Here is a 288,358-nt window from a genome sequence, read left to right as displayed (position 1 = left end):
CCGGGGAAAACCCGGACATTTTTCACAGGGCCGTCTTAACCTATGGTGCCTGGGTATGCGAATAACCCGGGCGCCCCGGGCTCAGAGGCGCCGTAGAGCGCCCACGCCAACGCCATACAGGCCTAGGGCCAGCAGATTTCAGAGGACGATCACTCGATTTGAGAGGATAAGAAGTCAAACAGGTTTTTTAATAACAATCGATAAATCCACCAACCAAGCCAATTCCTAGCCTGCCTCGTCTTCATCAACTACGAGTTGAAAACATAATATACATGAGATTGCTTGCCTTGCATGGAAGTTTAACCATGTAAAATTACAAATAGACAAGCATTTCCCAAAACTCAAAAATTTTCGCGCTCGCTTCGCTCGCGGCTTCTTTTCTTGTCACTGTTTTTTATACGTTTAGCTACTTTAATATGCCAATCTTCAAAAAATTTTGTGCTCACTTCGCTTGCGGCTTCTTCACTTTGCGGATTTTTTTTATTAGGTATACAAGTTTAGGTGTTTTAGTGACCCAAAACTCAAAAATGTTCGCGCTCGCTACGCTCGCGACAACTTCACTTTGCAGTTCTATGTATTTTTCCACAAAAAAAGTCTAACCTAACAAAAAGGTAGCGCGGTTTTAAAGTCCTATTATTAACAAGAAGGTAACTCCTAGTTTCCATAATATGAGCTTTCTTATTTATGACCTTCGAAATACATTAAGTCACAATCTTTCAATACTAGGTACCTACTACATGAGCTTGAATTTAAGTATATGGTAATATTAAAAATTAGGCGTTGTTTTGTTTAAAAAAAAATTGGACTCGTCCGGGGAAAAAATGCGATTTACGCCAAATGTCCGGGTTTTTTTTAATGTTTGTCCGGGTTTGGCGAAATTCGAAATGGCAGCCCTATATGTAAATAAAATGGGGCGGTTTCCTAGAGAGCGGTAACTGACGCCGTAACTTCAAAAAGCGGTGCCGCCATTTGCATGACGGCCGTCTTGACGGTGTCAGATAGTTTGGTGAACGTTTCATTGAAAGCGGTGAAGCTTTTTTAATAAGCATTTGTGTTTTTTTTTTCGGAACAACGTCAAATATGAGTTCCAACTCTTGGAGCAGCGAGGACGACGAAATTTTCATAGATTTCGTTCGTAACCACAAAGCAATAAATAATAGAAAAAGTAAAGATTATAGAAAAAGTAAACTAAAACAGAATTGGTGTCGTGAAATTTGAGAAATATTAAATAAAACAGGTTAGTAAGTATAACTGGTATAACGCAACTAACAAAAAGTTTATGACGGTGTGTTAAAATGGCCGAGGAACTTTCCACATGTCATCACCGTAAAGACGACCGTCTATTTGCGTCCGTAACATTACGGCCGCTATATGACGGCACCGCTTTCCTAGGAAACCCAAGCTTAATTGTATTTATTCTCCATGTTTTCAAAGACAACAATCGAACACTAACAAAAGGCGACATAAAAACAGCTAACAATCGCAAAATCAAAACTGATAGTTCGCACTGACCTCCATGTGTGACAATTCCCGCCAATTATTTCGCGCGCAGCCATCCCGGCCGCCATATTGGACGCGCGGTTATCGCCGATTATTATCTTTTACGATTACTGTTATCCCGAACGAAGCCCGAATCAATTTTAATATCAGCCATATTTGCGACCGAAATCGACTATTTAAATGCATTCCAGATAAAAACTCGATATTTGCATGTTCTGTGCAAAAAGCCGCCATTTTGTTTGATTAAAAATTTTCTTCATTATTCCTTTATTGTTTGAAATTGGAATTGCGTTTTATTTTCTTTTTTTTATTGCTCGAAATGGTTATTGTGATTTTTATTGTTAAATGCCAGTATGGTAATAAAATGAATGTTTTTTTATTTATCTTTCGTAAGCTTGTGTCTTTTCACGAATATTTTAATGAAATTGATAGGCATTTTATTTATCTTGATGAATATTTCAGCTCCAAATGGATAAAGGGTTGAAATGAAGTGTTCTTTATATTGAATCTTTCGGCTATAAACTGAGCTATTGCAGTGGTTGCAACTGATTTATAAAAAAATATCGCAATATTTTACTTAATTGTTTTAAGTTTATGAGATACCTTATCATCAATAGTAATTATACAAAGATCGCATATCCAAATAACGAGTTAAACGGAAATAAAGAAAAGATTTCAAATGGCATTTATTTCACATAGCTTACCTACTGTAAAAAGTAACATTAAATTAAAAAAAAATGTTCATCAACACCAATAACTTACCCCTCATAAAAATAAATAATTCTCTCCTCTTTTATCGTTTTTTTTCGCATACCAATACATTACAGTTTAATATATTATTTCCAAACGATATAAAATCATTACGCGCCGCGATCCATCATGGCTGTCGCCGAAATGCATTGCCGCGCACTCAAAACTCCCGGGCGAACGATAAAATACGGGTATGAAATTAACCGGGTTATATCCGAGTTTTACTTGGACGAATAAAATATTATCATTTATTTTTGTGCTGGTTAATCTGTAATTGTCGACAGTGTAAGTCCAATCATCATCATCAACTATTTTCATTGACTGCGTAAGGCAATGAAAATTGTTACTTAAGGTGAAAGCTTTGACAAGAGTTACCGCGGTCCTGGTACGTAAGGCGCTTAAGACACACAAGCACATTCGCGAGAAGCAACTACTAAAGAAAACTGCAGTAAAACAGCTAATGAAGACATAAATCACAGACTAAATTCAGCATCTACATTCATCCATACACTTTCCAATGAAACGATACAATTTTACGAACCATGTAAAGTCATTACCATACGCGATTCGTCATTGCCATCTCCGCTGCGCACGAACTCTTGCGCATCTTGCCTGTCACACTAAACTACCCTAATTTATGGAAGCTACTCGTCATTCTCTTGTTTATTTCTCTTTAGCTTTCATTCTGAAATTGGAACTAATTTTTAATGGAAGATAAATACGGAATAGGTATTTTAATGAATTGGGAGTGAAAGTAAGGAAGGTATTTTTGGATCGTTTTATTGTTCGGTTTACGGTTTTTTTGTTATGGGAGCAGAACACCGTAATTCAATCGGGTTTTGTGTCGAATTTTTGATGTAAGTGAATTGAATGTTACAAGGTTATTTTATATCGGATGAATATACCGCTACTGTTTAATTTGATAATTTATTTTTGGTATGTTTTAGGCATCAATACGGGTGGTTTTACTGTGGTCATTGTAACTTCTCATTAAAATTACTGTTTTGAGGGCTGTCTCAAAAGATTTCAGTAGTTTGTGGACTGGAGTATTAAAAAAAAGATAAAGCCAAAAAAAATGTTTTTCATTTTCTGCCGTGATGCATCTTAAGTTTAAATGGAAATATAAATAACCTTAATTAAAAGATAGGCATAATACTTTATTTAAAAACAGGTCCAGAAAATATTTTTCTCTAACACGTTAAAATAAACTTTTAACCATAAGTATTTTATAACACACCCAAAAATACTGAAACACACTATAAAAACATAAGCAGCCGTATAACTTTACCGTACAGGTTTCACGGTCGCCGTGACAAACGACGTGAGTGAGGAAATTGCGAAAGTTTACAGTTTACTTTTCAGTGAGCGATGTTTCACGGTGCATCGCGAGTGAAGGAGTGACAATGTTTATTAAATTATAGCGGTGTGCCAAGTTATTGTAGAGGAATTTACTTGAGAATATATTTGAATTGAGAACCTCCTCTTTATTAGGAAGTCGGTTAGATTTTCATTAAGGGAAATATGACATTCTAAATATTAACCACATGGGTACAAGTGACGACGTTAAACTGTAGTTCCCGGCTGTCATTGAACATCCTTGGCAGTCGTTACGGGTAGTCAGAAGCTAGTAAGTCTGACACCAGTCTAACCAAGTGGTATTGGGTTGCCCGGGTAACTGGGTTGAGGAGGTCAGATAGGTAGTCGCTTCTTGTAAAGCACTGGTACTCAGCTGAATCCGGTTAGACTGGAAGCCGACCCCAACATATAGTTGGGAAAAGGCTCGGAGGATGATGATGATAGTAACGATTGGCGTCGCTCTATTCGTGGACAGTTCTTAGTCATAGGGCACGTTAAAGTGGCTGGGTACTGGTTACCTGTTTGACATTAACTGACAATCAATCCAAGTCACTTTTGTGATTCTAACACCTAGGAAGCCAACGGCGTGACAGTAATTTGTTATAACTTAGAACTTAGATAGGTACTCATTAAAACATCCACTAAGAAACATCAAACAAAATTAAATAATAAGGGATAGAAATAATAAAACATTTTGATATTAAACATTTTAATTTAGCTACCACAATCCAACAAACATCGGAAAGTCTTGCTAATAAATTACAACGTAACTTGGTACGAATAAATTCAAATACATTTCATATTTGGAACGAAGACAACCAATTATGTGACAATTTGATTTTCATTATGGCGACGTGCGTCAACTGTACTCTCATAAAGATAGTGGACAAAGATTATTTAATACAGACTTGCTAATGGATAAATTAAGCCTACTTTTTTCGACGAGCTTTCATGAAACATACTTGAATATTTCGTCTAATAATCGTTCTTATTATTTTGCGTTACAGGTCGACAAAATGATAGGTATTCAAACTGGCAACTTCTTCAATATTAGGCATGGATTTATTAAGGATTCCGTTTTCATACAAAAGCCAAAATTTCCAACCTTTGTTCAACCTGAGCTTGAAAAAATACCTCTCAAAAGTTGAAAGGGATGAAAAAAACTCAGCTTCAAACTTCATATTTTCGCGAGAGATACAATAGTAATATCATCGTCGCATCTGTTTCTTTACGACATCATCTCATCAGCATAAACTTGCCTCACAATCGCTGTGTATGTATGAGATACATTTGTCTCCCTGACAAAGTGTATTCACGGCCTAAGGTATGCCGTGGCTTAAGAAACCTCACACACAGAAACTTCAACCTTATTCCTTACATCTTAAGGTTGGTTTTTGTTAGTGAAGGGGATAGAATCGTCATGTTAATAAAATCCGAACTTGTAGCACACAAAGCGTTAATTAAGAAACGAGATTTAGAGTGTAATGTAGGACTTTTAGTGGGTTTTAACCTATTTCTGAAATCGGTGGTGTTGCTATGGACATTTGCGTTTAAACTGTGCTAAAGTAATTCTGGCTGTTTATCTGTTAATCTTTCAGTGAAAAGGTCGAACCCTTGTCGATAAGTGTAGGCTGATGGTACCTATACAAAATACTTAGGTGAAGCTATCATAGACAGTTTAAATGTTTTATTGTTTTGGTGCCTTCTTCGTGAGTCTAGGTTTATTGGTTCAAGCTTTATTTTCACAAGATTATAATCAGTACTTATCTCGGACCTTCCATTCCTTCATAAACTTTACCTTATTAATATTTAGAAGCTACGTAGGTACCTATTTCACAAAATGTGCTAGAAAACTTTCTTCATTTGTTATTCATAAGTTGTGGAAATATTTTCTACAAGGTTATTGACCTTTTTTGACACGTGTAATATTTTCATGAAATACTTGTTATGTATGTAAATTAAAGTTATTTGAGTGGGCTGAAAACCATCTTTAAGATAACTGGGTAAAGTCTTGACTGGAACTTTTCTTAACTTTAATTCTTATTTAAGAGTGTATCTTTCAACATTTTAGTAGGTGTGACAAAGGCAGAATGATAATATAATAATATGAATTGTCTTTAAAATTGAGCCATCAATTAAACATGTCTTCGGAAATTCAGAGGAACTTGTCCTGACAAGATGGTCATCCACGGACCGATCGCGCCAAGCATTGCTTAATGGCTCCTGTGGTTTTAACTTAACCACGAGCCACATTCACCACACCAAGTTTTGCTTAACCTTTCGATCAATGGACACGTGTAGCTGCTACGTAACCACGAGCCCCCCTCACATTTATTCAGGAGCCTCAAATCAGCCATTTTATTGTTATCGAAGGCATATTCTCCTGTGGTTTCGATGGAATAACTTAATACATCAATGTCAGACCAAGTTGGTCTGTTTTGATTGATTGTGGGGGACCGTTCACCCCCAAGTTCAGAATGTTGCTGTTTTAATAAACAACTGTTTGCCTAAAACTTGGGTAAACTAGCCTATTTTTTGGTATATGTTTGCTAGTTTGTGGTTATTTTTTGGGTGGTATGTGGTTGTGGTTTTGGCTGTATAGATTTTGGTAACGGTACAGGAAAAAAAAGTAAAAAAGTAAAACTATCCCAAACTCTACTGCATGTTTCCTTTCGGAAAAATCTGTATTTTATAGTGAACTTTTAATCATGAATGCAAATCAAAGTAGACAAATTTCTCATTAGTTATAATAAATTATACAGATACCACCTACTGCATTATGTAGTAAAGTCGTTTGAACTTAAATTCTTAGTTTAAAAAACAGAAATATCTAACTTTGGGTGTTTGTGTTTCTAAGTATAGTATATGGATTGCTTTACTACAAATATCTAGAAAGCAAATTAACAGACATCAAAGTTATTGGAACCTGCCGTTCTTAAACTGAATTTTGAAATACCTCTTAAAGTAGGTTTAAAATATAGCACTAATTATTCATATAATATTGTGGGGGAAATTGCTCCCAATTCCTCAAAACATACCCTAAGTACCTAAGACCCCAGTTTACATACTTAGCCTAACTTGGCTTCGTAACGCCTTCTCCGTGCGAAACGCAAAGTTTTTTCGTACGCACGAACTTTTCCAAATAATGAAAGTTTATTTTCGCACAGTTGGCTAAATTGTACTTGCTGAAGTTTTGAATATTATTACGTTTTATTACTTGATGATAGCTTGAAGTTAGAAGCTTGCGTAGGTTGAAATAAATTACATTAGCTATGTTTTCTGATATGTTACTTGGATGTTTTGATAGTTTATTTTTCTAGTCGATTTTAGTATGAATATTTATATAAGTTAGGATCCCGCTTTCATAATAGCTTATTCCCATGCCAAATATACAGAACCAATTTAAATGTTTGGAACACAGACAGTCTAGAGCCTGAGAAAGAACATTGACCCGGTTTTCTCATGGGTAAATCCGCGAGAAAAAGCTAGGTATTAATAAATTCTTATTGGTAGCGTAATTAACAATTCTTGCAAATTACCAAAATTCCAGTATCATGTCCATCTTCAAGATAATTACCGAAACTGTTGTTTTAAGTAACTGATAACCTAAATACCCTTCAAGCGATCCCTTAACGTAATTATCTCTTTATCTTTATGTTAATTAGTTAACCCGTGAAGTGTTAAACGGATCTCGTTCAGCCGTGGCCAGTTAATTCTCTGATGTACTTAACGATACAAGGTAAACCTTTGAGTAAAATGTTCTAATGTCTGTCATTAAATTGTTTTTAATTAAGACTTTGTAGGTAGTATTTTAATTTAAATGATTCAATTATCGAAAACTGGTGTTCATAACCCTATATTATAATTATAGCATTAAAAAAATTAACATACATGAAAAGACATACACAATACACAAACATGAAATCTGTTAATTGAAACGCTGAGTCAGAATCAAAATAATAAAAAAATACGTTTGTTCAAAACAGGCTGAAAATCAGCAATTTTCGATCGTCATGAGACAAAGAAGTGGCGCAATAAAATCCCAAAACAGCAGAAAGCTTCATTTTTACTCTTACTTCAAAACTGAAAGATTTTTTCCAAATTCGATCAGTGTATCTGAGATTAGGTCGTGCAAGGAATTAAACAAACTCTTCAGCTTTCTAATATGTATTAGCATCTAAGATATAAATAAATAAATGTATTAGCATCTAAGATACATAAGTGAACAAGCGGAACAGCTACAGCATCGTTAAAAACAAAAAAGCCAAATGGACACCTATTCTCTTCATTGAACACATAACAGAATAAACAAAACAACATTGACCTACTAGGTCCAAATTCAGACATTTTACTTCGTACCTACGGCAACGGTGACGTCACAGCGGCTCAGAAAACAAAAGAATGTGACGACATCGTCGGCTGCACGTTTAGAGTAGTGAACCAACTGGAATTGATACGAGAGCCGTGGTGGTTAAGTGGGTAAAGCAGCAACTTCTCGAGTCTAGGTCAGGCCGGTACACGGGCAACTCTTCCAAAATATGTATTTTCTAAGAATATTTTGGACACAAATTAATGACTGATTAAAGGTGAAGGAAAACATCTCGAGGAAACCTGGGATATTAAGTCTGAAATTACCAACCCGCATTGAGCAAGTGTTTCGGTTTACGCTCAATCCTTGTCAGTGTGAGAGAAGGCCTGTGTAAAGCAGAAAAACGATAAAACGGCTGATGATGAACCGCCGTGAGCACAAATCTCTATGCGAAAGTCTGCCAAGAAACGCACGGGAAACGAGGCAACGCAACAAATAGAAATAGCTCACTCATGCATTTTCAATCACAACATACGCACACAACACTCAAATTGATGCACACATATACACCCGAGTATAAACATCCCTCGTATCTTTCACAGAGGCTAAGGCACGGCAAAGACGTCTCCGGTTGGTTGAACCCTCCAAGGCAGCCAGCGAATCTACGGGTGCACGAATACGGGTGAGTGCACTAGTCTTATTTCCAATGCATTCGTTTTCTACGGCTGAAATAGTGCGAACATTTTCTTCAGTGAATTTCCACGTTTTGTAATGTGTCAAAATTTTCGAAATCGAATCTAAAACTGCTGACGGACTTTCGTGAAGTTTGGGCTAGCGATTGAATGAATTATGACGAAGGTGGCATAGCGAAGCTAGGGTGCTAGTCTAGTCTAGGTGAAAATTACATATAAACCACCAGTTTGTTGTAAAATAATAGGTTCTTTGTATTTCTTTCTCTTCTTAACCATGAACTTACTGATGACTTCTAGAACATGTATTTTCTTCCCTGAATTTTTCTACTTTTCTATAAACCATGATTTAATTTATCCTCAATATCAACGTACTGACTAAATATTATTAAGAAGATTTTTTTCTGTTTAATCATTTGTACTATAGAGGCTCTGAAACTACTGAACTGAATTGAAAAGCTGCATATCCCCGGGATGACGAAGGCTATTTATTTTTTCGTTCACGGGAAGAAGTTCCCCCATGTCACGGATGAAACCGCGAGAAACAGCCAGTCTTACATAAAACTAATTATCTGCCAAATTACCTCTCTGTCAACTGTCTGTACCAAGAACAGCTCGCAACACCATAATGACAGAGTTACCCCCTTGTTTGTTACTGCGAGTCACTATAATGGCTTCAAACTGTTCCCTGAATAATGTATCTATGATCGACAGTGTAAGTGCTGGATACACGACTTTGATATTCACGAAATGTCCCCTTTAAGAGTATCTTCAAGAGCACACTGCAAACTTTTAGTCGGCCAATAATTTTGGGTTCGTAAGTCAGTATGATGAAAGGTAAAGTGCACATTATGACGACTAGGTAGCCAGAATAGACTAAAAAACCAGATACAGCCAGATAGACTAAAAAGTTTGATTGGATTCATAATCATCTTCCATATAAGCGTGTGCCGATAGTTGACCCGATAGTTGCCAAATGTTATTTTTAGTTAATGTTTTTAGTCGGTCGGTGATGCCTGATCGTTGTTACGTGTTTACTTCCATTCATCCTCAAACTGAACTATCGGCCGACTAAAAGTTTGCAGTGTACTCTTAGAGCTCAAACACACTATAAACTTTTAGTTTAATTCAATTATTATTTATTTCTCATTATCAGATACATGAATTTGTACAAGTTACAAGTTTCATTAAACATAGAATGGTGTCTGAAGTAGGAAAATCCTGTATGTCTGTAAATATTAGATTACATTGATTTCAATGAATAGACTGTAAGGCAACTATCAGCCGACAGTTTAGTTTCCAGAGTGCCGGTTTTAAGTCTTGGTGGTACTCATAATTAAATCTTGCGTCTCAGCCTACGTACATTACGTTCTGACTAAGAATAGCAATACGTAGGTGTCTGAAGTGGGAGGATTTAGTGGTATAGCAATTTGTGACATAATAAGAGAATATTTGTGTGGCTACAATAATATAGTATGTGTACAATTAAAGGGGTTTAATTTACTTACTGTGGAGATCTAAGGGGGAGGCCTATGTTCAGCAGTGGACGTCCTATGGCTGAGATGATGATGATGAATTTTCTTACTTGCAAACATTACTTAAGATGCAAAAGTCAAGAGTAGGTCAGTAAAATTAGTGTGTAATAAATGTTATAATCTTTGCAATAAGCTACTGCATTATTTTCTAACTTCTTTAAATTGTGCCATTTAGGCTCATAAGGGTTCAAGGGTTCATATTATATTATGAAGACTATGCTACTCGGGAATAGTGTAAGTTCTAACAGTGAATGATTTTAATAAACAAAAAAGTTTCTTCTTTAGTATTGTATAGTATAATAGTACAGATATGTCGGTCTATAATAAAAACTGTTTTGTATAGATGAAATGCTGAGGTGTAAAATTGAGTATAAAAACTCAGAAACCATGTAACCCTAGATCACAATCTCACCGATGACACCTAACTTAACAGTACAACATAGCCCCGATTACAAACAACCATATGACATTCAAACCAAGGCATTAGTATGTGAATCTCATTATATACTAATTGACGCTAATTGCGATATCTACGATACAAATAGATGCGAACAAGTTAATGTGTGCGTGACAGATTTATGCAGCTTTAAAGCTTCAATGCGGTAACTGTATTTCGATTTTAGAGTTGAAATGTATTGTGGATTACATGAAAATCTATTTTAAGTCAAGCATTTACTTGCATTATTATAATGCTGAATTTGTTTGTTTGCTAGTCTTGGGACAAATTAAAAATATTGAGTAATGCTTACTTATATGAATAAGTTTACTTTTTCTTACTCTTACTTTTGGAAGAAGTTTCGTCAGAAAGGATGAGCAAAAATATATTTTTTTTGTTACGAAAACGAAGTCAGGAACTCAGACATACTTAAAGAGAAAGTGAAATAGGCATACGACCATTTCAGACGACTATTTACTATAGGCTAAACTAAAACCTATAAGGTAAGGGCAAGGTAACGAGATTCTGCCATTTCAGCAAGGTATAAAATTTTTAGGGTTAATTAAGAGAAACGAAGTTTCACACAGTACTATTTTTTCTATTACTCCATATGACAAAATTGTACTTATTTGAAGCAGGGTCATATTTCAGGGTCCTTTGCTCATATTTAATTTCTGCCTACACTAGACACTTGTGTGATAACAGTGTGCCAAGTGTATGTTGTGTAATGAGAGTCCCAAACTCCTTGGGTGCCTCCAAATGTGGGTAGTTCGTGTATTTAGGCTAGTTTACGATTATTTGGGTGACGAAGATTTGTGTCTCTTGTTTTGGTGTCTGCTAACTTTCTAATTAATAAACGTTTAGGGAGTCTGTTTGTTTATCTGTTACGATAGAAATCATGAGTATGTAACGCAATCGTTGTTTTTTGGAAATTCGATGCATAAGTGATTCCTGATTATTTTTGCTCTTGAAGTAAAAGTTAGTTTTGATTGAATTTTGTGTGGAAAGAGGATTGTATTCACCGGGTTTTCTTTTCACGACTCCAGATATCATCAAATGACCCCTCCCGCTGTGGGTTAGCAGCGGTGAGGGAATGTCAGACTCTTACTGACTAAAATTCGTCGTTTTCCGTCGTAGGCCTTTTATATAGCAGGTTATATTTTATGTGTATGTTCACCTGGTCTTCTACTTATTCTTTATTTTCTTGGAAATAGCCATTACTTTAAAGAAAACTACTACAAAAATATTTTTAAACTTTTCAGTATCACCAACAACTTTACTTAACCTACAATCAAAATTAAATAATCAGAAAACTTCAATTTCCAGAACATTCGATGAACGAATTGAAAATAGGTAATAGCTCCAAGAAACAAGTTCGCGTTATAACTGTAACGTTGAAATGCAAACACAATCGCTTATGATAGGATTCAGTCGGAATTGAATCGTGTGTTATAGCTTTCATGATTTACACCGATGTAGAATATTTTTTCTTTTATTTTTCAGAGTCATTTTGAAAGTTAAACATTGTTAAAGAATCTACATACATAACAGATACGTATTAAAAAATCTTCAGAAAGCCTAGTCATACTCCAAAGTTAAAATCTCCTTAGAAAGCTGTTAAGCTCAGGTTTTTGTCGCGCGGTTCCAGGCGTCATCAATTGAATGGGTAGTTGTCAATTGTTGCTATAAGTGCGGCAACGGTCGAACGAAAATTCGCTACTGTGAAAGTAATAGACTTTTCGGAATTATTGTGAGTATTTCAGATGTTTGGCTTTAAGTATTATTTGGTTAAATAAATAAAATAAGATTACCACAACTCAAAAAACAAATATAACACATAAAAAACTTTTACATAGTTTCCATGTCAAGCTCCGAACAATAAAATAATTTTCGCAAAGTCTCGAGCTATCGACCCCATTACAATTCGGTGTAAACACGGCCGACCATAAAGCGAAAACTTTGCCATTCACCGAGTTGAACGACTAAATCGCTGATTCCTAAAAGTGTTTTAAAATTGCTTCTACAATGCTCCACTATTTGCAGTTAGCAACTATTTAGAAGTTTTTGAGTTTTCGTTTCAAATATTAGCAATAGCGTGAACAGTAGTTGAGATAAGTCAATCAAACGAACAAAATTCTTCGGCATTATAATAAGTTCTAGCTTTCACCAGCGGTTTCTCCTGCTTCCTAGGGAACCTGCTTCCCGCACTTGGATAAACATTTTCCTTTACGTTATTTTGAAGTGTAAGCTACATTACTACCAAGTTTTATTAAACTCCATTCGGGAGTTTTTGCGTGAAGGAAAAACAAATGAACATCTATATCCTCCTGTGTACTTCCTACGTATTGTTCAAATCGGCGATTTGACAGCTGAAAACAGTTCCGTCGTTAAATGGTTCAACTCACCATATGAGTTCTAAACAGTGTTTTGTTTTTATTCCATGTGTATTCCAGTTTTACGTTTCAGATTTACGCCGCGCGGAAATAAGTGGAAGTCGTATATAAAACGTATGGAGTGGGGAAATGTGGATATTTCGGCCAGTCCATGTAGTATTTTGACGTTTAAATTTCTCTGTCCGATGTATGGGTCGGATGAGATTTTTAGTGTTCCGTGCCAGAATTGGCAAAAGGGATTTATGGGAATGTCGCGACTTCTGTCAATCTGGTACGGTCGATTTGTTCTGAAATTATTTGACACACCTAGGTACGTTAGATTCAGATTTTTGTTCTCGCTGTAGGCATTTGTATGATGTCATCATCTGTCTAGCCTTTTTCGGCTGCCAGTGTTACTGGATGCAGCTGAGTACCAGAGTTTTACATGCAGCTGTTGCTTATCTCACCTCCTTAACCCAATTACTCAGGCCACCTGATACCCCTTCGTAAGACTGGTTGTCGGATTTACTGGCATCTGATTACCAAAAAACTGTCAAAGATGTACAAGTGACCATCAGTGCAGCTATTTAAGGTGCTTCCTGCAACACGCACAATACACCTATTGTAAGAACTGAGATAATATATAAAACTCAATTTTCAGTTTCAATTCCCAGAAAAACTAATGAGCTAAAAACACCACACAGCTTCAGTTTAAATCTACGCAATTTGAGAACTCCCACAATTTTTCCCCGAGAAATAAAATTCCTGAAAAAAGTTAAGCGTAAATATTTCAGCAGATGCCTCACGACTCCGGATGGATGTTTCACTTAGTTTATTTTTTAACTAAAAACATTGTTAAAATGTTCGTGAAATTCCTGAGTGTCCGACTCGGTCGCAATGTGGCGATATAAAGAACTAGGTTTGTGGGGGCAGTTAACTTTTGCTTGGTTTAAATTGTTTACTGTTTAATTGCAGGGTGTTTTGTAGCTGTCTTAAGGCTAATGTCTTTTATTGTGTGTTAAGGAAGAGTTATATTCTTCTTAGTTCTTATGTTGTTAACGTGACCATTTGTGAGGATGGTTTTGAACAAGCCACTATTATACGATCTGTATGGATTATGGGCATAAGATTTGACGTATATAGGGGGCAGTAGATCAAAGACCAGAATGACTGGCGCTCATTGGGGTAGGTATCCCTACGTTCAGCCCTGGTAACCATTTGGCTGATGTGATAAAACCTGCCTGAAGTATATTTACTTGGATTTTTAAAGGAAAATGAATCTATACAGCAACCAGAAGCACAATAGTAACCTATTTAATCTGAAAAGATCCTAACTTGTTTTTTTTAAACAAACTTATCAACACTTTTAACCCAAGGTCAAACTTCGGATACTTAAGGTCACTTACTTTCTTAACACAGTATAACGCATTATTTCTATAAATACACCGATAGACCTTTTGTCCCCAATACATAAATTCGATAGAAACGTATCAAAGGAGAATGGGCATATGTGGACCATTCAGTAAATTGAATAATACATTACAAAGAAAGGCCTGTTTTGGAATACAATGAATATTATTTCGTAAGTTTAGATTTCTATGAACTGAGAAGGTTGAGAAATAATGCTAATAGCTTGGTTTACTTCTTCACACTAGTGGAGTTTCTGCTCCCAAAAAAAACGAGTTGGTCTTATGACAAAAATGCCAAAACGTTGATAAGAGAAATCGCGTGAGAGGTATTTCTTTGCTCCAAATGTGTCCCGCATTCAAATTGAGTGGAAAATACGCTAGTGTGAAAGCGTTGTTAATCTTCTTGTTGGATTAAGTACATAAGTTGCCTCAACTGTTCTTAAACTAACAACTACCTGTAATTTAATCTGACTCAATCTATCTCACATTATTGCTAAAGGTAGCTGAGTGTTTGACCTCATCAATACTTGGGTAACATGAAACCTTCTTGATGAGACTAAAGGTACGTTTTAAATGGCAGCTGCCGACTGCAACTGCTGATCGCACATGCAGCGACTGCATGAAAACAATTGATCTGACGGTTTCATGTAAATACATACAAACCAGTAGCGCAGCTGAGGCCGATTTCATGCAGTCGTGGCAAGTGCTGTTGGCAATTGGCGTTTAAAACGTACCTTACTCTTTAAATAAATACAAAAGCTTCTGCCATCGGTTCATTGGACATTAATCTTTAATGATACATGGACTTTTTATTTAATTTTTCAAATCGGCTCAGTGGTCCCTAAGACTAATGCGTTTAAGCAAACTCTTCAGCTTCAAAATAACAATGTAGATTAGGTATCACTACACCCATCATCAATACTATAATCAACGGAGAACTAATTGCTAATAAATTGCAGCGTGCCGACAAATTAGCCTGCACACGCCGCCATATTGATTTTATGCTAATTTCATTGTAACACTGTGAAAAACCATCAGTTTGTTCGATGGGCTTTCGATAATAACCAAGTCTTTTAATAAAGGCTTTATACTCAGTATTTATCGGCCCAATGACTGGTATTTTTGTAGCGTGCCTGAAAATTGGGTAGATCGACATACTTTTTTCACGATATTTTTTTTGAGAAATTTCGTGATAGAGTCTTTTTAAAGTGTTGATTTTACGGGTATATACTATACTTTACGATAGCAAACAGGATGGATATCCAGTTATGTTTAAGTTACATGTTATCAGTAAAATATAAACATCTTCCTGCCCTATTCCCAAGTTATTTGGGGTCGGTGCAATGCTTGCCAATTTTGTTTCTCTCTATCAGCTGTTATACTAAATTCTCTCTCACTCATGTCCTTTTTCAGTCAATCAACCAATCTTTTCCTCTGTCACGTCATCCACATACATACTTAACTCTTTATAGCGACAAGAAAATCATATACCAATTTTAAACAGCCAGATAATCGTTCGCCCATATCTGAATCAACACTAATTTACCAAGGCCCACCACATGATTAATTGGTATTCCTCACCCCATGTATGACGTCATAAGTCCCTGAATGCCTCCAACAACCATAGCTATCCCCCGAGCTTATAATACACCCCTTTCTTGTAATATTATCTCAAACAATGCACCGAGTTCTCGATATCAAAGCGAGAGGCCAACAAAGCGGTCATTGTTCCCCAATATTCAATATTTAATCGATATATCGGATGATACGAGTATCGATTGAATTGAATCGAGAAGACTAACTTTGGGGTAGGTTTCGTTTGAAAGTTTAAATCTAGATTGATTTGGGGACGCTTTGACTGAGTTATTTGGAGTACCTACGAGTAATTTGAATCGATTTAGATTATGTAATTTGTGGGGTACCAGGTAAGTTAGTGTTCCGATTACGAGTTGTATATCGATTTGAGTGTTGAGTTAGGTACTAAAGAAATGAAGCAAAGACAATCACAAAATATGTAGTAAAAATTACTTTTTTTTGTGGTGCATAGTGTGACGAGTTGTAGTTAAAATCATCTATGGATTCGGAAAATCTTTTTACATTCAGAAAGCCATGTCATTTTTAAGTATTACCCGGGCAATAAAAACGCATAAAATAGCTAGTCTTCAATATTTTAAGTTTTATAAAACATTACATACTTAGCATCTGAAAAACAGTTACACATATCCTGATAAAATCTTGACATGCACATAAAATCGGAAAGTATCACATTAATCGATTCACATAGAATGTTACGACGCCTGTAATGTTACTGAATGGTACATTAAGAGGTCATTGCCCCCTGGTCGTGACCTTTCGGCCGATAAGTAGGCAGTTACGATGATTTAGCTTAAATTACTTAATGCTTAATGTGGACTACAAAAGATTATTGTGAGAGAGTTTTATAGTCATGAAAGAAGTAATAAGTTATATTGCTTTCCTATAGAAAAGAGATGAAAATGTGTTAGGATTTTTGTTCATTTAAGGCCATAGTATGATAATTTTGTGGTAAGTATTTATTATTTATTTGTTTTGTACTTTTATTAATAATTTTATTAAAACCTTTTATTGTCTCACTGCAAATCAGGCCCCTACTCATGCAGAGAAAAATAGTTTAAGTAAATCACCACGCTTGCTCTAGGCTAATTGGCGATTTCAGATTCTCAACAGTTCTTAATATTTTCTTAAATAAAATTGACACAAGTAACTGCGAAGCACAATCCCCTTTTATCACATAGAAGTTCATATAGCCATCTCAGAAATGACCATGAACACTAGATATAGATACCTAGTAGCCTAAGGAATAGCGATTAGGAGTCCTAGAAGGGATATAGGGCTCTTTGTACAAGCAAGCAAAACCACAGTAATCAGCTAGTAACCAATATATCCCTATATATCGATATTACAATAGTTTACAAACAGACAAGCCTAATTGGCGGCTAATTCTGTGAATACCGTTTGACAATCAGTCACTTATTAATTGGCAAACGTTCAATACGAAATCAGTCAAATTGAATATGTACCATTAGTTTTATGGGTATGTAGTTATTGTTTTGTTATAATAAACTTGTATTTATTTTAAACAATGGTATCAATGGTATGTATCTGCCTCGTTGGTCTAGTTGTCCCCCCGGAACTGTTGTGCATGAGGTCTCGGGTTCAATTCCCAGGTCGGAACGAAATCGCTTTGTGGGTAGCAGACTCTGGAAGCTAGTGATCGATAAATTGGTGCATCAAATAATATCTCTCTCCGGTGGTGTCGGATTGCCGTCCCATCGGGCTATGAGAGTGAAGGAATAGTGAGTGCACCTGTGTCTGCGCAAATGCTTGTGCACTATAATGTGTCGCGCTAATGGCTGATATCCTCTTTGTCAAGCGGTGTAGGTTTTGTGGTTTTGACGTTAACGATTTTCTATCAATAAGTTTACTAATTTGTAATTTTCTCGTGATTTATTTGTGGGAATTCAGAACCCATTTCTGGAATCCTGTTACAGTTGAAAATCTACTTCTACCTGGAAATGAATATTTTTGGATTTCTTAGAAAGTCGCATGAGAAAATATTTTAGCGTCGCATTTTCTGCTATTTTGAAGCGAATAACATGTCAATCCGAGTTTAAACTGAGAAGCACATATTTGGCAATCTAATTTTAGATTTCCTCATAAAATTGTCAATAAGAGTAAAAACAGACGAAAAAGTATTTTTTCCTAATTCTAATTAAATAAATATAATTAGACATTATAGGTAATTAATTTATATGAAAAATAAAAAAAAAAAACTTGAAGAATAATATAAATTAATCCACGAATTCCCACCTATCAGTTCGCAATTAAGTTACCTATAAGTACTCCCACTAGTTAAAAAAGTGTCGTTGAAATAATCAATTTAGACTTAAGTTGCTTCCAAAATTAACTTAGTTGACTCCATTTTGTGTCTGGAGCCAGTCCAGACATTAACTTGCATTGTTGTGACACAAATGAATTCTTGTTTTATTTTTGTCTGGACTCTGAAAGGGAGCACGACCTTTAAAGTTTCTTTTGAAAAAGTTTCGAAAAAAGGTCGGCATGAGTGAGATTAGTTTTGCTCATACAACTAAGAAATGGTATAAATAGAATCCTGGGGAAAGGCACGTGTTAGATTTTTATTACAGAGCTTAAAGCCACTTATTTATATCATAATCGAAACCGCGGAAAATATTTTTTATCTCTTACTAATGTTATATAAAAGCCAAGTGTTTTGTACCTTAGTTTTGTGGACCCTAAAATTCGAGCTGACGAAACCGAAAGACTAGGTCTAGAAATATGGATATACCTAGCATACATAAGTAAAATATTAGTTCGAAAAACATAATAACCTTTCGTGGCAGCCGGATAAAAACGAACTACAACAAATACCCCAACTTTGATCATTAATTAGCAGCAAAACCAATCAAAACATTGAAATGGACACTCATTTATGATCATACTCCCAAATCAATAGGGTGACCACAAACGCCTATTGACCTACACCTTACAAACAACGCAATAATGGTGTCCACACGACCAGCATTCACTAAACTACGTTTATCAGGCAATAATCCTGCCATTACGGGAAACAGCCCTGAATTATGACAACAGTGTTGCCAGCACAAAATTTATGAAATCATTCCATGTTTAAATCATTGCCAGAGCTAATAATTAATAAAATAACTATTATGGAACAGGTGCAGTTTAAATAATTGGAATAATAAAACGTTATTAATTATGTCGTGATTATTTTAATGGTATGCTTACCTAGTCCATAATATGTTATGCGCGTGTGTTAGCTAAATAAATAATATTAATATACTAAATAATTATTTTGGTGGTAACACGCTTCTAGGAATACGCATTGTTTACATTATAATTCAGCTAAGTAAGCTTTTACTAACCAAAACGAGGATTAAATAGGTACCTAACCGTTTTCTGTAATCCCATAGATTTTTAGGGTTCCGGACCTCAAAAGGAAAAAACGGAACCCTTATAGGATCACTTTGTTGTCCGTCTGTCTGTCTGTCTGTCTGTCTGTCTGTCTGTCTGTCTGTCTGTCTGTCTGTCTGTCTGTCAAGACCCTTTATCTCAAGAACGCGTGGACGTGTTAAGCTGAAATTCACATGAAATACTCAGGTCTATTGCCCCTTTAAGCTGTGAAAATATCAAACTTCTTAGCCAAGCCAATCAAAAGATACAGCCGATTATGTCGATATTTTCAACAAATTTTCGACACTCACAAAGGAATCAAAACCTACAGGATACTTCCCGTAAACTCAGAATCTTGAAATTTGGCATGAAGCATTGTCATATAATGCAAATATAGGAAAAATTGCGAAAATCAAATTTTTTTAGTCATATAATATAATAAAAATATTTTAATAAAATGAAACTTATTACCTTATTTCTCACGAACGAATAAAGGTATCAAATTGAAATTTATACCAAATACCTAGGTCTATTTTCCCTTTAAGCAGTGAAAAAATCAAACTTCTAAGTTAAAGCGATCAAAAGATACAGCAGTTATACCGACACCTTAGACGAATTTCCGTCACACGCTAGGGAATCAAAACCTACAAGGTGCTTCCCGTGAACTCAGAATCTTGAAATTCGGCACGTATAACGTTATATAAGTACAGATAAAGGAAAAATTGCGAAAATGAATATATATATAAATTTGAAGTTACATAAAATATTAAAATATTATTTTTGCTTACATGACATAAAATATTTTTTTTTTATAATTTTATAAACTTCCTACCTACCCTTTTTCACATGAACGCGTAGAGATATTAAAGTTGAAATTCATATCAAACACTTCTTAAATCTAATTGCCTCTAAACTGTGAAAAATTCTAAATCATTCAAAGGTCATTGGGCACCTTAGTATGGAAATTATACCCACGGCGGACACGAACGAAATATAGCACAGTATAGATATAAGGCTATCTAATTACTATACTACTGATTTCAATGTGAACCATGGGAATCTAGAGAAAATCACGTTTAAACATCAAATATTTTCCTCATTCCAATGGGGAATTTAAACGACCAAGTTTGACGGATTTGAGAAATCATTTCTTTGTAGTGAAAGAGTATACTCGCCGTTTATTTCCATTGTCATCAGGTCAGGATCTGTGATGGAAATCCTTAGAAATCGAAGGCAACTATCAGATTTTGTAGGCATGCATAGGGTTAAAACTTGATTCTCAGATGTATGTCTGATGATACTATCAAACAGTGAAGGTTTAGAGCTTACCTGATGATGGAGGCGTGAGAAAGTCGAGAGATCTCCTCAACAGTATGTTTTAGTTACGTTAACAGTTTTCTTGTTGTTTTTAGAAGTTGTTTTTTTTTGTTGAAAAAAGTCTTTATTTTTAACTTTTGTGAAAAGTTCTCGTCAATACGAATAAAATAAGCCCAAACACGTGAGAGTTGCAACATATCGCTCAGGAGTTCCCTCGACTTTATGTGGTCTCCATAATCAAATCAGCTCCAAACCTGGTAAACAGTAACCTCAAAAATACACTCACATGTCTGGTTTTGACTTGGTGCGTGCCTACAATATTCAAGAGTTGCTCTCAATTTCTCAGGGTTTCCAGATCCTCATCAGAACCTGGTCTTGGATCCTGGATCCTGGTTCTTTATGAAAAGTCTTTAGCAATAATAACTAGCATTGCAAACTGTACAATCCTCTGAAACTGCTTGTCTTTTATATTTTTTAAATGACATTCGTCGCCATGGAATTTTAATAAAATATTTATATTCAAAGAAACGTCATACATGGCCTACTATTTTAGTTATATTATAAAATAAAAAATATTAACTATTTTGACTCTCACGAAATTTCTATAACTATGATTGTTCTAAACTGAACGGTTTGAGCGAGTCTCACTTTTTATCTATACAGGATTTGTACGGAACCCTCGGTGCGCGAGCCCGACTCGCACTTGGCCGGTTTATTTTTTATTGACAGAGTTTTGTGTATTTAAGTTATGCTATCGATTTTATTTCTTGCAATGACTCACTTGCATGGAGTTGCAATATGGTAGCGTATAATATACATAGCATAAGTTCCAACAGGCTTTTAAAGGTCGGGAATGTACTTGTGACTCCTCTGGTGTTCAGGTTATAATGAATCTCCAACAAATAATCCTCATTTGTCCCCTCATAATCTACCTACTCTCTTCCCAATCGCATTGAGTGGGATTACAATCACTTGCAGTCAGATGCAGCTGAGTAAAAGTATCTTACATGCAACGACTACCCTACTCATCCAAATCACCTGGGCAACCTGATCCTCATAGGTAAAACTGATTCTCTGATTTTCTGGCTTTTTTCATCAGATACTGGGACTTCAACTACTTAAAACTAACCATCCTAAGCAAAATCAAGCAGCTTTGTTTACAAAACAAACAAAATGTAGTCCATTATAATTGGTAGGCTAGCAACACCGTGCAATATCAGCGACCGCACTGTTCAGCTGAGTTACGGCCGGCAATTTGACCGGCCTAAACGTTACTATCTAGCTAAACTGCGCTGTTTACCGGTTAAAATAACTGTAGGTTCAAGTGGAGGAATTGGGAGTGAATTTTTAAGGCGTTGACCCATAATGTTGTTGTTTTTTTTTAATTGAGAATTATGCCATCATCCGCTTTGCCTAGTCTTTTCCTATCATTGTTGGGGTCACATAGAGCTGAACTATCTGATCCATACAACCCAGTTGCTTGGAAAAACCTCTCTGTGAGATTGGTTGTCATACTTCAAGCCGTGTGTACTTTCTAAATTTCTTTTGGACACCAATAACCCATAAGGTGAAGGAGGACATTTTAACTGGACTGGAAGTCTGAAGGCTGGACTTTGTATCGAATAGCCAAAACAAGCACGGTTATTAAAACTTATTTCAGTGTGAGAATTTATGGCTAAAGAAAGCTAAACTAAACCTTCACTTGATAACAGTACCCGCAAAGAAATACAAACTACCCGATATTAATTTAAGCGCCGCGATAAATATAGCAAGTCTTTCATCAACGGAACAACAGAACTATTACACCCTAGTATTAATGCTCCCCATTGTGGCCAGCAAATAGTCACTAATAAATAGCCTCACAGACCGAAACAAAGCTACGCGAAAATATACTCTAGCTTTACAACATAAGGTTTGAATTCCTGTGGCAAATAAAACACTTAAAGCAATAATTAATACAGGGTATAATCATTTGAAGAGTCGCAGAAATCACGAATCATTAGAATGTTCTGGAATTTTCGCGATTGATACCGAATAGTCAGGTTTCCCGTTTAATTTGATTTGCAGCGTTTTCGAGTTACGCAGAAACTGTTTATGAAGTAGTTATCGTTGTGCCAATTTCCACGAGAGCTTTTAGTATTAAATTATAATTAATTTTGGTCTAGTTAATTATATGGCCTCAAATTATGATGTGTTTCATTTGTTTTCGGGTTATGGCTTCGAATCGGATTTAATGATGTTGATATCGAAATGGATCGTTTTTTCGTTTGAAATCGGTCATGTTTGGCTTTAGTTTCGGGGAAAATATTACGTTCTAGATTTTCCGGAACAGATATGAACGTACCTACTTCAGAAAAATATTTGGAACGACATACAACTAATATAAGGGTGGATTGCGTCAAAACTTAGCTTACCGTACTTAGCTGCATCCGGTTAAACTGGTAGCCGACCCCAAGATAGTCAGGAAAAGGCTCGGGAGATGATGATGATTGCGCCAAGTGGCTATAATTATAACTAAACCATAACCATTTGTCAAATAGCTCCAAATTAATTTTATATCAAATCGCCGATTTGACGGCTGGTTATGGTTTGTTAATCATTATAGGTGGTGGTAACATGATACAACCCAAGGTGGGTTTGGGTCATTAAAATTATACTGACTTCATGACTTTTTTCTCGAGAAACTCAGAGACTCACAAAATTAACAAATGCTTTTTATTTTCTTAAAATAACAAAAATAAAGGCCGTTTTTATTACAAAACAAAGTACTGCAGAAAATACCTGGAGCAGTATAAATTATTTTTTACCAAATGTGTTTTCAGAAAGTTAGGAATTTGCTTAACCGTGGCGCTTAACTGCTGAAGTTAGGTGTTTCAGTAGTTAGCGGCTACCGGGTTTAACCTGTTTACGTACTATATTGCTTGAAGAAAATACGTTCACTACACTGTGAGGTTAGTAGTTTCAAACAGTAAAAGTAGTTGTTAAAATGAATTTTTGATCAACTAAAATGCAAAAAAATGCTATCAAAAATTGACACATCGATCTGAGAAGAAACAAATAGTTTAGCTGCTGTTTTTTGACAAAACCGGATGATAATTTAACCTTACCTAACATTATATGGAATTAAAAAAAATATCCCGGTGAATAGCCAAATTCCTCCTTTTGTGATGTTGGTTAAAAAAAGGCATAAAATTACATAGTTCTTAAAGACTCCAAAGAAATCTATACAATTTTATGCCTTTTTAAGCTCAATTTTACCTCTTGTGTATTTCTCTTACAAGTTGGTTTATAACCAATCTAAGGTACTCGGTCGGCTGTGATCGCCTGAGATGTTAACACAATAGCTAATAATGTTACCAGTTTAGGGACACACAGATAAATAGGATGGTTAGCAAATTGTACCTATTTTGATACTTGCCACCTGTGACAATCCTATTCCTTAACATATTTTTGTTCGCACAAGCAGTTTTAAACATAGAATACATTCATAATTTAAAGAATACCTACGTACAATTATACTATGTATAGGTTAATAAATTATTATCCCTGAAGCACTTAAAGACTCGCGTATTTGTATTTATTTATTTGGAATGCCAAAAGTTATTACATTAAGTAAAGGAAAAATTGGTACATGCAAAAAAGATGAAGAGAAAACACCTCACTCGCGTAGGTATGTTTTACAGAGTATAACATACGTGATTTACTCACACGCGCACACAGATTTTTTTCCATATTAAAAACCCTTAGATATCTAATTGCACATAACTTAAATAAGATTTAAATAAGATAAGATAAAATAAGATTTAATTTGCATTTTGAAGATGAGCATTTTGAGAAAATAGCTCATCTTGAAAATTTATATTTTCAAGATGGGCTATTTTGCTCACGATTCTGAAAGCTCATCTGTAACAAAACAAACGTTGCAGCAACGTACACGTTACACTCACACGCCCTTGAGTAATTTAACTGTGTACCAGTAAACAGTTCTCATTTACTACACACACACATACACAAACAGATGTAGGTATTATAATCTTAGTACAGTCAAGCAAAGATTTACCGTACTTAAACTGCCAACGTGTAAGTACGTGTTAAACGTACTTAAACTGCCAACTGTATAACTGAACTTAACCTTTTGTATGTCGATAATTATAAAACAATAGAAAATCAATAGCGTATTATATCTGCGCTCCTTTAAGTTGAACTATCTTTTGCTAGCGGTTTCGTAAATATGCGCGGAAAAAATATGAGTCGAAATTCTGGCAACGCGTAATGCTTGCTTAGAGTATTTTTGTACCGGCAGTTGTCAATTGATTGCTTTTGTTCATGTACTTGCTACAACACCGTCATTTTCCTTCTTAGAAAATCTGTCACTGTGAAAAGGCTATACTAGGTTAGGAGTTCATGCTACCATTTTCTTCTCAAAAACAATTCACACTTTTTACGACCACCCAACAATGACATGAAGGTTTCCTACGCAAGCTGTTCGCTTTGAATATTTACAGCATCACATCGCGAGACATAGCATTACTCGCGCGCTGTGGCTCCCTAGGGCGTGTTCCCGAAAAATTGCGCGCCGTTCCACAGAGTGGTCATTTAATAACATACTGTATGTTTGTTTGGTAGGTAATAAAGTAATAAAATATTCTCTATAGTTTCTGGTCATTATAGGAAATTATTTTGTGTAGGTAGTACAATCATTACTGGTCCAATTTCGGAAATTCTTTCAGTGAGATATAGCCCATTTATCGAGTAAAGTTGTAGGCTACTTTATTGGACGCTTCTAGTACTGATCGGGTGTGAAATCACTGTCAAAAGCTATTACTTATCAGACACCACACTCATGTCAAGATAGGTTCAAGGAAGTCGTCCTGGGAGCATGTTAATCATCATGTTAGCTGTGCATCTCCTTGATATAGGCCTGTAATCTGCAGTAACGGTACTCCTGGGAGGCTGGCTGCTGTGGTCAGTGGTATCTGTAATACGGTACATCACAATTTATTGGGCAGATTCGACTGTATCAAAGCATAAGTAAATCAAGGAAAATTAAATAATCTTATCAGTTTGAGTAAACATTAATTGTTTTGTAATAACAAAAATTAAAGTGTCATTAACATAGCCCGTATAGTTTTTTCAAAGTCAAAGTTTTTTATTCTGTAAGTCTCCTTTCTCACTGATTGTTTTTCTGCTCTCCCTGTGCTTCATGACAATAAACTTAAAAATGACTTAGACGCGATTAAAAATTATACGAGTCTACTTCCAATCTATGAAACTTGTACTGTCAACTAAAATTCCTGACCATTTCCACTAACCACACACATTACAAAATAAATTAAAGTAACCAAACTAGGTAACACTATTTGACTGGGAAATGCAGACCAAAGCACTTTAATCCCTGCCCACCCCTGGGATCGGAAGGCCATATCACCACGGACATACTCATGGAGAACAAAATGACTAGCGGAGATCTCATAACGGAGAATCTCCTAATAAAGTTGGGGTACGTGGAATGTTACTAGCTCTGCCGTTACACACCTTCCCATAGAACCCGCCCATTATTTTCAAGATATAATCACCAATCAATCAGACCAATCTGTCAAAGATTGGTCTTGATTTGACAAGGAACCCGAACGCCTCGTTAGTTCTAGTAACTGATCACACCTTTTGAACATTGCTAGACCTACAAGAAGGCGCTTGATCTACCTTCCTTATGGCATCTCTGCTATCTTTCCTTCCTCCCTGGTCACACTACACTATACATATGTTACACCCGGCTTGGCTCAAAAGTACATCATTTTATCCGCGCACTAAATGCGGGAACGACTTTGTGTTAAAATTGAGTTTCAGGGTTGTCAGCTTAGTATAAAAAAATACATTAAAATGCTAGTGTGTTTGTTTATAATACGTTCATAAATCGTTTCTAGAATTATTTGATTTTCACACTATCGGATTTTATGCTCGGTTTTTCCAGATATGTGGTTAACCAACAATTTATAGGATGACAGCTGAAAACTGGCAATAGGATTTTTTTTGGCCAATTTAAGTCAATTAAAGTTATAGAATTAGGCTTTCAATTTTAGAAATGCATGACATTAAATATTGAAATATTTTTATCAAAAATCTAGTTGAACTGAGTACCAACCCTAGCGTTACCCGGTACAATTTTAGCGTAATTGTTTAGAAACAGAAAACGTTATAAAGTGTTGTGTCATAAATGTACTGCGTTTTAAACGCACGACAATTTATTTACATAGAACATATTTCCATGCTATGAGGACATTAAAATAATGATTCGGGTGTGTGGTGGAAAATTTTGTGATTTTTAATAACAGGTACCACCACCGACATCTTTTTTGCAATAACTATAGTCCTTAATGTTATTCCAGTGATGAAAATTAAGACTAATTTGTGGTATAAGATGTTAAGATTTAACGATTTTTTGGTGGAATGGTACCTAAACTCTATGCCCAATAATTTAATGCCCTATGGTAAACATTTTTCATTGAGCTAAACAGTTTCATTTTATTTTAATTATGGCCACGCTCAAACTTTACCTTACACCAATTTTCTAAAATACAACCCACATAACCACTATTTCTCCTTCCTTTACTATTGCTTAACATGCAAAGAGCTGCAATTCAGCCACAAACTACGCCATCAAAAGTTCGAAATCACTGGAAATCAAGCACATTTACAGTTGTTACCCTAAAATAGCAAAAACGAAAACTTTCTAAACATGTAACACGAAAATAATGAGTAAGAATAACAAAACAAAATATTTAGTTGAAACCCGCAAGCGAGCACGTCGAAATTCATTTGAAAAACAACAATAAAATAACGTCTGTTGCTAAACAAACGAACCTAAAGGTATACTTTCGATACAAGCGACTATCGCGCTCGGCCAACCAAAGGCTCCCGATCAACGCGGCTTAGGTGTGCGTAAATAGTCATACCATTAAAATGAGCTGACGCCTGTCGCCGGCTGCGTGCATCTGACACATACCTCGAAAAACCGAAATTAGACCTTTTCAGAACCGAATGCAATTGAAGACCAATGTTTACAGGGAGCGATTGCCTATCTGATCGACTTACCTGAGCAGTCCGAAATCCCTTGGTTGTAAGACTGTAGCAACATTCTCTTAAAATCCCATACTGTGACTGTGACAATTGGTCAATTTATTGGCCGCCTGTATCTATCACGAGCGTTTGGTTGTCCGCGTCAGGGGCGACAGTCGCTTGGATCAGAAGGCCAGCTTAAACAAGGCAACGTTATGAAGGTAACCCTGGACCGCCTGTAAATTATTAATATGTAACATACCGGGGTTTGCGTCACGTAGTATGACGTCACAGTGTGTGAAGTGTTGTGTTCAACTTTTTGGATTTGTGGAATATTTCGGTATAATTAGTTAACAATTTTTGTTATACGGTCTTCTAGGTTCTAGGTACCTCTTCTGTATTCGAGAAATATGATACATTTATACGGTCTGTAAGACGTAACAAACATTCACTATATTTACTTGACTAGCCGTTTTCCCGCGGTTTTACCCGCGTCCCGTGGTAACTACTGCCCGTACCGGGATAAAATATAGCTGTTACTCGTGGATAATGTAGCTTTCGAATGGGGAAGGAATTTTTAAAATCGGTCCAGTAGTTTTTGAGCCTATTCATTACAACCAAACAAACAAACAAAGTTTTCCTCTTTATAATATTAGTATAGATATAGATTACGCTATAATTATGAAACTTGCTTGATTTTATATTCAAAAGTACACTTGGTCATACTTTACTCATTTTTATACCTACAAGAAAAAAAGCTTTTTTATTAATAGCAAAAATTCGTTATATAGACTTTGCTAATTAAATTAATTTTGGGTATCTATCGTCGAAAAATTAAAATAATTCTAATTAATTTCAATTTTAATTGGATGGCAAACTTAATTAGTATACACAGTGCATTCGATATAATTTTAATTATTCAAAATTATAGCAAATATTAGATAAAAAATAATTAGAGCTAAATTAATTAAGTAATTTTCAAAAAGTAAATCATAATTTATTTAACATTGTATAATATAAGTATATCTCAAGGGATATGCTGAAATAATATATCTAGTTACATTTTATATGGATTGCTTTTTAATTGCAAATATTTTATCAAAATGTCTAAAGCGATGCCTTTTTGGTATTCAGAATTTGATTTATTTGCATTTTGGATTTACAAAAAATTCTGCACTTGACAAATATATAAAATATTGCGTACTTTGTATATAGAATATTTATTTTTAAGAAAATATTGTATGGTTTTGGAAAAATATCAAAGTTAAATATTTTTTTAACTCTTGTATTATTGTTCATCAGTCATTGAATTCTAAAAACTACCTAGGTTTGCAACGCCTAAAGGTCATCATCCTTCAGTCTTCCCAAGTTTCATCAAAATGTGTTTACCCATTTTATTGCGAAAAGTGATTCCGAGATACTACTACATCTTACTGCAGTAGGTACTTACTAAGCCACGGTCTGACTAATCTAATGTCTCCGCTACTAAGGTACCAAAAAACCAAATTGACATTAATTTATTTCCTGAAATATAACTACTATCAAACGATGGTATTCTGACACCTAACCTAACTCTTCCATTAACGTAACTAGACACTAACCACCCCACAAACTTAAACCATTCACCATACAAAACTGCAACAGACTCTTATTCCTTCATCATAAAGTTCAAAATCGCATGATCGTTTCCAACCTCAAGTGTAAAGTAACCATGGTATATTACAAACGTTTATGTCTTCCCAATTTCGAAGCAAAGTGCATCGTAACTGAATAAAATTAAGGTTGAAATTTCGGTGCGCCCAATTTCTGACCACAGGAGAACGTCTTATCAGTACGATGTTGAATATCTTTGAAACCGACAAAGTGTTTTGAAATTCAATCTGGGATTATTTTGTATCTAATAATAATAATAATGTTTACGAAATTTTCTTTGAAAACCTTGGATTGGTTGTTTGTATACACGAGTCATCCCTTACAAAGTTTTTTGATGTCCTTGTACTTTTTAGGAAACTTCTTTCAAGGTCAAATATTGTTTTTTTGGGTAAGGGGATACAGGAAGAATTTTGCCAAAACAACACAGCAAGTTTAGAAAAACGATGATCCTTGCAAGAAAATGTGGGTCAAAGTTAAAAAGAATATATGTACTTACAGTAAAAATCCAAACACCTTTTTACCTAAACTAAGTTCAAACAAAAGTTAATTACCAATTCCACAGTATTCCAACTTTTCGTTCATAACCTATAAAAGCTAATAGCAAAACAATAGAAAACTGGGACGAAACAGTTTGCCCACAATATCTTGACAGAGCTCCAAGAAATAAGCTGCTCTGTATGAATAGAAAACTTCTGCTTTCCTTTCAAAAGACTAATAAATCAAGTCAATGGAACTTCGGTACGGCTGCATTCAATGCATTTTTCAAGTTTGCTTAAATACCAGCTTTTTATTCGATTTCCTTTTCATTCTCAAATAACTACGTAATGTGCCTGTATACAACTTATACTTACCTTTACTTTCTAGATATCGTCTTTCTGTGATGCAGTCGGTATCATGGTGGAAAGCTGTACCTTGAATGATAAAATTTGGCGTAGAGACAAAGTGAAATCTGTGGGTCAGTTTGGTTTGATTGAGATGATATTTAGTACCTATTCATATAAAGATTAAAATATACATTAGGCTCATTTAATCCTATTGATAAGATCTGTAAGCCAAATCATGATTTGACTAGAATTTGGACTGAAAATATTCTTCAGATCTGGACAAACTTTTTAAACTTAAAAAAAAAAACAAAAAGTCTCAAAATTGAAACAGAAAAAAAATCTTCTGATAACATGGCTTTAGAAATCAGAGTCTTTTCAATTTCAGTCTTACTAAAGTCAGTTTTATTCATTCGTGTTAAAGATGCAAAACAAACGAGATAAAGAAACTAAATGCGAAATAAACTAAAGGTAAAGACTATCAGTATAAGGTACAAAACAAGTGGTTTCACAATAAAGCCGGGTACATCTAGAGGCTAATAAACCAGCCGCTGCAAGTTGCTCCGCGACTCAACTGCGTCCCTGTGAAATAAACTGCATTGAATTATACAAGTCGGTAGCCCTTACTATTAAAAATATCTTAGCCCAGTTTCTTAATTCTAGCCCGATTGCCTTGTAAAATATATACCTACTAATAGGTATTATAAAGCTGAAGAGTTCTAAAAATCTTAGGAATAGCAAGAATTCATTTAAAATATATTTCAGTGTAGGATAGCTCATTTATGAATACTCGTAGATCAAAGGTTATAGGTTACTTTTTGTCTAGGTGAGCGGAGTAGTTCTCACAGGATGCAGGTGATACCACTGGCAGAAGCTAATAAGATTCTAGTCATTATACCTTCCAGACTGATCTTCGGACACGGTGGTGGTTCATGGAGGTGTTCCACCAGAAGGACACCTCTATTTCCTCTCTCTCTTAGTTCAATGGGAGTACAACGTGACATGATCGGAAAAACATGAGGCGCAGAACCACAGCCCTTGTGACTGCGTCCCCAAAACAAAATGACTACGTAATAAAAGTGATGTTATGTCCTACATACCAAATAAACGGTTTTATTTTATTTAACAGAGAATGGGTTTTCCAAGGCATGTGGGCGTACACGTGGGTACTGCCGACTTCCAGGCTCCGGACTACTTTCTGAAAGTTTCTTAAAACCAATAAAGTGATTTCGGCTCGACACGTGAATCTAACCCACATCTAGCTTACGAACACTAGATCGACGGGGTAGGCATAAAGATCCTCTAATATAAGTATTTTAGATAGTTCCTCTATCTAGGTGGTTCTTGTTCTTCCTGTCAGATTATCTGTCAGAAGTTTTTTAAATTCTCCTGGTGGCCTCTGACGTGGAATGGTAACAACGAATGCTACTGAGTAGCACTGAGTAGCATTCGAGGACGCCAGCTATAAGTGTCCTCCCAGGCACGGGAGTGTAACGCCGCCAAATTCGAGACTCCAGGCTCCTTTGAAAGTATGTAAACCTACAAAGCGATTTTAGTCCGGCCCAGGAATCTAGGGCCCTGTCATGGCATGACCTATTTAAAAATTGTCTCCACAAAAAAGGTTTCCCAAATCAATATTGAAAACATAGAAAACTACAGGTTTGGAAACACAATTCTTGAGCTAGTCACAGACTCGGTTCTAAAAGGAGTTCGAGATGACTTCAAGTAGTAGTTTCTTGAGAAGTAGGAAGGCAGCTATTTGTCAGGTCGCGGTTGAATCGCAAAATGTTTCACATTGACTCGACCCTGTTGAGGTGACGTAAATTTAATTTCCTTCATCTGTGAAGTTAAAAGACGGAGACTCAATATTGTAGAGTATAAATAAACGCTTCAGAGGCGACTAATTAATGTAGTCTTTGACTTTGTTTGTGGGTAAATTTTGTAAGGATAATATTGTTATTGTGGGTTTTTAGATAACTGTTGTGTAACTGTAGAATTTTGCACAAAAGAAATAAGAGAAACTTCCCTGACCAGATGTACGAATTAACTATCATTTCACAATCTATGACAATAATCTCAGATCAGATCAGATACTGTTATTGTATCTTTTTAGATACCTAAATGTTTGTAGAATTTTGCACAAAAGAAAATAAGAAGCCCCTCTTACCTGATGTTTGAATATACATACTTTGGGAAAAGTACACGAAAGTTAGCCACGAATTAGCTCCTACATCTTTACACTCCCTAAAAATATTCTCAGATCACATACCTCTCTACTTGCTTCACTGTGTAACTGACCATCCAAAAGACTTCACAAGCCCATGCATCGTTGTACATCAAACGATGGAATTTTTGCACACAATAGCAAACTACTGCGAGTTCATCGGATTTGCGATCAAAGAGAACTATTGCTATCTTGAGATGTGAGCCTTCCAGCTTTGTGGGGGTCTAAAGTGATTTTGAGTTAAGTTCTGAGTATGTTGGTGCACTGTGGTTTGCAAAATGGTAAGCATATTGTGTTAGGTGGTTACCATCAGCGGTTTTGGAACTCTTTCGCGCAAGTAGATAAAATGTAGTTCATAGCCTTCCGCGGTAAAGATAAAACATAGCCTTCCTCAATAATGAGGTGTCTAAAACTGAAAAAGAAAAATAATGCGGAGTAGTAGTTTCGGAGCTTGGCGCGTCATGCAAACACACAAATAGAGTTAAGGGGTTGTGGAGGTCAGATAGGCAGTCGCTCCATGTAAAACACTGATACTCAGCTGAGCTGCATTCAGTTAGGCTGAAAGCCAACACCAACCTACAACCAAGTAGGCAAGGATAGTCAAATGATGACGATACGTTGGTAAGCTCATCAACTATGATATGCATTTCAAAGAGTTCAAAAGTTAATTTAAAAACACGCTAAACATTAAACAGCGCGATTATGCAATCTCACCACAAAAAAATAAACTGCATATTACACAATTTTTTACTAAAAACTCGTACAAAAGTGAACACACTAAACGTCACTTCTCCATAAATGCATGAACCAGGTTTTAACATAAATAAATGAATAAAATGTCAGCGCTTAACATAATACGGACCTTCCTGTAAAAATGCTGACGCGCTTTCAGTTTGCATGGGAACGAGTGCTTGCAGTTTATGATATATCGCGAAAACTAGCTCGGGTTGTATGTAGGTTGTAGTATATTCTTGTTGGCGTATCTATGTTTTTCTTTAGCTCTGTATGTATGTGTGATTATATATGAAGAATTTCTACAGAATTTTGAAAAAAATTGTAATCAGTGTCTGAGAATTGGGAAATTAGAAAACGTTTTTTTAATCCTCAATGGTTTGGTTGGGGTCGTAATTCCTAAAAGTGAAGATGTTAATGCTGGTTAGTGTGGAGATAAAAGATACTGTTCTGTCTTGCTTTGTTTAACGCACCAAGTACTATAGAAACATTTCTTTAGCCTTTTCTCAACTATGTTGGGGTCGGCTTCCAGTCTAACCGGATGCAGCTGAGTGCCAGTGTTCTATAAGAAGTGACTGCCAATCTAACCTCCTAAACCCAGTTATCCGGACAACCCGATACCCGTTGGTAAAAGTACTTGTGATTCTCGCTTCTCACTACCCGTAACGACGATTGCCAAGTATGTATTTTAAAATGACAGCATTAGATAAAAATAGATTGTGACCTATTTCCGAGATGTAATTCGTAAATAAGAGTGACTTTTTTTAATCCTCACTTGTTTTTTTATAACTCTGATGTACTTAATGTCACTCTTACTATTAAGATAGAAGACCGGGATTAGTTTTATCCGTATTCTATTTATAGTAATACTAAATCCCCAATTAGACGTTTTCCTGATTAATTAAGATGGTAGAGGTGTTATTAAGAAAAGAGGAAAAATAAATAAAATTTGATTAATTTCCAAAATAAGGAAGAATAGTGAAGAAAATTTGAGTGGGCTCAGCAGTTTCAAGGTATCTTTAAAATTGCTTTTTTGTATTTTATCTTGAGGTAAAAATAACAATTAAGACTAAAAATAATAATTCTTGAAAATTCTTTACAAAATTAATCCTTTTTCTAAGAAGAATTTATTTAAGACTAAAGTGAGTTGGTGAGGTATAATTTTGTGTGCACGTGGATAAAAAAGTGGCCTGTCGTAATTCTGATGTATGGTATGGTTTTATCAAAATCAATTCTGTTGTTTTTAATTGAAAGACTAACAAACATTCTTCTTCCAAACATGAACCTTAGTAAGATGTCATCATCGGCCTTTTTATTGCCCCACTGTATGGCAGGCTTCTTTTCATAGAGAAAGAATAAGCGTTAATCACCAAGCTTGGCGTCAATTTGATGATTAATATTTATGACCGAGCAAAATACAAGAAAGTCTACTAAAATGAGTTTAACCTACCTACCAATATAGCTGAAGACTCAATGGTCTAAAAGGGATTTAGGGTCAAAGGCAAAAAAAAACGTCAAGCGTGAAAACGTCTTTAATTAAAGAATTCTTTCAGACATTTCCTTTTGGGGGGAAATTTAAATAGTACCTTTTTTGGGACCCTTAAGGAAATCGGGTGAAAAGAGACTGTCGCATTTAGTAGGTTTTATAGATTAAACTGGAGATAGGTACTATTGTAGGCTTTTTATGAAGTATTTTTAAACAAAGTAAGATTTCTGAAAAAGCAATGGTTATCTTAGCTGAAAAGGTATTTGTGTTTGTTTGTTTTTTGCTCAGATAGATAAAATGAAATAAGCGTGTACCAACTCAAACTATTTATTATAATGATTTAACCAATCACGTCATTTTATCGTTTGTGAGCGTGACTATGTTTGTTCGTATTGCTAAAACTACTGGATGTATTTTAATCCTGGTAGACATAGTTCCCATGGGTGTGCACTTGTATGTACTTGTGTGAAACCAATAATAAAAACTAGTAGAATCTTCGTCATTCTATTCCCAATTTATTTTAACAAATCATCTCTATATGTTTTCCGGTATTATTACTTTGGTTTCACTAATAAAAGTCAAACCAATCGACCAAATATGAAAGTCACTTCGTCAAAAGACAAATAGGCCACTAGAGACCTGACCATCATATGGCCATCTCTCAATCTTGACAAGTTCTTCCTAATATGCACTTCCCAGGAGCATTGGTAACTTGACATGGGTTCAACCCACGAGTAAGGAGTGAGCGGAGATGCTATAATGCTGGTAGGTCAGGCGCCTTCTTCTAGGTCAAATACGTACGGTGTACATACGATCAGTTACGAGTGAACTAACATATCGTTCGGGTTCTTTTAGACATTTAATTTTGTATTGATAATTGTCAATTATTTTTGGTATTACAAAAAATGGCTAGCTGAAAAGACGGCGTATAAAAGTGAAGATCGTCCTCGCACACCCGCATTTTGGCGCGCTACTTTCTTAGGAGGTTTTCCGCTATGTCACCTCTGCTAGTCAAAGTCAAATCATTTATTTCATTTAGGCCTTTACCTATGAATGTCAAAAATTATAAATAAGGTTGATTCTAGTTGCCCATTCCAAAAGTAGCTTCCCATGGAGAAGAACGGGCAAGAAACTCCATGGTCATTTTGTTCTCCATGGTTCAAACACTTACAGATGTCAAGATTACTTCAGTCGATAGGGACAAGGAAGCGATTATGGGAATCGTCGCGTTTTTCCTTCTATTGGGCAAATTATTCCGAGTATTGGTACAGAATGTTGTTTTTGGGTTGAACGGCTTAATGGTTGTTTTTGTTAAATGGAAGCTATGATAAGCGGTTGCTCGTGGCAAAGGTGTCGGCCTCGCGGCAGAAAATACATTATGGATGGATTAACATACCTATCAGTATATTATACTTATTTTATTTATTTGTTAGGTCCACCCACAGCATTCTAGGTATATACAATACAATACATAAAATCTTAGGTTCTGTATAGGTATATGTGTTTTTGGAATCCAATAAAGAAAATGACTATAAAAGGTCGTGAGCTCAGTATCTGCCATGGTACTATGACGTGAACCTACTCCAGACACAAATATAGATAGATTAGTTGAAGGGGTAGCTAACATTCAGGGAAGCTTTAAAACATGAGTGAAAAATAAATGAACGTAACTGATGTTTGTGTTCAGAGTGAATTACATACTTCTTCAATAACTTACATCATCATACATATACCTATTATCACTATACAACTACGAAACTTAACATTGACCTTAAACACAAAAGACGACCCCAAAAGAATATTTAAAGAACGAAAACAGACACTTTACAAATTATTATCGTTTTACTCTGAATAATATAACCTAACAGTGCCGTGTTACATTAAAAATGTACGCTGAAACTACTGAAAACAGCTCTTAAGTTCTCGTTTAGAGGGATAGTGTGACAAAAACGTATGTGTTTGAAAATTTAATGGTAGTGCGGCGTACAAGCGGTTCATCTGTGTTTATGTCGAGTTTATCTATTAGACATAGGTACACTTGGAAAATATTCTCGGTGCTTTGTTAGGTAAGTATTTTGGTATGGTCAGGGTGTGAGTGCAATAAGATTGAATGTTAGAAAGAAAATTCTCTGACATTGCATGCGGATATTCTGCTCATTTAATCACACTCTTAAGTAACTATTAAGTAATCTGTGCCCTTACTAATATTATAAAATTGAAAGGGACTTTGTTTGTTGAGCCGTTTTAGCTTGAAATTGTAACCTTGCATTTTAAGTTAATACGTCTGAACCGATTGGTAATTGTTTTTGGTTGAACTCGGCGATATGCTTTCGATATCAGAATTGATGAACTGCAAAATTAGGCAAAGAATATAATTCATTATTTTAAATATGCATACATTTAAAAGCAATTTCTTCATGTGACCCTTAGAATTTAAAACCATAATTCTAAAATTCTCCAGACTACACCATATTTTATGAACCCACCATAATAAAATTTAGCTAGCCACAAAATGCCCACACAACGTAGAGTAAGCTAAATCTATTTAAAAGCGTTACTCAAAGGGTAAATTTAAAAATTTCCATAACGTCTCGAGGCGAGGCATGGTGACAAGGCGAGGCGAGGTACGAGGCACGGGGAACGAGGCAAGATGCATTTTTACAAAATTGCATCTGCAAGCCGTTGCAATTCACTTGTAAGAGGATTCACGTGTTGAGTTTTGGTTAATATGGTCGTAAAAGTTGTTTTGAGACGACGAGACAATGTTAGTATGTTGGCAACACTGTTCGGTGTTGGTACTGCGATAAATTCTTGCTTGAGAGGAAACTTTTTGTAAATCGATGTTTTCTGGATGGACTGGTTTTATGAATTGAAGGTTTATTTTTGAAAAGTTTATTTTGAAACCTCTTAGGTAAATTAAATGTCCGTAGAGGAAATATTTTTGATTTGTGCGTAGGGTTACGTTACAACTAAAATATGATCACATTTGCTAGCAAATATAAGTAGTAATACCAAAAAGGCATTATAAAATAAGTCTAACACCTACTTATATCTAGAATATATATAACTTTATACCTATGCCTAGAATTCTAGACCAAAACATAGCTCTAAGCGCTTTAGAAATTTCCTAACAGTTCTTTGGAATAGATACGTAGCTACGTCTAAAAGTTGCCACCTTTCTGATGATAAATTGCCCTCAAGCGGGAAGGGTAGACGCCGCGGTTAGGAAATTGAATTATCAATATATACTTCTCTGTTCGCGTTTTTAAAATAATATCTAATCCAATTATCGAGGTTAGAGAAGCCATAAATTATTGTTTAGCTTTTAATACTGCTGCCTATAATGTTTTTTTCTTGAAAAAGAGCTGGCTAAGAGTACACTTAAAGTGCACATGATTGTTTGCATTTTTTTTAAAGAAAATATTTTCAGTCGGACTGATATCGGCTAAATACGTGATCCTTATAATGTGCGTACTACCATTCATCTTCACGCTAATTTAGGAACCAAAACAATCTATTGGCTAACTAAAAGTTTGCAGTATTCGGGAGCTCTAAATGTCTAGTTAAAACCAAGTATCTGATATGCTGTAACTAATTGAAGGCTAAAATAATAATATAACTAAACTTCCAGTTAAAAACTAGGTTATAATAATAACTGACCATGCTACAGTTCTAACCAACTTAAGTTAGCTAAGTTGATGTTAACTTAGGCGGCGATAGTTAATAGTAAAGTTAATCTCGTTCCTAACTTAACTGTTCTAAAGTTTATTTTTTTAATATATTTCTGTCACTTTGTATTTACTTCTGTAGGAATTTATTTTTCTGTATGTTCAAGTAGGATACTATTAATACTATAAAGCTTGCAGGATTTTTGTTTTCTTGAATGCGCCAAACTCAGAAACCACAAGTACCTATGATTAAAATATATATTCGTGGTAGGTTTATAACCTATTTATCGATAAAGGCTGGCTTTTTATAAGTGATGTAGTTCACAAAGAACGCGAATAAAACTGCAGACTGAAGCTAGGGTAATATAGTAATATGTGATAGGGTAATTATTTGTATGTTACTCTCTTAATAAAAATTATTTGATTAGTAAGAGATGAAATTAAGCACTCCAAATACAAACTTAATTTAAACAAATATCACAAGCAATTCGAAACTATGAAAAATTTGCCAACTCTTCGATTTTACACCGACTTTACACTTCCAAAAACCATTTTCTTTCCTCTCTACTACAGAAGACAAACTTCACATGCGCCCATAAACAAACAGAAGATTTTTAATAAACCGCCCGCCACCTAGTTTGTACACAAATAAGTACATACCACCCTTGGACTTGAAACGTGATCTGTTTACCCGAAACCATACATATCACATCTATTTACCAAAACTTCGAAACACACCACATCCATTGAAACATTTCTATGACTGTTCTAACTTGAGTTCTGAATAAAATACGCAATGGATACAAAATGTTGGTGGTGGATTTTATGTCCCCAAGTGTAGTGTAAAGAACACTTAGAGAACCCGCACAATGCAGGCTTCTAGTCGGCCGATAGTTCGTTTGGGCTCTAAAATCAAGTATGAAGATGAATTAACGTACATTACAACGATTAGGTATCTAGCCCATATCATTGTATGAGACACTGGCGCTTGGCTGCATTCGGTTAGACTGGAAGCCGACCCCAATACAGTTGGGAAAAAGGCTCAAGACATGTCGAGACTCGCTGAAATTGATTGGAAACTTTAGATTTTCTTAAAAAAAAAAGAAAATCGCCAACTCTCGGCCGACTGTTTAGTCTGTAGTATGCGGGTCTTATTAGGGGCTACTGTGAAAAGTGTCGAGTACTTGTTCGTGACCAGAATGATAAAAGGATTAGCTTCCAATCGTCCACTTTTGGGCTACAAACCTTCCAGGTAGAATTGTTAGTCCATTTTATAGCGGTTAAAGATTAGGAGTGAAATACGGTACTGGGGTTGACAAAATGTTCATTCGATAGCCTTTTAGCCTAGACTAGTATTTTAGGTAAACGTCTGATGTAAATATTTGAATGCTTTTCCGATCGTTTTATGTGGGAGAAACGTTTTATTATATGGTTCATTTTGGTTTGTTTCTTACTTTGTTACCGTCAAATAACTCGATAAACTTTTATAAAAATCCAAGCTGCTTAATTTCATCATCATCGTCAGCCTTTTATCATATGCTGGGCACAGTCCTCCTCTCACACAGAAAAGTTTTAAGCATTAATCACCACGCTTGCTCAAAGCGGGCTTTTGGCACCAGCATTAGCAAAGAAACTGTTATGAAAATCCTTATCCTAATCCTAAACCTATCCTTAAACCTAAAACTCACTTGAAACCAATAAAGGCAGTCAAAATTAATATTTTCTTTAAAACTGGAGAACTCTTCACTGTACAACTACACTTATCTTCCCTATAATTCAATTACTCCAACACTTGTAAGAAACTCGGAAAATAAGGCTCTGAGAGCTTTAACCATGGAGAACAAAATGACTAGCGGAGATGCCATAACACAAAATCTCATAAGAAAGTAGCGCGCCAAAATACGGGTGTTTGGGGGACAAGAAACGTTACTAGTTCCGCGCTTACACACCTTCTTTGGAACCAGAACTATTTTAAAAATAATGTCACCAATAAATCAAGAACCATCTTCAACAGATTCGTTTTAAATAAGGAATTCGAACGCTTCGTTGATTCTAGTAACTGATGATGCCTATCGTACGTTGCTTGACCTACAAGAAAGCGCCTGACCTACCTTCCTTACGGCATCTCCGCTATCTTTCCTTCCTCCGTGGCTTCAATAGTAACGTCACAAGAACTTATTACGCCAGTTCGCTTTCTCTCTGTTTTTATATAATTCCAAATGAGCACGACTTGAGTGCTTATTAAATTTCACGAAAATACTTCTGGATTTTGTTATTTTGTTTCTCGTAATGTGGAAGAAAGGAAATATACAAGTGGACAGGGGAATGTTTGGCGGCTTCGAAGAAAAACGTCTTACTTTTTTATATCACTTGAAAGTATCCTACTTCCTACTAATATTCTACTTATATTAATATTACCTATAAATATAAAAGTTTGTGAGAATGTACATATGTATGTTAATCTTTCACGCAAACACGGCTGGACCGATTTGGTTGCAATTTTGTATGTAGATAGACACCCTAGATTAACACATAGGCCACTTTTTATCAACACACCTCGCAGACTAAGCTGAGGGCGGGAGCTAATAAGCTAAGCTTTATAGAATAAAGTAATGTTTATCATAAACAGAATTGGTAAAACGATCTGGGTATCGGTCGGTATCAGACTGACTAAAAAGTTTGAGATTGGTTTCACGATTACCTTCAAAGTAAACTGTCTGTGAACTATCGGACCAACTCAGTCAGGCACCTGAATAATAATAAATACCTATTTATATTTTTCTCCCAAGCATATTATATTGACGAATAAATACAAGTAAATAAACTTAAAACACCGCCAGCATCTGCGAGCACACACTTTTATGTGTCATTTTATTTGAAAATATTTCACTAAGATTTTTAATAAAAATATTATTTTTACAGCTTTATCTAAACTAATATTTAAGTTCACTTTTTTATTACAAGTCACAGGTGTATAGTGACGTATTAATAAAACAAATGATACCTGCACCTCTATTTTTAAGCTTTTAAAATAATGAATGCATAAACTTTTCAGAGCTTTTAAAAGCACTCGTCGATTCGCTTTTTTGTTTATATTTTTGAACCAACTGTAAACTTTTGATATTATTATTTATTTTCGTGAAATTGCTGGTTTAATTTTTGTTCGAATGATCTGATGCAGTTAAAAATAAAAATGAGGTGAATACAGTTATCAATAAATTTTTTAGTACATATAATAAATGATTCGTGGAATCTGTGATGAAGTTATAGTGGCCACGTGTTTTTCAAGCACTTTCTCACAAGTATGTAAGTTCAAGTTACAATTATGTTTCAAGTGTGGTTTTAAGGGCATACAATAAGTGGGGTTTTGTAACGTTAAAAAAGTGCTGATTGAAAATATTTTTTTAATAATAAAGTTCGTAATTTTTAACACAGTTTCCAATTTCCTTTTGCGCATATTTTCGTTCATCTGCGGTCGACATTTATTTTACTCGCACGCACCATAAAATTCAATTTAATAAAATAACTGAAGTCCAAAAAATAATGTTTTTAGTTCGGTACGAACGTGATATTTTTTTTAAATCGAAAGATATCCGTTGACATATTAATCGGGGCTTTGTCATCAGAATGGTTATTTGTTATTACGGAAAAGAGTTTTATTTTAACTTTTGGAATACTTCCAACTTATGCAGTACTATAGTGAGTTTTCTCAGTGGCATTTCAGAGGGTGTAAATATTAACTTCTCTTGATTAAAACAATATTTCTTATTAATTATCATCATCATCTCCCGAGCCTTTTCCCAACTATGTTTGAGTCGGCTTTCAGTCGGACCGGATGCTGCTGAGTGCCAGTGCTTTACAAAGGACGATTGCCTATCTGATCTCCTCAACATAATAATCTTGATTATCAGAACTTCACAACATTTTATCTCAGTGTTGTTAATGAGTTCTCTTGCGATGTTGGCAAAACCAAGAAACCTAGATATATGTATTTCCAGGATTCCCCAAAACGTCCTCATCAGTACATTAACAAGGAAACAGGTTCATTTCACCACTCGATTCAAATCGTCGTGTTGAATATCAATCACGGTATCGATATGAAATGCATTCGATGCAGATGTATCGAGAAATCTACTCTATTCCAATGAGCTTTGATTGTGATGTTGTTGGTAGTAAGTACCTGGGTAGCATAATGTGAGATATATTGGGAGTATCTTTGCAATACCAGCATAAAACAAAGACAGAGCTGAGGGTACTTACGCAAATATCGTTATTTTTTAAGATTTTTGTCAAGCCATGATAAAACACTGGTCGGTAATGGCATGAAATAAATGCTGTACTTATAACTGTCTGACTGTCGGATTCCCCAAAACTATTGAATTAATTCAAATGAATTTGATCTACAGCCTCTATCTATAGGACATCCCTACTTATATAACACCGGTCTACAGCATTTTTGCGCACGGGATATACATACCTTATTTTTATTGCTAATGCACCTAGAAATAAGAATAAGAACAAAAAATTGCTTTGAATTTGCTTTTATGTGTAAAAAATTGAAAAAATCACATTAATGAAAATACGTAAAAAATTGACATAGAGATAATTTATTAAAGCATACAGAACATTTATTTATGAATAATTCTTACAATATGAGTTTTAAAATGGAGTAAATGGAAAAGTAAAACTGTTCTTTTTTAAATATTTAATTTAAAAATGAACAGATTTACTTTTCCTGGCATGTTCAAAAGAAGTTTCTCTTATTAACCCCCAAATATAGTCGCCCATCATACTTTCAGTATACTGGCCTTGGTAACGCCTCTCAAATTCCATTATATCTTGATGGAAGCGTTCTCCTTGTTCTTCCGAAAAAGCACCCATATTACTTTTAAATTTATCTAAATGAGAATGTAACATGTGCATCTTTAGAGACATTCTACATCCGATGATGGAAAAATTTGTAATCATGTCAGTGATGAGCTCTTCATAATTTTCAGCTCTATGGTTTCCAAGAAAACCACGAACTACTGCCTTAAAACTGTTCCAGGCTTTTTTCTCCTCATTGTTAAGTAGCTCTGGGAAAATATCGCAATCCATAATTTTTTTTATTTGGGGGCCTATAAAGATTCCGGCTTTAATTTTCGCCTCTGAAAGCTTTGGAAAAAAACTATTCAGATATTTGAAAGCTTCAGATTCATGATTTAGAGCCTTCACGAATTGTTTAATAAGACCCAATTTAATATGCAATGGCGGCATTAATATAGATTTAGGATCGACAATTGCTTCCCATTTAATATTGGATTTTCCAACTTCGTACTCTGCACGTGCAGGCCAATGTTTTTGGCGGTAGTGAGCAGCATCATTACGACTGTCCCACAGGCAAAGATAACAGGAGAATTTAGTATAACCACCTTGCATTCCAGTCAAAAAACACACCATCTTGAAGTCACCAATAACTTCCCATTTGTATTCCATATATTTGATGGCAGTTAATAGCATTTTAATACTGTCATAATTTTCTTTGAGGTGTACGGAATGTGCCAATGGAATAGATGGAAATTTGTTCCCATTGTGTAGTAAAACAGCTTTTAGGCTTTTTGTTGAGCTGTCAATAAAAAGGCGCCATTCAGTTGTATGACATGGAATACCTATTTCTTCAAATAAACCTTTCACGTCATGACAGAAACAGAGACCATCTTCCTTACTGAAGAAACAAGAAAATTCTTCGTGACGTTTTCTTTGATGAGATATTCGAACATCAGGAGTAAGTAAATTCCGTTGTTTTAATCGCGATGCTAATAACTCTGCTTTACTTTTTGGTAGATTTAAGTCTCTTATTAAGTCGTTGAAATCTTCAGAGTTGATTAGATGTGGTATTTTTGGTTCAGATTCAAGAACGAATTCGGAATGTACGGATACACATGAACTCTGTGATTGATGGCTGCCTTGAGAGAGTAGTTGATTTTCCAGCACAGGTGGAGCAGGCACAGGATTGTTTTCTGTATGTGGTATTGGAGCGGATGACGATGGTAGATTAGGATAAGATGTTTTCCTTGAATTTTTACCTTTAAGTGGATTCACAATGCAAAAATAACAGTCTGTGTGATGATCCCTGGGTTCCCTCCAAATTCTCGGCACTGCAAACTTCATTGCTCTTTTTTCACCTCGGTACCATCCTAAAATAGAACGTAACTACATAATTAAAAGCATAAACAACATTAATGATGTTATAATATAACTTCATTCATGTTAATATAAAATAGTTAATACAATAAAAAAGAGAAAATAAACTCACCGTCCAGAATGTATCTGCACGAGTTACATGACACATGTGGGGCCCATTTCTTGTCTTGATTTTTAACAGGTAGGTGGAAGTAAGCTTGATATGCCTCGCAAATCTTTAAATTTGTACTTAAATCGTATTTTTTCTCCCTTACTTTAATAAATTCGCCACAAATATAGCAAAACGAGTCAGCGTCTCGTCTACAAGTTCTCGAAGCCATTTTGTACAGGTTAATACAGCGAAAACAAAATATGAAACACGTTATTCCTCTGTAATATGCAAGCACATACTGTCGTGCGCGATGAGCGACGCAAGAAACACTACCCCCCCGCCCTCTTACCTCTCCTTCGACAGCGGTAGCGTGCAAAGACGCGACATTAATTCGGCGCGAAAATCAAAAATGATCAAATCGCTATAACATCTTAAAAAGCAAATATTTTCGATTTGTAATCGCACTTTTTTATATATCTTGGCTTATATAATCAGAGTAAATTAAGTAAAAGCCATGCGCAAAAAAAAAAAAAAAATTTGTTGACCGGTGTAATATTATAAAAGTAACTCTGTCTGTCTTTTACGCTTTCACGTTTAAACCACTGAACTTATACTTACATGCCAAGTATGAAATACATATGAAATAGGCTCCTTTTTATTCGGTTACGGGAAGCAGTCACTCTGGGCGCGATTGACTGGAAACCGCTTGTAGTATATGTGTATGACAGTAAATTACCATGAAAAACCACACCAAACACCACCACACAAAAATGGCGGCCAAAATTAAACACACCACTGTCATATTTCACAAACCATTTTTAATAACAAGTACTTAAGGCCTTCAATAGCGGTTAACATACTAAACTTGCCACGAAGCACCAAATTATGTTTTATTCTCAAAACAATGGAGAAATTGCGTAATAAATCACATGGCCGTTCCTAGTTCCCTGGAGAAAATATTATAATTAAAATACAGCTCGTCCAAAACTACTGGCGGGAAGTTGGCTCACTCTTCTGATGGTTTTGATCTATTATCCGAGTTATTATTAAGAACAATAGACTATTCGGGGCGGTTATTAACTGGGCTTCTGATTTGTGCGGATTTTCTGATCAGATTTGCCTACGTAGGAGATATAATCTATTTAAATCTATACTAATATCTGATCTTGGTTTGTTAGTTCGATACTGAAACATTTTTGAGTGTAAAACAACCCCCTTATCGAAGAAGGAAGTAGATCCCGCTGGACGCGGGTAAATCCGCTGACGGAAGCTAGAAGGTATCTACTACATTTAAGACACTTATGTATTTTTATAGCTATTCACGTCTTTATTCTTTTTTATGTATTTTAATGGTTCTGAGCTGTATCCGGTTAGACTGAAAGCCGACCTTAACATAGTTGGGATAAGGCTAGGCAGATGATGAACTGTCATTTATCATGACCACAGAAGTCATAATCTAACAGACAGGTACAAACCTGAACATCAAGCAAGAGTAACATCCTGGAATGTATAATATCCAGTATAATTCGCCAGTTTCAACTAGATTAGTTTGTAGAGAAGCTCATTTTGAACTGAATTACGTAGGTATATAAAACCTAATTCGTATTCCTGGGTTTCGTTTTCGTAATTGCTTATGTAATGTTACATGAATCTCTGTGGTTGATGAGTAGTAGGTGGTTGTAGTTGATGTAATAAATTAAAGTAGGTAAATAAATATACTACATTTCAAGCAATATTCCACTAAGCGTAGTTCTGATCTAGACACACGGCAGTGTGTCCGCCAAGTTCGAGCAAAAAAAGCGACACACCGGCCGTGGGTTATATTACACGAACCATTTCGGGCTAAATTCGACCCCCCTATAACTCAAAATCTATTTTATTTACGCATATCAAATTTCTAGTATCTGTTGAGACCCCCTCACTTATCTAAAATACAAAATTTCATTAATATACCTATTGTAGGTCTTGAGATATTGACGTCAGAAAATCGCTATTTTTACTATACACTCACTGACTGACTGACTGACTCACTCATCAAAAACCTAGACCACTTCCAATGGTCGTATTGACTTGAAATTTGGCATGGAGCTAGGTCTTTATGTCAAGGTAAAGGAAAAAATCTGAAAATGGCCAAGTGTGAGTCGGTTTCAAAATAATGAATTTATTTATACCCCTAAGGAACTAAAACGAACTAAATTTATCTATATTAATATAATATATCTTCGAATGGTACAAAGGTTTGTATTTAGTCAAAGTAAAGTAAAAATCTGAAAACGGCCAAGTGTGAATCACTTTTGAAAATAACGAATGTGTAACTTTGATCCACGAACATAATATATGATAACATGTCATGTCAGTCAGTTGGTAAATCTAGTCATAGTTAATCTAGTTTATTTCTTTGTAAGAAGCATAGTGCATATTCAAAACTTAATAATAAGAAAACAATAAAATAAACAACCTTACAAAAATAAATGAAATCCCACCCAAAACAAAAATGTGAAAGACTGCCAAGTTCGATGGAATGGGAATACTTCGCCTATAAAAGAAGTGAGATCTGAATAAGTACCAAGTTCCATACACATACCTTAGTTAAAAATAGTTACTTTTTAATGATGTTACTTGGCAAGTTTTAATAGAAAATTAAATACTTGATTCATTGCGTTTAGTAGGTTTATAACAAGGTGTGTGAAAACTTGCCAAGTAACATCATTAAAAAGTAACTATTTTTAACTGAGGTATGTGTATGGAACTTGGTACTTATTCAGATCTCACTTCTTTTATAGGCGAAGTATTCCCATTCCATCGAACTTGGCAGTCTTTCACATTTTTGTTTTGGGTGGGATTACTATTATATATCTAAGTACTTTCTGTATTGCTGGTGCAACTTTCTTCCCAGCAACAATCATGGGCAATGGTTATAGTATTGGGGCTGTCTTTTGTCAATTGGGTGTTCTAATGGTGCAAGTTAATTAAATTAGATTAAATAAACGATTTGATAAGTAATCAAATCGTTCATTTTTAAGAAATTTCACTCTTCAATTATAACCTAAGAGAAAAATCAACAAAGCTATTTACATTACATAGATATTTAGAAAAAATGGTTAGTTAATAAACAGCTTCAAACCAAGAACTGCTTACTTAGCCTTAATAAAATAACTTCCTCACCTTTGCATCAAACAATAAATAAAAGAAAACAAAACAATATCATAAAGATAAACAGGATCTACAAAAAACAACGTTCCGTCACGTCATCGCTTTTCAAACTTAATAAAAAAGTTTAGGGACACAGAAATATTACCATACACACAAAATCGCAGGTTAGAAACTTTGACAATACATCATGACGGGGAAAAATAAAATACCTCTACAGCTTTGCGGAGTTCATAACCGGGTAGGTATGTTCACTCTAATTTATTTTGTTTGGCACAGTTTGATTTTTGGAAAACAACCCCTGGGATGTTTCATTAGTTATGTAGTTTCATGTGTATATAGAAATAAATAAAATTGGTGTGTCTGTTTGTGAAATAACTGCTTTTTACGTAGCGCGTTCTTCTCCATAGGAAGCTACTGTTGGAATAGGCAACTAGGATGAAACTATCTATATTTTTGACGTTCATAAGTACTTGCAAAGGTGTAAATCAAATAAAATGATTTGACTTTAACGCATGATTATATGGATGTGTAGGTTTAGCAAAGTTATTACTGTATTATGTTTGTCTATGAATCAAAATTGTTCATAGATCAAAACAATATTTAAAAAAATCCTGTTACTTCCAGCTAATTTCTGAAATGACTGGACTGACTTTGGACGAGCTTTCACTCGCAGATAGCTGATATAACAAGGAGTAGCTCATGCTAGGTGCGAGAAAGTGCGCGGGTGAAACTGTGGGGAACAACTAGTGTTTGACAATATACCTGTGTCAATGAAACTGAATAAAATAAAGCACTTTTTGAAAGCTCAACAAAACCTTTTATCTGTTTGAAAATGTTTTTCATATACATCTAAATGTAGAGACTATTCAATACAATATACCTAATACTTTATTAAAACAAAATATGTAGGACGATACAAACTACCAACAATACTCGACAGTACATTAATCTTACTCACCTGCCTAGCCTTTTGCCCAATATGTTGCCTTCTAGTCTAACTGGATGCAACTGAGTACCAGTGTTAACATGAAGCGACTTGATGCATCTATATTTAATAACCCCATGCAGACTCAATACTTAACTGTTGGCCGATAGTTAGTCCGATAGTTAGCTGATAGATTTTTTTTGAAGATTTTAATTGTCAATCCATTAGTCAGCCAGAAATCGTTGTAACTTAGGCACTAATAATCAGATTTATGAGCCTGATCAACCTATCGAATGACGTAAAATTTACACCGAGGTCTCATTACCACTATGTCATTAATCTATGCCTATAGTTCTTACATGATTTAATTAGTAAAGAAACTCTGTGTAGGTGTTAGTCAAAAGACCATTTCTTCCATAGAAACTATAGATGATGAAGCTGTCGACAGCCTTATGCCTGATAATTTGTTTTGCTCCAATATCTGTTCGGGGACGTCCCAACGGTTAGTTTTTCCTCATTTTCATTATAAGTCGACCTTTCCTGAAGTGGAGATAATTAATGTTGGATATTATAGTGAAAATAACTGCCTATTCTGTGTTATAGAACCTTTTTCGTAGGTTTAAGTACTACGTCATATTTTTTTTGCAGTTTCCTCATTAGAGATTGAGGTTTTAGATGGATGAAATAATTTCTATATTTATTTCGCAGTATTGTTAGGCCCTTCATCTAAATTAAATAATGTATGTAGAGTGAGCTCACTCATATTGATGTATGGGGATCGAACTGATGATCGCTATAATATTAGCTTACTGTCTTATACTTATAAGCTGCGTCCCGTCAGATTTCTCCACGCACCCGTTTAAAAAATAGTCTAGGTATCCAAAACCTTTTCCTAATTTTAGCGCGAGCAATCAAACTTTTTACCCTTATAATATTAACACAAATATTTTTGGCAAAATAACACCCATAACTTTAAGATTACTCCTCCTACACACTTACATACAAAACAAACTTGTTCTTAGAACTTTCTAGTATGTACAGCAAAGTTATCTCGTAAGTAAGAAACATTCTATAGTGTCATGTTTGGCAGCCGATGTGACACTGTGTCGCTGCCATGTTGGGCCGACATCCAAATGATACCTATCGCCGATTTTCAGAACATCGGTCCCATTTTATTATGTACAAGATAGGGTACAAGATATGTGAGACGAGGATTTTAGTTCATTGGCCTAGAAAAGAACGTGAGTGCGTAATATGTACTTTTTTTTAAGCTTTTGACAAACAGACCTCTGTTTAAAGTATCTAGGTAGATTCTATGCATATCACTTTAAAAACTGAAGAAAAGTAACGTTGAAGCCATAACCTGTAGTAATTGGTATATCATTGTATTTTTGGCTCTGACGAAGAATAAGCTTGAAGTTAACATCATTAATTTCTCGATAAAATAGCCATCCGATCAAGTAAACGCATCAAGCACCAACTTCTACAAATAGGGTGTGGAAAAAAAATAAAAAAATCTAATCGATCAATAAAATAAAATCGAGAAATAAACAAAAAAGTTTTAAGTATTACATTAGTATAGGTACCTAGGACAAGTTACATAGAACAACATTAACCCTATCGAACTGCAATCAAAAACACATAACAACATCTTCAAGACTCCTACAGCATTAACAGGAATTGCCGTGAAAGGAATACCTCCCCCTTCACCCCACCCAACTGAGGTATGTATATGTGTATCTGTATCTGAAGTATACAAGTATACAGATACAAAGCACTTAGCTGGGCGGGTTACTAGAGAAGTGATCGTTTTGTGTGAGATCCAATCTAGGTAACACGTGGTTAGGAAGGTTGGTCTTATGTTGGTACTGCTTTGAGATTTAGTGGGTAGTCAAAGTGATTAGATTGAGTAGTTGGTGAAATGCAGTTTCATTAAGGTCATAGTTTTTTAATATACGTGGTAAGAAATTAAATAAAATAGTTGGTGTAATACTCAGTTCGAAAGATTATAGTCTTTCAGGATAAGTGATTTCAACCGCATCCTGAGGTATCCTATACTTCTCATACCCAAATAAAAAGTTGCTATGTTTAGCGTAGTAGGTATATTTCAGCAAAATTTTATCAAAATGCGTTCAGCAGTTTGCGCATGGAGACACATAACACATGTACACACTCATATACTCACTTTATAACTCAGCGTGATTGATATTTGTAACATTCTGTTCAAAATTATCCGATACCACATTTTTTAGATATAGTGCGATAAGTGTCCATAATTATACATTTAACATATTTTTTTTACATTGTATATGAATACTAATATCACATTGTGTACTACACCTGTTTCTGACGCGGGTAAGATCACGCTGTTCATATTGACGCAAAGGATTGTCACTACACATTAGTTACTACGGAACCTTTTGTGCTCTGATGAGGGCCTAATTATACGGCTGTTACTGTGAATTATTGTTCTCCCATTGTTTATATGTACTTAGATAAAAAGCCTGCCTACCTCGATTTAATGGGCTATTGAACAAACAGATTTTTTTTAAAAAAAGCGGGCCAGTTGTTCTTGAGATGAGTGCGTTCTAACAAACTAGAGAAATAACGAGCGTTAACCACTACCCTAAGCTTACTCTAGACGAATTGGCGATTCCAGACTTTAAAGTCCAGGTTTCCTAAAGATGTTTTTCTTCACCTTAACAAATTAGTGTCCAAGATGCACATAAAACTTGCCGGGGCTGCGGGATTGCTCGAAAGAAACATGGTGAGTTTTAGTCAGTTGAGTCTGACCTACCACAGAAGGGGCCACAAAATAAAGATACACAAAGAATACATTTAACTTACTACTACTACTACTACTAATCTCACCTACATTTGCCTGACCACGAATCGAATCCACAATGCCACCTCGATGAGTAGGCAAAGTCTCAACAATTTCAAACTCACTTTGTCATCACCTCACGCCTTACACAGTTTACAAACAATAGTACCTATCAAGGTATTTTAGCCTAACAGTCAACAGAACCAGATGTGACCTAGCCATGGATAACAAAATGATTAGCGGAGATGTCATAACGCAAAATCTCCTAAAAAAGTAGCGCGACAAAATGCGGGTTGTTACGGAACGAGGAACGTCACTAGCTGTGCCCTTACACGCCTTCTTTGGAACCCGGACATTATTTTCAAAATAAAATAACCAATCAATCAAGACCAATCTTTGACAGATTGGTTTTGATTTGACAAGGGACCCAAACGTCTCGTTAGTTCTAATCAAAGTCAAAGTCAAATGTTTTTATTTCAAACAGGTCTTTGCAGGCTCCTATGAAACGACACACTAGTTGCACGGTTCCAAAAAGTTAGGCTCATAGAGAAGAGCCGGCAAGAACCGATTACTTGAACCGTACTTTGCTTGGCCTGCCTTCCTTATGGCATCTCCGCTATATTTCCTTCCTCTGTGGACCTAGCAAACTTAGGCCTAACGTTTATTTGGGCACTCAGTTTTTGTTGAAACCTGCTTTGTGTACTAAACTCATTAGTTGAACAAATAGATGGCAGAAGTTATGGCAGTTAGAAGTTGGTCTCGAATGTGTCTTGAGACTTATGTGGGCCTTTGTTAGTGTGACATTCGTAGGCACATATAGTAAAGTATCTAGGTGGATATTAGATCTTTTGAGACTAAGGTAACTTTGGTTTTGGTTTGCCGAATATTCGGAACAAGTCGTTTTGTTTCTCTGTTAACAATACGCTACGCTACGCTATTTGAGTAGGCATATAACTGTAGATAAACAATGTTGTGGTACTTATAACTTTTTATTTTAAAACTGAGTTTAAACAATTAGTTAATAAATTGAACAATAATTATTTTGAGCAGCAATAATTTTTTTATATGGTGTTTGTGTAAAAAGTCCTATCAAGATTGTTTAATTTTAGTACCTAAGGTGGTACACCTACTCAAATATATAAATATATAAAGATGTTTTTTCTATGCCAATTTTGGACACTACAAGTATTATAGAATCTTTTTAACAACTACAACTAGCCTAAACAAAGCTTAGCTCCAAGCCTAACAATAATAGTTCCAAACAATAAATTCCTATTCACAAGGAGTGTAAGGTACTCGAGCATGCTAAGGCGCGCTACACATGTGCGCTTACACATGTGTGCGAGAAAGCCTCTACAGAACGAGTATGTTTGCTCATGTGTAAACGGCCTTAGTTATGTGTAGGATATAGGATTTGAATTGTTGGGTGGGTCTAGGTTTGGGTGACTGCATCTGAGACTATAAATATGTAGGTAGGTATACTATGGTAAGGTTGTGACGATATGGGGTTTTCAAAATGTATTAGATAATATGGATTTAGATAATGTTTTTTGGGAGGCATATAATGTAAAAATGGTATCCAGGCTGATTTTTGGCCACGGCCGTTCTTCTCTCTTGAGTGGATCAGCCAGCTACGCAGGACATAGTATAGTGCACAAGCATTTCATTATTCCTTCTCTATCATAGCCCGATGGGACAGCAATCCGACACAACCGGAGAGAGATCAGACATAGAACCGACATATTATATAGGTACTTAAGATTGACAGAGAGAAGTAGAAGAATGGAAGATAAAAACATCTAATGGTTCTGTCAAAACAATATTCTGTTTAAACAATTTGTCTTTTCGTTAAGTGGATACTTAGTACACAATGTCGCAGTTTGTTGTGAAATATGATATTTCTTCGAAATGTCTATTTTATTTTGGGAACGATTTAGTGTCGTTAGTATGTCTTGGGGAACCATTGTCCAATTTTATAAAGTGCTTGTCCGGAGACTAAGAAACTTAAATTGTAATTTTCCATAGTAAAAGCAGCTCCTATGTAGGTCGCGCGGATCCATAACAAGGTTCAGCAACGCTTAGCGCGGTCAATTCGTGGATAGGTGACCATTTTAACATAACCGGATCTTGGCACGATAAACTGGTCGGTTGCAAATGTCGTTATGAAAAAAGGCTAGGCAGATGATAACAAGCTGATTCTTCAACATTCAATAGAAGAGAAAATAGAAATCATTAACAAGATTCCCAAATGCAAATTCCGATCTCCTCGCTAGTTAGACCAGAGTACTGACAGCACAAATCGTCGAGTTGTGCCGTGACGTCCCGCGGGTGTAGTGTTGCAACTGCAAGATTTAGTTACGAGCTTGTATAGACAGCCTGTTAAATTCCAATCTATATTGAACCTTATACTTAAAGGATAAAGTTTAAAATTTATAAGAATCATGACAGTAGTAGCAGTAGTAGCTTGATGTGTCTGAGGAGATTTGTTCAAGTTACGAATACTTCAATAACAATTCCATGACATTTGAAAAGGCTTCCAAGCCTATTTTCGGCGATTACTGGACTTAAAATAAATCGGACACCAAATTATACAGATTGCGGTAAAACAAATAACTGGTCTTCAGAATCCGTTCCTTATTACCCTTTTTAGGACGTTCAACTAATCGTTAGTCCTATCCCTAAACCAGTTACCAACACATTAGTTAGAAGAAAATACATCCAAAGACACGACAAAATATCTAACAACGGATCTAAGAGATGACACTCAAATACCAGTCTTACACCTTCGAAATAACCATGAACAAGACACACTAAGCTCCCTTTACGCTTGCTTACAATAACAGCACCCACAGACGGCAGACTTTTAGTCAGCCGATAGTTTGTTTGAGCTCGCAAATCAGTATAAATATCATCATCATCTTCCGAGCCTTTTCTTAGCTATGTTGGGGTCGGATTCCAGTCTAACCGGATGCAGCTGAGTACTAGTGTTTTACGAGGAGCGACTGCCCTATCTGACCCCCTCAACCCAGCAATCCAGGCAACCCGATACCTCTTGGTAAGACTTTTTGTCAGACATACTGGCTTCTGAGTACCCGTAGGTATCGGCTGCCAAAGATGTTCAATAACAGCCTCCCGCGAATCGGGGGCTTGATAATTATGAAAATTAATGTTACTACACACATACAAAGATCAGGTATTAGCCGGCATCAGACCAACTGAAAAATATGATTGGAATCAAGATTTCCTTAAACAAAAAAATTGCCAACCATCGGATCAACTGTCAGCCGACTTTTTAGTCGCCAGTGTATGGCTACTAACGCTTGCTTACAATAACAGTAACGCATAAACTAAACGCTCAGACAATACATGCCTTGTTTAGCTTAACTTGCTGTACAGAACATTCTCCAAGGATTATAATCCGTGACAATTGTTTAAGTAAAGCTATTAACATTAAATTAATTTGGGATTATGCTTGATTAACAATTTAGTTCTTGTATTTGGTTTGGTTAGTGAATTTGGGGTTCATGATGATTCATAAGCTCAGTACAGATAAATCATTCAATCTAGACTGATATTAGAAAGCTCAAGAATTTCTCTGCTTGAATACGCTGATTTGAGGACCTACTAATAAAAAAACAGTGTCAGATAGGCCATTAATGAGAAACATTATAAGGAACTCTGATCCGAATGCGCGGAATAGATTTTATACAAACGGCAATGCTTAGTTATCGATAGATCAAGACAAGTTAAAAATAGGCTTCACTAAAGGCACCTCGTTTCACTTCCTAACCGTCTCATTTAACTCTAACCACAACCACACGCCTAAAACTAACAGAGTTACCAAAATAAACGCAATAACACAAGCAATTTAAACTTCCGAATCAACACACGTGTCGCATCGAAAGTCTCATTTCAGCTTTCACAACAAACTCCCAGTTCCCAGTTCCCGGTTCCCAGTACAAAATATAATTACCTAGCTACAGTTCAATTTGGGTGACTGCAAACGGACTAGTCACAGTAACTTGCAGTCAAGTTAATCAAAGTTAACTAATTATACGGCAGTATTCAATTTGGTGTTTTAGTTTGTGTTTTGTCGATATGTGTGTAGGTATGTGTAAAAATGACTTCAGGGTGTTGTAGGTGGTATTGGATTTTGAGTACATATGTGATTTAAGTCGTAAAGTGTAAGTATAGTGGAGAATAGGTAGTGTGAAGAAAGTGAGAACTCTTTACCAGAAAAAGGTAGCAAAAACTTAGTATTTTTTTACGGTCAGATTTGTTTATTAGCATACATTTATAAGTCTACTGTTAGTAGAGGATATTGATTGATATTTTTGGTCTACATAAAATATACATACCTACTTGTTATCTGTAGATACAGATATAAGTTTCAGAACATACTTAATAAAAAACTGGAATGAAATCAAAAACTGTTTAATATAAAGAATAATCTAGGCATTTCAGAAATTCATATTTTTGGAACAAAACTACAACATAAACGTTCTCTTTGATATTGTATGTCAAAATCAGGATTAGATTGGCTATTGTATATTAAAATACGGTATTCAAGCGGTACCTATACATTTTGTACATATTTCTGAAAAAAATATTGAAACATTTCTAAAGGTTTGTTTTGTAAGCAAAGTCTGTCGATTATGTAAATTGCGTAATATTTTTTTCTATTTACATCTTATTTCTGCTTGTAGCAGATTTACCATTATGTTATTTATTTTCAAAATATCTACATTATTGTAAAGTAGGTCGACCAATCAGTTTTTATGCTGACTAAAATCTACATAATTTTTTCTAACCTTTTTTTAATTACCTAACTAATAAAGATTGTTCTTGGTATACCTATAACCTCAAATTACCTAATTATATTCATCAATGTCAGATTTACATTTCATGATTTAAAAAATCATACTTTTGGTCAAACAAAAAATAGGCACCTACGTACAATGTACGTAGCCCAAAAATGTATTGCTAAGAATGTACGACTTAGCTTACACATAGTGCTAACCATTGTCAACAAGAAACACCACATAATCACCAGAAAAGGAAATAACATACTTACATAAATAATAATAATCTTCAAGAAAATAAACACGAAAGAAAAGCCTATCACCATAAGAAGTTAGCGGCCGTTAGACAAAGTTTTTACAGCTCCGAGAATATAATATATACCCGCGGTTTTACCCGCGTTTTGTAGAAACTACTGCTGATACTGGAATAAAATATAACCTATCTTAATTGGGGATATACTAGCTTTTCAACAGTGAAAGAATTTTGCAAATCGGTTCAGTAGTTTCGGAGTCTTTCAAAGTCAAAGTCAAAGTCAAAATCATTTATTTCATTTAGGCCTTTACAAGCACTTATGAACGTCAAAATTATAACTAAGTTTGATTCTAGTTGCCCATTCCAAAAGTAGCTTCCTATGGAGAAGAACGGGCAAGAAACTCCATGGTTACTCTTTTTTAAAAATAATATAGTATTACAGTTTGTATGTATTGATACATACAGTAAAAGCATGCGAAGATCATGTAGAATCGCAAAGACAAATGAGGATAAAGTGACAATTAAAATGCTACATGGTGTTCACATTTACAAATTGGTTTATATTTTGGTACAAAGTTACAAACAAATAATCAAAAGATGAATACAATTTTATTTGCTGGTGTAGTTTTAATTTGTTAATTAATTAGATATTGTCAGTATGTCCTATGGAGCAGGACCAGCATGTTTCCAAGCATTTTTATCTTGAATGTAATCTTCTAATTTATAATATGCTTGCTTACAAAGTGTGGCTTTTATATGAGTTTTAAACCGCAAGTCATTCAATTCCAGAATGTTGTCTGGTATTTTATTATAACATTTGACACAATATCCCATGAAAGATGTATGTACTTTAGATAATCTAAACTGCGGGATAGCTAACTTATTTTTATTTCTAGTGTTATAATTATGTCTATCACATATTTTATCAAACAAATGTAAGTTTTTCCTAACATACATGATATTTTCATAAATAAATTGGCAAGGTACGGTCATGATATTAATTTTTTTAAACAGTTCCCTAAGAGATTCACGACCACGTAAGTTGTACATAGCTCTGACCGCTCGCTTTTGTAAGATAAATATGCATTCAATGTCAGTAGTCGTCCCCACAGCAGAATGCCGTACGACATGATGCTGTGGAAGTAACTAAAATATACCAGTCTAGCTGTTTCTACGTCCGCTAGCTGCCTCATCTTTCTAATAGCATAGGCGGCCGAGCTAAGACGACCCGCAAGAGATGTTATGTGGGGTCCCCATTGTAGTTTTTTGTCAAGAGTGATTCCCAGGAAAACTGTCTGATTTATAAATTCTAGTTTTTGACTATTGAGTATTATGTCACATTCACTACTTTTTACATTTGGCAATGAAAATCGAATGCATTTTGTTTTTTTTTCATTAAGAGCCAAGTTATTTGCGTTGAACCAATTTTGAACCTGGATAATGGAATTGTTTACGTCGTCTAGGTTACGTCTACGTCGATCAATATTAAAAATAAGAGAGGTATCATCGGCAAACAACACCATCCTAGGTTGATTATCAAATAGATAGGGCAAATCATTAATATAAACTAAAAAGAGGAACGGACCTAATATGGAACCTTGTGGTACGCCCATTGCCATCATTGAGCCCAGTGAATTTACGCCGTTTACTTGAACTTTAAGTTGCCGATCGTTTAGATACGATTTTAATAACTGGAGGGATGTATCTTTGATTCCGTTTTTTTTAGCGTACAAACAAACTGTTTTTTTTTGTCCTCTATATTATTTTAGTGTGAGTTATGGATTCCCGCGGTTTCACTCGCGTCTCGGTTGAAATTTCTTCTCCTACCCAAACAGATTAGGTATAGTCTATTAATTTGAAGAGCTTTTCAAAACTGAAAGAATTTTTCAAATCGGTGCAGTAGTTTCTTAGCCTTTGGCGTAGAAACACACAAACAAAAAATGTTTTCTCTTTATTATATTAGTAAGTATATATGTTTGTATGTATAATGTTTGCTAAATGTAGCTAGTCAACACGCAGGTATACATATATAGAAGGCTTATCTGTTGTTCTGTGTGATTCGTATGCGTCCTACATACAAAACGTTAATGCGAGTGTAGGGCCGCGAAACAAGCGGGGAATCGTATCAAAATGTTGCAGAAAAAATATTATTTAGCTTGGAAAGCTCGATAGACGATATTGATAAGTAAATAAAGAGAAGTTTTGCGTTATATTCCTACCAATATTACAAAGAAAGTAAAGTAGTAAGTACAGCGAAAGTAACTTTGTTTATCTTTCGTGCTTTCACGCCAAAACTACTAAACCGATTAGAATAATTAGTACACAGATAGCCTAGAGCCTGAGAAAAGAAATAGATTACTTTCATCCGATGCGAGTGGAACAACTAGTGATCACAATAAATAACAATTTTGCAAAACTATATCTATCACCACCAAGCAAAAATATATATCAAATTAAAAATAGCTTTCCCCGCTCCGCTGCTTTCATAGCCCGACACTCAGCTCACCTTACCCCCGGCTAAGGATAATCGTTGATTTATTGCTAATATCTTCCATGATTTACCAGTATTTCGCGTTCAATTTTTTTCTCCCGCACCTTTAACGCATGTATTGAATTTTATTACTAAGCTTTATGTAAGTTTTACTTCGCTATAAATGTCTGAAGTTTTAGAAGATTTTATGGTGATTCTTGGAGCAAAATCTTTGCCAAGTGTTACTAGAGTTTTTTAAGGTCGTTTTTTATGAGCCTCTTTTTTGTTTCTGTTCTTTGGTAGTAGTTTAAGCACTTAGCTGTTTGACTTTTTTTGGTTACATCGACATGATTACCTAAGTTATCAGTTTTTTTTGGGTAAATGTTGGGCTGTTAAGTTTTTACCGAAGTTCTAGTCAATGGCATGGCATTTTCTGTCTTCAGCTCCCCTCATTTTTTTTGAAATCTTGGATATCTGTTGATTTTACGCATACAAAACAAATTGCCAATGTCGTACCTGTGCATGAAATACTATAATTTTTATATCAGGAAGTACATATTTAACTGTCTATTTTTTAGGCACACTTTTTAACTGTCCTATGATTATGTTGACAGTTATTAAAAACTGATCTCATCTTTAAATGTCAGCTTACTGTACAAGTTTAACCATAGAGGTAAGTATACTATAAGCAGAAGTTTTATCGATAAGTACATTTTGGTAAATATGTTAGTTTTACAGACATGCATATAGACAGATTGAGATTTACGAGTTGCATAGGCAGACACTAAAGCCACGTATTCACTGGGAAACAATGTTTCAGATACACAGTTTCTGAAACATCACGTAGATGTTTACAGCAACAATGTTTCGGAAATTCTGCCGTCCACATCGTCCACAGAAACAAAATTATATGTTTCTGAAACAAAATTATTTGTTTCAGAAACACGTATATATTGTTTCTGAAACAGTGTTTATAAACAATTGTTTCTCAGTGAATACATGGCTTAAAAATAAATTGCAAAAGTCTACTCTATAATGACGATAATTACTCGATTTTACTAACCATACTAAGCCATATTAATCAATGTTATCTAGCCAGCCCAACGGCACCAATATCCAGCCTGTAAGAAGTAGTTTTAATTTAACTTGGAAACAAAACGTAATCTTTCGACCGATCACATTACAAATTAGGGTTCTTAACGAAAATTGGATTGGACCTCTAAGTCAAAAGATTTGAAAAAGCTCTCTATGTTGGAACTCTCTTGGGTGGGTAATTTTAGAGGTTGGGTCAATAACCTTGGGTTTTTAATGTCATTAATTTTTTGGGTACTTATTTTTTGTCTTAAGTTTTTGTTAGGCAAACTATAATTTTTTTTCATCCTTTATAAGTGAAATATACTTTAGATACTATAGAACTTTCGGTATATCAGGGGTTTATGCAACTTTGCTATTTCTAAACGCTCAAGTATTTAATTATATACGATTGTTTTTGAGATTATTTTCATCCAACGACTAATATGTGCAACTGACGTCAATAGAGTACCTTAGTCTCGTATGATGCCTATAGGTATCATTATATAGATAGCTTTACGAACGTGCTTTCAAGCAGATCAGGATTTAGATAAAAATTGACCTAGAAATCTCTTATAAAGAAAAATACATACTAACATTCTAAAGCTGAAGTTTGTTTGAACGAACTGATCTCAGGAACAACTGCAACAACTGCAAACATCTTATTTTGAGAGGCTATTTATAAGGGAAGATTTGGGCTACTTTTTATGTGAACGCATGAAGTGGTTTCCATTCCACAGGAAGCGGCAGAATAAAACTGCTAGCAGATGTCAACAGCCCGCATCAAACAGGTGGGACCAAATATACATATGTACAAGTAAGACAGACAATAAACATAGCTCAGAGTTCATTCAGTAGTCTGCAGTATGCCGGGACTCCAAAACTTGTCCTAGACCCTTAATACTTAAACACAGAAAAAGTTACAACACAATTAAAACCTACCATTGGTTTATACAACCCCATAAAATCCCTCTTAATATATAATCTCCCCATGTTCAGTAGATTTATTCTCCATCATCAAGTGAAATGACATCAGTTAACATGGTTACCTTCTGTCGAGGAGTGAGCAGAATATATAATTCATTTGTAGCAAACCTTTCTGATGCGTTGTGCGTCATATAGGGGCCATTTAGATGTATGAGAGAGAGGCGATGTGGCATCTATTGGATAGCAGACAATGGACAAACTAAAAGGTTTTTATTCAGCTACTCTTGAAAATGCCAAAATCTACAAAAGCTCGAAAGTCTGACAATCTGGTGTATCTGTTTGTCAGGGTAACTGGGTTGTGGAAGTCAGATAGGTAAGCAGTCGCTCTGTGTAACACACAGGTTCTCAGCTGCATCCGATTAGACTGGAAGCCGACACCAACATAGATAGTTGGGATAACCCTAGGCAGATGATGGTTGAAAAACATCAAAATAAGAAAATTTAAAAAATACCCACAGGGGAAGTGTGCCTAAGAGTAGAAAAAAAAATCCTGAGTTTCATGTTTTGCATAACGTATGACAGGGCAAATATTTTCAAACATACAAAAACAATACCAATTAAACCATCAATATTTTGTTTCAAATAACATTACTGTGGAAAGCCAAAATTACATTGACTGAAAGCTTACCATAATTAGTGGTGAAATACCATACCATTAATCCCACCGAATTCGCAGAAAAACAATCCCATATTAACGTGCATTAACATGTGTAAAGCGCATTATGGAAAACCACTAAGCCAAATTTGAGATTATGTTAAGCTACCATAAGCTAGTGGAATGGACCACAATAGCCGAGTTGAAGTTCATGTAACAAAACAGCCTGAGGTTGACCACAGGAGATGTCAGGCTCAGAGATAAAAAATCTTCTGTACGGAATTATAAAAAAAGCCTGTGCCTGTGGTCTTGTTAATGAAAGTCATAAGCATAGAGGAATATATAGGAAAAGGAAATATATAGAGGAATGGGAGCGTCCAAAGAAACGATGGATGGATAGTGTGAAAGACGATATTATATGATAAATAAAGGAAAGAGGATGATGATGATTACCAATTCGTATATTCATTCCTAGGAGTGGAATAATATGTTGATCAGTTTTACCTTAAGGCAAACCATATAGGCAATTATCAGCCTTACCTTTGAAATACATTTTGGGCATATTCGTTTATTCTTCGCTCCGCGGTTAAACGGCTTCGAGAGAAATTCTTTTAGTTTGACCCCTTGACCCCACAAGGTCAAACTTACCTTGAAGAGAATCGTAACTTCTAGAAGTCAGTTCGGGTATCAAGATTGTATTGTTAGAACAAAAGTCTGCAACTTATAAGTTAGAACTGTTATGAAAATAAGATTTGTTGGTTGACATATTGAATGGAATGAAATAATATGTGAAATTCGCTGTGGCTGAAAATTAAGTTACTATGTATGGAAGAAGAGCTTGTGCCTAATTCAAATCCACGCGTATCAATTATTAAGAGCGTGTACGTCAACCGCGCGCCATTTGGCCTAAAATGGTACTTTTCAAACCACTGTTTCTCAGTAACTACTGATCCTATAACTATGTTATTTTTTAATAACGCTAGGTAATTTCACTGTCTATATAGTTAATTGAACATAAATTTCAATTTGTGTAGTTTAAATACTTAAAACCCCTATAACGTAACAGATGTTTTATAAAATTTCCGTTCAGCGTCTATTTCGAAGCTTAAATTCATGTGAAAACAGTGGCAAATCTAATCATATTTATTTTTTTACTCATAGACGAAATCCCCATGCCTATAGTTAGTTGAAAACATTTTTTGATTTAGGTCTCTATCTTTCAGAAAAAAATATTTTAACAATGTGAAAAATTGTGAATTTCAAATGCTTTTTTTACCTATCTATCTTACTTAATTTAATATAACAATTATTTACTATAGTAGTATAACTCTTTCTTTAAAACATAAACTTTATATTATAATTTAATCTCTCGTTTTTATTTTTTTATAAATTATTTAAAAACTACTATAAAACGCTGCACGCGAGTCAACTCAAACCAGACCGCCGCAAGGCTTCACAGAGAGAGGACGTGTCGCTCCGTCACATCGCGTAGGGTGAATAACCTCTGCCGTGGATACCGAGAATAGAGTACATTTCAAGCGCGACCAAAAAATCTTGATACATTACTATTTTATTTAAAGCTCAATTTTGAAGCATATTTTTTTTTATCGATTGAGTTGAAATTTTGTTTGAATGTTCAGTTTTAATGACAATGTATGATTCTATATCCAATATGGCGGTATACCCAAGATGGAGAAAAAAATGTTTTTAATGCATTCCTACGATATGGGTATCAAATGAAAGGGCTTGCTATGAATAAAAATGTCAAAAAATGTCGAAAAAAAATGTGTCGCGAGTCTAAATCCAATATGGCGGACTCCTTAGGCTAGAAATCACTTATTGCAGATGTCTGTTACCAATCGAGCTATAGTTTTTTTTTTTCATTTTGGATGTAGGTACCCAAATTTTGACTTTTGATCTCGAATAACTTTTGATGCATATATGATAGATAACTTAAAACTTTATGGTAAACCCAAGCTCTTCACCAATATTTGGCTTTCCGGCAATTGTTGTTATTTGACCACAATTTTTCGGTCTGGATGGACTGGACCATTCATATAAACAATCAATTTTTCAAATCGGTCCAGGCGTCTTTGAGAAATCGAGAACAATCAAATTGAGAACAATCACAAAACAATCTAATTGAAACCTCCTCCTTTCTTTTTTTGAAATCGGTTAAAATACAGAAACTCTTAACATTGTCATTAATCATCAGTCGACTATTTAGTACTGTTGAAAATTGTATGTAATATACAGAAAGTCCTCAAAACCAAGGTTTTCATAGGTGCTCGATTTTTTTGCAAAAGAGTGTAAGTATTAACGACTTATTTTCATGCTTTTATATTTTAGACATCCATAGACTTACACTATTTTCCCGCTATTAACTATTTACTAAATAATATATTTTTTGTTCTACCAATTTCACTCGAAAGGATCAAAATGGTTTGTGTGACTATACGTGAAGTATGATAGGCACGCACACAGCCGCGACGCTAGTCTGCGCGGTTTTTTGCGTTGAATTACCTGAAGTTGACATCGCGCGCCGAGCGTACACGCTCTTAAGTTAAGAAACAATTGGCGAGGTCGGTCCGTAGATGGGTGACCATCTTGGCATGACACTTCCGTGCTTCGGAAAGCACTGTAAACTGTCGGTCCCGGCTATCATTTGAACATCATTGGCAGTCGTTATTTCCCTGATCCAGCTTACAATATTTTTCCTGAGATCATTTTAAACCCTCATTTATTATTCCATTTATTTATTTAATTACACATTTTTAAACATTCAACATAAAAAAAAAAAAGATTTAAATATATATAAAATCACCGGTCACCTATATCAGGCATAGAGTCCAATCTACCGGCTGCCTTACTTAAAAATATCTGAGACCTAATATTACCACATTATTATCACATTATATACTGATATTACCACACACAAATATAATAACAAAACGTCAGGTAACGTACGAACGTCAAGATGTACTGTCAACATGACAAACACGACGTTATCTATCACGTGACGTGTGCTCAACGTGTATCGTGACGTGATGTGTATCACGTATTATATGTAGGAGGGGTATTTTATTTTAGCAGGTATATTTGGTGTATATGGTTAAGGAGAAGTCAATGACCTTATGTGAAGGTAATACACAAAAATAATTTTGAAGTGTTTTAGTTAAGATTAACAAAGAGGAAATAAATTATTTGTGTTCTAAGCGTTGTCGATTAACACTCAATCCTTCTTTGTGTGAGATGAGGCCTGCGCAGAACAGCGGGAAGATAAAAAGGCTGATGATGACCTTATCTTTTAGTTTTGCAAAAGATATTTAAATCATCATCCTCCGAGCATTTTCCCAACTATGTTGGGGTCGGCTTCCAGTCTAACCGGATTCAGCTGAGTACCAGTGCTTTACAAGAAAAGACTGCATATCTGACCTCCTCAACCCAGTTATAAATTAGCAAAAGATATTTAAATATGACTCACTTAACTCACTAAACCAAGAAAACAGTATTTAATCAAAATGAACATACATACCTCAATCATAGAAAACGTTGCCTACAAATTCTATACCCGTCTTTCACCCAGCCATATGACCATATTTCAGTTCACCATACGGAGTAAAACCGCAGTTAAAGCTAGGTGCACATTACGTATGACGTCCCGCTATCGGGTAGCGTGTGTCCTCGCTTTATTTCCTGTGGGAAACCATTGTGTGTACCTACCGGCCTAACTATTGATTGTCGATTGATATTTTGTGGAGAATTTTGAAGAATGTTCTTGATTTCGCTGTGTTTGGGACGTGAAGTGGTACTGTTGTTTAGACGGTAACGAAATGTTATTTATGTATTATTATTGATTCAAATGAAAATGTCTCGATATTTGTGTACATACTTACATTCATCATCAGCCTATAGCAGTCCACTGCTGGACATAGGCCTCTCCAAGTGCACGCCACTGAGATCGATTTTCGGCTTCTCACATCCAGCTCCTGCCAGCCGTCTTGCGCAAGTCATCTGTGTGTTTCGATATATTTCACAGCGTTTACAGAATTTACAGCGTTGGTATTCCTAGAGTAAAAAAAAAACGATATTTAATCAAAAATCAGCTGGTCCGCCATTTTGCTAATTGGCGGGTTAAACAAGGGTGCGAGGCTACTTTATTAGACAGCTCATTTAAGACATTGCTTAGTAAGTGATTAACGTTAAGCAACGTTTATAAGTAAGATTTTTTCTTAAAACAGCAAATTTTTTTTAATAATACTTATTTAATTTACGTTTATAAGTAAGGCTGTAAATATGGCTTTCAGCAGAAGTTGAAGTCACCGGTATCCTAACTATGTATGTACTTGTCGAATGCACAAACAATGTCTGAAATCGTTACGAGCTTAACTTTACCTATATATGCATAATATTCGACACGAAATCGATCTACGGACTACAAAGGCAGTATGTGGGCCGAATAGTAAACAACTTGGGTGAACGTGATTTCATAATTTCAAATAGCTATGTTGAAAAAAATTTAATCTGCCTAGTATTTACCCAATGATGTTGGGGTTGGCTTTCATGATCCAATTTAATAGGCTTTAGCTAAATACCAGTAAGGAGTGACTGCCTATCTAAATTTAGGAGTACATAATGAAGTACATGAGAGGAGTTGATAAGAGGAGTACATAAGAGAGTACATAAAGTGAGTATATAAGAGAGTACATAAGGAGAGTACATAAGAGAGTACATAAGGGAAGTATATAAGTACATAAGAGGAGTACATAAGAGAGTATATAATAAGAGTACATAAAGAAAACCTCATGAGGCTCTCGTTAGGCGGCTGGATCAAGAGACTGACTTTTTTTTTATATTTTTTAATGTTATTATAATTAAAAAATGTAATAAAAAAAAATATTGAATACAAAAACACGGCATAATAATATAAAGCGTGCACCTCATAATTCAACGCAGAACTGAAATAAGATTTTCAAAATCTCATAAAACAGATTTCCATTTCAAGAGCTTACAATTTTAATTTCCTTAACATCCAAAAAAATCGCGACCCGTGGTAGGGTTGGGTCTAGATATCATCCGTTTCAGTCTAGGAAATAACGTTAGGGCTGGCGGGTAGGTAGAAAATGAGGGATGTTTATGAGGTCTGTATTTTTTTTTGTTTGGTATGGTTTTCGAATTTCATTTATTAGGTATCTGTTTTTATAAATGTCACCATATTCGTTAGGTATGTGAAATTAAAGTATATTCATAGTATCAAAGAAAAACATGCGATACTTTAGTATTAAGTTCCTGTCTGATGCAGGTGAAACCAATGGAACAGCCAGTAGGTTACCTAATTGTAATCAAAATTAGAATTTCAGCTTAGACGACAAATAGAAGAGTTCTTATGGGACTTAAGTGAATCCGTGGCTAACAGCTGAAATTATCAATTCTACTACTTAGAACGTTAGGAAATTCTGTCACGCTAAAACTGCAATACTTGATTTGAATGATATTGGGTTAACATATTGTCCAGAACCTGCTAAAGTTCATAGGTTAACTTTTGCCTGATTGCTTGTCTAGCCTTTCTATTCTTCTTCTGTCATGTCTTACAGTGAGACTACACTTTGTCAGCCCAATATGCTAACCCAATATGTCACATGAAGCCTTTCTATAAATACCTAATACTTTTTAAAACATCATATTGCAAAAAGAACATCATCATCATCATCAGCCTATCGCAGTCCACTGCTGGACATAGGCCTCTCCAAGTGCACGCCACTGAGATCGATTTTCGGCTTCTCGCATCCAGCTCCTTTTCCTCCAATTTCATAACCTCCCATTCAAACAAACAAAGTCTTCGCTCTACAATACTAGTAAACATTTTCCTCATACTTGTACCTTTAACAATATTACAAAATCTTTGCTAACTACTCGTGTTACATTTTACCGGATCAGCAAAACAGGACCATGAGAAAAATACATTTTAATAAAAGTGCATGATCCGGCGTTAGTGCGCCTTATCTCTTCTAGTAGGGCTGTGTGTACATCTTTGTTTATAAGCGAAATATGTAATTTTTGCTTTGGGACTTTCTCTTGTAAATTAACTTAAATATCGTGTTACAAGTGCGTGTAAGAGTGTTAGATGTAAGTTTTCATTAGTCAAAATTTAAATTGCTCCACATATTAAAAAAGTGTGAAGGCTATGTTTTGATATAAGCATACGGTGGTCTACCAACCACCACATACGTTACGATACGAGAGTAATTTGTTTATGTGATAACGGTTTTACCTAAGCAGTAAAAAAAGCATGTAAAAACCCAACCGAAAAGCTATGTTAAACTAAAACTAATGTATCTTAAAAACAGTTTCCTACAACCACATGACAAACTTAATAAAATCTAAGCTATTTTGAATAAAAATGCGAGATTTCTCAGAAACCCGCGGCGTGAAGAGCGTTTTGCATAAAAAGGTAAAATGAATGGGCTAAACTGGCTCTAGGAACTTAAGAATAATTGTAGCTCTAGATTTAATGCCTAGGAAGAAATATGATCCAATAAATACCAAGAAAAGGAAGACACTAAATAGTACTTAACAATTATTTCCCGTGGTTATGCTTGCTTCGTCACCAGCCTTTTTATAATCCTACTACAAGACAGGCCTCTTCCTATGAGGAGAACGAATTAACGCTAATCAGTACACCTTGCTCAAGACTGACTGACAATTTCTAACTTTAAAGTACAGGTTTTCTTAATAACATTTTCCCTTTAGCTTCTAGCCAGCTAGCGAGTTAGGAAAACCGTACCCTTAACTTATCCATATTTTATTTAATTTCATCATTTATAATCTTTTCATTTCTTTTATCATGAAAGTATTAAAAGCTAGTTTCCAAGCTTGTAATTTTTTGCATCCCAACTATGTATATAAACTCGAAATAGGAAAGAATCACTATATTTTTCCTATACGATTTCAGTCGTGGATGTGCAAATGTCATTGAACCCGTTTCGACGAAACATCATATGCATGAAAGCGTACGGAAAGGCATAAAGCTTATTTTCCGGGAATTGATCATAATACCTCAGGTTTCTCAAAATATAATTTTATTTTGCATTCGAAAGTTTATTACATACGACTTTCTGAGTACATATAACAAGGAGATCAAATATTACTTTGAAGTGTATACATAATTATCTGCGGGAATATTCGAAAGAGTTACCGTGGCCCTGCTACATACTTAAAAGGCCTACGACGACGGAACAACGACGGATTTTAGTCAGTAAGAATCTGACACTCCCTCACCGCTGCTAACCCACAGCAGGAGGGGTCATTTGATGATTTTTGACGTCTTTAAAAAAGGTATACATATAATTATCGTGAATGGTAATAAGAACTGGCCTGATATCTAATATTAACTTGTAAAATATCAGATACAAACATTTTATACTTCAATTTTCCAGTTACAGTCGAAGCACTTGGGATAAGGATTGGTTTATCCAAATTATGAGCTCAAATATTAGTCCATAATACACTACATATTTGGCGGAATTTAACAGTCGTCTAGTTAATTGTAACAAACAAAACACGGTAAATCATTAACTAAACGCTGCATTCACATTGCTTATACTGCATCTTGTGACTTCATTATTGAGAAACTTTAGCTAACTGGTACCACGTAAACAATTTTCTTCATACACTAAAACCACCCCTATGTTCTTAGCATTAAAGTTCACCACGACCGCATTGATAACGCTGCAAAGTTTGCTTCAAGAAATTTACAGGACACCGTTTGTATCGAATATAGAGACATTGTATTTTAAGCCCTATTGCGTTGTAATAAGGTGTTTTTTCCATTAGTAAGTTTTCTGCGGGTAAGTCTGACAACGCACGCATGTAGACGTTGATAAGCCAACTAAAAACGTCTCAGGATATTTTATTTTTATTAAGTTGTCTTTTTTATATTTTCCAATTTCCATACTTTGCTGGGTATTAAGGAAAAGCGTGGGATTTGATCCCTATCTAGTTGAATTTATGAATGTAAATATGGTGCTAATGTTCCCATGTTTTTTGGGTTTGTTTGTAGTGTTAGAGTGCCTTTAAAAATAATGTGATAATACCTAGAGTTGGAGAACTGCTAGTTTCTTTTTAACAACGTTAAAAATCATCAAATGATCCCTCCCGTTGTGGGTTAGCAGCGGCGAGGGAGTGTCAGACTCTTACTGACTAAAAACCGTCGTGTTCCGTCGTAGGCCTTTTATGTACCAGGGCCGCGGTAAACCCTTTCGAACAATTCAAATTCATTTCAAATTTTTCTGAGGCACACACATTCACACTTACTTTCGTCTTTATATTATTATGTCAAGTGTAATGAGAAAAGTGTTAAGCAGTTCTTTAGCAGTGAAACCGCAGTAAAACACTTCCCAATCCTAGGTATCTTATATCCTTTCCTCTCATAGTAAAGTACATTAAGATTATCAAAGACATACGTTTGAGAACATTCTGTATTTCCACCACAGACGTTACTTCAACCGATTGCCAAACCTCTGCTTGCTTAGAGCATTTGAAAAACTGGAACCGCCGTGACCACAAATCTCTATGCGAAAAAAGCTGCCAAATTTTGGATCACATAGTTTACACACTACCCTGACAAAATTTACGCACTCATATACCTATGACTATAAATGACGCGGTGGTCTCATACTTGCATTGCATAATTTTCTCGTAGTCAACCTAATAGTGTAGTGTCGCTTCTGTTTTGAAAAGAGTGTCTATTAAGTTTCTTGCCGGTTCTCCCCCATAAGAACCACGTTTCGTATGAACTTGTAACAGATCTCTATGTAGTAAAAATCTTTGACTGTGTTGTTCGGCAGAGCGGAAAGCAAAACAATGGCACCTCCGGTTGGTTAATTGCTCTATGGTTGCTTGTCGAGAATTGAAGCAACCGCAAGAGGATGCTCTGAAAAGCGTAGATGTTGGGATACATCGTGTGTAGCCGAGGTTTTAAGTATGAAGTGTCTTTTAGAGTGAGAGAAACATGATAAGGTGAAGTTGATAATATAATTTTCTAAGAAGAGGGAAAGCCATATAAACCGTAATATGCAACAATAATGACCAAATCTATAAAACAGAAGCGATTGCGATTTTTTTTAATTGTTAGTTATTTCGTTCTCAAATACTGAGTCGAATACGAACAATCTAAGTAAGAGGTAATAATTATTTTTAGATTTCTTCAAACACAGGGAAATATCTGGGGATCACTTTGACGTCATCCCATTACAATTATTGATATCTTCATTCAATTATGTGCCAACCCACCGAACATCCCCAGACAATAAAATCCATTAAAATTACATCCACCAAAATAATTGACCTCTAAAAATACCTTACCACGATTATATCAACCAAGAAACCCCTTGAAATTATGAAAATCAAAACGCGGTATAGACTAATTACTTATTTAATTATAGGGGATCAAACGTACTTACTCAGACGAGCGGAAAAAGGGTAATTTGAAGCGAACGTGTTAGGCTGTCAACAGGCCCGCGACTTGTCGGGTTTTCTCGATTTCATAGGTGATTTACTAAGGATTTGCAAGTCGGATGCATGCTTTTATCCTGAGGTAAATTGAGCGAGTGTAAATCGTGATGTGGGGTTTGCCTTGTATTGTGTGTGAGTAGCTTGTAAAGCTAAATAGGTCAGTGGGTACTTGAATTTGAGATTTTTTGGGTGTAATTTTTATAGCTTCTTGATGACTAGTTGATTTTGTGTGGTGATCTATGAAATCTGAGGGCACGGCAGTGCCCCAGCCAAGACTCGAGCAAAGCGGGCACGGCCGTACCATCTTTTCTCGAAGCGTTTCGCGGCTATTTCAGCCCCCTGTATCTTCCATGTGAACAAAGCTAGGAGTTTAGGTTTTCGATGACCAAGAGTAAGTATTAGAACAAGCTCAGTCCCAAAATTACAAGAAATTTGAATAAATAGTTTACGAGTTATGAGCGATCAAAATTACACCATTTTGTCACTGACTCACTCACTGACCGATCATCAAAAGTCTAAGGTACTTCTGGCAAACTTAGAACCTTCAAATTTGGCACCAAGATAGGTTATTAGCTACAAATAAAGGGAAAATTATAAAAACCTTAAAACTTAATAAAAAAATAGGAAACAAATTTATATTTGCGGTTTTTCAAGAACATTGTGTATGAATTTTGACTGCATTGATAACTTTGTTATTTATTTATGTACAAAATGTTACTATTTGTTTTATTGTTACGTAGTGTGGTATATTGTTATTATGTATTAAATATACATACATATGAATAAAAAAGCTAGGTTAAAATAAAATGAATAATGATAAAATCTTTCATATTAATGCAGTGCGATAAACACTGCATGCTCGCTCGATAGATGGCGTTGTCCTGGTCTAAATCGCGCTACGGTTTTTAGTTAAAAAAAAACAATTTCATGTGATAGCGCCATCTACCTCTGAAATAAATCTCTTTTATTCTAAAAGATATTCGATTAAAAAATTCGACAATTTCGAAATTGTTTAATTTATTTAAAAAAAAATGTTGTTTACGTGCTAGTTTACGTCTACATATTTAGTTTGTTATATATTTAGTTAGTTGCATGTAAGTTAATTTAATTTGTTATATACTTAGAGAAGAAGGAGACCTACAAAAAATAAATTAGATCCCACCAAAAACATTAAATGTAAAAAAAAGCCAATCCTCTACGCAATTCCTCCACCGTAAAAAGTTTTGAGATCGCATAGAAGCCAAGTCCTGTTCAACTTTATTTGTAATAATAAATCAATATTTTGTGACTCTAACAATAGTTTTGTTCACATTACAATAATATTGTCTTGGCCATGAGCACAAGTTAATAGTCGCTCCCTGAAATAATGTGTAAATACCATTGAATTGATACATTCTATATGGACATGATTTTACGATTGGACTGATTGGAATTTGAGATCACCATGGACCAAACATGCGCCATAGTAAATGTGCAGTTCATGATTTTGGATGATACTGACTGTCGGTCATTTAGTAACAATTGAAAAAACTAAAAGTATTTAATTCTGTGATATTAAACTTCATGATTGAATTTCACCTCTCCAAGATATGCTGTATTATATTTGTAGTTTATTGTGCTCATGGCCAAGTCAATATTATTGTAAAGTGAACAAAACTATTGATATAGTCACAAAATATTGATTTATTATTACAAATAAAGTTGAACAGGACTTGGCTTCTATGCGATCTCAAAACTTTTTACGGTGGAGGAATTGCGTAGAGGATTGGCTTTTTTTACATTTAATGTTTTTGGTGGGATCTTATTTACCCATAGATACCTACTGATAATATAAAGCTGGATAGATTATTAGTTTAGTTGAAGGTGCTATTTCGGGACTTACAGTTCCAATTTGTAAAAAAAAAAAACAGTTTTACATGGCATACCTATTAACCGGGACTATTTTTATATTAAGCCAATTTTTATGTGAGTGCCCGAAGTATTTCCCACAGGACAAGGGTGGAACGGGTACAATCGGGATTATTGTCTACTAATAGGTAGACCATTTTCCATTTAAGTTTTCATTTGTTTTTCAATCGCACCCAAAAGTCTGAAAACCTCTTACAGCCTAATAAAACTTAGTCTGGCAACTAAGTCCCGTACGGTGGTTACGTGTATAAATAAATATTCATTCACACATGGCTAAGTGGCTACTTACTCGTTCCTAACGTAGGCAACTAAAGTATTTAGTAGGTTTCGCACGAACTACTTTTAAAAGAGTAGTCAGAGAAGGTTTGGGGATGTAATATAGGGAAGAATGCTGAGGTTGCAAAAAGAGTCGAAATAAAGATAGTTTTATAGTAAAATACCCACTGTTTACTGGGTTGGTATATGAGAATTAAAAACAAAAAGATGATATTGTGGAGAAGTCACTTTAATTATGAAGCAAATGTAATGTTCTTTTATTAGCTTGCCTGCCAGATTTCAAGTTAACTTACTCAACTTCATCACGTGAATTAATTTAATTTGGCAATGGTAATGTAACCAGAATAATGTTCCAGGAATACTTTATTAAAAATAACTGAGTAGCAACAAATATGTTCAAATACAATATTTAGAATATTGCAACTGCGAATTTAAACGCGACAAAACATTTCAGTGCAATCCGGATAAAGCCAGACTAAACCGGTTCAATATTATGCAGGAGACGACAGACTTTATTCTATTTTAAGAACATTATAACAAGATTATTTTGGTATCACTAAACTCATTTGTCACAGTCAATTAACAGCAAGCAATGATAGTTGATGGAAATACAGGGTTACATTGATATTGAAACGGAACCTTCGCAATCGAGTACAGTCAACTTCAGGTCATTGGTAACAGTTTAATAGGAAAATCTTATTTATTACTATTGAGTTAAGGTGCATGACAGTTACCACGGATGTGCAGTCTACCGTACAACTTGCACATGGACTGTTTTTTGACAAGAATAATTTAAGTGATGGCTGTCTATTGCCATCTCTATATAGATAAGCGTATTTACATACCCGGCAACACTTTTTAAACGGTTTTATTCAGCTCGACCCGTACGGTATTTATTTATTTTTATAAATTAACATTTTTAAGGAACCCAGTATGTTACTGCAAGCCTGCAAACACTGCGAAGTGTGACTCCATTTTATTTACATTTAAAATAGAATGAAGTTTCTATGAAAAGGTATGTCACATGAATATTGTGCAGTAAAGCCCATTGTGGCAGACATGTTTGGGAGACTAGCCGCCATTTTCATTTTTGACTCTGACATTGCTGTTTTGGTACTTTGAGGACCTGGGTTTGTTACAGTAGAATTTTGAAGGCTTAGCTTATTTCAGGGGAATGCACAAAATTTTAAGGATCCCGGCGGTTTTACTAGCATTGTGAGGTACCAATTTTGCGCACTTGGATAAAAAGACTTCGAAGATGTCTTGAATGTTCTGAGATGCGGATGGATGGATTTATGAATGTCTGTAGGAACCCTTTCACATTAAAAATTGTCGACAAACGATGAAACCTAGAAGTAATGGGTATACAAGCTCCACGTTATATGCTATACATATATACTATGTATAGGTACTTAGCACCACATTTTTATCTCGTTTAGAAAGTAGTTTCCTTAAATCGCATGTGAATACGGGGGGAACAGTTAGTTCAACATATACCTACAGTAAATTACAGCTGGGGAAAAATCTAAACTATGCAGAATTTTTGGTATGGATAAAGGGACCTAAAATGGACCGAATATTCCGATTTTATAGGAAACTAATATCGTACCACCCACGCAGGTATGGAAGTTTTTCTAAAAATTTTATTGTACCTCTATACCCTTTGTGAAAACGAAACTTGCTAATATTCTATTTTGGGTTTATTTACGATACCTAATATAACGTAGACATGGGTGAAATGTGTGTTAGCTAAGATCAAAGAATCCATCTATTGTTTTTGTATTGTTTTATGAAAAGAAATTTCTTCTTTGTTGTTTGTTGGGTAACATGGGTTTCATCTTAAATTATATTGTACGGGAAGTATTTATGTATTCTTTATTTACTTTTATATTTTGGAGCTCGGAATTTTTGGAAGTTCGTTCGTTGAACTTTAATGAAACATAATGATGGCGCATTACCAGAATACTGAGATAAAAAAAAGTTATAGGTAAGTATGGTTTCATTGATAAAGTTTTTTTTTAATAAGACATTAAAAAGTTTTATTATTATATTAAAATTATCTGTCTAGCCTTTTCTCAAAACGCTGAGGAAGGCTTACCAAAGTTTTATATTTAGCGGCTACCTTGATGACTTTAGCAAAACTTTGAGCTTAAGCTACACCACTTGGTCTGAATCTGATGATAGCCTTTACATCATCAAATTTTCTGGCTTCTGACTACACGTAACAACTGACAAAGATGTTGAAATGACAGCCGGGACCAGTGTGGCTGTTACTTAGCCACGAAATCGAAAAAAAAACTTTACCACCGCAGAGTAATTAACTGGCATTGAAATAATCGTACTTTCTAAACGAACCAGTCAAAATATTTCACACTGCATAAAAGTACATTATTTCTAAAATGATTACCACATCTAACGATCCTACTTACTTCATAATAACACTCATTAGTGCACCCGAAAACTAATTTAAACTGAAATATATATTACGAATCTCTGAGACAAATAGCTCTCCTAACAATGAAAAATTACTTTCAGACTAAAATCTTAGTTAAAATAAGTATCCAGATGTTTCGTAATTTAGCCCAGTAATCACAAAATTTCAAAGTATCTTAAATATCTGGAAATTTCTCTGTTTTAATGATCCTTTTAATAGGTACGTTCGGTGAAACTTTCTTCGTATTCATTATACTTTTAGAAGTCGGTTAGTAGTGATTGTATTTTTTTGTGCTGGTAAGGTCATTGGATCGAAGGACCAGCAGCTAAGAATGTTGGTCCTTTGGTCTTCATAATATCAGGATAATAGGCAAATCATGTTATGTAAATGGTTTCCATAACTTTGTCTGTCCATACAAAAATATGGATCAGAAATTAAGCGGAATTCTCTAGAAATCCAACAGATGTTAACTGCTCCATTAATCTGTGAGAAAACATAGAAAAAATTACACATACCATGGTGCTCATTATCTAGCTTAAGCTATAGTCTTCTTGCTGTTCTTTAAGTACGTAAGTACGAGCGAAGGCGGAAAAAAACTAGTCATCTAAAAAGTAGTCTACAATTGTTTATCTCAGCATTTATCCTTAACATTTTTTCATGATTCAGTTTTAAATCCGTTGCTAAGGAACATTTATGAAGATAAGTAGTGACAGCAGCACATTTTGCAATTCGCTGAAAAAGTCCTTTTGATAGCTCTACTTGCTTATTAAAACAGATTAGTACTGAATAACAAAATCCTTTAGCGATTATTTTTCTCAGAAATATTATTATCTGTGAGCAAGACTGTTTACTTGATGTTTATCCTGTTTTTCAAGTGAGCTGTTATTGTTACGATGTTTTCAATATTGTCTTTTGATTCTTAAATTCTTAGAAAAGGAGGTACCTACAGGCTTTATATTATTAGTATAGACTACGAACTTCCTTACACTTTGTGTAGACGGCTACAGCCATTTCCAATTGGCAGATTTTCCGAGCGAAATAAAACAATTGACAACTCCCGGTACATCATCATCATCATATAAGCCAAATGCTGTCTACTGCTGAAATTAGGCCTCTTCCAAGGAATATAAATGACGTTAAATACTAGCTTTGTTAAGCGGAAAATTCGCCAGTGTGAAAAGCCTGTTATTCTATTCCAATAGTACCTAAAAGTCTTGTAAAGCATGAATTTCGCATTCAAAAAAATATAATTCTTTAATATTTACTGTGCAGATGATAAGTAATTTTTTGATGTCTTAGTAATGAGTTTTTAGTTCTAATGTAAATAAGTGCCCCTCATATATTATATTTTTTAAATAATCCAGCAAAATGTGTGTACATATGTGTTGCAAATAAAAACTATGCAGAAAGTTTAAATATGATTATAAAAACGATCCCAATACAAAATAATGAGTGAGACTATCCGCATTTAATACTTTAAAACGTAATATGATAATGGTTTACCATATAAAATTAAATATGCCCGAAATCGTAGGTATTATTTTACAAACGAATCGGTTTTTAATTACTATTTATGTCGCGTTAATATAAGCACTGCGTTTTAATTAGCTTTTATGACTTCGTTCTTTAAAAAAGTTTTTATATAGCTGCTATTTGGGATCCATGCAACAGCTTATTTACATAATTAGTATTATACATTTCTAAGGCATTTATAGTTTTATTTTGAGGAGGATAATCATCAGATGAGAATGTGGCTGCGGCAATTTTCGACATTCAACCACTAGGTATAGTCAAAGTCAAAATCGTTTATTAAAAGTATGCTAATGAAATTAGCACTTTTCATGTCAGAAATTAAAATATTAGGCAAGAAAAAAGAAACGGTGATGAACTAATTTCCCACCAACAGCTGTCTATTTCAATTTAATTATTTGTTTAGAATTACAATTTGAAGCTTTTTAGTTTTTATTTGCTAGGATAGTTTTTTAATATCTTTTTTTCATTATATTTTTGTATATGTATTTATGTATGTATTTCACAATACATTAGTACCACAATACTATTCTACTTTTACCTATAAGCAAGTTCAAAAATAATTTTACAGCAGAACTTAAAGCAAATTTGCAATAGGTACAACACACGGAAAGGGGTGCCTGTCATGTGTTTGATCTATCGCTGCTACGTGAAATTGTTGGGGAACATATTTCGAAGCTACCGTACAATTTAGCTGATGTTTGCAAACGTCTGTAGGTTATTTAATAGTTTTATAAGCCATCTTATAATTGTTTTGATGTGGCAATTCTTTTGTTTATACTTAGTATTATAAAGAGGAAAAAAAAATATTGTTTGTAATGGATAAACTCAAAAATGACTGAATTGATTTTGAAATTCTTTCAAATTCACTGTTGGAAAGCTACACTCATCCCGAGTAACATAAGCTATATTTTATCTCGGTAAAGGTAGTAGTTCTCATGGGATGTGAGTGAAACCGCGGGAAAACGGTGTCTATCCTTGTGTCTTTTTATTTGAGTTGTATATATGGTTATCTATCTGTCTATCTATTCTACCAATTTTAATTAGGTGCCTTTTACAATACTCTATCTATAATTATACTGTTTGCTTTCTAGAAAGCCATTTCTAGAATTATGACATAGCTAGAAAGCTATGTCTAGACATAGAAATTGGGCATTACTAGTTATGATAAAATTCTATATCTAATAAGCATACAAACACAGGATAGAAATATTGGCAACGCCCCTAAAACCGTTCGACACAACCCAAAAAAAATGTTTCCGTTATCCCTTCATCCCCATATTTATCTGTCAAAATAACATTTTGTCATGACCCTCCGTGGGGATTTCACGTCAATCAACGGATATGAATGAATGACACCTCCAAATAGAAAATTACCGGCCACTCGTCAACAGACCATAGACGAGTACATTTTTCATTTTTATTTTTAACCGTATCACCACGTTTGTATTTCCTCTGGGAGTAAACAGATATACCTAATCAAGCGGGTAAGCTTGACACCTATATTTAACTTCTAAAATTCGTCAACAGATGGCGTTGACTGTCCGATACAATTACCCTAAGCTTTTACTACAAAATTCATTCTCTTACGTGTAACGAAAATTGATTTGGGGATTTTTAGTATTTTAAAGTTAGATTTACGTATAGAAATGTGGTGTTATTGAATGAATTCTTCGCATGTCGTTCCCCGGGAGATTGGGCAAGCGATGCTAGCGCCATTACTGGGTTCCGCCGCAGTCCGTACGCGCCCGCCCTGTCGACGCACGCCGCCCGCCCAAAGCGCGCTAAAAAAAACCGAACATCGATTTTTGTAGTGCTTGTGCTGTGTGTGTGAGTGTCAGTGTGTGTGTCAAAAATATTGGATGACAATCATGTAAGTAACGAGTGCATTTTTTTATCAAAAATATTTTTTTATGATTTTTTTCTGGGTGAGCGAAATTTTTTCGCGTCTATATTTTAATCGTGTGGTGTTTTAGGTGGTTTTAATGTGTTATTCTATAAACAGTGCCAAATTGGTTATTTAAAGTGATTTAAAAACACAATTTCACAGAAATCTGTAGACAAAAATTTACCGACGTCAAAAATATTTCGAAAAAATTGTTGATAGAATCGATTTAAGACGTCGAATTGCTAGATATTTTTACAGCTGTAATAATATCGAATGAGACAACTTAAGGAATATTATTCGAGCAATAAAATCGAGTGTTGAAACGATCATATACGTGTCGGAATTGACGATCGTTATAACTTTTAATCGGTAATTTCTCACGACTTTATCGGTTAACAATTCGTACTGTATATCATTGACAGTAAATTAGTATTGAGAAATAATTACGTAGCCATTGACTTGATTGAAATTAAACAACAGTTGATTACAAAATAAGTCGCTTTTTGAAATATCAATAGGTGTAAATTGGAGCCAGAACTTTGGATTATAATTTAGAATAATGTTTTTTATTCAGTAATTGTACCTAGCTGTTAATGAGAAAAATAGCTTATATTTGAGGCTAATACTAACCAGATGTAACATAAATAAGCACTCTTCAAATACGATAATATTTCTCTTTGCTTCTGTAAATATTACCAAAAGGGTTATCAGAATGGTCACGTTTTATAACCATGAGTAAGATATTATGTTAGTAGGTACTTATGTTGTATTAATACATTTATTAGTATTAACAATATTATGAAAAAGCGAGATTGTATGGTCTGAAAAATGAAGCGGCGGGTAGGTTTGTTAAAAATTGCATTTCCTTCAAATAATTACATGTATTTTGTTGTAATTACGGTTATTGCTACTTAAATTAATTGTCTTTTGACTTGTCTACGATTTTTAAGAACCATTGAAACTAAACAGTTCGTCAGTTTGTGTTGGAAGCTACTTCCGACCGGTCTTTCTGGAAATAAGACCTAATTTGATGGCTATTTGATTTATCGAATATCTTGAATCTACTTATTACAGACGATTTGATTGTTAAGTAGTCAGTTTATCGTTTCCTAAAAGTCTAAAGAGAACATCCTGCATCCGGATAATTAGTATCCTAAGTTCCTTTTCTGCGTCTTGAGTATCTGTGTAGTATCTTTATACCGGTAATTGCCTGACAGATTATTTTCAAGATTAATCGTGAATCCAATCAAACTTTTTTGTCAGTCTGATACCGACGGATACCTAATCTGTTCACTATCATTCATCTCCATACTAATTTACGAACTTAATTAAACTATCGACCGACTAAAAGTTTGCAGTATGCTGATCTTATTGTGTCTTCTTTTCAATAACAAATTATCTCCGTAATCTCTGTAAAATCCGACCCCAATGTCATATAATCCTAACAATACAGTCTGGTGATCCAAAATCCATTTTCCAAAAACAGATTACATAGTGATCTTAATACAATATTTATTGGGTCTGTAGTCTTGTAAGCCAAAGGTATTAGATAAATATTTAACGATGGATTTGTTACCGATGCTGTATTATCTCATTGATCTTTCGGATTTATGCTCCAGTTTATGGTGGACCCTTCGGTAAGAAATGTAAGTGGTTACCGATACTTTGATTCCTGTTGAGTTTTGTATGGTTTTGGTTGCCGTGTTGTGAATAAGTTTTTGTAAATTATTGGTGGGTGTTCTTTAATAAGTTGTGAGTAAGTTATAGGCTGAAAATAAATGCGTTTCTTCTGAGTGTAAATAGTTTATTTTGTATTATTGTGACTACTCGAAATGACTATGAAGTCTTTCTACATTTACATATAATTAGTTCTGATAGGTTGAAAGACCTCTGCGATATACGCTTTGGAGAATGTTTATAACTCCTATTCATGGTAGATTGTTCTTCATCTTGCTATTGAGTGACCTGCAGGCTAATCACTTCAGGAGTCCTCTCAATTTGTCTGACGGACTGATGGATAAGCAACAGTCTGGCACGTCGTCTTTATACCAGCAACTTCCAGACTCCAGGTAGCTCTTTGAAATTTCTAAAATTCCACAATATGATTTCAGCCCAACCCATGACCCATGACCCGTGCACCATTAGACCAATAAGACAGTTCATAGATTGGTGACGCCATTCTATATTTAAAACTTCACATTTGCTGATTTTCATTTAACTTCCAAATAATCTTCCAAAGTATAATTACACGACTTTGGGAAAGTCACATTGTATACGTCATTTGTCAACCCGCGTCGCTGAAATAGCAAATCTATTTTAATATACATAAATCTTAATTTAGCATACCCATAATCTGGGTCTAGACTTTAAAAGCAATATATCAGCATATGTCATCAGTAATCCTGGTTAATCGTCTAGATGTTAACGTTCGTTTTAGACGCACTATGAATTCATAAACTAATGTTTAGTTATTCATAGGTTCCATTTCGCGTGAGCTAAGTGGTAAACAGATAATCTGGTGTTTAGCTAACACCTAAATAATTCATAGATGAGTAGGCTTTAAATATACCTACAATAATAGTTACCTTGTTAGCTGGGAAGTACTTAGTGCACAGGAATAATATTGCCTTCCTCGATAAAAGGGCTTCCTCGATAAAGCCCTGGAATATTTTTTCAAATCGGAATAGTATTTCTAAGATTAGCAAGTTCTACTTAGGCCCGGTTGTTGCCTAGTAAGCCGGTTGCCCTAATAAGCTAAAACAGTTGAGCTTTGTTATATTTTTATTTTTTTATCCAGAATATTGCCTATCGATAAACGCATGATCTTATGGATTAGTATGGTACAGTATCTTAATTTGTTCTTGAGAAAAAATAATCACAAATTCTTTACTATCAAAACGAATTATTGTCTATCAAAACGAATACCTACAAGATAATAAAAAGCTTCGTCTGACAACATTAATTGTGTCACCCGCGTCTTAGCAAAGATATCTGCTCTCAAATAAATGACTGAAAATCTCCAACTGTTATTCGGATTTGTTCGCATAAGTACTGAATTCAGGCGCTCATTATTAATGATTGTAGCGACACCTACCGGCTTTTTTTCAGCTAAACGCGGATAACTGTTTTCCCCGACGTTCTGTAGATTGATGGTGTCGCATTATGGGGATTTCAATGGGATTACGATCTTTGCAAGCGTATGGTTCGAGCCTGCTTCGGCTATGCTGCATAATTTTATATCCCCCCATGGCGAAATTTTAATATTAATGTATTCAATGGTTTCGATCCTGAAATAATTTTGTGAATTCAGAATTGGGTTAAGTGTAGTCTGGAGGTCGGGGATTTATTGCTAGCTAGATTTGCGCGTGGGTTTACTCGTGTTCTACAATGGAGGAACTATTTTTTGCGTACGGATAAAAGCCTACGTTTTTCTGATGTATGAGCAATATTACTGTAAATGCCTATTAATCAACAACTCTACCCATACCTACATACATATTGTGTTTTATTTTCTTTACAACTGATTTATTCTTATCAGATCACTACCTCAATCAAAGAATTGTAATTTTTTTAAAGCCTAGGTAAACATTTTCGGGATTACCGAATGAAAATTGGGTCGAGTAAACAAAAGTTGCCATGCTAATTTGAATAAAAAAGTTTAATGCACGCGAAGTTTTGTGAATTTACAAGATACCTCATTATAAGTTCGTAAGTAACATGTCTGTGATTATTTACTGTTTTAATGATGTAGGTATGTGTATGTATGTACACTGGAACATGTTTCGTGAGCTGCATGTGGTGCCCTAGAACTCTAAATAGGTCAGTCTTTAAATAAGTTGGTTAGTTTTTGCTGAAATTACTTCGTTGTTTTTTAATAAATAAATAGATGAGTTATGGTTTTGGATGGTTTGAGTTTTATAATTTTCTGTTTTTCATGACGACCGAGCGAAGATATAAAACTGTCCGTCGGGAAATGAGAAAGATATGCGTTTCCAATTCCGCAATAAAACGCATTTTCTTTCTTACTAGCTTCCGCCCGCGGCTTCGCTCGCGTAGAGTTCGGTTATATCGCGGTTTCCAAGAGTATTCTTCAAAATTCTGCGATAAAAACAATCCTATGTTCTTTCTCAAGGTCAACTCTATATCTGTACAAAATTTTATTAAAATCAATTCAGTGCTCTAGACGTGAAAGCGTAACAGACAGACGGAGTTACTTTCGCATTTATAATATCAGTAGGGATATCATACGCACCTTTTTTAAATTGAGATATCGCGATTGAATCCTGCCGTTATTTATAATATTTTATTTTGGTACAGGTACAACATATCTTCCTCTATCTAACGTCATCTAACAAGTAACCTTTCTAGCTGATCGACTTTATCATGATTCACCCATCATTTCATTAAACAGAGTATCAATCATTCATTAACATTTGTCCTGTATATCCACCCAGCTAATACCAGCCCAAAATAATAATTCTCCACTTAATAGATTACCCCAGAAACAGTTGGCAACACCCACCCTTTACACAGGCCAATAAAATATGTTACCAGCCTACATTAGGCGTGAATCTAGACTATAACTTAGACCTAACCATCGGACTATTATTGTGCTTACCCAACAACAATAATTATTCTGGGTATTAGATACACAATTCGGCTTGGACAACCAGTAGTCTTTAAGTCGTAAGCAATAAGGTTCATAATGGTTTGGTTTCTTGTTTTAGTAGTTACGATGTGTTTTTGTTTAGGACATAGAATGCTTTTTATCGATACTTGGAATCACTATTGTAATCGATATGTCATTCGATTCCTTTATTAATGGGTTTGAATTGTGTTCTATAATTTTATAATGCTTGTTTAGATAGTCAAGTACTTCGCATACTCGAATATAACACTCCCAGATAGTGGATTTTTATTGGGTATATGAGCTTTCTTCGATAGATCCAGAGATTGGAACGTACTTAACTTGCTAACGGCTGATTTTTCAATCGCCAGATAACTTTTATCTGTAGAATATGTTTGACGATTTGACAGCTTTTGAATGGAAAATATGTCAAACCGTCATATTTATTCCTCAGATAGAAGTTAACTGATGATTGGAAAATCAGCCCTTAGTATAATATTAGTAGGTACTGTTTGATAAAAAACACTATTTTTACATAAAACCATTTACTAAACAAGAAACATAAATCTGCCTACAGATGTTATAAAAGCTTTTTAATACCCTAACGATTTGATGGCCGTATTTTAAAAACAGAAATAGGTGCCCAAAATGTATATTAGGCTAAGGCAGGCCAATATTCAAAATCTCATCAAAATCAATGTACCGTTATGATTTATCACAAAATCCTTTTTAAAAGGAAAAAGCTAAACGATTTTTTTTTTGTATGGAACATTAATTTTCTTATGGTAATTAACTATGGCCAAACAAATTTTGTTCGAGCAATTTTTCTTACTTTTACGAGAATTATTTAGAAAGATATCGCGCCAGATTAGATTATTATGAAGACGTTTGAAAAGTTTTTTTTTTGTTATTTAATGAGTTCTTGATTTATTTACTTGAGAAATTCCCACGTAAATATTCCTATTATTTTTGTAAAGGTGTGTTTAGTAAGAGTAAAATGAACTGTAACACGAACATTCCGTCTTAGTATATCAGAATTCTTTGTCGATACCTGAGCTTTTTAATTTATTGAAATTGTGGCTGGTACACCCAGGATTAGGAAAGGAATAACCATACATTTGCACCCAAAACTTGGATTAACTTTACCTTCATTATTGACAGGAGGGACAAAATATAAAAAGTTACTCTAACCTGAAAGTAAAAAAGGCTTACACTAAAAATCCAGCCCATTTTAAAACAGCACTTAGCCCAAATACGTCAAGCTGCTAGGCCTATCCAGCACTAAAAGGAATTAGCAGTAATGTACCAGAATTTGGCAAGTACGATGGATTAAAAGGCACCCTCGCCAAGATAGGAGCCGTTCCACCATACGATATGTTTGCACTGGAATGGAATACGAAATTACATTTTGGATATGTGAAACTGTTCAATTTAGGAATGTGTGAATTTGATGTTATGTTGTTAAGATCATGTTTGTGAATGAAAATCTATAGTAATATTGTTAGAGGAAGAGTTTGTTTGTTATAACGCAGCATCGCGCATCGCAGGAATTAGTAGAACAATTGAAAACATCTTTTAGTGTTAGGTAACTCATTTACCGAGAAAGGCTACTTTTTATCCAGGTGCCGTATGTTTTTATCCAGGCGGAAGCTAGTAAATAACACGTAAAACTGGTGAGTTTGTTGCTTCTGTACCTATACAAAGTACACTGCCTGTCAGAATAAGAGGGTAATATGGTGTTTTAGAAGACATAATCTTTGTACAAGACTCGTGTACAACTTAGTACATACCACCATGTATATTTTGGTCTTGAAGAAGACCTAAGATTATAGACTTTTTATTATGACTTTAGTTACATGAACTAAGATATCTGCCAACCCCTAATCATAAAACAGGTGAGCTACTATTTTCCTTATCAGGCAATGATTTAGGCACCCGACGCAGTTAATTAAACTTTGAATATTAAACTTTTGTGCAGTAATTACGTCGTTACGGACACTTGCGTATTTTTCCATCCACCAGCCTCGCACATTTCTGAGAAAAACTCGGAAATTAGATCTTTTTGGACCTCCCGGCTCTTTGGTAAAAGCAAAGTTTTGAGACAAAATTAATTAGGATTCATTAGATAGGACCTACGGTTGAGTATTGCTAATCTTTTTAGGAGGAGAAGAGGTCAAATTAACTAAATCTTTTTTGACAAGTTTACGTCTTTAATGTGACCTAAGTTATAAATCTGTTTGGCACCTAAAATGATTGAAATGATTTTGATATAACTTTGTATGTCTGTCATCTGCGCGTAAAAAAAACTAACATCTGAATTGAGAACCATCTCATTTTTAAAAGTCGGTATATATGGATATGTTATTAAAACAGAGTTATTAAGACACTGCCTATAATCCGCAACAGTAGAAATATGATATTTATTTTATAAATTTTATTTTCAAAAGCTCTGTAACAACTAAGCCTTCGAGGTAACCATGCATTCCAATAACTCTAAAGTTAATGAAAACATGTACCAATTTTCTGCTTGATGATTAAATTAATATAGATTGAGCTCAAATTCGATTACCTATCAGATTTAAATTGTTATTTAGTATTACCTAATATGTTCTATGGATTATTAAAAGGTTCGTTGGAATAGTCAATATACAGTGAGAAGCAATATTGACTGAATAATAAATTAAAATTTCCAGAGATTTTCCCATACTTACTTAATAATACAAGTTAATATTATTACGTATAGGACTTAATACCATTGTCGGGGTGATGACTGTGGAGGTATGAGAGCAGAGAGTAAAGCTCATCATACCTCGCACTAAAGGGAGGATCCTCCGACCGGACAGGTGTTTTTATCCGGTGGGCTACTGCCCGACAGTTGTTGTCGGGGTGATCTATCTGTATTAATGCGCGTGCGAACACTGCATGTGCGATGCAGGATAGTTGCGTCGGCGACTGTGTAGATGGCGGTGTTAACAGTTGTAGTGCCGCTACATCACTCCCCTCCGGAGACCGGAGGTCGATGGTATGAGTTCTTGAAGGGCCAGCTAATCTTGTTGCCAATGCGTTGCCGCGAGGTTCTCGGTGAGTCGGAACTGGCTGCTACGGCGGTGCTGCGAATCCCAGTGAGTCGGGACCGGCGCTGCGAGAGTTGCACAGCGCCGCGCTAGTGGCTAGCGACTGCTTCGGCGAGGGAGATACTCAACCGGCCGAAGTGCAGTGAGCTGGAGCCTAGGTCGCTGGATGTGGCTGAGGGTGCTGACCAGGTATGTGCGTCCGCAACATGCTGGTGGCCAGGGATACCCATTTGAAGCTGGCTGGCTGAAGAACTCGTCGCTCGAAAGCTTGAGGAAGGTCTTGCTGATGACGTCACGTAGCTCGAAGGTTGCGTGTTCATATCACGTCGGGGTCACCACTGTGGAGGTATGAGAGCAGAGAGTAAAGCTCATCATACCTCGCACTAAAGGGAGGATCCTCCGACCGGACAGGTGTTTTTATCCGGTGGGCTACTGCCCGACAGTTGTTGTCGGGGTGATCTATCTGTATTAATGCGCGTGCGAACACTGCATGTGCGATGCAGGATAGTTGCGTCGGCGACTGTGTAGATGGCGGTGTTAACAGTTGTAGTGCCGCTACACCATCAAATCTCATGCACTCTGTGCCCAATTTCGGTGGTCATCAATTTTTTGTATTTTCTTTTCTGAAAATGCTAATAATATGTTCTGAAATAAATAAATGGAAGATTAAGTACAATAAAGTATTCCATATATTTCCTTTATACAAAATAAAATGAGCTTTCTCTTATAACGAGGGAAAAAAGACGCCTCAGTTTCTGGCATCTGGCTCGCCTGAAATTTTCCATTTCATTATAAGCCTTATATTGGTGATTACTCCGTGGGTAAGCACAAATGGGTATTTGAGTATCAATTACTGAGTAAATGCGTATTGTTGAGTAACTGGTTATCGATTTTTTCTTGCTGAATTATATTGTTAGATGGTGTTTAAGATGGTTAGATGGTTTTAACCGCCTTTAAATATTTTTTTACTTGGTTAGTTAAGATACCTTACTTCGTGTAAAAAACGAGGTTTTGTCATACTTTGTGATACTCATAATTATAGCAAACCGGATGAATTGATTCAGACGACATATTTTTCCAGCAATTTCCGAAGATAGGTAGGTATAGTAAGTATAATACCTAGTGTTTTATTTGTCAATAGTTTAAATATAAAGACAGGTTATGAAGGCAGACAGTTAATTATGCCACATGTTACATTAATTATTTACAAAATAACTCCCATTACGTAAATTTATTAATAAAAATTAAATATTTTTTCCTAAAATCGAAAATTATTTAAGTAGCAAACAAAGCTGCCTATAGAAGGTTCCGTATCTAATTTGTTCGTGTCCTATTTGCGTGACTGTCTCCTGACGGTTGATGGATAGCAGTCGCCACTTTACGCTACTTTTTTTGCTTTTTCTTTTGCCTACTCAAGTTTTTTTGATGATCAATTTGCTGTTTTTTTTTTTTTTGTTTAATAGCTTTTTGTGGTTTGGGGAAATATTATTTGTGTCATTTTGTCACTGTTACCTACTTACTGAAAAAGTCTAATGTTGTTGACGGAACAGGGACGACGTACTAACCTTTTAAGACTTCAAAATGCTATGGAAAACTGGAAAACTTATTAGGTCCCCAAGATACAGGCACAGTCTAGTTTGGGGACCACAGAACTGATAAAAATGACTCTCTTAATATAGTTACAGTTTGTAATCTACCTCATAACATTAAGAAGTGATTTGCGAAAGTAACTGTTGGATCAATAAACGAATTTATTATTTATTTATTTATTATTTATATAAAACAGTTTTGGTGAAATCTGACAAATGTCAGTCATTAGATATTCAGCAGATCGTGGTCAATGGCAACTTTTTACCCAGAACTAACTAATAACATGAAGTAACTTTTTAAGACACAAAAGTTACAAACAGTTCATCCATATTGTCTTCACGTAATCCTTAGAAGGTTGATTCCCAGCTAAACCTATAAACATGTTGATCCAAAATCAACAAATCCCTTTGGTAGAATATCTGCGCTTTTTCCCTTAAAAGGACCATAAATATAAATAAACAAAAGAACACATTTAATACAGGTACGACTGTAATTCGGGGAAAGAAAGAAAGAAAGAAAGAAACTCATGTATCTAGTTTTATGGGCAAACGTAACACACTGTAAATTTAGTTTACCATGCTTATTTATACGGAAATAAAAAATAGGTCGTGTGCGGGTTGATGCGATTCGTAACCTAACCTTTTTTGTTACTTTGGAAAATTGAATTCTATGGTTTGATGGAACTCTATAAGATGGTGACATACTGTTATGTAGGCAATCGGTATATTATAAAGTTGGTATAACTGAAATTATTATTACTTTGAACAAATAGGATAGTTGGGTAACGTAATGACATAGAATACGTATATAAAGCTTCAATTTTATAATTATGTAGGCCTAGAATACATATATCAAATAGCTTTCAGAATTTAATATTCAGTATAATTATGATTAAACTCATCTTCTAATATTTGAACTGAGATAATAACTACTATAATGTTTAAATTTTACTTCTCTTAACATGGTAAATATTCTGATATTCATAAAAAAAATATGAACGAATAAAACCGAAACAAAACAACATTACGATACCACATCATTTGTCACAAAACCGTGTCATTCACCTAAAAGCTTATTACAACATTAACAAGACAGATACATAACATATCTATATACTATATATATATCTATTGATCTTCGCATTATCCGCAAAACCGCGGACCGATGACCTGAGACCGTTACACGAGTTCATCCACAGTTGACAAGCAATATCTTAACTAATATTGTAATGGTGAAAGTTTGTGACTGTGTGTTTGTTAGTTCTGACAAATAGCTGGACGGATTTAGACGAAACTTTGTATTCTGAGGTTTAGCTATACATCAGAATAATATATACTTTACTACTTACTTTTCTTTAGTACTTTTTATCTATATGTGGAAAAGAGTTTCTCGGACGCGGGTAAATTCGCGAGCGGAAACTGATTGTTTTATTATAGTTGTATGAGCTTATAATTATGGTAATCTCACCCATATTTTGAGAGGTTTTTCATACTTATTTACGTGGGCAGATAAAAAATTGCCATTATTTCTTTATGGTGAACTTAATATAAATCAATTATAAAACGTCTCAATCAGTTAAGCCCAGTTAAGGAGAAAGCTAAAGCTAATAAAGACCCATGATACATTTATCCAGTATTTTTTCTTTATTAATACATAAAAAATAAGGAAAAAGACATGTTAAGGCACACTGACAAGTTGACGACCGTTTTCCCAACGTGACAGCGGATCCCAAAACGGCTTTAACCACCCTGTGTACCGTAAAAAGTATAGGGGTGTTGTAAATTCCGCGACAAAACTTGGAGATCAATTGAATGTTAGATATTTCAAGTCCGTTTCATTTTTTTTACGTATGTGCTTGAAATATATTTTTATGTACGGAGTTCATAAAGGTAGGTAAATAAAAATGTATTGTTCTGTGTGAAAATTGAAAGGAATTTTTTGGGTACGGTGGTGGTACGATTTTGTAGGTCAAATGCTTTTTCTACAGGAAATATTGTGTATAATTATTGTGTATAATTCCTCCTGGTTTTATTTCAAGACTTATCACAGAAGTATACTTGAAAATTATTTATACAATGATTTTGTAATAAAAAATACGTCCTAAATCCAATTACTTCATTACCCAAAACCAACACGATCAATCACTCAGATTTTCAGCAAAAATATTCGAAAAGTTATACTTACCTCCTACTAAAACCCATTTCCACGACTTATTGAAATTCCATCAGCGTTTTTATATAACTTATAACTTTTCGTGACTACGCATGTTAATTTTGAGTAAACTGAACTACTTCGAAGCTTAAACCAGTTTGTATATATTAACCTTAAGCTTAAAAACATTTAATTAGGTACATATATTTTCCCTCCGTCCTTGTGGCATAGTGGGTAAAGAACCAACCTCTCAAGTATGACTGTGGGTTCGATAAGTCAGGCAAGTACCAATACAACTTTTCTTTGTATGTACTTTCGAGTATATCTTGGACACCAATGACTGTGTTTCCGATGGCACGTTAAACTGTAGGTCCCTATTGTTGTTAAACATCTTTGGTCAGTCATTACAGCAGTCAGAAGCTGTAAGCAGCTTAGTCTGACAAACAGTCTTACCTAGGATATTGGAACGCCCGGGTAACTGGGTTGAGCAGTTCAGATAGGCAGTCGCTCCTATTAAGACACTCAGCTGCATCTGGTTATACTGGAAGCCGAATCCAACATAGTTGGTTAATAAGATGTATTTTCCTTAAAAAAATCATGACAAAGTCTGTGTAATTTTCTCAAATAACTTAATTCTTCTAAATGGAGCTGTTTAGTCAAAATTAGAATTCCTCTCGAATATTGAGGATGGCTGGGAGACACGGAATCCTGTTTACCTTATTTAAGACTGTCCCCTCTGGTTTGCCTGATTGAATTCTAAGAAGGCACGGTGGCCATGTCTTTTGTTTTTTGGTGACTGTCCTGTATTCTTTTAGTATACAGGAAAACAGATTTATTTTCGTTAGTAACTTGGGGTTGAGGTTGATTTTATGGCAAAATATAATTACGCTATGTAAGTATGCATATTAAGATAAAATAAAATTTTTAACGGGAAACATATTGGTTAATTTTAGTGGTTTTTATTCTTAAAGGGGCATTGTCAATGATTGAATAAATATAATAAAATTTTATTTCATTTAACATATTTGCAGCAATAGAAATAAAAGTATTCAATGTTTATTCTATAGGTCATAAAATATAATTGAAAACGCACGGGGTCACAGAACTAAAGCCATAAAAGCTCTTGAATATTTTTATTCTCTTTTTAATTTGAATTTGATGCAGCGTAATCGTCATCATGTTTTGTCCCATAATATTTTCAAAAGTTGCAGACCCTACAAATGCCCTGGGATTAAATTAATAAAAATGTATAATTGTAACGAAGAAGGCCTTGAAAAAAGATTGACTTTTGTCTTATAGAAAAAATGTTTACCTTCTTTATTTACAAAATGTTTTTTTACCTCGTATTTCAGGATTTTTAATTAAATGGATGTAGGTACTGTATTACCATCAACACGTATGCTGAAGAGAAAATAATTATTTTAATTTATTCGTAACGAAACAGGTTATTAACATTTTCATCAATATTCTTTGGTATCTTTCGTAATTACTTCCTGAAGGTATAATCTGTAACCAATATGGAAACCTTTTTGTGAAAAGACTACAGTTGTAAAAAAATACTATTTTTGGATATTACTTATTTATTCAATATCCATATGTTGACTGCGTGTAGTTTTCGTCCTACCAGTATCTCTGTAATTATTATCCTATGGTAAGATATCGGCTTGCTTGTATGCATTACGTCTTACTCCATACCACAGTGTCTAATAATTCTACACCATCTGACTATTAAGTATAGTGCCTATAGACACACCACCGGCGTATAAACATTCAACGAGATCACAGATATAGGTGCTATACTACACTATGTATACCAGCATTTTTGGAAATCACAAAATGCTATTGCATTGAGGCCCAACAATAATAGAACACTTGAAATGTAAATAGTCACCTATTCAAACATTAATCTCCAAGAGTCAATCGGTCACCTACCGATTCTCTGCTAACCAAAGATTGAAATCCAACACCCGAAAACACCTTTGAATCGTACCAAACACATTGGTTACCTTTGCTAACCCAACAATGACAGTTGCACATCGACATTTGAACATAGAACGTTCTAGTGAAATCCAAAATGGCCGCAACTCACGTAAACTAAACAGTCGGCCCACAGTTGACCTGACGGTCAGCAAAACCTTTTTTAGAAAATCCTTTAATTTACCCTATCGCTTTAAGGTTGGTTGAAAGAGACCCAATTATGGGTTAAGTTCGCCGTTGTACATAAACTATCTGTACTCATTGTGTGTCTCGTATTTAGTGTGCAAAAAAGAATAGTAATAATCGTTATACTAATCTTTTCAGTCGATAATACAGCTAAATACCTGATTCTTATAATGTGCGTACTACCATTCATCTTCAAACTGATTTATGAGCCCAAACAGACTATCGGGCGACTAAAAGTTTGCAGTGTGGGCACCCTAAAGGTGATAGCAACCCGATTGAATTTCAATGGAAAGATGTTAAGCCCAGTGAAATTATCGCGATCAAATAAAGCGTGTCCCGTACATCGGGACGCGAATTGGGACCATTGCCAAGTATTTACCGTCTCAAAGTGAATTCTGTTTCAATGAAAACACGAAAATTGGTTGGTCTGTAAAAATGCAGTTTCTTGATATTATTTTTTGAGAGTTTTCGTCTGGTCTTGGTCTAATTCGTGAAGTATATAGATTTTTTGGATTTCGTTCTGGCTGTATGCGTATAAATAAAGCGTAACTATTTCCTTTAATTTCAAAATATAATAAGTAGTTCAAGGATCATCTCTATAAATAAACACAAACTTCATCTTTCATAAGCGCAGTTGTACTTTTAATATCAAAAAGGTTTTAAAAGGCGTGGCACAAAAATCTTAGTAAAAATTATTGACATAAACCTGTGTACCGAATTTTTTGTACAGTCAATTTTCAAGGGAATTTTGATTGACAGAATTTCCGACTGCATCGAAACCGGTCTGACCATAACCTTCTGGGTATTTTAAATCTATACCATCGGTCAGAAATCTACGTACCTACGTGACTGACACTGCATTTTGAATTTAGAACACAAACTATTCCAGATATATTCAAAGTTTGAATTTAGAATTCTTTGGTAATTTGGCTTGAAAACGCAATAATAAACTGTAGTCGCGCACGCACACATAGATAGACTGTGTGTGAATAGGACGAGCGTTTTTAGTGGATATACATACGATTCTCTAATATGTTCATAACATGGTAATTATTGAGACGTCGTATTTTTACACTAGTTATTTACTACGATTTTACCTACAGTTAAATAAAAATACAGTTAATTCTTTCACATACATGTAGCGATATAGTCAGCCACAAACTGTTATATGCATGCAGTTACTTCTATACCAAACTATTGACGTGGAAAAATTTTTTGGTTGTTTGTTTATACCTAAAAAGCTCCCAAAATTCTGAACCAATTTGAAAAATTCTTTCACTTTATGAAAGCTACACTATTCCCGATATAAGCTATTTTTTATCTTGGTACGAGCTATAGATCCCATGGGTGAAACCGTGGGAAAACACAAGCTTATAATGTTGATAAGAATGATTGTATATTAAGGAATCTAAGCTATATACTCCTAGATATTACATAATATATAAAAATAATATTCGTATATTACCTAGGATTGACGTGAGAAAGAATTTAATATCCTTCGGTACTCGAGATATTCGTTTACAAGTAACATTTTGAGCGCAACTGGTCCAGAATTTTAGATATATAACACTTTTGAAATGTTAGAAAACATGTAATATTGGTATCTATGTAGGTGAAGCTGTTTGCAACAGATATTTTTTAAATTGAAAGATTTCTTTGGAAAAAGAAATAAAATTAAGATGTATCGGGTTGCCCGGGTAACTGGGTTGAGGAGGTCAGATAGGCAGTCGCGTCTTGTAAAGCACTGGTACTCAGCTGAATCCGGTTAGACTGGAAGCCGACCCCAACGTAGTTGGGAAAAGGCTAGGGAGATGATGATAGTTGGAAAAAGAAATCCTAAAAGAAAAAATATAGTAAGAGTTCTATAGGTACCTATTTATATGATGATTATCGTAGGAAGATCTCCTTAGCTATAGAATTTATTTATAGAAAAGAACCAGATAACTACCTCTCACTATTATACTAGATATTTTCTCCCACGCAATTACTCTCCTTTGTAGGGTAAAGTAGTCATAGATTTTCTACCACCTACTTTTTCTACCACTACAACCATAGGTATTAAAATGATCCTTTGCAAAATTTTGATCTAAAATTAGATTTTAACACACAATTATACTGTTTATACAATAGGATTCGCATATTTGTAAATTAATTTTGTATTATTCAAAACTATAACAGAAATAGATAAAAATATAACTTAAAATAAAATTAACAACAGACATAAAACCTTAAAATCTCCAAATCGAACAAAAGGACACCAGAAAAATACTGTACTTAATATCTTTATATTAATAACAAAAGTATAAATACCTACACAATCGTATTTTTTCAATACAACTACACAAGTACTCAAGCCCATTGTAACATTCTTAATGTATTTTTAACAAAACCCTTTTCGCCTCTTATCGATAAAAATTAAGGGTGATGATATCACTTCTAATGCCTTAATGGTTGCCACAACATAAATAGGGCTAATCAGTATTATGGTGCCCGTAAATAATGGCTCAATAACCCATAATTTGATTTTATTGATACTTCTAATGTATAGTTTGATTATGTTAGTTTGAATGAGTATTCAATTGTGTTATGTGATTATTTTCATATGAATAAACAAAGCTATCGATCTAGTCGAAGTAGTTTGTATAAAACTTTCAATGGCGTACTTGCTTACCCTTTGAATATTGAGTTGTTATCAATCTGTCAATGTTGTGACTCTAAAACACCTAAAACGAATTTTGTTGAACATTCTTCATAATTATACAGACTATTATGCACACTAACTCAAACTGTGAAACTAAACCATAGCTTAAACAAGTAGGTATGTGTTTTGACAGTAAGTTAAACAGACGTTTATTAATCGTTATAGAAAACATCTGAATACTTTTTTTAGTAAACACCTGCTTAAGCCATGATTAGATTGTCCTCAAGATCAACAAGGTAACAAAAGTCTTCATTCACATTATTTAACAACAGTTACCTCATCAAAAAACCAGAACCCCCAAAATAACCCCCATCTTGTTAAAACATCCCATAAAATTCACAAGAAAAGGTGAATTCTTTTATACAGAAACCCCATGCCAAATGCCATATTGTGTACCATAATAATGGCCAACTTCAACAAAAGCGTGACCTTCCAATCTTTGGGAAATTGGGCCAAAAGAACACCCATTTAGTATTGAGCCAAAAAATAATAGGGTAGTCACAAAGTGATACTGGGCCCATCAATGAATTGTCTGCAATACCAGGAAAACTGGCATGAAAATGTAAAAATTGCAATTTTTCTTGTACCGAAAATACACATTATTAGGCACTGTGTTAGTGTCAAGCAAATAATCTTTCATAGCTTTTTATAATAATCCAATATTTTAATTGAGTTTTAGTCAGTGTTAGGTAGCTGATTTGTCGAGGAAGGCTAAAGGTTCCAAAAAACTAAGGGGCTAAAGGTAAATTTCTGGCAAAGATTAGGTTCCTTTTGAAGGCTCTTCTAGAAAATAGCCATATTTCCGTTAACTGGCTCACTTATAAGGTCAAAAGCTACATTGAAAGAATTGGCAATACCGCTAGTCAATGGATTCACTGCCAATTTTCAGGGAAGAAAAATAATATTCAATGCTCTACTTCAACTCAGGTTATAAAGAATTAATTTATTGTAAATAACATTGTATTACAAACATTACATAACTACTAATTATCACTACAATATTTATAACCACTGTTATCATGACCTTTACGAAATTAATTCAAAATTACACTAATTATCGGTATTTTCACCACAATACATTCCTGTACCAATTAACACATAATTTTCCAAATAAGTTCTATAAACAATGTGTTAATTACGTATTGACATGGTAAATAATTACCGAATGAAATTCTTTTTAAAAGCAATAAAATAAGAACTAGATACACCTATCTAAACCCAATTTCACATTTGGTAGTTGCTTCCATAAGTTGCAATAAGTTACGTTACGTTAAGTTACTCAGAAATTACTAAAGCGTCTTACGTAGGGATTTTTAAGTTGTTGTGGTGGCCTAGTAGTAGAACCAACCTCTCGAGTATGAAGGTGTGGGTTCGATTCCAGTTCAGGCAAGTACCAATGCCACTTCTCTAAGTTTGTATGTACTTTCTAAGTAAATCTGGTACACCAATGGCTGATAATAGGGTGAAGGAAAACATCTTGAGGAAACCTGGACTATAAATATAGTCTGAAATCATCAACCCGCATTGAGCAAGCGTGGTGATTAATGCTCAATCCTTCTCCGTGTGAGAGGAGGCCTGCGCCCAGCAGTGGGACAATAAAAAGGCTGTAACAGTATTTTCTAAGCTATTTACGTAAAATAAGTGTAAAACCAACCTTAGCCAAACACAAAAAAAAACGTATTTACTTCCATTACATTTCAAGAAGCCATGAAAATGTCATCAACCTACCATTATCAGTAAGTCAAGTCAAGCCTTTAGAATCTGGAACATTCGTAACGACATCTCTTGGCAAAGACAGTAAAGTACTCTTAATGCCGACCAAGCCATATGGATGGTATACCCGAATCACGTTACATTAACATGTTGTACGTAAATCAAGCCAAAAAGAGCATGAAGCCCACCATTTTGAATTGTAAATGTGGAAAAAAACGGATATTTGTCACTTCAAGTAAGATTGTGAAGAGAAATGAGCTGGTTTTGGGAGGAAATTGTTTCATTTTGAGGTCTTAGAAATAGATGTAAGATAGTATTAAGTTAGTTTAATACCTTTTTAACATTTCATTTTTAAAATTACATAGGTAATTGTTACCCCAAGTTATCATTATGTTCCACATGAAGTGGCAATAACAAACCATACACACATTTTATGTAACGGTCTGACTTGCCATCAAAATTCTGCGTAGATGCCTCTCCATAATCACTAAAACTTGTATTCAATCAATCTGATAAAAATACAGCTTCCAATAATTGAAAAAAAAAAAAACACTATACTTCCAAAGATAAGCAGCTAAAATAAAAAAGAAAAACTCAACTCTTTTTATAACACAAAGAAAATCTAGCAACATCAAAATTGATCTTCCACGAAATAAATCACAGCTACAATATTTCCAATAAGCACTGGAAATCTGGAATACAACGTAGAAAATACTTTTTCAAAAAACGGCTGCTTTCAGTAGGCGCCGCCATATTTTTTTATTTCATCACAAAAACTCTTGTTACGTCATCTGCAGCTGTCACAGACCTTGTAGCTAGGGGCTAGAAAACTGGAGGGTGTCTCGATTACGTGTGCAATATTGACCTTTATGTAATTGGGTTAAGGTCGCTTATTGTTTGTTTAATTGAACGCTTGTTCGAACTTGAAAGATTTGAAGAATTATTTCTGTGTCAGTTAAGCAAGCTTCTTTTAAAGCAGAATAAAGGTCAGTAGAATGTTATTTTATGAGGCCATTGCAAATTGACTTTAATTTAAAAGAGGTGTAAATAAAAGCAAAATATTATTGTGTACTATTTCATCGGTTTCAAAAATATGAAAACTATATTTCCATGTCCAAAAAATCCTCCGTGCCACTCAAAATTACAAATGGCGTGACTCGATTCATCGAAAGCTTTTGTCGTCGAAAAACCGCGAAAACAATAGCGGATCACTATTTCCCAGTACTGGCTAGTCACCCAAAACCCGGTGTAACAAAAACAAGAAAAACTAACCCAGGTACTCCAATTGATTCCCACAGAAATCCCGAACAATCCTATCGGCAAACAAATTCGAACTCCACTTATCAATTGGCCAAACCCACTTACAAAATTGATGAAGCGAAAACGATATAATCGCTTTATCTAAAATCGCCTTTCGTGGAGACCGACTGAAAGTAGGGTGAAAAATCTCCCTGCCTGGTACAAAGCAAAGAAAAATGAGCAGAGATACCATATTGCAGGTAGCCTTCATCTAGGTCAAATACGTATGATGGGCATGACCTAAACGATCAGTTAAGAGTGCTTTAACTAGAAGTTATAGTTCTTTGAGACATTTGTGAACCATTTTTGGTAAAACGAAAAATTGGGCCAAATATAGCATATAAGGGCGGAGACAGTAACGTTCCTCGACAGTGTACACTCACATTTTGACGCGCAACTTTCTTTTCCGATTTTCCGTTATGGCACCTCCGCTAGTCATTTTGTTCTCCATGGCTACTGTAGTATGAAACTCTAGCAACAATTCTATAGCTACGTGGCGCATCCGTTGCAGGTTTTGAACCGATTACCGCTCGTTCATTCCTGCCGACTCCGTAATGGATGTTGTTCGGACCAAGTTTGCAGTTTGCTAGAATTACGTGAATCGTTTGACATTGAGAAAGAGGCTCCGATTTTAAGATTCAATCTTATAAAGGCTGGAATCGGTTGAAGTTTTATGTGGATGAATTAATCTATACTATCTGTACTTATACGTAATAATATAAAAATGAATTGCTGTTCGTTAGTCTGACTAAAACTCAAGAATGGCTGTAGTTCGCGGGATCAGCTAGTACGTAATAAAGAGGAATCATATGTTTGATTGCTTTTCTGTATGTAGGTACCCTAAAGACTCCAAGACTACACTCTTCCCGAGTAACATAGGCTATATTTTTCTATATTTTTATCCTCACGGGAAGCCCGAGTCCCGTAGTTCCCACGGGACGCGGGTGAAACCACGGGAAAATGCCTAGTTCAAAATAGTTTAGTTGTTTAAAATTTGCATGTTCACCAATAATTAGTTAGTCCATTATGTTAATGAAATGTGTTTGCACTTTGTATTAAAAAGCGGACAACATAGAAATTGCTGTGTAAATTATAGTAATTACTCATATAAATCTGATAGTAAAGTGGGTTATTATTAGTTTAACAAACATGCTATAGATTAGAAAGTTTTAATGAATAAACTACAAGTTAATTAGTTGATTAGGAGCAAAGATTACTGGCTAATTCTTATTTTAGAAGAATAATATTTTGTACGTGGTTTTCACGATACAGTTTCATGGTGAAATTCAGGCGAAGAAAATGAAGAAACATGGTTACTGGACAAATATTTTGTTTTTGGTGGTAAAAACGTTCCCCATTCGATGTACAGCTAGCGCTGAATAACTTTTCATATCTGAAGTTAGCCATTTAGCGTAACAACCACTTTTGGCAGATTTAATGTATAAAAAAGGTGCATAATTTTCCTGGTAACTAAAAATAAAAACATTAACAAATAACATGAAAAAAACAATATGATATTCATATCATCATAAAAAGCTTTCACATTTTTGACACAAACAGCTCTAAAATATCAGATTCGATTACAAAAACAAAATATTCACAATCACACAAAGACATAATAATTGTAAAAACAAACTGACAATATGCTTTTGACAGTTTACATACCTTTGATAATACAATCACGATCAAAAACAAACGAAAACCAGTTCACATATTCCTTGTAAAAACCCGATATAAAAACCGTATAGATTTTTTCCCCCAAAAGCAGCGTCGTTTTACAAATTGTATATTCGTATGTTTTCATTCCCAGTTATTTTAGGCGTTTTTTATTTGTGAACACATAAATGGTATTTTGTATTTAGAGAAAAGAATGTTACAATACTAATATTATTTGCTGGGTGCCTACGTAAGGGTAGGGTTGCCACAGAAATAAAAAATCCTTGTTCGGAAATATACTCCTTCTGTCTAAAAACCAAAAAAAAAACAACAGATGTTACAACCTTAAATGGAAAGATAAAATTTAAAATAAATAGGAATCTAAATAATTCTTTATAATAAAAGTGATATTAAAACCTTGTTGGCAAATTGATATAAAAAGAAAAAAGTTATTGGCAATATCGCACAAAGACTTTCTGACTAATTATTACTTCGCGCTAAATTGGTACTGAAAAAGTCTTTCGCAAAAAAAGAGTATTTTTTCTCCGAAAATTGGAAAGGAAGCGACAACCCTGTAAAGAGCAGTACATTTTCCGAACTTTTCTAATATACCGGGGCACGGGCCTTTCTTTTCCATTCTAACATAATGAAATCATTCGGATTTTCTCCCTTTTTTGGTTCCCGTAACGTTTTTTAGGCAATATATTTATTACGTTCATATATCAAAGGTCTCATATGTTGGCTATATTTAGAATTTGGGGTGGCTTGTAATTACTTTTTGTGGCTTATTGTTGGAATGGCTAAAACGTTGGACTCCTGGAATGTGCGGGTTCATTTGTTTTAGTAGGTGAATTGAAAATAAACCAAAATTACACTTGTTTTAGAATGATGCGAAGGTTACCTTTTAAAGGAAATAGAGATAGGGAAAACGGGACCTTAAAACTAAGACTTTACTGTCCGTCGGTCTACCATCATGCTGGACACACGATAGTTAGACACTTTAAATTTTCACGGATAAATTATTGTTTCCTCTATAATATTAAATACTGAAAACTGCAATAAAATAAACATTTTAGGAAACTCGTACTACAAGCGTGATATTTTGTCCGTTTTATATATAGGTATTCATGCGACTGTCACTTGGCCGGTTTTTATTTGTAGTGGTAAAGTAGTGAATTCAATTCCAGGATTTAATAATGGTGTATGCAAAATTTTCAGTAACAACATAAACCTAAATTGATTTGACAGCGATTTTCACCTAATTATAGATTTAACAATAAAACTCAATATTGTCAATAGCTCTTCAAAGAAAATAATTTTTATATTCTGTAATAAAAATAATTCCAAGTATTGTTTATCAACGTTGATGACCAAAACGCTCTCAGGAAAAAGGATTTTCATCGGAGCACTATTTTTCATGAAAACATAATAACTGCTGAAGTTGAAATAAAAACCTTTTTCGAACGTATCTTCCCATATTTTATTTTATTTCATGTAAGTAATTTGACCTTTTAAGAGTTGACCATTTGTAGTTAATACTCGTTATATATAATACTATTTTTTTTTTTCATACATTGTGAATGTACTGCTTTTTGCTCCACATGATGATTTTGAAGCCTACAGGATGTTTTTTTCTTTGTTTAATAGTCATTTAATCTAAACTTATGTCAGATCAAAGAAAACTATAGGCGTATAAGCGAAGTTATTTTGACGGGTCGTTTTCAAAACCACATTACAACAGCTAGTCTTTCAATAATTTCTACAAGATATATACTTTACATCTCTGTTAATCAAGTTCATCTTAATTAAAATGATTTAATCCAGCTTCACATTCATTAACTTACTTATACAATTACGCAAGCAAAAAACCTTCTATCTTTCACGGTCGGTTCATAACAATCGAATAACGTTAAAATCGATTTCAATATCTGAAATATCGATTCCCTAAAATACGATATCCCCGGTCCCATATTAAAGTAAGGTAACCTGATACGTTCTGAAGGTCCCTTTTCCCTGCCCCGGGATGTCTTGAATAAAAAAAACGTCCAAAGGGACCATTTCCCTTTGCCATGGAATTTAATATAACATGGGTTTTATATGGGTATGCTTATTTAGAGGTCGGAATTTCATAGTTATTAACTACGTAATGTTTTCTCGTCGTATGGGAGTTTTATGATCTTGTGTTGTGATTTATGTTCAAAGAATTTGTATTTTTAGATTCGAGAAAATCTATGTACACATGTTTTAACATTTTCATGCCCTATCTAAATCATGATGTTTGATTAACCCCGTATATTTTTGATGCTTTCATGAGTCTTTTCTGCACTATTCGTCTAAAACTAGATAAACTACAATAAAAACGCTCATAATTCGTAATTAATATTTCCATAAAACAAAAACAATGCTACAATAAACACGACCAATTAAAAAAGCAACAAATAAAACAAAAATATTCGACTTTTCAATCGTCAACGTTTTCACAATTCAATGCTAACATAAAAAATATACATTGATCATTCCCCTGTCACTCCGATTTATATACAGGGAAAACTCCTATCCATTAAATTGTGTCAAACTGGACGTTTTTATTTAGGTATTTATTTTGCCGACGCTTTACAAAAATGTTACATCAAACATTCCACTAATATTTTAAATGTAAAAGTTTTTATTTGTTATTCAGTGTTTGGATGTTTGTTAATCGTTTTGTTGGACAGATTCAGTACCCTGGTTTTGTCGCAATTAATTTGTGGTCTTCTATCAGTGTGAACATTCTTGAGCATATTCATACATACAATGAACATTAATTACAATTATTATCTTAATTTATTACAAACAAACAAGATATTTTTGCCGTCATAACTTCTGAGTATAATTTCAATTTAATACAAAAATAAATCCATACTTACAAAATCATTACGTACGTTGTATACCTAATGACCTTCATACCTACCTAATGAACACAACTTTTTACACTACGCATTGTAAAGAGAAATCAAGGAGAAGAATATTCCAAAGTCACATTCCCATATTTTTGTCATTGACTTTCAAGTGACACTAATTAGCAATGTGACTTTTGTAACAAGATATTTGTAATTTGGCCCGCTTCCTATTTACGTACGAACAAAACTCCGGTCCTCTGTGTAAAATTTTAATCAAAAACGATATTCTAATTATGTGTATTCGTGTAACACGACAGGCATGCCTCGAGGCTTCAGGATATAATTACATTACGTTATTGATTATCCCGATTTCATTTTAATAATTTTAAGTAAGTTGCGTCAGTCCCCTGGCATAGGCGACGTGCTCAATCAAATGTTACCGCACTCGCAATGACAGTTTGATGTGAAAACTTGGATTTGAATTGGAGTGAATTTCGCTTTACAATACCATTAACAATTTCCAAGATTATTATTGTTGGAGTGTGAAAATTGTTACATAATCTTGCCGGAATTTGATACTGTAATTTGGAGAAGTGGAATTTTTCAAAAGTTTGGCGTTTTATCGTTGTTTTTTGGAAGTAGAATTTTCCACAGATTGACTTAGTAGTAATAATCAGGCGGTATATTTTAGAAGCCTAAAATGAGAAAGAACAGCAATAACGTAACTTTGCCTATTTTTGTGTCTGTGTTTGTTGCCTAAAATATTGATTGCTTTTTGAAACTTTTAGAATTATTAATCCATTCAGAGGTTGTTGCCTCTTCGAATAGAGGTGAACTTCACACGCCCTTATCAATTAAAGTTCACTCCTAACTCCATGACAGTGAAAATAATGATATCTCAATTTAAAATAAACCATACTTTGTAACACAAGACACGCCGCTATATGAACTAACTCGCCCCGTCACCCGAGTCAATAAATCACACAATGAAGTTCTTAAACGACGCTACAAAAGTTACATAGACTATAGTTCGGCCGCTCAGAGAATGCGTTTCTGACACATCGCGATTGAACTGACGACGTAACTTTGTAATGGCGTTGCAGTACGATAAAAATATTTTTGCTGGTTGTTTATCGTATGAACAATTGATGAGCATTAAAACAACATTATTATATCAATAATAATCAATGAATGTTGTAATTTTGTGCCAAATTGAGTGTCAAATAACTTGGTAAACAATATTTTTCTAAATCTATACTGCGCTATTACAAGGTTATGTCAGCGCTTTATATTTGTAGTGCTGTGCTAAAAATAACAGGCAAGTATCGTAATCTGTTCTGGTTGATGGTTCTTATACAGTTATACTTATAATATAAAATAATACGTACGTTTTGTTTTTCTTTTTAAGAATTTGAAAATAATGGACTATAAGATAACTTTTATGAAATATAAAAATAAAACTATGATCAAACTGAACGCGCGAAAGAAAGTAGCGTTTTTATATTTAGGTTGAAAATGGTAACCCCAAATGGCATCTTGGCGACATTTGGATGCCAGAAGTAGCCAGACCTGTGCCGCTGGCGACGTCGCCATGGCGTCCCAGTGAGGTAGAGCTCTAAAAACCTGATTTTGGAAGATTTTGACCGAGATATCAGGATTGATTCTGTTATTGATAATACCTAATATAATTATACACGTAGGCGAAGATGATGATGAAGACACCACCTCCTCAAGCGAATCGGAGTCTGATTAATATTCTGTACGCACATTCAATTAAATGTACTTACTTTATTGCATAGAAATACAGATTGTAACTTTGTAACAAAGAATAAATAAAACGATTTTATTATATGAATATTACCTTTTTTTGGTTTCCACTTAAATAACTAAAATATAAATTTTAAATGATTCCGCCAATTTAAAACGAAAATAATCTTAAAATAATGCGGCGGTTTATTTTGGGGGAACGGTAACGAACTCAGTGTTATGTTGTGCCCATCACTAGTCGTGACGAACTGATAGGTGTCAGGAACGCATTCTCTGAACGGCCGAACTATATCTATACATATAATAAAATGATAGGAAAGTCAAAACTGTACATTGAATATTTTTTTAAAAGAATACTTGGGCGTTGATCTATTATCGATTCTGAACCCAAATATATAGTTTTTATAATTTTTGTCTGTTTGTCTGTTTGTCTGTTTGTCTGTATGTCTGTTTGTCTGTATGTTTGGTCTCACTGAACTCGAAAAGTACTGCATAGATTTAAATCAAATTTTGCATGAATATTACCTGGGAGCCGGTTCAACATATAGGATATATATTATCACGCTATCACCTACGGGGGATGAGCAATGAACGACAATTTCTGTTAACGTTTCTGCAACAGCGGGTGCAATAATGACACATATTTGAATGTTGAACTTTGTAAGTTTATCGGCCTATTATCAATCTTTACATAGAAAATAACGCTTTTATAAGTAACTTGAGCAAAAAACTGAATTTAAAGAAATGATATCCTAAAATTATAGATGAAGAAAATCATGCAGAAACAGATGTGCCATAAAACTGGTAGTAGGTAAAATATCAATGAAAACAGACTTCACTTTGTCATGGTATGCTCTTACTTTCAATAAAAAATTATATGACATCGTGTGTATTTCGCTACTATAAAAACACTACAAGAAATATCAGCACATCATCAGGGACATTTTTATAATCCTTTCACCATTAGAAAGCTACATTATCTGCGAGTAACATAGGGTATATTTTATCCCGGTGCGGGCAGTAGTTCCCATGGGAAGCGGCACCCACGTCCCGAAGAAATTATGAACTTCCCCACATTCTTAAAAAGTCTACATATGTTGTTCTGACATAATATAGAATATACCTCTCATAAACATGAATATCCATTCATTTCATCCAATAACAAACATGCATCACACTGAAAGTGCATTGCGAGTCTAAGATTTTATTATTATAAAAAAAACATTGTAATTAATATTCAAACATCCTTAAAAATAAGTTCCTGGTTTTAATATATTACATTATTTTGAATTCACTTACATATAAATAGAAGGTCCTTATTAATATACTTTTTGAGTAATGAAGAATGTAGGCAAAATTCGACCGAAAACATTGTGTCACTTCTAAAATTAACATCAATGGGAATAACTACCTGTCACAATACGTCAACAAGATGTCAACAGAAGACAAGAGTTCGTTCGTTCTGAAAACGTACAAATTACGCGTCGCAGGCTAGAGACATACCTACTTGCTTTCAACTTCTGATCACAAATCATCGAGCTAAGAATTATATCGCAAATACACCGTTTACAATTACGAACAGTCACAGTCAGACCCACGGACTGAGCCTAAAAAACACCTTTTATATAGCTACGTTTATTTAATTTATATTATTCAGTTACAAAGACAGAATTACTGTCAAACGTGTTTTCGCTAAATGTTCTATTAGTTTTTGCAAACATACATTCCCAACTCTGATCTCATGGAGGTGGCGCCCGGGTGTCACCACTGTGCGGACTGTGCGACCTATCGCACCCGGCCCCGGTTTAAACCATGATCTGGAGCGAGAACAAATGGGATGACAAAGAACGAGGCGGCGGAGCGACTGAAAATTCCCAACTCTCATCCCAGCCACTGCGGTAAGACACCACGAAAGCCGGATGTCGAGAGACGACTCCCGGCCACCGTATTAGTTTTGATTTGATTTTGATTAGTTTTGAGTGGGTCATCGACCTTCCGGCTTCTGGGAGACAACCCCTGTGAGGCCCACTAGGGCCAAAGCCTGACACTCCCTCACGCTGCTCAAACTGATGGCTGAGAATTATGTAACTTTCCAGGATGCCATGCAACGTGTTGCAAATGCCCAGGCCTTTGGGAGCTTGGTAATCCTTTTCTCCACCTTAACTTGAGTTTTATGGTACATGAACAAATTAGAATAGTAATGAATTAGGTCATCTTCATCACGTATTTACCAACTCTTAATGTTCATCATGCACACCCGCTTCTCTAACTTTATTGAAGGATCACTAAAATTGTTTCAGTTAGTTTACTTACGCTACTAAAGCCCATTGTCAAACCTTTTAACATCAATTCTGTAGAAGTGTGAATATCGAATGTGTAATATATCGAATTTCCGTTTGTGCATTGCACAAAAACCAACGTTATGATTTTCGAGAAGTCAAAAGAGTCGGCCGGCTATGAATTATATTCATCGTTGGTTAATTGAATACATTTTCAGAAACCACAATAACAGTAGGAACCAAAGCGAATGATCGCTTCATAGAGCTCTGATTTTCTCGAGGCGATCAAGTCAGTTCTGGTCTGTTCGCTCATCAGATCTTTGAAAGCGGTTCGATGATAATATACTGTTGTCCTGTTTACCTACGTGTGACACATAATATGGTATTTAAACGTCCTCCGCAAGAGAGCGAACGTTTGTGCTATTTATAAAGACGAAATTTTACCGTTATGCAGTAGTGACGCACAGTATACACAGCACTTATGTTTCTTCTGATCTGCTGGCTCCACCAAGAAATGACAAATTGCGAGCGTACATTTTGAAAATCTTGGAAGAACTGCAGGCTTCAAGTGCCAACACACGAATTGGACTTACTTTTTACCTGATCGTGAACTAATGCAAACATTTCGGTGGAATTCCAACATAACATAGTGAGTGAGTGCACAGAAAATCCCCGAAATACAAGTAGTGAAACTATGCGCTTGCCTGATGATCATCCACCCAGCTATTCCTCAATTGTGTGGGTGTTGGCTTCCAGTCAAACCGAATCTTTTTGAGTACCAATGTTTACTTGGAGTGCCTATCTGATCTCTTCAACCCAGTGAACTAGACACCGCGTTATCCATGGTAAGTAAAACTGTTTGACAGACTTTCTGGCTCCTGATTTGTCGCAGCTGCTGCAGAAAATGTACAAATGACAACTTTGTCAGACCTTTGTTTTATGTGAGAATTACGTAATTATTTCGGTTGACTAGATCCAGAGATTTCCTCAACGTCACAAACTTCACTTCTTTTGTTTAGATAAATAGTCACACATCGTCGACACCACCTTGATTGATCAACCCGTGCTGCTGCTAAGTGGTAATCCTAATTATATTGTTATGTAAAAGAATACACCTACGCTACGGCTTAAGTAGTATTTTGACAATTCCAAATTGCCCACGCAGACGAAGTCGCGGGCAACAGCTAGTATAAAATATAGAGGCGACATACGCTTCATTTTTCAACATGGCGGTCTCAAACAATGGCGGCTTGCGGAAGGCTTGAGAACAAAAGACTTGTCTCTCTGATATACGCGTCAGATACAACAGATGGGTACATGTAAACGTCTTGTTCGTCTCCCTTCGCGTAAACTGTCGTAAAATGACGTATATACGAGATTCACGTAGATTTAGGGAATAGATATTTGAGGAGATATTTTCTACCTTCACTGCTTCATTGTTATGATGGAGCTGGATGTCTTGCTCATTAAGTAATGTATTATTATTTGGAGTAAAATTTGGAAGTTCTCATTAACCTGGAGTTTGAATATTACAATGGGAAGTTTGTAAAGTCATTGGAAATCACACAAGTCTTCCTCGGATGGGAAAAGAAAATATCGTGAAAATTTCATGATTTTGGATCATATTATCATGTTCTAGGAAATAAAAAAAATGTTGGAGGCTTTTCTCAGTAACAGATTGAAATGGGAATTTGTGGGCTTTTAAAACAATCACATTTTATCGCAATAAAACAAGACTTTGAATAATAGTGGAAAAAGTTCTTATTTTAATTAAACTTTTACCCTCGAGATTTTAAATACTCTGAAACTTCTCAGAACCGCTTTTATTATACTATTTGATTTAAAACCGTATTTCTTAAAAAGCGAGTTTTCTTAACATAAATTAAACCTGGATTTGTTGAACTTGCTCAGTTCTCAAAACGTAATTATATCATACATTTAAGAAGCTGGAACGTTTTCTCAGGAGTCCGTTATGTCTAGTTTCAAGATTACCTAATTTATTCTAACTACTTCCAAAGTAGACTATCAGAATATTAAAATGGCCGTCTTTGTGCAAAAATATAGCGAGACTGTTTTATTATTTAAATTGCTCATAGACGTTGATTTGAAGTGGAATCGCGAAAATAACGTCATGATTAACTAGGAATTTTCCCGAAGTTATGAAATATTAAGGTGTTATTAAAGTGTTCAGGGAAGTGTGAAACGATTTTACTACCTTTTGTTGAGAGTAATCTTAAAATTAGGATAGATTTTCTTGTATACACTGGAGTGATAGAAGAAGTTAGATACTTATTTAGAGCACTGTTGCTATGTGTTTTTTTCAGCATTCATAGTTTGGCTAAATAGATTATGTTTTACAACTCATTCCGATCTAAAACTGCAGACAAAATAACAAAAACATTCAAAACGTTAATCATACCCACATCATACCTATTTCTATCAAAGATTAAAGATGAAAATATCTCACTCAACATTAAATAAAACAAATTTTCAATCACGCCTACACATATCGTTAGCAATCACATGTAGGTACCTCCGATGCGTGAGTTATCTTCCCCTCTTTCCTTCCCACCAGAGGTCTGAGCCGGAACTGCGGCGAACGCGTGAAAGAGCAATTATATGCTACCCTCCGTGGCACCCCACAGCTGCTAATACATGTCTACAGAACCGGGTTTTTCCGCCCTCTTTGAATGGATGAGTAAAAGGATTTCAAAAGGAAAATGTAAGTGTATTTGCTTATCGAATGCGTTGTGGGTCGCTGATTTATAAGGCGGATGGGAAAATAAGAAATCTGTTTCGATGTCTTGAATTTTAGCCGGGTATTTTGATAATTTTATGTGAGGCAAATATACGCTTGAAATTTATTTCCCAAAAAGGTATTAATAGGTGTACCAAAAATAAATACGTGGTAACGTAAAGATTATGTGCTTTTAAATGTGTCAGAATTGGCTCAATTTTACCTTTCCATATTACACGTATCAAGGAATTTTATACTCAAAGAGTTTCGTGGAATTCTCAGTAATAAAACAAAACAGTATTTATGTAGGAAATTATTTATTTCAATTAAGGTTAAATAAACGTAATTTTGCTGTAATTATCAGGCAAAAGGAGGTTCCCTCACTACGGAAGCATTTCCCGAGCATCACCACAATGGGCGGACCAGCGGCGCCCACATTCAGTGGTTGGCCGCAACCTGAACTAGGTCGACGCTCCATTTTGGCTACAATATTATGTAATTGATATCTTTAATATAATACGTAGTCCAATTAAAATAGGTCGTAATTTATTTTGCAGACTTTTTGTTATATCGGCGTTGTTTAATTCTAAAATCAATTTCTTTGTAGGCGTGGTTTAGTCCGAGACTTATAATAAAGTATTAATTTTAAAATAATAAAAGGCTTATGTTTTCTATAATCAATGAAAAATTTATAGCATAACATACCTATATCTATTAATATGATTAATTTATGAGTTTATTAATAAACCAGACACAGTTAAATGAAAAGTACAAGCGGGTTTCCACAGAGTAATATTACGATATTGTTCGAAGGCTTTCAGAATAATGGGCTATCCAATTAAATTGTTTATTCAAGATCAACGTTTTAATAAAGGGCTGATAGATTTCTAAGCTTAAACTAATTTAAACCCTTTCTGTTGATCAATCCATTTTAATTTGTAAAATATTACGAATTTCATCCCAAACATTAATATTTGCCGTAACTAAACATCAATTTTGCTGCAACCGTTTCAAAACTGATCTCGAAAACAAACAATCCAGAAAGAATTTTAATGGAAAATCGCTAAATAAAATTTAAACAAATATTAGTATTTGACGTCGACATTATTTACACGGGTGTAATAAAAAACGTGGAGCGAGCAGATCTCGTACATTGATAGATACACAGGAGAGTGACACACGCGCCAGGGGACTGATGAAAGCCAGGGGAGTGAAGTCTTAACATAGAATTTGTTTGTTGTGATTATTAACGCGAGGGAATGTTAAGGCGTGTAATAAATTCAAGACGCTGAGTTCAAAGAGATATAAAGGGTTCATAAGAAGTTATTACGGAGACGTGAAAATGAAGGCTTTCTGAATAATAATGATGATCATTGAGGAAGTAGAGCCTTTGATTATTCGAATGTACCTAAGTCTGGAATTTCATAATATAATGATCGTTTTCTGTTAGCACAGAAATAATCGTGCTTTCTGACTGTAATATCATACATTAAAGAAATAGTATTCAGGTACGAGGGAATTTTTACGTGTCTACTTTAATTTTCTTGGATATAAAATATTGCCAAATTGTATCGTACCAAAAAAAATGGTGTTGCTTTGACTGTCAAGCATGACTGTCTTTCTGTGAACTAATGTATTTACTTTTTTCGATTAGAGATACGACATAATTTATATGAAGTTAATGTCTAAATCCAATCGTAAAACAAAGGATGGATTGGTTATTGAAAACAATATGTACTAGTATTTTCACTAAGAGATTTTTTCCTTTCAATATAAAGTACGAGTTCACAGTTTCAGCTTACTCCAGGCACGTGTGAAGACATTGTAGGTGAACAAGTAATAAAACGCCAGGGAAATGAGTCGTAACATGAATCTTCATACTGAAGTATTTATTACTCTCTAAGAAATATCCGTATAGGAAAAGTTAGGAAGCTTACAAATATTGAAAATAAAATCACTGCTTCATTGGATGTACGTATTTCATTTATTCAGAGGCTTATTTGTGGGCTCAAGTTCACCAACCACATAAACGCCAGTTTGCTTAAAACAACTGTTTATTATAAATTTTCTTCTACAATATTCAAGGCAAACAATTGTTTTAAGAAAAACGTACGTTTATGTTTTAGGTGAACTTGGGCTTTAATATAGTATTTGAGAAAAAGAGCATTCAAAATTGAACCTTATTGCAATTGCGACACAGTTCAAGGCAAGTAACAGCATAGGAGAGTCAGAACTATTAGACATACGCTTAGTACTATGGGGGATGTTGTATCGGATAAGGCTGTATGTAAGGTTCTAAGAAATGGTACTCTTGCTAACCATTTAGCTAAGGCTTGGGCCATTAAAGTACCCATATTGAAAGACCGAAATTAAATAATCATGTCCATCTTCTTTAAATTTTTGTATGTTCTTTCAATGCTGCTGTATTCTGGTCTCCTAGAAACTGTTGTCAATGAATGGGAGAAAGGTACTTTGGTATTGTTGACTGGTTTTGATTTAGGTCCATGATGTTGTATTGACTTCTGTGCTATTCATATAGGTTTGATAGATGAAGGAGGGTCGTTTGTATCTTCTGTAGTTTTTTCCATATTGGAGAGCCTGAAATGATAAATGACTTTATGACTTACTTAAAAACTCTGTAATTGTCATTTAGCTATAAGGAACAGTTTATGAATGGGCTCTGGCTGTCTGTCTATTATCGTGATTTTGCTCTATTAAGGGGTCTACACACCAAAGCCGCTGACCCGGCGGCACAGCCGGGCGGGTTAACCCGCTGGCCTTATTTTGTAAGGGGTCTTACAAATTAAGGCCGGCGGGTTGGGCCGCCGGGCTGTGCCGCCGGCGTCAGCGACTTTGGTGTGTAGACCCCTTTTCGTCCTGAAATCTGTCTACCAGTTTTGCCAAGGGATATCGGGTTGTCCATATAACGGAGTTGAGAAGGTTATATAGGCAATAGTTCTGTTTAAAGCAGTGTTACTCAGCTGCATCTGGTTTCACTTGAAGGAGGCCCCAGCATAGTTGAGAACAGGCTAGACAGATGACGATGTAATGAAATATGTCCTATACTTATTTCTACTTACTGTTGTATAAAATTATGGATGTAGAAGCCATGTGTTATCTTTTATTACGCCATTTTATGCCTTGTAGTTGGTTATTTGCATGTCCACGACTCATTTTAGCTTCATAGTTTTATTACGAAGTTATCTTTTTATTAGTGTTTTCATTTTAATTGTATTTTTTTTGGCTTGGTGATAGATGACAGGCGAATATTTTTAACAATTACCATTGTGACATTATGTCATACGTCATTTGGTTGCGTTCCGTTCATCGTAGTATCAAGGACAAATACAAATAAACAAAGAGGTGGATTTTCAGTTGAGCGTTAATTTATTCTTTTGTGTCTTAACCAAAGTATACAACAGGAAATACCGACTCATCTCTTGATAGGTACCGAATTATATCAATCCCTAAAACTAGATTTTCAAGCACTACCGAACAGAATACCAGACTTTATTTATCCACGCATACACAGCACTGACATATTCACCCCGAATTCTTAGCAAAAATGTTTTTACAAAAAGCAACACGACCAAACTATGACCATGTAGAACTACCCAACACAACAATTGCTAGAATTAGTGAGTTCGTTTTTACAACAGAGGTCTGTAGAACTGTAGAACAATGCACTTCAGTATTTCATATTAACGGTCCCAACAGCGGGGCAATGATAATTAATGCCCACAGTGCCACGACTGCATACGATCATTATTGCGGACATAAAAACGAGATATTGCTTGTGATATATTGGGGAACATCTATGGGAAACTTTGTTGTTTAAGAGATTGTTTGATCACAGAAAATTGAAAACCTCCTCTCATTGTCTCATTTATTCGTCGTGACAGCCTAAAAATGTCCACTGCTGGAGATGCCCATACTCACCGCGCTGGATATGCGTGTTGGCGAGGGCTTTGTAGGATATTTTTTAGCTCCAAAGATGCTGCTGCCCATCTCCGAGCAAGGCAAAGGTATAATATTACAGTCCATCTGTTAAGCCAATAATTTTGCGTGTATTTCTATGGCGTTGTCACATATAATACCACATTAAAGTTGTTTTATAATGTACCTACATAAAACAAATGACTAGCGTTCCTAACTCAATCGTATCGAATTCCATGAGTACTTCTCACTAATGATAAAAAGGTATGCCTGTATTCAAAAGCGTACAGTTTTATCTTACCGTCGAATTAATACCTTTGAAAAACATTTCAGAGCTAAAAAAATATTTTATGCCTAACAATGAGATACCAGAACCTACACGTGTGAAGGAATTATCACAGCTTTTTCTCACGTTCACTAAAAGGTTTAAGTACGCAAAATAATTCGGAAGAGCACTTATGTATTTCAATCTCTCTCGCAATACATTAAGAAGGAATTTGTCGAAAAAGTCTTGTAGATACAGCCATACTGCTATACCGTACATATTTTATTGTAAGAGAGTGTTTTGCACGGCTGGCATCCGAAGTAAGTGATTTTCTGAATTATTAATTTGTATGGAGAGAAGGAATATCATTGTGAACGAAAGGACCATTTTTCGCTCCGTTCTTTCACATTGGTCCTTTGCTACTAAAAATAGATTTTCTAGAATGAGCTGTATAAGTAGCGTTAAAACGGTTTAAGGAAGAATCTTGTCAATAAAAATAAATTGCCACGAAATTCAGTCAATGGCCAAGTTGAGATTGGAATGAAATTATGGTAATAGAATCCCTTCGGTTGCCATGGTTACCGAAGTGGTAGCCCCCACTGTTGATTTCGTAATTAAATATCAATTTACCGTTTGTATTGGTTGACACATTGGGCCAAATGGAAAACGTGTACTGCTGAAAATTTTGTGACAGATTTTTCAGCCAGTAAAATGATGTTGTATTTTTTTCGTTCAAATAAACTGATCCGGGGGATAATTGATTGGCGTTCGTTGTTACATTTATATTTTTTGTGTGATTGATGTATTTTGTATTGTAAGGAATTAGTAATAGCTTTTTTTGTACCAATGACAACATGAAATACTTATTTAGAATCTAAATATAATTCAGCTACCATCCTACTAGTATCAATGCGATAGTTTCTATGTAGATATGTGGATATTGGTTGATCTTTCAAGTAAAAACTGCTAAATGAATTTTGATTAAACTTGGCAGTAACATAGCTTATGTATCAAAAGTGATTCTCTCCAAACGCGGGCGGAAGATAGTATTTCGTAAGCGTATGATTGAATTAGTACACAAAGTTAAATTATATGTTTATTAGTAAGAGTTTGGACATAATAACATTACCGTTTTACCCAGCTACAAAATTAAGTCGACTCAAAGCAACCGATACACTAAAGTCCTTACATAATTGAGGTCCTTCGGCCCAAAATTTAATCTTTCGTTTTTAAATACACTTAAACATCAAAGAGCCTGAAAATAGGTGAGTACCCAACCTTTTTTAAGTCGGTGTAACAAAGTGGAAGACTTACAACTAGAAGTAGGCTGATTGAAAAAGAGGCCGCGATTAAATTAGCCTGTCACGGCCAGAAAGTGAGGTTATTGGTCAGTGAAACTGAAACTAGGCTTCAGGACTTGCTTTGGTGCGTATCAATCAGTCTTTATGTTCGAATTGGGTTGTAAAGGTGAACTGTTTGGTGTTAAGTCCTGATGTATCCAGATTTATATTAATAGGTACTGGTACGCGGTAATCTAAACAGATGAACTGCTGATTACATTAAAAAAAAATATAATGTCAGTATCAGTGGTATTAGACAGTCTATATTAAGTTCATATCTCGTGGTAAATCATGGGCCACTTTTTAACCGTATGGTGTTACTACGGAAATAAGCCAGTTTTACTATAAAAGTACATTTAAAAACTACATACATAGTCAATAAACTTCCACTTAATTACAATTATGACAAAAGAACAAACATCATTAACTGGCTTCCCAACACGAACAAAGACCGAACGAGTCCAAATGAAAACATACTCATGCATAAATATGAGAAAATTACAATGTAAAAACGTTCACGGTACATAAAAATGGAGAAATTCATTGAAAAAGGAAAATTTTTCATATGAATAAACATAAACGTTAAGAAAAGATAATGACGAAATCGTTTTTTAAATCACATTTGACATAAAAACACTCGTGGAGCATTTATCTTTTTTCTTTTATTACGAAATCGACGGAAAGGCTTAAAGAAAGACCAAAAGTATCAATGTGTCGTATCTTTTTATAGCTGTCTTTGCACTCATAAAGTATATTTCATGTCTTTGATCAGAATTCGACTTTGCAAAGTACCAGCAAAGTTACATAAAACAACTTTTGACATAAAAATAATTCTAAAACCAATTTTGGTGGCAATAAAGTGAAACAATAATAAATTTCGTAGACAGAGAGACTAATTTAATAAATTATTAGGTTTATAAAACTTGTTACTCAAAGCAATTTGTTTTGAGGTGTGTTCTTTTTTGTTTTTGATGAAACTCATATTAGATACGGTCAACATGAAAAATAAAAAGTTAGTAGCCATCTTAATAAGTTTTTGTCGCTCGGAACGCCAAAACTCCGCGGGGCTCTAAATAGGCCGACGATAAATTAAACTAAAAATATCAATTAAAATTATTGATTTAGTTGTCAGTCTAGATTATTACCTAAAAAGTTCCTTTAGTCTAAAGGTCAAAAGAATATCCTTTTTCCAAACTGAAATCGTGTTCTTTATAAAACAGTTGATTTGAACACCTGCAAAAATATTAAATATCAAAGGGTATTTTTTTAGTTTTGGAAGTAAAGCTAAGTCTAGGTTTGTTTTATGATAATTGCTTCGACGAATGCGTAAGTAGGTCGTTCGAAATGCCCTAAGCTTTCAGTATTATTACCATAAGGATCATGCTAGTTTTTTGAATAATAACCTACATACATACATTAGCAGCACAGGCTTTGGTATTTAAGAAGCACACCGTCATCGACTGCCATTAACTTTCTAAATATTTAAAAGAAAAGGATTATTGTATAACACCTTTATAATTTTGGGCCTTATGTTCTCGTAGATAGATAGATAGATAGATATACTCTTTATTATGTACACCAATTAAAAAACAACAACAAAAACTAATCTAAAGATTTTAAAGTCGGTGACACAATGCTCTCTTCTCGTATCTGTTAACTTTGCAATAAATACGCTAAAACAAAACACTTTCATCTAAAGTATACAAAGCACTGCCTTTTATCCTACAACAAAAAAAAATAAGTGACTGCTTTCTGCCCTGTGCCAACTTTGCCTTGTTCCCAAAAAAAAAAAAACAAGCGACATGTCCCAGTAATCAATACGACACCATCCTAATTTAAAACAATGGCGACGATACCCTATAAATACAGTATGTCCAAAGTTTATTCGTCTCATTTGCCCTCAGTTATATCGAAGCAAACTACGGACGTAGACAATCCAAACTAATATTATAAATGCGAAAGTAACTCTGTCTGTCTGTCTGTCTTTCTGTCTGTCTGTCTGTCTGTCTTTTCTTCACGCCTAAACTACTGAACCGATTTGTGTGAAATTTGGTACAGACATAGTTTGAAACTTGAGAAAGGACATAGGATAGTTTTTATTACAAAAAAAAAAAAATATTCCGGACATATAGCGCCATCTATTGGTCAAATCAAAAATCTGCTGGTAGTCACTATTCCACGCGAACGAAGTTGCGGGCAAAAGCTAGTTCTACATAAGATTTATGGCATTGCACCCCCTTTAACTGCGAAATTCGCTGAAAATTGGGTTTATTTCATTTTATTTGAAAACGTGGGACGATTAGATTTTATTTTGAGGAAAAAGCAAATTGGATTGGTATTCGGTTGCGCGATTTGACCCATTTTTTGGTGGCAATCCGCTTTTATTTGTATGGTATGGAGAAAAGCATTATATAAGTTGTATAGCAAAGTAGTCGTTTCTAGAAGTTTCGTTTTCACCCGAATGAAACTACGGCTCAAAAGGAGAAAAGGTATCCTCTTACTTTTTCTCTTTTAATTCTAAAACATTCACTCCTTACGCTAAAACCTTTGAACTTATTAATGTCTTAAATTTTTCATGACCTATATTTTTAAAATTGTTTATTCTCCAAAAACTATCAATTTCCCAAACCACCACGACTCATTTTAAAACCTTCCAACATTTAACCATTACAGACTACAGAAATAACCGTTTTTATAATGAAAAGGATAACTTAAACTCGACAGCCGGAGGGTTAACAACACAATTCACCAATTACACTGGCTGTCAAGAAAAGTCGTTGATCGAAAATCAGTTTTTCTCCAAATTGTTCCATCGACAGATCGTTTCCTGGTAAATTGGGTTCCGATAGACAACATCGATATTTTCTTCATTAACTTTTACGTTGTTTGAAGAAAGCTGTATGTATAGAACGTTTAATCAAAATGTACAATGGTACATGATTATCGTAATACCATTTAATATATTTTGAAGAGTATTCATTAATGCAATAATTCGGCTATTGAACAACAGATTGTAGAAAACATCAACTATTTTTAGGTTAGAAACACTTTTTATTCAGGCAAACATGGCACCGCTGTAATAGATAAAAAAACAATTTAATAGGTACATCAACAATTTTTTGGTCTAAAAGTTCTACGAACCCTCAAAAAATTCTCGGAACCCCGAAAATATACGTCCCGAATCCAATTCGGAATGTAGATACCTACCATATTTTAGTGCGTATCATCAAGCTAGCTAGCCTAGCCATCCATATGGTTCTTTCGACGAAAACAAGCGTCCATTTGTCTATGCCATCGTTTTTATCTGGCAGTCGCTCATCGGAACACCATAAAATTGGCTGATACCAAGTTTTTACGCCGCTCCAATTTAGGAGGAACAAAAAACGGAACAGATAGCGCTCCTAAAAGGATTCCCTATTGTTTTTGTTGGAGCTCATGTGTTTTAGTACTTTTTGAGGTCGAGTGGTTTGTAGGTATTTCGATGAAAGAATGATTCGCGGGCTTCGGATACCAGATGTAGGATCCATACGAAGTAATTTTAATCGACTTTCAAATTAGAAAAAGGTTCTCAATTCGCAGCGACCTCTAGAAGCCGACATATAGTCTGGACTAAGGGTCTTTTTCAGTGCTTTTAAAAGTTTTTTGATTTTCACAGAAATAATAGGAACTAGGTACTATGTTCCATCACAGTTCAAGTAACAGTAAATACCAGTTCGGCTTGAGTGCATTGCATAAACAAACCTATTAATTTTTAAACATACCTATCCCAAAAACATGCTCTAAATGCTCTAAAACTATAAACTCAAGACAATCCCAACAATCAAACCCACTATACACAAAAAGCGATTACCGAACCACTACATCACCCTTCACGAACCATCAACGAAAAGCGACGAAAGGATTTTCGCTGAACGAAAAAAAGTCTAACCTGTCAACAGCATTTTTCCCTTACGGAACTCTAACCGACGCCGGCTGGGGGTGTTCCTGATCAATTTTATAAGACCCACCCCCGATTTTTATTGTCTCCGTTCATTGTTCGTTAGTTCTCGTTTATTGGCTATTGTGAAGTTATTGATTGGAAAGGGATAATTTAAGAACACTAAATTCCGAATGTAAAAAGGGGGATAAGGAAAAATCTGGTGGTTGTTCGGAATGGCTTGTTTTACTTTTTTTGTGGTGTTTTTACTGTATTTTGATGGTGTTACTCTTTTTTATTGAAAAACCGTGTTTTAAGAACCTAATCTTATGACTGCGAACCTGCCTTGGTAGCGCGTAAATTACGTAAATACAATTGAGAGTAAACTGAGCATATAGATGGAAATGAATGATTCTATTTTATAACAATAGTAATTAAATTTAATCCATAATATTTTCCAGCTCTCTTCTACAACTAAAAAGACGTAAGTGACAGAGCACATTGCTCGCAGAACAAATGGCCGATGCGACCGAAAAGTTTTTGAGTGGCAACCACGGTCTAGAGAGTGTAGTGAGGAGAAACTACCGCAGGATGGACTGATGACCCAGTTTGGGGTTACCACAAGCTCAAAATTAGCAGGATTTCTAGATTAAGTTGACCTTTGACACTTTAAAACCACCTTACCGAATTTCATAGCACAAAAAATTTACAGGTACCACAAAATATTAGGTTTAGTTAGTCCTAAACATTATGAGATTATAGTCACCCCATAGTGGTTCCCAGAATTTTATTTCAAAATATCGGGTTAGCCGTGAAAAATCGGCACGTTCTGAAAATGTGCGCTTTTTAGTTCGCTAGCGGAGTGTTTTTTTATCGCGGTAAAAAATCGGGATTTTAGACGTTTTGAAGCACGTTGTGGAAATCTGTTCTGGCAACACTGGCCTCTATTATCGTTACAGGAATCAGGATGTTCATTACAGCAAAAATGGTAGGTTGCAACTCATCGGATGTTTTTAAGGCAACTTAAAAATATAAAGTAGGTATCTTATGTATATTTTTTTCACTAACATTATAAATCCGAGCCAAAGCTCCTGAAATTGGGTATACAAATAGTCAGTGCTTGCTAATACATGTGTAGGCTTCTTTTTTCCGGGACAGATGTGGTTTTACTGGGACGTGGATGAAACTGTTAGTTCTTCATATTATTTACCATGATAGACTTTACCTATTAACCTCTTTCATTATAACAAACTAACTAACAATGCGCTACAATTGCCGATGAAAAATGAAAGCCTGCCCTAGATAATTCTGTTCGAGGCATTAAACTTGTACTTAGCTTTAGTACTCATATATCTAGCACCAAATGACGCGTGTTCGACGGCGATCGATGCTAGGTTTTACGATGCTAAGGCAAGTTACACTGGTTACCGACAAATTGCCAGTAAGTTATCTGTCAGTTAATGTTTTATTGTGTCAAATAAAAGATGCTTATAATTCCTAACAGATAGAATATTTTCTATCAAAACCAAAAAGATCTGTTTGTCATCATCGGACGACTTACGGCATTACGACGAATCCACAATAGCTTTCCTCAATAAAATTTTGGTTCAACACCAGATATAGATTTAGATCAGCCCTACGTCTGACCACTGTACATTGTGTAGAAACGGACTCCCCAAAAGATAGTCTGTCAGATAAGTTCCTGATAGGCAATCAAAGACTTTATCAGTGAACGTTGGAAGTTTTGTGTCTGTGCAGAAGCAGTACGTTTGTCGTACGGCGCGGCGTACGCACGTTCATTTGTTTGTATTCTATTGCGGGGTAATGCAACCTTCTCAGTTATGCAATTGACAATCCACGTGTTTGGCACGACAGCCATAGATACGTAGCTAACGTCCAATTTGAAGGCACCCTTACATATCACGACCTTTTCTTGTAAGTTATACAACAATATGTACATAATAAGTATGTGCTTTGGCATTCTAAGGTTGCATCGATCGTTCTGCATGGTTATCAGCTTGCAATCAATTCAGTCATAGTTTTAGGATTGAGTAACTCCTAGTGTGAAAACGCTGTAAACGCAAACTGCGCCAAGCGTTATGTTTGCCCAGCGACGAGCACTGCAAAACTACCAACTATAAACCCATATTAATTAAAACTCAGCAAACTACTCACAATAAAAAATACAGCTAAAAATATTTTTATCTGTTACAAATTTTTCATTGCATAACCAACGGTGATGTCACAACACTTTTAATTAACACGATCAGCCATTACGTAGTGGGTACGGAAAACAAAATGGCGGCCCGTCAAAAAGGCGCCAATATGCGACAGAATTAAAATTTGCGTGACGGTAATATGGATGCTTTATAACACAATAAAGTGTAGCTCGCGTTGGCTTTTAACATGTTTCGTTATTATTTTAAGTTTTATTTTTTCGAAACATATTTTTTTAATGTTACCTAATAATATTGATGATTCCCGTTTCAAATCATTTGCTGAAAAATTGACAAATGGGCACGGGGCTGGAGGAAAGAAAGAAAGAAAGGAAGGAGTAGAAAAAATAGCTAGTTTCCTACTCCTATGTTTTCAACGCATCAAAAAACTGGACATATATGTCATGGTAGCATTTGGATCTACTAAGTTACATTACTTAAAGCCGTATTTTTAGTTCCTTTATACCTACTTAATAATAAACACAGTAAAAATACCAGTGTTTATGACTAAATATCGTCTAAATAAATCCCCGGTATTTTAGCTGAAATAGACCATGACTTGGCAGTAAAGAGAGCAGCAATACAGAGCTTACCGACCAATATTCCAACATATGCAAATTCTTGCCATACTATAATTCCTTAATGGAAAATTCCGCTGCGAATCAACTTGGTCCATACATTTTTGTGTTACGCTCCCATTTAACGTATTCCTACTTATTTTCCGTTTATACGGATTTGAGAGATCAATATGGAATTTTAAGGAAGGCATTTATAATTACGGATATGAGTTTAGTGTATGGTTATTAAATTTTGTATCATGCAATATAAAAGTCCGTTTTATGGATGGAATGAGATATACCTATGTATAAAGCTATACAAGATTCTATTCAGTCAGAGAAACAAATCAAATCTATGTTTTGAAGTGTTTCCTAGAAGTACTTCAAAGCGTGATTAAGTACATATTTTCGATTACTATAACAGACTAACATTGCTGAAAAGCTCACAGCTTACCAATTTGAATATCAATGCTTTTATCATTTATTTTATTCATAACAGATCATCCTACATTTAACCTTTAGTCGACATCAAACGCGGATAATATCAGTATGAAAAATACAAAAAGAAATAAAGCTAGTCGCCATTGTGACAACCTGGACAAAATAATCCGTAAGTATTTAAATTCGCGCCAACATCGGAAGCGTTCGAGTCCGCCATTTTGTGTTGAACGGAACCTCGTAATGGCCGACCTTTGTTTCAAAACGCTTTGTGTGATGATGCTTAATTTTATGTGTAACTAGCTGTGCTGTGTGGTTTTATCAGGCACAGTCCAACCTATGTACTTGGATGAATCGTCTTTCAACGTCATCTTACTTGCTTGAAATCATCAATGAAACCCTCCTTTTGTGGGTGCAGCGTGACTGCGTGAGGGAGTGACAAACTAAAACTAAAACCCACCATGTTCCACCTTTGTGTACCAGGACCACGCCTATCTATGTATAAGTTATACAATTATTGCTATGTTTTTTTATCAAGAAACGACAAGTATGATTAAAAAGAGTACTTGATATTGTCGCTTCGACATTTCCAATATATAAGTGATATTCGTGGAGCATCCGTATTTTTGTTAACAATTAAATATTTTATTACGAAATGTGTAATTGGAGTATACTTGGCATTTTATCTTGTATAAAAGTTCATCAAAATCATTTTCCTGCCCTTATCCCAACTTTACTTGGGCTCGGCACAGCATGTTTTATCATTCCTACTCTTCTATATGCGTACGTTCTATTTTAACTTGGTCAAAGTGGAATAATACCAACAATATTTTATTTCAACATCTTAAACATAACCAAAGCATAAAAGCCTCAGTCATCTCTTGTAACACACAATTTTCTATTACATTACCAAAACGACGTAACAACCAACCTTTGTTAGTAGTTAGCTTTATGTTACCATGTTAATGGTTTTAGACATAAACGGCCTTTGTTTAGACATGGGTTTATATCCCATACATGGAGAACAAAATCACTAGCGGAGGTGCCATAACGGAAAATCTGCTAAGAAAGTAGCGCGCTAAAATGCCGGTGTGCGAGGGACGAGGAACGTCACTGTCTTTGTACTTACACGCCTTCTTTGGACCCGATCATTGGTTGTAGTACGAAAAATCATTGACAGATATGTCAGAGAACCCAAACGCCTCGTTACTTCATTCGTATCTGATAGTTTTGGTCATGCCCACCGTACGTTTTTGACCTAGAAGAAGACCTGACCTACTTGTATTATGGCATCTCCGTTCATCTTTCCTTATTCCCTGATCCCATAGCTGTATGTAAGTGGGAGATGGTACGGCCTTCGTGATGTTTCATGGAGCGAATGTTTGAGATAAATTAAAGGTGACGAAATGGACTGGAACACATTTGAATGGTGTATTTTGTGTTTTGTGTGCTTGTGTACTTGAGTGGGTATTGTTATTGAGATTATTTGTTTTATTAATGTGCCATTTTAAGAGTATTTTGTACACAGAACGGACGAAACGAGTGAAATGAGGTAGATGAGTGACTTGCTATAGATGCTATGGGTGATAAATCAAGAGCAAAACTCAAAGTTCAATGGCTGTGCAGATTATAATATTCCGAATTTTTGAGCGCTCCAGCACTCAAATACAGTACGAAAATATTCAATTTCGAAAACAAGAAAATTCAAAACTATATTTTAAATTATATTCTGTACTTCTCGCTGCAGTTTTCAGAATCACCTGTTATCCTTCCAAATTCAAACATAATTAAAATAAATAACTCCAGTGTTGCAGTTTGAGTTTCTCTTCAGATGCAGAATGCAATACAATACCTTGTTTAAACTTGTTTACTGCAAATGCACCTGTTATTATTTCGACTGCATTTTCTTTATTTAATTATTTGAGTTTTGCTACTAAAGGTATTTTTGATACTACAACATTTGAAAGGTTCATTGCAACTGAATTCTCTTAATGATTCCTGTTAGTAGTGAGAGCTGGAATAATTTTGGAATGCAAATTTTGGACGGTTTTGGAATTTAAATAAACAATACTGGGATTGAGTTCGTCGTTTTATGTAAAACACTGGTAGGTACTTAGCTGCATCCAATAAGGCTGAGAGAGGATGCAGTTGAGAATAATGAAGTTGAGCTAAAAAAACTTTCAATATCCGATAATTTTTAAAATTAGGAACGAGTTCTATTCAGCTTTTGTTTTGTAGTTTTCTTTGATAAATTTAAAATATCACATCTTTATAAGACGCATTTCATTAATTAAGTTTTTCATAAATCAAGTAACTCTTTAACTAGATTCCTAAATCTCCAAGCTTTAATACTTTACCTAGTACCGTAGGCACCTGAGCATGATCGATAAACTCCTGCTTCAAATCAGCCACGTCTAACGCATCCGTTACATCAAGCTCTTAAATACCGTCTTGAACCAAACTTCTAACTACAACTTCTAGACATTAACTTGTGCTTGCTTTAACCCCAAAATCTCGCTAACTAGAACTTCCTTTCTTCCAAGAAAACTTTATTCGATTTCATTTCCTCCTTGTTTTCCCAAAGGGGCTAAAAGTGGTTTTAGCATTAATTCTGCGGGTAGAATGAAAGCTATGCTAAATACCCGGTTTCTATTTTCAGGGAAGTGGTCGTTTTCCTTATTAGGAAGATAATTGTAATGCTCGGTAATGTCTTAAGTGAGCCAGCTTGAGATAGACCTATCAACATTTACGGGAGTCAAAATGATAGGCTTCACACAAAATTCTTGAGTTGGCATTATATGTTTCTTGTGTGCATTTCAGGGTTTTTATCAGTTGACATTCCAAATTAATTGAATAGTCTTACAACAAAAATCCTTACAGTCAAACAATAATAGAGTAAAGTTACTTGCGTATATATTCGATCAGACAAACGACAATTTGATCTAGCCCTTTCTACAATTGAACCTAGTAAACCTCAAACAAAACTATTTTCGTTCAAAGCGTGAAAAAAATTTGCAAAAATTCTTCTGTTTTGTTCACTAAGCCTCTCAAAGTGATTCCTACCAAATACAAGATGAAAACCTATATTACAAGAGACAACAGGAATACATATTCATAACACCTTAGGTTTGGGACCCCTGTCATACGTTACAAAGGTTTTGAAGAGAAATATCAAATTTTCGGATGGAATAATTTCACCTAATGTTGCTCTTTGCTATTGGTCATACTATAGAACTGGTAAAAATGGCTGTGTCATATGCTGAATATCATAATGGTTACTTTGTTTCAGAGTGTGTCCAGTTGGATATGTTATGATCCTTCTGCCCTTATCCCAATTTTATTTGGGTCGGCGCAGCATGTTTTTCATTTCCAAGGGAATCGTATCTGCCATCATCTCATAAGTAACCTTCCACCGAGCCATATCGACTTTCACACCAATCTATCATCAATCCAGTTTGAAGGCTAGGTACTTATATCATGAAAAAGTATTCGGTGTTAAAATCGCAAAACTGGCGAAAATTTTTGTGTCGTTAGCAGGCAATTAAAAATGTAGCCCCGCTAGATATCTGAAAAAGAATAGGCAATCATTGGTTCGGAAAATCTAAGGAATCAATCAAGCGAAAATGCCTTCGTGTACGATAATGTTTTGCTCGGCTTGCAGATAGTTTTGTGCTTGGAGGCGAAAATCGTAACTGTTATTGACTAGGTCGACTGAACTAATGTGAACCTTAACTTTTCGGTAGTTTTATAAGCTGAATTAGGTATGTTTTTTGATCAGTTGGGTAGGTATATTTTTTCTAAAAGAAGTATTATTTAAGAGTAATTTAGTTGTTGCTCTAAGAAGTAAGTTTTCCAAACGATACACAACTCGACGTACCAAAATTAATTTCCATTCAATTTCACTCGACCAAAATAGAGTCGTGATCGTCCAAAAACAAATCGCTTTACTTACCAATCGTAACATACGATAACGTTTAACTGGTCCATTCAAAATGCGAATGTTTCGATACATTGAATACATAAAATACGGGATTACCATCATTACTCTTCGTAATCGATTTCACACGCAGCTGCGTACAAAACACATACATTTGCGGACCTCTGCGAAATCTTTTCAATCGCACCCAGTACCCAGGGTTACGCCAAAAAGCATAACCCAAAGCATAAATCCCCAGAAGGGATAGGAAATAAGAGTAGAAATATATTTTGTTTTGAAAAATCGCTAACAATAAAGGTATCTCTATGTCCAATGAGGATGGACCAACGACAAATGGTGGAGGGATCCAAACCGTTTGTCATTTGGTAAAAAAAGTCGCAGGCTTATTCGAGTTGTGGGTAGGATGGCCAAAAATAAAAATATACAGGACATTCCCAACAATAATTTGTTCACGTCGTGAATTTTTCGCCGTCGGCCATTTCGTGGGAAAGGGTGTTTGCGGTAATTTTGAGTTCATGAGATAAAGTATGTTGATGTTTCATTAAGCTTAGGGTTTTCACAGACTCAAATGTCAGCCTGTATAATACTGGGGATTGAGATGTGTTTGGTTTTCGTTTTGTGTATCTATTAGGGAATATATTATTTTACAGTTTGGTAAATATTTTCTCTAATTACGTGCTATACTGGGAGTTTATATAACGTTTTGATTTCGCAGTAATTAATTACCCACCCAAAACAAAAATGTGAAAGACTGCCAAGTTCGATAATATGGGAATGCTTCGCCTATAAAAGAAGTGAGATCTGAATAAGTACCAAGTTCCATACACAAACCTCAGTTAAAAATAGTTACTTTTTAATGATGTTACTTGGCAAGTTTTCATACACCTTGTTATAAACCTACTAAACGCAATGAATCAAGTATTTAATTTTCTATTAAAACTTGCCAAGTAATCATCATTAAAAAGTAACTATTTTTAACTGAGGTTTGTGTATGGAACTTGGTACTTATTCAGATCTCACTTCTTTTATAGGCGAAGCATTCCCATATTATCGAACTTGGCAGTCTTTCACATTTTTGTTTTGGGTGGGATTTCATTTATTTTTGTAAGGTTGTTTATTTTATTTTTTTCTTATGATGAAGTTAGTTAAAGAAATGTCTCATTTAAACTATTTTTTAGATTTTTTAATTTGCACTATGTTTCTTACAAAGAAATTAACTAGATTAACTAAATGGACTAGATTTACCAACTGACTGACATGACATGTTATCATATATTATGTTCGTGGATCAAAGTTACACATTCGTTATTTTCGAAAGTGATTCACACTTGGCCGTTTTCAGATTTTTACTTTACTTTGACTAAATACAAACCTTTGTATCATTCGAAGATATATTATATAAATATAGATAAATTTAGTTCGTTTTAGTTCCTTTATTGGTATAAAACACCGGGTATCAAAATAATGAAGGTGTTTTAACACCTTCATTATTTTGAAACCGACTCACACTTGGCCATTTTCAGATTTTTCCCTTTACCTTGACATAAAGACCTACCTCCATGCCAAATTTCAAGTCAATACGACCATTGGAAGTGGTCTAGGTTTTTGATGAGTGAGTCAGTGAATCAGTGAATCAGTCAGTGAGTGTATAGTAAAAATAGCGATTTTCTGACGTCAATATCTCAAGACCTACAATAGGTATATTAATGAAATTTTGTATTTTAGATAAGTGAGGGGGTCTCAACAGATACTAGAAATTTGATATGCGTAAATAAAATAGATTTTGAGTTACAGGGGGGTCGAATTTGGCCCGAAATGGTTCGTGTAATATAACCCACGGCCGGTGTGTCGCTTTTTTGCTCGAACTTGGCGGACACACTGCCGTGTGTCTAGATAATATTTTCGTATTTCCCACCATTTTTAGGGCTGATTTCTTATTAGTTTTATCTGCAATTTATTTATTTTATTGTACATATAGAGGTAAACCGCGAATAAAATTGGCCAGAAAAAAAGCATTATAGAGTCTATCAACAAATAATTACAACATGAACCATACCCCCTTTATGAAATTACTTCTAAATATATAGGTACAAAGGCTTAATGAAGACATAGCAACGCTCTGGCGCTGCAGTGTACTAAGATATTAGATTAGCAACGCAATAACGCTCAGTAATGACCGTTCCGTCCTCATCTCACGGTAATTGCCAATGGTTGGTGCTTTAGTATTTATTAAAGGATCCTATACTATGGATAATGTAGGAGAATTTCATTATGTGTGTTATATATAAATAAGCTGTTCCTCAGGGTTTTACACGCGTCCCGTGGTAATTACTTTCTGTACGCGGATAAAAAAAGCCTTTAAATAAATAAATAATTTGCTTGAAGTTAGTTTCATCATCATCATCATCATCTCAGCCATAGGACGTCCACTGCTGAACATAGGCCTCCCCCTTAGACCTCCTCCTTGAAGTAAGGTTATTCTGATATAATCATCATCATCATCTGCCTAACCTTTGCTGTTGCGGCTGCCAGTCTAACTGAATGCAGCTGAGTAACAGTGTTTTACAAGGAGCTACTGCCTATCTGACCTCTAGAACCCAATTATATAATGAACCCAATAGCCCATGGTAAGCCTGATTTTCAGACTTAGTGGCATTTGACTACCCGTAATGACTGCCAAAGATGTTGAATGACAGCCATGGTTATCCTAGTAATAGAAGCTATATTACAATTTATAGTTTTTGCGCGAAAGAGGAAGAAACATCAGTATATCGTCAACATAGGCTTTTATTGGGCAATATATTATTCCACTTTGCTTTAGACCTTAGAAGTCGGTCAAAAAGAAAAATAGGGGTACAGCCACGGGGCACATTTAGTTTAGAAAGTTGGCAATAAGAGCTTTATTTGTTTTTTATTTGAAAAGTTGTTCCAGTGTTGTTATAATGACCGCTATTAGCTGTCGATTGCGTGTTTGAATCAAGGCGAAAATAATTGTAGATTGTACTATTGTACCTCTAGATTCTTTTATAGAAGTTTGTTCGATAAGGTCAACGTCTTGGTAAAATTTCCACGATTCTCAACGAAAACTATAATTTATAACTGTTATTGTTTTAAGTTTGAGGTAAAACAAAGATGTTTACTAATTCATCACCAACGACCGAGCGTTTTCACAAGTATGTTGGGGTCGACTTTATGTCTAGTCGGATGTAGTGAGGACCAGTGTTTTTCTTACTTCTAAGACTTAACTAATTAAAACTGTAGAAATGCCAACTATAACTAAACTTTTTGTCAGAAAGTTTTTTTTTTTTTTAAATGTGGTCACCGTAAAATATAGTATACGCTTGATTCGCCTTTTCAGGAATATACGAAAGCATTATTTCTTAGAAAAAGGTAGGTACCCAGAATTTCTGATTGATGGCACTAGATAGTTCAGATCCCACTAGAATACCTAAATGTTTTTGTTTTTCTACACAATACCTGCGCATAAATATTAATATGTTATTTGCTAAAAGGAGTAGGTATTATAAAGCAATATTTTATTCTAGACTTTAGTGGAGTAGACTAGACCTATTTATAATATTAAAAGGATTGGCCTAGTTTTGTGTCTCAAGGTAATTTCTAAAGCCGTCCTAAACATAGTTATCTCTTTAACTGTTTATTTATTCATCAGGCTTAGTAATAAGTAATCCCCGGAATTACTGACCTGATTCTAAAAATATGGAAGAAGTATTTTCTTGAAGTAAAAAACCTTTAAAAATTATTTATGCAATTAAAATAATTAAATCTTAAATTAGACAAAAATAGCCTTACCAAAAAAACTCAAACATTTGTTGAACACTTGTCTAAAAAAATGTGGCCTCAAAACGGACATTATCTCAACGTCATAATCTGACATTTCTTTAAACAAGTGAGAAAGTCAGATAAGCAGTCGCTCCATGTAAAGCACTAGTACTTACATCGTTGCATTCTGTTATACCTACTGAAAGCTGACTCAAAATAAATGGTAAAACGCTAGGAAGACAATGATGATCCTAAATTGTATTATTCATTTAAACACTGACCAAATGAACACAAAAGTCATGCATTTTTGACGCACATTTTTTCAAAACACCCTACCTCATTTCATACTCAATAACGATCATCAAAACTCTCAATAAAAAGCAAATCTAACACATTTTCGATGTCATAAGCCGACATAATGTACCATGAAAATTCCCATCGTTAGAACACCCTTATTTTCATCCCCATAACACACACCCGTGCCCATTAAGCCATTGTTAACCGAAAACATTAACAATTTTCCATGTTTAGTATGAAAAAAGGCATTTTTTAAAACGTTTTTAATTTTAATACTGGGGAAACGTTTTATTTTTAAAAGGTAATTAAGTGTTTTTTGAATATATTAGTGGTTTTGTAACGAAATTATATTACAATGTGTTTTGTTTGGTGGTTATAACTTGTAATAATTATGTTTTATAATGAAAAACTTTATTATTAATTCGTCATTCAAATCTTATTAAAAGCATTACATGGAAAAACAGTAAACAATAATTGTTTGATATTGTTTTTAACCTAAGTTGATCCTTTTATTTGTCCCTCATCCCAATTTTGGATTAAATCGTGTCAATCGTCTTCCATACAATGTATCCTATACTCAGATTTGTTTTAATACTAATTGATTTGAAAAATAAACACCCTTCCGATCTATCTTAGTCGTAGAAATCTTTGCCTAACCTTGTGGAACACGATAGCCGTTCAACCATCCAATAACGCGTTCAACTAATCAATTGAATCAATTCAATTATCAATTATTTTAACGTAAATTGATATCAAGTTTCTTCGGCAACTTGGCCGTTTAATTGAAATTACTTTTTGAACTAATTGAAATGTCGGAAGTTTGGTAACTTCAATAGTTACAGAACTCGACTTTTCGTTGTATTAAGATTTGTCTTGAATTCTGTTGGAGTAGTTAAAAGTTAACTTTTACAACATTTCTATAGACCCTGTGAGTTTAATTTTGGTTAATTGAATCTGTGGTAATTTTAAAAATACATAAAGCTTGCGACCGTATAATAGAAGTACGTAGTAGTAGACCGTATAATAAGAAATATAGTGTACGCTTGATTCGTCTTTTCAGGAATATACGAAAACATTATTTCTGAGAAAAAGGTTCCCAAAATTTCTGATTGAATCTGTAATAATATTAAAAATACATAAAGCTTGCGACCGATTTTAAAATTCTTTGATCAAAAGATCATTTGTGTCCTACATTACATTGTCCTCTGGTTATCTCTTATCAGTACAGGAAGTCTTGTATTTTGAATATATGTAACACAAAATACGGTACTTTCAAAACCTTTTTCAAATATAAACTTCCTACTTTAATTAGTCATTCAACCAACTGGACACTCACATATTTACCGACTGACAGCTTTTTACAACAGCAAATAAACCGGATTATATTCTGACAGATGCCAATTTAATTTAAACATTTCCCAATTATAATAGAAGTTACCGAATCAGGATTTAATGATAACCCGGTGGCACCTAATTGAAGCATAATGATTACATTATTAACGATTCCGACGTATAATTTCATTAACTCGAATCTATTTAATTAATATATTATTAATCAAGCAACGATTTTTGGGGTTTCCATTAAAATCATTTACTGTTTTAATTAGTTTCGTTACGAGAATTCGTTTTAATGATGTTACCTCGTATTGTGGGATTTACATAATTATTTTCACTTTTTTTGAGGTCATCTGAACTTATCGTATGTAGTTTATTGTCTTGCCGAAGAGCTGGCATAATTTATGAACTAAATACTTATAGTTTAGTTACTGGAATGTGTAAGTAAGACAGCTCATGTCTCTTAGAATAAAAATTCTGGCTCGGAAATTGGTTTGGACAAGGCTAGACAAATGATGCTGACGAATATACCTACTAAACGAAATGGTTCTTTATTTACATTTATTTTTTTATGGACATAAGGACCAGAATCCTTTCTGGTCTTTAGTACCTACTAACTCGTACTATGGATCAAATATTGTTTACATATTATATATCCTACAAGCCCCTCGTATTGATAACTTCATTTTGATAAAATGGCCGACCCAAGTACTTCGCAAGCCGTAGGCAGACACAAACCAGGGAACAAGAAACTCGTTATCCGATAACTTGCTTATACTTTTTCTTGGAAACTGTATTTCGCTTTCCTAAGCAAATCAGGGGAATGGCTCGAGTTTTGCTGCCAAGGTGGAAGGTAGATTCAAGTGGTTGGATTTGATTTTCAAAGGCTAGACATAAAACGATTGATAGTTTTTTTTTTCAAGTTGGGTATGCTATATTAAAAAGTTCAGTATCAGCATCGCAAAATATTTATTGTTGAATCTAATCTTTACTAAGTTTATTAGCATTATTTCTTTGTACTTGTGTTGTTTGTCTTAATATTTGTAGCCATGAAAGCAAAAAGCCAGTGGTTTTGTAAACTTCGATATATAGACCGACATTTGACTAGATAGCAAAATAATTTATCTTCATTCACCATTTTAAGACAAAATATTATATTGCAAGAGTCACCAAAAATGTACTCCTAACGGCAACAACCCGGTAACCGACAACAAAACTCTCTTATAAAACGTTCGCGTCACACGCAGGTCCAATCTCACCGCACTTTATACACACAATATCCATGCGAGCCTGCATAAGCTGTCATATGCAAATCTTCTCCAGGCGACAATGCACCTGCTTTGCTTCGGAGAATATGCGCTTTATCATGTTAAGGGGTGTGATACGGTTTATGGTTATACCCGGTTATTAGAGTAAGCAGTAGGGCTTGGATTAATGTGGTCTTAATTTATTATGTCCGTTATAAAAGTGTGACTTTTCTAAGTTTACCTATATGTAATTTCTATAAAGTATATCTTGGACATTAAAGGTGAAAGAAAAACTTCTCGAGGAAACATGGACTATAAAGTCTGAAACCATTTACCTGCATTTATCAAGCGTTGTGATTAACGTTCAATCCTTCTCGGTATGAGAAGAAATGTAAGCCCAATAGACTTTAAAAAAGGCTGATAGTGATTTTCAAATCGGTCTCATCGATCGATCAAATAGTTTACAAGACAGTGTAAACAAACTTATAATTTTGCAGCTTTATAAGAACAGATTTTCTTCCCTCTACAAACAAACGATGCGTCAAAAGTAAACAAAGTCGCAGTATACATTATACTTGTACTCTACAAACGCTTAGTTTCCACATCAAAGCGATATGTTAATGTTTCCTAGCTCTGAAACAGCGACGCAGCGGCATTGGGGTGCAAAATTATCATAATTTCAAAAGATGGACCCTCATTATGGTATTTTTATTGATAATTTTGATGTTATATACCTTCTTTTTTGCATTAAAACGCTTTGATGTGCGACACAAAGCTAAAATGAGGACCGAAATTGTTATAATGATAATACCTACTTAAGTGTTTTGGGGAAGTGATTGAACCAATTTGGACCCAGAGGTCTATAGACCCAGTTTGATATTTGTACGGGCTATCTTATCTTATGTTATCCTGGAGTTTTGATTGAAGATTTTCTTCCCATCGTTTAGGAGACAAAGAATTAGGATAAACCACATCATGTCCCCTCTGACTAATACTAGGGCAGAATACAAAAATAAAAATGTATGATCCTTGATAAAAATATTTTCCGAACACAAAGAAGTCATCCATATAAAATCGATGGCTGATACACAATGCACTTAGCTACTTTGTGATCAGCTCATGAGCAAACAGTATAAAGATATACATCAGTTTATCTTCCACGGTCGTTAAGACCGTCTCGGGGCTCATAAAGTCGTAAAGACCAGCCAAGTGGAAAGGGATAATGGGTCATAAGTAATGGACATACAGATCAGTGTTGCATTTATGTAGCTCGACGACATTTTGGTTGTAAGATCCTCAGAATTCACAATGTTATTGCAGAGTAGAATTTGTAATATGATTTTGCTGATTTGTTGGGTTTTGAACTGATGAGGTTGCTATTTTTGCATCTGTATTGTCATTTTTTGTTTCATGTTTTAACGTTACTTTGTTTTCTTTAAAATTAGGAATTTTGGTTGAAACTTAAATTTCAGCATAATAGGCATGTAACACACACGTTACGGTTAGTAAACGAACTCTTTTTTACTTTTTCCTCGGGCAACTGCAGATCTCATGAAAAATGAAATACGAAACAGCACAGAGGTTTGAAATCATGTATTGAATTCCTAGAAACCATTTGCATTACTGAGTCTTCTTCAGCAAATAGTAAAATCCATAAAAAGTAGTTTATTTGCACAAGCATATAGAGAGAGTTGTTATTACAAAACCGGTTTTTCAATTCTGGGAATTTTTGAAGTTTATTAAAAACCAGCTTCCAGCCATGGTTTCAATGGAAACTATTTTGCACATCCGGTTTTATCATAGCTTATAGCTTTTTTAAAACTAAACATCCTGTAAAAGCTATTCTAAAAGGGGGCCACCAATCTTCATCATCATCATCCTTATTTTATTTGGGATCGGCGCAACATATGTTCATCTTCCAAACTCCATCCGTCATTTTTTCAGTCGTCCCCTTCCTCTATAACCATTGTCGTATATGCTCGACAATTTTTTTCTTTGATGCGAAATAATCAAATGACCCCTGCCACTGTGGGTTAGCAGTATGAGAAAGTGTCAGACTCTAACTGACTAAAACCCATCATGTTCCTTCTTAAGCCCTTTATGTACCACGACTACGGTGACTTTCGAACAATCCCGCAGCCCAATATGCTCGACACCTTCCTCCAACATGTTCCTGATTCCTCTGACCACAAGCCCATGACACCCGAGATTATTAAACCAAATGTATTATAATATCAAGTTAAATGCTTGAGCCACGTAATACAATTTTGGATTGGAGATTAAGCTTAATCTGATGCGGAATGGAATTAGTTATTTATTTTAGTAATTACTGTCATCAATTATTATAATATGAGGTTGTGTTGGTTTGGTTGGTTGTAAGGGTGAATTAATTTGTATATGATTTAGGAACTATTCTGTCATGTCATCTACAATATTGTTCTGCTCTTTAATTAAGACTTGATATTCTTTGCAGTTTTCGAATATCTGAGATTATTCTCAATTCGACTGTGTAATCAATAACTTTACCAAACAAATAGAGGGAGTATTTTTGATACCTCATAGTCATCATTTATTTTATTTTCGGAAGTTCAATGAATGACTTGCTTTTCTTTTTTGCAGGTATATATTAGCCGATAATCCGTCATGATTTGGGTAAGTTTTTTCTTTCTTTGTTTTCGCATAATCATGATCTTACCTTCCTCAAGAAAATTTTATTTTTTCGAAAGGGTCTTTATCAAGCATTTTTACGTAGACATTGGTCCTGTGAAATGACATTATACACTTTGTGATTTTTTTACACTCATAGGCAATTGCTGCAATTACTCTTAGAGCCAGTTGCCATTCAGAGTCAGACTCTTGCTATCTGGTATAACGCAAAGTTGTCAACACTCTTCTGTTTTTGTACTTTTATCCCCTTAAATATGCTTATCATATGTATATCTCCCTCTTATGCCTCTTTGGGTGTTGCGTATCTATGGGTGGCGATAGTCACCTTCCATCAGGCAATCCGTCTGCTGTCACACAAAAAATAACCAAGCCTACATTGATACCATACCACCAAAACATATGCGTTGATAAAAATCCTTTCCATCTTAGACATGGGTTATTTTAGCTGTTACGTTAGAAATGTGTTCACGTAAACAAGGGTGCAACTAGTGATGTATGGGTTCATGTCATTTGGATTGCACGGCGACAGAGATTGATCTACAAGAAATTCTGCTTAGGTATGCTTTTTATTTTATTTTATTCGCACATCTTGTTTTGTGTGGCTGTAGTTTTTTTCTTGAAATTGGATATTTATAAAGGATGGTGGTCCTTAGGGGTTTTTTGTTTTTCCATGATGATAATCAACACAAGGAATATTCTTTAGCCTTCTGAAGGAATGGAATCCCTTTTTTATCTCACACACACAACACAACTCCCGAAATAATTTTAGTTGCTTTCCATGTGGGTCCAAAATCCAACCCTTAACGAATGGGTCTTTTGTAACTCGATGGGGGGATGTCTTAGCCATAGGACATCCTTGGAAAGGCCTATGTTCAACGTCCAATGACTGAAATATATTATGATGATGTATACTGATATTTGTTAATGGAGATTTGAGTTGAAAATTTTTTTGAATGTCTTTTGTGATGTTGGTAAATGCTGGTTTAATAAGTTTGGATGCTACATTATCTACATATATTAACGTTCTTTGACTTCACTAATCAATCTCAAGATCTTTCACCAAACACGTACATGTTACACAAAAGAGCGATTAAATATGAACCCTGCTTAAACAGCTATAAAGGCTTTTATCCCTTAACGACCGTATTTAATATTGTAATCTTGAGTGTTTTTATAGACGCCCGCAAGATAGAATACCCAACCATTTGTGGGAAATTGCTAACATTTGTTAGTACAAAACTTTTTTCTTTTTTTCAATTTTTACATTTTGAGCTATTTAGGTAGTCGTTATTCATGTTAACCGCCTTAAGATTATGTTTTTGCGTATCTACCTGTTCTTCATCTATTTGAATTATTTTACAAGTTTTATTTATTGCTTGGTAATGTTTTTTAATGTTGTTTGTTTGTTCTCGAATACTTTATCCTGTAGAATAATAACAATCTCCATATTTTTAAGATTCCATCCTCTTCAATAAGAAAAATTCTTGAAACAATTCCATCTAAACCATGAAATTAATCCATTATTAAAATGACTCAACAAAGGATATTTAATCAAGCAGTATCTGTCGGTACGAAACAATAGCTTTAATTAAACCGGGACCTAAACATTCTTTTCTTATTGTTTTTTAGAGCAGGCTCATTGGGAGTCTCATCGAGCGACAAAAATAGACTATGCAAACAAATAAATTTTAATCAAAGCCCAAATTGCTTCGGTTCAGACCGTCTATTGTTTTTCCTTTTTCCACAATCAATCTCGTCCAGTGTTTAATACAATTTCGAAGTGAATTTTAATATCTCACTTCGTACGGCCTCCAATTAAATGTGCCCCTTTAATGTTCATTTTAATTTGCTAAAATGTAACTGTTTAGATTTTTAATTCTGATGGCTTTTTGAAGGATTTTTTTGTGATGGGATTTGGGAGTCCATTTCCATGTCATGAATTGGATTCGCCGTTATGGCATTGCAAACATTACCTACCTGTAGATTTGGTGACTAAAAATAACATAGGACATGATTTGACTTAAAATTGGTAAATTACGAAGACCATTTTCCGTATTTTCAGATTATTATAGGTACTTTATTTAATTAGGGCCCTTTTAATAAATACGTGCAGTTAATAATAGTTTAAAATTCAGATACAAATTCATTATATTTTAGCAAGGGAGTTCCTCCTCCTTCTTCTCAGCTTAATCATTAGAAAGTGGGGAGTGGGCGCCAAAGGGTTCTCCATTGTTACTTTGACCTTCAAAAACTGCTGATTCTCAGCTTTGAATCGCTAAATGAATTATAATTTTCATATTTTATCGACAGTCAAATTTGTGGCTATTCATTTACTTTGGGAATACTTTTCTTTCTTGTGTTGGTTTGTATCTCCAAATCTTCAAAAGAGCAATACACAGATTAATGATAAGTCAGGAGAAAAATCTTTATCATTTGCTTATTAGCGACGTACCTAAGAGCATAAGTATTTTTTTTTTATTTTATAGTGAGGATAACTCTGCTTAAGATTGATTAACTATTTCAGACTCCCAGGCGTAATCACTACGTTACCCAAGTCCCATAAACATCACAGAAAATAAGACCACAATCATTAAAACGGCTGCATCAATAAAAATATTATATCACCCGATAACTGAAAGCGTATTTACCGTTTCTGGGTCAGCCGGCCACTGCTTCAGCACCAATGCTCTCCATGTTTTCTTTCAAGCACTATCAATAAAAGTATCAATACAACCGGGAATACAACTCACATTGTGAGAGAAAACATCACATAAATAAAACAACCACTCGAAGAAACCTGAAATATATCAGTATTATGCCAACAAAGAGGTCGGTTGGTTTCGTTTAGAAATCGTGGTTCCACCACTAAAGCTTTTGTTCCCGAACTGATTTTAATACGATCCATTAATTTGGGGCGTGTAAAACCTTCGTGATCATGATCCAAGGAATTTTTCTTTATATACTATGTGCCCTTGTTAAGGCAAAAATCGTCTTTTAAGTTTTTCAGCGAAAATGTTATTTGATATTTTTGTACCAACTGTAAATGAGTTGTTTGTGATTTGTCTTTGAAATGAGATTTTGTGTGAGTTTTGATCATTTAATGAAACATTGAGGTTGATGTTGAATGTTTTTTGTCTAACATTTTGAAGGTTAGATAAAGAATCTTACCGTTTCTTTACGTAATTGTGGAAAAATCGTGTCTCAAAGGTTTCGTTTTGAGGGATTGAAAGTTGTTATTTAGGTAAACGTGTCCCACAAATACGATCAGATAATCTTATTTTCACGATATTTGCTTTATTCAAAAACATAAAATCAATTAAATAGATCAAATAACTATCAAACTATCTAAACAAACTAAATTCATAAAACATTTAACAAGTATTTAAAACCAATATAACTTTGTAAGCAAAATATTTAACAAATATGCATTCAAATTCTGAAAACATTAAAACCATTTTAAAAATACCTCGTATTTTGAATAAACTAGCGCCTGATCGTTTTGATGAACATCAATATTCATTGCACATTACCACAGGTACTGGTGATGTTAGGCAAAACAAAGCTCGTCTATGGAGATAATAGTAGGACGTTAGCTGGTACAAGGCGGAAATTACGTATTGTCTAGGTACTCTGTACCATGGTCGACAGAAAAATGATACACACAAAGACAGAAATGTTCACTTTATTAATGATAAAATATGCAGCGACAGTAAAAAGCGGTAATTGAATTATACATTTTTTGATAAAAGGTTAGTCACACGGTGAACTGTGTTGTTTCAAACCATGTTCCTCAATAATCATATCTGCAGCCTTTTGAGCTATCATCGTAACTGTCCCCTGAGGCAGTCCTCGAACATTGGTCGGCATTACACTAGCGTCTGCAACACGTAAATGCTTCACGCCATGAACCCTAAGCTTTGAATCCAAAACAGTCCCCATAGCACAAGTACCAACAAAATAATGAGCAGTGTCACCAGTTGCAACGGCGTAACACTTCCAATACTCCTCAGTACCTCTTTCTAAACCTTCACAAGACTTAAATTTAGGATCTACTAATTCTGCTTCCACTTTTCTAAAATATGTTGAGTGCAATACACGATTGAAATCTGCCAGATAACTAGCATGTTTCTTAATATCTATACTTTTAGTATAATATTTTGGAATTATTAATGGATAGTCTCTGGGATCTGTACTGTTAAGTAGAATTCGTCCTCTTGATTCGGGATTCAAGTATGTGATGAATACCAAAAGTACTTCTTTGTTGTCAAGACCCTTATTCAAAGTGTCACAAAAATCATTATTGTAACTGAAAAAGAATGCACATAAGCCCTCAAATGTTAGACTATCGCCAAAGTGAGCGCAGATAGTTTCATAATCTGCATAGCGTTGAGACTTATTCAGAGCAACATATCCATCGAAAACAACATATGGATATTCATAAGGATCTCCAAGATTGCTAGCTAGAGATGCTTTTGTCATTTTATAAACCAGAATACTGTTAACATGGTCTTGGAAATTGTGCCCCACAGGTAAATTTGCTATAACTTTAATGCCTTTTTTCTCCAAGTGACGTTTTGGACCTATTCCCGAAAGCATAAGTAGATGCGGTGATTTAATAGTTCCAGCTGTTACTATGACTTCTTTCTTAGCCTTCAATCTTAGTATTTTATTGTCTTCTGTCAATATTTCAACCCCAATTGCAGTCTTTTTATCATTAAGAATTATTTTAGTTGCCAAGGTATTGATCATGAGATGCAAATTCGGATGATTTTTGAGGGGACTGAGAAACTTATGAGCCGTACTTTGCCGAGTTTTGTTACCGATGTTAAACATTAAATTGGTGAATCCTATCGGGTGGTTAGGATTGATATCTATATGATAATCATAGCCAATTTCTTTCAAGGCATTGAAAAAGTTGCGATTTCTTTTATAGTATGTTTTCTTTAAGTAAATTTTTCCTTTAGTGCCATAATAATGGTCGTGAGATTTGAGGATCTTTTCATCAATGAGTTTTTCGTTCTCTTGGAATATCGGTAATACTGCTTTCCATGACCAAGAGGTGTCATTAGTAATGGCTGCCCAATCATCGTAATCATGTGGATACCCTCGTGCATACGCTCCAAAGCCTGAGGATCCAGAGCCTCCCAACATTTTTCCTTGAGACATATGAATGACATTACCCTTATGGTTTTTTGCAGCTAAGTCATCAGGGACAGACGTAAAATTCCAATCATATTTTGAATCTTTCAGAAATGGAAATAATCCTGACAGCTGAAAAATAATTTTTTATTTGTACTCTTGCCCGATAACTTATATGTTATAGAGCTCAATGATTTAGCCTCCCAAAGTAAAATAAAGATATTTTAGCTACATTCAGTTGATTGTCATGGGGGACTTTAACGCTAAAGTGGGAGTACAGACTTGCGGCGAATCGGCAGTAGGATCCCATGGATTTGGAAGCAGGAATCATAGGGGGCAAATGCTCGTCAACTTCCTCGAACGCGAGGGGCTCTTTTTGATGAACTCCTTTTTCAAAAAGCAGCCCCAAAGGAAGTGGACGTGGCAAAGCCCCGACACTATGACTAAAAATGAGATTGACTTCATCATGACGAACAAGAAGCACATATTCAGAGACGTCTCCGTGATCAATAGGTTTAATACCGGTAGCGATCACCGACTTGTCCGAGGCTCTCTGAATATCAACTTCAAGGCCGAACGTTTCCGTCTGATGAAGGCCAGGCTCCGACCAACACTGCTCCAAACCATGACAGGATCCGGAACGTTCCAGTCAAATTTGGAGAACCGATTTGCCGCCGTGGAAACCACAACAGACGTTAACCAGAACCACGAATATGTGGTTCGGATCCTCAGGGAGGAAGGTTCGAGATTCTGTAACATGCAGCGTAAGGGCAAGAAATCAAAGCTTTCGGAAGAGACATTAGGGCTTATGAAGAAACGACGTGAAAACCCGCCTGTCACTTCGTCAGCTAAGCGGGCTCTAAACCAAGAGATCAACAAGCACGTACGACGCGACCTCCGGTACTCCAATACTCTTGCCATTGAAAGAGCAATTGAGCTGAATCGGGGGTCAAAGGTGTTCGTACAATCTCTTGGAAGAAGCCACTTGACGAAGCTGACCACAACAAGTGGAGAAGTCGTTTCTTCGGTGCCGGCAGTCCTTTCGGAAGTGGAAAATTTCTATGGCCGGTTATACGCATCGCATGCATCTCGACCTGATCCCGGAAATGAGGATTCTAGAGCCACATTAACACGCCATTTCACCGAAGACCTGCCAGAAGTCAGCAGTGGCGAGATCGAGATCGCTCTGAGACAGCTCAAAAATGGAAAAGCCTCTGGCGAGGATGGCATTACAACAGAGCTTTTAAAAGCAGGAGGTAAGCCCGTACTGGGGGAGCTCCAGAAGCTTTTTAATGCCGTCCTCTTTGAAGGGAGAACTCCAGAGGCGTGGAGTAGGAGTGTTGTCGTCCTGTTCTTCAAAAAGGGAGACAAAACCCAGTTGAAGAACTATCGACCCATTTCCCTCCTAAGCCACGTCTATAAGCTGTTCTCAAGAGTGATCACGAACCGACTTGCGCGAAGACTCGACGAATTCCAACCACCGGAGCAGGCTGGGTTTCGGAGCGGATACGGCACCATAGACCACATCCACACAGTGCGGCAGATTATACAGAAGACCGAAGAGTATAATCAGCCCCTGTGTCTAGCATTTGTGGACTATGAGAAGGCCTTTGACTCGGTTGAAATCTGGTCTGTTCTGGAGTCCCTGCAGCGTTGTCAAGTAGATTGGCGATACATTCAAGTGATGAGATGTCTCTACGAAGCCGCTACAATGTCCGTCCAAGTACAGAATCAGCAAACAAGGCCCATACCGTTGCATCGAGGAGTGAGACAAGGGGATGTTATTTCCCCGAAACTGTTCACTAATGCAATGGAGGATATGTTCAAGACGCTGAACTGGAAAGGACGCGGCATCAACATCAATGGCGAACACATCTCTCACTTGAGATTTGCTGACGATATCGTCATCATGGCGGAAACGCTGCAGGACCTACAACAGATGCTTAACGACCTGGCTGAATCTTCTCTACGCATCGGCCTACGGATGAACTTGGACAAAACCAAGGTCATGTTCAATGAACATGTTCTACCGGAACCGATTGCGATACACGGCGCCGTTCTCGAAGTTGTTCGGAAATATGTATACCTCGGGCAGACATTGCAGTTAGGTAGAAACAACTTTGAGGACGAGGTGAATAGGAGAATTCAGTTGGGTTGGGCTGCATTTGGGAAGCTACGTCGAGTCCTAACATCGTCGATTCCACAGTGCCTAAAGACAAAAGTCTTCAATCAGTGCGTCCTACCTGTCATGACTTACGGAGCCGAAACGTGGACACTGACGGTACGGCTGGTCCACAAGTTTAAAGTCGCTCAGCGGGCTATGGAAAGAGCTATGCTCGGCGTTTCTCTGAGGGATCGCATCAGAAATGAGGTAATCCGTCAGAGAACCAAGGTCATCGACATAGCCTACCGAATCAGCAAGCTGAAGTGGCAGTGGGCTGGCCATATTAGCCGAAGAACCGATAACCGTTGGGGTAAACGAGTTCTAGAGTGGAGACCGCGCCTCGGCAAACGTAGTGTAGGACGTCCTCAGGCACGGTGGAGTGATGACTTGCGCAAGACGGCTGGCAGGAGCTGGATGCGAGAAGCCGAAAATCGATCTCAGTGGCGTGCACTTGGAGAGGCCTATGTCCAGCAGTGGACTGCGATAGGCTGATGATGTGATGATGATGTCAGTTGAACTTGGTGCCAATGTTAACATAAGATACGGAAAAACACTACATAAACGTAGGTGTTATTCTTCAACATCATTCTTACTTTAGTTATTACTTATATTACATTCAAAAATAATGTAGTCTTGTTATAATTTACTCACATCTGATTCCAATGGCGGATATGTTCCAGCTTCTATAAGTAGTACGCTTACATTGCCGGTTTCCACAAGTCTGCTAGCTATGAGACATCCCGCTGTGCCACCTCCCACAACGATGAAGTCAAATTGATCTCCATCTGAAATACATCATGGTTTATTAGCTTTTTTTATTTATTCTCAACTAACCCCCGCCCTCAAAGACATTTAATGATTACTTAAGTCACTTCTTAGTGACAGATTCTCATAGAAATTCTGCACTAAGGAACGGCTTAAGTAACCATTAAATGTCTCCGAGTGTGTCCATAAAGGCAGAATTCCGTGGGTCGCGGCTGACGCAGCCGCGCGCGGCTTACGACAGTCGTCGGCCGCGCGCGACAATAGTCAACCTATGAAAATGTATGGCGCCGCTGCCGAGGTCCGCGACAGTCGCGCGCGGCTGACGAATTTCGTAAGCCGCGCGCGGCATTGTGTTGAAATTAGTAGATTTTGTTCGTCTGTTCCCTCTAGTCGAAGTGCTAATTGATATCCTTGAAGAAGAAGAGGATGACGTGTTGCTGTGGCTGTATTATGAAAGTAGATTACCAATCGACCCTATATTTAAAAGTAGAAATGATGAAGGATACTACCAAATACTGATTCAAAAGCATTTGTATTGTAATGAAAACAAAAGGAAGTTTTGCCGACTAAACGAAAAACAATTCAATGCTGTTTTTACTAAAATTTTATAGATGTTATTAAGCGCTAGACCATGTTGAGAAGCGTACAGCCGCGCGCGGCTCACGAAATTCGTCGGCCGCGCGCGACTGTCGCGGACCTCGGCAGCGGCGCCATACATTTTCATAAGTTGACTATTGTCGCGCGCGGCCGACGACTGTCGTAAGCCGCGCGCGGCTGTCGTAGCCGCTATCCTCGGAATTCTACCTTAAGTCTTAACAGAATTTTTGTTACCTTTAACACATGCAGGCTGTGGCCATTCATATGCAGTAAGATTGAGGATAGTCAGCCATCTCAAAATAATCTCAACCTTCTTAAAATAAGACACTGCACCGGCAGCTTCCATGATAAGATATAAATCAGTAATGGAATCAGAAGAATCAGTAATGGATGTACCTGTGTCAATATCACATTATTTTAAAAACACCAACAAAGTTATAGAAAAAAGAGAATTTACTGAATAGCTTAAAAATATTCCGAGTGTCTGTTGTTCCGCTTTAAATAGAACTGGAAGGATATTTGCAATTCTTTTATATATGTAAGTTGGAGGCCAAATTGGGAACCATACCATTGATAACCAAATGGGCTAAGGAAGTAAGTAATCTAGTGACAGAAAATCGACGTTATTTCGCTAAGAACTTAATGAAAAATCTAAAAATACTATTTTGAAGACAGGGGATTATGACCTCTATGGCTGGGTACGAAGCAAAAGGCGTTGGACAGATGTTAACTGTAGATATAACACAAACTTATAAGTAAATAAATGAATAATTTCAATTACAAGTTGTGATAATCCAATTGCATTGCAACCTTATTATCAACATTTTAACATAGCTGTCTTTTAAAATGCAATGTACACTGTACATCTTCATTTGAAATGCAAATATGCAAAATAACTTTTTCTTTCAGTAACTAATTAGTTACTTCGAGATAAGCAGCCGTCTAGACAATAGCGTAGCATATTTAGAAAAATAACCTGAAGCAACGAAACTTGATGAGTTTCAGGGAAATAATTTAAATTGTGTCAATCGGAATAGCTAAATAAAAATAAGCTAAGTAAATGGCCTCAGTATATTTTTTTTCCAAAGCCCCTTCTTCTCTAGAAAGCTGAACAAGGCTAACTAAAACTTGCTATTGGGCTTTATCTTTTGTCCCCTCACCTTCAGCAAGAAACATCTTGTCACTTAATACATACCTACTCATATGTGTACAAATTGAAATTTTCACACATACAATGAAAACAAATAAATATCAGTCTGGTCTACTTTTCATGCGATAATCCTAAATTAACCACAAATAAAACAAGTTAGTCCGTAGTCTTTTTGCAATACTGGGACTGATAACCAAATGACATTTTAATTCACCATTCTATATTATTACTTCTAGGGAATTTGCATGTCTGAGAAATTCGCCAATGTTCCATCATTTTCGAATTTGAATGCTTAATATGTTTGAAAAGAAACCATGGTTATATAAAAGTGGGCGGCTGAGGTATTCAGGGGCAAAGGGTAACATGAGCCTACCTGTGGTCGAAAGTCAGTTATCATGGCTGGCAAAGCCATGCCCGAACTCACTGGTGGCCCAGTAAGTTGGGTTCAAACTATATATGCATTTCTAGTAAAACTTGATAGTGATGACTCGACTATGACTTGATTACCTTTTCTATATTGAGAATTTTTACCCAGACAGGCTGTTATTACGAGCCCCCGAAATGTTGATAACTCTAGTTGCATCTTACGGTACGAAGGAAAATGTTATAATAAAACACTGTTGTAATCTTAGGATGAATTATATATTTAACGCGCAGAAAGATTATATTCTTTAATTAAAATATCAACTAGTTTCTGAGCGATGATGTTAACTGTTGCTTGAACAGTGGCTCCGACTATTTCAGGCATTACACTGGAATCAGCTACCCTGACACCTTTCACACCAATCACTCGAAGTTCTGAATCCACAACAGATCCCATGGCACAAGTGCCGACGAAATTGTTCAAAGTCGAAGCCATTTCTAGAACATAACACTTCCAGTAAGCGTGAGTTCCTTGTGCCAGACCCTGACACTTTTCTAGTCCTGGATCCACAAATTCAGCATTAAGTCTTCTGTAATACGAAGTATTTACTATTCGATTGTAATGTTCTAGATATATAGCATGTCGTTCAATGTCTCGGGGATTAGAGTAATATCGTAGTTTGATAATTGGATTCACTTCTGGATCCGTATTATTAAGTATAACCTCACCCCGCGAATCAGGATACATAAGAAGATGAGTTACAAAATTTACCTCCCTACCAGAAGTTGCTTTTGCTATACGATCACAAACTTCATCTCTAATATTGAACACAAAGCTACAAAGTTGTAAAACTGACGACTGTTTGAAGCTAAGTGCACTACGGAGTAGATAGTCTGCACGTTTTTGGCGTTCATCTATGGCCACACGACCTTCCATTATTTGTACAACCTGCTCGTGAGGATTTCTTGGTGGTATTGGACGCATCGGACCCATTTTGTGAGCCATTACTACTGACGGATGATCTTGCAAGTTTTGTCCTACCGGTAAATCTGAAACAACTTTGATTCTTTTGCTCTCCAAGTGTTGTCTTGGTCCAATGCCAGAAAGCATAAGCAACTGCGGAGATTTAAAAGTACCGGCAGTAACGATTACCTCCTTCTTTACATTTATGGTTATATACTTCTTTTCCTTTGTGAGGACTCTCACTGCAACAGCACGTTTGTTTTTATCGAAAATAATCTTGGCAGCTACGGAGTGGTACAAGACTCTTAAATTGGGGTTATCCCTTTCTGGACTCAAAAAGGAATAAGCAGTACTTTGTCTGTTACCCTGTCCAACAGTGACGTAACCATTGGTATAGCCAAATGTATGATTTGCATTGAAATCGTTAATAACCTTGATACCCATTTCTTTATACGCTTCGAAGAATCCATCATTTATCCCAGAATGGTATTTTTTGATGCGCAGTTTGCCTTCTGTACCATGAAAGGCGACATCTGGTGAATTAAGAATGGTTTCGTCTGTGACTTTTTCTGTTCTTTTGATAAGAGGATAAAGATTTTCTAATTTCCAGGAGCTGTCGTTGGTTATGACTGCCCATTTGTCGTAGTCCCTAGGGTGTCCAATGCCATAACCCAAAAATCCTACTTGAGAGCACCCACCAAGCACTTTCCCTTGCTGTATTACACTTTTATCTCTAGGTTTCATCGTCACATCGCGTTCTATTCTAAACTGCCAGTCATATTCTGTGTTTCTCAGATATGTAAATAGTCCTGGTTGCTGAAATAAGAAACGTGTGGTTGAGAATGGTTTCTGATGGAAAATTATATACCTAAAAACTTAACGATAAATTACTTTTTATATACTTTTCAATTAACAACTGGAAATGCATTCTTAAATAGATTTCAGTAATTACCTACCTGAGTTTCATATTCACCCATGCCACCAGCTTCTATGACTAAAACGCTTATGTTTTCATATTTTGCTAAATAACTGGCAATAATACTTCCAGCAGTTCCACCCCCAATGATTACGAAATCTGCTGATTCTCCATCTAGAAATTCAAAATTACTTACTTAACTATTCATAGTTTTAAAGTAAAGGTACGATAAACTGTAGGTCCCGGCTATCATTTATACATCTATGGCATTCGTTACGAGTAGTCAGAAACCAATCTGCCAACCAGTCAGATGCTAGAGGTATTGAGTTGCTCGGGTAACTGGGTTGAGAAGGTAAGATAGGCAGTCGCTCCTTGTAATTGGTATTCGGCTGCATCCAGTGAAACTAAAAGCCGACCCCAACATAGTTTAGATAAAGGCTAGGGATGGATTCAAATGATGAGCTTCATCGTAATTGCACGGGTCTCTTTTCATATCTTTCTTAGTAACTAACTACTCTACCTTTTACAGTAGCTTCTGGTGGCCATAAATATGTCGTCAGCTGTAGAAACGTCAGCAACTTGAGAATATTCTGTGTCTTGGCGACATTTGATAGAACTGATGCTACATCCATTTCAGTTTTGGAATATTAAAACATCGGTTCGTGAAGCCTGAAATGAGATTACAATTCGTTTACTTCGTGTTTCATCATCGTCGCTGATCTTTTATTTATCATCCCACTCCTGGGAAACTAGACAGTTTTTTTTATGTATGTCTAGCGACACGATGCTGGAGAACATTAGTTACTTTGAATATGATAATAATTTATATAGATTCGAAGAACTAATAATTGAAGTTTGCATAAACAAACATGCTTATAATAAGATTAGTTAAAACCCAAAGTCTCCATATTAATTATATCTATAAAGGATCCATATACTTACCCTGTCACAGCAGGACTGAGAATTCACTCACAAAGAAAAACTCTTATATACCTCTTGGAAAATTTAGAATTTGTAATTAATTAATTTCTATTATGTGTAACAATAACCTACTTTCTCTTAGATAATAAACAAGTTTGTATGTCTATCTCTAGTTGTTGAATGATTTTTTACAAAGTATTAGCAAAATACTTCATGCTGGCTATAATTTTTTAATTAAGTATCTTACGCTAGTCTCACTATCCTTATCCATCCTGACAGTTTCGAGAATTGCGGTTTACCAAGAACTAACTTGATGTCGCTGGCTAAGAAGAAAGCAATAGTATGTGTATTGGATTTGTACAATATTTCAGTTAATCTTCTAACTTATGTAGTTGGACAATAATTCTACACGTTCATCTAACTATCGTCAAACATCTACCAATATAGAGGTAAATTAAAAATCATACTTAAGTTAAAACGTAGATGAAACTGCAAATAAAGGTAACAGGGAAAATGTTTAAATAAAATCACCATTGTAATCTTCCAATTGAATTTATTTTTATTTAATAAGCAGAAGGTTTATATTTCTGAACCAGAATATCAACAAGCTTCTCAGCGATGATGTTGACTGATGCTTCAACATTAGCTCCGACTATTTTAGGCATTACACTGGCATCAGCTACCCTGACGCCTTTAACGCCTATCACTCGAAGCTTTGAATCCACCACGGATCCCATGGCACAAGTACCGACGTAGTTGTGCAAAGTTGTTGACATCCCCCGAATATAACATTTCCAATAATCATGTGTCCCGTTTTTCAGTCCCTTGCACAACTCTAGTCCTGGATCAACAAATTCATAGCCATTGCTTTTATTGTAGTGAGCCTTCACTTTCTCATAGTAATGCTGTACATATTCGGCATGGCGTTCTATGTCTCGGTGATGAGAATATAATCCAAGTTTGATAATCGGCTTCTCTTCAGGATCAGTGCTATTAAGAATTACTTCACCCCGTGATTCAGGATACAAAAGACCATTAGTAAGTAAAAATATCTGTCTGCCAGAGAGCTCCTTGTATATGCGATCGCAAACTTCATTTCTAAGATTGAAAACATAGCTACAAAGTGTGAAAAAAAACAAGGGAGAGACGATAACTCCACTATGGATTATATAGTTTGCACGTTTTTGGCATTTATCCTTTGCCACGCGACCTGTGATCAATTCCACTGGGAATTCGTGAGGATTTGGTGGGGGCGCAGGTTGTACTGGACCCATCTTGTATACCATAACAGCTGTGGGATGGTCTTGCAAGTTTTGGCCTACAGGTAAATCTGAAACCACTTTGATGTTTTTGCTCTCCAAATGCTGTTTCGGTCCGATGCCAGAAAGCATAAGCACTTGGGGAGATTTAAAAGTACCAGCAGTAACGATTACCTCCTTTTTTACATTTATAGTTATATATTTTTTGTCCTTTGTGCGAACTCTCACTGCAATAGCGCGTTTGTTTTCATCGAAAATAATCTTGGTAGCTACGGAGTGGTACGAGACTTTTAAATTTGGGTTATCCCTCTCAGAACTGAAAAACGAATAGGCGGTACTCTGTCTATTACCCTGTCCAATAGCAAGGTAAGCATTGGAAAAACCAAACTCGTGACTTGGGTTGATATCGTTTGGAACATTGTAACCCATTTCTCTATAAGCGTTTAAAGCTGCATCACTTTGCCCAGAATGGTATCTTTTAAGTCGTATCTTGCCTTCTGTGCCGTGGTAGGCCACATCAGGTGAATTCAGAATGGTTTTGTCTGTGACTTTTTCAGTTTGTTTGATGAGAGGGAAGATATTTTTGAAAGCCCAGGTACTGTCGTTTGTTATAGATGCCCATTCATCGTAGTCTACTGGGTATCCATTACCATAGATCATGTAATTCACTTGAGAGGATCCACCCAGTACTTTCCCTTGTTGTATTAATCTGTTTTCTACAGTTTTAAATTGCCAATCATACTCTGTATTCTTAGTTAATGGAAATAATCCTGCTTGCTGGAAAAAAAATATACAAATTATTTCGTACATTGTTATGCTCCGGCAATATTAAGGTAGATTACCTATCCTTCTTAGAAGGGGTGATCCTAAATTCTTATTGTATTACAGAAAGTACAGAAATCAAAGTACTTTATCGAGAGCCGGACATAACTATTAGGAACAAAAGGTAGGTACTGTTATATCAAAAATCAATTTTAAGTGCATCTTAACGACTTATTGCAAATTGAGTTCTACAGCAAAGTAAAAGATTTCCAAATGAATTAAAATAATTACCTGGGTTTCAAATTCGCCCATACCACCAGCTTCAACAACTATCACGCTTACGTGTTTGTATTTCAGTAGAGAACTTGCAATTATGCTGCCAGCAGTCCCACCGCCAATTATTACAAAATCAGCATACGCTCCATCTGAAAAATTAAAGAACTTAAACTAACCGTAGAAATACGTGGTATTCTCATTGGTTCTCGTATATTATTGAACATTACATTAGTTAGCAAATTGTTTCACAGCTGAAAGACAACTATTCTTCATTCTCACCACATTGGTGTATTTTAATATTATGACATCTTGATTATCGGTCTATCTATATTTATAACTCTTGTCCTACTGAAAGAATTGAGCATTGAACACCTCTAAGAAGAAAAGCAGGACAATAAAAGTACTATTAGACTATCAGAAGAAGGTAGTCTTCTACAGACTATCTCAAAGTCGTAAGAACTTCTTTCTTCTTCACTGTCTATTTTTTCTTACCTTTTACAGTAGCTTCTGGTGGCCACAAATAAGCTGTCAGCTGTAGATATGTCAACAGTTTCAAGATGCCCTGCATCTTGGTGAGTTTCCATACAACTCCAGCTGCCGTCTCCATTTTAATTGATGATGATGATCCAAGTACCAGTTAGTGAGATCTGAAATGAAGCTTTTCATTATTTGATATGGCTATTACATGGTATTTATTTCTCAATAATTATTCCTGATATTTGAACATCTTTGGCAGTCGAGCAAGGGTATTCAGAAGCCAGTAAAACTGATAGCAAGTCTAACCTAGGAGTATTGGGTTACCCGGATAACTGGGTTGAGAAAGTCAGACAGGAAGTCGTTCCTTGTAAAACAATGATAAGTAGGTACTCAGTAGTACCTACGCATGTGAGAATAACCGAGGTATTGTAGATGTCAATAGTCAGGTAAAAGTTCTTCAGTATTTTAATAGACAAAAACGGTGGTTTTCAATTACATTGTTTTGTATTTAGAACATAAGAAACATTTGCTAAGAATGTTACAATTTCTTACCTGTTTGAAGCTGGTATGTGCATTTTCACAATTTTCAGCTTATATAGGTTGATTCAGTACCTATATTTTAAAAGTAAACTACAAAAGAAAAGTATTAGTGGAGAAAACATAGATAATTTAATTAAGAATTAACCACAATTTTTATGTAAGGGTATGTTCAAATGTCTACAACTGTTAAGATCGCGTATTTTTTCATTAAAAGACTTATTTTAACCAGTATCATTTGCCTAGCCTTCTTTCGATGTTGGGATCTTCTTCCAGTTCCACCGGATGCAGCTAAGTACCAGTTTTTTACATAGAACGACTGCTCATCTGACCTCCACAACCCAATTACCTGAGCAACTTGACAAAACACCTGACTTTCTAGCGTAACTACTACACCCCTAGACAAATGACAGCCGAAGCCCAAGAATATCGTGTCTTCCAATACGCGGAAAAACTTGTCATGACAAGATGGTCACCTTCATGGACTTGCCACGCCAAGCGTTCCTTACCATTTCTATTATGTAAATAAAAATACGTCTTTTAGAGCACACCCTAACAATAATTGTTTTTGATAAAGTTAGCGACGCCAAAATTCCAATAAAATTGGGTATTTGTTTTCTATTTACAACAAATAAAAGACCTTGACTCTAAGTGACTATTTTATTGATGACTAGTATAAAATATACCTATTTCACCCGGGGATAGATATTTTTTCAAGTCAGTTCATTGGTTACGGAGCCTTAAGGGTACAAACAAACAATCAATATTATTATATGGAATAAGAAATAAAGATAAAAATTCTAAGTAGTGATTATTGTAGTCGACTACACTGCACGTTTAGCTGAAAACTTTCAGTAGGATCAAGGGTCTTTTCGTCAATTTGGGGATAGCCAGGGACCAAACAACGAATAAAGACTAAAAAGTTTCTATCTGTTCTACAGTGCCATCCATCATGATTGAGATCCTTCATGTGTGAGAAACACATTAGAAAAAAACACAAAATAAGTCATTCGGCGTTTAGAAAGGTACCAGTAAAAGAAATCCTTACTAATCTGGTTCCAATAAATAGTACTTTGCTAGGCTTGTTACAGTAAGTATTGAATTTCTATGATTTTACCCTTTTCCAAACAAAGTCTGACGTTAAAGAAATCGAAGTCTGGACGTGCCTGTTTTACCAATTTCTGAATCTTAATATGTAACAGTTGTGGTCAGAAGTGACACTTTTGAATATTTATTTTAATGCATAAGGTTAAACTGGTAAGTCTTACCAAGGGGTATCGGGTTGCCCGAGTAACTGGGTTGAGGAGGTCAGAAAACACTGGTACTCAACTGCATCCGTGGACACTGGAATCCGACCATCATAGTTGGGAAAAGGCTCGAGAGATGATAATTTAACCAGCTATCTAACAACTATTCTCATGAATCAACTATTTTTGGTCATTATACGAAAAGGCAACGTGAGCAGGCTCCCCGCAAGGTGGACGGACGATCTAGCCAAGGTCGCCGGGAAGCAGTGGACGTCTTTCGGCCACGTATATAATTAAACCAAAATTACTATTGAAACTATTTGATTTTTGTTCAGGTGTTTTAACAAAGAATGAGGGTGACAACCTTATCATTATTATTTAAATAAATAAATATTAACTAAGTGTAATCAGATGTCTAAACAGAACTGTTATATTTTTCAGTGACGCTCTATTTACGTTACAGTCCTAAACTATGTAGGTTATGTAGAAACAATAGAAAATGTTAGGAACTCATTCAAGATATAGGTATGTAGTTTGTTTACATAAATTAGCCATTTCAGTACGTAGAAAGTATGTGTTTTGTACCAGTTTTTATGTTTTTGAATAAATAATAAAACCAAAAATTACTGAGTAAAACTATAAAAATTAAGTTGAAAAAAATAATTAAACCAAAACTAAAAAAAAAAAAACTAGTATTTAATTGGTATAACCCTTAAAAAAATATTCATAAAATAAATAGGTAGTCAGTTAACTGAGTACAAAAAAAATATTAGGCACCTAATTTGATGTTGATTCAGATGACCTACCTCTATCAGTGCAAATACCTCCACAGCTGCCCAAACAATGGCTAATAAAATAACTAATTTATACTATTCCATACATAAACATATTAAACATGTTTTTTTGAAAACGAAATTCATTTCGTAAGATACATTAAAACATCCTTGGCAGTCGTTACGGGTAGTCAGAAGTCAGTCTGACACCAGTCTTACAAAGGGGTATTGGGTTAGGTGATAAACACTGGTAACTAGACTCTTACCGGATTTAAGAAATTATTTCCAATAGAAAGCCCAAACATTTGTGAAAATCTTAGACAGTCTTATCCTAATACGGGAAATGGTTCTGTCGCGGACGCGGGTGAAACTACGCGAAACGGCTTGTAAATTACAAAAAAGACTATAATTTTTATTGTTATTGTATTGGTTCACAAATCATTTTCGATAACAATAAAATTTGGATAAATTGATTTATACAACTTAATTAAAAGGTAATTTAAAAAAAAGGCTATAACAAAAGATGTATTGCGGTAATTAAGATGAAAAATGGAAGAAAAATAAATCAAAATTCTCCATCCGGCTCAATCGGCTAATAAAACAATTCAGAATATACAAGATATACGTCGTGGTCTTATCTGCCTGTAGCTACTCACATTTCAAGACATTTTTGAAAGTGAGATAACAAAATATACATCACATTTAGTGAGAATAGAATTTTTGGTGTTTACATTTAGGGTTTACTTACCTCCGTAAAATACCTGTTTGGTAGCTACTACAGCACTACTTTTGGATAAAATGAACTTTCCCATCATCGTCATCGGCCTTGCCTTTTCCCCACTATGTTGGGTCGGCTTCCAGTCTAACCGAATGTAGCTGTATACCAGTCTTTTACAAGGACCGACTGCTATTCTGACCGCCTCAAACCAGTTACCCGGGCAACCTGGTTCTCAGACTTACTGGCTTCTGAATACCCATAACGACTGCTAAAACATCCAAATGACAGCTGGGTCCTACAGTTTAACGTGCCCTCCAAAAGAGAGTCATTGGTACCCAAGATATACTTAGAAAGTACTTACAAACTTGTGAAGGTTGCATTGACACTGGCCTTACCTGGAGTCAAACCAACACTTACTTTAGAGGTTGGTTCTTACTTCACTGGGCTAGCAAGAGTTCCTTACACGGACTTTCTCATATACATATTTTATGAAAATCAATAATTAATTTATTATGAACAATGTTTTTTTTTTTTTCTAAAAACTAAGCTTTAATTTAATGAAGGTATTTTTTACAGGGATAATACAATAAGGGAATGTGAGTAATGCAAATAAATAATACGAATATGAATAATTTTGTATAAAAATGACTATAAATATTACATCGTGTGCGCGTTTTATGTCAGTCTCACGCTCATGCGTGCTTCGTATAACACCTGTAACTATTATTTTAATTCAAGAATAAAACGCGTGTTTTAATTTGTTCGTTGTAAGTGAACTATGGATTAAAAAGGGTACGTACAGTTATTTTTATTAGCTGAATAGTTTATTTGCTTTAATTTTAGGTATTATTGTATAATTTAAAACATCTTTTTGTCCATTTATCGAGAAAGGATGTTTTACCGGGTGCGCGGAATTATAGTTCCCATAGTACGCTAATAAAACTACTGGCGAGATTTTGTAGTTTCTTTCAGCCAATATATTATTTACAAAAATGGCTCGTTGTATATTAAATTCAATATTTCAGATTATCCACAAGATTCGAGTAAAAAGTTAACACATATTCAAAATGAATGCAACACCAGCGTCTACTATACTTCAAGTCAAAACTCTTCAGGCTGCTTTCAAAGTATTGGCTACTTTACATCTCACTGCATATTTATGGCCACACCAAGCTCAAGTAAAAGGTAATATTATTGATTTATTTTTTTTCCTTAAAAATAACTTTTTTTTATCTTTCTAACCGTTCTTCGAAAGTCGTGGTCGCCTAGTGGGTATAGGACCAACCTTTCAAGTATGAGTGGGGGTTTGATTTCAATTGAACTGACCAGGTAACTGGCTTGATGTGGAAACGTAGGCAATCGCTCCTTGTAAAATGCTGGTTCTTGGCTACATCCAGTTAGACTGGAAGCCGACCCCAACATAGTAGGGAAAAGACCCGAGAGACGACGATTTTCAATCAATGTATGTCAATGTATTCATAATGTATTATCATGCTACATTATTTTGCTATCTAATTGGGCTGATTCATAATAATGTATCGAACATGAAACCGTTAATTACTTGCACGGCTCGTTAGGTATTTTATGTGCTGAATAAAGCACGTAGGTATAAACGGTAAACTATTATAACAATAGATAAAAAAAAATAGTTGTGAATTTCAGCAAAGTAATGTCGGATTCCATAATTTATAACAATAGAATTCAGGAACAAGGTGTTTCATTACAAATAGACTCTGCCCATTGTGTAATTCCAATCAAGTTCCTATAGAAATTACAGGATTATAGACACCTTTAATACCATCATATCTACCTATATCGGTACATCGAATCTGCAAGTTCTAGCTAGCATTCCAAAATTACTTGTCCAACATCCCATGCCCCGTTTATCCAAATATTCTGATGATGTTGTTACATTAAGACTATAGAAAAATAAATTAAGAGCAATGGTTGACTTTTCATGTAAACCCTACAGATGGAGATTGCTTTGACTTCATAGTAGTTGGAGCGGGGTCAGCTGGCAGCATTATAGCCAATAGACTGACAGAATTAGAGAATGCCTCGGTTTTACTTATAGAAGCTGGTGGAGATCCTCCCATAGAATCTGTGGTGAGTGTTCTCAAATAACGTATATAAGTCTATAAAGAAGAAGGCCACAAAATATCAAACTTTTTTATCAATGACAATCCAAAAAAATAATAAAATTGTATAATAAATTGATGTTACTTAATTGGATTGCCGATTTTTGCTATATTTCCCAAAAAGCAATCAATTCTAAACGCCCAAAACCCGAAGCTAAGCAAAGTTAAATTGAAAACCTTTTTCCTTTTAAGTCGGCAGTTAAGAATCAAACTCAAATAAAATTAAAACCACATAATGATATTACAAGAAAAACTTGCTTCGCAAACTTATTAATTACCTACTTTTTTGTTTTAAACGATATTTTACCCTGATAAAATGGTCAAAATTTATTACAGATACCAGGGTTTTTCCCCTTCCTGAAAAATACATCAGTTGATTGGAATTACGAAACTGAAGATGATGGCTACAGTCAACAGTTCCACAAAAATCGTGGAGTTGAACTGACGAGAGGAAAAATGCTTGGTGGTTCCAGCTCCATCAATTTCATAGCTTATACAAGAGGAAATCAACACGATTTTGATAACTGGGCTAATCTTACCAATGATGATACATGGTGCTGGCAAAAAGTACTTCCGTATTTTATAAAAAGTGAAGAATTAGTTGACCCAATTCTACTCCATTCTGATGCAAGGGCTTTTCATGGTACAGAGGGATACTTAGGAACTACCAGATACTATAATAGCGAGGTTCTAAAATATTTACAAGCCTTCCACGAAATCGGTCATGACATTGTATTGGACACAAATGGTGATACCCCTCTGGGGTACTCTGAATCTATGTTTAATATTGCTAATGGTGTAAGACAAAGTACTGCTCAATCATTTCTACATCCTATCAAAAACAGACCTAATTTACATGTTCTTAAAAAGGCTCTTGTTTCCAAAATACTTTTTGATGATCATAAGAATGCTATCGGTGTAGAAGTTATTTTAGAAAACAATCAAACTTTAAGTTTGAAAGCAGAAAAAGAAGTCATAGTATCAGCAGGGTCTATTAACACGCCTCAACTATTGATGTTATCTGGAATAGGTCCAAAGCACCATTTACGAAATTATGATATAAAAATCGTTTCAGATCTCCCTGTTGGCCAAACTTTACGTGATCACGTCTTTGTCATAATGAATCATGTTATGGGTAAATCGCCACCTAAAAAACCTATGGACCCCAAGAATTACCCATTCCCACTCATTGTGGGTTATATCAGTTTGAACAAAAGTCAAAAGTATCCCGACTATCAAACTCTCAATATGGTTTTGAGAGAACCTACTTCAGCTTTGCAGCTCTGTACTTTTTATTTTTCCTTTCTGGATGAAATATGCGAAGCCCTATACGATGCCAGTGTCGGAAGAGAAGTTTTGTTCAGCGCAGTCTCTTTGCTATATCCAGAATCATCTGGAAAAATATTTTTACGTAGTAAAAACCCAAGACAGCCACCAATAATATTCACAGGATATTATTCAAAAGATGAAGATTTGGACAGCCATGCTACATACTTAGAAGATTTTGTAAAAGTTCAAAATACAAAATTTTTTGAAAGCGTTAATAGTGAACTGGTGGTTCCAGAACATTGTGGCTGTAATGGTATATTTTCTAGACGTGAATTTTGGAAATGCTATGCTCTGTGTATGATGGTGTCTGGGTACCATTATGCAGGGTCATGTCCTATGGGAGCTGTGGTAGATTCTAGACTTAAAGTACTTGGAGTGCAAAGGCTGAGGGTTGCAGATGCAAGTGTCATGCCTAGAATAACTGGGGCCAATACTAATGCAGCCACTATGATGATTGGAGAGAAAGCTGCTGATTTTATTAAGGAGGACCATTTCTTTGCTAAAGCTGGATAACAATTCTGACTTGAAATTGTATTAGTTGTAGTATTTTACATTGTAGACGAATAAGCAATTGATATATCTGCGACAGTTTGTATGGTTGTAAGTGATTGTATTAAAATGTTTACCCAGTGGAACACTTAACGTTTACGGTTTATTTTCTTTATTTTCCCTTTGTTTACCTTTTGTTAGCGATAAAAGGAGGAAGTCTGAGTTTCTCAATGGATTTTTTCTCTTTTGTGCGAATTCTTCGTGCTACCATTGTTATATAAAATAATAAATCTGAAAGAATTTTCAAAATACTTTCTAATAACACTCAGCTGGCAAACAAATTTGTTAAAAGAAAAATACATTGGGGAGAATTTGCTGCGCAATTTAGAAAATGGTTTTATTATTTTTCAATTTGGTTTTTATTTCGCAAGTCACGTGAAAGCCGTTAATTTTAAACAATACATGGTAGATGACAGCTTTAAGTCATTAAAATCGTGTTTTCATTATTAATCGGAAAAGTAGTTAACATTAATGTTGGGGCCATTTTGATGAAAATTTTCATTGCCATTTTTAAAATGGTCATTCATATTTTTGAAAATAATTAACCTTATCGATATCATTACAAACCACATTAAAATCGACACTCTCCTACTTACAGCTGAAATAGAAACCGCAAGAATTACCGAAAGACAATAATGATCTTAACGGTTATGACTGTAATCCGGGGTAACAGGGACTCACATTAACCTGTAAGAATTCCCCTCACGTACCTTCAAGGTTATTTAAGGAAAACACAATGTCACACGTTCCCAAAGTTTCTGCTTACTTGCAAACGTTGTGGCGGGGTTCCACCAACTTGTTCGCGAACGAACAATGTGTACGTATCTGCGCGAGTCCACTACGTATTCGCGCACCCAGGTGGTAGTGTAGCGGACGTTTTAGAAATAACAGAAGATGGCTCATGGCTGAATTTTCATGAGATTGCTGATTATTCAAAAATATTCAATAAAATTAATGCAGTATATTTCACCAAATAAGCATATTCCGCACGAAATGTACTTTTGCTGTATGAGTATTATTGGCTGATACACACGTGTTTGTGCGTCACTCTGCCACACACGGCACACCAGTGGAATCACACCTTTAGGATTCTCCCTTTCATGTCTACCACAGCAGCAGATTTGGATTTTATTCTTTCCTTTTTTTAACCTGTCGCATTTTGCGTTATCTCAGATAAAGCTGTCTTATGTGGCTGCAATGTAAATCCTCAGTATGAAGATGCTTTTTTTTATTTGTTAATGTTATCTTCATACGTTTTTTAATAATCTTGTAAATAAGTGTTAATATTTATTTATGAATTTATGTACACACACGATTCAGAAAAACAATAGGAAAGAAAATATTTACAAAAAGAAAATTCTAAAGAAATATTTTTCAGCATACCTGCGAAAGAAAAATGGGAATGAAAGAAATATAAATTACATAAGCATAAACAATACATACAATAACTAATACTGTATTATCGTATACCAACAATGACCAATGATGAATTATGATACTTTAAAGATGAATTATGATGAATTATGTTTACTTATACGTCTGTGTACGAAATATATTTTTTTTGTGACAATCCTAAGTTCTGAAGTATGCCTGTTATATATTATTTTACACTCTAATTAACATCTTTGTATTTCAACTATAGGTGAATTACTATAAGTCTGCTGGAAGAGATTTCATCAGAAATAAGCAGTTTCTTTAAACTATTTTTTTATTGTATCACTTCTTCTCTTATATTTTCTGTGTACATAAATGGTTCAATAAATAAACATCTATTCTTATTTTCTATACCTACCGCGTTTACTGAGAACGTCAAATTCATAAAATCTATTGTTAGGTATATATTTACACACATGTGGAGACTCTTTTTACGACGTTCAAATACTGAGAAATAAATTCCGGAATTTCATATAATTCCTATTGAGAAATCATTCTTGTTTTGGAAACTTCTGAGAAGCCCAATTTTGTAACTCCATGGTCTATTGCTTTGAAAAGATGGACAATAGAATATTTTTGTGTGATATACCATTGATACTTCAATAAATTTTTCTATACTTTCTTCTTTAAGCTGTCAAAGCCTTTGTATTTTGGTTTCCCCCCCGTGCATCGGAGAGCACGTAAATGTCGGTCCTGCGCCTGATCTCTCTCCGGTCGTGTCGGATTGCCGTCCTATCGGGTTATGTGAGTGAAGGAATGGGGAGTGCACCTGTGTCCAAGCAAATGCTCGAGCACTATAATATGTCCTGCGCAGCTGACTGGTCTCCTTAAATGAGAACAGCCGCCGTGGCCGAAATTTTTGACGCCATTATTTTTGTTTCCAAAATTCTGGGCGTTTGTGTCTTTGTTGCAATATTAACTGTTGATTACGACAAATTGGTCCTATTTACGGAACACCAAATAAGTAGAAGATTCTGAATTATGTGTTATGTAGACAATTAAATTTTTCATTTGTTATGTAAATCGGTCCAGATTTATAAATCATATTTTTATTTGATACTTTCCAGGTCCCATTATCATAATCATTATCATTGAGGGCAACTTTCATAGAGATGCATAGGGATTGAGTTCTTTAATTGACTACCTACGCGATGAAAAATCGTTTATTTGAAACGGATTCTGTATTCTAGGAAATAGTATTTATTTTATTAGTAAGAAAATAATATAGGTATGTAGGGTTGGAGCAGCGAAGAAAATGCAGTCGTCGATTTAAATCCTTTATTCTTTTTATTTTTCACAAGCACTCCACACACCATCACTACGACCGTTACGCCATCTTATTTTAATCCCCCCTCTCTCTCACACACATGCCTTCTCTCTCTCTCATTCACTCATGCAATCCTTCTATGTGAACCATCCTACAACTCGGCTGTCCTGATATTTGTCTGCCCTCAGACAACACTACCGTTCATTACAATGTAATACAAACAACTTACAAATAACAAAAAAACATTAACATGAAAACAAAACATAACTTCATATGTTGTTTAAGGTAACAGATAGATCTTAATTGTACTTAGTTATAAATTAAAGATATTAGGCTTAGTCTCTTTACAACCTTCAAGACAACTTGTATGCAACTCAATATAAACAAAATCTTACTAAACATGCACAATTTACAAGATATAAAATAATACAGAATACAAATCATGACAATAAACGCTACAGCTGTTCTAAAAGGAGTTTGTTTTTATCTATCTTTCATTCATCTCCTCCTATTAACTGTGATAAACTAACCTATGGAAATGCTTACTGCGGCCATGGCTTCATCTGGTCTGCGGAACTCGACGTTTTAATAGGTCCTTCAGTGGCACGCTCTACCTTCTCCACATCGTAGCGATCATTGCGCTTAACCTTCGCCACCCTATAGGGCCCTAGATACTTGGGTTTCAGCTTCATTCCTGTACCAAACTGCGTTCTCTTTATGGCTACTAAATCTCCTTCTTTATATTGGGTACTAGGTTTCCGTTTCTCATTAAATGTCTTCTTATTCTCTTCTTGTACTTTTAGTATTTGCTGCTTTGCTTTGATTCTCATTTCCTCTCTATTTTCTTCATACTGATCAATTTCTTCTTGTTTTAACAATTCCAATATGTGTAGGTCTTCTTTACACCTCATGCTTATACCAACCATAAGGTGAAATGGAGTTGTGTCTATACTTCTTTGGTAGGTACTGTTTATGGCTCTTTGCACTCGACTAATGTGTCTATACCACAGTGATGGATTTTCTAGACATATCTTCGTCAACACACTTAGTATAGTCCGGTGCAGTCTTTCTACTTGGCCATTTCCCCTTGGGACTCCTGTCGTGATGGTAACATGCTGTATGTTTTCTTCTTGGCAGTACTCTTGAAATTCACCCCCAGTGAATGCAGTCCCTCTGTCACTTATTATTCTCACAGGGTTCCCATAATGTTGCTGGTGTATCTTTAGCTTCTCAACTGTTTCTTTACTCGTTGTACTCTTGGTGGGGAAAATCCAGGTGAACTTAGTGAAACCGTCCACTATTGTCAATATGTGATTGTACAGTTTCTTTGTATCCGTCAACGGTCCCAAATGGTCTAAATGAAGAGTGTGTAATGGGGTACCTTCTTTATCAATCGGATTCAGATATCCTTCTTGCTTGCCAGCCTTCTTTGTAGCCAATAGACAGGGTATGCAAGAAACCACAAACTCTTGTAGCTTCTTATCTAAATCTTGGATAAAATAATCTTGTTTTATAATCTCTTTCATCTTTTTCATAGAGAAATGCCCCTTACTGTGAACCTGTTTTATGATCTCTTTCTCCAGTGACTTAGGTATAACAAGCTGCTTATGCTCTCCCTTGTAGAGCAGTCCATTGTCTAACCAGTAATCTGAAAAAGAACCATTCTTAAGTACCTCGCATATTGCCTTTAGTCCATCATCACTTTGTTGAGCAATCTGCACTTGGTTTTGTAAACTGTTGGTAATTATAACCATACATGGGTGTCGGCTTAACGCGTCGGCATGCTGCATCTTGGTGCCAGGTCTGTGCTCCACTTCATAGTCAAATTGATCTAAGTACAAAACCCAGCGAGCAACTTTTGGTGACAGCTCTTTTTTCTTCAGTGTCAACTCAAAGGCTTGACAGTCTGTCACTATTTTAAAATGTATACCATACAAATAAATCCGGAACTTCTTCACTCCCTCAATGATGGCTAATGCTTCTAGCTCATAACTTGAATACCGTGATTCAGCATCAGTTGTCCTCTTGCTCATGTAGTAAACAGGGTGCCAGCCGTCCTCGTGTTGCTGCATCAGTATGGCAGAGTAGGCAACCGCAGAAGCATCTGTGTGCAATTCAGTGGGTAAGCAAGAGTCATAAATCTTTAGTACTGGAGAATCTCCCAACTTTCGTTTTAAGTTCTCAAACGCCATTATTTCATTCTCACCGAACTTAAACAGAGCATCCTTCTTAAGTAAATCTGATAGAGGTTTTGCTATATAGGCATAATCTTTAATGTATTTTCTGAAGTATGAAGTGAGGCCAAGAAAACTGTGGACTTGCTTTGTTGTTGTCGGTCTTGGGTACCTCATAACAGCATCTATCTTATCAGTTGTGGGTCTCACTTCTCCATTCTTCACTGAGTGTCCTAGGAATTCTACTTCTCGGCGAATTAATTTAGCTTTTTTCCAATTTATCTCTAGTCCATATTGCTCTGAAATCATAAGCACTTTCTTAAGGCGTTGCACAGCTTGGATCTCATCTTTGGCCGGTATCAACAAATCGTCAATAAATATAATGACTTCACCTTTCATTAGTAAGTCTCTGAAAATAATAGTTATAAACCTCATAAAATACTTTGGACAGATGCTTAAACCAAAAGGAGCTTTTAAAAATTCATATTGTCCGTTATGCGTGACAAAAGAAGTATACTTGACCGACTCTTCGCAAACTTTCAAGTGAAAGAAACCATTTTTTAAATCTAATACACTGTAGACCTTAGCATCCTTTAATTTATCAATAAGATCTTCTATTACTGGTAATGGATACTCATCTTTAGCAATTTTCTTATTTAACATTCTATAGTCTACACAAACTCTAGTTGAATTGTCTTTCTTCTTAACCAATACCAGCGGGCTACTATACTCTGAATGACTTACGCGTATGATACCCTTTTCTAACCATTCGGCGATTTGTTTTTCCACCAGCTCTTGCTCCTTCAGCGCCAAACGCCGTGGTCGTTGCGCCACCGGTGCGTCATCTTTGAGCACGATCCGCAACTGCAGTGGTACTTCTCTTGTTTGCTTAGGCCTGTAGTTCCTTACACAGTTTAGCACTTCCTCTCTTACAGCCGGATCTTTCACGTTACCTAAAACAGAATCAAATGGGCATACCTCACTGACATAACATCCCAGTCGCTCCCACTCTTTACTATGAAATTCTACACACCCTCCTTTCAGCACAACTGTAACATCATTGAGAAATTCCTGACCTATTATTACATCGTACGGTATATAGTCTTTACATAGAACATGGAAAATAACATCTGGGTAACACTGTTTGTCCACGCACAGATTTAAACGACACTTTCCCATTGAGCGCACTGTTGATTGTCCAATGCCCGAAAGTAATAATTCATCCTTTTCGCATTTCGGTTTACCAATCGCGTTATACACGTCCGCCGAAATAATGTTGACGTCGCTACCGGTATCTACTAACGCTTTTACTTTAAGATTGTTTACTTCCAGCATAATAACCGGCGTTTTTCCTTTTGACACTTCTTCCTCATTGTAAACAAACGCCGCCATCTTCGATTCGTCGTTCGGAAACGTTCGGTCGCTGTCTCCTTCATCATTCACCGTCGCCGTCGTAAACATCGCTCGCTTGATGTGTTGGTAACCCGGTCGTTCGTTATCAGGGAGGTCGCTAGAGGCGCCACTGTCGTCTAGTGTGACGTCTGTTGCGAACATCGCGCTCTTCGTATGTCGCTGTTGGTAGCTCTGTCGGGTTTTACCGAACTCTTCCGATGATGCACGATGATTGGATTTCGGCGTCGCCGCCGGCATCACCGCCGCTGGTGTAGTGCAAGCTGATCCAATATGACCAAATTGGTTACACTTGAAACACTTCAATCCTTTGCTTTTATTCGGGCAATCCACTGATGCATGCCCAACCTCACCACATCCATAACACCGAATCCATGGCTTGCCGCTTGAACGATGTTTACTGCTACTAGCCACCGCTGAACGCCTGTGCACCTGCACTGCACCTTGCACCTTTTTTGTTATGGTTTCATAAATCTTGAGCTTTTCTTTAAGGTCATTATAGGACGTTACACCGTATAGCATGATTTTATTCGTTTCTACATCCACTATTCCGTCTACAATGTATTTAATCGCGACATAGTCGGGCATCTTCCCTCGTTTTCCGAGTTCTTTCATAATGAGCATGTAGTCTAAGCAGGTTTCTTTAGGCTGTTTCTTCCTGTCGCTCATTAACTCATGAATAGATTTGATATCGACGTGGTCTGGGAATTCTTTTACAAGTGCCGCTTTCAGGTCTTCCCAAGTCTTGTGCGGTCGCTCCGCCCGCAACCATAGCAGTGCTGTGCCCGTGAGTGCTCTTTTCGCTATTACCAGCCGCTGAAGCGGTGTCCATTCGAAGATTTCGGCGTTGGATTCTACGTCGTCTATCCACCGCGACACGGGGTAGGTATCGTCGCGACCGCTGAAGGTGGGAATCAGCTCGGCCGTCATCTGAAGCATGTTGCCGGCACGTCTGCTCGCCTCGCTTCCATCAGAGCAGTCGGCAAAATCGTCTGGCTTGCGTTCCCTTGACATATCGTCTTATCGTCTTTGTTCGTAACCGCAGAAAAAACCGCCGTCTTTTGTTTCCACGTGTTCACCGAGCTGCACACGTCGTTTTTTCTTCACCGGGTAGGTTTCGTCGTCGTCTTTGTAGCTATCCCGGACGAGCCCCCAAATTTGTAGGGTTGGAGCAGCGAAGAAAATGCAGTCGTCGATTTAAATCCTTTATTCTTTTTATTTTTCACAAGCACTCCACACACCATCACTACGACCGTTACGCCATCTTATTTTAATCCCCCCTCTCTCTCACACACATGCCTTCTCTCTCTCTCATTCACTCATGCAATCCTTCTATGTGAACCATCCTACAGGTATATTTTTATTTAAGTTGCAGTAGCTCAAACTAAGTAATAAAATTGTAAAGAAAAACTTAGGTCATTTGTTCGAGTCTAAGAAGTTGTACATAAAATTACTGTACAGGTAGGTTTAACCTAGTTGTGACTAATAAACGGGAAACTTTAGCTGCGACGGTAACTAACGGTTGGGGAAAATAAAAAATGACCATGTTGCAGTAAAAGCAACGTCTTCGTTAAAAGTGTCAGATAATATTTAAGAAATTATAAAAAGACAAGCTGAGGATCTAATTGGTAGAATCTATAGATGAAAAAGCAGTATGTATAGTTATCGGCACGGATATTGAGCTCTCGGCGGAAGAGTGGGGATCGCTTTGCGCACTGTACACATAAGGCAATAAACCATTAATCGCTTCTGCGCAGGTGAAGGTCAGGGCTCAATATCCGTGCCGATAACTATATGTGTCTTAACCAACTGATGAAAATAGCCATTCAATAAAACAGCTAGGCTTCAACTGAAAATTGCCAATTAACTATGTGAATTATTCCGAATCTAAAAGTTTGTTTATTGACATCAAAATTAGTTCAACTGAATAGATATTTGGGACGTAATGCAATATTGAAAGGTCGACAGATATAAATTCATGATAAATGTTAGGAACTTTATTATAGGTCATAGTATCATTATACCAATTATTGGAATTGACAGATTGCTGTGGCAGGTTCATAGTGTTGATTAGAATGTCGCGTATTGTTATAAATAGATGTCATCTCGGTTGATAGATAGATTAATGACTTGTTATCTATACTAGTCAAGAATATTATAATAAAGAAGAAATATTTGTTTGTTTGTTTGTTTGGTTTTGTATTTGTACCGTAAAGGCTCCGAAACTACTGAAACCATTTGAAAAATACTTTCACCGCTGGAGAGCTACACCATCCCCGAGTAACATATGATATAGTTTTTCTCGGTACCGAAAAAAGACCTAAAGGACGTGGGTGAAACCACGGGGAAAGGACTAGTACAAAATAATTTAATATTGGGCACATTATACCTACAACATTTTATAACAGAATATATAAAAGAGCTACCGAGGTCCTCAAAAGCGAAGGGTGAAGAGTTCCACGGGAAGAATGAAAAGTCACATGCAGGATTAAAGAATAGCAGCAAGCAGTTTCAGCGTGACAGAGGAACAAAGATCCACAAATATAAATTTTCTCATTTACAAAGAAATAATTATATTTTTTTCATTACAAAAATCGATAACTTCCCTATTTCCCACCCAATGAGCGTGGGATCCAACACGCAAGTGCGCTTAAACATCTAATCCATCACGCTGGTATTCATTAAGTTGTTCCACTCCCCCCCCCTCACATACCATCGAGGCACGTTTCAAAATGTGACTCACTTAATCCAACGTGATTCATTGAAATGTTACTTTATTCTGGAAATGAGTTATTGTTGGTATTTTTAGAAGTTTTATTGGGTTCAAGGTTTCCTTCAAATATTAATTGTCAGTTAAACATCGGCCCAACTTTTGGTAGACAGTTTAATCTGCTGTATACGGGTCTCAGATACTGATGCTTTTTACATGAATTTTCCTGGCCTTTTAGCTCTTATAAAATTCCCATGAACTGCAAAAGCAGTCCGACTTTGATTAAACTCAAAAACAGGCTTCATTTAATAAACTTTTTTTTATTAACTATTTTACTTTTTCTATATCAGTGTATATCTAGATACCAATTATGAAACGATCTTTAATGGATGGATGTCAATTGTCTAAAATAAAGGTTTTCTTTGTTCAACTCCTACATATTTGAATTACCAATTTCCAAGATTTATCCGAAAGAAACCATATGTAATACAGGCCAAAATGAGCTTTATAATTTAGCAACATAAAATCTAATATTGTATGCAAATATACAGAGCACTCTCCATATACGCGTTCACAAAATCTACATAAGCCCTTAACTACACACCGGGGCGTTACTAAAGCGAAACGGAAGATATAAAAATATATTTTATATTCGTGTTTTATAAGGTCCCGTGAGCCGCGTGAAAAAACAATGAAAAAACGCCTTTATATGCCATGTTTGTAAAGCTCGTAAAATAAACCGCACAAATAATAAAAATATTTGCAAAAAAATCTGAAGACGTTGGTGAAGACGAAATTTTTATATTACTTTACTTCTATATTATAATAGGAAGGTATGCCTGCTTAAATCAACAACCCGCATTGAGCAAGCGTGGTGATTAACGCTCAATCAATCCCTACGTGGAACAATAAATGATAATAATTCTCTTTGAGACTGTTTCTTAAAATATTATGCATTAAGTAATAAAGTACCTACTTTAAAACAAAATTAAAGAGTGATGAAATACAAATATTATTTTACAACTACTTACTTAAAATTAATTGATTCTCAGAACCACTTATACAAGGAGTCTTGCGAACTGTTTCCACTGAAAGCTATTTAAATCTTTGCATATCAAAGTGTTGTGATATAATTAACTGCGGACATAAGGATGGATAATGATGCTGTCCAGATGTTAAATGTGACCAGACATTATAAGGAGAAATACACACTTTTTGCTCCTTAGCCAGAAAGTGTGACAACCAGTCTTACTATTGTGGTGTTGGGTAGCATGGGAGGGTAACTGGATTGAGAAGGTCAGATAGACAGTCGCTTCTTTGTAAAAACTGTTGGGAAAAGACTAGGCAGTGTGATAAAAACTCTATGGGTAAGTTGCACCATTAAACGATAGTCAAAAAAAATATAATGATAATCAAACCATAAGCAGCCATGTACTTGCCGCTCAACTGAAAATGATTCGCTTATCATCATAGTTGAATAGTACTACTTACCGTTAAGGTTTTAATCCTTACTATACCGGAAAAAAGTATTAGAAATGTAAGAAATAATAGATCCGACCTAGTGGCCTGAAAAAAATAAAAAAGACAATGCTTCTCAGTGGTTATAATCCGAAAATAAGTAAGTACACCCATGCGTTGAAAGTAACCATTCTGGGAACAAATTTATCTTGCCTTGTAGTGGTAAAACAAACATACCACGTGGTAGTGTGAGATCCTAAGATCTGACATTAGCAAATGAATACTTGGAAGATAACTGCTCGTCTTGCGGGTTTTCAGCAATTCCATACTTTGTATGTTTGTGAAGTTTGTAGTACTAAAACTTTAAGATTATTGAGCCATATCCTGTAATGTTTGTGTATGTAAAACTATGCATCTTTCTGGGAAATATGAGATGTCGAGACGGGGTTAGTAAAAATAAAAACGTTGTAAATTATATGATATGGTTAACTGTCAGCAGATCTTGAGGAGGGTTACATTTTGGTAGATAAAGTAAAAGTATTTACCAACTAATTTTGTAATTCCTAATCTTCCCAATATCGTCCAAGTTTTTGATATAGAACCTGGTGACACACGCACGGTCAGGCAGAAAGACAGCGAAGACTTATTAATAGCCGAATAAGACTTCTTACCTTACATTTTACCCTTTAGGCAACGGAACCCTAAAAAGTACAAAGAACCTAACGTCACACATGATATTCAAACGCACGAAGTGTCACAATGTCCTTTTATTTGTAAGCACAAAAACCCGCGTCACGGTAGATGAATACCCGTACAAAAGGCTGACACTCAAAAAGACACTCGCATAGAATTTCATATCGATATCGAACGTTACAATACGATTTATTTCAACCCTATAAATTCGGGACTACCGTCATAACGAAAGGATTGGTAGATTCGGTATTTCCAAGGTATTTAAATGTGGAATTTTAACAAAGGTTTGGATGCCAAATTGCTTTGCCAAAGTTCGGAAATATGTCGATAATGGGATTATTGTTGAAATGTTTTAGACTGCAAAGAGACTTACCATCGAATTTGATTTTTATGTAGAAGCTGATAGGAAGGCTAAAGAAGGTATGGCTTCATGATAAGCATTTTCTAATTATCTACACGCTCAAGAAAGAAAACGAATGTTAAAAGAATGGGAAATTCTCTTTTAGCAGTTGCAAACAATAACTAAATCATCCATTTCAAAATAATGTAATATTAATGAAAAAATAATATAAATAAAATATTTATTCGGTTACTCAAAGTTATTTTTTTATATATATACTTAAACTGTTTATTTACATAGATATTTACAATAAAAATCAAAAACTATCCTAGTAAAACAAACAACTAAAAAGCGTCAACACCATACACCTCAACTAAAAACATGCAAATATCAATAACAGATTAGTCGAACAACTACTAATTACCAAAGTACTACAATCTCTCGGTCTATTAATTGAGAAAATGTACTATGATGATTAATTGTAGCGATCGTTACAAGGCACATGTTTGGCATCAGGCAATAACCTAGTAATTTAGGGCACCACATGTAGACTTTATGTCCATTTAAACAGCCTTTGGTATATTAGTTACTTTCACGATAAGTAAATAATATTGTCTAAGAATTCATCAAGTAACAATTGTGATATAAAGTCTCAAAAATCCAATTGTATCCAGAATAAGAAATTCATTCAAATGACTCCTAATTGATTAAGAATGAACAAAATCAGTGTTAATATACTTTTCACAATGTCCATTATATAGTGAGAAAAGATTATTATGGGTACAAATAAAGAAGCAAAATACAAGATTGAAATATCGGCAATCGTATTGACTCCTGAAATGAGCATTGAAACAAGTAGCTTATTCAACAAAAGAGCAACTGATTTTCGAAATAAAACTCGGAAATATAATCGAAACCAACGAGCGTACCTCCTAAATCCTTGAAGCTCGAAATAACTTATCGATAAAAGAATTCAAAGAAAGAACGAAAGTAACCTTATCCAAATCGGAGCCCAAGAAAATATGAGCGAACGAAAATTCAACGAAATTTTATGCGGACTTCCATTGCAATCGGGATTTTCAGACAAATCATTCGGTTAGTCACCCGAAACGGTCGCACTTCAGAATAAACGATCCATAAAGTATCCAAATATTATCTAACTTATCGGGAAATAAAGGGAAAGATAGTGAATATAATTTGGTGTAGTAAAAACTTGTTCGATTCGAGTGCAAAGTTTGCAAGATCTACGATTGAATTGGACAGTTGAAGAACTTTATTCAAAGACGCTCTTGTTCTTCATAAGTTGATTTAGTTTCAATTAAAACCAAATGAAGAATATTTTATTCATTTTCAATTAAAATAGTTTGAGTAATCACATTCATTTTTATTAGTCCTTCAAAGTCTGAGATTGAAAATAAAATTATTATCATCTTTATGTATAGAGCGAAAGCAGTGCCCTAACAACTTACAAACGAAATACAAAATGACAATCCACTCCTAAATATAGTTTATAACTATCTTCCAAAACCCATACAAACAATCCCATAAGCTACCAACAACCCCATGCCTTGTACCGAGTGATTACAATTTATTACAATGAATAATGCAACACGAGACCGTTTTCCAAGTCAGGCCGGCGGCCATCTTCCCAATTCTTATTATTTTAAGAGATTTTCGGAGCGAACAGTCGAAATGGGGCTTATACTAGGTTGACACGGATCGAAAGTTACATAGACGTGAAGGTTCGATACCATTGAGGTTGTATTCGAAATATCAACTTATAGATACCCCCTTGAGGAAGATTCAGAAGAAGTAATGGGTTTAGCAACATAACGGTATCTCATGGGACTAATAGACATATAAGGAAGATGGCACACCAAATATTTTTTTGGCACAAAAAAGTTAAGAAAACGACACTTTTGGCTTATCTCTGTGTAGTCGTTGTTATGGAGGGATGAGATTTCCTGTGAGATATCCGAGAATATTCAATTTACGTCACTTGGAATTAGGATACGATAACCACTTCTATGCTGTAGGTAATAAAGTTCAAAATTCTGTAAATTGTTGACCATAGTCCAGATATTTATTGATTAGCTCAGAAGTCTGGAACTTAAAATTAATAGTAGTATTGCAGACGATGAATTAGCAGTAAAATGGTTTAAATCAATCACTAAAGCAAACTGACCTAAGTTTATAACCAAGGATAATTGTCAGTGACCTTGACTTAGTCTTTATACAATCAGTCTTGAATAGTTTTTTTAATTATCCATGTCACACAACCAGATAAAAAATAACCTATAGTTCTCTCTAGCATCGCTTCCTCCATACCAAGTAACATCTTAATCTGTTCAGATGTTTTACCATGCAAGGTCAACAAATAAATAAACCATATAACTCATATACCAATTTTTCATATTAATTAGGATATACTTCGTATCATTTTTGTTCATATTTATTTTTCGAGGGCATCCAGTACTATTAGCCTTTCCAAGGCGCAACATTGTATGCACGTAATTCAGTAATCACGTATAATCCGGATGTTACAGTGGTTAAATGCTAATGTACTAGAGAAACTAATGCTAACAGTAGATGATTAAATATTCAGTAGGTAAACTAAGCCAAGTACTGTTTTTGACAGTGTCTAATTTCCTCCTAGACAAGACTTATCAATAATTTCCTAGACTTTGAAAGCCTTCAACGTAGTCTATACATATAATAAATCTGTAAAAAAAATGTGTCTGTACATTGAATATATAAAAAAAATAATAATTGGGTGGGGTTTAGAAACAGTAATGGAGCACAAATCCAAAAAAAAAATTCTGTCTGTTTGTCTGTATGTCTGTATGTCTGTTTGTTTGTACACGCTAATCTTCCGAACTACTGAACGGATTTCAATGATTTTTTCTTTGTTGTATCAGTATTAAGCCTGGTCAACATATAGGCTATAATTTATCTTCGAAACTTGAAGACCTGATGCAGATGACCAATAGACCAACAAAACTATAAGAGATACAAAAATGGTGCCATGACAAAAATTGTTCCATGTGATGAGCATTTTCAGCTGAGATAATAAATTTTAAGATCTGGAACACCTGATGTGGAACCCCAAGAGCCCAGCTTCTCTGTACCATATATAGGTATGACGTTTTAGCAAAAGTTGTTCAATTTGATAAGCACTTTCTATTGACTTATACAAATTGAAGATCTTAAACACCTGATGTGGAACTCCAGGGGCCCAGCTACACTATAGCATATAGAGGTATGACGTTTTAGCAAAAGTGGTTCAATCTGATAAGCACTCTATATTGACGTATAAACATCGAAGATCTAGAACACCTGATGTGGAACTTCAAGAGCAATACTACACTTGAAATGTATAGAAATGAATGTTATGAAATAGGTATAGTGAATCAAAATAAGTAATTAGTCCGTCTTTTAGATAACCCTAAAATAATGTACACGTATTTTTCTTTTCTCTCTCTCGCAAACAAATAATAACTAAGATACAACAACGCTTGAATTTCGTGACAAGTCACTGCTTAGTACAAATTTTACATACCTAGACGTGGCGTCACGAGCCCCCACTCTCCGAATTTGTTGCGTTATATCTCATTATTATTTTGTAGGTATGTCTCTTCCAGACCTCGGGACTACAGAGTTCCGAATTTTGGGAGGCAAACGTGGGGCCGAAGCCAACACGCTGAAGCCCTTTTGAGACAACTTTAATGAAATGGTGACACAAAACCGACGATTATCCCTTTATACACTATAAAAATGAACCCAAGGACAATCCCCGGTGGACGTCCTTAAAAAAAGACAATCCCCGGTTCTGTGCTAAACTATTGCTAACTATGGAGGAAAACTACTTGGGCTATTGTGATGGGATGTTAGTGGATGACAATTTATTAGATACATGTAAAAATGGCAGGTGGAGACTCGCCACCTTACTTACTGGGCCCCCGGGAATATATGGAACGTTTCTAATGGTTATGCGTATTCCGTTGTTTTCAAGTCAACGGGCCCTTAAAATTAAATATCAGACTATTCAGGTCTTTGATTTTGCTGACCCCGTAGTCGCTGGCATAAGGGACAGGATCCGCGTACGAAGTCGCGGGCAGAAGCTAGTCTGGAATATTATAATTGAATTTAACATTGTAAGCTTGAAAATGAAAACATCATGAGTAAATCTAAACGGGTAGAAAAAAATAAAACAATGTGAGCTCGTAATTGCCATACTCCAGGTAACAACTTTAGTATTAACATCAGTTACAGCCTTTTTATCGTCCCACTGCTGGGTACAGGGCACCTGCTCTTAAACGTCAACGTATGCAGCAATATATCAAGGTATCAAAATTTACCGACCAGTCTTTCTGCAAGTACCAATCATGAATAACAAGGTACTGCAAAAGCAGAAAGCAATCCAAATACAATATACCGTTCATTTTCATAATAACCAGAACTTCAAACGCCATGTTGAAGTAACAATCGCATCAGGTCCAGTAATATCTGCCAAACTTAATTACCCAGTAGACGAGTCGAACAATTAAATTGTTATTGCAGAAGCTAATTGTACAATAAACACAGGCGGAATGTTACTACTAGATTGGTTTATGACGGTTAGTACAGTAGTCGTAATTAACCGATTCAGAACATAATTGTTTCCTTCATTGTGTTTGGACGAGTGGTTGCTCTGATGTTGTTCAAAGAAGATCTTGCTGTTGTGCTTTCTTAGAATGCTGCTTTGGTTGGACTACTATCTGGTTTTGCTGTAGAAACTATTCTTGGAATTATTCCACTCATGTTTCGTTAAGAGAAACAAGACGTTGGATGGCATACCTTGAATGTGGTTAGCGGTTGGAGTTGATGAATATGAGTGTATTCCAGGTATTTAAATTCCGAAGCAAATAAGTTTTGAAACAAACAATAGAATTTCATTATTCAAGAACTTGTTTCCGCTTGTGTAGGAGTATTCCTGAGACAAAAATTCATTGGTTCTTTAAAAACTTCTCAGCTCCGCTCTGTTCTGGTGTAGTATGATTTTTTGCTACATTTTGTCGCAAATGTAAGGAAATGAAATAACAGCAACATTAACACTCAAGTATTTTTTTAAACTAATGTTTAATTTCTATCTTTGCAGGTAGAAGAGACATCAAGTCCACACTAACACATAGAAGGTAAGACACACGACATTACGCAATAACGCTGATAAATTCAAGCACCCATTCTCGGAGTACTATCTACGTAAAGCCATGCAGTTTAAATTCCTCAAAAAGTTTTCTCATTCCTTTCATCTTTCAGCACCGTTCGAAGTCCATGATCTTCCATTAGTGGAGGCTCAACGATCCTTGAACAATGTTCTAAGGCTTTAATGGCTTGAGAAATAAGTTCACGTGTAATTGCGTCAGCCGTTTTTGGCTTGAAACAATTTTGGGCTTCAGAAGCATTGGTTATCTAAAATTGTATCTTAGATGATTTATTCCGTGGCTGTTTTGGCTTATGTTGTCAGATTATCTTAGGTTGGTTTTATTTTTTCCTGTCTGTCTGGTTTATGTTATGGAAAAAACAAATAATATATGTTAAGTGTATGGTAGGAACCGCAAAATAAAATTATTTATATAATAGCTAGGTCTAGCCAGTTCTAGTTTTTGCGGTTATGGAAAAGACCAGTGACTTCTTTAACGGAGTAAATAAATATAAACCTTCAAGTCATAGAAATATTATTTTCCCACAAAACTTAAGTCACCTTTCAAAAACCATTGAATCGGAATATGAAGAAAATACTAAACACAATAATTTCGCACGTGGATATGAGAACGATCCTCAAGTAGTATCAAACTTGTGCGACGACCCGAAAACGGTCATGTCTCACCTGCTACCGATGCCTTGACTTATTGTAACGCTTGACTGATCTTCTAAGTTATAGGTATATCGAGAAAAAAGTAGCTTTAGTATATTCGTACAGATGAACAATAGTATTCAAGAATTTACGGGTGTAGAAAAACTTGCTCTAGAAAATAATTTGAATAAACCCAAACCAAACGAAGAAAAATAATAATATCGTGAAAACTGATCAAATGGCAAAGAATAAATAGGTAATCAAATAAAACCAATGACAATACATTAAATTAAAAATTCAAAGTACGTTTCCTGTCAGTATACACAGGTAAGTTAAAGTTATGACCAAAGAGCGATGCAAATATATGAGGAATATATTTTACAACATAACATAATCCCAGGATTGAGAAGGATAGTTTGTACAGATTAAAGCCAAAATAAATTCTTCTGAAAACGTAATTAAAAACTGTAATTAAAACAACAAATAAATACTAATACTTAAAAGCAATATAACTACCATCGCACGCCATTAAAACCCGTAACAAATTATTTTTAAAACTTTAATCCTAAAATCCATCGGGGGTTCTGGAAATCGCTTACAAAGGCTTAATATGAAATTTTAATTAAATTTCAATCTCCAAGCATGAGATTCCATGGCGATAATTACAAAAACTGATTTCAGGACGGACTTGGAATCGTGACGGAATTTATCGGGTATCAGCCATTCTGCAGTTGGATAATATTTCAGATACATGAATAATAACCCTGGGGGAAATTGCTGTTGCATTTATAAAGAACGCTGGTTTTATTTTATGTGCAGGTCGTTTGTTTTATGTCCGTGATGACATGGAAATGGAAGGAGTTAAGTTTATCACGTTTATTGTTGTGTCGATACTGTTTGATGCTGTTGTGTCTGCTTTTGTTTCGTATTTGGTTTTAGTGGCATGATCCTCTATTGTTTCCTTTATGAAATGCAGATAAAAATGAAGTTCTTAAACTTCATTTTTATCTGCATTCATTTCAAGAACAACCTGAGCATAAACTGAATTATAATTTACAAACTTGTTCCTGATACCTTGCTTCTGAACTTCCTTCATACATTGCTCAAATAAAGTACTACAACCTACTTTATCATTTCCATTCAGAACACAATGCAAGCCAAGAAGAGCAGAACAATGCCGAACAAACGTGAGAGACAAAACAAACTTCACATGCGAACGACAAAACTCTCTATAAAGCCTAACAAGAAAATCCTGATACTGGCACGCTCGACATTTTCTCTAAGTAACAAGTAAACTCTTCTCATAATTAACATGTTCAAACAAGTGTGAACCGTTTCTCTCATTTTGGGGGAGCTAAAAAAACAAACACTGGAAAATTATTTGGAAAGGAAAACAAGCCGTTGTGTTAATATATGTACGAGTACATAATGTAAGCACGTAAGTATATTTACTGTATGTTGCAAAGGGGAACGGGACACAGTTTCATAAGGACATTTACTTTGCACATTATGGTGTTAGGACCCTATGTTTTCTTGTCAAGGGAAATCTTATTTTATATATTTTAGGAGATGAGGGTCTTGATTGTATTACATGAAATATTGCATGGGGTGTTTGCCTTAGTATTTTCCATGGAGTGCTTTTTGCTATTTTTAGATGAATATATTATGAAATCTTTGCCAGGGCAGATGATGTAAAATTGACTTTGTGAACAACGTTAGAGAAAAAAAATATTTTAGGTACGTTTCATTGTCTTAATATCAATATTAAACAATATCGTTCCTTCTTCCACATGACAAAACTAATTGAACCAGTTATCACAAATATAACGTGCTGAGACTTCTAAATTGTGTCTGGAGATTAGAAAATGAACAGTAGAACCTAGGGGTTTAAGACTTTGGCAACTAAATAACAAAGTTAGTGGTTCTGAAACCAGTCGTGCCTTCTCCTAATGGGGTGGAACTGAAACTTATAAATGGATTTTAGCAAATCAACCAAACGTAGGTAGGTAACTACAGGAATACAGTATTGTACGTTTCATTGAATTATTGTATTGTCACAGGAATAATATTGAAGAGAAAGCTTATGTAGACAAATGAGGTGAAGAAAATTAAAGCTGCTTTTGTTCCTAAATGATTTTAGATAAAGAATAAAGGGATTTGGCTAAAAAAACTGAAATAGACGAAGTGAATGACTTTCAAATTATAAATTCAAAGCTTCATTGTGTTCTATATAGATACGAATTTAAAATAACATATCTTTTTTATGTTTTATCACTTTATAATAATAAAAAAACGTAGTTTGGTTCGTTCGCTTAACCTTAAATTGGCTTTGTTATAGCTCCACGTAGTTCACTGACTTGACATAAAGAAAATATTGAAGAATGAATAAAAAAACCATACAAGTTTAAGTCGAGTTCACTCTACGAGGGTTTCATACATAATCGTGATCAATATAAACTGTTAAGGTTCCAATTATGACATTTATTTTTTACTTAAATACTGCTTCGTAATTTTTTTTTAATTTGCTAATGCATATCTAGAGCGTTTATAATAATAAAACCCCACTTGATCTAGTTGCATCAATTGCAAACTATACCTTTAGATTACGATGCTATCTAGCTATCAACAGTTCTAAATCAACGTGAAGTTATTATTCTACGTATTGGTTACTAGCCGTTTTCCCGTGGTTTCACTCACTTCTTGCGGATTGCTGGCACCGGGTCAAAACATACCCTTTATTACTCAGGAAGAGTGTAAACAGTGAAAGAATTTCTGGTTGGTGATTTTAAATAATTGTACAAAACTTTCTTTCTCGGCTCACACAAAAAATCGCAGGTCTCAAATCTTCAAAAATGTAAGCAAATCCTGACGGCGGCTAAGTCTGAACCGGTAATATGTGACAATTGTAAGACCTTACTGTCGAGAGTTAATGTTGATGAATTGAACTGCGTGCAGGATCTGAGGATTGGCTCACGTATAAACATGAGACGGGATGATTACTCTTCATTTGGGTTGTAGTGGTAAAGGATTTGATGGTTCTACCTATTGATACTAGTATATATAGAGCTACAGCTTTTTCGTATGCTTGCTTGAATGAATGACTCGACATTGTATTTGTTAGATGTTGATGACAGTTTGTTAAGGAAGACTGTAGGCTTTTTTTCTGGTGCGGAAAGTAGTCCTCACAGGAGCTAGTAAAAGATCTGGCGAAAGTTATCCAAAGAATATAAAGGAAAACTAGGAACAAGAGGTATACAATTATAGATTTCGAAACGTAGTTAATAGAAAAAAATAAATAAAGGAAAACAACATATCTTAATTTAAAACAAATCTTAACTTATCAGAAATACTGTTTCTATAACATAATAATTTTCTTAGGTGAGTTGGACATGAAAAGAATTTTTCGTACACATGTCTATGTGGCAGTCTTTTTCCTTATAGCAATAGTTGCTTTTTACGCGGATTTACCTATTTCACGTACCTATGTATTTAGTCCAGGCGTTAAGATATTTTTGTTGGTAATATATTTCAACAACTAATCTACACACAATATCTAAAGAACATGAATGTGTATCTTTCTTATATTTATATTTTTTCTCCCATCCAACTTTCCTAAATATGTGTATGTATTGTTTATTTGCTTATACTTGTATATTTACTTCTTTAATCATTATTTGTACGCCCACTACTCGTAATCTATCTATTTAAAATCGACTCCATTCCAAGGTTGACCGCCTGTTGTACTCACACGTATTTGTTTGTAATGTCCTTGTCTATGTTTGTTTTGGTGTACAATAAAGATTATTCTATCTATCTACCTATACCTATATGAAAGGCTCTAGAACTACTGAATCAATCTGAAAAATTATTTCACGTTTAGGAAACCGTGCTATCCCCAAGTTATTAAGGTTATATTATCTGGGTACTAGAAGAATTTCCACCAGGACTCGGATGAAACCGTGGCAAGCAGTTAGAGCTAATCTATACTAATATTATAAAGAGGAAAACTTTGTTTGTTTGTTTGTTTGGTTGTAATGGATAAACTCAAAAACTACTGGACCGATTTTAAATATTCTTTCACCATTAGAAAGCTATATTATCTGCGAGTAACATAGGCTATATTTTATCCCGGTGCGGGCAGTAGCTCCCACGGGACGCGGGTGAAACCGCGTGAAAACGGCTACTAATATCAATAAACATACGTCTCGTTTTCCGAGTATTGTCACTATTTTACCAACAGCTTAGGTACCTATTTATATCCTACATTGTGTCTTTGTAAGCAGTAAAACGATACTTTGTTCTAGCTTTAATTCCAACTTCAAGAGAAAGGATTTTTGAGTCAAGTGGAGTAGTTAAAGGGATTTATTCGCGTAAAGTACCCGCAAACTGAAAACTTTTAATCGGCCGATAAGTTTGTATAGGCTCATAAATCAGTATGAAGATGAATAGTAGCACGCACATTGCAAAGATCAGGTATTCAGCCGGTATCAGACCGACTGAAAACTTTGATTAAAATCAAGATTTTCTTTTAAAACAATTGCCAACTATGGGGTCAACTGTCAGCCGACTGTTTAGTCTCTAGTCTGCTACTCTTAATAGTGTTAAAGTTTTAAGCGTTCTTTTTATATCCTTTAACAATACGCTTTTATATTTCCGCGCGGAACCGTTTCGGTAAAATTCTTTGTGAAAAAATGTCATAACTGTTTCTTACCTCGCTTCTTGCTTGGACGAAGTATTGTTATAAAATGCGCAGTTTTTTTATTTTAATTTTTATGTTTAAGATGATTTTCAAGCTTGGAAGTATAATTTTTAAAGCATTTTATCTTATTCAAATGATAAAAATCGCTGCCATTGAGGTACTGGTAAACACAATGTTCCCCATAATATGTTATTATGATTATTTCGTACTTCAAATTATAGCCTTAGGTATAAAAAACTGCTGCATTTTCAAAATGATATTTTCAAAACATTCTCAGATACCCAGAGGCCCAAAAATCCGAAATGCTTCTTTAAAGTATTCCACTTCGCACTTATTAATGATCTTCGATCAAAACAAAACACAACGTCAATTATTTCGATACGAAAAATACTTCCCGAATAACAAATCTACCGTCACTCTAGGGAGTATACCTGGCATTTTTCCTATACTTACCTATACCAAATAGCTATACATAACATGGGCCTGTCCACGGAGAACAAAATGACTAGTGGAGGTGCCATAACAGAAACTCTCATAAGTAGCGCGACAAAATGATCTCCAAATAAATTACCGCGCCAAAATACGGGAGTGCGGGGGACGAGGAACGTTACTATTTTCGTTCTTATACACCTTCTTTAGACCCAATATTTCTTTGCAATATGTATAAAAAATCGTTGACAGATGTATCCAAGAACCAAAACTGATCGTGTTAGTCATCCACCGTACGTATTTGACCTAGAAGAAGGCGCCTGACCTTTTTGCAATATGGTATCTCCACTCATCTTTCTTACTCCCTGGCCCTGCCGTATATTTCACAAACCCAATAGACATGAGGAAGGTCTCCCATAACCTCATTATTACATATAAACTATTTAGGCCGATCTGATTTGTACGCGAAGGTATGCTCCGCCATTTTTTCTCAGAAAAATACCTCAGCTATACGTTAAAATAAGTACCTATGGCGTATTTTTCTTATTTATTGATGTAATGTTTTTCCATAATATTCTTTGGTATAAGGAAATACATTTGGATAGAACTGCCAATTGCAGACTACGTTACTATGTCATGTGTTTTGGACGTTCCAATCTATCGTAGTTCATTTATTTTCGGGATATCCTTTTCGGAGAGTATGATTGTCAATTAATTTTGGATCTTATGCTTAGCCATGACAAATAATGGTACCTATTTGTGCTATATTTTGTGCCAGTTTTTCGTTATTTCATTCATGAGTATCATTTATAGATGATTCTATTTTTGATTTTTTATTCGGTTTCATACAGTTTTATGAATTGAAATGTATTGATAAATGCCCTATAAAATATTAACAACTCTGAAATATGGATACTCGAAATTTGAGAATTCTGAAATAAATATAATATGCATGCGAATATAATATTGATTTCAGCAAAATTTTTATTCCTGTTAATATTTGATAAGTTATAATTTAGTTGTAATTCGTAGTAAAACCCTGAAAACCATTATATAAAATTCATAAAAATCAAAACCATCATAAAAATAAATGTGTCGCTTTGCTATAAATTTTACAAGACAAAAAAATACTAAAACTTTATCATTTGGTTCATAAATCCATCATCCATCCATCATCAGCCTATCGCAGTCCACTGCTGGACATAGGCCTCTCATAGGTTCATAAATATGTTATACCTATTTATTACAGTTAAAGTGAGATTTCACCGGTGTATTTCTACTTATTTACTTGTTCTAGTAAATAATAACAAATCACATACGAATATTTCTAAGAATTTCTCATGCAGTGCCTATGCACTGCTATCTGTGGACTCGCGTTATCACATACACATTTTTTGAATTTATGGAATTTCGCTATTCGGTTTTTTTTTCAAAGCTTCAAAACATGACGGTATTTTACAAGCCAATAATCATCTGCCTAGCCTTTTCCCAACTATGTTGAGATCAGCTTCCAGTCTAACCCTATACAGCTAAGATGATTTTTATGCTCCAAACCCATGTCAAACTCTCTGATTTAGGCCAGTAACACACCCAATTAATAATACCATACACGAAGATCTCAACCTAAGCATAGTTTACAATATCAGTGCATCGCGTTCAATTGAATCAGTGTGCGCTCGGCTCATGTTGCGAGGATTTGAATTACAAACGGATAGACGGTATTGTCATTGGATATTATATATGTACGCTGTTTGAGAAGTGCTTGGATGTACTAGATTTTAGTAATATTGGGGAAGGTATTCGTAGGTTGTGTTGGATTGCATTTTGCTTGCGTAAAGTATATAAAAGTGGTATGCAAGACATTGTAAACTCAACTCATAATCACTATCGGCCTAGCCTTTTCGCAACTATGTTGTGGTCAGCTTCCAGTCTAACTAGATGCAGCTGAGTACAGATGTACCTCCAGTTTACCACGCCAGGTGTTGCTTACCCTTCTGACCGCTTGAGTTAGCCACAGTCTCTTCAACTCAATTCAACTATGTACATACCTATAGTTAAAATATTTTAGTAAAACAATGCGAGCAGTGATAAATAGTGCTACAATTGACAGAATAAATACCAACAGAACTAAATCCACGAAAAACAATACACAACTAAAAGATAACGAACCACAAACAAACAAACGATAAATAAAAGCCAACAAAATCGAAATCAAACACCAAGTTTTCACCTAAATAACACACAAGTAAGACAATTGTGAAAATCTAGTAACATTCTATTGAGAGACCCCTAGTGACCTTATTAGACCCAATAGAGTTCATTGTACCCTGATCGATTCGAACCAAGTACAGTGGCTTAAAATATTTAGGACCTCTTGGACCCTTTTGTGAAAGTAAGAATGTTAAACCTTTGCGTTTATTTGTTCTTATGTGAGAATTAGGTACCTGAATTTTATTTGGTGTTACCTATAAGATTTTTATGTACTTTACATGTTTAGTAGTTAGAGATATAAATATATTAAATAATCCGCTGTTTTTGCAGCGTTTTCACACTAGTGGAATTTTTGGATCGGGTTTTTCAGCGCGTAAAACAACTATGCATATACGGGCGCTAGGTACATTGTGAATAGTAAAAATCTGTCGAGTGGTGGTTTTAAGCGTCATTTTTTGCACCGATAGTTGTCAATTGATTGTTATATTACAACACAAAACACTTGGAATACAAAACACATTTTTAAGTATAAATGTTACAAATTCATTCAACAATTTTAAAACACACTATAATACATATAACTGCAAAATAAAATACGACCTACAAAACGCCGGCTTTATTTCAGTTGTCATATAATAGGAGCAAACATTGACTGATGATTCGTGTCCACAGCACCTGCATAATTGATTGAATACTAGCAAATTAAGTCAATTGTACAGTTTGCTTTATGCAGGCATTAATATCAGACAAACAAAGGGATTATTCGACCGCGCTTTGATTCTCAGGAGCTTGCTGTTGAAAATGCTTTGGGATATTAATAAACGTATGATTTATAATTATTAATTTGGTATGGGTATTGGTGTTGTTATGCTGCAAACTGAAACTCGAAAACTTTTATTCAATGCTGGATAAATCAACACTTTTAGAACGTTAACAAAACAAATGACAGTCCCCAAAACGCTCACAATTTCACCATTTCCTATGTGTTTTTTTTATTGTTGGAAGGAAAAAGTGTTGCAACAAATTCCCCTTTTGCAAGTAAAACTTAGATATAGGTAAGATTGTTAAGAAGTTTACTCCAGGCCAGTTGATGATTTCAGATTTTCACGTCCAGTCCAATCTTCAATGATGTTTTAGTTTCATGTAGGTAATATTCTCATTGATGTCCAAGATACATTTGCAAAAGTAACAGTTACTGAAGTGGAATCGAACCCTCACAATTTACTTGAGAAGTAAGCTGTTACCACTGAACCACCACAACTTGACCCCACTTTACCTCAGAAAATATTATCGTATTATAGTTATTTCTCCTCTGCATTGATCAATAAAGTGTAAACGTGCTCATTATTTGCGCTTTCCTCCCGAATATCGAGGATCATTCAGTGGAGAGCTCTCCGGAGGGACGTGGAGTACTCATGCGCACATGTCATTAATTATAACTCTTTTATGTAACAAGCTTGCGTTGAGTATTTTGGTAATTGCAGTGTTGTGATGAAATTGTGTAATATTGGTCCTTTAAAAATAATTAAGTTCCTTTTTTATTAAAACAACTGCTTTCTTTGAAATCTGAATGTGAAAATTCATAGTACAAAACTGAAGTTTTTATTGTCGGCTAAGTTTGGTTTGGTAACATTGGTTTTTGCTAAAGAGTAATAGTTTTTGGTCATAAGCTTCATAGAATACATATTATCAAGTTGTTCGTATCACTGTCTTTTTTTCTTAAGAACTTCAACATAAATACTATGTAGGTAAGTTGTAATTTCATCACAAAGTAAGTCTGTGTAAAACGATCTAGCTTTAACACTTCATGTTTTGTGTACCTTATACAACATGAAGTTCAACAACACTGTTCAACACTAGACTAAATATAATCTAAACTTATACTTACTCAACAATGGGCTCAATCCGTTCATTTAGTTGTGATAGTATGCTTATGTTTTATTTTTGTGAGAAACGTAGGAGACAATATGAAACAGACTTCAGAATCTCATAGAAAACCCTAGTTTTTCCTCCATTATTTACTTCCAGTGGGAACTTCTTCACATACTCGAATCAAAAGTAGTCGTAGCCTTCCTAGATAAATGAATTACTAAGAATAGAGAGTAAAAACAAATATCTTCAGCTTTATAATATTAGTTTATTTATGAATAAATTAACTAACCAACTAACGACTACAGTAGTTTGACTGCCAATATTACTCGGACGATAATACGGTGCGTACATAATGTAAGCCTGTATTAATTATCTACTATATGCCGTGATAAACAATGCTTATAATCAGCATGTGAGCTGATTAAATTATTATGTATTATGTAATAGAAGCTGCAACTAATTGACTGCATATCTAATTGGTGAAATGTATTACGCTGCCATCTCATCAGCTGTCTAGTCTTTTCCCAACTATTTTGGCGTCGGCTTCCAGTCTAATCGGATGCATCTGAGTACCAGTGGTTTACAGGGAGCGACTGCCTATATGATCTCATCAACCCAGTTACCCGGGCAACCCAATACCCATAGGTGTGACTAGTTGTACGACTTACTGGCTTCTGAATATCCGTATTGAACCACAACGACTGTCAAATTGTGTCCAAATCATAGCCGGTGAGAACCTTTTTCTTCCACCGGGTAGTAAGTAGCTTAATAAGTCCTTAGTAGTCCTAGCTTAATGAGACTATATAGTATCCATTTACCAAATTACTTCTGTTGAATCAATTCACTTTCACAGTTGTTAGCAAACGTTGGCCGAAAACTAGAAACAATAATATGCCATGCTGAAAAACACTAAGCTTAAAACAACAGTATAAAATATCACTTCGGTACCAAATAATCAGTCCATACTTGTAATATACTCCAAGCTAAGCTAGACAGAAACTACACAATAGCTGTCCCAGCATAATTACAGTATAACATGACGCTTGCATATCACGTAGATCATGCAACGCATATTATTGCTTACGAATATGCTAATTCAGTTGCATCGGATTATCAGTAGCAACATAGAAATACTTGGTAGGTATGTTTTAGATCCTGCTGGGATTGTTTGGAAGAGTTACAGCGGCCCTGGTAAAATGAAGGGCTTAAGAAGGAACATGATGGGTTTTAGTCAGTAAGAGTCTGACACTCCCTCACGCTGCTAACCTACAGCAGGAGGGAAAGGTATGTTTAGATTAAGAAACATACTGCAAACTAAAGACTCGGCAGACAGTTGGCCCGATGGTCAGCAGTTTAGTGTTTTTAGTTTCGTGAATTTAAGCAATCTAGTCGGTCTGATACCGACCAAATACCTGATCGTTGTTATGTGCGTGCTACCATTCATTTCCATACTGATTTATGAGTCCGAACAAAATATCGGCCGACTAAAAGTTTGCAGTGTGCGGGTCTACTTTTAGATTAAAAGGGATTACGAAAATGGAATGCATTCGGATGTAGCTCGGGATTTGTAGGGTAATTTGCAGTCTCTGAGTTAGTTTATTGTTCAATACAATTATCAGGTTTAGAGGGTAAGTTAATGACTTTTGTTTTATTCTTGTTTAGTGAAATCTTTATTATCCTTAGAACCTTACAATAAAACACTTTTTTATTCCGTCGAACTGCAGTCTCTTTTTTGTCTGTATTTTTTGTTAATGTAGATAGTAAGTATTAAGAAAGGAAGTCTTGTTTCTATTTTAAGACTAGTCTTATTACTCATAGCAAATCATTTTTTCCACATTTAATAGAATATCATTAACACATCCTGAGTGCATTGTTTTAATGTTAGACACTTTGTAGATTTTCTATAAAACATTGTACATACAAAATTCTACCGCTAACAGTTCTAAAACTTAAAGTTGGTAATCACATATTCTTCGCAAAGTCCATTGAAGAAAAATCTCTGAAACGCCGTTCATGTTTAACGTTGCGAGCACAACATCCGACGAGGTTCGTTTCCTTCCCACTAAAACTATAAAACGCTAAGTGCTGACATGTGTACGAGTGTACTCATGTTTATTTGAGCAATTTACTATTGTTATAGAGGCATCTCTGGTAGTTTTTATACGTATCTTTTCATTAATAGTGCAAGATTTTACGTAAATAAAGTATGTATTTTCAATATCTGCAGCTAAAGTTGTATAAGTTTCAGAAACATTGTTGTGTTTAATTATGTGCTATAAAAATAAATTCTACGTGTGAAATCCAGTAACTGTAACAAACTGATTTATTACTGCAGTTCGTAAATCATGTAGTCATCATAAACTTGATTACCCTGAACTCTAATTGTATAATAAAAATATTTTATAATCCAGCGTAATTGGAATGTTCAATGCTCTTTGATATATTCAGTGAAACCAATTCATTACCCAACCTTCTATAAGTAGCACCACTATAATGGATTGCAACTGAAACCAAAACACATTAATACCTGTCACTCCAGATCTTGCCCAAAACATGTGTACAAGTGTCCTGAAGGACGGCGGACCTACGACGAACCCTTGAGGAACCCTTTTAGGAAAGTCGCAATAAATCAAGCCCTAATGACAGTCACGTTTTTTCTCAGCCAAGAATACACTTAGAGGTAATCAGAAAACGGCTGAACAAAGTGAACGGCCGTTTGTAAGGGCACAAAAATGTTGTCGACTTGTTTTTCTGTGTTAGAAGCAGTCGAATGCTTACGGTAGGCCTTTTAGAAGAGGGTTTGCTCTATATTCAGGTCACGTTTTGACAAAAAATGAGATGATTATATTAAGTTGCAGGAATTTTACTATTATTGCTAGCTGAAATGTTGGAATACTAAGACTTTCTGTACCGGAATAAATCTTCTTTGCAGACACAATTTCGTGGTTCATTTATCATGTCTGAAATATATTAATTTATAAACAAAATGGTGCACGTGTGACAAAACATGAACGTGTTTTGCGAAAGTTATAATTCTCACAAATGAGTTGGAATTATTCCGAAACGCTGGCAAACGGATTAAGTATTCAGATTTGTGAACCCTTTGGAAGGAAAACGAGCGTAAGACAAGTAAATATAAGTTGGGCGAATGTAAGAGATGGATGGGTAGTTTGAGTGTGTGGATTCAAGTCACGACCCGTTAAAGGAAAATGAGATGATTATGTTATTAAACTTTGTAGATTGTCAATTCATGCGTTTTTTGTACTACTGAAAATGTAAATGTGACGTGTAAAAGCTGTGGGAATCATTTATTTTCAGCGAATGATTTTATATTCAGTTTGTATATCTCGTTCAGCCGTTCATTGATGTCAGTTGTGTAAGAGTCATTGTTATTCCATCTTAATAAATTAAAAAAGTCTGATGTAGATACAATATACCAGACGTTTTACACCCCAGTAAAAGTGTGTAAAATTTTACTGTGACGCAGAGATTTAATAGACACTTCTAATTCCATCATAAAACAAAAAAAGACTAAGAGGCGATAAAAATTAACGTCGCTCTTAAACAAAACAAAATTACCATCACCTTTTACTTTGGGCCGTAAAAAAACTTTAAAGGCATTATTAATCTTAACGTTACTCGCTTATTAAACTCTCGGGATCGCCATCTTGCATACATAATATCCAATAAGTGAACCAAGTTTCTTCATCAAGTTACTAAGTAAGATATTAGAAATAATTACAAAAATAATCGTCTGCTTAGAATGCAAGGAGCGTGGGAAAGACGATCCTTGTGCAATGTAGATTTCATTACAACTTGTGCATCATTTTAAGAAAATGCAGTCTTGGAAGAACTTGGTTTATTAAAGTATTCTGCTTCTAAAAGTTGTCTTTTCGGTTCAAATTCAATGGAATTTTTAAGAGGTTAAATAAAATTGAGAAACTTTCGTTGCAAGATTCTGATATTCCAAAAAATTGCACCAAAACATCATTTTACGTATAAATTATTTCCAAATTATTGTTGTCATACGAACCTATGTTAAGATTATGTCTATTGATGCCGAAACCAACAATATGCTACCCTATTAGAAAACTCTGTATGACAAAATATTTTCGCAATAGAATCGGAATGGTAAGCCTCTTACTGAAAAATAAAATGACGAGGGCAAAGACCAATAACAATATTACCTACTTTAGTAAAGCATTACTAAATTGAATTTATTTGTATATTATAATATGAAATTTTCTGTCATGAATATAAGATTTTCAAAAAGAACGTAGATGGGTTTCAGTTAATGAGTCTGTTAGTTCTGCTCCGTGGTTTTGCTCAACCACGATACCAGTTAATGGTTTCATAATTTATCAATTTGTTCTTACTTCTTATCGTCCCACTGCTGGGCACAGGCCTCCTCTCACACGGGGAAGGATTGAGCGTTAATCACCACGCTTGCTCAATGCGGTTTGGTTATTTCAGACTATATAGTCCAGGTTTGCTCAAGATGTTTTCCTTCACCTTTTTATCAGCCATTGGTGTCCAAGATATACTTAGAACTTGGTGCCTGCCTGACCTGGAATGGAATACTCGAGAACCTCTCGAGTATGAGGGTGTGGGTTCTTTACCGACCACGACATCAATTTATATTTTTTATTTATCAATTATCAATTTACATGAAGCTTATTATGTTGTTTTTCATACATGATATCTGTTCATTGCTGGTAATAACTGTCTTTAATAAAAACCATTTAATTTTAATTAACTACTGCATGTATTATTGGGCCAGTAAATTCTGATAAAGTAAGCATATAATGCATCGTAGTGATTAAAGTAGTAAATATGCTGGCGTTAATTTCGAAAATTATGTTGTCATTATTATTAACCATAATGAGTTAAATCTGGTCAAAAACAATGATTTTTATATATAACTTTTCTTCCTTCTATATGTAATTGCAGTTTTTAACATTCTTTATACGGTTATTAAGTTATAAAAAAAAACAAACTATGCTATAATATTGAGCTCGATAAATCTTAGGTTTCTCAATATTTTTTCAGTCACAAAGCAATGTAGAATGTTCGTAAGAACTGATTATTTTGCAAAGGTTCTTAACAAAACCAATATTATTCTACAAGAAACTGAGTTTTGGCTGTAACTTGTTACCAAGTTTAAATACGTTTTAATTATTTTCCACTGTTTCGAGGACTTTGTTTAGCTTTTCGTTTTTGGTACGAGTTATTATGTTTTTGATTAATTTTCCAAAATTTGTTTTAACATTTCCTAAGATGGGTTTATTTTTAGGTGTAGGATTTACAAAACTTCTACATTGAGATACTAGAAAATTTAATTCAAAATGAATTTCATTTCACGGACCCATTCAAACTAAGTTCCATTATAACAAATTACAAAAGCTACTATTTATAGGTACGTTTAATGCAGGACTGTTAAGTATTCTTACATTATTCTAAAAGGCAGCTTATCAAAATATAGTGTCTTCAATATTATACATACCTAAGAGACATAAAACCAAGACAGTAACAAAATCATTTTGATAATTCCTATATTTCAGAAAGCCAGCTTTCTTAAAAAATATATAATTTTTCCATCCAAGAAGATTTCATACCACTACAAAGACCATAATAATTCTAGATATGACTTCAAACCGCTATTCACGTTTTACACAGAAAGTGGACGGGTTTTGACGATGTCGCTTCACGGAGACATGAGCACACCTGTTTGTGGTAATATTAATTCCTTGTGAGGCGAACTAGCTGGGTCTTAGCAAATATTGCTGTGCTTAGCATTATAATATGTCTGGATTAACTCTCGGTTTAGCTTTTATGACGTTTCAAGTGGTGCTTGTAATTTTAGGTAGTTGACTTTGTGTACCTGGATTGATGTCGGTAGGTAAATATACTTTAATACTACATACTTTGTATATGGGTACTAAATTGCGTGTTATTTTGTATTCCACAACACTTCATTTTAAATGTACTTTTTGGCATTCTGTTCCTTTAAAGAAGTATAAAATTACCATAATGTAAATATCTAGCGAAAAGAAAATCTACAGTAAGTCAAAATGTAGGTAATAGAAAACGTTCAATGTAAATGAGAAAAAAATCAAAGTCTAATTACGCTTAAAACTGCAAAGCCTAAAGGCTAATTCTACTTCCTACCCTAAAACAAAGAGAACAGAAACAATACAGCCTGTTAAACTCCTAACTTTTAAATTGGAAAATTTAAAAGTGTACTAACAGCTACATTAATCCCGTTTCTCCCCAGGCGCAACATTATTTACTCTGCAAATTTCTTTAGCAACGCCCTAAATTTCCCAGGATGGCAAACTATAATCTCTTGGCTAGAATCCAAGGAGGTGAGACGCTAAAAGTTAAACGAGGGGTTTGAGCCAAACAAGTACTCGACTTGGCTATAGCCTTTCACCAGGTACCAATAACTGCAATACAAATCTTGGAAGGTTTATGAATTGGCATGTCTTTGCCGATAAATCTTCTGGCAATAACGCTGTTGAATATTTCTATTACATTTTCGGAATTAACTCAGATCTTCAGTGGATGAAATTGCCAGAACACATATTCACTCAGGCATTACCCTGTCACGTTTGTAACCGCAGAAACGATGGAGACACCCATAAATAATTCCAAGTCTCTCTCGAGTGGACCGGTGCGAGAAATGACATTCCTAATCCTCGTTTGTCCATCCGTGCCCATGTGGCTTGCCCGTTGAAAGGTCCCTTGTGTCACTATAAACATGTTAATGCGGTGTGCGATGTTTGTCCCGAGGGCCGGCAACTAATTCCAACCGGGCCTGTGCCTTGATTAACATATAATGTCCTCGTGTGGTGTAGACTCGCTGAGTGGGCGTTTTCGAACTGCTGACCAGAGAAGTGTCAGCTGTTGTTAAAATTTAAATAAGAATGTTTACGGCACCCCTGTTTTGGAAAGCTTTTGCTTTTCAAGTGTTTTATAGTTTAACATTCGTTTATATGGACGACATACTGATATTTATTCCCAATTTTTCAATCTAGCGAATTTATAACTAAATGGAAACCAATACTGAAATAAATATTTGTATTTTCACAGAAATGTGTCAATATTATTCGTGTTATAACGAACGGAAAATTTTAGTTATTTGCTGTTGATTTTCTGCTCAACTAAACCCGATAAACAAATGGAATTTATTCCACCTGTTTTATTATTTTTTACCGTTCTGACATTACATTAAAATGACCTTTATAACCTCAACCAATCGTGACTTAAACCTATAATATACCTATACAGCTACCAGACATATTAATTTTGATATCTCTAGACATTTCTTCCAAACAAATCAGCCGATGGAATCATGTTGACCGCAATCCAATTTCACGTAATACCTATCTATTTTTCCAGACAATGTATCACTCAAATATATTGAATAGAGGCTAGAAGCATCGAAAAACAACGCAATTTTATCTTCTATTATCGTGAAAATTTCTTCGGCAACAATCAATGGCTGTGTTTACTGGTATTGACAGGATCATTTTTACGAAATGGTAGTAACGTACTCTCTCTCTTCTGAATATTATGTTTCGGGTTTCTCGTTGTTGCGTACTACGTATGCTATTTTTGTTATACACAATCAGACATTTATCGGAATATAACTGATAAATTCTCACACGAGACAGTACAAACAGTACTCAAGAGTTCAATTTTAGGATTCTTTACAATAAAAACTATTACTTCGATCTTTCGCGTTCGACTCCGATAAATGGAGTTTAACACTTCTTTTTAATATGATATGCAAAATGCAAACGCTAATTTCTATTATCCCTTTAACAAACATGTTCTTTTCATTCCTTTGTTTAATCATCCGCAGTATCATCTATATCAACCTTATCATTATCATGTACAACAACAACTTCGTCTTGTGTATTCGCTCTCATTAGCATCAGTAAACCACTTAGCAAGTCTTAGTGCGGTAATTACAACATCATCCCCAGAGGATTGCTCATTGTCGCTCGTGTTTGAGAATTGGTTGCTCAGAACACTCTTGACTTGATTATCTTCGTTCGATATCGGAAATGACCATGTGAGCTACTTTCTGAAGTAATTCTGTCAAGAGTTTTGTTGGTAGGATTGTTATTTTTATTTCTGCTGTTGTTCTTAGATTTTGTCTCATTGTTGGACACACAGTTTGTTTATTTAATAATATATTTTCAAATTATATTTGGTTGTTTGTAGTTTGCGTATTATTTATTGACGTAGTTATGTTAGTATGAATTGTTTGTAGTAAATATGTGTAGTAAATATTATCTTATGCAGCAAAGTATTTTCTTTCTATCCACTATTAAATTACTTTTTGTTCAATTAAATTCGAAGCAAATAAACACGGACCGATATTAAAATGTCTTAGTTTTATGGATTCATTGAATATGTTTGAATGAAAAGCAAATTCACCCGTTTCATAATATCATTTTGAACTCTAACCTTACCTAAATCTACATGACTACCCATAAATTGTTCTTTTTCATTCACCTCCGCACCATCATAGGCTTTAAAAAACATTCGTTCAAAAAGAGCTTATAACTTGCGCCGAGTATAAAAGGCAAGTGTCAGACCTAACGCTTCACGTGTGCCTTTTGTAACATTACTGTCCCCTTCTTTATTTGCAGTCGGTTATATAACAGTGTTATTTGTAATGGGAATGGTGACACAATCCCAAGGTTTTTTGGACCCGGTGTGTGAACAAAGGTTTCCATTAACATCGAATTGTTTCATTCAACATTCTTGTTATTAACTTTTTGATGGAGTTTGTGAGTTATGGCCGTCTATCCCTGTTGTGGTGCTGAGTTTATTTGTAATTTTGGGTGGATGTGATGGACTGCGTGATTATATGGCTGGATTTAGAGAATACATGCCGTCATGCTCCCTGATTAATCATAGATGTTAGTCAAAAAAGCTTCAGGTTCAGATACGGAGAATACGGAGGAACTTGTCATAACAAGATATGGTCTCCCATCTACGTACCAACCACGCCAAGCTTATTATCAAACGACCCGAAAGGTTTCTACTTACCCGCGACAAACAGACTTTTAGAACCAAAATAAGGGACTGACTACTAAGTACCCATCATAAATACCTAGCTTAGAAGACGAAGTATACTCAGTACTAAGATTATCAAACAGCGAGTCTCCAAAGCCTAATAAATTCACGCAGATATTAAAATTCAGTACAGTATTAGAAATTCCGTCCATTAAAATTTCAACAATGTCTCTATTTGAGATAAAACAGCTCTCTTAGAACTTAATGTTCTTTCCTAACACATTTATGGGCCATCAAAATTTCTCTTGTTACTCAGATATAAATTCTATGTTTTTGTAATGAAATAGAATGCTAGTTGGTATGCTAATGTTGCTGGAACTTCATTTGAATTGCTATGAAAATTACATACACATTTTGTGTACTTAGGTTCTGTTCTCAATTTACGAAAGTCTTTGTTATGATTTTATGAAAACTGTTTCTAAGAAAAGATAATTTCATACATTGTCTATCTTTCATTTTCTGTGCAAAAATATTTTTAGATCAAATACATATGTATGAATGAAAGAAAGAAAGTTTTGTCATTTTTTAACACGCATATTTTCAAGAGATTTTATTGTACAAAGGATTCGTCTATCACACTAGTTAGCAAACAAAGCTGTTTAAAAGTCAGATTCAGTCTAAAAGTCTCTTGTCGTGTTGTTTCCTCAACTTCTGCCAATTCCTGTACTTCCTTTTACATTAAGGACTGTTGAACAGACCTTTATAAACAGCAGCTGATTCAATTCAATCCTGCACTCGTGAATCTACTCAGCTTATTACTCGAATTAATTGATCCATTCAATCGAAATTGCCAGCAGCAAAGTTAACAAATTAACCACTTAAAATATTAAAGATAGAAGCAATCAAACATAAAACTTTTGTAATATTATTAATATTGATTGGACGATACTTGGAAATAACGTATTTCTCTTTGAAAGTTCAATTTGCATTGCATTAAAGTTGATGTTCGTTATTATGAAATATCGATGAACTTGCTTTTGTCTGCGGGTTCGCTTTTGTAGAATATTTTAACCGAAATGGTCAATATGGTTTCAACAGTACTTTTTCCATATCTTATCGAACTACTCAGTATATGTACGACAAAATAGAGGTAAGAACTTCAAAAATATTATTATAATTCATTTTTAAACAATAGTAAAATTAACAGGGAATTTACCTCGAACGGAAAAGAACTCTGAGTATACTTATCTGTGGAACAACATTATTATTTAGTGATTAATAAGTAGTACAAAAACGTAATTTTCTTTACAACTAATTATACAGTTCACTAATTTACTTCGCGGCAAATGCATAAGATTACAAAGAAACCATTAACTTGCAATTTGTTTAATACAAGACTTCAAGTCTTGAACTATGGAACATTACTTCATTTGCAAAGAAGCTAAAGTTAAAGCAAATTGATTTGCATAGCACTTGAATTTGGAACATTGTACAACCGTTTTTCAGTACTCAATAACGAATGGAGAATAAGCTGTGTAAAGTTTCTTTATTATTTTGTAGCACGAAGCTTTGATATAAATTGAAATATTGTCGCTAAACTTGTTTATCTATAAGTGAAGTTTATTAAAAATGCAACGTTTATCTACTTCCCAACTACGTAAAATATTTTTAACATTGATTGATGAAATAAAATCAAAAAAGTTTGACAATTCTTAAACTAAAGTTCTATTTCAAATGTCTTTTTCTAATCATTATTTTCTTGCTCTTATCTTTATTTCATCTCGGTCTTTGAAGCACGTGTTCTCCGTCTGACTTCACCCACAAGTGACATTCTTTCCAGCTATGTCGTCTTTCACAAAATCCATTCATTCTTTGTGTGATCATCTCCAGATTATGCTTAGCACCTTCCTCACATCAAGAGCTTCAACTTCTTACATTTCAGACGCGGGTAATTCCACCGTCTGAAGGATTTCAGACAAGACATTCTGTTTAACGACATGCCATCAAAAGTTGTACACAATTTACTGTAAAAGGGTAAAAAGACGAGAAAGAACTCCAATAAATAAAACTTGTTTATTTTTAATACTTCATCAGTTTTGTTACAGTGAAGATGTATAAAAATCTTACATGAAAATTTAATGGAAGAACATATGTTATGGTAAATTATATACATATAACATATTCCAATCAAAGTTTTCAGTCGGTCTGATACCGGACTAATACTTGATTGCCGTTAAGTGTATACACTTCCATTCATCTTCATACTGATTTATGAGCCACAGCAAATTATCGGCCGACTTAAATTTTGCAGTGTTTACTCTAATGATCTTCAATTTCAACCACATAATATCACTATGCAAATTCTTTATATCTCTTCACATTCGTGTACTCATTTCTAATATTACTTTATTCACATACTTACCATAGAACGACAGCTGCTTATGTCTCGAGTCTTCATAGCTATGTAGGAAGACGTCATTTGTTTTTATTGGTCAGAAACATGGAAAAAAAAAATGACGAGCGTAGGTGCCATAACGGAAAATCTCCTAACAATACGGGTGTGCGGGGGACGAGGAACATTACTGTCTCCGCCCTTATACGCCTTCTTCGGAACCCGCCCATTTTTGTAATACCAGAAATCCAAACCACTCGTTTGTTTCCTGTTAGTGATAGTTTTAGTCAGGCCCACATACATATTTGACCTACAAGAAGGCCTGACCTACCCGCCTTATGGCATCTCCACTCATCTCTCCTTACTCCGTGGTCAGAACGCATCAAGTGTAAGTACATGTCGTTGTGTTTTATTTTAGCGTTTCTGCTTGACTCGGAACTTAATTATTGTTGAGGATACACCTAAGAAACCAGTACTGTTGGTAAACGATACTGGTGATTACAGTCCTAGATTAAATTGAGAAACCTCGTGGTGAGCAAAATTTGATTGGGTTTTTTAGTAGAAACATAGGGCTTAACAATTCTGGTTCCTAAGACAGACATGTGCTGCTAAAAAGTTTGCTGCGCCACTTCTTTTTTTTAGCAAAAACACATAGGAAATAGTGATGGGTGTACGTTTCATGGGCTTTTTGGGAGCTGTCTTTTGAAAATTCTGTCGTTCAAAAAGTGCTGGTTTGCAGCCAAGTTTAAACAGACGATTTTGAGTTTTGTACAGAGTCCTGTCTAACTGAATTAATCGTCGTTCTGTGTTCACTTTTAGTCATAATACTATCCATAACTTTTCTCTTATGTCGTCGATACTTTTCTCTTCATCAATAATTATTTTCAAAAAGTCATTGAACACCCAAATTCGCATCAATATCAAAGACCCATCTCAGTTACTCGTACATCTTATATTGTAGTAAAGGTTGCTTGTTTTTATGGCTTCATATTTGGAGGCAGTTGACTGACTTCCAAAACGTTAAGTTGACCCATGTGACCTGAAGTAAAGCGCTTTGATGTAAGGATGCGATAAAGGTAATCTTTACTGGTTATTTTATTATGTAGTAGGATATTAAGTGTCCATATCACACTAATACTATGACTGTGAAAGTTAGGATATGTTAATGTTTGTTACTCTTTAATGCAAAAGCTGAAAACCGGAGATGAAATTACGAAATGGCATAGTTTATTTATATTTACATCAGAATAAAATATACCTACGCTATTTTTTATCAGGGTTGCAGAAGTACTTGTACTGGGGCTCAGGTTAAACAGTAGTTTTCCAAATTTATTGGTGACAAATTACCGGGAAACCATTGATATTATGATGAAAGAAACCCGAACTCTTAAATTCACTATAAAAAGTAACTTCGTCCTAAGTAAAATTACGACAAAACTTTGGACCAGGCTATTATTTTCTCCTCATGTATAATCCAAAATTAATAAATTGTTTTCAACTGCATTTTAGAGGGGATCCTTCTTTCCTCTAAAAATAAGTTTCTTTTTTATATCCCTAACTCCCAACGGGGTGGAAAATGGTTACGTCGAAAACTTTACCTAATTCCAACGTTGGGCCCCTTTTTGCTATTTTTGGCTCAGTGAAATATTAAGCTATTTAAAGCGACTTTATTATTTAATAAAATTGACCCAGAAAGATGAAAAACATTTTTTGTGTTCGGTTAATTAATTTTTTATTACTTTATTTATGGAATATAGCTTCTAAAACAACAGTGATTTATTAAACTCTTTTTTATTCTATTAGACCTCAACGCTAGGTTCTAAAAGTCTTTTGCGCTGTGGTTCCTTTGTGTATTTTTTGCTGATTTTTCTAAAAACTTAATTACTGAGAAGCAATGTAAAACCAAAGTTTTTTTTTGTACCAACTAAATGATTTGCCAAAACAACACAAACTATTTAAAAGGCCCTAAAAATAGACATCACAAAGACATAATGCCAGTATTTTTAATACCATTACATAGTTTTAAGGGCACTTTTTACTTCACTTTGTCGTTAACTGTCAAACTTTTCATATTACCGTGAACATCCACTTAAAGCAAGTCCCGTTTAAGGGGTGGACCTTATGCAAACTTTTTCTTTCGACCTCCGCAAAACAACTGGGACCCTAATCCTTTTCAATATTAAATGTGAATGGGCCTAAATTGCGAAAAGTACCATTAATTAGCTCTGAATATAAAACAAAGTTCTCTAGCGGTGTTCCGGGTTTGACCGTGTAAAACCGGGTCTTGTTACGACAAGCATTGTTCCCTTTTCATTTACAGTAAGTGTAAGGTTTGAGACTCATTTGTGAGAATGCAAGCGACCGGTGTTTATGTGTTTGTAATTTGTTTATTTAAAACTGGGTTACTGAACTGAATATTTTAAAGTTGTAATAACGAGGCTGCATTAAAACTATAACTATTGTTGAATTCGTTTGTTATAAACTTTCATTCAATTATTGTTTTTTTCATTGCAGGTAAGCTGAAGTCTTCACACACTCTAGTTTCTGGTAAGATTTAAAATTTTAACCATAAATGTAATTAAATATGTTCGTTCATGCTAATAAATATGCTGCAAAGACCAATTGTGATCATCGAAAGTCAAGTTATTGCATAAATACGACAGTAAAGTCGTTTATCATTATATCATGAGTGAGCAAAAAAGCTTTACTAAGAAATATGTTCACCCTACATAATAAATGTAACCAAATTTCTCAAAGCAGCCCAGCTTCCCAAACACATTTGCTACACCTTTCTTATCACGAGTCACACACAAAATCAATAAAACCACTATTCAATGAATAAGCAAAAAGAGTAACGAGAAAAAAAAAACTTTCACATTTTCGTCCAATCATTCTATCTAATGCTTACTACAGTGTCAACATGGGGCCCCATCAATATTCGGACCATTTCGACCCGGTCCCATCCTTGCCTAGTGTAAAATTCGAAAATATTATGCGTCCAGACCCAACGAGAGGCTTACACACTCCATTAGGGTTTGATTTATTGGTGCCCACTAAAAGGGTCCCTCAAGGAACTATCCTCAGACCCTTACTGTATCACTTACATTAGACGTATGGAAATTTTGTCCTGAAATATTATTTGCTTTGATCACGCTATATGTATATGATACAATATACATCAGTAATGTATCAGATTTATTCTGTCACTGAATTCGGGGAGGCTTTATTTTTTCAGCGTTTTATTTATTTTGAAATTCATAGGTTGGTTTAGTGGGGTTTTCTGTTTGTTTAGTTTCATCACGGTTCGTGAACAAAATAATAGAAAAGCATAACTAATAGTTTTCGGTTTGTGAATTTCATACGGTTTGCTAAATTATAGTAGGTTTTGATATAAATGAGTGAACAATAAAATGTTTCATTGGTATGTTAGGTGTTAGCAATAAAACTGTACCGACCAATATTTGAATTTGAATTTACCGTAGCAATTTATATTCTGTGAATGCCAGGAATAGATACTCGTATTACGTATTAAGTTACTTGAATATATTTCCTTTGTAACTAACAAGGGAAGAATAGAACAAAATTGTATGAAAGTATTTCAGTTGGAGTTCAAATTAACTATGTCTCAAGTTACAGTGACGTGTAACGAATGAGGAACTTTGTAAAGTTTTGGTGCACGAATAATATCTAGCGCCGGATCTGTGTCTCAATGGGTACTTTGTAAACTTAACGTTTTGGAATGCACGCAACTGCAAGTAAAACTTGAAATGTCGAGCATTTTGTTACTTGCACAAAGATTTTGGACCGTAAATTGTATCTTCTACATTTAAATTTAGTTGGACGTACGTATGTACATTTATTTAGTACAATGCTGAAGTAAATTACATACGACTGCGCATGAACTGTGTAAGATTTATATTTGATGTCACAGCTGAATATATGTCTCCGTAATATTTACATAGTGCCTTTATGTCTTCTAAGTTTTGATTATACGGCTTTCACTGTAGCGTAATGTTTGTATCTACGAAATATTAGACATCTATTCCATCTACTTTTAGTATCCATAACTGAAAATTTACACAGCATTGAAAGTGAGCATTGGTCGATTGGTATTTCAGTTACATCTCTGATACAACTAGTTACTAAAGAAATAACTGGCTGCGGCCTACTCGCTCAATAATTCATGACACCGAGCCTTAGAAAAATAGCCCTTGACAAAGAGCACTCACAATACATAGATTGGTACATATGTTGTATGACCTTTCTAAAGGTATTGGGTTGCCCGGGTAACTAGGTTGAGGAGGTCAGATAGGCAGTCACGCTTTGTAAAACACTGGTACACAGCTGTATTCGGTTAGACTGGAAGCCGACTCCAACATAGTTGAAAAAAGGCTGGGCAGTTGATGATTATATGTTTTATGACCTTCAAATCCATATTGTTACCTAGCTTAAATAGTACATGTAAGCCTAAACTAAAGGCTATTTTTGCTAACCCCGCGAATGGTTTATGAGATAGCCACATTACGCCACCATTACCCACACATCAAATAAATTCTTCCATACTTTCTTGCCCGGATAATATCATCATCATTTGATGCGCCAACAAATCGTTGTAGTTTGGCAAATTGCTCTTTATCCAGTTTTTCCACACCGACAACTTTGGTCATGTTGGTTTATAGACAGCTATTTGGCTGAACGGTTTAGTTTTTTTTTCATGTTAGGCCAAGGTTGGCCATCATTGGCATGTCTGGCAAGTGATAAAATTATTTTTATAGGCAACCTACTATTTGATTATGACATATTTTTCAAAATTTAACGAAAAGAAAATATTGCAAACAACTATTTGATTTACATACGAACATTGTGATGACTGTAATATAAAGATGAGATTATATCATTATTTTCTTTCAACAATGGATTTGAAAAAAACCTCAGTAAAACAAAAAAACTAATAAGATAAAAGTATTCGAGAGTAAAACTCATCCTTTGATGAAATATTTCAAACACTTTTCTCTCTCAGCACATTCATAGACCAATAAAAGGAATCACAGAGCAAATAATTGAATTTTTCCAATGAATGACAAAATTTTACACAAAAGCCCTTTAAAATAAATGCTTCGTCGATTGAAAATACATCTTGCGTTCTATCTCATGCGTACATTTCAACAAAGAATTAAATTCTGAAAGAATGGCTTCAATACATTATTCAATGTTACCTTAATGAAATAAGTTCTTTAATATAAATTAGAGGTTTTGTGTTCCATTGTTTAGAGTTCATTCTTCTCTAAAATACATTCCTTTTGAATTGCAAACAAAGGCAACAGATGTTACTATTTCAACGAAAAACAGCTCATACGTTTCCCTAATATATCTACTTTCAAAACTTTTGCCGGCTAGCATACATATGACGTCCCATCGTTTTTCTCAACCATTCAAACACTCAAGCTATTCAAAAAAACAATTTTGCTCCAACACAATTGTGCATCCTTGAATCTATTTCAAACTCTTTAAAAGTCCACGTTATGGAAAGTTAGAAGACCATCTAAAACCTTTACTTGCATAAAAGAAAAGTAAAAAAAGTTTAAACTTTCTTGTAAGTTAGGTGTAGTAGACATTGCATTATGAAAACGGTTGTAATACGAGAGAAACTGCATAACCACGCCATTACTCGGGACTTTTTAAAAATATGGCTTATTTAATTTGAATATAGCTGATATATGTTTATTCGAGGGAACTTTTGCCAGTGTGAAATATTTTAAGAACGTAAGAGCATACGTTGGGGGAGTTTTTAAAGAATTGTGTAAAAAGGAATTTCGTGAGAGGAAATTCGGTTGTGTGGACGCAAATGTATATTTGTATGCTTTGCTACTAAAGGAAAAGTGTCTACAAATCATGTGGAGAACATGTTTATTTTAGGTTTCTATGTTGTAAAGAGGAACTCAATATACTTTCACAATGCTCTAAAAATGGAGAATTTTTGTTGTAGTTTGTTATTATTGTTACAATCTTGTTTGCTATTATTCAAAACTTACTTAGGTAAGTACTTTAGAAAATCTTAAATAATAATATTTATTATGGTAATTTCATACTAGGGAATTTTCTACGCGTGACACATTCCGGCAACTTAAAACCTGCATGTAGGTAGTTTCATTATTGTCAGCTTGATAGAAGCAAGCAGAAAATCAGCTAGTGTAAAAGCGTTATTGAGCACCTATTAAAATGCTATCTTTCTTCGAACCGAGAAGTAAAAATTTTACGACAATACACGACGTCACTCACTTCATCATAATAACTCGAAGCCTTCAGACAGGTAGAACCTTGTTGCTTTAATAACATGTTCATACAAACGTGATGAGTTTGCGTTCAAAGTTATGACTTTAAGCTTGGTACACACTGTCTGAAATTGGCGACATCATAGTCTAGTCTGGATCAGGTTTTACTTCTAGAATTAATAATTCAAATGTTACTTAATGATTCAATAAAATATTTGTGTTTTGATTAGTTAAATTATTCGAATATTTGATTGAAAACATTCTAAATATAAAATAGTGTCTCACCCGAGAACATATTCTAAGGTACCGGTAGTCAGGGTTCCATAGACAAGAACCACAATAATTTAAAACAGCAACCACAAGAACTATTGTAACTTGTCTATTTTTAAGTACATTTTGCACACTGGTTTTTTTTTGTTATTATGGCATAATAACAAAACCAAAATAAGGTCGCCAACATAAATTAAATGAGGTCGACTTGAATTGGCCGGTCGCCCAGTTTGGTATAAACCGCTTTAGCACCTCATCAAAGCACGGTTTTAAGGACATATTTATCACAGTTTGCAGCTCACGGTAATAACAACCGCAAACTAGAAACTTTTAGTTGGCCGATGGTCTGTTTGGACTCATACATCTGTATGAAGATGAATGGAAGAAAGCACATTACAAAGATGGAAGAGGTATTTAACCGATATCAGTCCGACTGATAACTTTTATTGGAATCAAGATTTTCTTAGCATTTTTTTTTTATAAAACTTCTTTTACGGATTTAAGCATCCATGGATGCTGTAAAGGATCCTAAACTTCGGTATTAAATAATATAAAATAACCGCGATAAAATCCCTAAAAGTAGTTTTATTTAAATGTCATAGGTACTTGCGTAAGAAATCAACAAAAAAATTTGACTATCGGGTCAACTGGTACAGAGCTGCATCTGGTAAGACTGGAAGCCGACCCCAGCATAGTTGGGAAAAAAGTAGGCAGACAAGACATCGCGTCAACTGTCAGCCGACTGTTTAGTCTTCAGTCTGTGGGTAGGTTAATATGAACGCTTGTTCTTGGAAAATGAGCTCGAAATAGTGTTTCGAAACTATGGCAGGTTTCAACCTGCCTAATACAAATACGTGTTGAAACTACAGTGGTACAGATTTCAGGCAAATATTTAGTTTGTAGGCCATACGAATGTTTGTATCGAACGTGTGCTGATTCATTCTTGTTTGGAAAGCATTTTTTACTGAATTGTAGCTGCGTTGTTGTTATTTTATAGATCACTTTATTTAGCACAAGCCGTTTTCCCGCGGTTTCACCCGCATCCCGTGGGCGCTACTGCCCGCACCGGTATAACATATAGCCTATGTAACTCGCAGATATTATAAGAATATTTAAAATCGGTCCAGTAGTTTTTGAGTTTATCCTTTACAACCAAACAAACAAAGTTTTCCTCTTTATAATATTAGTATAGATTAAAAAATATAATTTTGATGATGCTTTGTAATATACAATATATTATATGGGAAAGTACTAACAGATGCTAAAGTACTCCAAATTCTAGGGTAAATAAACGTTCTAATAAATATATGTATTAACAGATATACTATAATATTTATCTTACATAATATTGACTTTCAAACCACACCCAGTTATACTGAAAGCCGATACAAAAGTAATAAGATAAAAGCCGGCCCACAAAAACCTTTGTGTTTGTTACGTCAACATTATCACAATCACTCACGTCCAAACTGACTGGCTTTCATACATTTATCTTTATCCCATACAAACTTAGAGCATTACACCAACCGGACAAGCCATGGGTAAAAATGTCTATGTGAAAAGTTTGCCAATTTACAAGCGGGGAAGAGGCAACGCAAAAAGCAGTAATCTATATAATTATAGTAAAGAGGATTTTTTTTTGTTTATATTCGCTTATATGCTCCGCAACGTTTTAAAAAATTCAGAACCGATTCGAAAAAAACTGGTGGAAAGTTACACCAAGTAACAGAACGAGAAAAAGTTCCCCGAGACGCGAATGAAACCGCGAGAAAACTGCTAGTAGCTCATAGAACTTGTAATTTACACGGAAGCACCCGACAAAAATTAAGACACAATCATAAACTTGACGCAAATTAGACGCTAGATTCTTGGTAGACAAGAAGGCAAATCAATAGCGTATCCAGTTCGTTCAACTCTCTAAGCCAAACAACAATCGCCCATACACCTCACCATCAAAATTAAACTGTTCTACATTTTAGCTCTCGAACAAAATCCAATGACACTGTTTGTACGGATCGGCTCGTTTTTTTACCATCCGCCATATTTGATTTCCATTTTACTAGTGACGGCCCAGCCGTAACAATGCATTTTATTCAAATCAGTTTCGCAGTTTAGTTTCGAAATCGGTGGCTTTAGATGCGATTTTTTCATTTGTTTTTTTTTCGAGTTTGTGAAAGGACTCAACACTGGTTTTTGGGAAATCTGGTAATTGTTTTTAGGCTTGGTTGGGGATTGAAAATCTGAAGTTTAGGAAAGACGTTTTTTGTGAATTTTGTGTCATTCATATGTTGCGTGTAAAGAATAGGTAGTTAAATTATTGTTCTAATCAGTTACAAGTATGAACTATACAAGAAATGCATACTTTAACAGGAATCTCCCGAATTCTTGGAAATCTCACGGAAGAAAATTCTTCGTTTTTCTCAATCCTGAAAAACTTTCCGAAACTATTAATTTGCCTCAAACAAAAAACTAGCCCTTTCTATCAACACTACAACGAACCTTTAATAATAAAATCTTCCCCAACATTATCAAAATACCCCACATTTATGACCAACAATATTACAGCGTCATATTACAAGTCAGTACATACAAGTAATACCTAGACCAGACGTTATTTATTGCCTAGACCATAAGTCTATATATTAGCTTCCTTTACCATGTCTAGCATGTTTCATGTTTTCCTAAATCTTTGGGACATGGTCGTGTATCTTTGGGTATTAGTAAATGACGTGTTTGTAGGTCCTTGAATATTTTGTTTAAACATGGTAGTTCAGGTTATGATAAAATTATTTTGGAATAGATCTAAGTATATTTTTCTTTACACTTTAATATTATGATAATAATTTTGGATATTTGTATCTGTATTCATTGGAGTTAACACATAGTCCGTAAGTAACAAAACGAATTCTCTTATGAGACAAGTATACCACCATTCGTCATGCATAAAAACACACGAACTAAAAATCTACAGCTTTCTGGGCAGTTTTCCCACAAAAAAATTCCAATGACATTACCTGACCTGATACATTAACCCAGGTACCCAATACATGGGAGTCCATGATTATATCTACATACATACTTTACCAAAGGTTCTATTAATACTAAAATAATATCCACATTTTTCCACGCACTTCCTCATCTTTCAAGTTCCATAAAAAATAAATTACTATTTATATAAGCTTAATAGACATGAAAGAAAATCTACTACAAATGTTTGCTTTTCGTAATGTGTGTTATTTCATATGCTTAAAGCAATATTTATAGGTGTATGAGGAATTTGTCGGAAATAATCTCTGTTGTAGGTATACCTTAGATACTTGAATTCATATGGATGGTAAATATGTGTAAGCGGGACCTGTTTAGTATTATGAACAGGTGAATATTAAAGCTTGTATGGTATATAAGTAGGTACACTCACTATACTGAAATAAATTTTATTGTTTTTTTTTGTAAATGTAAAAGTATCTCTGTATGTGTTAGGCAATCACGCTAATACAGCTGAATCGATTGGGTACCACATATATTTGATACTCTAGAGACAGACATAAACTTCTTTTCCAGCATGAAATAAATAATAGCCTAAATAATATTACAATATAAGTAACAATGAATTTTCATGAAGATCCGTTTTTAACCGTATTTAATCCGTAATAACTATTGCCATAGACCTATTAGTATATGGATTAATGTTGCTAATGGTATTGCATAAATAAATACAATATAATATAAAGCATTCATCATAATGTAACTATGTACAACGGATAAAAGCTAGCTTTTCATAATAAGCTAAATTATTAGTGGTACAATTTGACTATTACGCAAATACCTTACTATGATTCAAATATTATAATGCGTGTAAAATGTTACTACATTAATTCGGTTTTCTGTAGCTTAAAATAGTTTATATCTATTATAACATTACTATTAAGTGCAAGGAGTATTAGTGTATCAAGTTGTCTCGGCTTTAACCTTTTCAAGGTCAGATGTTATCAAAATATTGTGGTTTTTAAAGATTAATGTTAGTGTATTCTCAAGGTACTTAATGTTACAAATGTGAATTATGTTTAGATGTATGTGTTTGTATCTCTAACTCTAACTACTGAATGGATTTCGATGACATTGTAATAAAGCTGTACCTTTTTTCAACGACGTGAAAATCATCAAATGACGCCTCTCGCTGTGGGTTAGCAGCGGTGAGGGAGTGTCAGACTCTTACTGACTAAAAACCATCGTGTTCCGTCGTAGGCCTTTGATGTACCAGGGCCGCGGTAACTCTTTCAAAATAACATAGGCTAACTATTATCAAGAAGCAAGAAATGGTTTGCTCTGTACAAGGTTTCATTCATGCTGAAAACTAAAAGGATAAAAACAAGTGAGAATCGGACTGGCATATAAAAGGTTTTGTACCGATATTAATATCATACCATACGGCAAAAACGTTGGGTCCGTGTATGCCTCACGTTTGTTGGGTCGGCTTTACCCTTTGGGCGCGGAACCTGTAAAATGTATTTATCTAGGTAGTATCCTTGATATATAAGTACGCAAGCCTCAGGTGCAAAAATGAAAAAGGTAGCCACATGTACAAGAAATCCGTCGAGCATACTAAGACGAAAGGCCAAGTTCACGGTCAAAAAAACGTCTGTGTTTTTAAAACAACTGTTTACTATGAATTTTTACCTTTTATTTTCAAACTAAAAAGTTCTTTAAAGTGCCTGCTCACTACAGACTAAACAGTGGGCCGTCAATTGACCCGATGGTTTGCAATAAAAATATTTGAAGAAATTCTTGATTCTTATTTTAGTTTCAATTGGCTTAATACAGTTAAATACCTGATCTTTGTAATGAGCGTACAACCATTCATCTTCATACTCATTTACGAGCCCAAACTAACTATCGGCCGAGTGCAAGTTTGCAGTGTGTATATCGTAACTTAGACGTTACTTCCTTGAAATAAGTCCGAATGAAAATAATCTGTATACATTCAAGTAGTTGAGTTTCTTTAATCAAGAAAGTAACCACTTAAGAGTGAGTAGATATAAAACGTACCTCAAATGAAACTGTACTGCCGGGAGTGAAATAAAAATAATTAATGTGTTCAGATCAAGCGCTCTGTTTTATTTGCAGACTAATCTTTAGATGCTGTTTTGTTTTATTTTGTACTGTGCACTAAAATCTCTCTTTTCTTCCCACCTATTAGGTAATTAGCATTACTACTTTATTAATTGATTTATATTTTTTATCACTGTCATGTGTTAAACCTTACGAGGCTGGCATAACGCAGCAGCGTTTAAGCCTCTACAAATAAAAGATTAAAAAAAAATTACTGTCATACATTTCCTTCCAAAAATACTTTTTATGTAAGAGTCACATTTTGCCGAATTTGCAGCCTTTTGCAGATTTCTCTTAATTTCACTGGAGAGAGAAAGGAACAAGCATTATATTTTCTTATCTTAAACAATTACAAAAAATGGTTTGTAGGTACCTGGAGTAGTAGGTAGTTCTTGACAGTCCCACTCAACCTAACTCCTAAATTCTTGCCTATGCATATGGCTATATTGTATGGCTTGATGACCATCATTTGAAAGGCAATGTTATGGATACCGGATTGCCGTAGTGAATTGTGACCAAAAGATTCTATACACCTATATTACGCACAGGACTTTATTTTTGCCTAATTTCCGTAGAATTAATATAATGATCTTAAACCTTAACACAGACACTACAGAACCCAATAGACCATCCTGAAACTGTCGATCGATCAGCATTAATAACTCAACTCAGCAGTTTGTGAGACCTATCTAAATTATGCACTCTCTAGACGAAGTTCAATGGACTTGTCAGACACAATACTGTACTAATTGGAAATCTATCGTAAGCTAGGATATAACGTAAGATGTTCAAGTACTTGATCGATTGTAGTTAGAACGCTTTGATTGGCTCGGCTTTATAAAAAGTCTGCAAGTTATTTTCAAAGTCTTTGCAAGGTTTGTCATTGGCTTCCACGATAAACTTGATATCCTTATTTAGATTGGAGAAGAGAAAGATTTGATTGTATGTTTGAATAGGCTAGAAATAATGTGAGAAATGATGGAAGGATGGAGAAGCAGAGGTAGACCGAGGAAAATATGGATTAATTGCCTGACTGAGGACACGAATAAGAAGACAGTGGATGTTAGTATGCCGTCTGACAGAGAGGTATGGAAGAAAAAGACATATTGCGCCGACCACAAAAATAACTTGGGAATAGGGCAGGAAGACGAAGAAGATTTGAGGAATGATTTCACTATGTAGAAGTTCCACTATCTACAGATGATTGGCAGTATTTTATCCTTGTAAGGACAGTAATTCCCTCGGACGCGGCTGAAACCACGAGAAACAGCTGGTCAAGTGCATATAACTTTGAAAAGACCTCAATGGTACTTGTAAGGTCACGAACCCGCATACTTGAGTGAGAGCCACTTTAACCTTCGGCCCATCATCGACGGCAAGTGTGTTTTTTGTTCAATTTGTGACCTGTTATTATGAAAAAAAATATATAACTTTGGTCCTGTGTACTAGTGGTTGTTTTTATCCTTCTTGAAGATAAAATAGCTGAATAATTTAGTTAATTTATTTCGCAAGTAATTTGGTTATATCGCGTTTCCAAGAGAATTCTTCAAAAGTCCGGGATAAAAACTATCCTACGTTCTTTCTCAAGGTCAATTCTATCTCTGTACCAAATTTTATTAAAATCAGTTCAGTGGTTTAGACGTGAAAGCGTAAAAAACAGACAGACTGACAGAGTTACTTTCGCATTTATGTAACGAGACATTTTGCAAAGGGACATATTGTAATAATAAAAAAATGGTCATTGGAGGTTTTAGTGAGATATACATCAAAATGTATTGCAGCAATTTACATCAACCTTTTTGCTTTGAAGTGGGATGTAGCTGCTGTTAGGTATCGGAATTATATATAGAACTGTTTGACGGTAGACTGTAACTGGCTAGAACATAACATCCTTTTGGTAGAAATTGATCAAAACCAAAATTAAAATCGGAATATGTAAGTGGAAAATAAGACTGCTAAAATTGCGAGCAAAACCTAGTACAACTTCAAATTACAAAAAAACAAGTTAATAAAAAATACAAACCAAAGCAAAAAAGTCTAATTTTCCCAAAGAACTACGCAGCATTTGACCTTTAATTGACCTTGGCGAGATAAGAAACTGCCTCACATGAACTTCGTATTTTCCCATCGTCGTTTTACTATTATTAATCATGTTTGTGCTCGCTTCAATAAAGTTTTATGCACTGATATTACTTTGGTCTAGACTAGATAGAGTTTTTAGACATCTCAGGCTGATGAGTGTCTGATTACTGAGTAAATGTGGACGAAAAACGTGGAAAAAAACGTTGGGGGATGTTATTGCTATTTGGAAGTAGATGTTTAGATATTATGTCAGTAAATGAGTACTCATCTATAAAATAGTAGCCTAAAGCCTCACTTAATAATATTATAAATAGCGATTTGTTTGTTTCTTACCCTTTCACTTGGAAACTGCTAAAATAAAGAAATGTGGCAAAGGTTCTTCGGTTGTGTTGTGAATTTCACTGGAGACATTGCCCATATGTTTTTGGAATAAAAAGAGCTTTTGGCCAGTAGGTACCAGGCCAGTAGTATTATAGAAAATATTTTACGTCACTAAATGCATCAGCATCATTAATTAGTTTGTCTTAAATGATGTCTCTTACAACCAAGTCAACATCATTAAAAAGTACCCTTACAGAAGAACCTAATTCAATTACAAAACTACAGCCAACAAAAACCCCAACATCTACAAACTACCCGATCTAAGTTTTCATACAACTCGATTAAATTCACTTTTTCTTGTACCTTCTACCCGTACACTAAGAAATAAACCACTTGCTGAGAAAAATCGAATAACTCTCAAACCGCGGTTCGTGCTCAATTGAAGTGAATGCTATATTGTGGAGCGACAAACCTGGATAGCTATCTAGATTTGAGAGAAATATTCTACAGGAAAATAGGAACAGTTTTGTGAAGTAAGAGATAGTAGTGTTACCTTGTTTTTGATTGAAATGTATTTTGATAACTTCATGATATTTATTTCAAAGGGATAGAAGGGGAGTTTCTTCTTCTTAACTAGTGTCAAAAATGCCAAAGTAAATGTGTCTTTATAATATGCAATACCGCAAAAACGGCTAAACATATGGAGATGTAGTTTGGCACAGACACAGGTACGGTACTATGGAGTTGGATATCCGAGTGATAAATATAGTAGTTGCCCGGCACCCAGGCGAAAACGCGGAGAGAAGGTAGTATATAGATATGTAAACCTATCAGAAATAGGATTATTCGAAATAGATCCCTCGGATGTTAACACAATTAAACAATTTGAATGTCCTACACTGACCTGGCTGAACTTTCAAATTAATTTAGCATCTCGTAACAGTTCTAAAATACTAATCATATTCAGGACAACCCTCAATCTAATTCCAAATTATACACATGTTAGCAAAACACATAAGTTTATATAACTTCGTGCAAATAATAATCACAAGTTTACCAACGTTAACACATACTTCTGTCCCTAGTAATTTAGTAAAGATGTCCCAACTATAAACATAAACTTAGTTTGTAACTACACGAAACTAATCAAAATAATTTCAACATAAATCATAACTATGTTGATAAGATGTTATAACTATGTACGTATAGTTAACTAGTTTTACGTACATTGGTTGTGAAACCTATGGATTTTGTAACAAATACTAAAAAGACCTCTTAGAAAGAGCTCGTTATTAAATATCAGTAAGATTGGTTAACCAATCACGTGCCATAAGATGATCATTTAGATCTCCCGAGCCTTTTCCCAACTATGTTGGGGTCGGCTTCCAGTCTAACCGGATTCAGTTGTATACCAGTGTTTTACGAGGAGCGACTGTCTATCTGACCTCCTCAACCCAGTTACTCGGGAAACAATTTAGGTCTCAATATATTGTATAGTAGTAGAAGTTTATTTTTTAGTTTATTTTGTATAGTAGTAGTAGAAGTCGTGGTGGCCTAGTGGGTAAAACACCAACCTCTCAAGTATGAGGGCGCGAGTTCGATCTCAGGTCAGGCAAGTACCAATGCAACTTTTCTAAGTTTGTATGTACTTTCTAAGTATATCTTAGACACCATTGACTGTGTTTCGGATGGCACGTTAAACTGTAGGTCCCGGCTGTCAGTGAACATCCTTGGCAGTCGTTACGGGTAGTCAGAAGCCAGTAAGTCTGACACCAGTCTAACCAAGGGGTATCGGGTTGCCCGGGTAACTGGGTTGAGGAGGTCAGATAGGCAGTCGCTTCTTGTAAAGCACTGGTACTCAGCTGAATCCGGTTAGACTGGAAGCCGACCCCAACATGATTGGGAAAAGGCTCGGAGGATGATGATGATTTTGTATAGTAAACAACAATATCAAGTAGACTTTGTAATATTTCCAGGATCAAAAAAAATTAAGCCATTTTGGCCAAAATATATGCATATAAACAATAGCCATGCTAATCCTTTTCTAAACAGCATTTTCTGGTACACTCCCATTATTTTTACATACAGCAAAAAATATGTTTTCTTTTAACCAAACGTTAATCTACAGCGTGTTTGCCGGTTGACATTTATCTTTTTTTCTCCTAGATTTTACGTCGCTGTAAATTCTCGTTTTTTTCTCCGTTTTTGTTCCCCCAAATTACGCTACTTGTATACATTTGGATAAAAACGTAAAGAGTCTGTGTTCTTGAAAATGGGTCAGAGTTTTTTGAGTTTTTTCAGCAAATAGATGTGGAAAGTGAGGGCTGCTTTTAGTTGAATCAACCTTATTTTAAAAGTCGGTGTATTTTTTGCTATTTTAAATAGTAATTGCGATGCATTAGAGGTGCTTATTTAAGCAAAAAACGTACCTACAAAAAAGTATTTTGAAATTGAAGTCAGCGAAAATAACGAAGTAATTACCTAATAACGCTATGGTAGGAAAAACACACAAAAGTGAATAAAAATATCCATTATATGTCCTGCCTCGGGGATAAACCTATATTTCCGTGAAATTACTCCCAAATTACAACTGTGACGACAAAAAATATAAATAAAAGCTGTTGTATTTTTAATTTTAGCAGATAATTAATTAATTAATCAGAAAGAAAATGTTTTTTTTTTTTCTAAAACAAAATCTGAGTGGCTTTCCACTCCATATATGTGTACTTTAAAATATTGTCCTTATGAAATAGTTTTCAAGGAACGTGGATTAAACAACGGGTCAAAACTAGATTTTATACATATGTATATTTACAAAAGTACCTAAGGTCCTTCTACACTATTTTTGTGTAACACGTCTTATAGACATTATTTATTACAGTAGAAACATTACAATGTATTTTAACACCCACTTAACAAAAGGTTCGTTGATATATTGAGTTATAGCGCAGTTTATGTGCAGCACTCTTTATCTCTCACACTTTGTACATTAGTGAAATAAACTTACATTTTATATACTTGATGACAAAAGTAGTTCATGTTGTAAGTATCAAGAGCTTCTTAAAGACCATGCTTTGTTTATGATTACGTACTGAAATAAGCATTTTTACTAATATTTCAAACGCGGATGACAATTTGTTTATTTACAAGAAAACAGATTTACCGATTTAAATAAAATTTCCTATAATCTTTCTTTAAGACTATTTTTGTTAATCATACAGTCTTCAAATCATACATTCAAATTAAAACAGTCATCCCATGTGATATCCCATGCCAAATTTCTTCATAATCGGTCGAACAGTTTAAGCGTGAAAGCGTCAAGAAGAAATGATGTCATACTTTCAAAACTACCTAATCTTAATATTTCCAAAGACAAACCCATCAAACAAACATTATACATATTTACCCAACAAAATAGTACAAAAGAAAAATATCTTCAAACAGAGTATCATGTCTCCATCTTTTAATCTGCTGAATGGTAGCACTAAATAAACGGGGAATAAATCCAGAAATTCCCTTTTGTCCCGTTATTGTCGTGTTATGACAAACGATGTTAGAATCGAACATTGTGGATTACTTACAAATTGGAGCCATGGTGGAATTATTGAGGAAAATTTTATGGGTATCTGTGTTGGAACATGGTCATAAAATCTTCATAGACTTCTGTGTGTTTGTTAGGCAATTACCTTAAAACTGCTAAAATGATTGAGTAGAAATTTGGTACTGAGTGTTATCTTTTGAGATGGATTATAAATAACAGGGTTCTTCAAGGCAAGGTTGTTCCAGTTTCGTCCACATCATCGCTCACCATCCGGTGAGATAGTGGTCAAACGCTAGCTTATAGACAATCCAAAAAAAAAGAAGATATACATAGGCAACTTTTTATCCAGGTGGAGGAAACCAATACTCTGGTAGAACTGGTTTCTGTTTTCTGACTACTCGTGATGACGTTTAAAAATGTTCAAATGACAGTCGGGACTCTGTCGAAACGTTCTAAAATTGGTTCAAGATATAGAAATTTCAGTCGATAGAATTGTTGGAATAATTGTTTGGTGAATGTTAGGAACGCAAATATTGGTTCTCATATTCAAATGTTAGGAATAACGATGTTTGTGACATAGGACTTCATATTAGCATAGCTTGTACATACCTACTTGCACTGACTACGCTAACAATATTGTCTTTCAAAATAACTGGTCTGAAATGTAGTTTTTTTTATAAAAAAAGTAAATAATGATAGACGAAGATTAGATTAGATAGAACTATCAATACGTTTAAAATGGAAACAAAAAAATTGTATAATATTTTCGACTAGTTATTTTTGTATTGAAACAAAATGTACCTACTGGAACTCAGGAGCAGCACTAATACCTTGATGACAATTTTATTGCAATTATTTCCTGAATATTTCTCATTACAATAAAATATATCGAATATTCGAAAAACCGAACACAAAAACAACATAATTGAATGTTTACACTCATCTGAATGATATATCTTATTTCAATTAAGGATCGAAATAAAACGAAGCGGACATTTTAAACGATATGGTCCGAAACGCTCAATTTTCTCTGTGATGACATTAAGTTTTTAATCGGATTTCCATGTTGATTCGAGGATTAATGACGGACACGAATCTCATTGAAAACGGTTGTTCCGCAAAAATCTCCGTACCAAAATATATTATCATTAATTAAAAGGAAATTGTTAATAATAACGGACAAAGAACGATTTTATTTCGTATTGAACTAAAATATTATTATTTAAGAGATACCGTCGCTTGGTTCTCTCGTGAATAATGACTTCATTTGCATTGGGAATGGTGAATTTTAAAGTTAAATGTAACTCGCATAAACATGACTATTTATCACAATGTCTCGATAAAAAGCTTAATGACAAAATATACGAGCTTAATGGTACGTTAAAAAGAACAAGAATTGAAAGAATTGGAATCCTTTCAAATAATATGTAACTTTTCGTGAAGATCAGCAAAATGCTTTTACAGGTTGTCCCTGGAGAATTGATAAAGGACCATGGGCAAAAATGTATGAAGCCTGGGCTCACCCACCAACAGAGATGAGACCACTTTGAATATACTTGTAAAGCACTAAATATAAAGATTTAAACTCATTTTTGCGAAGAATCCATTGGGTTATTTTGCTATAAATATTTTTCTCCGACCATAAATAAACTAATATTCTGCAAAAAGTAATGCTGTTATGGCATTGTAGGTTTTGTTATTGAACACCTTTAACTAGTTTTAATTCTAGGTTTAATGTATACATAAAAAATAAAACAACTACTAACAGTTAAAATTATTTTTGTTAACATTTCAATCAATACCAATAATGATGTCGTCTAAATATCCTGCCGGTGGATTAAATTCAAATTCAAATTCAAATTCAAATTTATTTATTTTGCGAATATGGGTACATACATGTAGATCTTATTTTATTTTACAAAAAAAGAGCGTTGACCATATCCTACCAATATAAGGCTTGCAAAATTAAACTATTAAACAAAACAAAAAAAAACAGGAAAAAGGGAAATCATATAGTTCTAATTATTAATCTAATTCTATAATAATGTATCTTCTAAAAATTCTCTTACGCTATAATACGCCTTTGACAATAACAATGTTTTAACTTTCCTCTTAAACATGTTGATCTGTGAGGTTTCGAGAACAGATCTTGGCAAATGGTTATAGATCCGAGGTGCCATGCAAAAGATACTTTTATTGAGTAGCGCTGTTTTGTTTTGTGGTAGACTTATATGACAATACGGTAGTTTCCAACGAGTCAAATTCATTACTTTTATTTAACTGTCAAAAACTGTCACTTTCTTTGCAATATGTATGAAAGCGCAACTTATGACGTCACAGATTTTTCACATCAAACTGGATTCTTATTTAGCTTATATTATCAATAAAAAAATTTAATCAATTATTCCATCAAAACGATAAATGGAAGTGACATTATTTTTAGATGCTTCACTAAATGAATATGACAACGTAATTTATTTTTGACCTAGTCATCCACCCAATTATGCCTTTTACTTTTTAATTTACTAAAATAGTGCATATTTTTCTTAACAAACATTACAACTTCAAGTATGTATATACAGGGTAGTGTAAGGATTCTATATTTTATAAAAAATGGTTTGCAGCTGTCCGTCTGCGCTATTTTCGCTATGGCTCGCACACACTTTTTCTGAGCTCTGAATACATTTTCGTTATCGGTAGAATTACCCCAAAAAATAACACAATACCTTAAAAGAGATGCAACATAGCCATGATAAGCAGTAAGAAGGGTTGACATGCTGGCTGTTCGTCTAAATTGTGTGTGCCTTAGTTTCGTTATACAAGCTGTTGATTTGCATGCGTGCCATAGTCAAGGACGTAATTATACTAATGATTCTCAACCCAAATCAACAAAAAAATTGGTACGAAAATTTTTGATTTTAATTTTTTTTCGGAAATTCGACAATGTCTCCTACCCGTTTTCGAACTCGGCGCGTTTGTTACTGGCCTCAAAAGCGTGCTGCTCCCTCACACAAACGCAAACACAAAGCATACGCAACGATTATTCATTAATTTCATTCATAAAATTGGATTACTTCTGAAATACTACGACACTACAATGACAAAAAAAGCAGTGCATATTAGCTATTTCCCGTCTACTGTAATTCCAATCGATTATTTACGTATTTTATGTCCTTCTCCTGAAGTATGGCACAAATGCAAATCAACACCTTGTATAGATACCGAGGACAGTCCGTGGACGATTTCTTCTTTGTGCTAGAGATGGAGTCTCCTGATGTCTCCTATGGATGTTCCTGAGTTTATACGCCACCGACTTCTATGCCGATGCACCTAAGAATAGTTTTTTTTTGCTTTTCAGTGTTTTTAGGAGTCGGTTTTATTTTTTTGTCAAAAGTTTTTTATTTTTGGCTTTTCAGTGACAAGCATAGTTGTCACTATCCGCATTTGTGGAAAGTTCTCATCAATACGAATAATATAAGCCCAAACACGAGGTAGTTTACATATTCAGTTGTTGAGTTCCCTCGACCTTCTCCGGTCTCCATCATCAGGTCAGCTCCAAACCTTCACTGTTGCATAGTGTTATCAAACGTACACCTCATTGTCAAGTTTTTAACCTATGCACGCCTACAATTTTCGAAAGTTGCCCTCGATTTCTCAGGGTTTCCATCATCAGACCCTGACCTGGTGATGAAGGTGGTCCCATAATCCTAGCATAATCAAATCCTGCGAATTAGGTTTTATGTCATGAACAACCAAGCGCACTACGAATCCTAACAATTCTTTTTCTACAAAACCTGTTAAGGTGCATATCTTTTTTTTGCCATGGAATTGAAGGTAGTGCCCATAGTAAAAATTTTAGTACAAACAAAAACCTTCACAACGGCATATGCTATAACTCTGTTGGACAATGAGCCCAATTTGACTCATGGTCCTTTGGGTCATAAGTAAGGTATTTTCCTAACTTTTTGACCTATGAACATTTAAGATATTTTTTGGGGTTCGAAATTGAATAAAAATGTCAGTGTTTTTATGTATTATTAAAAATTTACGATAAGAGTATATAGATAAGTATGTAGGTATAGTGTGACATAAAGCAGTAGATTTACGAAACTAACCAATGTAATATAACATGAATATGATAAGAAAGTAGGACAAATAAAATTTATAGTCTATTATGATATGGAATATTTCTGGCAAAGCCTTGGCTTCAACTGTAAGAGTATTTGATTTGTGCGCCCTAAATTTTTGTTATATCTTTTGCAGAAGTTGAATGAGAAAAGCATTTATAAGTGTTTTACGGCTGCTGTTTGATTTAGTATTATTTGAGTTCATGTTTCATATTTTTTGTTATCTTGTTTCTCAATTTTTGTTTTGTTTGTTTTAATTTATTACTCATATTTTTTACTTGAGAGTGGTCTTCTTAGGAACTGTGTCAGAAAATTCTTTCAGTGTAAGATGGGCCAATTTATTATTGCGAAAGGAGGATTTTTTTTGTCCACGCGTGAGGAGTTGTTCCCATTAGGCACGGGTGAAACCGCGTAAAGTTCTACTAGAAATAATAAACATAACTTTCCAAACACGGCTTCTACCAACAAAGGCGTGACATAATTTGATACTTGTAAACCAATTATGTTACCAATCGTAACTCGCGTAATAAAGTTCACCAACACAGATTACTCAACAAACTAGAAAATTAAATAAACCTCGAAAATTCTCTTACTAAACTAGAACATTCAACAAGCCTAAGCTCGCTCTGTAAATGTAAAACCACCTACATACATATTCAACAAAAATAAATTAATTCTATGTTTGCATAGGCTGTGAGCGGTGCGAAAATTCTTAGCAGACTTAATTTGACATTTCTTCTACAAAGACCCATTGCCGTCCCTTTGGCCTCAAACGTCTCACTGTGTCAATATTAGAAGCCCAAAGCCGCATATTCAATATACGAATGTAAAGCAATTTAGTTCATGGGGACCCCTAGGGCGAAATGCAAATTCTCTGGCGAACCTACCAAAACGATTCTGGGTATGTCGCTAGGACGTCAAAAAAATAAACGTTGGACCTAAAATTATTTTTGCGGCCTTTGACATGAAACATTTTATGTCCACAACGCAAGCTAGATTGTTTTTTCATGTTTTGGAAGTGAGGTTACAAAATGATTTGAATTTTCGAAAAACATGAACCTTATCTACCTTATTATAAAAAGTCGTCTTAAAAAGTACCGGCTATATAGTACTAGTTTAAACCGTGGTCACAAAAAAATGCTTTAAACCTGGTACTAAGCCCAGTGCTTTTTGTGAACCACATTTTATAATACGGTGCTTTGAAGTCACTAAAAATAACCTCAAAAATATCAGTTGACGTCAGAACAGTTATAAAACGACTGAATATTATTTTTACAACCAGAAGTAGAATCAGCATAATATAATTCAAGAACCTATCCCGCTATGCATTCGAGTGGCTCTTCAGATCATCGAGAGCCAACCAACTTTGTGAATAAACTCACCTAATTTGATCCAATTTTAGAACCAATATTTTCATCCAATTTGAATGGTATATTATTGTACCTTCCAATTTCGTTTGATGATAGAATAGATTTGAGTTTTACAAAAATATCTGCCATTTGTATTAATATAAATTTGGATTTTTTAGGTAAGGCAGGTAAGTAAGGTAAATAATTTTGATTATACATTTTAAAGGTGTATTTTTGGATTATATGGATTTCACCACTTAAATTCTCTATTTATTCTCCATTCAGAAACACAAACAGACAAATTTAAAAAAAAAAACAAACGATTCGTTAGCCTGTTATTCCAACTTTTCCTTACCATTTATCGTTTCAGCTTTTAACGTTGTCAAGACCACAACGCACAACCTATTTCCATAAATAAATAGTTCCTTTTGTAATTCAGAAAATCAAATCAGAATTTCTTTATCCTAAGATCTGTCGAGAACATTTCTCACAAGTCACAGCCCATCGAATAATCCGAGGATTAAACATACAAAAGAATGCAATCCCCTTTATCCTTGCACAAAGAAAATACGATAGGAAAGAAAGAAAGAAAGCATAGTTCTTAATACCATTGACATTTCATTCCTCTCGACGGAACCACAACAACTAAAACTAATTTATTTCCTCGCAGATTCAGCTTGTCTGTTCCGGGAATCGAATCTCTGTACCCGTGATTGCATTGAGGCACTTCAATTGCGATAGAAGAGTAAAAGGAATTTAATTTTAGTCGTCAATTTGTGTTTTTTTTTTTTTATTTAAATCTGGTTTGAACTCAGGATGGATTGTAGGAAACGAAGGTTGAAAAGAAATCTGAAAAAAATATTTGTCTAAGATGGGTAAAAGAACTTGATAATGAAGTTACGCTTTAACAGAAATTATGACTTTAATAGTGATAGAATATATTTCATTACCTATTGTGTTTGATAAAAGCGTTGCAGCTCATTTTATACAAAACAAAATTAAATAGTGGGAACAGTTTACATGAATTTGTGACATTTCACATACTGAGACAAAACAAAATGAAAAACAACACAAAAAAAAAAACTGGACCAAAGCATATTTCCATAACAATAGAACTCCAAAAATACATACTTATTATTAATATCCAAAAATTTGTATTCCAAACAAATATTCCTACAGGGATCAAACGTTATTAAAACGTTCAAATAAATTACTGAAACGACAGAATATTTCAGGGGAACAACTGGGAATCTAAACACTTAACTTAATAGGTCCTTTGAAGCTTACCGCTTTCAGCTAAGGATTGTCGTCGAACCATCTAATATTAGTAGAAACTGATACTCAAATAGCTACTTGAATTTTCCAATAGGACAAATTCAAGAAAATTGTTTAGCGTTTACAGCAAACGGGTCTGAATTTCTTGTCAATTTTAGCGTTTAGGTCAAAACAGTAATATTAAAACTTTAAGGTTTATGTAGAACTACTGCTGGAGGAGATCGGATAGTGAATGATGTCAGCTGGATAGACCTGCAAGTCTGTCAAGATGAATAATAATAGAAGTTCAGATCCTTAGAGAGAAAATTATTTTACTTTATGGGGTTTTAAAGACATTATTAATAACATATTTGCATAGATTTTTAAATTGCTGCTTGCATTGCTGCGTAGATTTTGTAATATGTTTAGATTGTTTAACAACATCATTATTTATAGAAAACATGAAGATGCACTCCAGTTAATTTTTGTTTGCGTTAGTATCATACAGCCTTACTGTAGACTGTAGCCAAACAAAAAACTTATTTTCTAAGCAAAAATAAATAAATACCTGACATAAACTAAAACAGATTCCATATAGACAGATAAATAAACAATTTGTACGCAGAGTTCAGTAAATAAGACTGAGGCAGAATGAAATCAATCGCTACGAGCGTAGCGGTGTAGCAATGACGTCAGCTTCGTAGCCGCGTAGCAACGTAGCAGCGTAGCAGCGTAGTCAATATACAGGGTGCGAGCATGTAGCAATGTAAATAAAATGTTACATAGATTGTTATATTTTTCGCTTACATTTCATGTTCTGGTAAATTTTAACATTACGTATTCCAGTGTTCTCTGTTACCTATATAGTTGCTGTTTTATGTCCTACATTTACTCGTGTTACAAAAGTAGGTATGTACATTTCATATTTGCGTGGTTCACAATCGGTTTCGGGTTTAAATTGATTTTATATAAAAATAACATATATTAACATATTATAAATAATAAATAAATAAAATAACATATGAATTCAAGCCACAATTTTTTGATAAAATAAAGCAATACCCAGAAATAATTAGATTAAGAAATTGGAGGGGTCACATAATTACAATAATAAATATTTAAACCCAAACACAATACGAGTACCTTCACTCCAACTTATCTAATTCTCATCTAAATTCCTTGCACACCCAATCAATTAACACGGACGAACTTTTTGTCATTGTGACGAACTTCTTTTCCCCTTTTGTGACGAACTCCTCAATTCAGAACTTCCCTAGCTCCTCTTTCAAAGAACGGCCGAGTTAGATTCGAAGCGGGCGAGACAAAGGGAAGTTTCTAGTCTCGCTTATTTTAGGCCCATTCATGGGTACTGCGGTTTGTCTGTATGTTTGTATGTTTCTTGAGGTGTGCTGTGAAACTTAGGTGTTTCTTGGTTTGTGTAGAAGTGTTTGTTCTGTTTATAATTGTGGTAAGTTGAAATTATATTGTGAGAAGATAATTAGGTCTGGGTTCTTTATTTAACGAGTAATATATTGTGAATGATGGATTTATTTTGTGATAATTAGGAATAGGTACTTTATTTAACTAGGATTTAAATATGATATTAGAAAATGAGGTCGTTGGATCATTTCTGATTCAGTTACGTTTTTAGAGACTTTTTCATGAAAGTTATGATATATGAAGATTATTACAAAAGCCTTGTTAAAAATAAAGTCTTATTATATTACCCAACCAAAAAACTCGAGCTTTTTTTTTATAAAATCCATTTGCATAGCTATGACGTAACCAAATCCTACGTCATCAACGTTGCACGGCTCGCAGAATTTTAAGCTTAGTTGTTCAATAAAAAATCCTATTTGCTTTCACTGGGCCCATGTATTCTGTATTCAGTCATTTTATTCCGATTTAGAATCGATACAATTCGAATTTCAATGTGATTAGGTAGGTTATACAATTATTCCGCTGTATCGGTAACGTTTCAATTTTGGATACGAGAAAAATTTATTGGCTCAAAAAATACGTAAATAATTATTTTAATAAAACCTGCTAAAACCCGGATTTTAAATAAATTCATGGAAAATCCTTACAGTAATAACCATGTTTCAGATATTTCATGCAGAATACCGAGCTTTACAAAAAAAAAAAGTATTAAAAATACTCTAGGTAGTACAAAAAAAAAAAAACTAGGTAAGGTCCAGATTGTATAAAATACTTCAATAATAGAATAATCGGAACTAAATTAAAACATCTGGTACATTTTCCATCGCTTTGATCCCAAAATCAGCAAAGAAAAAAAACAATTATTCAGTTAGAAGCCATTTATTAGCCTGATGCCCGTAATTGCGGTCTTGGATTCAATTTTGGGATTCCAGCCATATGGTACAAGCCTTTTAAATACAAAACAGCCATATATGTACCATACTACACACACTGCAGATTAAACAGTCGACCGACAGTTGGCCTGTTGGTAAGCAAAAATGTTTTTAAAGCAAATCATGTTTAAAATAAAAGTTTCGATCCGTTTGCTACTGGCTTAATACCTGATCTTTGTAATGTGCGTACTACCATTCATCTTCATACTGATTTATGAGCCCCAACAAACTATCGGCCGACTAAAAGTTTGCAGTGTGCTCTTAGAGCAAAAATTCACTTTCGGTGACATAAAAAGACAGCCTGAATTTTTAGTACACAGTACTAAGTATTTGGGATGCTAGACTTGACATCTGTCGTCAGAATCCTTTATTAAAGTCTGACCCAAACATAACTTGGGTATTATGGACAAGAAATATTTTGAAAATATTTTCGTATTAAGTTCTTGAGATTCTTGTACCAAATGCTGGTCAATTCTATATGAGAGAGTAAATGAAATTAAATGAGATTCTATGAGATCTAGTAAATCAAGACTATGTACTCTGCGTTAATAATTTATATTTGATGTATAATATTGTATTTATTGCTTTACCTACCATGGTAGGTACATCTCGTAGAGAAAGAAAATTGCATGGTCCTCAGCTGACAAAAAATATAACTTGTATACATCTAAGTACTATAAAAATTACCCTTCAGAATAAAATCTTAAGCATATTTATGGCGATTGTATAACTTCACTTATTGTCCGTTATAAAGCATGCGTATGCCTGCAATAGGTATACATATACATGCCAAATATGTTATTACAGTTTGTATCTTTTATGTATTTTATTGGCATACCAGTAAATAAGTAAAAATAAATAACTTCTATTTCGCAAAAGATAAATGGTACACCAAAAGGTGAAACACAGAATACCAATCACAAACCCGTTGTCCTGATCGATTGCTCGAAGCTCGCACTTCTATTTTACTTACAGCTCACTTAATGAACTCGGAGCATCCACTGGCCCCTTGGCTACCTCCCAACTTTAGACAGTCGAGCAAAAAACTTCCTACCAAAGTCGGTCAGAGTGCTATCAACTTTTATTAGTTTTCCTTTTTTAATGGTGACGTAATTCTATAATTAGTCGCACGACGTTAGAGCGAAAATTCGTATGTTTTCCGAAAGTTTGACTGTCGACTAATTCGTGGGGAGTTTCGTTTAACTAGTTTGGGTTGCAGTTTTGCTTTAGTTTTATTAAAATAGTTAAATTAATTGAACTATATAACTATATATATGTAGTTTTATTTATGTTTTTGTCATTTTTAGAATGTTTTATGGTATCATCCCTAAACCCAGTTGAAAAAACTCGCAGTATAAAAAAATCGAATAAACTGGGTAAAGTCGTTTATCGTTCTTTCAAAATTTAATATGGCATTCAAAAATGAACTTCCTCTCAATGCCATAACCAAAAGCGATCAAAAACCCATACAAAATTAGAAGCTAATATTAGTATGGTGACCATTAAAATCTCAATTTCAGCAACTCGACCAAAACATGGTTGGTTTATACCCCTCTTTACATAATGACCCCGCTTAACGCCCATTGGAGTCTATTCCTATTGAATAAACTCATTAGGGTTTCCATTCAACCGTGGTACCTCGGACAGGACCATGGTCCATTTCAATGGCTATATAAATACATGGTGGATCGATTATTACCTTCTTTCTAAGGGACGGAAAATCGTGGTTATTGGTTATGTGGGAAAAAAGGTAATATGAGAGGTATTTTATTTGTGGGTATTTTAATATCTCATTATATGTTTGGACGTGTGGACACTGAGAGTACCTAATCCTTCTTTCTGTGATTAAAAAAATATACTGATGCTGTCCGATTAATTTTGTCCTGAATTTTGGAAAAAGTTTATAAATAGTAGATATTTAAATAATACCTTATTTAATCATTATTTTCGCTTTTTCCTCCGAGTATTACCTTTTCCTACGCATATAAAAGTAGGCCATAAACAGTTAATCTAGGAAAAAAAACTTAATATAGCGTGATACAGGTACAAAACCTGATAATAACATGACTCGCATATTCTATTCACGTCGCCATCCAAACAGTGTCCTTAAATCACCGTACACATAGTCACACTACACCAACACATCGCAAAACCGACCATAACTTGTACACAACAGAGTTGAAATTCCGCTGTACAAATCTTGATTACGCGTGAAGCTTGAAATGGACTTTAAGCAGATGTTAATATGGTTTAATTTTGTTCGCAGGGGAGGTGTTTTGAGGCGTGAAAGTGGGATTATGCATGGACACGTGATCTAGCGATGTCTGCGGCTTTCCTCTTCGCGGCGCTGGGCGCTTTGGCTCTCGTCAGCCGCACAGGTGAGGAGGGACCTCTATTTATGTGCAACCACGAAGTATTAGGTTGTGTGACGTGCTGTATGCTGTTGTGGTTCTTTATTGAGTGTTTTTTGTGTTTAGAATTCTATGCCTGAAGTAAAACAATTCTTCTGTGAACTCACTGATTTATAACTTATAGGCTAATCATTTGTTATTATATGATACTAGTTTTCGGTCACGGTTTCAACTGCATCCTTAGGAAACTGTTTTCTGTCACCCGGATAAAAAGTAGCCTATCCTTGTCACTGGAGTAGTATACTACCTATCTCTGTGCCAAATATTGAAATAGGCTTCAGCCGTTTTAGCGTAATTGCGTAACATACATACAGATCTACTTTTGCTCACATATAGATATAGATTTTTTATATAGTACCCTAGCAGCTTAATTTTTACGGGAACAAATATAATGACCACCATAAAATGCTTTGATACCCTTAGTTTTGCAACCAGAAAAATCTACTGAACACCAGAAAAATAAAGTCTAAAAATGTAATAGTACCAGCTATTTTAGTCACGACTTCACTTTAAATTGTATTCGACCACCAAATTTAGTAAATGATCACCAACTCTTGACGACCAAATTAATGTATTATTTTTGCCTAAATAAGTCACTGTGATTGCCATAAAATGTAGGCTTATTACTTTGCTTATGGCTTATGTTTAAACACCACCCAAAAAAGTACCCATTTTACTACCAAAAAAATTCTAAACGGTTACCAAAATGGATAAATGGTCACCAAATAACGTTTCCAAAAATATTATTAGATAAAACCATTTTTTCGTATTATTGACTACTAAAAAAATATATGGACTCCTTTAAAATACACTTTAGCCCAAATATTATATATTGTCACTACTTAGATGATACCAATTATGTAATACCATGACTCCTAATTTGGTCATTTTTGTTGGACTAAAAAAGCTAACGATCTCTAGAATATTTCCCAAATACCAATTAATATACTGGGGTTCCCAAACGTACGTCGCTTATTTATTGTTATATGAATTTGTGTGTAACTCAGTACGTTTAAAATGTAAGCACGCAACATGCAGCAACATGGCTTCTGTCACGGCTCCGGCGCTGCAGGGCTCCGGCGGTCCCATGCGAGCTTATCGTCGCAGATGGTTTTCACGCTCACCACTGCAGCTTCGGCTTTCTGGCCGGCTCCGCCGGCCAGCCTCAGCCGCGGCGGCGAGCCTTAAAACTACCTGCGCCTCAGCTCGCAGGCCGCCTCGCCCCTCCGCGCCTACGCGGTTTTGAATTGCACTCTAGGGGTAGGGCAGACAAGACTACGTGGAGTCGGTTTTGCAGCGATTCGTTTTCGTCACTAACTTTTTGGTAGTAATATTAATCTTTTAGTTGGATAGAATTTGGTGACCATTAATCCATTTTGGGAACCAAAAATAATATTTGTGCGAGATTTGCGATTTTTCAGATGTTATTTTATTTTTTTTGGATCATAATATTATATACTTTAGTGCCCTTTTAATAAAGTCAATTTATTTTTTTTGGAGTTGTTTATTTTATTTGGTGCCTCAGCTTAGAGTCTTAAAAATTTTTTTGGTGACCGCCTAAATTATACCCTTTGCTTATTATCAAATAAAGTATTATGATGCCATATTAAGTTATGTGTCCGGCTTGCAATGTATGCTTGAGTGTCAGTATGACGAGTGACAGGGGAAAATGGAAGAAAATGACATATTGCGCCGACCCCAAGTTAAATTGGGAACAGGGCAGGAGAAAGAAGAAGAAGAATGTGTTTCTCAATACACTCCCTCGAAAACACACTCTTATCGCACTGTTTAGAGGCATGCAATAGACAATTTTCCACCCTAGTGCAGGAAAAGGGTCCCCATAATGTTATTACATTTATTGTATCAGGCCGAACTTATTTTTTTGGAGTCAGTTTACTTAAACAGGATAGCAAGATGTAAAAACTTTGATTATCATTTTATATTAAAACGCTGGTATAATTTTGATGATCATTCACTACTTTTGGTGATCATTTACTACTTTTGGGATAACAGTGATTTATTTGGACTCATTTTGCTTAAATAGGATAGCAGAATGTAAAAACTTTGGTTATCATTTTACTTTAAAATGGTGGTTTAATTTTGGTGATCATTTACTATTTTTGGCTTGCGCATGATTTATTTTGGAGTAAATTCACTTAAATAGGATAGCAAAGTGTTAAAACTTTGGTTTTCATTTTACATTAAAATGCGAGTTTCATTTTGGTGATCATTTACTATTTTTGTCTGCTATTTGTTACTATTTCTGGTGATCAGTTAAACATAAGCCAATTTTTACTAGCACTCGGCCAGTTTTTTCCGTGCTTTATCTTGATGTTTTGTTCTGCCAGCGTTAGGCAATATAAGTCTAGCTTTTGTACTGAACCTATTTGGCAACAGTGAGGCTTAAATCTCTAAATACATAGCGCTTTTACTTATTTTTTGTATTGTCCCTATTTTGGGCCACGACGAGGATATATATTTTTTATTCGTTTATTTTGGATTTTTTCACAAAAGTAGATGTTGGGTTTGTGTTAAGCTGAGTTTTTTTGTCCTTTAGTCTGACTTAGAGGAATGTGGGTTGCTAAAGTTAAATGTGTGAATTCTGGATGGATTGATATACATCGCAAATAATTGAAAGACGGTTTTGCCTAACCTTTTCTGAAGTAAGCAGGTACTTGCTAGATAGAGACGCCCAGTTAGTGGAATCGTAGGTACCTCTACTTTCATGGCATTTGGAAATATAATAATAAAAGTACGTTTTGAAAATTTGTTTGCACCTAAGTTGCCTCAAAAAAAATAAAATTGCATTATTATATTTTCGTAATTTCATAAATACTTACCTAGACTGGAATACAATTTTAATTTAATTAATCGTTATTGGCATTGTCTTTTCTTCACAGTAAAATAGGTTTCATTCAATAATAAAATTGGCTTTTAAAATAAATGTGAGATAAAAATAATAGCCTTTGCGCTTAAATAAATGGCCTACCGGTAAGTACCTCATATTTTCGAATGAATTGAAATTATATTTGTTTGAAGCTATTATATTATTAATATTTTATTTAAAATCATTTTTTTTTTATACTGGTCTGCTTTTATTAAGCGGGAGTTTTCAAATAGGTATAGTTATAGTGGTGTGTTGAATTTTTTTGAACCATTTTATATAATTATCCCTTTGTCGGATATCAAATCTATGGGTACAAATAATAAATCAATACCTACCAATTTAACAAGGAGAAAATATTTTTTGTTTGTTTGTTTGAACCCTAAATGCTCAGGAAACTACATTATCCCCAAATTACACAGGCTATGTTTTTATTCAGTCACGTAGCAGTAGTTTCCACGAGACACGAGTGAAATTGCGGGAAAACAGCTAGTCTGTAGGTAATAATTAACCGTGTAAAGAAGCAGTATCATCACAACTATTTTCACCTTTTAGCTACAGTGAAATAATCGGCAATTTAACATTTCAATTATTTAAAAAAACCAACAAAAACAATAAACCTCTCTTAACAGACGCCAAAATGATCTCAAAGCCACCACTAATTCGTACCGTCCCACCATATTTCACTCCAGTACTCCATTACTTTAGAGCACAAGGAAGCATTCACTTGATTACACGAGCATTTTAAACGGAGCTTACACAAACTTGTGACGTCATCTAAGCTCACCGAAATACAGTCAGTCGTTAACGCCATGAAATTGTCGTCCACTTAAGCCCTTCTCGACCTGGGTTCTCAAAGTGATCCAGATTTCAAGAGAAAGAGCTATATGGTCATGGAGAATTAAATGACTAGCGAAGGTGCCAAAACGAAAAATCGTCTAAGTAGCACGCCAAAATGCGGGAGGACGAGGAACGTTACTATCTTCGCTCTTGTACGCCTTCTATGGACCCAATTTTTTTTATAATTCCAAATTTTGTGGATGTATGGCGTCTGACAGAAAGGAATGGAAGAAAAAGACATGTTGCGCCGACCCCAAATGACTTGAGAAACCGGGCGGGAAGATGATGGTGATGAAATTTCGTTGATAAATGTCTCAAAAACGCGAAACGCCTCGTTAGTTCTCGTAAGTGATCATTTTGGTCATGTCCACCGTACGAATTTAACCTAGAAGGAGGCGTCTGACCTAGCTGCATTGTGGCATCTCCGCTCATCTCTCCTTACTCCGTGTATAAGACCTAGTACCGTCTGTTTTTCACTAGAAAGTGGATCACTTTAACGTCTGGTTATATGGTCTGTGACCTCTTTTCAGAACTGTAAACGTTTTGTTTTTGAGATGTGATACGGAGACGGATAAAAGCACGATGACAGGGTAAACAAGTAGTGGTTCTAATTAGTCTACATTTTAGATTGGCAAAAATACAGTATATACACATTTTTTATTTTTTAAAACATTAATATTTACTAAGATTGAGAATGGGGGCTCATGGCGTCACTTTTAGTTAAATATGTATGTGCTTAGAAGTGACGTAACATAAGATTCAATCGTGTTGTATCTTCGTTATTATTTGTTTGTGAGAGAAAATAAAAAATACCTCCATCCATTATTTAAGGATTATCTAAAAGACGGACACATTACTTTATTCATTCACTATGCCTATTGAAATATTTTTTGTCTGTTTTTTTTTTTTTAGTTTGATAAAATGGTGTCTGATTAATAGGACAATTTGTTAGTTTATATGAGAAAGGGGATTAGTGAATTGGTGCTGACAAAGACAAGTGGTGAGCTATCAGGTCTGATCGATTGATGAAACGTTTTTCTGCCCAAGTGACTCGGATAATGTTTTCTATTTAAGCTAGGCTCCGAATTGAAATCTGTCGGTGAGAATTGTTCCTTGAAAATCTTTTACTTCAAACCATGCGTATTGACTGAATTGAGAACCTTGATTTTGGGAAGTCGGTTAACAAATAACCAAACTAAAATAATTTTCATGTTATCGAGAGCAATCTGTGAAATACTTTTTATGGTTCCGTACCCAAAGGGTAAAACGGGAAACTGTTGTTTTCGCTCCTCTGTCCGTCCGTCCGTCCGTCTGTCACCAGGCTGTATCTCATGAACCGTGACAGTTAGAGTTAAAATTTTCCCAGATGATATATTTCTAACAAATACTGAAAACTAGAATAAAATAAACATTTTGGGGGCTCCCATACAAAAAAACGTGATTTTAAATAATGGTACGGAACTCATCGTGCGCGAGTCCGACTCGCACTTGGCCGGTTTTTAATTTATTACGCTTATTTATTGAAAGCAAACAAATCAGTTGAGTAAGGTCGTTTTTGTCCTAAATAAAACTATACCTTTTTTTATTAATTCTATCACATATGTACAAAAGATTTTATGTCAGCTTCTTACAACCATATTTCAGTTTCATTTTATTTCCTCCTTACTTACTTGGCAGTTCTAAAAATAAATACGAATACGTATAACATACAAACTGTGGGTTTGTAAAGGGCTCTCTTTTAGTTTCCGAGTAAAAGGGAGTGAGCATTTAGGGCGCTGACTTGAAGGAAAAGGGGGTGATTAGCCTAAGGGCCTGGGAAGGGACACCTATATGATTTAGTTAGATAAAAATGTTTCTACAGATTTCTTGAATAAATTGAACATATGTGGTAACTTTGATTTGGAAAGTAATATCGTGATATAATATTTTTAAGTCTGGTTAAAAAGTGTGTTCTATGGTAAAAAAAATAAATAAAAAATCTATGGTAAAACAATGACGGAAAGTATGAAAAATTTTGTCAATTTTGATCTTCTTGTTTTAAGAATAAAGCATCACAATATTTTTGTCTTAATAAAACTACATTATAATAGGGCAAGAAAGCTTCAACAAGACTTAAGAATGTCTTAACGCAAAATTCATTTATTTCATTTTTTCACCCGTAGCAACGTTAAACAGACTTTAATAGTTTTAGTGTTCTCTGCATTGACTTCTTAAAGTTAAACTCTGAACAAATATGAAGGCTTCGTGGTTTTCTAAGTTTTCTATCTAATGCGGGCGAAAAGTTCTGAAGTAAAAAACGTAAAAAAAATGTGGAGCAGTACAAAGGTTTTAGTTTTAACTTACATTAAGTGCTTAAACTTAAATTTTCTGTTCTTTAAAGATGTTAAATATAACTCAAAAAACGTTATATCTTTTGACCTATGTGATAATGGAGTAAGAATGTGAATAAACTATTTAAATATAGGATACTGATGTATTAAAATATATTAGACACATATGATGTTCCATTTTATATTTTTGCTTTTAATTATAAAAATCCTTTTTTTTACATTATCTATTTATAATCCTTTGCAAAGAAAGATGATTTTTCTTAATTATTTTGTGTATTAAGTAGATGGCTACACCGAATAAGCTTTGGTCCATACAGTTGAACGAATTGGACCGAGCAAATCTGACACAATTGTCTCTAGGATATTTTGCTTAATCAAAATCATCAATCAATCTTAATAATGTCATCTTTTAGGGATCCGTATTATCCGTATTTATTTTAGGAACGCACTGAGCAATATATCTTAACTATGTACTTTCAAATATTCTTATCGTTATACCTAATTATATGTATATATAATTATTTAACCTAAAAAGTAAAAGTAAGCCTACTTCATGTTAACATTAGAATATAGCTTTAAAATATAGTTTTTTACTTCAAGAACTTTTAAGCTCGTTCGTTCGGTACAGCCTTTTGATCGTCCTACTGCTGGGCACAGGCCTCCTCTCCCACGGAGAAGGAAACTAACATTTAAGTTAGATATCTAATATAAGTTAAGAAGAAACAAAAGAATAACACTAAAATACAGAACCCTCTGTTTTGTAATCCAACTTTACTTGACCGTTTTTTTCTCTTTTTCATCAAATATAAAAAGAAATCTTGTGTAACGTCCGTTAATGGGCGCCGGTCTTGATTGAAGTGGTTCATGACAAAATGTAATTTAGACCCTCAGTACATTATCTTGGCGCGTTATCCCTCCATCTGCTTTCTGGCTATTCTGGTTGAGTTGTTCCAGAATGCTATACGTTTTTTTTTTCGCTTGTAATTGAGCGGTGTTTGAATGTGTGTAGGTTTTTTATTTTGGAATTAATACAGTCAACTCATGGTGTAATATAAATTTTAAAAAAATAGGCTTAATCATTTGATCGATTAGACATGGACGATCTACCACATGGAATAATCTTTGAAAGGCGTGTCACAAAGACACACAAAAAATAGTTATTAAAACAATTGCTAGCCTACAAAAACCTATTACAAAAAAAAGATTACACACACATCCAAAAACCGCGCTTCCGAAACTCCGAAGAAATTAGTTCTATAACTCAGAAACACACAATAGTTGTCTTCCCCGCCATAATGTCATAATGCCACGAAGACAAAACTGTTCTAGTGCCGATATTAAACTTTGTTCCGTGATATTTATCGCGACGTTGTGACAATGTTGCTTCGTATTGTATTTTTAGTAGGTAGATATTGCTCGAGTTCTGTAGCAGATTCTTGCTTTATTTAGTGTGTAATTTTTAAATTGTTGAGGATATTGAATGGGGCGGTTTAGTTTGTATTGAATTTTTGTAAAAGGTAGAAGCATTCTTGCGTTTATTGAGGGTTATGGTAGACAACGTTTTAAAGATGTCTATTGTCTGTATCGACCTATTTGCGCAAATTTAACTTGTGTGTAGTGTTTTAAGACGTTTCATATTTTCACTATAAATTATTTTAGGTATATTTAGTATGCCAATTAACCAAAGTTTTTCGTGATATCAGCCAACCTACACATCGTCGAAGCTCTATTTTCACAAAACAGACCCAATTATTAGGTCATATTTTTTAATTTCAATTTCTTAAGTGGAACAAAGACGCGAAGAAAGTGTGCTAAAAATCTTAATTATTCTCTCTAATAACATAGTTTGCTTAATTAGCTTCTCAGTAGCAATTAGTGAAAGAGTTGACAAAGTAGTCGAGGCACACCTCCGACGTAGCTTCATTAAAACGTCATCTACATACTAAATTCAAATTTTCTTTGTGCAAGGAACCAAGATTTAGAGATGGGACGTGAGCGAACTCAAATAATTAGGTAGTTCGAAAAATTACACCGTGTAATCCGAACCCTAGTGATGTGCTTTGAATTCTATCGATAATTTACTAGAATCACATTTCAAAGTGACTTATTTGTGTTACGTGATCGTTATTTGAATAAGGAACTTCGTTTATAGAGGTGAAATGGATTTGTCAGTCAGTTTATGTATTCGTTAGAAAGTGGAGCAGGTTTTTGTATCGAAGTTAGTAATTTCCGGCTTACTTGATATTTGACTTGAGTTTTGGAGGACCTAATCAACGACAAGCACTTAACAGTCTTGTTCATTACACGTGTTTATTTTTTTATAAGTAGTATAGGTAGTTAATTCAGGTGCAAATATCAAATATTATATTAAATTAAGACGTTAATCCTTCTCCACGTGAGAGGAGGCCTGCTGTGCCCAGCAGTGACACGATAAAAAGGCTGTAACAGATCATACTATATTGCCAGTTTTTATTCTAAAAAGATTTTATAAAATCTAGCAGAGGCTAGTTATTTCAACTACATGTTTGTCCGAGCTGTTTTCTACATCGAGTCAACTCATTTATCGATATCTATAAATCTGTCCGAGCTGTTTTTCTGCATCGAGTCAACTCATATCGATAAATCGTTTTGCACATCACTAAAACGGAAAGCGAAGTTTCCACAAAGAGTGAGCAAGTTCACAGTCCCGGTGACTTAAGTGGCACCAACTTGACTTCCCGGTGGCAACGTGATGAGTTTCACAAGTAACATACTTTTTGTGTTTGTCGGCAAAAAGATAATGTGTAGGAGTTCTATTCACTTTTCGGGCTGGACTATCCTTTCATAAGACACATTGTGTTATGTAAAATATTATTTTAAAAATAATTTTGCTTGTTTGTTTTCACCTAAATATGCCGAAATCGATTTGAACTTTATTTTACTGGAAGCTGCACTATGCCCAAGTGATAAAGGCCATATTTTATACAGGTATTAAAGTAGTTTTGGCAAAAACTGTTGGTATAATAATTTTTGAACAGTGAACCTATAACTATATGACTTATTTTAATAAAGATTGGTAACAAGACATTTTTACCAATATTTCTGTTTCTGAGTATAAGTAAATAAGGCCAGAGAATTTCCTTTATTAACTACATATTATACTACGATATAACTATGTGTGAGATGCATAAACGATCGCTTACGGAAGCAGATGAGATCGTGTGATATCATAAACTAAAGACATCTACTGCGCGGATACGCTGACGGCTCAGGAAGAGAACGTCTAAACTTTGTATCGGGAACAATCTAGGTGATATGACACATTATAATGTTAACTAGTATATCTAAACTTGATATTATAAAGCTAAAGAGTTTGCTTGGAATTAATATTATAAAGCTGGCGAGTTATTTGTTTGAACGCGGTAATCTCAGGAACTACTCGGAAAAAAGTATTTCTATGTTAGATAGCTCATTTATCGTAAAAGGCTTTAGATGACTTTTTAACTGTGTGCTCAAAATACCCATGTGACGCGGGTGAAACTGCTAGTGGAAGCTAGTTAAAATTGTATTTAAAAAGGTCTTGGAATATTGGGTATAATGATGGTAAATATTAAATTAAATTCAGGGCAAGGTTAACATATATTTATTTTAAGATATTTTTAGGAAACATTCAATTAAGGTCAACGTTAATCCCACCCAAAACAAAAATGTGAAAGACTGCCAAGTTCGATAATATGGGAATGCTTCGCCTATAAAAGAAGTGAGATCTGAATAAGTACCAAGTTCCATACACATACCTCAGTTAAAAATAGTTACTTTTAATGATGTCACTTGGCAAGTTTTCACACTCCTAGTTATAAACCTACTAAACGCAATGAATCAAGTATTTAATTTTCTATTAAAACTTGCCAAGTAACATCATTAAAAAGTAACTATTTTTAACTGAGGTATGTTTATGGAACTTGGTACTTATTCAGATCTCACTTCTTTTATAGGCGAAGCATTCCCATATTATCGAACTTGGCAGTCTTTCACATTTTTGTTTTGGGTGGGATTTCATTTATTTTTGTAAGGTTGTTTATTTTATTTTTTTCTTATGATGAAGTTAGTTAAAGAAATGTCTCATTTATACTATCTTTCAGATTTTTTAATATGCACTATGTTTCTTACAAAGAAATGAACTAGATTAACTAAATGGACTAGATTTACCAACTGACTGACATGACATGTTATCATATATTATGTTCGTGGATCAACATTTGTTATTTTCGAAAGTGATTCACACTTGGCCGTTTTCAGATTTTTACTTTACTTTGACTAAATACAATCCTTTGTAACGAATTTCAGATCGGTACGACCATTCGAAGATATATTATATAAATATAGATAAATTTAGTTCGTTTTAGTTCCTTAGGGGTATACATTTACACCGGGTATAAAACACCTTCATTATTTTGAAACCGACTCACACTTGGCCATTTTCAGATTTTTCCCTTTACCTTGACATAAAGACCTACCTCCATGCCAAATTTCAAGTCAATACGACCATTGGAAGTGGTCTAGGTTTTTGATGAGTGAGTCAGTCAGTCAGTCAGTCAGTGAGTGTATAGTAAAAATAGCGATTTTCTGACGTCAATATCTCAAGACCTACAATAGGTATATTAATGAAATTTTGTATTTTAGATAAGTGAGGGGGTCTCAACAGATACTAGAAATTTGATATGCGTAAATAAAATAGATTTTGAGTTACAGGGGGGTCGAATTTGGCCCGAAATGGTTCGTGTAATATAACCCACGGCCGGTGTGTCGCTTTTTTTGCTCGAACTTGGCGGACACACTGCCGTGTGTCTAGATAACCCTCTATGTTTTAAGCTCTGTAAAGTATTACAAAATGGCTAAGAATTATCTTCAAGGTATAATTATAATGGCTGCGGGTTGTTCGAAAGAGATACCGCGGCCCTGGTACAAAAAAGGCCTATGACGGAACACGACGGTTTTTAGTCAGTAAGAGTCTGACACTCCCTCACCGCTGCTAACCCACAGCGGGAGGAATTATAATTATACCTTTTTTTTAATGACGTCAAAATCATCAAATGACCCCTCACCGCTGCTAACCCACAGCGGGAGAATTTGACCATTGAAGACCATTCTTTTAATGTTCTAAAACCAACATCCTTGTCCACAGGTTGCACAGATAACACAAACGGCTTAGGCGCAGACGGAGTACAAGAGATAGACTATACCGACGTAGACCTAGGACTAACACAACGAGGTCCCAGGTTCGATGTCCCGCACTCGAAGAACGTGACAGCCCTAGTGGGGAAGACGGCACAGCTCAACTGCAGAGTCCATGATTTGGGGAATAGGACTGTAAGTATTAAGGATGAATATTGAAATGCTACTTAATTTTGAAGATAGATCTAACGTCATTCTAATCTCCCCTGAATAAGTACCTCCTCTGCCACAATGAATATAAAAAAAATAAAACTGAAAGTTAAGTGACGTTTCAGTATTTTGAGGTTAGACTTATCCTCTAAGTGAAAAACTCACGGATTGTTGTTAAGTTGTCTAATACAGCCTCTATCCACACGAACCTAAAGCGCCAAGCGTTGCATAAAAAATTATGATTGATTGACCCAAAACAACCAAAACTAACAAGTAAATGTTTTCATAAAAGTCAATAGAACGTAATAGTTTACAGTACATAGTTTACAGTACATTTGTTGCCGGGATTTTTTAAGCTGTTGTTGACTACTTATATTTAACCATATGTAAAACTATTAGTAGTTTTTTTTTATCAGCTCTAGTTTTTGAGATTCAGCTTAGTGCGGTTTAAAGAGAAAAAACGTGGATTTACCTTAAAGAATATTTGTTTAAAAATTATATTAATTGTTAAGTTCCAAAAAACTTGGCTTTAAAGCTCTTCTCTTATGTGTAGACTTTGGGAAATGGCGTATCAGAGACCAGCAATAGTCAGACATCATATTTACATCCCAGAAACCCAGATAACGTTCTTCCATGACACGTTAATCTTGATGCATACGCTCTCCCTGCTCTTCGCTCATATCTCCTAAATTTTCTGGAAATCTGTCCAGATGACTGAAGAGGAAGTGAGTTTATGCTCAAATTGCATCCAATATCTCTTAATTGTAAAAGCAGGTCTTCGACAAGTTCAACATAATTTTCATTATAATTTTTCAAAATTCAATATAATTTTTATTCTCTGAAAGTTCAGGTGAATGCTGCACTGGTCGCTGAACATATGTTCTACTTCGGTTTTGCCATTTAGCTCGATTTTTGGTGTTTAAGCTGTTTATGTTCACGCTACAAAAGTAAGAGTCGTCGAGATGATTTTTCGATTCTTTCCAAATAGTTGGTGTTTTAAGTTTAAAAGTACTTCTTTTACCACTTTTCCATAATCTTAAGTATTCAACGCACGATTTACAAACACAATCAGGAGCCCAAGATTTGTAATTTTTATCTAACAACATTCCAAAATATAAAAAATAAGTATTTTTAAGCGTCTCTGATGACATTTCTACTCTTCTCAAACACATATTCTCCACATAAGTAACAAACATGGTTTGGATTGTTCAAACAACGCCTCCTTGAACTACTCGTGTTGTAAAAACTTCACATATTTGTATAATTACAATAAAATACGTACTTCAGCGACTGAAAAAGGTTCAGAAAAGAGAAAGTCAATAACAAGTAAAGTCGAGCTACAAAAAAATTTTTGCGGGTGTAATTAATAAAAACTAAACATAAGTGAATGTTACCAGCCATTAAATCCACAGCAACAGGCAAAAAGTTTGATTTTGTAAACTAGTGTAATAATTGATAAACGAAATGAAAATGATCATTTAAAATCGCTACACATTTTACTGAAACAAGGTAACAAAACACAAATCAAAAAAATTAGTTTCGATAGTAAAATTGATGGCTCTTCAAAATTTATCACATTAGCTCCAGGTTCACTTTTAAAATAAATATTGAACAAAGTCAAATATACTGAAAATACTTTGTGCAATCATTTGTTTAAATCATGAGTACCTTGATTGTTTAATTTTTGTAGTCAATATTTATTGACTTAAACTATAAATTAATTTGTAGTGTTGTTACGCTTTTTATCGATAATTAAAATCGCAATTTATAGAACAACCTCTTGATTGAAGTATTGAGATTAAAATTGCATTGTTCAATAACAAAGTCAGGAAGAGTCCAATTAATTGTTTTATTTTCATTCGTTCATAATTAAATTAAGTGCCTTGCTTTTTACAAATATCGATATGATATTGCAGTATTCAAACACTTGACTATCATATCTTTGATTTCATCGACTGGATATCAAAGGAACTTTTAGGAATTGTACCAATAAATTCAGGCAAATATTTTTAGAAACTAGACTAGCTAGTACATTCGGGACCAATCAAAATCCACTCGTTTTAGAACCAAAACGAGTAACATAACTCATTTATCTATCCAATCCAAACAAAAGGCAATTCCACTGAGTTTAAAACAAAAAACTTCTAAAACTAGGATTACAGCGCAGTAAGCGGATTTTTAGACAAAGAACAAAATTGATATCGAATTTCTCTGGAATCAGAATATTGGTGAAAACGGTAAAGCTTTAGAAATTGTTTTCGGTGAATAAGCAATATAAATAGATTTAAAATTTAAGACTCTTTTTATATTGAGAAGTTTTGACCGTAATAATAATCACATTTTAAAGCTTATAATTAAACTTAATAAAAATCATAAATACAGCAGATCATATTTTCAAATAGGATGTTTTATTGCAAGCCAATTATATCAATACTTATTTATATTTGACATCACTAAACAACACTTTTAAATAATTTAAGGCATCACTTCAAATGATGGAATTAAGAAAAGAAACTTAAAAGAAATAGCTGTGAATACTTTATGATTATTATATGTAAGATGGATGTATTTTGTGACCAGGTATCATGGATCAGACACCGTGACATCCACCTGCTGACGTCAGGGCGGATGACGTATACCTCAGACCAGAGGTTCATCAGCGTGCACAACCCTCACACCGAGGACTGGATACTGAAGGTAAGAAATAACGAAGAAGAATTAAATATAAGAGATATGTATCGGGTAGCCCAGTTAACTGGGTTGGGGAGGTCAGATAGGGAGACGCTACGTGTAAAATACTGGTACTCAGCTGCCCCCGGTTAGACTGAAAGTTGACACTAATAAATTAATGCAAAGGTAACATACCACAGCTCTTAGATAGAATAAATATCTAACACTGTTCATGAAACTTGATAACAAAACAAATTTTACGATGTAATTGGCGGAAATAGACAGAAGCACTGGGTGGCTTTCGGTAGTAGATTTCCTCAACATAAGAGAGATACAGCCCCATCACCAATTACTTAATATATTTCGCAGCTTCTCCCCATATGACCTTCAATAAATTCTACATAACAAAATAATGACACAATAAATCCACTCAACGACATAATAATATTATCTAGGATTCTAGGCTATAATATTCAGACTATACAAATATTGAGTGATGACTCATAGCTCGGATCCATTAGGATAATGTACCTACTGTGGAGGTTACAATGATAATATATGACCTTCTTGGAGACTGGCTGGTGACAATTATTTGAAATGAGAATGTGTGAAAAGTTTGTTGCCTGTACCTATTTTAAAAGAAGGTTCAAGTTAAAAAAGTATTAATAAGCAGGTCACACCATAGATTATTGAGTACGAAAATTAATGACACCCTTGGTTAAGTGTCGTCACCTAATGTTTTACACTGAATTACGCCCGATAGCCATATAATTATTAAGATTATAAATACGTAAGTAGCTAACCTACAAAAAAGTATGTGTTATGTCTTCTGTTATTTGTGTGATTACAAAAAATTGCTCAATCGATTGAGCTGAAAGTTTGCATAGAGATAGATAGATTAACCTGGAGACGCTCTGGAAGCTCCGGCTGTAAGAGTAACCTATAACTGTCGATTTTAGTTTCGCCCTGCATACCTTATAAAATTCCAACCGTTTTCCCGCGGTTTCACCCGCGTCCCATGGGAACTGCTGCTCCTTACCGGGATAAAATAGAGCCTATGTTACTCGCAGATAATGTACTTGTCCAATACAATTTTTTACTCTTTTTAATACGGAGTACCTATGGATATTTTACCTGTAGCTTTACGTCAAATGTCTTCAGCAAAAACCCCTCACACCTTGTCCAGACAGGTAATTTGATACAAAAGCCCGTCTCCTAAGTGGAGCTGCAACATTAATCATCTGAGCATATCGCAGCTTCACGCTGCTTGCTCTGCAGCTCTTCACATAATGCTTTTGACACTTTTTACTGTCTTTTGTTTTTTAGCTATAGTGTAAGTAAGTAGTTGTTTGTAAGTAGTGTCCCATTATATGGGACTTTCCGTCAGTTGCACAAAGCTCCATTTAAATTAAAGCTTCAATAAATCTATTGCTAACCCTTTTAATTTTGTTGACAAAGAAAGAGTCAGCAATAGATTTAAAGGAGCTTTAACTTAAATGGAGCTTTGTGCAACTGACGGTTAGACACATTTTTTTCTAAAGGTTCATGAGAATAGAGACGTAATGCCTTAATACTTTGTTCAGAAATACACTCTTGGAGAAACATATTTTATTCGATTAAACAGAAGTACAACAAAAACGATAAAATCCCTGAACATGTGAACATATTTTTGGGCATGTATATGCCCCACGAAACTGGTTACACTGAAACATAATTTTAAAACTTATATACTGTGTATTACAAATTAAAGTACTCTTAAAACAGAAGTAGAGTGTAATGGTCCCTTATAAAGTATCAATTATTTTTTTAAACGTTGTGTGATTTTGAATAGGGCATGAAACTAAGATGTAAAGCCTTTCCAGAAGCACGTAGGGTCATAGGCATAGTCAATGGTGATAAACAGAAAGAGTTACTTCTGCAATTCTATTTAGCAGCAAACATTTTTTTCCAAGCTGTATAGTAAAAATGTATTATTTGTTCCCAGATTCGGTTTCCGCAACGTCGCGACTCTGGTATATACGAATGCCAAGTCGGCACCACGCCTCCCATCGGCCATAGAATGTACCTCTCCGTCGTCGGTAAGTACAAGAGTTCCTTTTTTCATAGAAATAAAGAACTTATTAAAATAAAAATGAACGAATTATTTACTGGGATACACAACAATAAGCGTTAAATAAAAGATAATGCTTTATCATTTCAATAACTACTGAATATGCCAAAAAATATAACTGATAAATCTACTACGTTGCTGAGCATGTTACCCAAGGGTTTCATTCTAAAGCCAAGTTGATTGCATCCCATAATTATGTGAGTAAAGGCCAAATAGGTACTGAAACATGATTCAGTTTCAGGGACTCAATGATAATAATAATTAACCTTATACCTATAGGTACTCCTTCGCATAAAACTTAAATAAAAACGGCAGGCGCAAGCTTTTTACAAAAAAAAAAAAAATATACAAAAATAAAACGCTACAAGTTAGTGGCACAATTCGAAATTAGAATAATGTATTCAAATATAAACAGAACTACTTCGGATGGCGCCAATTGGTTGAAAAAATCTGAGAGCTCTCCTAGTTACAGAGAATACCTGAACAGCCAATTTGTGATTTAAAAATAGAATTTTTATAGCGACCTTTTTTCTTTTAACTTTTTGTATTTATTTAAAATTAAATAGAGAATGTCAATTATTTATTTATGATTTTTTTTTTATGTGAGGACTCAACTTTATTTTTTTTTGTTTTCAAATATCTTTCGTTTACGGTCCATTTAATTTACTTTATGTCAACATGTCTCATATTTCATCACTCATCAGATATATTAGATGATGAATATTATATTTTCATATGAGCCCAATTTTTGGCTACTCACTTCTAGAGACTTTCTCAGATACTTAAACCTGGCTTAATGATACATATAAAATAGGTTTATCATAGGGGACCTTACATGCTGTGCTAAAAAAACTACTTAATAAAATTCACAACAAAAATGTAAACACAAAATTAATTAAATCTTTTTACAGCTATAAAATTCATTTAAATGTACAAGTATTTACAGCAATATTTTCTTTGACCACGGTCATGCACCATTTACTCAGCGTATTCAAACCATATATCTTTTCTTTACGATCTCACGATCCCTACTAATATTATAAATGCGAAAGATACTCTGTCTGTCTGTTACAATTTCAAGTCTAAACCACTGAGCTAATTTTAATAAAATTTGGTACAGAGATGGAGTTGACCTTGAGAAAGAACTTAGGATAGTTTTTATCCCGGACTTTTGAAGAGTTCTCTTGGAAATGCGATATAACCGAACTCGACGCGGGCGAAGCCGCGGGCGGAACCTAGTTGTAAATAAAAACTATTTTTACTATTCCACGCTAGGTTATTATTTATCACTTTTAAAATCAAAGCAAGAGAAATCTGCGTGCATTCAGTTTTTATCTAGACTTTTCTAGAGTCTGCATAAAATGAAACTAGACTGAAAAGAAGCCAGTTAACTTATTCGCCTTACTGAGTTAATGGCCGAGAGAATTCTTTTTGGAATAAAAGCTGGGTATGTTAAATGAGAAACATTAACGGAATGGATTTTTTAAATATTCTTGCATTCGTGTTCATTGATTTTTTTTTGAGTTTGCGGTAGTTTGGTCAAGTATTTTTTTTTGTCAGGGACATAATTTAAAAGAAAATTGTGTTACACTGCTTATAACTCAAGAATGACTGGACTGTTTAAGCTAAAATTTAGAGAGGAGGTAGCTCAGACCTGGGAGAAAGACATAAGATTTTGTCACTATCTAGCTCCGGGCAGTAGCTAGCACGGAACTTGAGTGAAACCGCAAGAAGTCGTCTTGTTATATAAAAGATCAAAATGAATTATTCGAATTTATTATTTCTCATCATCAGCTCATTTTTATATGGGCACATCGGAGCACTATATTTTCTCCATTCATAGTTTTTAAATTTTCCAAAAGAGTAGGTAGGAAAAATATAACCCAAAAAACCATCAAAAACAAAAGAACCGATATTTATTTAATCAAACCGATATCTTTGGCAACGCAAGCAATGCCATTTGCGATTTTATACGTTCTCGGATATGTTGGCATCAGCCATTTTTTATTACACAGGGTGTTCACAAAGGTCAGGGCCGCTATAAAACCGTTCAGTGGGTGAATCAATATTGATTACATGTTGGTACAGTTATGGTTTTGATTGTTCTTTAGTTTTTTCTTTGTTAGAGCATTTTTATTGCTTTTTTTTTGTAAAAATTTTCTCATTTTGTTTAGATTTATATTTTTGTATCCTGATGTATATTCAATTTGAATACTTTAAATTTTCTTTGCGTTTCTTAAAATCTCATTAGTTTGTCACTTAAGAAAAGTTACTTTTTCAAATGGCAAATCATTATTATTTAAGTATAGCATAGTAGATTTTTTACGCGGACATAATATGTACATACGTACATAATATTGGACATAAAAAAGGTAAAGAACTTGTAAAACATTTTAAATCAAAGCACCGATACATTATGTTTATTTATTCTTCGCAACTTTTTGATAAACGGCCCATATTAACAATGCCAATTTATTAACGTAACACGAACAAACAAAACCAAAGTATTTATTTTTCTTCAGACTTTTGGGAAACCTAAAAGAGGGTTCGCCTTAGGCAACCCGACAAAAATTACACAGATACAAAATAAAAAATAAAAGAAATTTTTAGCGACACAGAATTACGTATTATTTATGAGGCAGCCTCGCTTCAGGCTTGACTTCAGTACAAAAACATCTAATTTTTCACGTTCATATAAAATAATCTGCGAACAACCTCGCTTGCTTTACGTCAAGGTATTTTCAAAATCTTTGGTTATTGGGATTAAATTTGATCACAAGAATATGCTTAGCAAGATTTATTTTTATACGTCAGTTTTAAGACGACAAGGAAAATTCTTAATTTTGTGCTCATAAAATATAAAATTCGCTGATTTTGCATCAAGTTTCCTTGTGTCACCTCATTTTAACGAACATTGCAGAATAGCATACGATTTATGAAACTGAATTATTCCGGATTTCATGTGGATTTTGTTGAACAGACACGCATTTTTCTAAATTACGGTCCACCAGTATTGAAAAATAACCTTCGAATTAAATCTGGAATATTTTTCCGAATTTTCATCATTAATTCTAGTTACACATTTTCATAATAATGATAGTTAAACATTTCAGTCCAAACATTTTTTTTTTAATATTCGATCATCAAAGAACCCAGTTTAATATTTATTTCCAACCTCATTATTAAGTTCGAGCAACTCATATTACTTTAGATCGAGTCTTTTGAAGTCTACAGGGACCTAGCGAAAAATATAATTATGTGGTCCAAGATTTGGTTTTTGAATTTATAAGTAGGTATACTAATAAACCAAAAGTCTGACCTCCGTTTTTTCATAAAAAATAAGTTGAGTTTGGTTAGATTTTTCTGAGGATTCTTCTAATTCTCGCTTTATCGTCCACATAAATATACCATGTAGTACTGAGAACAAGCACATAAACAGAAATGATCCGCACAACACGAAAACCGAAATCCAACCAATAAAACAACATTCTTAAACAAACTGAATAGAAATCACACGAGAAACCTTCACATGAAAGCCCAAATTACGACCCCATTGTATTATTCATCCTACCTTTCCCAAACCCATATTCCCCATACGATTTTGAAAGGAATCATCAAAACATGCATACAGCATAAAACAGTCGATTTGAGCGGGAAATTTCGCAGAACTGTCAAACCGTTCCCCGCGGAATTCTCCCAAAAAATTCTCGAACATTCGACGAAGGAAGTATGTTTATGAAATTGGTGACGTATTGGTACAGGCGCAATTTAGTTACGTTCTAGTTTTCCTTGTGAAAGAATATGTTTATGGCATTTCTTCGTACGTTCGGTTAATGGTCTGCCAAATTTTGAGTTGTTACCGGGTTCGATAGCGTTCCTTTGTTTGTGAGACCAATTGTTTCTTATTGTTATGTGTCGTTTACTTTCTATTCTCTTTCGTTTCTTTTTAAATTATTTACTTTTATGATCAATATTTTTGTATTAGAAGCTTTTGGTAGTTAAAAATATGCCACAGGATCATCCCTTTCTTCATCAGCATCAATTTTTATTTTAACCTTCCTAAATTCTTTAAATACAGCCTCCACAAACCACGGAAGCTCTTAAACGATTAATGGAATAAAGGACCAAAATGCCAAGTTTCCTACAGATCTTTCTCATTTCTTCACATTTAAAACTGCCAGTAATGGCTTAATTGTGAAAAAAATACGGTTTGAGTAATGACATGCTGGTTTTCATTTGACCTTAGAGCTCCATAGTGACTTTTATTTTTTAGCTATGAGTATGATTTTCAAATAACGAAAGGGGTTTTGTGAATTCCATGTTGCTATGCGGTGCTATGATTTATATTTTTGGTTATTGGACCATGACCTTTTCTTTCCATCATATTATATAGTTTGTTTTGGATTTGTAGACATTTAATGTTTTATTTATCGTCAATACAGATACTGAAAAAATTAAATTTGACTTACAATTCAAAGTTTAGGACAGTTTCAGTTCCAGCGTGGATTTTCATATCTTTCTTTAACTCAATACGATCAACCGTGTGTACCTCTCTTAACTTTCCAAAAGTATGAACTACATATACTTTGACTTCTCAAAATGTTATCAGGCCCACACATGACCTACCCCAACGTCTAGAATGTTCCATCACAAAAGGTTGGTTAGATAAAGTCTGGACGTTCGAGTTGTACTGACGTGATTTCATATTCATAAGAGATACGTAGAAAATATTCAGCTCCAACTTCCAATTCATCGGTTTTGGCATTGATAAATACGAGTTTCCAAACGAATTTTGAAGATTTTAGAATACATTTTTGAATTGAAAAGTTGCTTGGACCCAATTCAAGTTTTGTATTTATAATATTTGATTTGTTATTTATGATTTTTGAGGCAAAGAGTTTTTGGCTACACGAACCTTTTTATTGAAGAAGCGTGTTTTATCGCTAACTGTAATGGGAATTAAAGTTTTAATAAGTCAGACTAGCTAGCTAAAATAATCAAGACTTTCAATTGTATCTAGGACTGTAAAACTAAAACAGTTTTGAACAAAATTAACGTAGAAAACAATCCCAAACAACTTGTCTGGAGACTGGAAGTGTCATCAAATATCTATTGCTGTATTGTTGACAGTCTCAAAAGTTACATCTTTTGAACCACTTAGCAGCTTTAAAAGAGGCTCATCTTGTCCAACTTGGTTGTAAACAAATAATTCCGTTTACAACTCAGGATTGATTTCAAAGCGCTCCTTATTATGAAGTTTCTATTGCTGGTCTTTTGATGGTAGATGAGAAAATGAGAACTGAACTTGATATTTTGTTTGGTTGTTAATGAAATGGTGAGAAGTAATTATCGCATAATAGGTGATTCATACACAGAGATCGTATTGCCCACTTCCGACTTTTCGCAGGACAGATCCGATCCGATCCATTTTTTGTTGGACTACTCCATAGTCCAACAAAAAAATTATTCGACTAGGATTTTCTGACCGACTTTTATAATAATATGGCGTGCTAAAAGTGCAATGCACAACTTTTGATATTAGTGTGTTCTCCAATTTATATGACGCGGGAAGGCAGCCTAAACAAGTTTCATTTGTCGCTCAGAATCCTTTAGCTGACGTGCTTGACACATTTGATAAACAATACACATGTATGGAAATTGAAACCGCTTTCCGCTTCTAGCTTGAGACACTAGACGTTTCTTCAGATCAGCGACAAAGCCATTAAAAAGCTGTCCATTAAAATATGCGCTCTAAATTATTACACTCGATGGTTATAACTGACTTTTATTTGTCTGCAAATTTTATTAGGTCTCAAGTCATTAAATTAAAGACGTATGTTTTTATAGCTCTTAATTATATTATAAAGCTGAAAAGCGAAATATGGCACTCGGAAACCTATTACGCCTAGTCTAATTTAATTGCTTTTTTTGTGACATTACAACTAAAACACTAAAGACCAGTCAACAATAACCAAAATTTGAACCCGTCAAACGAAACCCAACTCTATTCTCCACTAACAAAGTCTATTTTTCCAAGCAGAGCCTCTGACGACGATCCTGGGGGGTCCGGAGCTGTTCATCAATACCGGCAGCACCATCAACCTGACGTGTGTGGTGCAGCACTCCCCGGAGCCGCCACCAGCTATACGATGGACTCATAATGATGAGGTGAGGAACCTACTGATACCTTTGCCCAAATTGCAGCAGTTGTCGGGATGGTATGGGTCTTTTTTATGATAAATTATCAAATGACCTTGCTGTGGGTTAGCAGCGTGAGGGAGTGTCAGACTCTAACTGACTAAAACCCATCATGTTCCTTCTTAGACCTTTTATGTACCAGGGCCGCGGTAACTCTCTCGAACAATCCCACAGCCCCGGCAGGTCTTTAACCTGGTGGGTCCCGCTGGGGATCTGTATGGTCTAGCCTCAGGAGGTACTACATGTTGGACTTGTATTGCTGTTTTATTGTGGTTTGACTCAGTTTATGATGATACTACTCTTTTTCTACAACTGAATCAGGGAGCAACAAAATTTTCTCTTGAACCTAAATTAAATGACCAACCAATTGTTGCAAAACATGTCATTTTAACGCATCATTATCAAACCATCGTCTGTCGACAACATCAATATGTAATTTTAGATAGTGATTACTTACCACACTAAATTGGACTGTCAGGCCATCAGCTTAACAAAGTTCTACAAATTACTGTATCATCAGGAAGACCCTTAAAGTTCCAAATGCCCTCACTAGACAATACCCTACAGACCATTCATTGTAACACCACTTTATTTATAGCTACAAGCAAATTGTTTTTGACAAACAGTTGTTGCAACATAAATACGCGAACAATTTACATCTGTCTCCAATTTGCATAAATTCGGCAACGGTATCAAATGATTGAATCTGGCAGTTTCGGTTCGGCAAATAAATTAGTTGTACACCAACTTTGTTAACTCTGAGGTGTTGCTGGTACACTGTGCATTAAACGAATGCTAGGCAGCTGTATGAGAAAGTTAAATAAGAGTACAAAGGATTGATTAACAAACAAAGTGGTGTTAGATGGGTAATAGAAAGTGAATATAAGTGTAATTTTCGAAGGTCAACATCGAACAGGGACTTGGAAATTGGATCTTGGAAAATATTACGCTTATAAGAACAATACACCAAAATGCACTTATCCAAAAGTTATTTTTAATTTGGGTCAGCAGTTTCACTCTGAAAGTATTCCAAATGGACATACATTTTCGAATTTATAACATTAAAACGAAGATTTAAATCCACTTTTGTCGACAGCATCATTTTCGACCCTCCCTACTTCAAACTGATCCAACACAAGTATAATAATTACATTTATCATGCTGTCTGCAGAGGCTACGTGACATTGGGACCTTAAAACTCCGGCATTTTTGGACCCCTCCCTTAGACCAAGCGTCAGCAAAATTATCTCCTCTGTCAACGCCCTGACAAGATATATAACGATGTTCTGAAAAAAAATTGCGGTGTCGCTGTCAGTAAAGATATTGTTGTGAGAATATTCTTTGGTGCACTTTATGAAATTAGGAAAGTCGAAAGTAAGAGGAAGATTTAGAATGGTCCAGTTTTTAATAATACTGATTATTCGGTAGCCTTACTTAATCAAAAATTCAATAACAAAAGACGTGCAATAGATTTGTTTGAAGCAAAACATTAGAGGTATATAGATACATACATATAGGTATGTATGCTACATTTAATTTTTGTGTAATAAAACAAAATAATTGACACTGTATTAATTGTAGATAGTATTTCAAAGCTCATACAAGCTCAAAATCAAAAGTAATATTCCGAATGTATTGATGGGACCATATTTTTACGAAAAAAGATAGTTGTAATTTTTATTTGGAAAGCCTAAAGCTATTCCATTCAGGTTAAATTGATGAACATAATATGCGATATATCAAATAATTTATCACGCTGTTAGTGAATGATATACTTTTTATATTACGTGACCACATTTTTATTTAACGTATTTGTATTTAACGACTGATTCAGCAAATATTTTTATGTCTACGCAACTTTCGGGATCGTTTCCATATTTAACTGATTGACAACTGAACTTTGTTTAAGGTCAATTTTTGCCTTACATAAATTATTTTGAAAGGACATTGTAACACTGCAAACTTAATCGGCCGATAGTTTGTTTAGGCCCATCAATCATCAGTATGAATATGAATGGTCAGGTAATCAGGTATTTAGCCGGTATCAGACTGACCCAAAACTTTTATTGAGATTTTCAACTATCTGCAGTGGAGCACTCTCACAGTCAATATTCCTTTAAAATCAATACATTAAAAGGACGTTTATAACAGCAAAACATTCACCAACAAATACCTAAAAGGGAGGATCCCATTTATTTCCCTTTAGCGCATTTAGGGAACACTTAATACGAATTCGTTTTCACCAAAGTTTAAGTGTCCCTTATAACCTATTAGGGGATCCCTTATTCTAAGTGACATTTAGTCAGGGAAACGTTAAGAGATTCTTGGTGAAAACGGGCATAATATCTCATACTTTTAAAGTCAAATGTATCATGTCCCAATGTTTGTCGACACGCCAAAGTAACAAAATGTACCGAGCTTCTCTAAATTGAGGGATCGTCGCCCCACTGGCGCCTTGTTTAAACTTTATATACTTTATTTTATGGGGATCTGCTTTGAGTGACGATTTTATTTGTACAACTATTTCATGGGTACATTTGGCGGATAAATTCTAGATAATATATTGATCAGTTCAGTGGTTTAGGCTACTTTGTGGTAGCATGGAGATTCATTATTATGTCTGCCGAAATTAACATTGTACTAATGTTATTGGTGAATTTGATTAGATACAGGCATAATTTAACTTTAATCCCCATAATGTTTTTGCTGAAGAAGAGAGCCAGTAGGTACATGCTATATACTATCATTTCTTTGTTTTTTTTTTCATGTAAGGAAAGCCCATGTGAATCCACTGTTAGAAAATATCATTTGAATGAGCATGATCATCCTATTTATTACTCTTATTTGGCATGATCATCCTATTTATTAGCCTCACTTTATGTTATAACCGTAAAATTACCTTTTCAACCCATAAAGCATTGAAGCGACACTAAAGCTCACCATTTGCTATACAAATGTAATAGCTAACAGCAAATCCTTCAACGGATAACCTACTTATTACAGTACCCGCACACTGCAAACTTATAGTCGGCCGATAGTTTGTTTTAGCTCACAAATTAGTATGAAGATGAATTGTAGTAGAACGTCACCCAGATCAGGTATTTAGCTGGTATCAAACCGACTAAAATCAAAAATCGTTCATTTAACTTCGCACAAAACAGCACTTTTTTAACGTCAATAATTTACAATAGACAGCCCCCAAAACGACCACCCTTCACCACTTCCTATGTGTTTTTGCTGGGAAGAAGAAGTGGCGCATCAAACTCCCTAGCTACAACTATGCTTGGTAGCATAGTTTTAGTATCTTCAAATTCAATCCTGATTTTCTTTAAATATTTTGCCGACCAGGTCAACTATCGGCCGACTATTTAGTCTGTAGCGTACGACTATTCTTATTAGTATTCAGCCGGGTTACGGTACAAATGTGCGTCGTGTTTGCATGAAATCAATTTCGCGCGTCTACGTCAACGTTTCTACTTGATTCATTTATTTTATAAAGCTACACTGAGACTCGGTAATTTTAAACGCTTTAAGGGATCTTCTGCGTTTGTGTGAGAAAGAATTATTTAGTTCAGACTTGAGATTGAATTTGCATTAGCAGATGTCTTTCTAGAGGTGATATTACTTGATCTAAAACTGTTACCTTACCTGATTTAAGAGTGAAAGAGTCACTTTAAAATTACAAAGCACATATATCATAATGTCCCCTTACTTGTAACTTAATTAACGTGTGAATTAGGTATGTCATTAGTCAGTCCTGCGCTTGGTATCTATTCTATATCCGGTTGCGGATTGCTGTCCTTTACAGACTATGTGTGTGTGAGAATGGAAGTGCATTAATGTCCTCGCGCAACCACTATAATTATGCCCTGGCTTATCTCCATCAAGAAAGCACTGGTACTCAGCTACATTCGGTAAGACTGGAAGCCGACCCCAACGTAGATGGGAAAAAGGCTCGGAGTATAGTGATTATCTCCTTCAAGAACAGCTTCGGGAATTAATATTATAATATTCCAATTACATTCTACTATTGAACGACTCCCTGACACATTCTTCTTCTGCCACAAAATTCCTTGCCAGCTCTTTGCTCCATTTTTTCATAACTAACACATCTAGCACAAAACTTTAACAAAGCAGACTTCGCTTCCCAGTTACATCAATAATAAGAGTCTTTAGTATTCAATATGTGTGTGTGTTTGAACCACGGAGAACAATATGACTGGCAGAGGTGCCATGACGGAAAATCGTCTAAGAAAGTAGCGCGCCAAAATGCGGGTGAGCGGGGACGAATAACGTTACTGATTTCGCCCTTACGCCTTCTTTGAGTCCGATCATTAGTTGTAATACCAAATAGTTTTTTGATATTTGAATTCGTTGATAGATGCCTCAAAGAACCCGAAAGCCTCGTTAGTTCACTCGTAAATGATCGTTTTTATCATGTCTCTCGTACAAATCTGACCTAGTAGAAGGCGCCTGACCTACCAGCATTGTGGCATCTGAGCTCAACTTTCCTTACTCCGTGGTTTGAACTAAATTAAGTGACATAGACTATGTGGCGTCTTCACCACCCCTTTTATAAACAACTTGATTTGAATTCTTGCCAGTTTCTTACAAAAGGGTTGCCAAGATATGGGAACGTCATTTGTTTCAATAAATGCGGTTTCAAGTATGTTCGCTATTTGTTCTGTATGTTATACGAATGTGTTTTTTTGGGTCATGGTGTTATTAGTTTTTTTTTTATGTTATTTTTTTTTTTTCAAGAAATGACTATTGAACTGTGCCAAAAGCCGATTGGGTACTAAACATTCTGTATAATGTGGCTTTAAGATACTGTATAGTTTTGTTTAGTATCGAGGCAACACATATTACTATGTATTTTAATATTGTATAACCAAGCTTAAACAAAGAGCTACAAAAGCAAATAATATGCAGCAATGCTAGAAAATATCAAGCCATTTGCCGTCACACGTTATACGAATCAGTTTTACACCTAAGGCAACAATTCACATAATTTTTTCACGTTCCTTTTTACGTTTGCTACGTTCATGCAGAAAATAATTAAGTCATAAATCCTACATGTTTTCTAAGTCGTTAAGAAATTAACCCGCTTTAAAACTGATGGGCCATTGCAGTTTAACTTTAACTAATTCACAGTAGTTTACTGCAAATTACTTAACTGCAGTTTTTATCGAGTTCTAAGTTACTGTACTTTGTGTAGTACAATATTTAAGCGTAATAAACTTTTATTAAGTATGCTACTTAACTAGAGGTATGATTTTGTTTTCTATCGTTTATAGTTTAACTGTTTAGTAATTTAACTTTAACAAAGTACTGTTTATTACTGTTTACGGCTGTTTGTTAACATAATTGTGGTTAACTGATAAAATATTTTATGCTCAATTGGTTTTTGGTAGTCATAGTTTAGTAATAGGTAACATAATTGATGACTGCTATTAAAACATTTTAACTATGTAGCAGTTTGTCGATATCCAAACATACAATAAAGGTAGACTAACTCTATTAAAAAAATGTGTTGTATAAATAAGCTATCGAATTTCATATTTAGAGGCCCATTATGAATACAATTTACAGAGAAATCGAACTTGAGAAACTTTATTTGTCCCAAAAACCAACATCTTCTTTATAATCTTATTATATTATTGTACTCCTATTATATGTATCTATGTATATGTTTATATTGTTCATCCACAAGCACAAAACATCTGTACTTCTCCAAGTACAAAACTTTGTACTCATACAAGTACATCGGTGACTCCTGTTACGATTGGACCAGTAAATTGAAACTCATTTGTACAAAGTGCACTGCGTTTGACAAGTACTTCAACAATTGGACTTTTAAGAAAATAAAGAGTAGCTCGTTCCTATTGTTCAGTTACCAGGTTATTCTTTACACTAATGTATCTATTGTACGGGTGAAATGTTTGCTGGATTTTGTTTTGGGTCAAATATTTAGGTACTTATGTAAGATATGAGACTTTATTTTGCTTCCATTTTGTTATATTGGAGTTGTTTTTTAGTTGAACGATGTAAAAATATGTGTTTCATAGTTAGCATACATCAATATTTTCAGTCAGTAAGTCTGACAACCAGTCTTACCTAAGGGTATTGGATTGCCCGGGTTGAGGTGATTAGATAGGCAGTCGCTCCTTGTAAAACACTGGTACTCAGCTGCACTTGGTTAGACTGCAAGTCGACCCAACATAGTTAGGAAATGATGACATCGATATTTTCAAGTTGTAAGAGTGTTGTTGAAAGTGTTATTAATTATCTAATGTCTTACCAAACAACGCAGTGAAATAAAGTACCTATTTGTAACTGTCATTCACAAACACATACTAAACAATCTACAATGATTATAATTCTTATTCAAACAATTCATAACCTAGTTAAAACGCCATTATTCATAAATTAAATTCATTGAGCAGTTTCTCCAGAGACTATAATCTCTATTTCTTCAACAAATCACGTCTTAATTAATCAAATTAATTTTCATCTCACAATCGGCGCTCGTTCACGCCTATTTAATTTCTGGAGTGCGGCCAAATGAATAAGTTAGTTGAAATCTTATTAGAAGGGGCATTACAGGCAGTTTAGCAATTTAGAACTATTAAGAATCATGATACAAATGGGTTGTGGCTAATATGGGCAATGGAAAACAGAATCTGAAATTATTTTTTTCAGAAAATATAATCACACTAATATTCAAAAGATTTTAATGAAACTTAAAAAGTATATGGCATTAGAATGTCCCATGGGCTACCTTTTTTCAGATGCGGGAAATAGTCTTAAAGTAAAAGTAGGCTTCGCGTTAACTAACTTTTTTTTTTTTTTTTAAATATGTGACTGTGTGCATTTGTGAAATAATACAGCCGTTTCTGCATTTGGTCTTTTACAGAAAATTTAAAAATCCCTTTGAAATCTATATGTAATGTTATTCTGTTTACCTACGAGAAATTAAGAAAAGTACCTACTTAGTAGTTAAAGCTATAAGCAGAATAACTCAATTGACTAGAAAAACAATATTCGAATTCAGTTTTCCTGTTATTTCAGAATTTTATCTTTTTAACTTAGTAAAGTGGACTACTTTACTAATATAATATTGAATGAGCACACTCCAAGAAACTTGCTGAAATTATTATATTTTCAAACGAGAAGACGTAACGCACTCAGTATAACAAACATTGAAAATATTTAAAATGCTTTTAATTTTTTTTCCTGGAACATCCTGTTGAAATATGACGGTAGAAACGTATTATATTTCCATCATAATACGGTAAATAATTTGCTATTTTTTTTAAATATTTCAATGCTATTTTTGAAAAACACTTTAATTTACTGTTCTACCAAATCTAAATAAACATTAATTACACTTTAATGTAACTGAAGTCGATTGTAGAGTGACTACATGTACTTCGGGGTTGCGAGATTGTTCGAAAGAGTTACCTCAGCCCTGGTACATAAAGGGCTTAAGAAAGAACACGATGGGGTTTAGTTAATATGAGTCTGAAAATCCCTCAAGCTTGATGATTTCCCATAAAAAAATGGGTCATACTTATACGTTTCTTATAAAACAGTCGTCAATAGAAATATTTTTCGGTATGCAATTATTTATATTTTCTCTTTCTATCCATCAGGAGATCAACTACGACTCCCCCCGCGGAGGGGTGTCCGTCATCACGGAAAAGGGGGAGACCACCACCTCCCACCTTCTGGTGCAGAGGGCTAAAGCCCCCGACTCCGGCAGGTATACCTGCGCACCAGCTAATGCTAACCCAAGATCTGTTCTCGTCCATGTCTTGAGCGGTAAGTCTTGTATTTTTACTCAGGAATTATAAATACATATAGGTTTTTGGGAAGACTACTCGTGTTTGCTTCTTTGGTCTTCTGCTTATAGGGTCAGTTCTAATGGTATATAATCATAAAGTTAGCACTGCAAAAATATGCTATAATTATATCTTAAATTATTAGGTATGTATATTAACTAAAGCCAAACAGCGACAGAATTTTTGGGTGCATTGCTTGTAAAAAATACAGTTTTGTTTCTTTCAAACTATTCAATAAGTCTTTACGATGTTTACTTAGTAAACATTTCACGTCTTTAGTGAATACCTTAATATGCAGGTCTCCTAAAATCCTATAATACGTGTTTCTTATTGTAATCTCGAGAACGGTCACATGAATCACCTTTCTATTTGCAAATAACCTTTCACATCACACCTGTAGGACTTTTGGTCCAAGATTAGTATTTTCCATTATTTCTACTTGTTCACGTCATCTATTATGAAAGGATTTCTTACATCATTTTACCCTTATTTTTGTATTACCTTAGTAGACGGTCGTAGTCTTAAGGTCAATACAGTTTTAGTTGCTTAGACCTAGGCTTGAATTACCACGTTAGATTCAAAACCTATCTACCAAATTGAGTATAAGTTGTCTGGGCGTTAGATAGGCAGTGCTTATGTAAAACTAACCCGAACATGGTTGGGAAAAGGAGAGGCTGATGATGAAAATGAGTATGGGTATACCGAAGTTTTAAATGTACCATGGCAAACAATGATCACATCATCTTTACATGTACCTTTGTCCAGCAAAAGAGCCGAGGAAAAACGACAACGATGACTTTTGCAGTGTTCCTAATAACATTTTCTCCCACAGGTGAGCACCCAGCTGCAATGCAGCATGGTGGTCAGCTCCGTCTCCAGTACCCCCTGTCTGCTGCCCTCCTCAGCGTCATCGTGACCCTCATGGGCTGCTAGTATCAATAACTGAACAGTTTTGTAATATATACCTTGAATAAGTGTCTCATCAACCATTTTGGGTGACAGAATGGAGTTTCAACAACTACAATTTAGCAAGCCGCTAAGACTTCGTATATGTAGATGATGTATTAAAAATGACGAAAATCTTATGCCTGTTGTGAAAAGTGAATGAAAATCCTTTGAGGAATTTCGAGTTTATCAGAAACAGAGAGATTGATTGGCGAAGCAGCTCCTTGTTTTGCAGTAATTAGCAAGGATTAATATTCTAATTATTAATATTCTGAGGGCCAGGATCGTAATTTGAATACAGAGCACAAATGCTATGTATTGACTGCGCGTCGATGCATGTGGTTGCAGATGATTTGCTTCGCTCACTGAAGCGTGGCATGTGGTAGTGTCCAAGTTACCATGTAGAAGTGAGCAAGTCTCTAAATGGACTTATAAGACTATACTACTACTACTTGAGCTATATCAACTCCAATGGCTAAAGGTGGCAACGTCGTGTATGAAGAAGTAGAAAACATTTTGTGAAGCTATAGCTATCCAAGTGTCTAGCATATCTTGATATTACTACAAAGTGGTATGATAGGAAAAATGTTTAGGTTGAAACTCCATTTTTTTACCAAAATTCTCAGGATGTAATGACTTTCCTAAGTCATCTGCAAGTCCATGTGTCAGTGAAAAAACTCAAACATTTTGTACAGGATACGTCAAAGTATAATGGCTATGAACATTGTTATATAAATATTATGTTATGAGTATGTATGATAATATCATTGATTGTAACAATCTTTTCATCACCTGTAAGTTCATCAGCTAAGCTAAGTACGTTCAGTAAGTAAAACTTAATAGCAACTTGTTAACTTCATAAGTATAAATGACAGGTTTATCAAAATCTGCCATTGTTATCGCCATTTTTAAAGTGGCATTATCTGAAGAGAAATAAATCATCATTGAAAAAATAATATCTGTAAAAAGCAGTCCTCGTAGGGTTTATCTTGCTATAAAAGTTATTGATATAAAATAATAATTCTCAATCACAGAATATCTAAACTGACAACTCGATAATTCTATGGAAAATCCCAATCAAACGATAATATTTTTATCGACTTCCGAAGATAAATCCGTCTATATTCTTGTCAAGTCCATCAAACGACTTTGATTCATAAATAATTAATAAATTGATGTTGCCAATGTTAAAAACGTCAAAGGCAAAATACATATAACATGAGGCGTAATTTTCTTTTTCCGAGAAAAGTTTTGTGACCTACGGATTAGCGAAAACGATATCAAGGGTCGTGACATTAGGACCTCGTTTATAGAAAGGAAAAGGTTCAAAAAGTTGTATGAATTAATAATTTATTTTTCATATCACTTTGTTCTTTACGGAACAGAGAAAGTTGGCGCATTTCAATATGATCCTCATTTTTCGGCGTTCGATATAAGGACTAATTAAAAAAGTTAATCGTGACACTTCTCACACTTTTGAATATGATTAAAAATTTCATTTTTTCAAAATTGTTCCGAAGTTTAAAATCGATAACTAAACCTCAGCTGGCTTTGATCAAGAGTAAAATAATCTCTGTATCATAAAAAATAAACCTGTCCAATTAGGAAACGAAGATGTTCAAAAACAAGAAAGTAAGCATTCATTATAGAAATATAGCAATTTTTGCTCAGCTCAGCTTTGTCACAAAAATCTGTCTCGACAAAGTCAATATCAATTACGTTTCAGAAATTGGGATTCGCGTGTGACGTAAGCAATGGGCGTGTCCTTACATTTTTCTATAAAAACTATAGCAGAATACAAATGAGGAAAATACATTTACTTCCCTATTAATTAACGGAAGTAAGGGTGTTTTCTGAAGTGGTAAATCATTTGGGTGGACAGGTAATTTAATCAGATTTGTCGGACTGTCCTTTCACACAGTCATAGGCGTATCGTGATTGTTTCTGACATTTATATAACGTCTAACTTTGAATTTAACGTACCCTTTGTATACGATCTCGTCAAACAAATTAAATAAAGTAACACTTTAATTAATATACCTATTTCTGGTCTGTTTGATCGAGTTCTGTAAACCTTTCGAAATAATAACAATTTAGATTGCTAAATATAGATCTGGTAATGTAATTGACAAAATTGACGTAAACGGTTCTCGAGTCCTTTTCAGTTAAATATTTCTGTCCCTCTGTCAAATTGGTTCAGATCACTTAAGAAACCTTGTCAGATATTTATTTATAGTTTGTTGGACGTTTTGTGTGACAATTATAAGTCGTTAAACAATTATTATCGTTTTCTTCTTCATCAAATATTACTTTCATATTGTCACAAAGTTTCTTTAAATATTCATTGTGTTAATTTATGAAGATTATCCCCTTGATAGCTCCGTTTTTATTGCTCGAAATAGCCGTTTAAAGTTTTATCATATTAAAGTTTTATTACTTTTGTCTTACGGCTCAAGAAACAAACATGTTTGTCGAAGAACTAATTCAGATATAGGTATAATTTCTATAGTTATCTTAACGACTCTTTTTCGTATTTTAAAGGCCTTTTTCACTCAAACTTTTTTCAAAAAACGTTTAAGAAATGAAACTCAAATTATGTGGTTAATGAATATTGACAGTTTAAAAAAGGAAAGCTAGGACAGTATCTGAATTTGAAAGACAAAAATAACAATTCTAATAATACAAACGATGAACAGAAAAATAGCCTGCCACCTGCAGCCGCTTTCGTTCATCCGATGAGCGTAAAAGAAAAAAAAACGCAAAAGCAATTTTAGTTGGAAATTGTCTTATAGAAATAATTTATTCACGAGTTTCACTCGAAGACACGTCGTTTTCGAGACAAGTCACTTCAAAGCGTACGTCTTAATTTATCACTGAAGGGTGAAACTGCCTTGTAATAAATTATTTGTTAAACAACCCTTGACGCGTATCAAGTACTCATAGATAGTCCATGGTAATTAATTTGGAGTAAGCTTTTGACTTTGTGGACTGATCTTTAGATTTGAATGAAATCTTACTTCGTGCATAAAACTATATGTTTCAATAACGAAAATTACTGATAACTGGTAATATAATAAAACTGACTGCATATTGAATTTAATTAACATCTTTTTTACGAAATGGACTACAGGCGTACCCCAAGGATCTTTCTTCGGCCCTAAATGTTTTAGGGCAAAGTCGAATACATTTTTATGGTTTGATTTAAACTCCATGTTACATATATAAATTGGGCATAGATTTCCAATTAAGTTTTGACTATGTTACTGTAATATGGACCTTAAATCAATACCATCGAGTTTGTATCCGCTTGAAGGATACATATTTTTGTGAATCACATGGTTATAACAAAATGGTTGAATGTATCATAATTCTGCAATGATTGGTTGATTGCTACGCGTATTGTACATAATATAACTGTCACAAAGTAACAGACATGTAAGTCCAAATGATGTAGTTATTGTAAACAATTGTTTTGTTGCATTATTTATTGTTAAATGGAATGACTAGTTGTTTTCTCTCTTAGAAAATTCTATAGGGGATAGGAATGAGTAAGCTTTTGTAAACAGTACAACGAACCATAGGAGTATTGTTTTCTTTAAAGGTTCTTACCATCTTCAAGTTAAATTATGATAGAATTTCATTGTTAACTTCAAAATGTAATTAAATTCTGTTCTGTGAAGATTGAGAAATATAGTTTAAAAATAATTGATACGTTTTCCGAATTACGATCACATTAATTAATGCAACAAAATCGATTCTAATATAAAAATACAATTTGTAAATAAGTATTAATAAAAGTAGCTATATAACACCGTTTCGTTGTTTCTTCGTGTTTATTTCAAGCATTTAATATAACTACTAGATTAGAACATCTGTCAAAATTTGATATAAAAATGGATACTTTATAAAAAAATACTTTTAAAAGGTATGAAATATTAGTAATAATAATTAATATAATGGTATAATAGCTTAAGTCTATAGTTATTTGAACGATGACATAGATTTTAAGGCTAATTAAGTTTTATGAATATTGTTTTTTTATAGTCTATCGATGTAATACGGTTGTGTAAATACAGTATGATATAAGAAGTTATTTAAGAAAATAAATCTATTGATCGTCGGAGTCGTTTTGTTTTATTTATTATCTAAAAACAGACCACATTGTACCTTCAGAAAACGCAGTAGTTATGGTAGGTTACTTTCATTTCCTAATGTTGTAAGTTAAATTTTCTCATCTAATCATGGCCTCAGACTATTTTGACTCACAAAACCTAGCGAATTTGAAAACACAAAACTCAATCAAGGCCTTTTATCACAGTCCAATTTTATTTTATCAAATCAGATTGATTCACAATGTCAGATTCTACCACGAAATAAACTATAAAAGTACAGAAACTCTAAAAGAAAGAAAAACTAAAACTACTCTTAAAAAAGGGGTCTCAAAAAGGGTCCTTTCTACAAATCAGGTCAGACTAGACGAAGTCCCGTGCGTACCTCATTAGGCATACAAGGGTAACACTCGACGCGGGCCGCGCTAGGGACTTCTAATTACACTATATCAGGATTAGCGGGAGCTCGGGCTTGACTACATTTTGAAAATAAAGGTTAGGTTTCTTTGTGGAGCTTTGTAGTGACGATTTTAGAAGTGTGTGGCTTAGTAAGTGAAAATATTGGGAGATTGAAACTGCGTTTTCTTGGGTAAGTTTAGTAGGGTAAACCACTGTTTTAATTTATAGGTTTTCTCTTTTTCCAAATCAGTAGGTATGTGAAGGAACCTATATTTAAATTCTTTCTCCTTTGCAAGTTGCTGATAATTTAACCACCGTAGAACATAACAATAAATAATACAAGATACTTAATAAATGAATTCACCAAAGCATACAAACTGCTCCAGTATTTAAAGCCACCGTTAATTTACAAAGACAAAACCTGTCAAACGCTTGAAAACAACTCGGAATACGCTTTTGAAACACATTGGAGCACAAACGACACGCAAAATTTAACCCTCTCAATGCACGCTTCTAAAACAACGCACAATACTCCACAAAGAGAAATATATCAACAGAAATTGGTAAGTAAAGGTCTACTTTAATACAATGGAATATCTTAAACAAATGAAAAATAATAATGAAATGACCTGGTTAAAGTAGCTGCCTCTCCAGTAGCTATAAGATTGCGTGTGTTTGATTCATCTAATGTAAGTACATACGTATAGTCTTTTTATAACTTTTCTAGGGGTATCGTGGACATCAGATAATGATTAGTAGTACTGGTGATAAAAAGCAGCGATTATAAACTTAGGCCTAAAAAATCTGTAGTTTTTAACCCGTTTCTAGTTAAGAAAGTGGGATTGTCAATTGATATTACAAATTCTGCAAACTTTTTGACTCTATACGAGCACAAAATATAGTAATATAGTAATTCTAATTTAATAGATCTTCTAGGTGACACCTTATAATCCTCATTTTTCATGTTAGAACTAAACCTGACTAAACAACATTCGATCCTCTCAGCTCAGCTCCTCAATTTTCTTGAAAGAAGTAAGGGAAAGAGGATATTTTATTTATTGACTTTGAGAATGTCGCCGCGACACCCAATATCCGAAGCTACGAGAAAATGAGACTATTTACAGTCGTATTTCAAACTCACTTTAGTTATGAATGAGTGATCGTGTTACAATGATGTACGAGGAATGGTGACGATTTTTGAAATTAATTTTAGCAATGATTGTCGAGTGGTATGTAGGTATTCAATTGTTTGTTCTCATCAAAGTGATGTTCCGTACCTGTCATTTGTTTCGTATGCGAGAAGAGTGTTACTGTTTTTTAGACTTGTATACTTTTATACCACGGGGCATATATCTAACACAAACAAGTTACTTTGATGTAAACATTATTATCCATTTTGATTTCCGGATAAAGATACTGGTTATGTATTACGGAATCGAAATGGACCAAAACACACAGTTGATAAGTTTACCAAAGCAAAGAACAGTGTGATATTTTAAGGCATGTATTTAACGCGGCGACTAAGTAAAACGAATATAGGTTTAAAAAAATAATAGAGTGGGTACCATTTATAATGGGTTGGCAGCTAAAAAGGAGTATCATAATAAGTAAAAGGTAGCATATAAATATATCAGTTATGAGGTCCGTTTTAATTTAAACTAGCATCAAGTTTTTCTTTTGGCAACTGAATTAATATCTAAGCGAAAACTTAATGATGACAATAAAATAGAAAATGGGCATTCATAAATAATACAAATCAGGTTCTATTTAAAATTGTTTGGATGAAGAATAAATATAAACTAGCTCCTATTATAAATATATTGTGCGACTTTTTAATAGCTTTAAATAAAGTCTAAAATGGCATGAAGAAAAAATATTTTGCGGCTGTTATTTTCAAAATTATAGGTGAATAGCATGGAAGTAAGCATGCAACATGCAGCAAGCATGACTTCTGTCACGGCTCCGGCGCTGCGGAGATCCGGCGGTCCCATGCGAGCTTATAGTCGCAGATGGTTTTCACGCTCACCGCCGCGGCTGAGGGTGGCCGGCAAGCCGAAGCGTTAAAACTACCTGCGCCTCAACTCGCAGGCCGCCTCGCCCCTCCGCGCCTACGCGGTTTTGAATTGCACTCTAGGGGTAGGGCAGATAAGACTACGTGGAGTCGGTTTTGCAGCGATTCGTTTTCGTCACTAACTTAAATTTTTAATACAATGTTTTTTTAATTGAAGGTTATAAATGGCAATATGCTAAATAAAATGTGCATAGTGCGCCAAGTGAGATAATACCACCGCACCTTCCGCCGTTTTCATGAAGTTATGATACACAATATTAATAATTAACTCTTATTCCTTTTTATTGTACTCCTTTTAATATTTAGCGCTATCTACAAAGCGAAGCCTGAAACTGGGTTTTTAGTCGGCACGAAATAGTTGGTAACATATTATTTTTGCCACCCAACTAACATTATTAGTCGCCAAGTCATTATAAATAGCTCCTCACCTAATATTTCAATTGACTGGTATACTTTATTTGCTACCCAAACGCAGCTGCTAATTTTTAGTTTTTATAACACCCTTAATTTTGAACCTTACATATTATAATAGTCTCGAAAATATTTAATCGCTGGCAAGTTATTTTATTTGTTGCCAACATTTGTCGACTTTTAAGTTATTAGTCACCAGGAATATAATAAGCCATATTTTAATAGGAATAATATCCTGCTTGCCTTCGAATAAACTTTTCTCAATCCCCAAAATTAATGAAATTCGTCAAACATTTACCTACCTAATGTTATTCGCAACTATGAAACCAATGCCTAAAACTTATTTGGATAAACCTCACTTACCTAAATTTTGTGATAGTAAACTACATGTAATGAGAATTTGCGTAACATTCTGTCTATCATTTTGGAGATTATTATTCAACTATTATAATTAATATCTTCTGAATTGTTCGGATTGTTGTCGGTAGCTGTCTTAGACCATCTAACTAGCTGGAGACGCCATTCTCATGACCCCTCTTGGCCATAGGCATATTTACTAGCCCGTCGTACTCGTATGTATGACCTTTCTTAGTTTTGGTAGAGACAATCAAATGCAATATTGTAGGTTGAAATTCAACAAAAACATCGTAAAGTCAGCTTAAGTCGTTAAGGTTTTGGCATTTTCAAAAGATTATTACACAAAGTGGATCTTACGTCATTGGTAGATAGTTATGAATTGTGTACTTACGTGTGTTTGTCCAAGCTATGCTTGTATTTGTAATTTTTTGTCGAATCAATGTGCGTAAAGATATGATCAAGAATGCATGAGCGAGCAGCATCTTTTCTGATGGAGATTTCTGTTCATGGCGGTTCCTGTTGATCAAATGCTCTTAGTTTTCTGTGTATGTGTGCTCATTTAAATAATCTCATTTAGCTATGACACAGTTTGATAGTGCTTTCGCTTTGATATTGTACAATGTTTCGCGTTTGTCGGGAAGCGTTATAGATCTCCGCGTGGCCTGTTTTAAATTAGTTTCGTGCTGGATTCTTGCTTAAATAGATGTTAAATACATGAACATTTACTAGAATTATAAATTATTGATATAGTACTTCGGTGAAGTATGTTAGTTTGTCGCTTAGGTACTGCAGAATTGGCTGAACTGATTCGAACAATATTCTGCCGCGCACTTTCAGCGTGGTCTGTGATATTGGAACCTTCGTTTATACAATGTGTCCCGGGGATAAGTGACCGCCCGCAATTTTTTGAATATTTGTACAAAATTAAGGATAATTTCTTTTATATTTTTGAAAAAAATCATTAAAAAAAAATTATTGTCAGGCCTGTTAATAACAGGCTTTGCTCTTTTTTTTCAAATTTCAACTGACTGTATTTTTGCATTTGTTTGAAATAGCAGCAAACATTGTTCTGAGCTATTGTAGGAAATATCATGTCGTTTATTAATAAATTAAAAGAAAGTGATATTATGGGGGCATTTATTGGACTTATTTTGAAAAAACTGAAAAAAAAAGGCGTTATTTTCTTTGAATTTTTATTTTCTTTTTTTCTAATAAATGTTTTATTACATTTTTGTTATGTTTGATAATTTTAATTGATAAACTATGATGTCGGCTAGTCAATAAAGAATTTAAAAAGATGTAAAAACTTAGGAAATATCTTAAAAAAACTGCAGCACGTCACAGTATTTACTAAAAAAATTAAAAAAATCATTAAAAAAAAACCAAAGGCGGTAAGTCCCAAATATAAAGGAAATTATCCTTAATTTTGTACAAATATTCAAAAAATTTCGGGCGGTCACTTATCCCCGGGACACATTGTATAAGTTAAAACGTTTATGAAAAGTTTTTACTTCACTAAGCTAACCTTGAAGTTCAAATTAAAACAAACAGGATAAGCATACAAAAGAATAGATGTAGATAGATCAGGATAGATGATGATACTACGCAAGATTCATGATACGGAACGAAGACTTCTTTACGATATAAAAAAACACTGACATCAAATCCAAAGAAAACCACATAATTTTCAACAAACTATTCCACACACACAAACAAAAGCACAACACTATAAACAACACACACACAAGCAAACATGCTTATGCAAATATTATGTCCCACATTAGAACATCCTGTAGTATTTCGCTGATTTATAAACCCCCTGTATAGTCTCGGAGGACTGAAACTCGTTGCTGGAAACTGTGAAAGGCCAGTACTACGAAGATTTTGTTTTATTTGCTAATTTCGTGTGCTTTCTGAAATGTTCTAAAGGCTCATGGCTACGTGGAAAGTGTTTTGTGGCTTTGTAAATAAGATTGGTATTCGAATGCCTAGGTACGCAATGGTGTTGCCCTTCGAATTTATCTGGTTACTTGCTCGCTTCTTTACGTATGCATTGTCACTCGGTTTTTAACTGCATTTTGTACCAGCAGTTGTCAATTGTTTCATGGCCAGTAACATGCGAACATTTTAAAACTATGAACAAACAATTTCAGTGGAGTCTCTCCATCACATACTGTGAGAACTGCTCGAGGACTCAAATCTAAGTAAGTGCTCTAAGCTGTATAACTCGTGTATCATGGACATAGGTAACTAATTTACAACCAAAACATCCGAACTGACAACCACCTTTTAGGAAGTGCGTTAAAGAGAGAGAGAGGGAGAGAACAAAAATCAAACAACCCTTCTTTTACTATTTCTACCACACATCCTCCCACAAACTCCATTAAGGAACTGACCCCCCAAAAATAACATTCACCACTATATTGTACTACATATATTCAGTCCGTTTAGTACAACAACCGCCTCACTGAATATTATTATAATCATTCATTCACGAACACAATGACCGACGTCATTCGCACGACACCGGCCAAAGACTAAGTTTTATTTACACTCCTACAGAACTGCAAATAGGTAAATACTAAATATTTTTCTGTCAATATTTTCTTATATTGCAAGTCTGTTTGTGAGCCTCGAGCGAGATTGAAACGTTTATTTCTTTGATAAATAAACTTATAGATACACTCAGCGGCACGGAATCTGGCCCAAGCACATTTGGGCCTTATAACCATTATTTAAATGAAAAATCGGAATTTTTATTTTAAAATTGTTTAATTTACTCATTTTCCAAAAGAAAATGACTAACAAACAACAGAATTGTAAGGATTTTCATTAAGTTTCATTGAGTTACAAAACAGAGTCCTTTACCGCAATAATCACCATAAACTTTTAAATTCAACATTTTTAACAAAACAGAAAGTTATCGAATTTTAATAATGGGTGTTTCTTCCTCTTGACCTGATGACTGCCTGCATACGATCTGGCATGCTCTGGATGATGTTTTTTATCTCCATCTGAGAGATCTCTTCACAGGCAGCTACCTGCGCGGTTTTCAGTTCACTGAGAGTTCGTGGTGGGTTACGACTTGCTCGGACCTGTTTTTTAAGCATGTTCCAGACATGTCCTACAGGATTCATGGCTGGGTTTCTTGCAGGCCAGTCCAATTTTTGAATACCGACCTCGAACAAGTAATCGATTACGCAAAGAGCTGTGTGAGGTCGAGCATTGTCCTGCATTAAACGAAATTCTTCACTTCCTATGAATCCCTGACAGGGTAAAACATGATTTTGAAGGATCTCTTCAATATACCGCACTGTTGTCAGACGACATTCGACAACCAATAATTCGGTACGGGCTTCTGAACTTATGCCTCGCCAAACCAAGATGGACCCACCATGAAAACCGACTGTTTGCTTGGTAGTGGTGGGAAGAAACCATTCTCCGCGCATTCTCCCTTCACATATACGGCCGTCTGGAGCTCTTAAGACGACTCTGCATTCATCGGTCCATAAAATTTTACTCCATTGGTCATGCGTCCAATTTGCATGTTCTCTTACAAACCTAAGTCTGGCTATGCGATGGTGCGGAAGAAGTTCCGGGCCTCGAGTTGGTCTTCGAGCACGCAGATCCCGTTCCTCCATCCTTCTTCTTACTGTGTGCTTACGGACGTTGACTTCTCTTGCTGTTTGCAAAGGCTGGCGTATCTCTAACGCAGTGAGAAACCGATTTTTCATGATTGCACGTACGATAAATCGGTCGTCGTGCGCCGACGAACACCTTACACGGCCACTTTCTGGTCTTCTTGTGTAAAGGCCAGTCTGGTCATACATTTTCTATGCATATTTTTTACATGTACGCGGTGCACTTAAAGTTTCAGGCATCTTCCGCTGCGTACGCCCTTGACGTCTTAGCAACACTACTTGGCTAACTTGAGCTGCAGTAAGGGTAATTTTCAGATCAAATTGTGAATAAAAGAGAAACAAAAAACGATCATAATCATTAGTTTTTTTGGAACGTGCTTAGTACTTCGGCAATTTCTATCTGAATTTAAACTTAACTTTCTGCTTTGTGTTCCAACAACGGAATCTGTTTCTAGTGTTATAAAAGTTAAACAGACACACATTTTCTGTATTTTAATTAATAATTACGAAATTACTGACAATATGTCATATGAAATTAGAATTTACAACGGGTATCTGGGCTGATATCTACTTGTGTTTGTTTGGGCCAAATTCCGTGCCGCTGAGTGTACTTGTATTTTATATAGTGAAGTTTGTTTCTTAAATTCTAGGAAAGAATGAAATTAATTTTAGTTTCTAGTATCTATAGTGAAACTGTTATCTATTGATCCACATATAATAATTACATATTACGCACACATACAGTGATTGCACTAAAAAGACAGAAATAATATTTTCTCTTCGTTAAGAATTTAAATGAAAAAAAACTTTAGATACTTATAATTTCGTTTCAATAACAGGTAGGATCTTTGAAAAAACATTCTTAGAAAAAAACCTTCCAATACAAAGAAACATTCTTCATAATTTAGATAAAATTAAAAATCAACTCAATAATTAATCATCCCACCATTTCTTCATACAAGTTCTGTTTGTCTTAGATTCATTCATTTTGATTTTTCTTTGAGAGGATCTCGCAAAAGAAAAATAATTAATTATCATGTGATTGATTGCATAAGCAGAGCGTATAAAGATTGTAACGAAACTGCGAATTTCAATCTTATGATAGATCGTAATTAATCTTAGTGAGTTACTAGCTTTTTTCTACTAGATTTCATTCACACGCTGAACGAACCATTTTATATATCGACCCAAAAAATGCGCGTAGTTAATTATCGCTAGAAAATACCACCCACACTCCCGGACTTCGTCTTTTACAAAATAAAATTGTAATGCAATAAATCTGTTAAACCATTTAACTCACAATACATTGTATGCTAACATTAGAAATATCTCGATTTTAAAAGTCATAGCTTTTTTACGAATTTATTTTTCCTTTCTACGCCTCGGCAAAGGTAGTGTAGGACGTCCTCAGGCACGGTGGAGTGATGACTTGCGCAAGACGGCTGGCAGGAGCTGGATGCGAGAAGCCGAAAATCGATCTCAGTGGCGTGCACTTGGAGAGGCCTATGTCCAGCAGTGGACTGCGATAGGCTGATGATGATGATGATGATTTTTCCTTTTAGAGGCTCTAACAAGTTAGGCATAAACCCTTACAAAACGAAAACAACTTATCTACAATGAAACAAAACATGACTAACGCGTTGTATTTGGAGAATTACTTGCGGCCAATGTTTGAAATGTCCGCGAAACGGTCATAGCGCTTAAAGCTATGTAATAATGTAACACCAGATGTTTCTGTGGTTTTACTTGCGTGGCGAATATGACTTGTTATTTTAGTGTTTGTAGCACTAGGTAAATGTTGTGATTTCCTGGTATTTAAAGCACCACAGTATCTCAAGCGGACTGGTTGGTTTTCGGAAATGTGCAAAGGTGACTATACAAAGTATAGCTTAAACATAATTTACACTTCGTCAAATTACTCCGAATCAGCAATGAGGTGATCCTTAAAAGAAGCAGAGTCACCGACATAGCCCAGCGGATAAGCTATTGCCATTATGACTGAAAGGTGCTAAAGTGGAGACTGCTGACTGCAGCCTCCACTTTAAGTGATCTGATGAAGGTACTGGACGCAGGCCGCTTCTAATCCTTTTGGAAATCAATGAGGGGACTCTGTGTTCAGCAGTGGACGTTCTATGTCTAAAATGTTCATCTAATAGCCCTGTTATGACCTAAATAGGTCATAGAAGCCATAATTAGGTGACCCTAATTAAATGAGGTTTTAAACGGTGGAGTGGGTGTTTTGGTACATATCTCTGTGTTACCCTTTTATAAAGTGGGCGTGGTGTAGTGTTTTTATGAATATGAATGTATTTTTGGCGTAAAATGATAAAACGAATTTTGATGAAAGGTATACGCGAAGGTGGAATCATGGTAAAATACAACAGAATAGCTATTTGCCCGTCAAGAACAGAATGAACGGATTTCGTTTATCGATTATATTATTATTGTTTTCTAAACAATATCTTTTTCAAATCATTTTAAGTTTTTATTTATAATGCATGAAAGAGTTCCTCACGAAAATGGACTTGACAACTGTAGGAAATCATATATGGAAAATACGCCTGGAAAAACTTTGACCTTGATTTACCATACCGACCTGTTCTACAAGGAAAAACCCCAAAACTATCCCCATCATTATACAAAATAACCAAAACTGTGTAAACATCGGTCAGTGTTCATTCCTCCTTTGTGCAATGACGCCATTTCACTTGACGAAGGATTGTACAAATATTTGCTTTGTTTCCCCAATGCAAACTAAACACTAAGGTAATGGAAATAGGATGTATTTTAGTTCGGCAGTGGAACTGACCTGTGTGTTTGCCGTACTAATGTAATCGTAACATTAACGTGAGTGATTTTTGAAGCATTAAATGTGGGTAAGTGCTGTAACGGTTATACTGTAAGCGTTTTTATCGTTCCACTGGTGGGTTCAGGCCTCTTCTCGTACAGGGAAGCGAAGAGCGTTAATCACCACGCTTGCTGCACTTCATAGTACAGGTTTCCTCAAGGTTTTACCTTCATCTTTTTTCACTTGACTTATAAAGTACATAATATAACTTAGAAAAGTTACGTAGGTACCTACCTGACTTGAAATCGAACCAACACACTCGTATTTGAGAGGCAGATTTAATCACTAAGTCGGTTATCACCTAACTTCACTGACAGACAAAACCTGAAGCTAAGATAAAAAGTAAAAAGGGTTAACTACTTTTATTGACAGACAAAAGCTGACCAAGTACCCGTCTCCGACTTCTGAACTAAATTCCTTTCTATCACTCGGGCACAAGCGGGGCAACCTATTTAATTCCTGTGACGTCACGCTGGCCGGCCTCATGTTACCTATTTGTGCAGTTCACTTCATTATAATATGAAATTTTACTTACCAAATAACATCAAATAGGCCAAGAAACATGGTATTTTTTAATGCAAGTCTAACTTTAAAATAACACGATTTCACCCGCGAATATTTAGACATTGCTGAGAAAAATATTTGTTAGTAGTAAGTTTTTTTTAAGCGTTCAGGAAGGCATTCGTGGGCTTGGATACATAGTCTTTTAAGTCATTCATAAAAAAATAGATTACTTTATAATTGAAGCTAAGATAACGAATTTGGACATAAAAAGGGTTACCTACTTTTATTGACAGACAAAACCTGTCCAACTACCCTTCTCCGACTTCTGAACTAAATTCCTTTCTATCACTCTGGCACAAGCGGGGCAACCTATTTAATTCCTGTGACGTCACGCTGGCCGGTCACACCTCATTTACATTTCTACGTGATGCCAGCTCACCTTACTTACTCACACTACATCGTGGATTGAGGTAATAGATATTTATGGAGTAATTTTATTTTAATACAAATCTAAAAAACTTTCAAATAACACGATATCACCGCAAATATTTAAATACAGCCGTGAAAAATATTTGACAGTGCTTTTTTTAAACGTTCGACAAGGCATTTACGGGTTTGGATACAGTTTATTAAGGTATTCATTAAAAAACAATAGATAAGTTCATAATTAAAGCTAAGATAACGAATTTGACCGTAAAAAGGTTACCTACTTTTATTAACAGACAAAAGCTGACCAAGTACCCTTCTCCGACTTCTGAACTAAATTCCTTTCTATCACTCCGACACAAGCGGGGCAACCTATTTAATTCCTGTGACGTCACGCTGGCCGGTCACACCTCATTTACATTTCTACGTGATGCCAGCTCACCTGAGTTACTTACACTATGTGGTGGACGAATTAAGTGCAGATTTGTGGTAGATTTTCTTTTGTTCATTGTATAAATATGTGATGTTGCATGACGTGCTTTTTTAAAAGGTTGTAGTCTTTTGTTTTGTTAAGTATATTTAGCTACACAGGTCCTAAAAAGGGATGGCTATAGTGAAACGAGATTACCAAAGAGCTATGATTTTATGAAATAACAAAATATATATCGCTCAGACATAGACTACTAGGATATAGACTACTAGAAGAAGATACTTTACAAGTTTCGCGCATTTTACACATCCGGGTGAAAACACCGTAATTTCTAAGATTAGTGCGATCAGGCCAACACACTCTTTAGGTTGACCATATTAGTATTGATACTAGGCCCAAAAAAAATGAGAACTGTTCCAAATCGACTCCACCATCCAGATCGAGATCAAGATACCACAGACCTATCACATAAAAACATACACTAACGATCTCACATAACCTTTTTGCAAGTCAGTTTAAAACCCAGACTTAAACAGCTGACCTAAAAAGAAACTGCCTAAACAACTCCCATTCACGAACACGATCTATGTTATCTAGATCAGTAAAGACGGCTATTCACTGACGCTTCAATAGCGCTGCTAGTAAATGATCGGGGCATATTGATAACGCTGTGTATGGGGGGTTTTAGTGCCTTGAATATAGTTGGTAGACTCCAAGCTGAGGGTTATGTCTAAGATAAAATATATTTATATAGATATAGTTATATAACTGAAGGGATAAATAGAATGTTTTAAGTGTTACTTAAGTTAGTGTGTAATGAAACTTATCTTGAAGGTATTTGATCTTCTTTTGTTCCAAAGACCTACTGAACAAGTTACTTTGATATCTACATTAAAAATATAATTCAAAACAGTATTTTATTTTAATAAAGACTTTTATTCATCGAATTCTTTAGTTTAACTTTGTACTTACAAAAGAACATAATATTTTTGATAAAATTTCATCAGGTCTTTTAAGCCTATTATAGGTTTGTATTCGGTCAATTTGTAATTTAAAAGGATTGAGTTAATTTGACAGTTCATTGAATTTTGAACCAAAATATTGTTGTATAAGAAATGAATTTGATGAACCATGTTATATAAGGGTGAGAGGTCAAAGGTTAACGAGAGAATGCTCATTCTATCTCGTAATACTTGAACGGTGGATTTCAATAACCGGTCTATCTGCGGATTAGCTTACAAGAGATAGATCACACTGATGATGATGACTTTGATGATAATAAGTGACAGGGGACTAAACCATCCTTCCATCTTTGGGAAGCAAAACAACAGGCAGAGGTTATATAAATACTCAGAGAGAACAACGAAAGAATGTAGTGCGTCTATTTACTCTATGCAAAATAAAACGACTGTTATTGAGGAGAGCTCCAAAATGCTGTAAAGGAATGCCGGGGCTTAAGCTCTATTTCTCTGTTCGTTTAATCCCGGGTTTTAAACGACATATTGGACAAGTAAAATATCTCAAAACTAAATAATTTTAGAAAATAATAGATACTTAGTTATGGAAATTAAATCAAACTGTCTATCGATAAACTCAACCACAAACCGCATACAACAGCTTTCTGACATAATAATAATTTCAACAAATTATGTTTATTAATTTGTAACCTTAATAATTGTACAAAATCATTTCATAGTTTTTATAATGCCTCTAATTTATTCAAAGCTCTATTAATCCTTCGTTAATCGAAGCATAAAATCGATTACACAATTATGTAAACTGCAGTTTATATTAATCCTCGATTAAGATTAACGAGAGGGCCCAGCGTTGTGAGTATCTGAACCGCATTTGTTTTGAGAGAGCTATTTACACGAACAAAGATTATGTTATTTTCGTGAATGAAAGAAAACTGTCTAGGAAATGAGTTTTAATGTGTAATAGGGTGTTTACTTATTTATTCATTCGTTAATTTATTCGTCATCATCAATTTAAAAGCAGCTCTTATCGGTGCAGCTCCTTCCATTTACGCCTATCTAGCACCTACTCCTGAATTTTCTTATACGTCACAACCAGCACCTTCTCTTTAATTTATTATCATTTTTGAAAGAAGAAAGAAAGAAAAAAATGTATTGACACAACACAAGACCGAAACAAATAGAGGGGAAAATATAGAAATTGTATACCAAATAGGTCTGTCACAGCTAGTTCCCGACGATGGTTTTATTTTAATCAAGGGGTAGGTGAAGGTTGTCATAATTTTGACATAATTCGAAGTTGTAGGTGATGCAATACATATGGGGCTGAAATAATCTTGACCTCTGCTAATATTTCGGGTAAATCTTTGGTAAACTTATCTACCTAATCCTTGTAGGAAAACTGGCACGTTTTATCTGCTAACGTGTCGACTCGAGATTTCTATGAAAATAGGTTACGCATTTGAGACAGGATTTTCTGTGGAAATAGACTGGTCAGCTGCGGTATACTGTTTCTTTTTTTTATTTGCCTATGATATCCCATTGCTTGGCAAAGGATATGCTGATACTTTTCCATCTTCATTCGTAATAAGTAAACTCATTTGAAGACAGTTTTGCTAATCACAAAAATAATCAAAATAAACTAAAACTGCAAACACAAAATTAAAAAACAATTTTAACTTCGTAAAGTAAACACCGCTACAACTACGAACAATATTAATCCATCCATTTCAAAGTAATAACTATAAAATCGAAACACACGTTCCGTACCGTGTTTATAGTAAACCATATACCGTTTTATAGTTAAACAGTAATCAAGGATTGCACCATTCCGTTAACCGTAGTTTACTTAACCCGGAATTAAGATTAACCGAGGGGCAGGCGTAATAGATAGAGGTATCTTTACGGTGTTGAAAGCTTTGCTCGAATTAGGATCATGTAGAGGGATTTAACGAATCCTTTCAAAGATAGGTCACTCAATCTCTCAACTGTATCGAGTAAAGAAATCGATTCATTTGCAGGAATCGAGTAACTACTGATTTTTGGTTAAAACCATTCGATTTTTGGTGTAGTCTTTTGTTTTTGTTGAAAGCACTTAAAGTAATTTGAACTGTAATTTAGTTGGGGTTATTTGATACGGCAAACATCAGATTAAGTTTTGATTGACTATCGACTTTCCTTAGTTATTAAGCCTAAGGGTAAGTTAGATTTAGACGGGTTAGTTTCCACTACTTACTAAAAGTATATTCTTAAAAATTCTTTTACGAAATCATCAGTTGAAAATGTTAACCGTTGTCTATTCAAAGGTGGTGAAACTGACCTTTTATGATTTTATAAAAGCAAGTAAAGTTTACGTCAGAACTGGGATTGGAAGTATCGTGTCACCGTTTAATTTTGAGCAATCCGGAATGAGGATGCAACTGACTTCGCAATATAAAATACAAGTTTTCATGTTTCGTGTGTCCATGTTATATGTTGGACATTTTTCAGGTATAGATTCAGCAGTAACCAGTAATGTTGAAATCGTTATATTGAAGAACACTTCATACATACTAACTTAACTGCACTTAACTGCACCGGTTAAATTTAATTAAAAGCACTCATTTACCATCATTAATGCAGGAACGGACTTTCAAAATCTACATGGGGGTACATTTGCTTGCATCATAAAACATTTACTACCCCCTACCCTATCTCGAACAACGACGCTAAAAGGTACAATCCTAATACATATTTACGCAATTAAAAGCTATAAACTAAGCTTAATCTCAGCTAAAATTACGCAAATTGGGTGCGTAACGCGTAAGAACGGAGCTAAATTCTCATTTAACCTCAAATAGCAAGGTTGTTTAGTATAAATCCCATTAAAGTGTGGGTCGGGACCTTAGCTTAGGAAAGTCTTGGGCTTATTACGAGACTAATGGAATGGAAAAACACGAGAAGGTAAAGACGGTCTGGATTGGAAATGGGAATAGCATCGAAAAGGTAGACATTAATTTTGTAAACTTAGCTGGAATAGGTAAACCCGTATCTGAAACGATGAACAATCAAAGCAAAACAAGACTAATAAAAACATGACCTTTCCTGGTAGTTGGGTAAAAGCCGCAATACAAGAAAACATTAAAACTATTTATTTTATTTGTATAGCCGAAAGGTTACAGATTAGAAAGACATACTAGATACACATAAGATAGATACAAACAAATCAATTACTGAAAAACAAAAGAAAACACCTCAACATCCAAAAATATCTTAACACAATAAACCAGACGAAACAGTTACAAATAACAACGAAACCCAAGCTCAAGAGAATCACAAACACAACACTACTAGATAATTACTACATAACAAGTACAGTTCGTATAACCCTCGGTCCACCCACAAGCCAGTTAATTCCTTACTATCAGACCGTTCCCTACTAAATAATCGAATTTACGTGAGAGCCCTGTTTTCGTTCGACGATAAACTAAAGGATTTTGTAGATATAACACTTCGGGTTATAGATGTTGGGATAAAGGAGAATTTTTGTTTAACATTATATGTATTTGGATTTAGTGTTTTTGGTTGCTTGTTTTTTGTGCAAGTTGGTGTAGAAGATTTTATTTTACGTTTGGATTATAGATATAAATGGTTCACAGCGTCGGTATCTGTGATCGGATATTAATTAACTTTAATTACAGTAGAGTATTACGGTCACTCAAGTCATAGTTATTGGTTCTGATATTTCAAACGTTTCATGTTTTTAACCTACTTGCCAAAAAGGGGGATTCTAAATCTTTCACACATAAACATAGTTACCAATAAGCTACCTTTTGGGAGAAATCACAGGTAGAAGTTAGTTACTTATAATCCAGATTTATCAACCCCATTTCGTTTTCCAGAAACCGATTTCGTATTCAAGGTCAAAACCTAATGAAATGTATGAATAACAAATCGTTACAGAATCTGGTAGAAAAGAACCTGGATTAGTACTTCCTCCTCCTCCGAGCCTTTTCCCAAACTATGTTGGGGTCGGCTTCCAGTCTAACCGGATTCAGCTGAGTACCAGTGCTTTACAAGAAGCGACTGCCTATCTGACCTCCTCAACCCAGTTACCCGGGCAACCCGATACCCCTTGGTTAGACTGGTGTCAGACTTACTGGCTTCTGACTACCCGTAACGAATGCCAATGATGTTCAATGACAGCCGGGACCTACAGTTTAACGTGCCATCCGAAACACAGTCATTGGTGTCTAAGATATACTTAGAAAGTACATACAAACTTAGAAAAGTTGCATTGGTACTTGCCTGACTTGGAATCGAACCCGCGCCCTCAAACTCGAGAGGTCGGTTCTTTGCCCACTAGGCCACCACGACTTCTTGGATTAGTACTTATCCCCTCTTTTCTTTGGACCTAATTCGTGACCTTGACCTTGAGGTTAGAAAATGTCCAGACAAGTGTTAGAAAGATAAAGCTATCGGTAATTTTTTCCCGCCCTGAGCGATGGAGCGGTAATTTCCTGGGAAGTCAAGGAGGGGTAGTCCGACAATAGAATATATTACACCGTAGTGTAGCATTTTGTAGTATTAAGTATTTTTAGGATGATCACTTATAAAGAAAAACTAGAGTGGATTTTGTTTCTCTTATTATTTCATTTGAATTCTAGGTATATCAAAGTATTTTTTTTTAATATTTTTCATCGTCTACGTTATTGTAACGCATTGTTTTCAAGTCTATTAGATTTGTATTTTAGAATCAGTCTTTTCTCTGAAGTTATCTCAATAAAGTATATTTAATTTGGCCAGTTGTACTTTTTTTTTATAATAAGCCCCAAATTCTTTGAAACCATTGATTTCTAACTTTAAACCATTTTTGAAAATTAGGTTACTTTTCACAATCCAATAAACTTAAAGTCTAAAAGACTTCGCAGAAAAAGTAATATAAGTCTAGTTAACTAGATGAAGATATTTTTATTTCTAGTCATTTGAGAGTTAGTACGAGCTGCAAAGCTAATTGCTACATTATAAAGAAAATATATACCTTATTAAGTTGAATGTAGTTTTCTAATAAGGATCATTAAGATATTCTTATAGATATTTTTTTAGCTGAAATAATAATAGTGTTAGCTTTGAAATTCTTTTTAGAAGCTCAAAGGTTAATTGTGTTAAATAAGTATTTGAATAATATTGATTCGGAGTATCTAGGAATATGAATAATCTTATCTATTTTCACATTTTTTTCAACTCGTTTTTTGTTCTAGGTCAAAAAGTTAGGCTTTTATCTATCCAAATTTGTTAATATTAGTTTGAGAAGTAAAAGGAAGTTATAAAAAATCATGCTTATATGTGTTAAACAAACAAACATACATAATTTCGTCGAATAATAACGATGCCAACAGGCCTAACATAAATTAAGTTAGTTAACAACTCTATTATTTGGCCACATAAATTATACATAAAATTAAGCACTTATCAATAGACACCTAAAACTGCGGTCAAATTCTAATAGCAAACAGAACATGAATTAATAAATCATATTGAAATTGGTACAGTAAAATCATTTTCAATTGCATGACTTATTTACGAACGCAGAATGGGTGTTTGTACGAAAAATCTACATAAGAGAAGATAATTCTCTATCCTTGTCATTAAAATTTATATCTTATGTACATCTCTCTTTTCATTTTTATCGTTTGCTTATTACCTAGAAACGCCCTCAACTACAATTTTTTTTGAAGATTTTATTTATACTAAAAGTTAAAAAGTTAGTAAATTGCAGACCTAATAGTCAATCGATAGTTTTTTTTTTTTTAGAAAATGTCCAAAGTTTTCGTTCGTTCTGATACTGGCGAAATACCTGATCTTTGTTATGTGCGTATAACCTGCATTCATCTTCATAATATGGGCCCAAACAAACTAACAGCCGATCAAAAGTTTGTACTATCCGGGTACGCTAATATAATCTTTCTTTAGTTTACACATTATAATTTAGATAGGCATTTGATTAACATACTACACAAAGCTATTGCCTTGCAACATATATTTGCCATGCATCACTTCATGCATGAACACTGGCCTATAAACTGATAGTTCTGTTAATTGCTAACAGAGGGAACACTTATGTCTGTGATATATTATAGAATGGGTCTGTTCATTAGAATGGATTTAGTTGAGGAGTTCCACAGGGAACTATACTTGGCCTCCTATTACTTGCATGATATTGGAGACCACTATTATTGCTGGGCAATGTTATATGATGATAAACGTGGTAAATAAGAGAATCTGATGCAAACTTAACTCTCTGATTTTCTTCTCTAGGCTGAAAATAAGAATTAAAAAATATTATTGCTTTATACTCTTTGATCTGCAGGATTTGTCAGCGTCGTCAAATATTTGAATCATAATCTGTTAAAAAATAAAAATAGTCTTAGTAATATTTCATGTTTCTAATGTTTCTAATCTATCGAAATGGAAAAAAATAGAAATAAAGCTATATGAATAAATCTTACGTAACGGTGTAACACACAGCCTTATATTGATGAAACATAAAACCCCAAAGGGTGATATTCTTAGAACGTTATGTAACCTATGTTATTTTGGTGTAGCGACCTAATGTGCCCCATGTTTACCCCTTGGATGAACTTTATGGGTTTCTATAACGTTTTATAGTGAGGATCCTGTTGTGCAGATGACATGGATGTATTTGTTCATGGTGACTCGGTTATGGAAGCCATTTGGTTTCCTTGTTCGTGTTTTATGGTGTATTTTTAGCGTTGCGTGTTTACGCTTATTACTGTGATAAGGGAATATATAGATTTCAATTTATGATGATCATCAGCTGATTGGTATCTTTCGTAGAGCAAGCTTCTAGTCATACCAGATGTAGATGACCGACGTTTTTTTAAACGAAACAACCTTTTCCAGAATTAAGGTCTAGTAAATAGAACTACTGAAATATTTAAAAAATAGGAGACAGTATCTTCTTTTTCTTACTTTAACAACCGATGCCTTTTGAACACATCATCTACTTACAAACTTTTACTTACCCAAAATGGTTTACTAAAGCACGTTAATTCTGTACTACATAATTGATGCATAGGTTACGAGCCTTGTAAATCGAGACGTATTGAGAGGCTACCGGCAAGTAATGTCCGGCTCCTTGTCCAATAAATCGTCGTTCAGTCTGAGTTTGAAATTGGGGTATCTGTCTTCGTTCATTCGTAGTAAGGGTATGGTGACTTTGAGTAGTTCTGACTGCGATATGGCTAAAGTTATTTATTATGCTTAAAGATTTTTTATCGGTGATCAGGGATCGCATGTGACAATTATTACAAACTATTGACCATTGATAAAAATGGATTGCTATCCTTTTCTTTTAAACATCCATTACGATCAAATTTCTGAAAACATTATTCTTATTCCTTTTTTCTCTTTCGAACTACATTTAATTTTATTTGAGGCTAAAATTCAATGGTAGTGTGTAGTAAATTGTATTTTAAAGTCTCCTAGGTACATTTCCCTTGTACCGATTAATTTCGCACGGACCGAGCCACAACTTTTGCCTTTTTTACCGAGATGACCCACGTCACAGCTTGGTAATATTCAATTATACTTACATCTTCAAAATTGTGTAACGTGTGACCATCGTTGTCACTTGTGACGAATTTTTTGATTCTTATACCTGTAGAACCTTTTCATTGGTCTAGAAGAGACGGCTGATAAGCATGAAGTCTTGAGTTTGGTTTATTTTATTGATTTATTTAATAGTTCATGTACACATACTCACGTAGATTACAGACAAGAAGAAAAATACGACAGGCACAGCTTATTTCATAAGAAATCTCTTGGTTTTTAGGTTGAATAGTGCTATAATATTTTTTTTAGGAACTTACTAAATGCATATAAAAAAAATGAAAGTATAGACAAGTTTAAATAAATAAATAAAATAAATAAACGTTTATTCCGAATAAATTCTACAAAAATTTTTACTAATACTTTTGCCAAACTGCAAAACAGTTTGTTGGCAAATGTAGCTCCTCGTTTACTCTGTTATTACATTTTTCGTGTTTATTTACTTATCACTATGTAGTTATTATAAACAGTTAGAAGATGGTCTACGATGTTGCGATCTATTGTAATTCTAAGCAACTTATAGTTTGCCCTTTGAGATCAAACAGGCTTCTATCTCATTAAAGGTAAGATTAGCATACATTTCAGGAGCTCATTCAGCTCATGCATTCAGTTGTTCAGAGAAATTGCATATTAGTGTCGTGTAATACATAGATTAGTATTATTAATAGTACCATTTAGTAGGAGATACACGTGCGTTATATCCTATTTCCATATTGAGGGGTTATTCGCGGAAATATTGATATATTTGAGATTAAACATAATTAATGAACGATTGACATATTCTAGGAAAATGTTTCATTAGCTGTTGTTAGTTAATAAGCTTAAGCCTTATTGGATGCTATTTTGCTAAATATATAGTCAAAATTAGGCCACGATGCACCTCACTTCAAGGATTAACTAACATTACAAATAAGACCATTATTTCGTTACATTCACCTGAGAAAACAACATTAATTATACAAATAGTTGGAAACTTAAAGAAGGATGTGAGAGAAACCGCAGTGAGGAGTTGGTTTCATAAATGTTTTAGTATTCCGGGGATTCTTAAACTTTTTTAGTGTGAACTGCACATACGGGTTTAGGTCAGAAAGATAAAGCTTTTTAAGAAAATTGTTTCAAAACAATCCATTGACAATTCGATAAAGACATAATACATACAACATAAACGATTGCATGCTAAGGTTGTGTCGTATCAATCAACTTCCAGATTTTGAACTGGTTATAGTTTTTTAAGACAAACTAAAGTCATTGATGTAGCCCACTGGATTAGCAAGTTGAAGTAGCAATGGGCAGGCCATATTGCTCGCAGAGCAGATGGCAGATGAGGTTGAAAAGTGCTGGAGCGGAGACCACGGACTAACATAACGTCCACCAACAAGGTGGACAGACGACCCTTATAAAGGTCGCCGGAAGACGCTGGATGCAGGTCGCCTCAAACAGGTATCTGTGGAGATCTAAGGGGGAGGCCTATGTTCAGCAGTGGACGTCCTATGGCTGAGATGATAATGATGATAGTTTTTTTAATCCACAAAACGATATTGGCCAATTACTTTTTGGAATGTAGGCCTTCTAGAACCTACGTATCCACATGAATATGTATTAGTACAAAAATACGATATTAATAAGCAAGAACGGTATTTAATTATAAAATAAATGAAATACGAAGTTAGAACGAATGATACCCAATAACATAGGAGTAATTAATCATATTCCCACGCAGCACAGTTAATTACACAAATAACGGATCGTAGAAACTGTACCATCTGTGTGAAGAGATACTATTTTAGTAAACGATGAGTTTGTAATTACTTATGAACTTATACCCTGGAGAACAAAATGACTAGCGGAGGAGCCATAACGGAAAATCTCCTAAGAAAGTAGCGCATTGTGGTCATATCCACCGCACTTGTTTGAGCTAAAAGAAGGCGCATGACCTACCTGCATTATGGCATCTCCGCTCATCTTTCCTTACTCCAAGAGTTATACCCATGAGTTATATACTACACTTATTTCTATGAACTATTATGTACACGGTAGTTTCACCCGCGTCCCGAGGGTACTGCCTCCCGCTGTCGGTTAAAAAGAAGCCTAAGTCTTTGTAGGTATCGTAGAAGATATTTTTACTCATTTAAATCAGTTCAATAGGTTTAGTACCTTACTACAAATGAAATTACCGACGAGTATGTAAGGCCTTGTTTACGTTAAAATTATTTCTTTCGTGAACAAAAATATTTACTTAATTTGGACCGAAGCCTCTTTTGTTTATTTCTTGTTGTTGTCTTTTAAGGTGGTTTCAATTCCGAAACCCCATTTTGCATACAATTATCATTATTGCCAAAGTAAAAAGAACCTAATGTCAACGGAGTAAAAGTTATTTTTGTTTACAAGTTTTGTGTGAATTTCGTCAAATAAAAGGATTAATTTGTCACTGAAATAGATTACAAGACTTGAATTAAACACTGAGTGGTTAATATTAAGTTCAAGATCTTTTGTTTTACTGTTACATAAGTATTTACAGAAAAGAGGAACATTTCAGACAAACTTGTAAGACGTGATGTAATATCTTGAACTAAAGACGTACGTTTCATTAATTTATAATTTCCCATGGAAACTATTTATTTCTATTAACCAACTACTTATAATTTATGGTCATTCAAATCGGACCAGTAGTTCCTGAAAGTAAGTTTAAGCCACGCTCAAGGAAACAAATTGAAAAAGGAAACACTTCTCTTCAGCTTGATAATATTAGCATAGATTATAATATAACCAATGTTCTACAGAACTACAAACTAAAATATTAAGTTTACACATAAGTTCCTAGTTCTTCAACCCAGAAAATGATTCCACAAAACTTTAAGACCATTACTCTTGCCATAAAACTTTTACACGCAACAAAATTATCCGCTTGTCTGTCCTACTATGTTTGCAGACATTAAATTTCATAGTTGAGTACCAAAAGTTTATTTACACTTTCATGGGACCACTTTGTGCTCCATTTTTTTATGAAACTAGTTATTCTACGCAGTTGGACCTGCGTCCCGAGGGAACTTTTTCAAGTACCCGGATAAAGATTCGCTTTCGTCCTCTCCTAGGATTTCTTTCTAGGAAATCTGCGTAACACATTGAAACAGGTTATCTAGTTTTTCGGTAGAAATGCGACAGATAGACGCTTTTGTATGTATACCTTAAACTAGTCATTAAGCGTGCAAGCGCGACAGACATACAGAGTGACTTTTGTATTTATTTGTTGTATAATTGAGTTATGTGAGTTTCTCCATGAATATTCATTTAACCTATGGTTGTAACATGGATTGTATTGTACCTTAAAAAAAGCGTTTGATCTCAGTTCATGTACTTATGTAATTTCATTGTTTTAATTTACGCTGTTTATATACGGGCTTGTTTTTGTAATTAGGTATGTGGTTCTGTTAACATGAACATGATATAACGCTTTTCAGTTAAGTTTTGCATTTTATATGAACTAAACTCTATGTACCAGGCTGTTGCAAGGTTATACAAATATGCCACGCAATAGAGATAAGAATTAACACATACATACTGTAAAAGTGTATCCTAAACAGACTCTTTACACTGTAGGTCCATTTATCCAATCGTAAATTGCTCTCAAACTTTTCATCATTTTTATATACCCAAAAAAAAGACACTCAAAAATTATTCCTGTAACCCATTCGCAGGACCGCGTCGTCCTCTTTTTAGGGTTCCGTAGCCAAAATGGCAAAAACGGAACCCTTATAGTTTCGTCATGTCCGTCTGTCCGTCTGTCCGTCTGTCCGTCTGTCACAGCCGATTTACTCGGAAACTATAAGTACTACAGTGATGAAATTTGATGGGAATATGTGTTGTATAAACCGCTACAAAAATATGACACTAAATAGTAAAAAAAAGAATTGGGGGTGGGGCCCCCCATACATGTAACTGAGGGATGAAATTTTTTTTTTCGATGTACATATCCGTGTGGGGTATCAATGGAAAGGTCTTTTAAAATGATATAAAGTTTTCTAAAAAACATTTTTCTTAAAGTGAACGGTTTTTGAGATATCAGCTCTCAAAGTCGTAAAAAGTATGTCCCCCCCCCTCTATTTTTATAACTACGGGGTATAAAATTCTAAAAAAAATAGAGGTGATGCATGCTAATTAACTCTTTCAACGATTTTTGGTTTGATCAAAGTATCTCTTATAGTTTTTGAGATAGGTTGATTTAACTGTAATTTACGGAACCCTTCGTGCACGAGTCCGACTCGCACTTGGCCGGTTTTTTAATATTGATACCTCACAATGTATACAGGGTGATGAAAAACCCGGCCTCATATAAAAGCTGGTAGCTGTTAATTTGTCACGTCCGACAAAGAATGGCGGTTCATTACTTTGTTTTTCTACCTATAAAATAAATAATAACACCCTCTGAATGTACGGAGAGTTTTTGTGTCGACAAATATTACTGTTGCTTGTTTTTTTTAACGTACCTAGTTTATAAGTGATCTGACAGGGACTACACAGATTTGAACGTTTGCTATATTGAAACCTATTTATTAACTTCACTACAACACAGTATAATATGATTTCTGAAAGCGTTCAGGGTCCCCGACAACTATTCAGTAGCAACCATTGTTAGAAATCTACATCAATGGCTGTCAAGCGGATTTAAGAAAACTCTGACACTAGGGCTTGTTAGGTGCTAAAACATGCAGCTCACTGGATGAGAAGAAGAAAGGATTATAAAGAAAGTTACAGTACAATATGTACACAATGTATTTTGACCCATAAAAAAGTGAGTATTACCAGGCAAAAACTGCTAGTACAATACTTATTTTCCATATTTGTCAATACGTGATGATTTCACCACATTAGTTTAACACAAAACAAATAAATACGTAAACAAACATAGATTTATTTGACCAGAGTATATTTTGTTTCATAATAAATTCAATAACTGCGTCATTTGCATAGTTATTAAACTCTATTTATATTATTAATAACATTATTATTCTTGTTTAAAGCGCTTAGTAGGCTTTAGAGTGCACACTGCAAACTTTTAGTCGGCCGATAGTTTGTTTAGGCTCATAAATCAGTATGAAGATGAATGGTAGTACGCACATTAAAAAGACCAGGTATTTAGCCGGTACAGTTATCGGTACGAATCTTGAGCTATGACCTTCACCTGCGCTGAAGTAATTTATTGGGTCCCTTTTGTGGTATGAAGTGAGGCGCGGGGGCGGGCTAGAGCGGTGATTGGTTCGCAGTGCATCGCGTCATAGCCGTCACTCGGGATTGGTTATTTGCTAATAAATCACTTCTGCGCAGATGTAGGTCAGAGCTCAAGATTCGTGCCGATAACTATATCAGACCGACTGAAAATTTGAAATAGTCGGTCGATTGTTAAATCTGCAATGTGCGGTAAGGTTTATAGTTTTGAATTTAAACGTACAGCTAATTAATTAATCGTTTGGTAGTTGGGTTAGCTATAAAATATTGCGTTCCGAATTATCATAAAAATTTACAATGTAATCCACATTCAATAAATGCAGATTAAATCATAATATTCGAGATCCTGGGATAATACAAATTTGTTTTAACGCAACTATGTATTTTGCCAATTACCAATAACGTATTAAAATACCTCATTTACTTTTTAGTAAGGTAATTTTTAATTTGGTAGCTTAGCTTCATTAAAATTATCATGTACACTATTTAAACAAAATGCAAACATAGAAAATATTTTTTTAAAATGTTGGTTTATGTGTACCCTAAAGGCTCAGAAACTACTGAACCAATTTGAAAAATTCTTTCACTATTGAAAAGCTACACTCTTCCCGAGTAAACATCATAGGTATTATTTCTCACGGGACGCATGTGAAACCGGGGGGAAAACAGCTGGTCGTTTACAAAAAGATCTTCAACATTCAAACATTTTTAAAAGCAGTTATTACTTATTCTTTATTCTTAAACTGACATAGAATACATGTTTCCAAGTAAATAAACACAAAATACATGTCGTTTGGATGCCAGTTGTCAAGTACCAGTATAACTTATGAGCTGTGCGCGAGTGTAATAGGAAATACAAATGTTAAAGTAATGTTAGTACGATTTAATATTTTGTGAGTATCAATAGTACTTGGTTTTTTTACAGAGGTTAAACTTCATAATTGTAAGTGCTGTTAGTAGGACATTTTAGTTGATGTTACTTGGATAATATAAAGGTTGGTAAAATTGTGTTACTGATAGTCAAATTTTTGGTCCTACTTAACATGGATAGAACATAATTATTTAGATCATAATTTTGATAAACTCAGATGTATGCTGATGTTAGAAAGCCGAAGTAGCCGAATTGAAAAGTTCTGATAGTTTTAGGAAGAAAGAAGGCTAAAGGCTACTTTCTATCCAGGTGCACTTAGACATTCTTATACGACATGATGAGTGAAACCGCTGGCAGAATGTAGTGTCATAATATAAGATGGTGAGATCTGTCTATCTGTGTCAATTTTACACATTTATTACAAGTCTTCACATAATATTTTTGACAAAAACCTTTCATGTAGGTATCCCCACAATACAAAACCGAGTCAACACCAAATCCGTCAACCATCTCAGCTAAGTTGACATGTCACCATTGTAATTACCGGTAGCGGTATGTAAACGGACTTTAATCACGGATGTGCGGATCTGTCCGGATCTGTCCGGATCTGTCCGGATGCAATTAACCGTGGCTACTCGGGTGACGGGTGAGCACCACTAATTTGAACGTATCTGAGGGTAGGTGTTTGTTCTTGACCGGCCGTGTTTTCCTAGGTAAAATGAGGGATTGTTTGACACTATTGTAAGGCAAATTTAAGTGGTAGGACTGAGGTTTATAAAGGGTATGGTACTCCTTTCTCATCACATAGAATATAATTATTTTTAATTCGAGGTAGACTCAGTGATCACGCAGTACCTACATACTATTTTTAAATTGAGGATAACTAAGACACAAGTTCACGTACAACATAAAGGTCCATTTTAATGTTTTTAAGCTATTGCATAGCTTCTATCGCAGGCCTTGAGCGCGGGGACCAAATCCAGAAATTCCGTAACGAAAAAACCTCACGCTCCCCACTCCGACGGGCACGGATGTGTGGCTTGAAGGCCGTGCATCGTCTAACGTCGTGTTAGTTCGGCAGTCTTCGACACGGCGCTGTGTGTCGTGCGATTAGACGTATTGTACGACTTTACGAAACTCGCCCGAATCGACACAAGCTGCTCCGAAATCGGACGAATATAATACACAATGCTATGCTAATAGCTTTACCGCGGCAGTCCCCGAGTACCACACGTATTTTTTTTTTTCAAAATAATGTGTTCTTTAAAAATTAACTGCTTATGCTGTTTATGTAGTAAAGAAAATGACAAAATGTTACATAGAAGGATATACAAGATACATCTATTACTCAGCCTAGGCTATCCTTATAGTGAAAAGCGTAAACTCAAAAATCATGTTAATTTGTATTAATGAAGACAATTCACAAATACAAAA

General features: G+C 34.8%; 5 protein-coding genes across 6 annotated transcripts; 2 read left to right on the top strand and 3 right to left on the bottom strand.

Moving 5' to 3' along the window:
* Positions 1 to 42,873: 42,873 nt before the first annotated feature.
* LOC110383517 (uncharacterized) lies at positions 42,874 to 45,106 on the bottom strand. Its single transcript, XM_021344311.3, has 2 exons — positions 44,580 to 45,106; positions 42,874 to 44,460 (listed from the first exon to the last, which is right to left on the bottom strand). Exons 1-2 carry the CDS (start codon positions 44,785 to 44,787, stop codon positions 42,995 to 42,997), a joined length of 1,674 nt encoding a protein of 557 aa, XP_021199986.3. The 5' UTR covers positions 44,788 to 45,106; the 3' UTR covers positions 42,874 to 42,994.
* Positions 45,107 to 79,036: 33,930 nt separating this feature from the next.
* LOC110376233 (zwei Ig domain protein zig-8) lies at positions 79,037 to 261,172 on the top strand. Its single transcript, XM_064038087.1, has 10 exons — positions 79,037 to 79,172; positions 135,707 to 135,739; positions 175,422 to 175,458; positions 225,720 to 225,831; positions 237,083 to 237,267; positions 239,863 to 239,979; positions 241,937 to 242,030; positions 248,103 to 248,230; positions 255,916 to 256,084; positions 256,937 to 261,172. Exons 4-10 carry the CDS (start codon positions 225,774 to 225,776, stop codon positions 257,035 to 257,037), a joined length of 852 nt encoding a protein of 283 aa, XP_063894157.1. The 5' UTR covers positions 79,037 to 79,172; positions 135,707 to 135,739; positions 175,422 to 175,458; positions 225,720 to 225,773; the 3' UTR covers positions 257,038 to 261,172.
* LOC110380285 (ecdysone oxidase) lies at positions 139,421 to 144,922 on the bottom strand. The gene is made up of 3 exons (XM_021340228.3): positions 144,654 to 144,922; positions 143,709 to 143,842; positions 139,421 to 141,025 (listed from the first exon to the last, which is right to left on the bottom strand). Exons 1-3 carry the CDS (start codon positions 144,763 to 144,765, stop codon positions 139,505 to 139,507), a joined length of 1,767 nt encoding a protein of 588 aa, XP_021195903.3. The 5' UTR covers positions 144,766 to 144,922; the 3' UTR covers positions 139,421 to 139,504.
* Positions 146,190 to 151,700, bottom strand: LOC110380288 (ecdysone oxidase). Of its 2 annotated transcripts, XM_064038294.1 has the most exons (5): positions 151,523 to 151,700; positions 151,046 to 151,179; positions 148,333 to 150,769; positions 147,853 to 147,986; positions 146,190 to 147,712 (listed from the first exon to the last, which is right to left on the bottom strand). In XM_064038294.1, the coding sequence occupies exons 1-3, from the start codon at positions 151,635 to 151,637 to the stop codon at positions 149,297 to 149,299; spliced, it is 1,722 nt and encodes a 573-aa protein (XP_063894364.1). In that variant the 5' UTR covers positions 151,638 to 151,700; the 3' UTR covers positions 146,190 to 147,712; positions 147,853 to 147,986; positions 148,333 to 149,296. The 2 variants fall into 2 exon arrangements, with proteins under 2 accessions (XP_063894364.1, XP_063894363.1); XM_064038293.1 differs by lacking the exons at positions 151,046 to 151,179; positions 151,523 to 151,700 and having other exon boundaries at positions 148,333 to 148,504.
* On the top strand, positions 155,433 to 158,891 carry LOC110380289 (ecdysone oxidase). The gene is made up of 4 exons (XM_021340231.3): positions 155,433 to 155,574; positions 155,808 to 155,967; positions 156,755 to 156,888; positions 157,257 to 158,891. Exons 2-4 carry the CDS (start codon positions 155,850 to 155,852, stop codon positions 158,760 to 158,762), a joined length of 1,758 nt encoding a protein of 585 aa, XP_021195906.3. The 5' UTR covers positions 155,433 to 155,574; positions 155,808 to 155,849; the 3' UTR covers positions 158,763 to 158,891.
* Positions 261,173 to 288,358: the final 27,186 nt, after the last annotated feature.

The sequence above is a fragment of the Helicoverpa armigera genome, chromosome 15, assembly GCF_030705265.1.
Source record: "Helicoverpa armigera isolate CAAS_96S chromosome 15, ASM3070526v1, whole genome shotgun sequence".
Lineage (NCBI taxonomy): Eukaryota > Metazoa > Arthropoda > Insecta > Lepidoptera > Noctuidae > Helicoverpa > Helicoverpa armigera.
Note: the sequence above shows the minus strand (reverse complement) of the source record. Positions and strands in the feature narration are given on the sequence as shown.

Coding starts and splice junctions, on each gene's coding strand:
- LOC110380289 (XM_021340231.3), top strand. CDS start 155,850: ATGAATGCAACACCAGCGTCTACTATACTTCAAGTCAAAACTCTTCAG. Junction 155,968..156,754: donor ACACCAAGCTCAAGTAAAAG/GTAATATTATTG, acceptor TAAACCCTACAG/ATGGAGATTGCTTTGACTTC. Junction 156,889..157,256: donor ATCCTCCCATAGAATCTGTG/GTGAGTGTTCTC, acceptor AATTTATTACAG/ATACCAGGGTTTTTCCCCTT.
- LOC110380285 (XM_021340228.3), bottom strand. CDS start 144,765: ATGGAAGCTGCCGGTGCAGTGTCTTATTTTAAGAAGGTTGAGATTATT. Junction 143,843..144,653: donor ACAGCCTGCATGTGTTAAAG/GTAACAAAAATT, acceptor GATGTATTTCAG/ATGGAGATCAATTTGACTTC. Junction 141,026..143,708: donor ATCCGCCATTGGAATCAGAT/GTGAGTAAATTA, acceptor ATTATTTTTCAG/CTGTCAGGATTATTTCCATT.
- LOC110376233 (XM_064038087.1), top strand. CDS start 225,774: ATGTCTGCGGCTTTCCTCTTCGCGGCGCTGGGCGCTTTGGCTCTCGTC. Junction 242,031..248,102: donor AATGTACCTCTCCGTCGTCG/GTAAGTACAAGA, acceptor TTTTCCAAGCAG/AGCCTCTGACGACGATCCTG. Junction 256,085..256,936: donor TCTCGTCCATGTCTTGAGCG/GTAAGTCTTGTA, acceptor TTTCTCCCACAG/GTGAGCACCCAGCTGCAATG.
- LOC110383517 (XM_021344311.3), bottom strand. CDS start 44,787: ATGGCTTCGAGAACTTGTAGACGAGACGCTGACTCGTTTTGCTATATT. Junction 44,461..44,579: donor GTGCAGATACATTCTGGACG/GTGAGTTTATTT, acceptor GTTCTATTTTAG/GATGGTACCGAGGTGAAAAA.
- LOC110380288 (XM_064038293.1), bottom strand. CDS start 148,444: ATGGATGTAGCATCAGTTCTATCAAATGTCGCCAAGACACAGAATATT. Junction 147,987..148,332: donor ACCAGAAGCTACTGTAAAAG/GTAGAGTAGTTA, acceptor TTGAATTTCTAG/ATGGAGAATCAGCAGATTTC. Junction 147,713..147,852: donor TGGGTGAATATGAAACTCAG/GTAGGTAATTAC, acceptor TTCTTATTTCAG/CAACCAGGACTATTTACATA.